At 46.0% G+C, this 223669-nt stretch overlaps 1 protein-coding gene across 5 annotated transcripts; it reads left to right on the top strand.

The window, feature by feature from the left end:
* The first annotated feature begins 55167 nt into the window (after positions 1-55167).
* On the top strand, positions 55168-212027 carry csk (C-terminal Src kinase). 5 transcript variants are annotated; one of them, XM_038784101.1, is made up of 15 exons: positions 55176-55302; positions 62804-62852; positions 94912-95032; positions 161745-161832; positions 166386-166499; positions 167335-167447; positions 171961-172180; positions 186492-186585; positions 186884-186949; positions 188645-188744; positions 189786-189876; positions 192995-193068; positions 194531-194726; positions 195813-195899; positions 208959-212027. In XM_038784101.1, the coding sequence occupies exons 4-15, from the start codon at positions 161803-161805 to the stop codon at positions 209139-209141; spliced, it is 1368 nt and encodes a 455-aa protein (XP_038640029.1). In that variant the 5' UTR covers positions 55176-55302; positions 62804-62852; positions 94912-95032; positions 161745-161802; the 3' UTR covers positions 209142-212027. The 5 variants fall into 5 exon arrangements, with proteins under 5 accessions (XP_038640028.1, XP_038640029.1, XP_038640030.1 ...); XM_038784100.1 differs by lacking the exon at positions 62804-62852 and having other exon boundaries at positions 55168-55302; XM_038784104.1 differs by lacking the exons at positions 55176-55302; positions 62804-62852; positions 94912-95032 and adding exons at positions 145894-145963; positions 147597-147675.
* The last annotated feature ends 11642 nt before the right edge of the window (positions 212028-223669 follow it).

Below are 223669 nucleotides of genomic sequence, written 5' to 3'. Positions count from 1 at the left end.
CCACACCCTCACACACTCCTCCCACGCCCTCACACAGACACTCCCCCACACCCTCACACACACTCTCCTCCCACACACAAACACACACTCTTCCCACACCCTCACACACACATTCTCCTCCCACACCCTCACACACACTCCTCCCACACCCTCACACACACACTCTCCCCCCACACCCTCACACACACTCTCCTCCCACACCCTCACACACACTCTTCCCACACCCTCACACACACTCTCTTCCCACACACACACTCTCCCCCACACCCTCACACACACTCTCCTCCCACACCCTCACACACACTCTCTTCCCACACACACACTCTCCCCCACACCCTCACACACACACTCTCCTCCCACACACACACTCTCCCCCACACCCTCACACACACACTCTCCTCGCACATCCTCACACACACACACACTCTCCTCCCACACCCTCACACACTCTCCTCCCACACCCTCACACACTCTCCCACACCCTCACACAGACACTCCCCCACACCCTCACACACACTCTCCTCCCACACACAAACACACACTCTTCCCACACCCTCACACACACTCTCTTCCCACACACACACTCTCCCCCACACCCTCACACACACACTCTCCTCCCACACACATACTCTCCCCCACACCCTCACACACACTCTCCTCCCATGCCCTTACACACACACACACTCTCCTCCCACACCCTCACACACTCTCCTCCCACACCCTCACACACTCCTCCCCCACCCTCACACACACTCTCCCCCACACCCTCACACACACACTCTCCTCCCACACACACACTCTCCCCCACACCCTCACACACACTCTTCCCACACCCTGACACACACACTCTCCTCCCACACACACTCGCACATCCTCACACACACACACACTCTCCCCCACACCCTCACACACACTCTCCCCCACACCCTCACACACACACTCTCCTCCCACACACACACTCTCCCCCACACCCTCACACACACTCTTCCCACACCCTCACACACACACTCTCCTCCCACACACACACTCTCCCCCACACCCTCACACACACATTCTCCTCCCACACCCTCACACACACACACACACACTCCTCCCACACCCTCACAGACACTCCCCCACACCCTCACACACACTCTCCACCCACACACAAACACACACTCTTCCCACACCCTCACACACACTCTCTTCCCACACACACACTCTCCCCCACACCCTCACACACACACTCTCCTCCCACACACATACTCTCCCCCACACCCTCACACACACACTCTCCTCCCACACCCTTACACACACACACACTCTCCTCCCACACCCTCACACACTCTCCTCCCACACCCTCACACACACACACTCCTTCCACACCCTCACATACTCTCTCCCACACCCTCACACACACTCTCTCCCACATCCTCACACACACATTCTCCTCCCACACCCTCACACACACATTCTCCTCCCACACCCTCACATACACTCCTCCCACACCCTCACACACACACTCTCCCCCCACACCCTCACACACACTCTCCTCCCACACCCTCACACACACTCTTCCCACACCCTCACACACACTCTCTTCCCACACACACACTCTCCCCCACACCCTCACACACACTCTCCTCCCACACCCTCACACACACTCTTCCCACACCCTCACACACACACTCTCCTCCCACACCCTCACACACACTCTTCCCACACCCTCACACACACTCTCTTCCCACACACACACTCTCCTCCCACACCCTCACACACTCCTCCCACACCCTCACACAGACACTCCCCCACACCCTCACACACACTCTCCTCCCACACACAAACACACACTCTTCCCACACCCTCACACACACTCTCCTCCCACACACATACTCTCCCCCACACCCTCACACACACACTCTCCTCCCACACCCTCACACACTCTCCTCCCACACCCTCACACACTCCTCCCACACCCTCACACACACTCTCCCCCACACCCTCACACACACACTCTCCTCCCACACACACACTCTCCCCCACACCCTCACACACACTCTTCCCACACCCTGACACACACACTCTCCTCCCACACACACTCTCCCCCACACCCTCACACACACACTCTCCTCCCACACACACACTCTCCCCCACACCCTCACACACACACTCTCCTCGCACATCCTCACACACACACACACTCTCCCCCACACCCTCACACACACTCTCCCCCCACACCCTCACACACACACTCTCCTCCCACACACACACTCTCCCCCACACCCTCACACACACTCTTCCCACACCCTGACACACACACTCTCCTCCCACACACACTCTCCCCCACACCCTCACACACACTCTTCCCACACCCTCACACACACACTCTCCTCCCACACACACACTCTCCCCCACACCCTCACACACACATTCTCCTCCCCACACCCTCACACACACACACACACTCCTCCCACACCCTCACAGACACTCCCCCCACCCTCACACACACTCTCCTCCCACACCCTCACACACACTCTTCCCACACCCTCACACACACTCTCTTCCCACACACACACTCTCCCCCCACACCCTCACACACACACTCTCCTCCACACACAATTCTCCCCACACCCTCACACACACACTCTCCTCCCACACCCTCACACACTCTCCTCCCACACCCTCACACACTCCTCCCACACCCTCACACACACTCTCTCCCCCACACCCTCCCACACACTCTTCCCACACCCTGACACACACACTCTCCTCCCACACACACTCCCCCACACCCTCACACACACTCTCCTCCCACACACACACTCTCCCCCACACCCTCACACACACTCTTCCACACCCTCACACACACACTCTCCTCCCACACCCTCACACACACACACACACTCCTCCCACACCCTCACACACACACTCTTCGCACACCCTCACACACACTCTCTCCCACACCCTCACACACACACTCTCCTCCCACACCCTCACACACACTCTCCCCCACACCCTCACACACACACTCTCCTCCCACACCCTCACACACACACTCTCCTCCCACACACACACTCTCCCCCACACCCTCACACACACACTCTCCTCCCACACCCTCACACACACTCTCCTCCCACACACACACACTCTCCTCCCACACCCTCACAAACACACTCTCCTCCCACACGCACACTCTCCTCCCACACCCTCACACACACTCTCCCCCACACCCTCACACACACTCTCCCCCACACCCTCACACACACTCTTCCCACACCTCACACACACTCTCCTCCCACACCCTCACACACACACTCTTCCCACACCCTCACACACACACTCTCCTCCCACACCCTCACACACACACTCTCCTCCCACACACACACACTCTCCCCCACACTCTCACACACACACTCTCCCCCACACCTTCACACACGCTCTTCCCACACCCTCACACACACACTCTCCTCCCACACCCTCACACACACACTCTCCTCCCACACACACACTCTCCCCCACACCCTCACACACACCCTCCTCCCACACCCTCACACACTCCTCCCACACCCTCACACACACTCTCCCCCACACCCTCACACACACACCCTCCTCCCACACACACACTTTTCCCCCACACCCTCACACACACCCTCCTCCCACACCCTCACACACTCCTCCCACACCCTCACACACACACTCTCCCCCCGCACCCTCTCACACCCTCACGGGGGGGGGGGGGGGGGGGGTGGGGGGGGGTGGGCGGCGGGGGGGGGGGGGGGGGGGTGCGGGGGGGAGGGTCCTGGTGGGGGGGGGGGGAGGGTGGTGGCTGTGGGTATGGTGCTGGGCCTACCACAGACCTTTGAGCCAGGAGCAGGTGGCAAGGGAAAACAATGCTCCACAAAATAGGCCACAGAAAATTGAATGGGGGTGAGGGGCCAATTCAGGTGTAAGAATGCTTCCAACCCAAATCCCAATCCTCTTTGGGAGTCAGTCTTCGACTCAACACTGCAGGAAATGATAATAATAATCTTTATTAGTGTCACAAGTAAATGAAATGAAATGAAAACCGCTTACTGTCACAAGTAGGCTTCAAAAGAAGTTACTGTGAAAAGCCCCTAGTCGCCACATTCCGGCGCCTGTTCGGGGAGGCTGGTACGGGAATTGAACCGTGCTGCTGGGCTGCCTTGGTCTGCTTTAAAAGCCAGCAATTTAGCCCTGTGCTAAACAGCCCCTAAGTAAGCTTATATTAACACTGCAGTGAAGTTACTGTGAAAATCCCCTAGTCGCCACATTCCGGTGCCTGTTCGGGTACACAGGGAGAATTCAGAATGTCCCAATTCACCTAACAAACGTTTCTTTCGGGACTTGTGGGAGGAAACCAGAGCAAACCCACGCAGACACGGGGAGAACGTGCAGACTCCGCACAGACAGTGACCCAAGCCGGGAATCAAACCCGGGTCCCTGACGCTGTGAAGCAACAGTGCTACTCACTGTGCTACCGTGACTCCAATGAAATGTGGAGCTGTGCTCAAAGCCTGCTTGCCAGGGCTTGGGAGGTCCATTCAATGTCCCGGGCACGTTATCAGCTTCTGCAAAATTGCTTAATCCGTTTAAAAAAGTGGATCGCCTCCGAAATAATTACTTCTTGCAGTCCAGGAGTAGAGCTCAGTGCACGACCTACGAATGCAGGATTCTTAAGAATTTCATTAAGCGCCAAGGGCTAAGGCTGTGGCAGCGGGAATTAGAATGGTGGGTGGGGAGACTTTCATGTGACTTTGAAGATGGACAGTGCAAATCGCAATCTGCAAGGTTTGGCAAAAATTGGCGTTGAAAGCCCATCAATTGGAAACAACACCAAGCTGTTGATTGTGATCTGCATTTGAAAGGATTGATAACAGCCGTGATGAAATGACTTTCAGAGCATAACCTCAGCAGAAAGATAAAACGTTTAACACCTGTAACATAATCCCTCGACATTGAAAAGTCCAGAACAATGGAGATTGGGATAAAACTTCAGCAGACGTTCCCAATGAAACTGCACAGTGTAATATGCTGGCTTGACAGTGGACCACACACACACACACATAGCAAGTGGAATCAGAACCCTCTCAGAGCAGGCAGCTGGGTAATTCATTATTAACTGCAATCTTTGTCAGCCAGGACACAGCTTGAGAACTTGAATTCAGCAACAATGTGCATTTATATAGCGCCATCAGTGGGGCACAATTCCCCAAGGTGCTTCGCAGGAACATTATCAAACATAGTTTGGTGCTGAGATATATGAGTAGCGATTATGACCAGAGAGAATCTAACCATCTGTTGGCATGCAAAGGCATTACCATCACTGAATCCTCCACCATCAACATCCTAGAGGATACTATTGACCAGAAACAGAACTGGACTAGACGTGTATATACTATGGCTACGAAAGCAGGTCAGAAGCTGGGAATCCTGCAGTGTGTAACTCACCTCCTGACTCGTCAAAGCCTGTCCTCTACCTACAAGACGCAAGTCAGGAGTGTGATGGAATACTCTCCACTTGCCTGGATGAGTGCAGCTCCAACAACACTCAAGAAGCTCAACACCATCCAGGACAAAGCAGCCCGTTTGATTGGCACCCCTTCCGCAAATATTCAAACCCTCCACCATTGACGTACAGTCGATGTGTACCATCTACAAGATGCACTGTACTAACTCACCAAGGTTCCTCCAACAGCACCTTCCAAACCCATAAGCCCTACCACCCAGAAGGAAAAGGGCAGAAAGTAATTGGAACACTCCCACTTGCAAATTCCCTTCCTAGACGCTCACCACCTTGACTTGGAAATACATTGCCGTTCCTTCATTGTCGCTGGGTCAAAATCCCGGAAATCCCTCCCTTGCAGCTCCATGGATGTACCTACACCATGCGGACTGCAGCGTTTCAAGAAGGCGGCTCGCCCTCCCCCACCCTCACAAGGGCAACTGTGGATGGGCAATGATGCCCGCATCCCAGGAAAGTACAAATAAAACACTCGGGCAACCTACAGCTGGCACCTCAGAGCACTAGAGAAATACCACCACTGAAGACCCCTTTGCCAGGTCCCCCAAATGTGGTGGCAAGAAAGGCAGTGCCGCAGTAGCGTCATCTCCCAGACCAATAGGCATTGAGACGCTAATTACTGAAAACCGGCTCCCCTGGGCAGGACAAGCCGTTCGGAAAACTGAACCAGATTCCCAAAGCAATTGCTCCATTGGGAATAAAATTCTGGATGAATCAGCAGATGTGGCAGCACCAGCGGAGAAACACGTGAGCCCACCAGGCTCAGAGTTCTGTCGAAGAGTCGCATTGGACGTGAAATGTTGAGTCTGTTCCTCTCTCCCCAAACGCTGGCCAACTTGTCGGGTTTTCCCAGCATTTTCTGTTTTTATTTCAGATTTCCAGCCTCCGCGGCACTTTGCTCTGTTTGGAACTTGGCAGCGGCGGGAGATTCCCAGGAGGACAGCGGGAGCGCTTTAGTGGCGTCCTCAAAGCATGGCTGAGGAGATCAGACATCCCAGCTGACTGACAGGAGCCTGTGGCTGACGCAAACAGAGTAGATTCATTCGGGAAGGGAACAAACGCACGGAGAGACTTCGCCAGGAAGCGAAGTCAAGGCCTTGTGGAGACCGCGCACGCCTCCAAATACCCTCAGGTGCCTGAACCTTCAAGCACCATGGGCGCGATTCTCCCAAAACGGGAGAAATCGTAAAGCTGGCGTAAACCAGCTGGCGTAAACCGATTCTGGTCCCCGGTCGGGGCTAGCAGCCCGACGCCGTAGGCTCCGGCATGACGGGCTTAACGAATATCGTTAAGCCCGCTTGCCGGAGTTAGCGCCGGCTGACGCGTCATATGACGTCAGCCGCGCATGCGCGGATTGGAAGACTCCAACCCGCGCATGCGCGGATGACGTCATCGCGTATTTGCGCGAAACCCGCGCATGCGCGGGCCGGGTTGCCCCTCAGCCGCCCCGCGAATGCGGGGCGGCGGAAGGAGAAAGAGTGCGCGGGCATCGGGCCCGCTGCCCGCGATCGGTGCCCACCGATCGCCGGCCCATGGCACCCTTGGCACGGCCGTGGTACTGCCGTGCCAATCGGTGCCATGGTTATGAAAAGCGAGTTTGTGACACCGTTTTTACGAACGGCCAGACCAGGTGTGTTTGCCGTTCGTAAAAACGGCGTAAAGGGCTGGGTCTTTGGCCCATCGAACAGCTGTGAATCGCTGCCGGCTGTAAAAAAACGGCGGCAGCGATTCGGGTCGGGAGTTGGGCGGGGGGTGGGGGAGAATAGCGGGAGGGCGGGAAAAATGTCGGGAAGGCCCTCCCGCTATTCTCCGACCCGTCGTGGGGGTCGGAGAATTTCGCCCCATGTGTCACACAGATTCTACAGATCATTGGATTCATCAGCCTTCCCAGATCCCACTGAGCTCGAGGGGAAACAAGCCATCCTTGATCTGAGGGGCTGGCTAACGAGAGGATGGGAGCGGCCCGAATCAGGAATTAACCAATTCAAGTTCCCCATTGTACTTGAGCAGATATTCCAGCCTCACACCTACACCTAAACTCAGTTATTCCAGCCAATGCAGTGCTGAGGGAGTGCTGTCCTGTCGGACGTGCAGTCTTTCAGATGAAACGTTAAACTGGAACTATCTGTCAGCTCAAGGGGATGTTGAAGATGCTATGGCCCACTGTCTGGTGAAGAACAATCGAGTTTCTCTTATGTCCTGTTCGACATTTCCTCATTTCGCCTAAAGTAGATTGTTCATACCCTTGCTTGTGGGGCCTTGCGTGTGCAGATTGACTGTCGGAAGTGCCGACGGAGCGTTAGCAATAGCTGCTTATAAAGTGCTTCGGGACACCCCTCGAAGGCTTGTTAAAGCACTATACGTGTCATGTAACAGCATGTGTCATAAAAGCAAGACCTTCGCATTCAATAGTGGAGAATAGTCTTGGAGGATTATACCAGCTGTACATAGCTGAACGGGAACGTCATAGTATCATCAGAAAAAGGAAGACTTTCATTTATACCGCACTTCTGACCATCACTGGACAGCTCAAAGCACCTTATCGCCAATGAAGTGCTTTTGCAAGTCTTGTCAGTACATAGAACATAGAACGATACAGCGCAGTACAGGCCCTTTGACCCTCGATGTTGCACCGACATGGAAAAAATCTAAAGGTCATCTAACCTACACTATGCCCTTACCATCCATATGCTTATCCAATAAATTTTTAAATGCCCTCAATGTTGGCGAGTTCACTACTGTTGCAGGTAGGGCATTCCACGGCCTCACCACTCTTTGCGTTAAAAAAAAATCTTGTAATGTCGGAAGAGCAGCAGCCAATTTGTGCACAGCAAACTCCCACAAACAACAATGTGATGATGGACAGGTAATCTGTTCTTGCCATGTCGATTGAGGGATCAATATTGACCTGGTCCCCTGCTCTTATTCAAAATAGTGCCATGGGACCGCTTGCATCTACACGAGCAGGCAGATTTGGTGGAATGCCTCATCAGGAAGATGGCGCCGTTGACAGCGCAGCACTCCCTCTGTACAGCACCGGAGTGTCAGCCAAGATAGTTGTGCTGGAGTGGGACTTGAGCCTGCATCTTGGTGACTATGTTCTCTGGGGCATAAATTCAAATTTTCTTTTGACCAAAAGTTTCCGATTTGTATATTGAGAGATGTGAATGGATGCCAGACATTGTGGGGTACACGTGGGGGCCAGATCAGAGAGAGAGGGAGAGACCAGAGTTGGATGAGCTGAATCAGTAGTTAGGTAGATATTATGCAATTCTTGCTCTCACATGCAGCTGTCCACAGAATCCTTACAGTGCAGAAGTGGATCATCATGTGTGCATCGACTTTCCGAAAGAACACTCTACCTCGGCCCACTGCCCCCATCCTATCCCCATAGCCCCACCTCATCTCCTCAACTGAGGGGCCATTTGGGCAGCACGGTGGCGCAGTGGGTTAGCCCAGCTGCAGGGTAGGTGGATTGGCCACGCTAAATTGCCCCTTAATCGAAAAAAATGAATTGGGTATTCCAAATGTATTTTTTAAAAACTGAGGGGCCATTTGACACGGCCAATCCACCTAACCCGCACATCTTTGGGAGGAAACTGGAGCACCCGGAGGAAACCCACACAGACACGGGGAGAACGTGCAGACTCCGCACAGACAGTGACCCAAGCCGGGAATTGAACCTGCGTTGTGAAGCATGGGGCTCACCCTTCTTCAATCTTCCAACAAATCTCCTTTTGGCGATTTGCAGAGTGGCGCTGTAGTTTTGGTGCACTGTGAAATACCATAGTTGGACAGTGAACTTGCCTGATCATCGCACAATGATATTCAAATTTTCTATATTGATCAAGTTGCACTCTGAGGTGCTGCAACACAGTTGTGATACGTGCAATATTCACCGTATACATTCGGTGTGAGTCATACAGTAGAGGGGTTCTGTACAATTCCCCCCCCCCACCGTTCGCTATGGCTGAAAGGTCTTCGTCAGCAGGACACGTCAGCGATGGCTACCCCAAGCTTTAGTGCATCCCTCAGCACTTGGATCTGGGGATCTGGGCTTTGGAATGTGCCAGCCTGCAGCACTGGGTTGCGGATAACCCCTTGCACCGGAAGACCAACACCTTTCGGCAGGTCAAAGAGCATCTTTCACCACGTTGATGCTCCTAGAGCAGCAGCTGACGTTTGTCTGACGCGCGGCCCTGGGAACAGCCCGTAGAACACAGAGTCCAGCGACACGGGGCTGCCTCAGGATGAACCTCGGCAAAACAGTCACTTCATCTCTGTCCAGATCCTCTTTCAGGAGTAAGTGAGTTACTCACAATGATTGATGACGAGTTCACCTTCTCCGTTAAGAGAACAACAGTCACTGGCAGCGAGTTATACGGCAGTAGCTCATTCCTAATGTTGCTCTGACATATGTAGACCACTTGGGCTTTGCTCTTCCAGTTTTACAATGTTGTCAGAATCGTTCGATTGGATTATGTTTTGTGACTCCGTGCTGGTAATCCTGCAATCCTCCACAGAACAAGTTCACATTCTTTGGCTGCCCACTCAGTATTTTCATATTGAGGATATTTAATACTTCTTCGGAATTTTCAATGTCTTATCTTCAGTTGTTTGAGTTGTTTTACAAAGTGCACTTCACTTATAGAACATAGAACATAGAACAGTACAGCACAGGCCCTTCGGCCCTCAATGTTGTGCCGAGCCATGATCACCCTACTCAAACCCACGTATCCACCCTATACCCGTAACCCAACAACACCCCCCTTAACCGTACTTTCATTAGGACACTACGGGCAATTTAGCATGGCCAATCCACCTAACCCGCACATCTTTGGACTGTGGGAGGAAACTGGAGCACCCGGAGGAAACCCACGCACACAGGGGGAGGACGTGCAGACTCCACACAGACAGTGACCCAGCCGGGAATCGAACCTGGGACCCTGGAGCTGTGAAGCATTTATGCTAACCAGCATGCTACCCTGCTGCCCCACTTGCAGTTCATTTTCTCATCCTATCTCTCAGTGTTGTCTTCCACCCAATTGGCTGCATTTGACAATACGTTCGTGGTGGTCCACCACTGACACGCCAGCAATGAACCCAGTAAACGTCCTGAAGATCCAATCTTCCTCAATGTTTATCTATGTGTGAACATGTCCAAAGCGACGTGGCCATTCCCAGAGATGCAGCTGAGCTGCAGGTGGCAGGGTCTGCTGTGATTGGCAAAAGTCACATAGGTGGACTCCGCTTTCGATCTCCTTGTCTATGCCCAGCCACCAGATGTAGCTCCTAGCCAACATTTTCATTATGGTTTGTTCAGGATCCATGCTATGCTGTTCCTGTAATGGCGGCTCTCTTTTTCCCCAATTTTTTCCAATTAAGGGCCAATTTAGTGTGGCCAATCCACCTACCCTGCACATCTTTTGCATTGTGGGGGTGAAACCCACGCAGACACGGGGAGAATGTGCAAACTCCACACGGACAGTGACCCAGAGCCGGGATCGAACCTGGGACCTCGGCGCCGTGAGGCTGCAGGGCTAACCCCTGCGCCACCCTGCTGCCAATGGCGGCTCTCTTGCTGGGGGGTGGCATCCCAGAGTAATGCCCAGTCTTCACGACTGAGTTCACCTTTCCTCAGCTGGTGGGGTCTGAGATGTTCTGACTTGTCATAGTGTCAGCCACCCAAAACAATGCTCTTGACTTTCGTCAGGATCGTGTCTCTCTCCGGGTCCAGTTCCTGATATGATCGGGGTTGCTGGCAAGGTATCCAAGACATTTTAAGAGCGGCACGGCGGTGCAGTGGTTAGCACTGCTGCCTACGGCGCAGAGAACCCGGGTTCGATCCTGGCCCCGGGTCACTGTCCGTGTGGAGTTTGCACATTCTCCCCGTGTCTGCGTGGGTTTCGCCCCCACAACCCAAAACGATGCGCAGGTTAGGTGGATTGGCCACACTAAATTGCCCCTTAATTGCAAGAAATCAGTACACTAAATTTTTTAAAAAAGGTATCCAACAGATTTAAAGCAAGGTATTCCCTGTAGCGCAGGGGGTGGAGCGAGACTGTCAGGGCGTGGTAGTGGTTTCAGAGATTCAGCATTGGAAATCTGAGTCCTTGGGCAATGTTGGAAAACTTAACTATACAGAACCAAAAGCGAAGCCTGTCTGTGCACCCCAGCTGAAGCAATGGGCAGAATTGGTTTATCCTCCAGAATTGGCATAGATCATAGAATTTACAGTGCAGAAGGAGGCCATTCGGCCCATCGAGTCTGCTCTGGCCCATGGAAAGATCACCCTACCTAAGCCCACACCTCAACCCTATCCCTCTAACCCATCAACCCCACCTAATCTTCTTGGACACTAAGTGGCAATTTATTATGGCCAATCCACCCAACCCGCACATCTTTGGACTGTGGGAGGAAACCGGAGCACCCGGAGGAAACCCACACACACACGGGGAGGACGTGCAGACTCCGCACAGAGAGTGACCCAGCAGGGAATCGAACCTGGGACCCTGTGTACCGAAATCTCCTGTAATAAATCCAGTTTACATCATTCAACTCGGCGTGGACTCTCCTGTCTTTCAGATACAAAGCTCACATCTCATGGAAGAATAATCAATAAATAAACAAGCATATTGAAGTCTTTGCTTCCACTTGTGTCCCTCAGGGGTCACTTCCCTCCTGGCCCCAGTTTTGGTGCCGCTTGGTAGAGTTCAGAGGTGGAGGGGATGTCCCGCCGGACACTCTGCGTAGGCCTCGGACAGAAAGGGGGAGAGGGGCACCTTCCTCAAGTGTCCCCCCTTTCCACCTCGTCATAACCCCCATCGGGACCACGGGGAAACCATTGTTGAATTCCCCGTGGAACTCGTGGAGTACGAGCTTTCCGGGGTCGGAGGTCGCCCAGCAAGGGTTTGGAAAAGACCACACTTAAAAACCGGCCCAAAGCTGGGCCTGGAGTTGTAGGTTTCCCTCCAACAAGGACTGGATTGGGAGAGAGTTACAGACCCGCAGCAATGTGGTTAACTCTGAAATGGCCTTGGGTTAGCCCTGCAGCCTCACGGCGCCGAGGTCCCAGGTTCGATCCCGGCTCTGGGTCACTGTCCGTGTGGAGTTTGCACGTTCTCCCCGTGTCTGCGTGGGTTTCACCCCTACAACCCAAAAGATGTGCAGGGTAGGTGGATTGGCCACGCTAAATTGCCCCTTAATTGGAAAAAAAATGACTTGGGTACACTAAAATTTATTTTTAAAAAACAACTCTGAAATAGCCCTGGCAAGCCACTCGGTTCCAGGGTAATTAGGGATGGACAAGATATGCTGTCCTTGACGGCAAAGCCCACATCATTTTTTAAAGTGTCTGGAATGGTATTGATTGGAGAGCATTGAAAAGGGCTCTGGCCTGGTCTATTTCAGTTTGCTAACTGTAATTAAATGTATTCCCGGAGGTTACGTAACCTGATTTGCCCCCATGCTCCAGCAGTCAGCCAACGCATCCACCCTTGTGATGTATTGACTTCACGACGCGAATTGGAAAGCAAAAAGGCTCATTGCCCAATTGGAAGATGCCGGAATATCAGACAAACAGCCTTTTCTTTCAACATTCCTCACATCTGGCAAAGAGAGATATTGGGCGGAATTTTCCCAACAAATAGCGAAGTGTCACTTCTGGCCCGGAAATATAGAACATAGAACATAGAACAGTACAGCACAGAACAGGCCCTTCGGCCCTCGATGTTGTGCCGAGCCATGATCACCCTACTTAAACCCACGTAACCCATATACCCGTAACCCAAAAATCCCCCCATTAACCTTACACTACGGGCAATTTAGCATGGCCAATCCACCTAACCCGCACATCTTTGGACTGTGGGAGGAAACCGGAGCACCCGGAGGAAACCCACGCACACACGGGGAGGACGTGCAGACTCCACACAGACAGTGACCCAGCCGGGAATCGAACCTGGGACCCTGGAGCTGTGAAGCATTGATGCTAACCACCATGTTACCGTGAGGCCCCTAAATATGTGTGATTCCTGTTGGTCCGGAGCTATCCGGAGCACTTGTGCTTCGGAAAAAATGTTTTCTCTCCCCCCCCCCATCCAAAGAACGCCGTTTCCGAGGCGCGAAACCCGTCTGATTCGCTGATGGAACCATCAATTCACCAGACACGTGTTTCCGATATGAATCTAGGCTTTAATCTACTTACTACAGAGCCAGCCTGTTACCTGTTGATGAACTCTCAGTGAACTGCAGGCTGACTCTGGACAAGAGTATTTATACAGCAGCACTAGGGGGAGGAGTCGTGGGCGGAGCCAAGGGTGGAGTCCTGTACAAGCTCCGGAGCATTCCCAGAGCTACTCCCCCTAGTGGTCGGATAACGCTACTGTGCTTACAAAGATGTAGTGTGAATTATCATGTTACATTCACCACATTCTCCCTCTCCCGATGGTCCTCTGGGAACTACAGTGAAGGTGTGGGGCCGGGGGGAGGGGGGGGGGGGTGAACAGGATTCACAGCACTTGCTGTCATTCCAGCCAGGAGGATGTCAGTGAGGAAAGCTGCTCCTGGATTAATGGAGAGGGCTGTCACCCGTATGCTGGGTGCCATGGGGAGAGGCAGGCAGCGATACACCCTCGGGCTGGCAGGAGACCCTCCAGCAAGGCGATGAATCGCCTGGGAGACGATGGCAGCACTGGCAACGGCCTGACCAGGAGGACAGGGGTGCATTGCCACAAGAAGACTGTTCTGCCAGGGTACGCGCTCCCGGCTTCCTCTCTGCCACCTTGCAGGGCCCCCAGGACCCGACCTTCCACCAGCTTCCTCACACTCTCCCTCGGCGCTCCTGATCAGAACCCCTCGCTGTTCACCCGCGGTGCCTTCACATTCCAGGTATCATCGATATCTGACCCGCCAGCTCACACCATCCCCGTTTGTGAAACTGCAGGATAGACTTGCTCACGACCTCCGTGAGCGACAGAAGCAGGCAGTCTTCCAGATGCTCGAGCTGAGGATCCTGACTCAGGATTTTGATGTAAAGAGAGAGCCTTGGTGCTCGCAGTGGAGGAGCAGGAGCGGGGCCAGCACTGAGAGTAAAGTGGGCCTGCGAGAGACAAGTGAGGGGCCACCGCTCCTTCATCCAGGTGACCAGTCTCAAGTGAATTCTGTGTGCTCCAGGCCCTTGGCCAGGCCATGCTCCAGGCCCTTGGCCAGGCCATGCTCCAGGCCATGCTCCAGGCCCTTGGCCAGGCCATGCTCCAGGCCCTTGGCCAGGCCATGCTCCAGGCCCTGGGCCAGGCCATGCTCCAGGCCCTTGGCCAGGCCATGCTCCAGGCCATGCTCCAGGCCCTTGGCCAGGCCATGCTCCAGGCCCTTGGCCAGGCCATGCTCCAGGCCCTTGGCGAGGCCATGCTCCAGGCCCTGGGCCAGGCCATGCTCCAGGCCCTTGGCCAGGCCATGCTCCAGGCCCTTGGCGAGGCAATGCTCCAGGCCCTGGGCCAGGCCCTTGGCCAGGCCATGCTCCAGGCCCTGGGCCAGGCCCTTGGCCAGGCCATGCTCCAGGCCCTTGGCCAGGCCATGCTCCAGGCCCTGGGCCAGGCCATGCTCCAGGCCCTTGGCCAGGCCATGCTCCAGGCCCTTGGCCAGGCCATGCTCCAGGCCCTTGGCCAGGCAATGCTCCAGGCCCTTGGCCAGGCCATGCACCAATTCCATCTTCCTTGCTTTGCAGGAACGTCACCCGAGCTGCCTGTTCTGTCCACCAGCTGTGTCCCCAGCGCCCACCCTCGACACGAGGTTTAGGGTTACTGCGATATTGATGGCCACAGTGAACGGGTGTCCTCTGCCATCCTCTGCCACCATGTGGCGCCAAATCTGCAAGGTTGAGGCTCAGTCATGAGGCTGCGTCCCTGACAGCTCCGTGAAGGACACACAAGTCCTGTAGGCCCTGGGTCTCCTTCGTTGCCTCCTTAACGGCTGGTGAAGCCTTCAGCCCCTGACCCTGCCCTGCGGCCTCAGGTCTTGTTCTTCAGGGCCTTCCCTCGGTGTCGCACCCTCCACAGGACCATCCACCCAAAACCACCCCGCCCCGCTCCGCGAGTGCAGTCCTATGCTCCCGACCTCTCTCCTCCTCCCTCTCTCTCTCTCTCTCACACCCCCCCCCCCCCCCCCCCCACTGCAAACCCTCGACCCTCCCCTCCAAACCCTCGAGTGCCCCCGGACTGCCCATTCCACCCCACCCTTCTCTGGAGCTGGGCCAGCGGGGCTCTGTCCCCTTGGACTCCCCGGGTGCTCAGCGGAGACAGTGTTGATCACCCCCTTCCTCCCTCTCAGAGGACCTGGCGCCTGGTTCTCAGACAGCAGCAGCAATTCGTGCTGGTGTGACGTTATGTCTGGTGAGTGGGAAGATTCAATTAGGGCTGAAGCTGTGACGTTAACCACGGCGAGTAGCTGTTGATGACTCAAATTCACGTAACTCAGGTTCGTGACCTCCCCGGGCGTGAACCTAATCGCGTCACCGTGGAGGGCTTGGGAGCCTATCGGAAATCTCACCGGCGCAACCCACGATTTTGTTCTCTCGCACGATTTCGCGGCCATGACAGTGTGGCCGCCTAAACTGGCCGCCTGGAAAGAAGCTAGGAATAATGGCCAAAGACAGAATACAAACAGGCTGCAGCTTACAGATATACAAAGGCCGCAGCCCAGACTTTGCAGAAACTAATACAGGAGATACGCGGTTGAAAGGCCATCCCGGGACAATCTGCTCCAAGTGGGAACTAACAATAAGTGGCAAACATGGTGGAGTCTGTTTTCCTTATTTGGGAAGGCCTACAGGCCTCGGACACTAACGGCCATGGCCGACCGGGACCCAGCCGCCATCAAGGTGGCAATCTTTAATTGGTTGGGATCGATCAGGGTTTGATCAAACCCTGATCCATCAATTGGACATCTACCTGGTTTAGGTAACCTACCTGGTTTAGGTAACCTACCTGGGGCTGGTTTAGCTCACTGAGCTAAATCGCTGGCTTTTAAAGCAGACCAAGCAGGCCAGCAGCACGGTTCGATTCCCGTACCAGCCTCCCCGGACAGGCGCCGGAATGTGGCGACGAGGGGCTTTTCACAGTAACTTCATTGAAGGCTACTCGTGACAATAAGCAATTTTTTTATTTTTTTTTAACCTGGGACCGCCTAAAAGCACGCAAAACTGTCAAGGGATAACAGGTGCTGCGTAGCCCACCACTCGCTCTCACGGCTGCCGCACTCGACTGACGACAACAACGGCGACCCCCTTCACCAGCCAAGCAGAGGACCGTCCACGCCATCCACAGAGGGACCAGAGGCAATGACACAGGCGAGTGGCAACATACTTCCAGCACTCTAGTCTAGACAACAGGATCCCAGATAAGGGCATATCGGCCCGGTACTTTTTTTAAAATTAAGAGTACTCAGTTCATTTTTTCCAATTAAGGGGCAATTTAGCGTGGCCAATCCACCTACCCTGCACATCTTTGGGTTGTGGGGGTGAAACCCACGCAGACACGGGGAGAATGAGCAAACTCCACACGGACAGTGACCCAGAGCCGGGATCGAACCTGGGACCTCAGCACCGTGAGGCAGCAGGGCTAACCCACTGCGCCACCGTGCTGCCATCAGCCTGGTACTTGCCAGCCACCTGGAAGTTAAGTTAAGGTCTTTCGGGCAGCACGGTGGCACAGTGGTTAGCATTGCTGCCTACGGCGCTGAGGACCTGGGTTCGAATCCCGGCCCTGGGTCACTGTCCGTGTGGAGTTTGCACGTTCTCCCTGTGTCTGCGTGGGTTTCACCCCATAACCCAAAGATGTGCAGGGTAGGTGGATTGGCCACGCTAAATTGTCCCTTAATTGGAAAAAAATAATTGGGTACTCTAAATTTGTAAAACAAAAGTTAAGGTCTTTCTTGTGCGCTAGCTTAGGTTAACATTAACTTTGTTTGTGTGTAATAGACTATTATTGCATTGAGTAACTTGTGGTCATTTGTCCAATATGCAGGTTAAAGACTCACTGTGGTGTTGAAGGTACAACAACGGGATTAACTGTGGCTAACGTGGCCATTAAATCCCACCCTTTGAAAGAAAACTATTTTTAGAAAGCACAACATGTTTGTTCGTGTCCCGATTCTTTTTTCTCCAGGGTTGCACACAGCTGTGCCCTGGAGATTAATTTGCAATTCCTGTAGACCCCAGGCCAAACGTGGCAGATTGGCAACCTTCCGCCCGATTACTGCATGTGACTACGGTGGAGGAGATTGGATTATATTGTACAATATCTTATATGGCCAGCAGGTGCCGCTATGATCCAGGGATTGGGGATTGGTGACTTGATCTGCTGAAGTGAGCGAGGTTCATCAAGCGTGAGAGTGAAAACTTTTGTTCATTGTCTGCCACGATCCCAGCTCGGCCGATTGTAACTTTTATTTTTTTGTGCATAGTGACAGTGTCGAATAGAGTCACAGGACTGATGAGGAGTTCTCAACAAAAATATAAAACATTTCTTTAAAAAGGGAGATGAATTGTAATACACTACACCTTCACCCCAGCTATACCTTTGCAATATATATAAAGACTCGTAAATATAACACACATTACAGGATTTAGCTTATGTTTTTAGCAATCACTCAGATCATGTAAACCAATAGCAAAGTGTAATCAGCAGCACCACATTCTGAATCCATGTGACAGATGCCACTCAACACAACTTCCGTGGATTTCTCATCAAATCCTGCCCGGATTTTTGTTACAGCGCGAGCCAACACACGAGGATTTCCAAACTCCACGCTCAAACCACACGGTTGTTATGGGCGGCACTGTAGCACAGTGGTTAGCATTGTTGCTTCACTGTCTGTGCGGAGTCTGCACGTTCTCCCCGTGTCTGTGTGGGTTTCCTCCGGGTGCTCCGGTTTCCTCCCACTAGTCGTGCTTGTTAGATGAATTGGACATTCTGAATTCTCCCTCAGTGTACCCGAACAGGCGCCAGAATGTGGCGACGAGGGGATTTTCACAGTAACTTAATTGCAGTGTTAATGTAAGCCTACTTGTGACACGAATAAACGTTGTTATTATTATTATGGTTGGAATCTTCTCCAACACAAGGCTTTCTTTCAGCGACCTCACCAAGGATCCACATCCAGGATTTAAATCTATCCCTTCGGCATTCCTCTGCCCTGGATCACTACTGGAGTTCAAGATTCCACACAATCTCTCAGGTAGCCAAGCATGCCAGCAGAACACCACTGTGCTCTCCTCAGCAGGGGAGCTTGTACTCCACGACCCCCATGGGGAGATCGATCGGGTTGTCCCTGCGGGTCTCTGGGCGGTACAGTAGCACAGTGGTTAGCACCGTTGCTTCACAGCTCTAGGGTCCCAGGTTCGATTCCCGGCTTGGGTCACTGTCTGTGCGGAGTCTGTACGTTCTCCCTGTGTCTGCGTGGGTTTCCTCCGGGTGCTCCGGTTTCCTCCCACAAGTCGCAAAAGACGTGCTTGTTAGGTGAATTCTCCCTCTGTTCATTGGATTGGATTTGTTTATTGTCATGTGTACAGCGAAAAGTATTTTTCTGTGAGCAGCTCAAACAGATCATTAAGCACATAAAAAGAAAAGAAAATGCATAATAGGGCAACACAAGGTACACAATGTAAACACAGAGACACCAGCATCGGGTGAAGCATACAGGGGGGTACTGTTAATGAGGTCAGTCCATAAGAGGGTCGTTTAGGAGTCTGGTAATAGCGGGGAAGAAGCTGTTTTTGAGTCTGTTCGTGCGTGTTCTCAGACTTCTGTATCTCCTGCCTGATGGAAGAAATTGGAAGAGTGAGTAAGCCGGGTGGGAGGGGTCTTTGATTATGCTGCCCGCTTTCCCCGGGCAGCGGGAGGTGTAAATGGAGTCAATGGATGGGAGGCAGGTTCATGTGATGGACTGGGCTGTGTTCACGACTCTCTGAAGTTTCTTACGGTCTTGGGCCGAGCAGTTGCCATACCAGGCTGTGATGCAGCCAGATAGGATGCTTTCATTTCTTTTTGGTATCTTTTTTTTTTATAAATTTAGAATACCCAATTGATTTTTCCAATTAAGGGGCAATTTAGTGCGGCCAATCCACCTACTCTGCACATCTTTGGGTTGTGGGGGCGAAACCCACGCAAACACGGGGAGAATGTGCAAACTCCACACAGTTTGGTATCTTTTTGACTGGCTTTTCTCATATTTATAAACAGTTGTTGCGTATATACATTACATTTTTCTTGCCCGCTCTAATTTACTTTATTTTACAGAGAGGTTTGTTTTGATGCTTTCAACGGTGCATCTGTAAAAGTTGGTAAGAGTGAGTGTGGACATGCCGAATTTCCTTAGTTTCCTGAGGAAGTAAAGGTGTTGTTGTGCTTTCTTGGTGGTAGCGTCAGGCGCCTGAGTGTGGCGACTTGGGGCTTTTTGCAGTAACTTTATTGCAGTGTTAATCGCTGGCTTTGAAAGCAGACCAAGGCAGGCCAGCAGCATGATTCAATTCCCGTTCCTGCCTCCCCGGACAGGCGCCGGAATGTGGCGACTAGGGGCTTTTCACAGTAACTTCATTTGAAGCCCACTTGTGACAATAAGCGATTTTCATTTCATTCATTTCATTAATGTAAGCCTACTTGTGACAAAAATAAAGATTATTATTATTATAACATTCCTAATACCAACAAAGACAAATATAAATTATTTAAATTACCTCTATGTCCTAACACTCGAGTACAGTGAAAACTCGAATGAAACTGGCAAGAGTTGATGAAAACCAGGAAACTTGCACTCTGCATGCCTGGGTCCGCTTTGGGCTATGTTGATCTTTGTGATGTTCAGGTGAGCAGTCAAACAATACAGACTCAGTACAAGGAAAGAGACAGACGGAGCTGCCATGCGACGGGCAGTGGGCAGATACGAAGGCATGACCTTTCTGCCTGCGTAACAGAATCTGTGGGCGGAATTCTCCCAAAAACCACCAGTGTCATTTTCGACGAGAAAATCGCTTTGATTCCCACTGTTCCTGGCGATGTGATCCGGACCACAATTATTCTTCCCCCCCCCCCCCCCCCCCATGTTAAAAAAGCAAAGCCTGAAGCACGAAGCGTCTGATTCATCTGAGCACTTCAATGATGAGGGGCATCGCATTGAAACAGCACCACAGTCCCCGTTCTCACTCAAGCCAGGAGGATGGCAGCTAGGAAACCAGCTCCTCGATTTACGGAGGGGACCCTCAGCGGTTTGCTGGATGCCGCAGAGGGGAGGCAGGCTACAATGTGCGCTCGGGTTGAGAGGAGGCCCCCCAGCAAGCTGACAAACCCCGCCTGACCAAGGGGGCGGGTGTTCAATGTAGACATGACCTACCCCCGATCAGCCAGGGCAAGTGTTCCCGATCTCCTCTGTGAACTCCAACCTTCCGTCATCCGCCAGCAAGTCACCTGGATCCAGCATGCCACCCCCTCGCAGGGCCCCAGCACCCATTCTCCCACCACCCCCCCCCCCCCCAACCCCGCCCCACCCCACCCCAGCACATATTATCCCCATTTGTGTTTGCAACCTCGGCAAGCCAGAGAAAATGGGCGCTAGGATGCCCGAGTTGAGGATGCTGACTCCATACGAGGAGGGGGCTGTGGATCTCGCAGGGGGCGGGGGGGGGGGGGGGGGACAGGGACATGGGGGTGCAGGAACCGGCTTGCACTGAGAGTGAGGTGAGGCTGCAACAGAAAGGTGAGAAGCCACTGCACCTTCATCCAGATGACCAGTCTCAAGCACCTTCTGTCTCGTCCAAATCCTTGACCCGGCCATGTACAAAAACCATGTCCCTGGCTCTACAGGAACATCGACTGGAGAGCCTGACCCATCCATCAGCAGTGTCACACCGCCCACAGTGAAACACCCAGGGCAAGAGGTCAACCCCATGACTGGGAAATTCCGAGGCATGGCTCAGTCCCTGAGGACCAAACCTGAGAGGCTCAGCATCATGAAGCAGACGCTAGCGGCCCTCCAGGACTGGCACGCCAGATGATGTCAAAACTTCTGGAGTTCACTCCAGCTGCCCCTCCATCCATGGAGTAACCCAGGTCCCACGAGCACCTTGAGGGAGGGAGGAGGATCTGCTGGACCACATCCTGAGGAGTTCCACCCAGGAGAACCTGGGAGTGCTCGGGCACTCCGACTGCTCCCTTCCTGATACTGGCACAATTCAGGGGCAGCGGGCAGAACAGGGTGACTCGGCAGCATCAGTGCCACCCGAATGTAGAACAGGATCCTCCAGAGGACGCCTGCCAATGGCGTCTCAGGCAACAGGGCACGGAAGGCAGCAGGTAATTACCATCTCTGATGTGCATCCTGGGAATACACCTGGATGTAGTGGGAGGGTTTGCAATTGGTCGGGAATTGTGGAGGCACAAGTGAAGTTAAGCAGAGATAGTTACGGGCCCTTACCATTTGTAACCTCTGCACACGTAACTGTATTAAATTCTATTGGTCTCCACAACCTTAAGGCCTCACCTTCATTAACCCTCCTCCCACTAGCATAGTGCTTCTCCCCATTTGGACACACATCTTCTCACAGGCCCTCAATAACAGACAAATGGTAGGGCACCCACATTAGCGAACGTTTCATTAATTGCGAAAGGGCACGGGCATAAATCAGTGAATCCTAGACCCTCTCCCCAAATACTCTTCGCACATGAGCTGGTGAGTCAGCGCGTCGGCAGGAATCACACAGGAATCAGACAGGAGAGAGACAGGAATCAGACAGGAATCAGACAGGAGAGAGACAGGAATCAGACAGGAATCAGACAGGAGAGAGACAGGAATCAGACAGGAGTCAGGCAGGAGTCAGACAGGAATCAGACAGGAGAGAGACAGGAATCACACAGGAGTCAGGCAGGAGTCAGACAGGAGAGAGACAGGAATCAGACAGGAATCAGACAGGAGAGAGACAGGAATCAGACAGGAGTCAGGCAGGAGTCAGACAGGAATCAGACAGGAGAGAGACAGGAATCAGACAGGAGAGAGACAGGAATCAGACAGGAATCAGACAGGAGAGAGACAGGAATCAGACAGGAGAGAGACAGGAATCAGACAGGAATCAGACAGGAGAGAGACAGGAATCAGACAGGAGAGAGACAGGAATCAGACAGGAATCAGACAGGAGAGAGACAGGAATCAGACAGGAGAGAGACAGGAATCAGACAGGAATCAGACAGGAGAGAGACAGGAATCAGAAAGGAGAGAGACAGGAATCAGACAGGAGAGAGACAGGAATCACACAGGAGTCAGGCAGGAGTCAGACAGGAATCAGACAGGAGAGAGACAGGAATCAGACAGGAGAGAGACAGGAATCAGACAGGAGAGAGACAGGAATCAGACAGGAGAGAGACAGGAATCAGACAGGAATCAGACAGGAGTCAGACAGGAATCAGACAGGAGTCAGACAGGAATCAGACAGGAATCAGACAGGAGAGGGGAGTTTCCACATTGTCCCCGTGTTTGTGTGGGTTTCACCCCCACGACCCAAAGATGTGCCGGGTAGGGGGATTGGCCTCGCTAAATTGTCCCTTATTTGGGGAAAAAAAATAATTGGGTACTCTAAAAAAAATTTTTTTTTAATTTCCAGGCACCATTGCAGCAGTGTGGATTGGGTGGGAAATCTGGCTGAAATCGGACCACTAATGATGTTATGTCCCTGGTTTCCTGTTGGGCTAGTTTCTGATGCACCCACTGACCTAATTGGCAGACTGCACATGGTCTGACCCTGGCTGAAGGCCTCACTTTAATCTGAGACGTGTTACACATTAATTTGGAACGTCTTTGATGCGACCATCAATTCACTCGAGACAGAGTTGAAGTGAACAGTGGCTTTAATCAACTAGAACAGTGCCTGCCTGTGACTGCTCTGCACTGAGAGCCGCCTACAGGGCAGCTGCTCTACATACCTCCCCTCAAGGGGGCAGAGCCCACAAGGGCACCAACATTATACAAGCGGTGTAATACAGTACAATGGTCCATAGGTGGAGCCCACATGGGCAACAGCATAGTACAGCACAATGTAATACAGTGGTGAATGGTTACTATAATACGTTCACCACAGTCTTCTGGTGCATCGCCTCCGAGGTCTTTGCCTCCGAATCAGTTCTGGGTTTAGGTTGCTCCCCAGGGTTCAGTGGTCAAGGAATGGGCGCCTATAACCTGAAGCTGAACTGGTGGAGTATGAAGGTGCAAATCCTTCCAGCGCAGGCCAATGGCCAGGCGGTAAGCGCAGGAGAGGTTCCTGGTCAGTCATGCGATGGAAAGAATGCGGCAGCTACTCCCCAAGTAGCTGTATAGCTCCAGACTATGACGAGCATCCAAAAGTGCTTGTTGTCACAGTACCTCAGAGGCCTTGAGTGAACTGCAACATATCATCACACAATCATCATTCTGCTTGCTGTGCATAAAACAGGAAGTGGCGAAGTCACGTCCTGTGACATGAGGAATAGATGTGTTCGAGGGGCGGTACACAAAACCCAACTCGTCAAATAGGCTCGGGTTTTCTGCTGGCGACAATTATAATTGTTACATTGCACCACATCATTAACCATATCCTATCCTATTTCGAACACTTGATACAAAGTCAATTCATTTTGGTCATTTGGTCACTCTTTTAATAGCTTGTGCACTTCAAGAAAATCAGTTGCTTTGGGGATGTTCTTTGCCAATGCACAGTCATTGTGACTCTTATTTCTGTTGGTATTATTAGTTGCCGTTCAGTGGGTGGCACATTTAGTAACTTGTGGGACGAGGTGGCCGAGTGGTTAAGGCGATGGATTGCTAATCCATTGTGCAATGCATAGACCAGCAGAGGGCAGCAGAGCAGAGCTACTGATCAGCTGTTCTGGGGAAATTTGCATACGTGCAGTGCGGTCAGCCTAAGTTGAAGGTGAACCTGCGAAGAAGACCCAAGGAGTTTGAGTAAAGGCAAGCAACCAGCAGAGGGCAGCAGAGCAGAGCTACTGATCAGCTGTTCTGGGGAAATTTGCATACGTGCAGTGCGGTCAGCCTAAGTTGAAGGTGAACCTGCGAAGAAGACCCAAGGAGTTTGAGTAAAGGCAAGCAACCAGCAGAGGGCAGCAGAGCAGAGCTACTGATCAGCTGTTCTGGGGAAATTTGCATACGTGCCGTGCGGTCAGCCTAAGTTGAAGGTGAACCTGCGAAGAAGACCCAAGGAGTTTGAGTAAAGGCAAGCAACCAGCAGAGCAGAGCTATTGATCAGCTGTTCTGGGGAAATTTGCATACGTGCAGTGCGGTCAGCCTAAGTTGAAGGTGGTTTGTGGAGGGGCTGTTGGCAAGTGACAGTTAAACCCGAAACACTTTGTGAGTGTTTCCCACCCTACCTCTTCCTCTAACCAACCCCCCCACCCCACGGTGGTTGGGAAGCGGGAGCAGGGGCCTGTCGTGAAGGTGAGTGAGTGCCTTTAAATTTGCTTACCTTTCAGCGGGATCAGGGTTTGAGGTAATATCAGGTAAGCTCTTCCTTTCTTTTTCTTTTTCTTGTTTTTTTTTTAATCTAGAGGGGATGTCAGGGAAGGCAGTACAATGCTCCTCCTGCAGAATGTTTGAGGTGAGGGACGCCGTCAGTGTCCCTGCTGATTTCATCTGTGGGAAGTGCACCCAACTCCAGCTCCTCAAAAACCGTGTTAGGGACCTGGAGCTTGAGGTGGATGAACTTCGGATCATTCGGGAGGCAGAGGGGGTCATAGATAGGAGCTTCAGGGAAGTAGTTACACCAAAGACTGGAGATAGATGGGTAACTGTAAGAGGGACTGGGAAGAAGCAGTCAGTGCAGGGACCCCCTGCGGTCGTTCCCCTGAGTAACAAGTATACCGTTTTGGATACTTGTGGGGGGGACGACTTACCAGGGGTAAGCCATGGGGTACGGGCCTCTGGCACGGAGTCTGTCCCTGTTGCTCAGAAGGGAAGGGGGGAAAGGAGTAGAACATTAGTAATTGGGGACTCAATAGTCAGGGGCACAGATAGGAGATTTTGTGGGAGCAAGAGAGACTCACGTTTGGTATGTTGCCTCCCAGGTGCAAGGGTACGTGATGTCTCGGATCGTGTTTTCCGGGTCCTTAAGGGGGAGGGGGAGCAGCCCCAAGTCGTAGTCCACATTGGCACTAACGACATAGGTAGGAAAGGGGACAAGGATGTCAGGCAGGCCTTTAGGGAGCTAGGATGGAAGCTCAGAGCGAGAACAAACAGAGTTGTTATCTCTGGGTTGTTGCCCGTGCCACGTGATAGTGAGATGAGGAATAGGGAGAGAGAGCAATTAAACACGTGGCTACAGGGATGGTGCAGGCGGGAGGGATTCAGATTTCTGGATAACTGGGGCTCTTTCTGGGGAAGGTGGGACCTCTATAGACAGGATGGTCTACATCTGAACCTGAGGGGCACCAATATCCTGGGGGGGAGATTTGTTAGTACTCTTTGGGGGGGTTTAAACTAATTCAGCAGGGGCATGGGAACCTGGATTGTAGTTTTGGGGTGCGAGAGATTGAGAGTAGAGAGGTCAGGAGCACAGTTTTGACTTCGCAGGAGGGCGGCAGTGTTCAGGTCTGTGGTTTGAAGTGTGTCTATTTCAATGCCAGGAGTATACGAAATAAGGTAGGGGAACTGGCAGCATGGGTTGGTACCTGGGACTTCGATGTTGTGGCCATTTCAGAGACATGGATAGAGCAGGGACAGGAATGGTTGTTTCAGGTTCCGGGGTTTAGGTGCTTTAGTAAGGTCAGAGAAGGGGGCAAAAGAGGGGGAGGTGTGGCGCTGCTAGTCAAGGACAGTATTACGGTGGTAGAAAGGATGCAAGATGGGGACTCTTCTTCCGAGGTAGTATGGGCTGAGGTTAGAAACAGGAAAGGAGAGGTCACCCTGTTGGGAGTTTTCTATAGGCCACCTAATAGTTCTAGAGATGTAGAGGAAAGGATGGCGAAGATGATTCTGGAAAAGAGCGAAAGTAACAGGGTAGTTGTTATGGGAGACTTTAACTTTCCTAATATTGACTGGAAAAGATATAGTTCGAGTACATTGGATGGGTCGTTCTTTGTACAATGTGTGCAGGAGGGTTTTCTGACACAATATGTTGACAGGCCAACAAGAGGTGAGGCCACTTTGGATTTGGTTTTGGGTAATGAACCAGGCCAGGTGTTAGATCTGGAGGTAGGTGAACACTTTGGAGACAGTGACCACAATTCGGTGACCTTTACGTTAGTGATGGAAAGGGATAAGTATACCCCGCAGAGCAAGAGTTATAGCTGGGGGAAGGGCAATTATGATGCCATTAGACATGACTTAGGATGTGTTGGTTGGAGAAGTAGGCTGCAAGGGTTGGGCACACTGGATATGTGGAGCTTGTTCAAGGAACAGCTATTGCATGTTCTTGATAAGTACGTACCAGTCAGGCAGGGAGGAAGGGGTCGAGCGAGGGAACCGTGGTTTACCAAAGAAGTGGAATCTCTTGTTAAGAGGAAGAAGGAGGCCTATGTGAAGATGAGGCGTGAAGTTTCAGTTGGGGCGCTTGATAGTTACAAGGAAGCGAGGAAGGATCTAAAGAGAGAGCTGAGACGAGCAAGGAGGGGACATGAGAAGTCTTTGGCAGGTAGGATCAAGGAAAACCCAAAAGCTTTCTATAGGTATGTCAGGAATAAAAGAATGACTAGAGTAAGAGTTGGGCCAGTCAAGGACAGTGATGGGAAGTTGTGTGTGGAGGCTGAGGAGATAAGCGAGATACTAAATGAATACTTTTCGTCAGTATTCACTCAAGAAAAAGATAATATTGTGGAGGAGAATGCTGAGACCCAGGCTATTAGAATAGATGGCATTGAGGTGCGTAGGGAAGAAGTGTTGGCAATTCTGGACAAGGTGAAAATAGATAAGTCCCCGGGGCCGGATGGGATTTATCCTAGGATTCTCTGGGAAGCCAGGGAAGAGATTGCTGAGCCCTTGGCTTTGATTTTTAGGTCATCATTGGCTACAGGAATAGTGCCAGAGGACTGGAGGATAGCAAATGTGGTCCCTTTGTTCAAGAAGGGGAGTAGAGATAACCCCGGTAACTATAGGCCGGTGAGCCTAACGTCTGTGGTGGGTAAAGTCTTGGAGAGGATTATAAAAGATACGATTTATAATCATCTAGATAGGAATAATATGATTAGGGATAGTCAGCATGGTTTTGTGAAGGGTAGGTCATGCCTCACAAACCTTATCGAGTTCTTTGAGAAGGTGACTGAACAGGTAGACGAGGGTAGAGCAGTTGATGTGGTGTATATGGATTTCAGTAAAGCGTTTGATAAGGTTCCCCACGGTCGGCTATTGCAGAAAATACGGAGGCTGGGGATTGAGGGTGATTTAGAGATGTGGATCAGAAATTGGCTAGTTGAAAGAAGACAGAGAGTGGTAGTTGATGGGAAATGTTCAGAATGGAGTTCAGTTACGAGTGGCGTACCACAAGGATCTGTTCTGGGGCCGTTGCTGTTTGTCATTTTTATAAATGACCTAGAGGAGGGCGCAGAAGGATGGGTGAGTAAATTTGCAGACGACACTAAAGTCGGTGGAGTTGTAGACAGTGCGGAAGGATGTTGCAGGTTACAGAGGGACATAGATAAGCTGCAGAGCTGGGCTGAGAGGTGGCAAATGGAGTTTAATGTGGAGAAGTGTGAGGTGATTCACTTTGGAAAGAATAACAGGAATGCGGAATATTTGGCTAATGGTAAAATTCTTGGTAGTGTGGATGAGCAGAGGGATCTCGGTGTCCATGTACATAGATCCCTGAAAGTTGCCACCCAGGTTGATAGGGTTGTGAAGAAGGCCTATGGTGTGTTGGCCTTTATTGGTAGAGGGATTGAGTTCCGGAGCCATGAGGTCATGATGCAGCTGTACCAAACTCTGGTACGGCCGCATTTGGAGTATTGCGTACAGTTCTGGTTGCCTCATTATAGGAAGGACGTGGAAGCTTTGGAACGGGTGCAGAGGAGATTTACCAGGATGTTGCCTGGTATGGAGGGAAAATCTTATGAGGAAAGGCTGATGGACTTGAGGTTGTTTTCGTTAGAGAGAAGAAGGTTAAGAGGTGACTTAATAGAGGCATACAAAATGATCAGAGGGTTAGATAGGGTGGACAGCGAGAGCCTTCTCCCGCGGATGGAGGTGGCTAGCACGAGGGGACATAGCCTTAAATTGAGGGGTAATAGATATAGGACAGAGGTCAGAGGTGGGTTTTTTACGCAAAGAGTGGTGAGGCCGTGGAATGCCCTACCTGCAACAGTAGTGAACTCGCCAACATTGAGGGCATTTAAAAATTTATTGGATAAGCATATGGATGATAAGGGCATAGTGTAGGTTAGATGGCCTTTAGTGTTTTTTTTTTTCCATGTCGGTGCAACATCGAGGGCCGAAGGGCCTGTACTGCGCTGTATCGTTCTATGTTCTATGTTCTATGTTCTATGGGTTCACAACTCACTCTAGAGACTTGAGCACAAACCCAACACTGACTGAGGAAGTGCTGCACTGCCAGGGGTGCCATCTTTCGGATATGATGTAGAGATGCCGCCGTTGGACTGGGGTGGGCACAGAAAGAAGTCTTCCAACATCAGGTTAAAGTCCAACAGTTTTATTTCGAATCACTAGCTTTCGGAGCGCAGGTGAGTGAAGAGGTGGGTTCCACAACCACATATATAAAGACAAAGTCAATGATGCAAGATGATACTTTGAATGAGCGTCTTTGGAGGTAATTAAATCTTTACAGGTCCAGGCGGAGAGGATAAAGAAGTGTGAATTGTCTCAAGCCAGGACAGTTAGTAGGATTTTGCAAGTCCAGGCCAGATGGTGGGGGGTGAATGTAATGAGATTTGAACCCAACTTGGCTATCAGTTTCTGCTCGGCGATTCAGCATTGTCGTACATCCTGAAGACCGCCTTGAAGAACGCTTACCCGAAGATCAGAGGCTGAATGCCCTTAACTCCTGAAGTGTTCCCCGACTGGAAGGGAACATTCCTGCCTGGCGATCGTCGTGCGATGTCCGTTCATCCGTTGTCGCAGCGTCTGCAAGGTCTCGCCAATGTATCATGCCTCAGGACATCCTTTCCTGCAGCGTATGAGGCAGACAACTTTTGGATAGGCTGTTAAACTGAGGCACCGTGTAACCTCTTGGATGTGTTCATGTGGAGTGTCAACCTGCGAATCCTTCGCCACAGCACTATTATGAGGAAGAGCACGGGAATTCTGCCCAATATTTGTCCCTCAACCTACATCACCAAAAACAGGTTGTCTGGTTATTTATCTGGTTGTTCTGCTCAACTGTACTGTCCACCTTTCTGTACTTGACCTGAAGCCAGACACCACAAATTGACAGTGAGATGTGCTCCAGGGGAAAGTTGGAGCCAGTACAAAGTCACCAATAGGGTTGCTCCGGGAACCCATGTGTGACTCCAGGCTCATTGGCCACTGGGATTTCACATCAACTCTTCATGCACCCTCTCCCAGTGCAAGTTCTGTGCCAACCAGAGAACATCTGGTTCTGTGCCAAACAGAGGATGTCCGGGTTTCCACAACTCAATTATCAATTATCATAGAATTTACAGTGCCGAAGGAGGCCATTTGGCCCATCGAGTCTGCACCGCATCTTGGAAAGAGCACCCTACCCAAGGTCAACACTTCCAGCCTATCCCCATAACCCAGTAACCCCACCCAACACTAAGGGCAATTTTGGATAATTTTGGGAGGATGTGCAGACTCCGCACAGACAGTGACCCAAGCCGGAATCGAACCTGGGACCCTGGAGCTGTGAAGCAATTATGCTATCCACAATGCTACCGTGCTGCCCTCATAGAATCCCGACAGTGAAGAAGGAGGCCATTCGGCCCATCGAGTCTGCACCCACCCTCGGAAAGAGTACCCACCTAGGCCCACGCCTCCACCCTATCCCCGTAACCCATTCACCCCCACCTAACCTTTTTGCACACGAAGGGCAATTTATTGTGGCCAATCCACATAACCTGCACACTCTGGACTGTGGGAGGAAACTGGAGGAAACCCACGCAGACACGGGGAGAATGTGCAAACCACACACAGCCGGTCAGAATCAAACCTGGGTCCCTGGCGCCGTGAGGCAGCAGTGCTAACCACCGTGCCACCTTACCGCCCTAATGGATGGGGGTGGGTGTGGGAGAGGTGTGATCCATTCAATGGATACTACTTGAAGGATATTGCCTCAGGAACTGAAATAGTGAAGCACCTGCTGTACCCAGCTCCCTATGTTCAGTATGTTGCAATGTCGGAGGTGCTGTCTTTCAGATGAGGCAGTAAACCGAGGTGCCATCTACCTACCCCGCTGATGCTAAAGTTCCACAATGTCTAAGGTCCTATCTTTGTTCTCAGTGGGCAGTTGATCAGCTCGGAGTATTTGCACAATAAATATTGGCTCATATTTATTTATGAATGAGATTGTTCTTCGTTCAGTTTAAAGCATGGCGGATCTCAGAGATAGATTTATTATTTCGCCAGCGGTTCCCAGTTTATGAACTTCATCTTTCAGATGACAGGTTAAAGCAATGCCTGATCTGCCTGCTCAGGCGGATGTGAAACAATCCCAAGGATTGTTTGTGAAGAAGCGCAGGGCTGTGATCCCCAGTGTCCTGGCCAATATTTATCCCTCAATCAACCTCGCAAAAAAACAGATCGTTATCATATTGCTGTCTGTGTGAGCTTGCTGTGCGCAAATTGGCTGCTGCGTTTTTGACTTTACAACAGCGACTACACTGGGGGTTGGGGGCGGCATGGCGGCACAGTGGTTAGCACTGTTGCCTCACGGCACTCTGGACCCGGGTTCGACGCAGACACGGGGAGAATGTGCAAACTCCACACGGGCAGTGACCTGGGGCCGGGATTCGAACCCGGGTCCTCAGCCCTGTGAGGCAGCAGTGCTAACCCACTGCACCACTGTGCCGCCTTTACCCACTTCTCATCTTATGATGGAAGGAAGGTCATTGATGAAGAAGCGGGAGACGGCTGGGCCTCGAACAACTCTGCGGAACTAATGAGATGATTGACCTCCAACAGCCACCTTCCTTTGCGCCAGGTATGACTCCAGACTCCAGACATCAAAGAGATTTCCCCCTGATTTCCATTGACTCCAACTTTGCCAGGGTTCCTTGATTCCACACTCGATGAAATGCTGCCTTGAGGTCAAAGGGCAGTCACTCTCACCTCTGGAGTTCAGCTCTTTTGTCCATATTTGAGCTGTAATGAGGTCAGGAGCTGAGTAGTGACCCTGAGTATCAGAGAGTAGGATATTACTAAGCAAGTGCCGCTTGATAGCACTGTTGATGATCCCTTCCGTCACTTTACTGATGCTATTTCCCTCAAGCGCCCTTTTGAAATAATTGATCATCTCCACTTACACCACCCTCATGGGCAATGGGTTCCAAGCCATTTGCTACGTTAAAAATACCTCACATCCTCACATTTTCCCAAGTATCTCTTGCTCAAAACCTTAAATCTGTGTTACTTCATCCCCATAACACCAGCTCATAACATCTGAACTGTTAGAATCTTGTACACCGCTGTCAAAGTTCAGCTCGATCCTCTTTTCTAAAGGAGGACAATTCCTGCTTCTCCAAGGTAACCTTGCAGCTAAAATCCCTCATCCCCGGAACCCGCCTGGCCTCCCGAGGACCTCGCACATCCTTGCTAATGTGCGGCGAGGCAGATTAGTATTCAGGCCTCAGTGGGTTAATTCCATGCCGGTACTATTCCATTCTTCTGAGCTAACTTTGAATCCCAAACCTTGCGAGCACTGATCTCACAGAAGCGCTGTCGAGCAGCTGCCCTTCCCGGGGAACTCGACTGCAGCTGACATCTCTTCAGGGATTCTGTAAAATCCAAGCCGCCATCCTGCCAGATAAGAGTGGAAGAATTACACAAACAGATGGAATTCAATGACAGCCAAATGTGAAGGATTCATAGCAGGAGAAGCTTGTCTTCCAGGAACTGCCGTGACCGAAGAAAACTAACAAGGGGTTTTTGTTGGGAGTTCTTCCTTGAGGAGAAGGTGGCCCATCAGCCAGGAGTGGTTTCAAAAGTTCAACAGCTGGGAGCGTGGGGCGGGGGGGGGGGGGGGGGGGGGGGGGGGGGGACCAAAAACGCACAGGCCAAAGATGCACAGTGACCTTGCATCTGTGCGTCACAGACCGGCTGGTGGGGCTAACTAAACAAGCTGGCTCTTTGATGCGTCTGCCGACTGAAGCCACCCATCACCCGGCACCAGTCTCCACACGGTGGTGCTGCTGGCTTGCACCACCCCACACCGCTACCCACCCAGCCCCCCCCCCCCCCACCCCTCCCACCCCCACCCCTCCGAACAATCTGTATCTGCTCAACCTACGTTTACTGTATCTGTCACCATCTTTTAAAATAACTATGGATGGTACGGTGCAAGCGAGGCATTCGTTTCCGAGATGGTTTTCCCTTCGTAGATGGTCGCCCTAAAAATATTGCTCCATGAATGTACCCAAGAACAGAAGAATTAGGAGCAGGAATAGGTCATAAGGCCCAGTGTGCCTGCCCGTGTTATACATAAAACACACAGTGCAGAAGGAGGCCATTCAGCCCATCGAGTCTGCACCGACCCACTTCAAGCCCTCACTTCCACCCTACCCCCGTAACCCCTCCTAACCTTTTTTCTTGACACTAAGGGCAATTTAGCACGGCCAATCCACCTAACCTGCACGTCTTTGGACTGTGGGAGGAAACCGGAGCACCCGGAGGAAACCCACGCAGACACAGGGAGAACGTGCAGACTCCGCACAGACAGTGACCCAGCGGGGAATCGAACCTGGGACCCTGGCGCTGTGAAGCCACAGTGCTAACCACTGTGCTACCGTGCTGTCGTGTTAATGACAGGAGGGGATGGGGTGGCAATTTAAACACCGCTCTCGCTGCCCCTCTGTCAACAAAAAGGCGTTTCCGATTTTTTTTGATTTGCCGCTTTATAAATTGTGCCGAATTTTCCCCAACCCCTTCAGTTTGGAGTGATCTGATCTTTTATTGATAAACCCCTACAGCAGGGCAACACGGTGGCACAGTGGGTTAGCCCTGCTGCCTCAGGGCGCCAGGGTCCCAGGTTCGATCCCGGCTCTGGGTCACTGTCCGTGTGGAGTTTGCACATTCTCCCCGTGTCTGCGTGGATTTCACCCCCACTGTCATAATATCCACTCATGTATATAATGAGATGCAGACACGCAGTGATTGACACACAGGATGACCAGTACGATACAATACTGGCCTTTGCGTCCCGAGTGGCTCGACGAAGGATATTAATTCAATGGAAGGACGCGAGGCCTCCAAGCGTTGAAACTTGGATTAACGATATGGCTAGCTATATTCAGCTAGAAAGGATCAAATTTGCCCTGAGAGGGTCGGTACAGGGATTCTCCAGGCGGTGGCAACCTTTCCTTGACTTTTTAGATCAGAGATAGACGTTCGGGGTCGTGGCAGCAGCAACCCGGGAGAGGGGGGGGGGGGAGGGAGGGGGGGGAGGGGAGGGGGGGGAGGGGAGGGGGGGGGGGGGGGAGGGAGGGGGGGAGGGGAGGGGGGGGGCAGCAAGGGTCGTGGGGGGACATGCACGACTGTAACGCGGGCAAGTCTGCTCGCTGCTCATGTCTGAAACTGTAGGCTGCCTTGTTTGTTAAGGTTGCCTGGGGGGGGGGGGGGGGGGGGAGGACTGGTGCGCGCGAGAGGGCGGGCGAGGGAGGGACATTTGCCTGGAGGGATTGTGTTGTAAATAATTTTAAAAATTAGTAGGGGTAAATGTTTGTATGGAAAAACTCTTTCAATAAAAATTATTTAAAAAAAAAAAAAGGATGACCAGTACGCACACAGCACAGTGCAGCCAGTCACCAGACAGGACACGGCCACTATAAAGCCAGAGGGCACTAGGTTTCCCGCTCTCTCTGGACCCAGCCACTGAGACAGTCAGATTCCACGAGCTAGCAAATGCAAACACCATGCGGTAGTGAGTAAGTCTGGTCAGGCTACTACAAGGTCACCAGTCAGATCCGTATAGTGTCGACCCACAGCTATGAACATGTATCGCAGTTCTATAGTTGAATAAAACAGTGCTGGATCTTCTTCAGTGTTAGACGTCTGTTTCTAACTTCCCTGCATCGAGTGTAGCCCACATCGAACCAACCTGCCTAATACACCACCCACAACCCAAAGATGTGCAGGGTAGGTGGATTGGCCACGCTAAATTGCCCCTTAATTGGAAAAAGTGAATTGGGTATTCTAAATTAATATTAAAAAATTTTTTTTAAAAATAAACCCCCACATCAAACCTGAGATAAGGTTAAGTGAGAGGTTGGCTTATTTTTGCAAGTGCAGGCAGACAGCAAAACGCGGGAAGGGGATTTGCCACATCTGTCCCTTTTGCGCTCACACAATAAAAGAGGGGAAAGGGAAAGAAAGGGATACAGGGCAAGACCATGTTAAAAGTAAGAGTTGTGGCTTTGATTGAGTCCAGGACCAAAGGTCCAGTGGCGCAATACTTCAGAGGTCAGCAGACTGAAACTGCTGCAGGGTGATCCGTCTTTCCCGAAGCGAGGACATTCACGATGGAAGGGGGCCACGCAGTGATGAGTTAGTCTTCCAGGAATTCCAATGTTTCCTGTCATACACAGTGGGCTAGACAACTTACCTGGAGCAAGCTCCTTCTGCTGCTATCTGTCGGGTGCTGAGACAGTAGACTATCAGAGTTCAGCTCCACGGGGCAATATTACAGGTTCAAGGTTCTCATGACCTTGGGGGAAGGTCATCTGACGTACCTCCCACTTATTCTCCTGGGTTTTGGATGAAATATGTATATTTCCAGGTGTGGAATTCCGAGAGGTTTCAGAGAAGAGTCATAACCCTTTTCCCTTTCAGACATACTGGGCCAGAAACGTCGGTTTTAATCCCCCCCCCCCTCCCCCACCGACCCAATCCAGCTGCTCGCCCCTCCATCCCCTCCCCTCCTCGAGCAGGCTCGAGGGGCCAGATGGCCTACTACTGCTCCTAGTTCTTATGTTCTTACCCCTGATGCACCTGGACCCTCCCACTGAACCAATCCGACCCAGCTAGACGCCCCATCCCTCTGGCTGAAGAAATTCCTCCTCATCTCTGTTTTGAAGCATCGTCCCTTTAGTCTGAGATGGTGTCCTCTGTTTCTAGTTTTTCCTACGAGTGGAAACATCCTCTCCACGTCCACTCTATCCAGGCCTCGCAGTATCCTGTAAGTTTCAATAAGATCCCCCTTCATCCTTCTAAACTCCAACGCGTAGAGACCCAGAGTCCTCAACCGTTCCTCCTACGACTGCCGCATTTGTTTGGAATTTAATACTCTGCAATCGTGGGGGTATTAGTGTATCTTTAGATGTAACGGTGTTCCAGCTGGTATCTGAAAGTTAGAAATTCTTCTCGTATGGCTAGTTTGACATGTCAGGTTTGCCATTGTACATAATACACAGATTGCTCCACTTCCTCTAAGATTTTGTGCACTTCTGCCAAATTGAAGACATAATGAAACTGTTATCTTCTGCACGTGGCAGCACGGTGGCGCAGTGGGTTAGCCCTGATGCCTCACGGCGTCGAGGTCCCAGGTTCGATCCCGGCTCTGGGTCACTGTCTGTGTGGAGCTTGCACATTCTCCCCGTGTCTGCGTGGGTTTCACCCCCACAACCCAAAGATGTGCAGGGTAGGTGGACTGGCCATGCTAAATTGCCCCTTAATTGGAAAAAATGGATTGGATACTCTAAATTTAAAAAAAAGGTTTTTTAAAAGGTTTGCCTTTGTCCATTTGTAAAATAACTATTAGGGTTGCCGAAGAGACATTTACACTATCATAGGATCCCTACAGTGCAGAAGACTGGAACTGAACCCAGGTCCCTGGCACAGTTCCACCGTGCCGCCCTGCACAGTGGTCTTTCCAGCTGACGAGGGAACTCTCCCGCTATTTACTGCCTGCCATTACATGTATTGGAAGAATTTACAGGCTGATAATCAACCTGTTTGGCCACATTACGAACACACCTTCCATGGTTATCTAGACCTGACGTGGGAACTGCACCCAGAGCTTCTGTCTCAGCTCAGAGATAGGGAACGTGACCGACTGCGCCACGAGACCTCCTACTCAACTTTGATTACACGTCAAAAATACTTTATTAGCTTTGAAGTGGAACTGTTTTCCTAAGAGGAGAGAAGGCCGAGAGGCAGTTTTATAGAAGATTCTGGCCAGAGTAGGTGGAAAGAAACTGTCCAGAGGAGGTTCACAAGAATGATCCCTGGAATGAAAAACTTGTCGTAGGAGGAACGGTTGAGGACTCTGGGTCTCTACGCGTTGGAGTTTAGAAGGATGAAGGGGGATCTTATTGAAACTTACAGGATACTGCGAGGCCTGGATAGAGTGGACGTGGAGAGGATGTTTCCACTCGTAGGAAAAACTAGAAACAGAGGACACCATCTCATACTAAAGGGACGATGCTTCAAAACAGAGGTGAGGAGAAATTTCTTCAGCCAGAGGGTGGTGAATCTGTGGATCTCTTTGCCGCAGAAGGCCGTGGAGGCCAAATCACTGAGTGACTTTAAGACAGAGATAGATAGGTTTTTGATCAATAAGGGGATCGGGGTTATGGGGAGAAGGCAGGAGAATGGGGAAGAGAAAAATATCAGCCATGATTGAATGGCGGCGCAGACTCGAAGGGCAAAGTGGCCTAATTCTGTTCCTATGTCTTGTGGTCATATGGTCTTATGGTTTCCTTTGGCCTGGGGGTCGAGAGCCCGAGGACGTTGATTTGAAGTTAAAGTAAGCAAAGAGGGGCATGAGAAAGATTGCGTTTCGCCGCGAGTGATTTGCGTCTGAGTGCACTTCCTGAGCATACGGGCTCCAGGCAGATAAATCAGGACTGTCAAGAGAGGATTGATGTGGAGATGCCAGCGTTGGACTGGGGTGAGCACAGTAAGAAATCTTACAACACCAGGTTAAAGTCCAACATGTTCATTTCAAACACTAGCTTTCGGAGCACTGCTTTCACCTGAGGACAGGGGCTGGTTTAGCTCACTGGGCTAAATCGCTGGCTTTCAAAGCAGACCAAGCAGGCCAGCAGCACGGTTCGTTTCCCGTACCAGCCTCCCCGGACAGGCGCCGGAATGTGGCGACTAGGGGCTTTTCACAGTAACTTCATTGAAGCCTACTCGTGACAATAAGCGCTTTTCACCTGAGGAAGGCGCAGTGCTCCGAAAGCTAGTGTTTGAAACAAACATGTTGGACTTTAACCTGGTGTTGTCAGACTTCTTACTAAGAGAGGATTGGATAAGCACCTGGAGAAATAATTGCAGAGTTGTGGTGAAAGGACGGAGGCCATGGGACGAGCTGAGCTTCAGAGAGCCAGCACAGGTGGGATAGGCCGAATGGTCTTCTGTTCTGTATGAATATTGTCCTTCTGTTCTAAAAGTACTTTGGGATGTCCTGAGATCATGGAACATGCTGTAGAAATGCAAATCTTTTTTTCCCCTCGTTGCAGCAATTTGACCTCTCTTACAAATCTTGAGATCTATTTAGTCTGCTTGACCGTCATTATGAATGGCTTTAATTCAAGAAAATATGATGAATCCAAGAAATACGTCAAGAGTTGCATTTAGAGGGCAGCACAGTGGCACAGTGGTTAGCATTGCTGCCTACGGTGCTGAGGACCTGCGTTCGAATCCCGGCCCTGGGTCACTGTCCGTGTGGAGTTTGCACATTCTCCCCGTGTCTGCGTGGGTTTCACCCCCACGACCCAAAGATGTGCAGGCTAGGTGGATTGGCCACTCTAAATTGCCCCTTAATTGGTAAAAATAATTGGGTACTCTAAATTTATTTTTTAAAAAGAGTTGCATTTCGGATTTGCCTGTGAACATCTTCATACAGTTTGGGAGCTATTCAATCCGTCTTCAGAAAGGCTTTGAACCCATATTTCAATTTGAAATATTAAGAGTAACTGAGCACTGAAGAAAGTATCCCATTAACATTCTTTTTCTTCCATTGCAACAAGGTGGCGAATGTGGAATTCTTTACCGCTGATGGCTGTATAGGCTGGGTCCTTAAGTATGTTCAAGGCTGAGAGACTGATTTTTAATCAGTGAGGGAATCGGGGGTTATGGGGACAAGGCAGGAGAGTGGAGGCGAGGGTTATTACATCAGATCAGCCATGCTCTCATTGAATGGCGGAGCAGGCTCGATGGGTCGAGTGGCCTACTTCTGCTCCTACGCCTTATGGGTCATATGGCAGTGCCACGTATTCTCCGACGTAACAAAAAAAGTGTGGCAAGGCCTCAGCAGGTCAGGCAGCATATGGGGAGAGAAACAGAGGTAATGGGCAGTGTCTTCGAGTCCGGGCCAGAAATCCACTCCCAACGGACCTCCTGCTGGCCCATCAAAACTTCCGTGCTGCCCGCTACCATTGGCAGACGGGTCCGGAAAATCCCTCCCAATGGTTCAGGTCGAGTGACCTTTCATCGGAGTTGAAGGAAGATGGAAATGTAACAGTTTCCAAGCCACTGGAAGGGGGGCAGATGGAAAAAAAGGGAAGCTCTCTGATTTGATGAGGGACAGGGCAGATTAAAAAGCGAATGATTTCATGATGCAACAGGCAGAGAGGGTGGTAATGGGTATTGTAACGAAGCAAAGGCTGTGTCTGTAATGAAGCAGTTTCAGAGATTCCACTAGTAAGAATTGTTCAGCAGCCGCATGGCGACATCTAGCTCCCTACATGCCTCCTGCCAAAGGGAGCTCCCAAAATGTCTCTTTAGCCAAGAAGGCTTCACTCCCTGGGATGATTCACTTACTCTGAGTCCTCATTGGGCACTCAGGCCGTATAACCCTAACTCTGCTGTGTTGCTGTTAAAGGGACAATCGTCACAGTGTCCAAAGACACTGGCGGAAATGGTACATTAAAACGCAATGATGTGGAGATGCCGTCGTTGGGCTGGGGTGGGCACAATAAGAAGTCTTACAACACCAGGTTAAAGTCCAACAGGTTTGTTTGGAATCACTAGCTTTAGGAACATAGCTTCTTCATCAGGTGAGTGAGAGGTGGGTTCCAGGAACACAGCATATATAGACAAAGTCAATGATGCAAGATGATACTTTGAATGTAAGTTTTTGCAGGTAATTAAGCCTTTACAGGTCCAGACGGTATGACTGGAGAGAGGGACAATCACAGGTTAAAGAGGTGTGTGCTGTCTCAAACCAGGACAGTTAGATGGATTTCGCAAGCTCAGGCCAGATGGTGGGGGGGGGGGGGGGGGGGGGGGGGGGGTGTTAAATGTAGTGAGATCAAGATCCGGTTGAGGCCGTACTCATGCGTGCGGAAGTTGGCTATCAGTTTCTGCTCAGCGATTCGGCGTTGTTGAAGACCGCCTTGGAGAACGCTTACCTGAAGATCAGAGGCTGAATGCCCTTGACTGCTGAAGTGTTCCCCGACTGGAAGGGAACATTTCTGCCTGGCGATTGTCGCGCGACATCCGTTCATCTGTTCTCGCAGCGTCTGCCCGGTCTCGCCAATGTACCACGTCTCGGGACATCCTTTCCTGCAGCATTTGAGGTAGACAACATTGGCCAAGTCGCACGAGTATGTACCGCATACCTGCTGGGTGGTGTTCTCACCTGTAGTGGTGGTAAAAATGCAAGGTGAAGGGATAAATAAAGAAACAAGTCCAAACCCAATTTCTCTCCTATCCTACAAATGGATGTCAGCTCACTTTAGCCCTTTCGCCCACTTACTAACATCGCAGAAGTTACCCTTCCCCCCCCCCCCCCCCCCCCCCCCCCCCCCCCCCCCCCCCCCCCCCCCGCCCCCAACTCCGCACCAACAGCCAATTATACCCTCATGAGTTGACGAGTTGGCAGGCTTGTTGGCAGTAGTCATGCCAGGAACCTGATATGGCTGTACAATGACCCAACCAGGCTACGGCCACAGCGGACTGGAACAGCATCCAGCCAAACTCTACAGCTCAGGAAATTCAGCTCTGAGGTGTCAGCAGGCAGTTTGACCGTAAGGATAACAGAAGGCAATCCCCAATTATGGGCAGAGCAGCGGAGAAAAGCTCCTATCCCCTGGTGTAAGCCCACAGCTCGGATTAATTTGGAAAGAGGCAGAGGCTGTAATGGTAGCCCTGGTGTTCTGAAAGGGGCAAGAGTGAATGGGCAGAATATTCTCACCCAAATCTATCTTGTGATGAAAAATGACCTCTCACATAACACAGAGGAAGAAAGCCTGTGCATGACGGTGCAGCATACCATCTCCCGGTCCCTTCTCCTGGCAAATAGAACAACACACTATGGATCCATTCACCTTAATTCACTGAACTAAACTCAAGAGATAAGAAAAAAGTGCAATTTCTTTTCAATTATGAATGCTTTTTAAGACTGGAGAATGTTTCGTAAGACTTCTCCTTTAACAAAGCAGCCCAGTGCAAATTCAACAAATGTATTTCATTTAAATGCAATTAAGGGTGGGGACTGCCAAAGATTTGGCAGGTTATTATTTCTGCCTGTTGCTCTGGGTCCTTGATCCCTGGCGAGTGATACTATTATTGCAACCAACCATCAGAACTATGTATTGCCAACAATCTGTACTTGCGTCAGTTTACATTCTTTTTTTTTTTATTTTTTAAATTTAGAGTACCCACTTATTTTTTCCAATTAAGGGGCAATTTAGCGCGGCCAATCCACCTACTCTGCACATTTTTAGGTTGTGGGGGCGAAACCCACGCAGACACAGGGAGAATGTGCAAACTCCACACGGACAGTGACCCAGAACCGGGATCGAACCTGGGACCTCAGCGCCGTGAGGCGGTTGTGCTAACCACTAGGCCACCGTGCTGGCCCCAGTTTACATTCTTTTGAAAAAATTCAGATTCGTTGCATTTATCTCAACACTAACCTCAACACTAATACAAACTAGAATGGTATTTTTCACTCTCTGTGGACAGTATATCTGAATTTACATTTTTTGGCTTTTGTTCTCTCACATGTCTATTTTACATTTGGTGGACATTTCCCCCCACATAATTGATTTGTTTCCACTCGTGGACCAGAAGCCAAATCAGCTTGTGACTTCCTGTCCTACAGGTATGGTCAACTGGATTAGTAGACGGTGTAAATTAAGTCAACAGACAGCATGTGGGCGTCACTGGTTATTTATTGCCCATCCCTAGTTGCGTTTCAGAAGGTGGTGGTGAGTTGTCTTCTTGAACCGCTGCAGCCCTTAGGTGTAGGTACACCCACTGTGCTGTTAGGGGAGGGAGTTCCAGGATGTTGGTCAGCGACAGTGAAGGAAAGGCGATATATTTCCAAGTCACGGTGGCGAGTGTCTTGGAGAGGAACCGCCAAGGTGGTGGTGGGGTTCCCAGATATCTGAGGCTCTTGCCTTTCTAAACGGTAGTGGTTGTGGGTTTGGAAGGTGTTGTCGAAGGAACCTTGGTGAGTTGCTGCAGTGCACCTTTTAGAAGCACACACAGCTGCCACTTATCGTCGGTGGCGGAGGTTTGAACGTTTGTGGAAGGGAGAGCAATCAAGCGGGCAGCTTTGTCCTGGATGGTGTCGAGCTTCTTGAGTGTTGTTGGAGCTGCACTCATCCAGGCAAGTGGAGAGTATTCCATTAAAACACCTGACTAAGGGCAGCACAGTGGCGCAGTGGGTTAGCTCTGTTGCCTCATGGTGCTGAGGTCCCAGGTTCGATCCCGGCTCTGTGTCACTGTTCATGTGGAGTTTGCACATTCTCCCCGTGTTTGAGTGGGTTTCGCCCCCACAACCCAAAGATGTGCAGGGTAGGTGGATTGGCCACGCTAACTTGCCCCTTAATTGGAAAGAAAAATGAATTGGGTACTCTAAATTTATAAAATAAACTCCTGACTTGTGCCCTGTAGATAGTGGACAGGCTTTGGACGGTCAGGAGGTGAATAACTCGCTGTAGGAATCCTAGCCTTTGACCTGCCCTGGTAGCCACAGTATTAATGTGACTAGTCCAGCTCAGTTTCTGATCAATGGTAACCCCCAGGATGTTGACTGGATTATTCACTAGATGAGCTTTCTAATGTGTAAGTGACCGAGGGAACTAGAGATATTGACCGTTACCTGATCCTGTGCAGTTTTTATTGTGCATAAAATTCCTTTGTCCGCCATTTAGTGGAACGTTATTCAGTCTGTTTTAAAACATCTTAAATTCACTCATTCATACATGCACGGTATAATTCACATTTTCATTTATGTTACCTTCATTTCTCTTTGCAGAGTTCTTTTCACTGAGTGCAGTTGTCTGCTTGGCTCAGTTGGTAGCAGTCCTGTCACTGCATCAGAAGTTTATCAATTGACGCTTCAGTCTCGGACATGAGGGCATAATCTAGGTGGAGATTGTAGTTCAGTACGAAGGGAGTGTTGTATCACATACTGCTTACATCGCAGAAACACACTGGTTCAATGCCAGTGCTAATGCGCCTCTTACCCGACCTCACGTAGACACGGTGAGTATGTGAAAACTCCCACACGGACAGTGACCCGGAGCCGGGATCGAACCTGGATCCTTGGCGCCGTGGGACAGCAGTGTGCTCGGCCATTTCAGGGGGAGGTTCAGAGTCAACCACATTGCTGTGCGCCTGGAGTCACATGTAGACCAGGCCAGGTTATAGGTCTTTACAACAATTGGCGATAGTTTCATGGTCACCATTACTGAGACGAGCTTTCAATTCCAGATTTGTTCATTAAATTTAGATTCTGCCAGCTGTGGTGTTGGGATTCGAACCCATTGGGACTTGATCCCAAGGTAAGATTTGATCCAAGGTGGGATTTGATCCATGGTGAGCTTTGATTCCACAGTGGGATTCTTCACGGCGCCGAGGGCCTGGGTTTGATCCCTGCTCTGGGTCACCGTCCGTGTGGAGTTTGCACATTCTCCCCGTGTCTGCGTGGGTCTCACGCCGACAATCCAAAGATGTGCAGGGTAGGTGGATTGGCCACGCTAAATTGCCCCTTAATTGCAAAAAAAGAATTGGGCGCTTTAAAAATGAAAAAAAAGAAAGATTGCTACCCATCAAGCCAAAGTTGATAAACTGGCCATTTGTATCAGTAAGAAGTCTTACACCAGGTTAAGTTCAACAGGTTTCGCTGAGGTCCCAGGTTCGATCCCGGCTCTGGGTCACTGACCGTGTGGAGTTTGCACGTTCTCCCCGTGTCTGCGTGGGTTTCGCCCCCACAACCCAAAAATGTGCAAAGTAGGTGGATTGGCCATGCTAAATGGCCCCTTAATTGGAAAAAAAATAATTGGCTAATCTAAATTTATAAAAAAAAAGTTCAACAGGTTTATTTGGAATCACGAGCTTTCGGAGCGCAGCTCCTTCATCAGGTCCTGAGTGATTCCAAATAAACCCATTGGGCTTTAACGTGGTGTTGTAAGACTTCTTACTGTGCCCACCCCAGTCCAACGCCGGCATCTCCACATCATTTGCATCGGAAAAGTACAGGCACATGCCTAAACCTTCCATTCCCACCCACCGCACGAATCGTCACAGGTGGATGGGAGAATCTGACGGACAAGCAAAAGGTCCATTGTACCCAGGCGGGAATATGCGATCCCGGGACAGGCAAGCAGAACCGGGAAAATCCTACCCACGGTGTTTGGTGGCATCCAAACCCATGCAGTCAGCGGGTAAGCATTCTGCAGTATACTCTCAGTCTATCCGCGACAGCCAGTGTGACATTACCATGGTGTCATTGTGGTGAATGTAATATAGATGTATATATATGATTAATTCACACTGTCTTTGTAAGCGCAGTAGCGCTATCCTACCACTAGGGGGAGTAGCGCTGGGAGCACTCAGGAACTTGTACTGGGCTCCACCCTTGGCTCCGGCCACGACTCCTCCCCCTAGTCAGCCTGAGTTCACTACGAGTTCATCAACGGGTAACAGGTTGGCTCTGAAGTAAGTCGATTAAAGCCTAGATACATATCGGAAACACGTGTCTGGTGAATTGATGGTTCCATCAGTCACATCTTCAGAAGGAATTGTTTTCTGAGCTAACCCAAAGAAAGCATGTATCTATTTAAAACAAAAGAGTGACCACTTCCATGAAAAAGGGAATTAAATTATTTCATCAGAACACATTACTCATGTCGTACATCCTGATTTCTTGGCTTTTGTTCCTTGTGGAACTTTCCCGCAATTCGAGGCAGATTAATTCTCGATAAATCTACAGCAATGATGTTGCAATCCTCCTGTGTAAATGTCAGTGGCCACTGAGGAGATGGAATGTGCTGAATGTTGCCATCCGAACCAACAGCTGTTCCTCGACAGAAACGTGGGAGAAGACGACAGGATTAGTCCGTGTTTCCTGCATTGCAACAGTGACTACGCTTTGAAAGTGCTTCATTGGCTGCACAACGCTTTGAGACATCTGCCGGCCATGAGAAGTGCTCTAGAAATGCAAGCCTTTCCCCTTTTTTCATAAAAGTGAAATACTGCGGATACCGGGAATCTGAAAATGCTACAAAAAAAAACCCAGCAGCCCCGGCAGCGTCTGTGGAGTGAGAACCAGAGTTCACGTTTCAAAACTGCGTGATTCTTCTTCGGGGGGATTCGAAACATAAACTCTACTTCTCTCTCCACAAATGGTTTTCACAGCGTTTTCTGTCCCTTTTGCCCCTTTTTACTAGCTCTCCAACAAGGCTTCGGCTACAAAAGTAACATTAAGGGCTGGATTCTCCGCCCGCCACATTTCTGCTTCACCCCGCCGGCGGGATGCTCCGTTACACCGGCTGGTCAATGGGGTTTCCCATTGTGGGGCTGCCCCACGCCTTCGGGAAACCCCCGGGCTGCCGGAAAAACAGAGCATCCCGCCGGCAGAGAATCCTGTCCTAAATATCAGACACTTTGGAAGCGGGCTACCTGTAAGGGGGCAGCACGGTAGCATTGTGGATAGCACAATTGCTTCACAGCTCCAGGGTCCCAGGTTCGATTCCCGGCTTGGGGCACTGTCTGTGCGGAGTCTGCACATCCTCCCTAATTCTGCGTGGGTTTCCTCCGGGTGCTCCGGTTTCCACCCACAGTCCAAAGATGTGCAGGTTAGGTGGATTGGCCAGGCTAAATTGCCCTTAGTGTTCAAAGTTGCCCTTAGTGTTGGGTGGGGTTACTGGGTTATGGGGATAGGGTGGAGGTGTTGACCTTGGGTAGGGTGCTCTTTCCAAGAGCCGGTGCAGACTCGATGGGCCGAATGGCCTCCTTCTGCACTGTAAATTCTATGAATTCTACGAATTCAGTGGAATTAATTCTAGAATGGATTGGGATAGTGAGGAAACACGAAAACGACTGGAAAAAAATAGGATTGGGTACTTTAAATGAAAGACTAAATTCCGTGCGTCGGATAATAAAGGCAAAGTATACCTTGTGTCTTCTTAATCACTGTATCCACCTGCACTGCTACTTTTTAAAAAACTTTAAAGTGCCCAATTCTTTTTTCTTTGTAATTTAAGAGTACCCAATTATTTTGTTTTCCAATTAAGGGGCAATTTAGCGTGGCCAATCCACCTACACTGCACATCTTTGGGTTGTGGGGGTGAAACCAACACAGATACAGGGAGAATGTGCAAACTCCTCACGGACAGTGACCCAGGGCCGGGATTCGAACCCGGGTCCCCGGCGCCGTGAGGCAGCAATGCCGCCCTTAGCGCTGCTACCATAAGGGGCCGATGTACATGCACACCAAGGTCCCTCTGGTCCTCGGTGCTTCCCAGGGTCCTGCCGTTTATCATGTATTCCCTCGCCTTGTTTGTCCTGTCACTTATCTGGACTGAATTGCATTTGTTGCTGACCAGCCCGTCACTATCCTTCTGCAATCAAAGGCTGTCCTCCTCGCCAATTACCATCCCACAAATTTTCGTATCGTCTTCTCGCTGAATGTCAGCCTGACATGGAAAGCAAAATACAGCAGATGCTGGAAATCCGAAATAAATGCAGGAAATGCTGGATGAGCTCAGCAGATCCAGCAGCGTCTGTGGAGAGAGCAACAGAGTTAACGTTTTGAGCCCAACCTGACGCTTCTTCAGAACTGTGGGTTTTTCATTTGAAGGTAAGACAACGTACATGCAATGGTAACAGGAGGGTATGTGGACATGTCTGACCTGTAGGAAGCCTGCTGTGTTCTGTCCACAGAGTACAGGGGATTATACATCACACCCAGTTTTGTGGTGGGCAGCAATGAGCAGCAGGTTAAGATGTGCCCCCCCATTAGGGCAGCACGGTGGTGCAGTGGGTAGCACTGCTGCCTCACGGCGCCGAGGTCCCAGGTTCGATCCCAGCTCTGGGTCACTGTCCGCGTGGAGTTTGCACATTCTCCCCGTGTTTGCGTGGGTTTTGCCCCCACCACCCAAAGATGTGCAGGGTCGGTGGATTGGCCACACTAAATTGCCCCTTAATTGGAAAAAAATAATTGAGTACTCTAAATTTATTTTTTAAAAAGGAAGATGTGCGCCCATGAAAATGTGCATCACAACAGTGGGTGGACATTTGTGTGTGTGTGTGTGTGTGGGGGGGGGGGGGGGGGGGGAAGGGAAATAAGGATTGGAGATTAGAGGTGAACAATCCTAAAAAATAAGGTTAATGGGGGTTGTTGGGTTACTGGGATAGGTATACGTGGGCTTGAGTAGGGTGATCATTGCTCGGCACAACATCGAGGGCCGAAGGGCCTGTTCTTTGCTGTACTGTTCTAATTCTAATTCTAATTCTAAAAAAAATTGTATTTCTAGATGTCAAATGTTTGTCAATATCTGCCCGGCTGTGCCAGGTAGTCGATTATCTCTATCTGCAAATCCTTCTTTTCTTCTTCCTCCCCTACGGAACTAGATTTTCCGAAACGCATGAATGCCTTTTTTCTCAACTGCTCCTTGTTGTAGCGAATTTCAGAATGTCTCCATTCTCTGGTTTAATGACCTTATTATGTCCATTCATCTTGGATTCTTAGAACATCTTCTCCGCGCCTACTTGATGCCATAAGCACAGGATAGTTCTTGTGGAGCATCAGATGGCGTCCTTGTCCCGAAGCTCCGGGTTCCAGTCCCACCCAAGGACTTGATGGCCGAGGAAGATACGTTCATAACTTCACCAAACAGGTTGAATATCAACCACCAAAGCCTTCTAACATGGGTGAATGGCAGACAGGAAGAGCAGATGAAACTCTGGTCAATGCTAACAGAAGTCAAGCCGCTGGTGAAGTGGAAACCAATGCACGGAGCTTTTCTTTATTGAGAGAGCCGATTGACATCTTCAGTCTCACAGCTCTCTTCCCGCTCAACCCAGTGTCCCAGATATCCCCTATTTATATTCTTTTGACGAGAACAAAAAGGTCAACAAACGAAACAGAAATGGCAGAAACGAGAGGGGGTGACAGCCCCTGGTGTGGCACTGTAACTAAGACAAAATGACAAAAGGAAACGTGACTGATGGCCTGGTGGACGCCTATTCTGTGCTGCTCGCCTGAGCACTTTAGGGATTTGGTTGTTCTTGACCTTAGATTTACTGTTAGGTTTGTCTGTGGAAGACTCTACCCTGGAAGACATTAGAGACTCTTCTGCAGAAGACAGATTCGTAGCAGCAGGGCATTCTTCCACAATCTCTGCTTCAGCGGATTGACCAGGAGTAGCAGCCACAAGATCTGATTGGGATGGATGGTGCTTCCACTTGAGATAGTTCTGTCATACATAGCACTGGCACATCAATACGTGTAGTTAGCAGCTGATCTGAGTGTCGTCTCCACACTAACTCATCTCCAGTCTGTACTGTATAAGAGATTGGACTAACTTGAGCCAATACAGTTGCAGGAACCCACTTCTCGTTGGTGGTATAGCTACGCGCCAACACTTGCTCTCTTTTTTTAAACAAGCGACTTCTCAAACTAACTTCTCTTCTCGTGATCTATGACTGTTGGTTTCATTCTACGATGTCAAATGTCTCTTCTGACATGAGTAAGTCAAAGGTGGTCCTCAGCTTCCTTTTCATTAAGGAGGGGCAATTTAGCATGGCCAATCCACCTAACCTGCGCATCTTTGGGTTGTGGGGGCGAAACCCACGCAAACACGGGGAGAATGTGCAAACTCCACACGGACAGTGACCCAGAGCCGGGATCGAACCTGGGACCTCGGCGCCGTGAGGCCGCAGGGCTAACCCACTGCGCCACCGTGCTGCCTTGTTTACCATTACATAATTTGGACACTCCGAGCCTTATTAAAAGAATAACCATTGGGAGCAGCACAGTGGCGCAGTGGTTAGCACTGCTGCCTCACAGCGCCATGGTCCCAGGTTCGATCCCAGCTCTGGGTCACTGTCCGTGTGGAGTTTGCACATTCTCCCCGTGTTTGCGTGGGACTCGCCCGCACAACCCAAAGATGCGCAGGGTAGGTTGACTGGCCGCGCTAAATTGCTTCTTAATTGGATAAAAAATGAATTGGGTAATCTAAATTTAAAAAAAAGAATAGCCATTCATTCATAAATAAAATTGGGCTAATATCCATTGTGCATATACTCTGAGCTGTTCAACTTCCTGCTGACAATAAAGATAGGACGTTAGATTGCGTCGCTTTAGAGTAGGCCAAGGCACAGTGACAGAACTGTCAGTTTTCAGTATTAGGTTGTGTGCTTAATTCAAGGAGGTCGACAGAAGAATACTTTCCCTGCAGTCAGGGCAGCACTAAACTCGGGAGCATCGCTCCGCTCCTTCTCAAAGCGGCGGAAGGGAATCACATCCTAAAACCAAAAGACAGTTCTCTCTGTAGTTTGGAAACAGTTCTTTCTGCGTTGATTGCAATGTAAAATGATGGTGCGCCCTTAAACCACAGTTCCCAGAGCTGGCTGCCCCTGCTTGTGCTGGGGACACCAACACCTCTCTGTAGTCTCACCTTGTGCCTAATAAGCAAACAGAAAAGTGTCTGCAAAGGTCTAGTTTGCTACAAGCATAGGTGCTAAATTTGGTTGTCTTTTTTTTGCATTACGTATGCTTCTCTTTGTGGTTTAGTGTGTGGACAAAGTGACTGCCAACAGACATTTTAAGTTTCCTGAATGCATTAATTAGAGCTCTAAATTAGCACTTTGCTCAAGCAGTACAATTTTGTCATCATATAGCATAGTGTAAATGTGTGGCGATCATTAGTTGGAAAGAGATTTCGAATGCTGAAGCGCGAATAGCAAATGGTGCACATTAAAGGAAGAATATGGCAACGTTTTATTTAATTGACTGAAACATAAGCAGGAAAATGAAACGAAGGGTTGAATGTCAGCCAATTATTCATTCTGGGCATCACAAATAGCCCATGACTCTGGAACTCTGATTGGTAGCATTCTTCCCCTCCGAGTCAGAAGGTCGCGCATTCAAGCCCAACTCCAGAATGTGAGTCCATCATTATAAAGCTCAGGAGGCTTGAGAAGGAGAATCAAATCGGCACTTTATTTTCAGCCAAAAGAACGGGCCTCAATGCGACGTGCAGCACATAGGTCCCAGACGGTACTGCCGATCCCAATCGGGGCCGGCCTTTAAGGGTTGATTCTGTGAACCTCAGCTGATGGGTCTCCGCTCCTTCAGCGGGGGAGTTCGTATTCCACGTGTCCCGTGGGCGGATCAATTGGATCATCCTGTGGATGTCATGAGACTTGTTACAATCACCAAGGTCGATATTTAGTGCAGTATTGAGGGAGTGTGGCATTGTTGGGGGTGCTGATTTGGATGAGGTATTAATCAGGAGGCCACTCTGCCTGTCTTGGTGATTGAGGGGGACAGTAAAGATCCCACAGGACTATGCAAAGAAGGGTGGTACGGTGGCTCAGCGTTTAGCACTGCTGCCTCACGGCGGCGAGGACCCGGGTTCGATCCTGGCCCCGGGTCACTGTCCGCGTGGAGTTTGCACAATCTCCCCGTTTCCCCGTGTCTGCGTGGGTCTCAAGCCCACGACCCAAGATGTGCAGGGTAGGTGGATTGGCCACGCTAAATTGCCCCTTAATTGGAAAAAAAAATAATTGGGTCCTCTAAATTTATAAAAAAGGACTATGCTGAGAAGAGGAGAGAGTTCTCCCAGCCAATATTCCTTTTTTTAATATACATTTAGAGTACCAATTATTTATACCATTAAATGCCTATCGGGATTTACCTGGGCAGCGACAGTCCTTCAAGGATCTGGGGGCGGGGGCGGTCCCACACCACCCCGACAGGAGCCATGACGTCCTCCAGAAACTGTAATGTCTAATGTCACAGGTTGGCACTTGAGCATTGAAGTGGCTGCTGCCGGGAATGCACCCACTGGAAGCTCAGGATCACTGAGTGAGATTTCCCAGCCCCACCCCACCCGCTTCTCCTACCACCTGTGACAGAGGCTGTAGGTGGCGCATTGGGACTCCTGAGAACTCATTGTTAGCCTGGAAGCACGTCAACCTCGACCCTGAGGGAGGGGACATTCCTGCCTGGCGCCTCCCCCTTGACTCCATTGTAGAGGGATCCCAACCCCCTCTCGTGCCAAGACGGACCATTATAAAGGTTTCTCCACCTGATTGTCATAATCCCCCACAAGGGAAAACCTTCATTGATCTCCCTGTGGAACTTGTGGAGTACGAGCTCCCCAGGTAGCGGGTGGAGACCTACCACCTGGTGCTCGTTATGAGCAAAGGTTAAAAGCAAGCCCAGAACAGGGCCTGTTGAGATAGGTCCTCCCAGCTAGGATAGCACTGGGATTGAGATGTTGCATTATGCACGCCATTGTAAATAAATCTGTCTTACGTTCACCGGCAGCCTCTGTGTCATGATACATATTAAACTGACGTTGCAATGTCTGATATTATACAGTGTGGTTATGAGTTGGACATTTCCCTGTCCAGTATCCGGTGCCTTTATGTCCGCTCTTTATATTTTGGAACACCCAGCCTCTAATATTTTCTGCATTACACGAAACCGAACTCCAGTCTTTGATTTTTGCCCCAAAGATGCTATCTGGACGGATTGGAGAAAAACTCTCCTAAGGCTGATACATAAAGATACGTGATCCCCAGCGCTTCTGATTGGTGGGATCCCATACTGGGGTTCTTACAATGCACTAAACATCCTGTTCTCTTTCAGGTACATCTCATTATTTGCATTTATATAAATTAAATTTAAAAAAAAAAAGTATTTTATTCCAGACATTTTAAAAAATGTATTTTATTACAAACATGTATCAAAACAGGTTACAGCAAATGAACACCCCAGGAAACATACTTTCCAGCAATCAACTATACAGTCTGTACAGATTTTTTTCCTTTATCGCCCCCCCCCCCCCCCCCCACCTCCCCACACTGTGACAAAGAGCTCCTCAAGCACACTCACAAATATCCCCCACCTTTTCTCAAATCCCCCTGCAGAGCCCCTTAACTCATACTTTCTCTTCTCTAATCGCAGGATGTCGTACAGGTCACCCAACCAAGCCGCTACCCCGGCTGGCGATGCCGACCGCCCCTCCAGTAAAATTCCCGCTGTGCAATCAGAGAGGCGAAGGCCAAGACATCGGCCTTCCTCCTCTCCAAGAGCTCCGGCTTCTCTGAAACCCCCAAATATCGCTCCCAAAGGGTCCGGGTCCACCTCCTCCTCCACTATGCTGGCGAAGACCGCGAACACTCCCGCCCAGAATTTTCCCAATTTTTTGCAACCCCAAAACATGTGCGCATGATTTGCTGGCCCCCGCCCACACCTCTGACACTTATCTGCTACCCCCTGAAAGAACCCACTCATTCTCGCCCGAGTCATATGCACCCTGTGCACCACCTTAAACCGTACCAAGATCATCCTTACACAAGAGGAGGTCCCATTTACCTCATCCAGTGCCTCACTCCATACTTCCAAATTGATCTCCCCATCAACTCCCCTTCCCATTTCTCCTTGATCTTCACCACCCGCTCGTGTCCCTGCAGCCCTCTCAGCCACTTGTATATATCCACAATTCTTCCCTCATAAATTAATTTTTTAAGTGTCAAAACATACCAAGTAATACAGAGTAGTATTATATTAAGACCATAAGACATCGGAGCAGAATTAGGCCATTCGGCCCATCAAGTCTGCTCCGCCATTCAATCATGGCTGATATTTTTCTCAGCACAGGAACAGGACCTTCAGCCATCCAAGCCTGCGCTGATCATACTGCCTGTCTAAACTAAAATCTTCTACACTTCCGGGGTCCATATCCCTCTGTTCTCATCCTATTCATGTATTTGTCAAGATGCCCCTTAAAAGTCACTATCGTCCCTGCTTCCACCACCTCCTCCGCCAGCGAGTTCCAGGCCCCACTACCCTCTGTGTAAAAAACTTGCCTTGGACATCTACTCTAAACCTTGCCCCTCGCACCTTAAACCGCTGCTCCCTAGTAATTGAACCCTCTACCCTGGGAAAAAGTCTCTGACTATCCACCATGTCTATGCGCCTCATAATGTTGTAGACCTCTATCAGGTCGCCCCTCGACCTCCGTCGTTCAAGTGAGAACAAACCAAGTTTATTCAACCTCTCTTGTTTTAAAGGATCATCCCTTTAGTCTGAGATGGTGTCCTCTGGTATATTATTCTATACAGAGTACTCTTTTGAAAACCTAAGGAAGAGGGTTGTGGTTATTGAAGATCAATCATCTCAGTTCCATATCATCATTTCAGGGGTTCCTCAGTATAGTGTCCTCGGCACAACCATCTTCAGCTGCTTCATCAAATGATCTTTCTTCCATCAGAAAATCAGGAGTGGGGATGTTTACTGATGAGTGCACTATCTGTGACTCCTGTGATAGTGAAGCAGTCCATGGCCAAATACAACAAAGCCAGGTCAACATCCAGGCTTGTGCTGACAAGTGGCAAGTAACATTTATGCCACACAGTGCCAGGGAATGACCATCTCTAACAAGAGAGAATCTAACCACTGCCCCATGACATTACCAACTTTTAATGCCCCACAATCAACATCCTGGGGTTACCACTGACTAAAAATTGAACTGGACTAGCCAAATAACTACTTTGGCTACAACAGCAGGTCAGAGACTAGGAATCCTGCGGCGAGTAACTCACCTCCTGACTCCCCAAAGCCTGTCCACCACCTACAAAGCACAAGTCAGGAGTGTGATGGAATACTCTTCTCTTGCCTGGATGAGTGCAGCTCCAACAATGCTCAGGAAGCAGCCTGCTGGATTGGCATCCAGTCACAAACATTCACACCTTCCATCAACACACTGTAGCAGCAATGTGTGCCATCTACAAGATGCACTGCAGGAACCCACCAAGACTCTTTAGACAAACCTTTCAAACCCCTAACTGCAACCACCTTGAAGGAAAATTGCAGCAGATACATGGGAACATGAAAGTTACTCTCCAAACCACTTGCCATCCTGACTTACATTGCCATTCCTTCACTGTTGCTGGGTTAAAATCCTGGAACTCAGTTCCTAACAGCACTGAATGTACCTGCACCACAGGGATTGCAGCGGGCAATTAGGGATGGGCAATAAATGCTGGCCTTGCCAGCGATGCTCACATCCCATGAATAATAGAAAGCATGTCAAACATATAGGCCGAGGAGTTTTTGGTGCCATGCTCCCTCCACCCTGTCTGCCCCCAGATTAGATTTGGAAAATATGGTCATCCTATCTGAACCCAAATATTAACCAGTCTTTGTGGTGCATCATATCCACTTTTTATACCAAAGTTTTTGCTGGAATAAAGTACTGAGGACGTGATCAACTTTCATTGTGGCATTCTTTCAATCTCAAGCTGCTTTCTCTGTGTTAACTTTAATTCAGAGTTTGAATTTTCCAGCAATAGCCTCAACCATGGATTCAATCACTGACCAGTGAATTATTTGGTGACACTGATCTGTTGCCTTCTCCTATCCCAATATGGTGGACAGAGTGGCCTCCTGTTGTGCCGTAGAATGTTCCATACCTGCTAAATTTTCTAAATACCTGGATAGGAGGGATGCGCAGTGGTGCCAGGAGAGGGTGGGGTATGGGCAGCATGCTGGCGCGGGGGTTAGCATTGCTCCCAGGTTCGATCTTGGCTCTGGGTCACTGACCGTGTGGAGTTTGCACATTCTCCCCGTGTTTGCGTGGGTTTCGCCCCCACAACCCAAAGATGTGCAGGGTAGGTGGATTGGCTACGCTAAATTGTCCCTTAATTGGAAAAAATGAATTGGGTAATCTAAATTTATAAAACAAAAGGAGGGCCTGCTGTGGGGGAGGGCCAGCAGGGACAGGATGGGCCGCAAGGTTTTCTTCCTGGCGGTGACGATGCCATGATTCCATTGGGGGATGCGGAGCTGCGCGGCGATTGGCGGTCCGGCTGGCGGTCCTTGGCCAATGGGGAGGCGGGATTGTCCGATTGGTCCAATCGCCGACCAATCAAAGGCGGGCGCAGGCGGGGGGAGGTGAGCGATTGGCCGGTTGGCCGGACCTCTGGGGATTGTGATAGGACGGCGCCCACGTCGGTCAAAGCGGTTTGGTCCAATGAGGCGGCGGCAGACTGGGGGGGGGGACGGGGGGACGGCGCGGATTGGCGGAGGGCTGGCGGTGGGTGCCGCCCACGTGCGGCTCCGGGGCGGTTGTGCGGAGCGAGGGAGCAGCGCGAGAGGCGGCGGAGGGAGCCGGAGCCGGGAGCAGAGACACAGCCGGACAGGCAGCGCCTTCCCTCAGCCGGTCAGTGCCCCAACCGACAAGCGAGGCCTCCAGCCGCCTGGCGGCACCTCACCCCCCCTTCCCCGGGGCCGTGCGGCCGAGCCGGGTGGTAGCGGCTTACCTGAGGCCTGGTGTGTGTGTGTGTGGGAGGGACTGCAGCCGCTCGCTGTTTATAAGGAAGTAACCGGGGAGGAGAGCGCCCGGCCCGGCCTCCCGGGGAGGAGCAGTCCCGATTGGAGCTGGGGTGGGGGCCTGCTCTCTTCCTCCCCCTTGATTGGATTGGGGGGGGGGGGGGTCAGTTCTCTTACCCCCCCCCCCCCTTTTTGATTGGGGGGGGGGGGGGGGTCTGTTTCCCTCTCTTTCCCCCCCCCCCCCCCCCCCCCTTTGATTGGAACTGGGGTGGGTCTTTTTCTCTCCCCCATTTTGATTGGAACTGGGTTGGGGGGGTCTGTTCTCTTTCTCCTCCCCCCCCCCCCAACCCCTTTTGGAGCTGGGTAGGGGGGTTTGTTCTTCGCCCCCCCCCCCCCCCCCCGATTGTAGCTGGGGAGGGGGTTTGTTCTTCATTTTGTTTCCCCCATTTTGATTGGAACTGGGTTGGGGGGGTCTGTTCTCTTCTCTCCCCACCCCCCGATTGGAGCTGGGGAAGGGGTCTGTTCTCTCCCCCCCCCCCCCCCCGATTGGAGCTGGGGAAGGGGTCTGTTCTCCCCCCTCCCCCCCCTTGATTGGAGCTGGGGAAGGGGTCTGTTCTTCCCCCCCCCCCCTTGATTGGAGCTGGGGAAGGGGTCTGTTCTTCCCCCCCCCCCCCCCCCCGATTGGAGCTGGGGAAGGGGTCTGTTCTCCCCCCCCCCCCCCCCCCCTTGATTGGAGCTGGGGAGGTGGTCTGTTCTTAGCCCCCCCCCCCCCCCCCCCCTTTTGATTGGAGCTGGAGTGAGGGGCTTTTTACACGCTTCCCCATTTTCCCTCTTTGGTGGGACCTGGGATGTGGTTCTCTCCCCCCCCCCCTTTTGATTGGAGCTGGAGTGAGGGGCTTTTTACACGCTTCCCCATTTTCCCTCTTTGGTGGGACCTGGGATGTGGTTCTCTTCCCCCCCCCCGAATTTGATTGGTGCTGGAGTGAAGGGAGGGGTGTGTTAACCCCCCCCCCCACACTTTCGTGGGAGCTAGGGTGGGGGTCCATTCCTTCCCCCTCTTTGGAAGCTAGGGTGGGGATCTGTTTCCTCCCCGTCTGCCTTTTCCGCACCCCCACCCGCGTGATGGGTGTTGCGCCGGGGTGTCCTTCATCTCCCTCCCCTCTCAGCCCCCATCATTGGGAGCTACGTGGCACAGCCAGCTTTTGCTCCACACTACTGTCAACCCATGCTCCCAGGTGGAACTGGAGGTCTAATTCGGGCTAAGTGGAGATGGGTTCTCTGAGGTGGAGGCCTTCCTGGTGGAACTGAAGCCCTTCTCTCCCTTGATAGCAGTGAGGCAGTTGGCTCCTCCTGCCTTCTCATCGCGCCTGGCCACAAGGGGCATGGAACTCTAAGCTCGGAAATGGGGTGGTGGTACCCATGCCTGTACACTTGTTGAAGCTTCAGACAAACGCCTCTTGCAGTTCCCCAAATACAACCTGGCTAGTGAAGCGTTTCTTTGCCAAGCTGCATCAGCCCATCTCTGTACAAAAAAAAACCCCTGAAAATCTTCCACCTCCCTCTCCTAACTTCCTACTGCGTTCTGTTAAATTGAATTTTTTACTAAAATGTAATTATGAATGAAAACCAATTGTGAGGTTGAAAAATCCGCTTCTCTTTTTATTCTGAGCGTGATTTTAAATATATCTATTTTATTAAATGTAAAGTTATTGTGGAAGAAAAACACCAACAGATTCTTGCATTATATAATGAGGTAGTAAAAAAGGCACGCATTTATTTAGTGCGTTTAATGACCTCACAATGTCCTCAAGTGCCTTGGATGTTGCACTATAGAAAGGCACAGTGAATGTACAGCATTAATTCAGCAGGTAGATGCCAGCGAGGGGAGACTACCGAATAGTTACTAAATGCCTGAGGAGGTTCTGCAGTAAGAGGTTTTTGAGATTGTGAGGGATTTCAAAGGGCAAGACTATTTTCTGATGTTGGGAGTTTTGTGGTGAGCGGGTCAGTAGTTTAAAGTTCTCATTGTGTTGTGGTTGACAGTTTTATATACCGAGGAGTTGTTGTAGTTTGTTTATGTGAGTGGTTGAGGCAGAGACCACTGCATCGTATAAGGAAAATTGGGTAAACATTCACCGTCGAGAAATGAGAAGAGTCAGTGGTGGTATCTAATTTTGGTTGCTCATAAACAGCTAGTCCAGATTTGATCAGTGTAGTTGCCTCCTGTATTCTATAAATCTATGCTTGGGATGCATTTCTTGATGGGGAGGGTATGTCGTTTGGCATCAATTGCATTGATGTAACTTTCCAAACCCACTTACATTTAGCAGAAAGAACGTGGCTTGAAGTGGAGAATTAATTTTGAGGTTTGTTTTTAATCCTTTTTCTCAGGGCTCCTCCATTCAAGATTCACCAAATATAGTTTGTTGACTGAACTGTTCACTTGGAGCAAATGTTAGCAGTGGAATTTTGTACTAAAGAAAGGCATAGAATCATATCCTGGGCTAGGTTTTGGATTTGTTTATTGTCACGTGTAACGAGGTACAGTGAAAAGTATTTTTCTGCGAGCAGCTCAAACAGATCATTTCGTAAATGAAAATAAAATAAAAAATATACATAATAGGGATACACAAGGTACACAATGTAAATACATAGACACCGGCATCGGGTGAAGCATACAGGAGTGTAGTGTTAATCAGGTCAGTCCATAAGAGGGTCATTTAGGAGTCTGGGAAGAAGTGGGAAGTAGCTGTTTTTGAATCTGTTTGTGTGTGTTCTCAGACTTTAGTATCTCCTGCCCGATGGACGAAGGGAAGAGGAGTAAGCCGGGTGGGAGGGGAAAGCTGCCCGCTTTCCCAAGGCAGTGGGAGGTGTAGATAGAGCCAATGGATGGGAAGCAGGTTTGTGTGATGGACTGGGCTGTGTTTACGACTCTGAAGTTTCTGGTGGTCTTGGGCCAAGTAGTTGCCATACCAGGCTGCCATACAGCCAGATAGGATGCTTTCTATGGTGCATCTCTAAAAGTTGGTAAGAGTTAATGTGGACATGCAGAATTTCTTTAGTTTCCTGAGGAAGTATAGGTGCTGTTGTGCTTTCTTGGTGGTAGAGTCGATGTGGGTGGACCAGGACAGCTTTTTGGTGATGTGCACACCTTGGAATTTGAAGCTGTCAACCATCTCCACCTCGGACCAGTTGATGTAGACAGGGTTGTGTACAGTACTTTGCTTCCTGATGTCAATGACTAGCTCTTTAGTTTTGCTGGCACTGAGGGATAGATTGTTGTCGTTGCACGACTCCACTAGGTTCTCCATCTCCCTCCTGTATTCTGACGCGTCGTTGTTTGAGATACGACCCACTGTGGTCTTGTCACATCAAACTTGTCGAAGCAGTTGGAACCAAATTTTGCCATCTGTATGTGTGTACAGGGCATATAGTAGGGGGTTAAGTACGCAGCCTGTCGGGGCCCCGGTATTGAGGGCTATCGTGGAGGAAGTGTTGTTTATTCTTACTGATTGTGGTCTGTGGATCAGAAAGTCGAGGATCCAGGTTGCATTTGGGAAGAGTTTATACAAGCAAGCAGAGAAGTGACCATTCTGCCTGACATATTTGTGCCAATTTCATATCAGTCGTCTCTAGTTCTGTTTCTCTGCTCTCCATTGTGCCTTAAACACCAAAAATATTAATCTGATTCCCTCTTTAAATGCTGCTTTTTATTGGAACTTTTATTACTATGGGGTGGCACAGTGGGCTCACAGCACCAGAGATCCGGGTTCGATTCCAGCCTCGTGTGACCGTCTGGAATTTGCACACGCTCCCTGTCTCTGCGTGGGTTTCTTCTGGGTGCTCCGGTTTCCCCCCACAGCCCAAAGATGTATAGGAAAGGTGGATTGGATTGGCCATGCTAAATTGCCCCTTAGTGCCCAAAGATGTGTAGGTTACGTTAAGGGGTTTTAGAGATAGGGCGGCAGGTGGAGTGCTCTTTTTGGGCAGACTCGATGGGCCGAATAGTCTCCTGCACTGTCGGGATTCTATGATTTATATTTCTGGTGATGCATTACTTTGTTCCAATAATACATGCATGCGCTTTCTTTTGTGATTGCTCACAGTTTTTAAGTGTGGTGATTACTCTAAAGGTTCGTAATCCTATTGAGTCAAACTTGATCATAGAATTATAGATTAGTGTAGCACAGAAGATTTGACCCATCAGTCCTTTGAAGACTCTTTGAAAGAACTATCCAATTCGTTCACACCCCCAGTCATTTTTCACTGCTCTGTTAACATTTCCCTTCAAGTGTTTATTCGCTTCTCTTTTGGAAGGTAGTGTTGAATCTGCTTTCACCACCCTTTCAGGCAGCGCGTTCCAGATCATAGCAACTTGCTGCGTAAAAGATCTTCCCACTGATTTATTTTACCAATTATCTGCAATCTCAATTTTTTTTTTTGATTCCATAAAAACATATGAAATCGAAGCATGACTGGGTTATTTGTCCCTTTGAGCCCATTCCACCAGTTAGTACAATTATGGTTCCAATTTCCTGCACCATTCCCACATCCCTTAATTCCTTCAGTATCCAAACCCCTTTGCCAGTGGAAATAGCTTCTCTTTATTTATTGTATCAAAACTCCTCAATTAAATGTCCGCTTGCTCTTTTCTGTATCTTGTTATCTGAATTCCACGATCATGGCCTGAGTACGTGCTGGGGAAATGGCTGGAGTTTCATTCAGTGAATTTGCAATTTATGTGCAAGAAAAGTGTGCGAGCTGCATTGATACTAAATCTTGAATACATAAATTATTGAGCAGCTAATGAGTTATGCTCCTTAAACCTTGTTTAAATAATTTAGATCGCGCAGAGCAAACGGAAACTAAAATGTTTGCCTTTTGGATTGTGGATTCATGCTGCAGTATGTTTTTCATGAGTGTCTTTCTCCGCATCAGCAACAGAAGCATTAACTTGAGTATTCACCTTTGAGTGTGCCAGGTACTCAGCGGAGACGGGTAGGACTGGTAGATTTGAGTTATGCTACTATTTTTTTTTCTGGCAAAACCATATGAGCGAATTATTGTTATATTTTAATACTTGCAAGGAACTGATGGTGAAATAGAATTTCAGGGAAATATAAAAATTGCACTTCTCAAAAAACAGTTGCATTTCTGCTGATGTTCGACTGATCCCAGTCTATATTCATCTGTTTTTTTCTGTTCTATTTTATGCTGAAATTTAGGGAAATAACTAATTCTTCACATGGGTATCGAGAATGTTAAAATTTCAATCTAAATGGGGGGGGGGTGCCCGGTTACGTGAATTACTTGTGTATTTCTACCCCAATTGAGCACTCTGAACCATTTCAAATGTGTGAAAGGTTCACCCAAATTAACTTCTTTTAATACTCGAAGTATGCTTTAAGGCAAAAAAGGTTATTTAGCTCAACACTGTATGAAATAGCAACATAAAATGAAGTTTCAGAATCGTCAAAATTGGCCTCTAATCATATTTTAATGGCCCCGGCTTTGGGTCACTGTCTGTGTGGAGTTTGCACATTCTCCCCGTGTCTGCGTGGGTTTCGCCCCCACAACCCAAAAATGTGCAGAGTAGGTGGATTGGCCACGCTAAATTGCCCCTTAATTGGAAAAAATAATTGGGTAATCTAAATTTATTAAAAAAAAAAAAAAATATTTTAATGGTGGTCAGGTGCTTTTTGCAGTTTGTAGCTGTCAGATGGAATTTAGGTGTTGAGATATAATCTTGTCAATTTTCTTCTGCATTCTATTTAAAATGGAGGAATCTTTGTTCTCACTTGCATGTGTAGATTGACGTGATTGCATCCGATTATAATGCAGAGTTTGTGTTGTTTTTGATTCTAAACTAGGATTCCACCACTAGCAGACACAGTTTACAATCTTTCTGCTCATGTCTTTACTTCTGGATTGGTAGAAATTTCCATGCACCGGAAACCATTGAAGAGATTTAGTTTTTTAGTAAGCACAGGAGTGAGTACTCCAATCTTAACAATATCAGAAATTCTTGGAACACTCTGCATATTTTTTAAAGTTCATTTACGGGATGTGGGCAGTCCTTTCGGTGTAGGCACTTCCAGTGTGCTGTTAGGGAGGGAGTTCCCGGCTGTTGCCTCAGTGACACTGAAGGAATGACAATATATTTCCAAGTTGGGATGGGGAGTGACCCTTGTGGAACCCAAACTGAGTGTCCGTGAGCAGGTTATTGCTGAGTAAGTGCCGCTTGATAGCACTGTTGATGACTCCTGTCATCACTCAGCTGATGATGGAATCTACAGTGCAGAAGGAGGCCATATGGCCCATCAAGTCTGCACCAGTCCTTGGAAAGAGCACCCTACTTAAGCCCACGCCTCCACCCTATCCCAGTAACCCGACCTAACCTTTTGGACCCTTGGGGGCTATCTATCATTTAAAAAAAAATTTAGATTACCCAATTATTTGTTTTCTGATTTAAGGGGCAATTTTAGCGTGACCAATCCACCTGCACATCTTTGGACTGTGGGAGGAAACCAGAGCACCTGGAGTTGGGTTGTGGAGGGGAAACTCACACAGACATGGGCAGAATGTGCAAACTCCGCACGGACAGTGAGCCAGGGCCGGAATTTGTACCTGGGTCCTCAGTAGCAGTCCCAGTGCAGATCATTGTGCCACATGCTGCCCCTGGGGGCAATCTATCATGGCCAATCCACCTAACCTGCACATCTTTGGATTGTGGGAGGAAACCAGAGCACCCGGAGGAAACACACAGACACGGGGAGAAAGTGCAAACTCCACACAGACAGTCATCCGAGGCTGGAATTTAACCCGGGCCCTGGAGCTGTGAGGCAGCAGTGCTAACCATTGTGCCACCGTGGTGCCTGGAGAGTAGACTGATAGGACGGTAATTGGCCGGTTTGGATTTGTCCTGTTTCTTGTGTACAGGGCACAGTGTGGTGTGAGAAATGGAATCCAGGTTTCATTGATCAAACATATAGAACACAGAACATAGTGTAGAATGAGGCCATTCGGCCCATCGAGTTTGCGCCGACCCACTTAAGACCTCACTTCCACCCTATCCCCGTAGCCCACTAACCCCATCTAAACTTTTTGGCCACTAAGGGCAGTTAATCATGGCCAATCCACCTAACCTTCACATCTTTGGACTGTGGGAGGAAACTGGAGCACCCGGAGGAAGCCCATGTAGTCATGGGGAGAACATGCAGACTCCGCACAGACAGTGACCCAGCGGGGAATCGAACCTGGGACCCTGGCGCTGTGAAGCCACAGTGCTATCCACTGTGCTACCATGCTGCCGTTTCAGGTCAGTCCTTCAAGATGGAATGTTTTTTCCAGAATTTTGGGGTTTTTACTTTTACATTTATGCTTGTTTTCAGTGTCTGGATTCCTGCAGCTTGTGTATACTCCTAGGAGGAATATTTAACTGTAAGTTGCTGCTACGTCAGTTGTGCATTTTTTAAAATCTCAATGTTTTCAGGCAGCAGCATGTTTGTTTATGATTTCATAAGTATGTCTAATGCCTGAAGGTTATGCTTAACTACGCTGTTTTTACATGACCATAAAGTTATGTTGGAACTGCTTAAGCTATACATTATAACTTGCAAAGAATCATTGCATTTCAGTGAATCTAGTTTATTGACTGACCTGCACATGATGCCCCATGGATGGCATCAAGAGAATTATTTAAAAAAAGGATCTATTGTGTTGTATAGACTCTTTTAAAAAAAACTATATAACTCTTTCCACTGAGTGAATTTTTTAAAGGGCATACAAAATCCGTGGATGAACATTGTTCTAATTTCTGGCATCTCCATATGCAGTGTGCTTTTTCAGTGCTTGTCTTGGGTGTCACAATATTTAACTCTCCCAAACTCTACAGCTCACCCACATTAGGCAGCAGTTCTGTACTCTTGCTGATGTTGATAATGACCCCTCTAATCAGAGGACTGATTGATGGTATAATTCACAATTTGGACAGATTTCTCTCAAAAGTGTGAATTTTAAAAAGCAGTGCGTTTGTGATTGTAAAGCTTTGGTTTCCCCTCATTTTTCAGCAGCTCTCACTTTGGCGTTCAGAAGTCAAATCAAATTGACATGCTTGCCTCTCAATGGCCCTTTAATCTGACACATGCCTATTGCAACACAAAAGCTTGCATTCAGTGAGTCATTAGCTTAATTCTTGATGGGAACAAAATGCCTGAGTTAAATTCTTCAGTTAAGTATGCGCTGCTCAAAATGCGTTTGAGTGGGGGGGGGGGAAGAGAAGGAAATGCTAATAATTTACCTATGTAGAAATGTGGAAAGTTTCTGTTGAATTGCTCTATTGTCCCGAAGAACATAATGCTGTCGGGTTTTGCCTCCTTCAATTTGTTTTTGACAAAATGCAAATGTAAAATTTGAATGAGGCCGATGGTGTTGCTTGTTGAAGAGACCCTCGATGTTGTACAGTAAAAAGCTGTGGATTCAGTTATTGTTTTCAAATATTGTGTGTTTCTGCAACAATTAGTGCTTGTTCAGAAAACAGTTTTTAGATTTTTTTAATGGAATGTTGGTATGGTTAATGATGGGTTTTGCAGGTTTTACAGTATTGCAGACAGCACCTACCTCCAAGACAATCAAGCACTCGCCCCCAGAATCATCCAGACTCGAAATGCTAGCACCCTTTCCTCTCCACAGATGCTGCTGAGATTGTCCAGTTTTTTTCTGTTTTTGAATCAAGCACTGACCTTGGCTGCTGATTTAATAGGCTTACGGTCATCTTCATATATGCTTTGTGGCTGTTGGTGTGGTAGCCTAGTTGTTAAATTACTAGATTAGCGATCCAGACAATATGGGCTCAGATTCTATTATGGCCATTGAAGAATTTAAAATCAACCAAGACGACCGGATTGTTGTAAGAGCCTTGTTGGCTTGCATGCTTGCTTCATTTGCCCTATATGCAACTCCTGGTCCCACACTAATGCGGTTGACTTGTAACTACCCTCTGATGTCGCTGAGTAAGCCACCCACTTGTGCGAAAACAGGGATGTGCAATAAATTCCAGTCTCACCAGAGACACCTACATCCTGAGAGTGAATAATATAAACCATACTCCAAGTGTTTTAATTACTTTTGTAAATTGTGCATTGGTTACCAGATCTCTTGACTCACTTTATGTTTGCCATTATCCACAAAATTAGATTTGTAGAGTTTATTTTGAAAGTACCTGCAAGCTTGCCAATAGATTAGTAACATTAATTGAAATTCATACTGTCTGAATAATTTCTAGTGCACTTCATGTTGTGCTCTTTCTGATGTTTTTTGGCACCTCTATATGTACATTTCTTGCTACTGTTTACAACACATCAATTGTTCACTGGCTGTTGTCAGCATTTGCATTACTCAAGGTCGATGGGAATGAACTTTTGTACAGCACTTTGTAATATTTGTACATTTCTGATGGAATTTTGTAGTTCATTGAAGTTTGGATATTACATATAAATCATTTTGTTAAAAGGTAAAATGAGCGATAAACTAAGCAGCTTGAATGCTTAATTTGTTTTTTCCTTGCATAAATTTTCTTTTTAGACTCACTGAAATATGGTGTTTCAAAGTTAACCGGAGATTGGAATTGTTCTATTGACTTAGGTGCTTGTGTGATTTGATAAGACATGAATCTAGAGGAACTTCTTTTTACATGCTTGTTAGCAGAATTATAATTTCTTTAAAAAACATTGAACTGCATTTTGTGCGATGTTGCTTAATATAGTCCTTTTTTCTGCCCCCCCCCCCCCCTTCATGTTAATTACAAACAGTTTTGGGATTTTCTTAATTTGAAATGAATATTGAAATAGGGCATCTTCAGTTGGGCAACTGTCCCATTCATAAAACAGAAATATCCAAACAGCTCCAACAAGTTATTAATCAGGAAAAATGTCATTGTTCTGTCCGGTTGGAATTCTTTTGACTGGTGGCAGCATAGTTTTAAAATGTGCAGTTAACAGAAATGTGACATAGAATAATAAATAAATTTAGGATTTGAGCACATAATTGAGGTTAACCGTTCTGTGCAGTGCTGTTTTATGGGATGAGTTTCAAAACTGGCCCAATTTGCCGTCGGATGGCTGTAAAAGATTCCAGGGCACCACCCGAGCAGAAGCAGTAGAGTTATGGGGCCCTGCGCGACATTCAGATCTCATTTAACATGAGCAAAGAATTGACCTCGTCATCTGTCCCACTGTTTCTTGTTTGCGCTGTGTATAAATTGATTGCAGTATTTGCTTACCTTCAAAAGTCATTAATTTTCCAGGTGGTGCAGTGGTTCAATCCCGGACTGGGTCACTGTCCATATGGAGTTTGCACATTCTCCCCGTGCCTGCAGGGGTCTCACCCCCACAACCCAATGATGTGCAGGGCAGTTGGATTGACCACGCTAAATTGCCCCTTAATTGGGGGATTTAAAAAAAAAAAGTCATAAATTTTCCATGACATGTTTTTGGATGTTCTGAGGACCCATAACAGGACTGTTCTTACATCTTGAAGTTATGCATCTGTGAATGAGGATAGCTTCCTGGTTTAGTTTTGTAAAGCTTGCAATAACTAATTTTGGCGATTAAACATTTTATCAACTGAACTTCAAAATATTTAAGGCCATGTTTTGACATATTAATGCACAGGGCAGTTAAGAGAAAAACACCTGCAAGGGCATGTAAAAACTGGACCCTATCAGTGTAAATCATATATTGCTTAGAAATGTCTCCCTGTTGCTCGGAGCAAAGATGATTAATATTTATATGATTTCCCAGCACAGGAAATTATTTTACCTGCATTCCTTGATCTCTGGTCCAGTCAGTGCTATGCCTGATTAATTCCCCTTTGCATGTCTGTTCTTAATACAAGGCTAAACAGGGGTTAGGGCAACTCGGGGATGAACAAAATCTTGAAGGGAGATTGGTGAGGAAAGGGCTGGATTTGTGGAATCAGAATCACTGCTTCTGATGTTTTCCATACATTCCATTGACTGTTTGGACATTCTTCGCTTCTAATTTTAAGCTTGACGCAGTGGCACAGAGGAAGCCAATCTGTTGTCAATCTAGCAGTGGCAAACCAAGGGCAAGCTAAATGACTGACTAGCTGACTTTATGAATAGACATGACACAGACAGCTTGAGCTGTTCAAACAAGACAGTTTTCCAATATAGTACAATATGCTGGCATACATAGTCTGTAGATATAATGGTTTATAAGACATGTTGCCTTATATAAGCCTCATAGGGATAGCATCTATGAAATCTGTTGGGGTTATCACTCAGCAAACAGTTGTAAAGTGTTAGCATTTGGTGATGTATTTATAAAGTAGGACTTACTTGGATTCTTGTATGTTACTGCTTGGTGTTCTGTTTCTAAATTGTATCCCAGACTGCAGGCATTTAAGCATGATTTTAAAAGTGATTTTATAACATTTACAACTTTTATCTCCAGGGTTACAAATTGGAGCAAAGATAAGTTGAGTGTCTCAATAAAGGTCGCCATTATTTCCTTAATTATGCCTGAAGCTTTGATTGTGATGCATATTCTCCCAGCCTGACATTGCTTTAAAGAAGAACTATGTCTCATTGACCATCAGTCAGAAAAATAGGGAATAATTATTTGCAGGCACAATGCATGTGTTAGCGGCAAGCAGACTGAAGATCATTGTCTGTTATGCTAATCACTAACGATGAAATGAAATTGCAAATAGTGATATGAATGTATCTTCTATTTGGATATTTGACCTGTAATGTTTTACAGTACGGATAATATTCCCGTACCAGCCTCCCCGGACAGGCGCCGGAATGTGGCGACTAGGGGCTTTTCACAGTAACTTCATTCAAGCCTACTCGTGACAATAAGCGATTTTCATTTCATTTGTAAACTGAAATTCACTCATTCTCATGAATCGAGAATCTCTTCAGGATATAACAGTTATGAAATTTTTCCCAGATTATTTTAATCTTGTCTACTCCTATGAATCTCAGTATTTGACATTCTAGTCTTCTGTTAGTCTTCAATGTAATTTCTTCGCTAATAAACTCTCAACATTATTTAAATTTTATTAAGATTGTAGTGAAGATGGTTTAGAGTGATTCATGAGGCTGTCGTTTAATCTAGGATCCTGAAGCTATCTCAACTCTGACAAATTATAGCCTTTCTACTCCAGTCATCGGTATTGTATAGTGCAATAATTGTGATTCTTTTATGGCTGGGAAATGAGAATATTTTACACTCGCTGTAACATGTGGGATAGTTTGTATTTACTGCATATTGAAGGAAAACATTAAGCCAGACAGACCAGGTGGGTGCAGTTTTGGTTTCTGGGCTATAAGAGGGTAAACAGCCAGGTTTGTACTTCCACGAGCTGTCTAATGAATCCTTCTGAAACGCACTAGAGTAGGACTATTTGGTAAGAGCAGGATATGATGCACAGCTCTCTAACACGCTGGTGCATTGCCTTAATTTTGGCAGAAGGCATGATCTCTCTGGCTTGGGCTGCTCTTGCTGCAATTGTGTGGTGCGAAGTGTAAAGGAAGATGGGGAAAATTGTTGGTGCTGTGAGCTTCTCAGTTGTGAACTTGGTAGGAGTATATTACAGGCCCCCGAGCAATACTTCCAAAGTGGGGCATAGTATAAACCAAGAAATAAAGGGCTTGTGAGAAGGGCACATTGGTAATCATGGGTGATTTTAGCATACATATTGACTGGATTAATCAATTTGGCAAGGTTAGCCTCGAGGGAGATTTCATAGTGTATGAGGGACTGTTTCTTAGAGCAGTATGTTATGGAGCCAACCAGGGAGCAGAATACTTTATATTTAGTATTATGTAACAAAGGAGGGTTGGTAAATAGTCTTGTCATAAAGGATCCTCTTGGAAGGAGTGATCACAGCATGCTGAAATTTTAAATTCAGATTGAGAGAGAGAAGACAGAGTGCTGTGCTAGAGTTTTAGCATTGGGACAGGTAATTATAGTGGCCTGAGGAAAGAGTTGTCCCAAGTAGACTGGGCACAAATAATTGAGGATAGGACAGTTGAGGATCAATGGTGGATTTTCAGGGAGATATTAAATACCTCTCAACTAAAGTGCATTCCTGAGAAGAAGAGGAATTCTAAAAGGGAGAAAAATGTTTCATGGCTAAAGGAAGTCAAGAAAGATATAAAGGTAAAAACGAGGCATACCAGACTGCAAAAGCTAGTTGGAAGCTGAAGGATTGGGAGAACTTTAAGGTTCAGAAAAAGGCTACAAAAAAAATCAAAAGAGCCAAGATGAACTGCGAAAGGAAACTAGCAGAAAACATAACACTGATACCAAAAGCTTCTGTAAGTATATAAAGAGGAAGGAGCAGCACGGCGGCGCAGTGGGTAGCACTGCTGCCTCACAGTGCCAAAGTCCCAGGTTCGATCTCGGCTCTGGGTCACTGTCCGTGTGGAGTTTGCACATTCTCCCCGTGTCTGCGTGGGTTTCGCCCCCACAACCCAAAGACGTGTAGGGTAGGTGGATTGATCACACTAAATTCCCCTTTAATTGGGAAAATGAATTGCGTACTCTAAATTAAAAAAGAAGAGAATAACTGGCCCTTTAGGGGACGATACTGGTGAGGTAGTAATGGGGAACACAGATAGTGGAGGCACTGAACCAGTATTTTGCCTCTGTATTCACAATAGAGGATAATTTTCCCAAAACTGCAGTTAATGCAGAGGAACTTGGTGCAATAACCATCACTAGGGAGACGGTATTGAATAAACGAATGGGGTTAAAGGCAGGTAGGTTTCTGGGACTAGATGGCCTGCACCGTAGGGTTTTAAGGGCAGTGCTATCAGAGATAGTGGATGCATTGGTTATGATATTCCAGAATTCCTTGGATTCTGGAAGGGTCCAGGTGAATTGGAAACGGTTAATGTGATGCTCCTATTCAAAAAGGGAGAGCAGCAAAAATGAGGAAACTATAGACTGGTTAGCTTGACCTCTATGGTGGGGAGGTTGCTGGAATCAATTATTCAGGAGTAGATGACTGAACATTTGGATAGACAAAGCTCAATTCACCATTGTCAGCATGGTTTCATGAAGGGGAAGTCATGCTTGACAAATTTGCTTGAGTTCTTTGAGGATGTAACCAGCAAGGTGGATAATGGGGAACCTGTGGATGAGGTATATTTAGACTTCCAGAAGGTGTTTGACAAGCTTTGACTGATCCAGAAGGTGAGATCGCTGGGGATTGGGAGTAGAGTACTAGATTGAGTTGTGGATTGGCTGACGGACAGAAATCAGAGGTTCGGGATAAATGGGTCTTTGGCTGGCAAATTGTAAGTAGCAGGGTGCCGCAGGGGTCAATATTTGGACATCAACTGTTTACAATCTATATAAATGATCTGCAAACAGGGACAGTGTGTAACATAGCAAAATTTGCCAGTGATATTAAACCAGGTGGGAATGCAGGCACTGAAGAAGAGATAAAGATTTTGCGGACTGATATGGATAGGTTAGGAGATAAATTTGGCAGATGGAGTTTAATGTCGATAAGTGTGAAGTTATCCATTTCGGCCGAAAAAATAGATAGGCAAATTGTTACGAAATGTAAAGCAGATTCAAAATGCGTCTGGGCAGAGGGATCTGGGTGTCTTTGTTCATGAATCGCAGAAAGTTGGTATGCAGGTACAGCATGTAATTAGAAAGGCAAATAGAATGTGAGCATTTATTGCAAAAGGACTGGAGTATAAAAGTAGAGAGGTGTTGTTGCAATTGTATAGGGTGTTGGTGAGACCACATCTGGAGTATTGTGACCAGTTTTGGTCTCCTTATTTGAGGAAGGATGTGGTGGCATTGGAGGCAGCTCCAGAGGAGGTTCACCAGATTGATTCCAGTGATGAAAGGGTTGACTTATGAGGAGAGATTAAACAGTTTTTGCTTAAACGCATTGGGGTTCAGAAGGATGGGGGCGGGGGGGGGGGGGAATCTGATCGAGGTATATAAATTGCTAAAAGAAATTGGTGAAGTAAACTGTGTCCAAATGCTCCCCCTTGAGGCAATCTAGAACGAGAGATCACAGATATAGGTTGAGCTGCAGTAGATTTAGAACTGAGATGAGGATGAACTACTTCTCACAGAGTGGGGGGGGGGGGGGGTGAAATTGTGGAACTCACTGCCTCATATAGTGCGGTGAAGTCTGAAGCATTAAATGGTTTCAAGAAGGAGATAGATATATTTCTGATTAACGGGTTAAAGGGATATGGGGAACAGGTGGAGAGGTGGATTTAAGACCAGGAAGATATCAGCCATGATCTGATTGAATGGCAGAGCAGACTTGATGGGGCTGAATTGACTACTTGTGCTCCTAATTCCTGTGAACAATTTGAAATACATGTGTTCAATTTCACTTTTTGCAATGGAAGTGAAAAGTGCCAGTCCTGCACTCTGTAATAAGTATGGCTGTTTGTTTTGCAATGCGAGTTTCGGATTTAATGCTGGAAGGTGGTTGGTGATCAAATCTTTGAAATGAATATTTTGCCAGTGTTGGGAAAACATATTTGTTTCAAGTGTTGCCCTCGTGGAATTCGTAGTTTATGACCTAGATGACACTGCTTCTTTCGAATCCCTACAGTGCAGAAGGAGGCCATTTGGTCCATTGAGCCTGTACCGACCCTCGCACCCAAGCTGGGCCCACTCACCTGCCCTATTTCCTCAACCTAACCTACACATCTCTGGGCACGAAGGGGCAATTTAGCATGGCCAATCGACTTAACCTGCACATCTATGGACTGTGGGAGGAAACCATATCACCTGAAGGAACCCACACAGACATGGGGAGAATGGGCAAACTCCACACTCGCCCAAGGTAGGAACTGAACCTGGGTCCCTGGCGGTGTGAGGCAGCAGTGCTAATCACTGTGCCCCCTGCGTCACTTTGGAAATACTTATTTGCTAAATTAGTGAAATGCTGCCATTTTAATTTGTTTGAACTATAATTTGCAACTGTTTATACCCGGAGGTCGTTATTTAAATTTCCTGGTTGTAATCCATGACTTTAGTACAACCAATTAGGTTTTTTTTTAGCAAGAGTTGTACTTGTGCTATCAATGACGATGAACTCTTTCCTGTCTGTAGTTGTCTGTAGATGTGAAACCCTAGTTGAAGTCACAACTTGCTAAAATTAGGGTGGTGCAAACTACTTGCAGAAGGCTTCATGCAAGGAACCTAATACAATCTACACTATCCTGTAAATGTGAAAGGATGTACTGTAGTTGCTTCAATTCTTTCAGCTCCATCGTTTCATTCGAGCTGTGCTCCTGTATTGATCAATCAAAGGCCCCTTCTGTGGGTTTAATTTTCCAGACCCACATTTACATCTGCCATGCACTATGAACTATTAGTGTCCAGATGTCTCACTTTCTGTTTGACTCCTTTGTTAGCTGTGCTGTGGGAGCTGTGAAATGCAGGCCTGTGCTGGAGTGCAACACAAGGAGGATGGCTGGAGAGAGTCTTGAAACAAGGGGGCTGCTTCTTTTTGTATGGCAGTTGATTTTAATGTTTTTGAGTGGCTAACTGTTTCATACATGTTGGCTGACTCATGGTTGAAAAGAGCAACATTTATTTATTGACTGGCAGAGAGTAGACTGGCAGTGTGGGCAAAAAAATTTGATTTTAAACAAAACATTTAAACTGACTAAATTGAAGGTTCAGATACTGAAGTCATTCAAATTCTGTGTCCTAACTCACCCAAGTCCGATTCACCCATCTCCCCTCTATTCAATGACAGATTGGCTCCCAGTTAAGCAATGGCTCGTTTAAAATAACACGTCTTGATTGTTGTTTTCTCCCGTCTTCTCTTCCCCCTCCCTCTTCCTCCCCCCTCTTTCCCCTCCCCCCTCTTTCCCCTCCCCCCTCTTTCCCCTCCCCCCTCTTTCCCCTCCCCCCTCTTTCCCCTCCCCCTCTTTCCCCTCCCCCTCTTTCCCCTCCCCCCTCTTTCCCCTCCCCCTCTTTCCCCTCCCCCTCTTTCCCCTCCCCCTCTTTTCCCTCCCCCTCTTTCCCCTCCCCCTCTTTCCCCTCCCCCTCTTTCCCCTCCCCCTCTTTCCCCTCCCCCTCTTTCCCCTCCCCCTCTTTCCCCTCCCCCTCTTTCCCCTCCCCCTCTTTCCCCTCCCCCTCTTCCCCCTCCCCCTCTTTCCCCTCCCCCTCTTTCCCCTCCCCCTCTTTCCCCTCCCCCTCTTTCCCCTCCCCCTCTTTCCCCTCCCCCTCTTTCCCCTCCCCCTCTTTCCCCTCCCCCCTCTTTCCCCTCCCCCTCTTTCCCCTCCCCCTCTTTCCCCTCCCCCTCTTTCCCCTCCCCCTCTTTCCCCTCCCCCTCTTTCCCCTCCCCCTCTTTCCCCTCCCCCTCTTTCCCCTCCCCCTCTTTCCCCTCCCCCTCTTTACCCTCCCCCTCTTTCCCCTCCCCCTCTTTCCCCTCCCCCTCTTTCCCCTCCCCCTCTTTCCCCTCCCCCTCTTTCCCCTCCCCCTCTTTCCCCTCCCCCTCTTTCCCCTCCCCCTCTCTCCCCTCCCCCTCTTTCCCCTCCCCCTCTTTCCCCTCCCCCTCTTTCCCCTCCCCCTCTTTCCCCTCCCCTCTTTCCCCTCCCCCTCTTTCCCCTCCCCCTCTTTCCCCTCCCCCTCTTTCCCCTCCCCCTCTTTCCCCTCCCCCTCTTTCCCCTCCCCCTCTTTCCCCTCCCCCTCTTTCCCCTCCCCCTCTTTCCCCTCCCCCTCTTTCCCCTCCCCTCTTTCCCCTCCCCTCTTTCCCCTCCCCCTCTTTCCCCTCCCCCCTCTTTCCCCTCCCCCCTCTTTCCCCTCCCCCCTCTTTCCCCTCCCCCCTCTTTCCCCTCCCCCCTCTTTCCCCTCCCCCCTCTTTCCCCTCCCCCCTCTTTCCCCTCCCCCCTCTTTCCCCCTCCCCCCTCTTTCCCCTCCCCCCTCTTTCCCCTCCCCCCTCTTTCCCCTCCCCCCTCTTTCCCCTCCCCCCTCTTTCCCCTCCCCCCTCTTTCCCCTCCCCCCTCTTTCCCCTCCCCCTCTTTCCCCCCCCCTCTTTCCCCTCCCCCTCTTTCCCCTCCCCCCTCTTTCCCCTCCCCCCTCTTTCCCCTCCCCCCTCTTTCCCCTCCCCCTCTTTCCCCTCCCCCTCTTTCCCCTCCCCCTCTTTCCCCTTCTCCCCCCTCTTTCCCCTCCCCCTCTTTCCCCTCCCCCCCTCTTTCCCCTTCTCCCCTCTTTCCCCTTCTCCCCTCCTCTTCTTCTCCCCCCTCTCCTCTTCTTCTTCTCCCCCCTCTCCTCTTCTTCTTCCCCCCCCTCTCTCCTCTTCTTCTCCCCCCCCTCTCTCCTCTTCTTCTCCCCCCCCCCCCTCTCTCTCCTCCTCTCTCTCTCCTCCCTCCCCCCCAAAAAGCACTAGATGTGGCGCAATGCCCTTTCTTGTCAGCTTGGATCTTTAGTATATCTCTCTTGTGGAGCGCATGAATTGGCTTCAATTTGAATTATTCTTTTAGAGCAAGCAGTGAGGTGGATTCTGGGTTTGCTCTGTCCACCAAGCACATTGGCTTCGTAACTTTAAGGATGGGATTAAATGGGCAGCACAGTGGCGCAGTGATTAGCACTGCTGCCTCACGGTGCCAGTTTCGATGCCGGCTCTGGGACCCCGTCCGTGTGGAGTTTGCACTTTCTCCCTGTGTTTGCGTGGGTTTAGCCCCCCCCCCCCAACAACCCAAAGATGTGCAGGGTAGGTTGATTGGCCACGCTAAATTGCCCCTTAATTGGAGGTACTCTAAAAAAAATTTTTGAAAGGATGGAATTTAAAAAAAAAGTCAAAATTGAGGATGTGTGCTAATTTGAAATTATTCCCTAATCCATGTGCTTTGTAGAATATAATTTTCTTTTTATCACAGTCCTGGTTGACTCGATAGAACGATAGAAAGCTGATTAGTGTGATTATAATTGAAGAAAAAGTTAGGGAACTTAAATAACTAAAATATTTGCAGAAAGATTTGAAAGTGTGCAATAATATGTGCTGCTATCTCTTGATGGAATTAGGCGTTTGGATTGGTAGCTGGTTAACATGCAATGCACTGAGAAGCGGAATCTATGTAGAAAATGTGCAGGGCAACATGATTATCCCTTGTGTTTCATCAAGTATGTATATCATGGGAGTGAATAGGAAGTGATTTGATTGTTTGGAATTCTGTGCATGGACCAGAATAATATTTGGTTCCCAGTGCGTATTTGTGTACTTCAATCCTGATCAACATTTTTTTGATTTTTAACTGTTTAGCAGTTCTGGCCTGGGGCAGTGGTAGACATGGAAATGGTTGTCCTGCTTTTTTTGTAGCTTGGGAAGTGCAAGTTCCTCTAATGTTCTCCATTCCTGTTTGTTCAGTCATCTCTGAAAGTATGCTAGCCTTAAAGGAGTTATCCATAGAAACCGGGCTCAAACGTCTCCGCTTTTGTTTTGAAATTAAAGTCAAACAATTGGGGCGGGATTCTCCGAACCCCTGCCGGGTTGGCGAATCCCCGGGGTGGGGGGGGGGGGGGGGGGGAGACGCGAATCCACTCCGACGCCGGCTGCCATATTCTCCGCCACCGGTTTTTGGGCGGGGTTCACGCTACTCCGGTCGGGGGCCGTTGGCAGCGCCCCCCCCCCCCCCCCCCGGCAATTCTCCAGGCCCCGATGGGCTGAGCGGCCGTCGGTTTCTGGCCAGTCCCGGCGGCGTGGATTGGCCATGGCCCCACACGGAGGGAGCTGGCTGGTAGGCCGGCTGGTGCGGTTCACGGGGGGGGGGGGGGGGGGGGGTGTGGCTCCGCCATGGCCGGCGCTGAGAAGACACCCCCCTGCGCATGCGCTAGAATGCGGCAGCCATTCTGTGCATATGGGGAACCACTCCGGCCGTTCTGCACATGCGCTAACTCGCGCCGGCCTTTCGGCGCTGGCTAGCGCGGCGCCAACCCCTCCGGTGCCGGCCCAGCCCCCGGAAGTGCCGAGGATTCCGCAACTTCTGGTCGACCTGACGCCGGAGTGGTTCGCGCCGTTTTTCACGCCGGAAGCGGGCCATCGCGGGCATTCGGGAGAATCCCGCCCCTGATGTTTACTTGCATGTCCAGTTGCATTAAGTAAACTAATGGAGGTAGATTTATTTTCTGAAATTCTTTCTGTGCGCTGCATAAGGTGCTTGCAAGTTTGCCTTGGAATGCAAGCTTTTATTTGCTTTGCAACATACATCTGACCTACATAACGGGTGCACAGTAATGAATTCTTCCCCACTTTTCAGCACTTCAATAAATTCAAACCCTGCGGGCTGGATTGATATCTATCGACATCCTCACGTCGAAGCCAAATTCAGTTCTATTTATATGCACAAAAACTAATATGAGCGACCTGAATTCCAGTATTAGGAAGTCAACAGTTTACCTATTCAAATCTGCCACCTTTCAGCAAATGTTATTGCATTGCTGTATATCCCCATGCTGTTTTTCTTGATGGTGCGTAGTTATTTGGTTAAAATTAGGAAACAAATTGGTTTGGGGAAATTTTGATCTAAATATTCTGAAACAAATTTAAATGTTGCAACTGAAAATGGCAGTAATAACGATTTTCTTGGCTGTCGGTCTTGAACTGTCAAATTTTAGTCATTTATTTAGTTGCACATTTTTGTCTTTTTTGAGTAAATTGAGTGCAAAATTAGTTCATTTTTGCATTTAGATACAAAACCTAGTGCCTGTCTGTGAATGGACTTTGACTAGGATTGCAGAGGTCTGTTGCCGCCAAGGTAATGTGGTTAGTTCCTCTTGTTTAAAAAAAACTCACTTTTGGAGTCAGCTCCATTGCCCAGAGCTTGCTGTCATAATGATGATGAAATTATTTGCGCTTGCCATCATTGCTCTAATAACTTTTATGGAGTCTGCCTATGTGCAGTTAAACACGGAAATCCAGAAGTTGCAGTCACGTTTGTCTACAAGGTGCTCTGTTGAGGTCTCAGACTGAATTCAAACAGAAATCACAGAACTAAAGAAAAAGTTCCGCTTTACTCAAATCTTGCTGGAAATACCCTCAATGTGATAACGTGTCAAACTAGGAGCACCTGGGTTTCAATCCACAAAGTTCATAATTGCTGCTGAGCAGGCTCATGACCCTGAAAGCAATTATTTTTTGGGTGATGTTTAATTTTCCCATTATGACATGCAACAATTTGAGGGGCTTTTGGAGCTTAACCCGAGTGTATATCCCATCATTCATTTGGAGTGTCAACCGTGGCAATTGTCCAGCAGATCTGAGGTTCCTTCAGCTTGTTTGAGTGAGAAAGGATATTGCTGGTTGAATGAGATGACTGACCATAGATAGCCCTGTGTGGCACATGAAGCCATTCAGGTGGGGGAGGAAAACATGATTATCGTGGTAGTAGGGCACAGTACAGTGAGGGAATTTGACACTGTTCTCTGCAGCAAAGTGAGAGGTAGCCCAGACGACTGTGTTGCCTGCCGGGTGCCAGAGTTTGGGACACTTGCTCAGGACTGGAGAGGAATTTAGAGTGGGAGGGGGAGGATCTAGATTTTGTCGTCCATGTAGATGCCAAAGGTGTAGGCAGCAAGGGGAAGGTGGTTCTTCATAGTCTGTGTGAGAAGCAAGGCAGCAAATTAAGAAATAGAATTGCAGATTGCTGGATTATTATCAAAGCCATATGCAAATTATAAGAAGTAATATTAGAGAAATTAATGCTTGGTTTAAGGAGTGGTGTGGGAGAATTGGGTTCTGGTTTGTGGAGGACTGTACTGGATAGATGACCGTGAGAGGATTGTTATCACTAAGGAGGTAGTGATGGGCAAGCTAATGGGGCTAAAGGTAGACAAGTCTCCTGGCCCTGATGGAATGCATCCCAGAGTGCTAAAAGAGATGGCTAGAGAAATTGCAAATGCACTAGTGATAATTTACCAAAATTCGCTAGACTCTGGGGTGGTCCCGGTGGATTGGAAATTAGCAAACGTGACGCCACTGTTTAAAAAAGGAGGTCGACAGAGAGCAGTAATTATAGGCCAGTGGGCTTAACTTCGGTAGCAGGGAAGATGCTGGAATCTATCATCAAGGAAGAAATAGCGAGGCATCTGGATAGAAATTGTCCAATTGGGCAGACTCAGCATGGGTTCATAAAGGGCAGGTCGTGCCCAACTAATTTCGTGGAATTTTTTGAGGACATTACCAGTGCAGTAGATAACGGGGAGCCAATGTATGTGGTATATCTGGATTTCCAGAAAGCCTTTGACAAGGTGCCACACAAAAGATTGCTGCATAAGATAAGGATGCATGGCATTAAGCGTAAAGTAGTACCATGGATCGAAGATTGGTTAATTAATAGAAAGCAAAGAGTGGGGATTAATAGGTATTTCTCTGGTTGGCAATCAGTAGCTAGTGGTGTCCCTCAGGGATCCGTGTTGGGCCCACAATTGTTCACAATTTACATAGATGAATTGGAGTTGGGGACCAAGGGCAATATGTCCAAATTTGCAGATGACACTAAGACGAGTGGTAAAGCGAAAAGTGCAGAGGATACTGGAAGTCTGCGGAGGGATTTGGATAGGTTAAGTGAATGGGCTAGGGTCTGGCAGATGGAATACAATGTTGACAAATGTGAGGTTATCCATTTTGGTAGGAATAACAGCAAACAGGATTATTATTTAAATTATAAAATATTAAAACATGCTGCTGTGCAGAGAGACCTGGGATGTGCTAGTGCATGAGTCGCAAAAAGTTGGTTTACAGGTGCAACAGGTGATTAAGAAGGCAAATGGAATTTTGTCCTTCATTGCTAGAGGGATGGAGTTTAAGACTCGGGAGGTTATGTTGCAATTGTATAAGGTGTTAGTGAGGCCACACCTGGAGTATTGTGTTCAGTTTTGGTCTCCTTACTTGAGAAAGGACATACTGGCACTGGAGGGTGTGCAGAGGAGATTCACTAGGTTAATCCCAGAGCTGAAGGGGTTGGATTACGAGGAGAGGTTGAGTAGACTGGGACTGTACTCGTTGGAATTTAGAAGAATGAGAGGGGATCTTATAGAAACATATACAATTATGAAGGGAATAGATAGGATAGATGCGGGCGGGTTATTTCCACTGGCGGGTGAAAGCAGAACTAGGGGGCATAGCCTCAAAATAAGGGGAAGTAGATTTAGGACTGAGTTTAGGAGGAACTTCTTCACCCAAAGGGTTGTGAATCTATGGAATTCCTTGCCCAGTGAAGCAGTAGAGGCTCCTTCATTAAATGTTTTTATGGTAAAGATAGATAGTTTTAGGAAGAATAAAGGGATTAAGGGTTATGGTGTTCGGGCCGGAAAGTGGAGCTGAGTCCACAAAAGATCAGCCATGATTTCATTGAATGGCGGAGCAGGCGCGAGGGGCCAGATGGCCTACTCCTGCTCCTAGTTCTTATGTTCTTATGGCATTGGTGAGATCGCATCTTGAATACTGTGGGCAGTTTTGGCCTCCCATGTTTCAGGAAGGATGCAAATGCATTGGTCATTCAGGAAAAGTTTATTCAATGGATATATGGAATAAGTTCAGCCATCACTTGTAGGCCAAGTGGAGAAACTATGTTTTTAAAGGATCTGGCATTTCCAATAAGCCCATTGTGATCTTTCAAAGAGGGGGGGGGGGGTGGTCTTTGGAGCAAGGGAGTTGCCTCTTCAAACTTCCTGGGCAATTCCCACATAGTCAGTGTGTCAATTCTTCCACGGGGTCCTGATGGGCATCTTCGGTTGTAAATCTGGTCTCCGATCTGGGCCACCATCATGAAGCGTCGAGGTTCTCTTGTGCTCCACATATGCATGTCCTAAAGATTGAACTTTGATAGACGAATAGACAGGCATCGTGGTTTAACCATATACACTTCCTAAAGAGGTTATTGCAGGCACTTGCAACTGGAGAATTTTGGTTGCATCCCATTTTCTTTCCCACCATACTAACTTAAAGATGACTCACTCCTGCCTTGGACAAGCTTGCTGAAAAGAAACATTTTGAAGATGCAGGTATACATATCATCATGCCTACAGCACAGAAATAGGCTATTTGGCTATTCTGGTATCTATGCTTCACACAAACTCCTCTCATTCTCCATGCAATTTGTAAATAATGGGACTAAAATTCTGAATGAATCACTGGCATATTGAAATAGTGGGAATGTCAGTCCCTTGAGTGGCATTTGCTCCTCTAAATTTCTAACATTGTGTATCAGTTAGTATTCTCTGAGACTTGTATATTTACAGGGCACAGTCAGAAGTCTTACAACACCAGATTAAAGTCCAACATGTTTGTTTCAAACACTAGCTTTCGGAGCACTGCTCCTTCCTCAGGTGAAGCTAGTGTTTGAAACAAACATGCTGGACTTTAACCTGGTGTTTTAAGACTTCTTACTATGCTCACCCCAGTTCAACACCGACATCTCCACATCATTCACAGGGCGGCATGGTAGCACAGTAAGCACTGTTGCTTCACAGCGCCAGGGACCCGGGTTCGATTCCCGGCTTGGGTCACAGTAGCACAGTAGTTAGCACTGTTGCTTCACAGTGTGAGGGACCTGGATTCGATTCCTGGCTTGGGTCACTGTCTGGGCAGAGTCTGCACGTTCTCCTCGTATCTGCGTGGGTTTCCTCTAGGTGCTCCGATTTCCTCCCACAAGTCCCGAAAGACGTGCTTGTGAGGTGAAATGGACATTCTGAATTCACCCTCTGTACCCGGACAGGTGCCGTACTGTGGCGACTAGGGTATTTTAGCAGTAACTTAATTGCAGTGTTAATATAAGCCTACTTGTGACACTAATAAAGATTATTATATCACCGGGAATGCATGCATGTTATTTCACCACTGACCCATTGAATGCATTTGAATTCCAACTCACTGGATGGCGACCACTTAAAAACAACTTTTGAAATATGTCAAAGTGCCTCTAAGTACCCATGTGTGTAGTTCATAACCATATTTTGGTTCATTTTAATAATGGGTCATTGGCGGGCAGCACGGTGGCCTAGTGGTTAGCACAACCGCCTCACGGCGCTGAGGTCTCAGGTTCGATCCCGGCTCTGGGTCACTGTCCGTGTGGAGTTTGCACGTTCTCCCCGTGTCTGCGTGGGTTTCGCCCCCACAACCCAAAAAATGTGCAGAGTAAGTGGATTGGCCACGCTAAATTGCCCCTTAATTGGAAAAAATAATTGGCTAATCTAAATTTATAAAAAAAAAAATAATAATGGGTCATTGGGGTTTTTAAATGAATGATGGGTTCAGGTAATCTTCTAATAGTCTGATTTTATAAGCAATTGAGGATTATCTGGCAATTTTTCCACCATATTTGCTCATCTGTCAATACTGTGTGAAATTCTAATGCTCAAATAACTGTGCCTAATACTTCAGTTTTAAGTTGAGCCAGTTTATATTTTTTAAAATAAGTACCCAATTTTGTTTCGAATTAAGGGGCAATATAGCGTGGCCAATCCATCTACCATGCACATCTTTTTTGGTAGTGGGGGTGAGACCCACACAAATACGGGGAGAATGTGCAAACTCCACACGGACAGTCACCTGGGGATGGAATTGAATCCGCGACCTCGGTGCCATGAGGCTACAGTGCTAACCACTGTGCCACCGTGCTGCCCAGGGCAAGTTTTTACTTTGAAAAATTAATGACTAGTATTGTATTATACCAAAGCTTTTTCTGCCTAATGAGTGTTCCCTTGTTTTCATTGTTTAACATGATGTTTAATCTATGGTAATGCTGTTTAATACGTATATAGCTGGTCTATTGCGAGTTTGCATTAGTGATCTATTAAAGTAGATCTATGACGTTTATGTTGAAGCTGCATAGCATAATGCAAATTTTGTTCTGAAATCTTTGCCCCGCAATCTGTGAAGGTTCAAACTAAAATCCTGCTAATATTTCAAATTTAAATCTTATCGAATGTTTTGTTTATAGCTATTTTGTGCTCATGTTTGGGAAAGAGTCCTTTAGAAACTTGCCGTTTGTAGGATAAATATCTTTTTTTGCCAATTTTGTTCCCTGTAGCTTAGTCAGAAAGATTTGTGTCTTTGACTAAAGGTTTTTTGTGCCTTTCCTGTGAATAGCCTTTTAATGGAATTGTAAATGAACCATTCAACAGCCGCAGCTTATCTGTCATTGTCCTTTGTGGACAGGCTGAGTGTGCTGCTGTTTAACGGACAAGTTTCTTGTTTTCGTGGTGTTGGTGTGCTGCTGAATAATGTTTGGGATGCAGTGGGAGATTTGCACTTCATTGCTTACTCAAAGAGTCTGTTGCACAGGTGCCCCCAGCTGCTCAGTCCTTTTGGTGTTTGTCTCACTCCTAATATGGAGGCCGACGATACAAAGCTAAATTTGAGATGTACTGCTTTTTACCCTAGGAATCCTAAATTTTGTCTTTTGATCCTAGCAATATTGGATTAGTCAACATATATGCCTGGAGTTTACAGTGATAATTGATGATGAAACTATTGGCTTTTGCTGTCATTACATTACTGGAACACCAACAGTACCTTCGGGAGTTTGCACGTATGTGGAATAATCTGGAAGTTACTGTCAGTGATTCTACACCTCCAGGTGACGCGCAGTTGAGAACCCAGACTACGTTTGATTAGAGCTTCCACTGTTTACGCTATTTATTTCACTAAAACGTTCCACCTCGTTGAATGAGATTTAATTAGGTTTTTAGTGGTGTACTAACTTCATAATTACTATGGAGCATCCTCACCAGCTCTGAAAAGCTAATTTTATATTTGTGAACTGTCAAAGTTCTTTAAAGATTTGTTCATTTTTTGATTGGATTAAATCATCTTTTCATTCAGGCGACTAAAGAAAGGTTAAATTCATAAATAAAGTGTGTTCTATTTTGTAGCCTGAGAGAATGGCCACCTCCAGTGCTGCATCATTCTATGTAAGTGTGCTGCTCAGTATTCAGAAGGCAAGTTGTTGGCATGGCTGCTGTGCTACAAATGATTGGTGGAAAATTTGTTGGGGAGAAGGCAGTGTAAATGGGTTATTAATTTTTACGTTTCCTGTCATCTGTTGTTTGTCTCCTTTTTACATTTCAGCATAGTTATGTCCTTTGCAACTTGCAATAGATCGCAATTGTTTGAAGTGTGCTAAGTGCTACTCGGCAATTAAGAAGATGGTGTTTATATTTATCGTAGACAAACAGTTATGCCACCTTAATGCCAATTCGGAGGAGGTTGACTGGTTTATTATATGCTTTCTGTGCAGCTAAGCTCAGTCAGCATCCTTCAAAAGAACAACATTTATTTCTGCTTTCAGTTTTTTAAACGCCTTTGAGTCAACCCGAGTAGAAATCTGAATGCTGTTTTTTTTCTTGCAGTATTCTCCAACACTTTGTTTTTGTATTCACTCTCCTTTTTGACTTGGACACAAAATAAAATCATGACTGATGTTCCAGTACGGCACTGAGAGTGGATGTAAAAGATTCTGTGGCACTATTTCAAGGAGGGACAGTTGAGATATCCTTACAGTGTCTTGGCTAGTATTTATCCGTCAGTCAGGGGTGGGCAAACATTTTGGTTGGAGGGCTGCATCTGGGTATAGAAATTGTATAGGGGGCTGGACGTAAACACTCCATAAACAAAAAATTATAATATAAATTTTGCTAACAATAAACATAACTATTGTACCATAAGCTTTGCATACAATAATAAAACCAAAGTATCCTCTTTTTCATCTCATGGCTTAATATGAAAAATGCCGTTAGTTGGTCTTTTTATAATGGTGTCAAAAGTCTGATTTCTCTCTCTTCCTCTTTCCACACAATCTGTCTGACCCCGCTGAGTACTCTAGCATCCCCCCCCCCCCCCCCCCCCCCTCCCAGATTTCCAATGTTTGCAGCATTTTGCTTTTGTCTTGTCAGTATACCGTAAATGCTGCTTTATCTCTGGCCTACAATATGGTGTTGCAAAAACCAGCAAGAGAAAAGCAGTGTGAAGAGAAAATGTGGAGAGAGCCAAAGGCATCTCAGTCAGTCACCGCATTGTGTGGGGAGTATAGCAATCTGTTTCTTCTCTGCCTGTTATTCCCAGAGCTCGGATTTGGGCACATTCTAAAATGGGTATTACCAAAGTGTGTCTCTTCCAAGCCTGTTGGGGAACCCACTTCTAATTTCCAATTTTCTGTAAAGACAAAATCCGAATCTTAAACCGCACGTTATTTACTTTCTATTACATTCATCATCCTTAAAATGTGAACCAGCTGCACCTCTGGCAGGAACAGAAGATGCTAACACAAGATTCTTTTCAGCTCTAACTTCCAGAAATGCATGAACAACTAATCGATGAGATGCCTAGATTTTTTTTTGTATTATGGGACGTGGGTGTTGCAGGCTGTGCCAGCATTTTTTGCCCATCCCTAATTGCTCTCTCGGTAGCACAGTGGTTAGGATTGTTGCTTCACAGCGCCAGGGTCCTAGGTTCGATTGCCGGCTTGGGTCATTGTCTGCGTGGAGTTTGCACGTTCTCCCCGTTTCTATGTGGGTTTCCTCCCACAAGTCCCAAAAGATGTGCTGTTAGGTGAATTGGACATTCTGAATTCTCCCTCCGTGTAGCCGAACAGGTGCTGGAATGTGGCGACTAGGGATTTTCATAGTAACTTCATTGCAGTGTTATTGTAAGCCGACTTGTGACAATAAATATTATTATTATTACTTAAGAGTCAACCACATTGTTGTGGGTCTGGAGTCACATGTAGGCCAGACCAGGTAACGATTGCAGATTTCCTTCCCTAAATGGACATTAGTGAACCAGATGGGCTTTCTCGACAATAGTTTCATGGTCGTCATTAGACTTTTAATTCCAGATATTGTATTGAGTTTAAACTCCATCATCTGCCATGGTGGGATTTGAACCTGGGTTCCCAGATCAGTATCCTGGGTCTCTGGATTACTAGTCCAGCGGCAGTGCCACCGCCTTCTCATCTCAAAATGTTAAACTCCGATTGCTTGTAATAGAGACTTGTATTTCTCTCTCCGTGAAAGGTTACTGACCTTTCTTCCACCTGAAACAGTTTCTCCTTATTTATCTAATCAATACCCTTCATGATCTTTGAACATCTCTGTTAAATCTACCCGTAACTTTCTGTACTCAAAAGAACAACTACCCCAACTTTTCTCATCTCCCCACTTAACTGAAGTTCCGATCCCGGTATCATTGCAAATATGGCTACAGGAATTAGTTACGTAAAATGTTGACTGAACTTATACACATGCAATATTTTCAAATAGATGATAGAGATAGAACCATTCGAGTGGATAAAGGCATTCTTCTTCCCACTGCAGACCTGAAATTCTCAACTTAAAATCTTGAACTGTCAGCACTCCTGACACCAGACCTTTACAAGAATCGGCCCCATCAGTGAGGAAAATAGAAAAATGGGGAGCGGAAACTACATAAGGACTTCACATAGAAAATGTTAATACCAAAGAATGTTAATATCCAAGTGTAAAATAAGTTGTAGTTTTGAAATTAGTGTATGTATTTATGAAACCAAAAAGCAAATCAGCCCTGCAGCAATTTGCGAAGTAATCTTGTTGGACACCAAGGTTGTGATACTCCCTGCTACACGTGCGCTTGCCTACGTTAACGTGGTGACTGCATACACTTCCCAAGAAAAGCCCACCTCCAGCCTCTGATAATTGACCAACTTGTATTTTGGAAGTACTTTTGCTGCCTTGGAAGTCTTCCACTTCAACCTCTCCATAGGTCAGATCTGCTTTTCCGACAGATTCTGGGACAAGTGCCAGAAACAGTAACCTACACACATTCGGTCTGCGCAGTGTACTTTCTGGTGTAGCTAAGGGGTAGATTAAAAACTTATTTGTCCAGGTCTGCTGAATGGATATTTCAACGTGACAATAAACAAATTCAATTCAAATTCAATGCAAAAACAGCGTCTGGTAAGGCTGACATTGTTGTTTGTGGGAACTTTCCGTATGCATATTGACTGCCATGTTTCCTACATGACAACACTACAATTCAGAAATACTTTGACTGTAAAGTGCTTTGGGACATCCTGTGTCTGAGAAAGGTGCTATATAAATGCAAGTGTTTTTGTTCTAGATTTGAATGGCATTTTACGGTACATTAGTTTGAAGATTTGGGTTAACTGCTTTTTTAAAAAAAATTAACATTTTTTTCAAATTTGAAGTCGAACTTCCTGGTTGAAATGTTTATCATCCCAATCAGCATTGCTTTTCGAACATTTACAGAATTCAGTCATCTCTATTTTTAGTAAAGTTTTCTATTCCTTCCTACTTTGCAAGGCTATCTCATAATGATGAGGAGGCAGTGACTAATTTATGGTCTTTGTAAATAGTATACCCAAGTGCAGGAGTTTTTAGCTGATGCTTCAACTTTGCACTTGTGCCAAATTTTACTTTGCTAAAATGATATTCTGTAAGCATAACAATGGGGCGTGGCCACATACATCAGGCATGGGTTGTAGTCTCAGGATTGAGCGCTTCAATCTGTGAGATGAGGTTCAGAGAGGAGAAATTTATTTACGAGGATATGTGCGAATTCAGTCGCATTGACAGATGAGTTGGCAGTTAATTTGAGCATGTAACGTGTTTGAATTATGTAAACGATGAAACTTTGCTCAAAGTTGTGGTTTAACCATTGAACAGAGAAGCTTGTTGAATTGCAGTATTGAATTGCAAGTGGCAATTATTTTAAAAGTTTAATGTGGCTGCACATTTTCTACAGCTTTACTTCCTGTGAATCGAGAAGTGGACAGTTTACAATGTGGACTTTAAGAATCACAACAATTTGCATTTGTATCCGTTTTAAGTAGCTGTAATCACCCCAGGCATTTCCCATGGCGATGGACTGAAAGGTGGTGAAGTTCAGAGAGTTGGTTGAGGGTGTTATCAAAAATATGTTTTGTTTTAAAGATCGGAAGCAAAGTTGCAAGGCAGAGGTTGAAGGAGACCTAACTCCCGAATAATGTGTTACTCAACAATGTCCAAGAATCTGAAAAGACAATGTACATCAACGGCATCTTAAAGTGCAAGAGTGAAACTCAGTTGCTATCTTGCTAAATGCACCAAAAATGTTCATTTGTAAATTCAGGTAATGCGATTTAATGGTTCTGGAAATTGAGGCAATGCTTGGTTTGAATGAACAGAGGTAAATCTTTTACAGGCTGAGGTTCAAACTGAATTGCAGCACAAACGTCATTAGTTATGTAAGACCAGTATTGATTCTGTTTGTGTATTATCTAAATGGTGACAGGATGCAGAGGGATCTGGGTGCCATAGTGCATGAATCAAAGAAAATTATCATGCAGGTACAGCAAGTAAGTAGGAAAGTTAATATAATATTGTCATTTATTGGGAGGGGAATTGAAGACAAAAGTAGAGAGATTGTGCTTCAGTTATGCAGGGCAGTGGTGAGACCACATCTGGAGTACTGTGCACAGTAAGAGTGGATGTAAATGTGTTGGAAGCAGTTCAGAGAAGGTTTACCAGACTAAGAACCTGGAATGGGCAGGTTGCCTTATGAGAAAAGGTTGGGCAGGCTAGGCTTGTATCAGCTGGAATTTAGAAGAGTGAGAGGCGACTTGATTGAGACATAGGGGTCGTGGCAGGGTGGATATGGAGAGGATGTTTCCTCTTGTGGGAGAATCTGGAACTAAGGAGTCACTGTTTTCAAATAAGCGGTTGCCCAGTTAATATGGAGATGAAGAGAGATGTATTTGTGAGGGTCGCAAGTATTTGGAACTCTTCCTCAAAAATAGTAGAAGTCAAGTTTTTGAATATTTTTGAGGCAGAGGTAGATAGATTCTTGATAAGGAAGGGGCTGAAAGGTTATCTGGGATGGGTAGGAATGTGGGGCTGAGAATACAATCAGATTAGCCATGATCTTCGTGAATGGCAGAGCAGGCTCGAGGAACCTCGTGGCCGATTCCTCCAAATTCCTATGTTGCTCATCTTCAGGGAGAGCAAATTAATTCTAAAATCAAAAAGCAAATTACCGCGGATGCTGGAATCTAAAACAAAAGCAGAAAACGCTGGACAATCTCAGGAGGTCTGACGCCATCTGTGGAGAGAGAAGGGAGATCATAGAACATACAGTGCAGAAGGAGGCCATTCGGCCCATCGAGACTGCACCGACCCACTTTAAGCCCTCACTTCCACCCTCCCCCTCCTAACCTTTTTGGACACTAAGGGCAATTTAGCATGTTCAATCCACCTAACCTGCACGCCTTTGGACTGAGAGAGGAAACCGGAGCGCCCGGAGGAAACCCATGCAGACACGGGGAGAACGTGCAGACTCCGCACAGACAGTGACCCAGTGGGGAATCGTACCTGGAACCCTAGCGCTGTGAAGCAACAGTGCTAACCACTGTGCTACCTTGCTGCTAACGTTTCGAGTCTGGATGACTGTCAAAGAATTAATTCTGCTTTGAGCTATGCAGAGGAAAAGTACAGAATATACGATGTCAATTTAAAAAAATTGAGATTTTTTTTTGTTTATTCCTTGTTGACTTGAACTATTCCACAATCTAGTGGTAAGGAAATCAATAATCCTTTCAACGTGGAGTCGTTTTAGATGTGGTGGGGAGGGGGGGGGGGGGGGAGAGGGGGAAGAGACATAAACCAAATCTGCACAAGCAGGTTACTGTTCCAAATGGCATTGAATGCGTAAAAGTGTGTGCTGTAAACTGTACACGACGTTATTGCCAAAGCAATAAGGTGCCTGATTCAAATGTTCTCTGCCTTTTAACCATTCAAGCTCTGAGAGATAAACATTGAATAGCAAGCTGTGCCTCTGAAGGTCATGTCATCAAAAAACCTTTGTCTTGTAATAATGTGAGATAAGGTAATCTTTCGTAGCTGTGCACAATATGGGTGATTAAGAATGCGATGGAAGTTGAAAGCCACGGATGTAATCTGATTCTGCATGTTATGTTACTTGTGCAGCCATTATTTTGCACAATCAACTAGTTGATCACTGATTTCCAGTTTATAGTTCAAATTCATTTTGAGTTCACTGCTGGCCTCCCCTGGTATCTTTCAGCCACTTTAACACCATTTTGTTCATTTCTTTATATTTGGCTAAATGCCAGTTTGGTCAATATTCGAGAAAATAAATTAATCTTCTGACTCTTGGATAAAATTGTTGACTTACAAGAGCTGTCAATATTTTGGCAGCCACAGTGAGACTCTTATGATTTCAAGCTGATTTACAATCCACCCAGCAAAATCTAGTTTTGTGTCTTGGTCCAGTTATTTGATTCAGAAAGGAACTGATGACAACCTGAATTTGTTGTGAACCTGTGCCTCAGCTGCTTCGACAATGACGTGTCACTGCAGAACAGCCCTTGTGCAATTTACTGGTTTGACCTGTTAGATTTTGTTAGGGGCCAGTAACGTTGTCTAAAGCAGACCCAGTTTGAAATCTGTTACTGATTAGAGAATAAAACCACAAGATTTCACGGTTTTAAACAAAGTAAGCGTTACAATACTAAGTCAAAAAATAAAACAATTTACAATATATATTTTCTACTCTAACGTTTAGAATTAGCATTTGTATAAATCTGAGTTAACAGACAAACTGTGGTCAAACACATCACATGGCAATTTAAATGGCAGATGTGACCAAGGCAAATCCCATGGATTTCACAGCAACCCACCGAGATATCAGTGACCACTAAACGTCAGAAAATCTTGTTAAAATTCTGTCTCCCTCATGAGGGATTTCATTTCTTCACTTTAGAGCATCTAGTGTCAGAATTTCCATGAAAGCCCTTCTGACCTGGAGTGTGTCGATGACTGCTTCACCCCAGTAGTTTAGTCTCTTCCTAAGACTGCGTTACATGGGTTTCTAAAACTACACTCTGCCTCCAATTATCGGCACTCTCCCAACTCTTTTTCAGACCACTAGCTTCACTAAGCTGGCCCTACCTCCAGGCTTCTCAGAACTCCAATCTCCCAGCTGCGTAGAACTATAAATGGCGCCTTTATAAAAGAAAATTCAAGTGTTTTCCATTTTATACATAACACCAAAACAGCACATCCCACTCAACTTCCCCAGTTACAAATACCCCCCCACTGAAACCCCCCTCCTTTGGCAACTAACGGTGCCAGCTCTTATAATACAGAATAAACGGCTGCCACCTTCTGTAGAACCTCTCAAGTTCTCCCCTAAAGGAGTATCTGACTTTCTTGAGGTACAGGAGCTACGTCAAATGTCCCAGCCACACTGAGGCACTGGGTGGAGAAGCTGACCTGCAACCTATCATCACTCGCCTCCGGACTGTCTGGAACCAGCTAACAGCCCCTGGTGCTACTCTGTGAAGTACAAATCTCGTGAGATCCAAATTGTAACTAGCTGCACCGAATTGACCCCTGGGCTTTCCTGAGCCTGCTAACAGCCGCACCTTTGCAGATAAATTTAAATCGGAGAACCGTCTTTAAGGCCGCCCATTTCCATGACAGCAGAACCTTTCAGGGTTCAATTAATGCTTTTATACTAATTTAGCTCCAACCCTAGAAACAAAACATCTCCCTGCACTACTTAGACATCGGGTCTCCAGCTGAACAAGCCCACCTACCTTTTTAACCCACCCTATAAGCTAACATGGCCCCAAAACAGTGAACAGTTCTGATCTCTACTATCAAATGGTTAAAGGCACGCTGACCAAGGTTAAAAAAATATATGTAATAAAATACTTTAACTGAAAGGTGTTATGATCTGAATACAGTCCTCAAGTTGTTGATACAATCCAGTCTGGGATTAGTAACCTTTTAAAAGTACAGTAAGAAGTCTTACAACACCAGGTTAAAGTCCAACAGGTTTGTTTCAAACACTAGCTTTCGGAGCACTGCTCCTTCCTCGGGTGAGGAAGCAGCAGTCCTCAAAAGCTAGTGTTTAAAACAAACCTGTTGGATTTTAACCTGGTGTTTTAAGACTTCTTACTGTGCTCACCCCAGTCCAATGCCGGCATCTCCACATCATGGCTTTTAAAAGTAGACAAAGGTTGAGATACAATGTTACTAAGTGAACAATCAAAATAAACTTTGCTATACAAGGTTAGAAAGATAAAATAATTTGGAATATCTATCTTGTACTCGGGCAGACTGTGATTGAATACACACTGCACAATAAATAACAAATGTGAGCAGGACGGATCCCATGGATTTCTAGCACCCCACCCAGATGTCTGATTGACTTAGTCAATCAATCTTGTGGAAACTGTGCCTCTGTCAGCGGATTCCAGCCTTCGCCTTCAAAGGTTTAACCGTGGCATTCTCTCCAAGAGTCTCTGGACTCTGACTGCTTAACCATGGCTCACTTCTCAGGGTTTCAAACTCGCCTTTGTTGCTCTGCATTCCTGAGTTTGCACTCCAGGACCAACTCACAAGCACAGCCAGCTCTTCAGCCACACTGAGCAGAATGCTACTGCTCCAAAGTATTATCTTCATCCCATGGTCTCGCAGCATGGACTCACCAATATTTTGCCGCGTTCTCAGATCTCCCAGGCTTCCTCTGAGCCTTCACAATTTAAAGCCAGCTAACTGTAGCCTTGTACAACTTTGATTTAGCCTCTTCCTTTGCCTCTCTCTGGGACTGATCCCTGGGTTCCATGTTTGGTTTCCCTCTTTGGGAAATCTCCCTGTTTGGCACTCTTCTTGATTGGTGCTCCGCTCTTTGGATGCATCCAATCTTCACAGTTTCTTTTTTTTCCCTTCACGTAAGCCCACTGGACCTTTTTCCTTGGCTGGCAGATCTTCAATTGCTGGGTGCTCATGCGCAACTGGCCCATGATCCACACGTGTGGAAACTCCCAGGGCCCGTCGGACTTTGAGGTGAGGCCCACACATTTCTTCCCATCTCTCTCTTTTTCACTAATAATTCTAACAGGATTAGATTAATAGAATGGTTAGAATACAGACCTGGTTACCACATGGAGGGGTAGTTGAATAGCAGAGGTATGTTGTGAGGAAGCCCGATGAGCTTTATGAACGGAATTGAAGAATATATTAATTGAGCTAGGTGAAGGGTGGAAAGAGGCTCATGTGGAGCATAAAGATTGACATAGACTTGTTGGGCTGAATGGCCTGTTTCTACACTGTCAATACTTTGTAATCTTGGCTTTTCCCCTGCTAACGAAAGCCACAAACAGATGGAGGGAATGTGAAACGCATCATTTTATTGTGTATTCCGTATAATATTTGGTTGTTGGAATGTGCCAAGAATCAAAATGCTGATTTAAATTTGGATTAAGTTATGGTCTTCTGTATAACTTCTAACATTGGCTATATTTCTGTCGCTACATTGATTTACTCCTCCATGTTTACACATTCCTCCATGGTACCCCTCCCTATTTCTTTAATCTCCTCCAGCCCTACCATTCCTTTTACTTTTCTGCATTTGTCCAATTATGGTGTATCCCTGATTAGCTGCTTCACCATTGGTGATTGCACGTTCTGTTCCCTGGGCAGAATTCCTTCTCTAAACCTCTACCGTGCTCTCTGCCCATCAACATGTTCCTTAGAACCTACCGCTTTGTTCAAGCTTTTGATCAGTTGTCCTAGTATGTCTTTATTTTGTTTGACCACACTGCTGTGAAGCATCTTTGAGCTTTTACTGCGCTAAACACAAGTTCTGACCAGCATTAATGAATGTGAGCAATGAAAGATAATTCAAAAGTTAGGTAAGCCAAAAATGTTGGAAGTTTGGGTGACTTGTAGTCTACATTTTGTTTACAGTGTGAATCAACTCTAGGAATGTGTATTTGGACATGGATTTAAAAAAATATATTTTTATTGGGGTATTTGTAGTTTTTATAATAACAAAAACAGCAACATAAACATGGTACAATAAATATTTCCACCCCCATCACATTCTACACCCCCCAACAATGAAACAATAGTGTGGCCCTCTCCGAGAAAGTTGATGAACAGCTGCCACGTCTGGGCGAACCCCAACGTTGACCCTCATAGGGGAACTTTATTTTCTCAAGACTGAGAAACCCGGCCATGTCACCAACTCAGGTCTCTAATTTCAGGGGTTTTGAGTCCCTCCACAATAGTATGATCCGTCTCTGGGCTACCAGGGAGGCAAAGGCCAAGACGTCAGCCTCTTTTGCTCCCTGAACTCTTCAAACATCCAAAGATCGCCACCTCTGGACTCGGCACAACCCGTATTTTAAGTAAGGTGGTCATAGCCTTAGCGAAACCCTGCCAAAACCCTCTCCGCTTTGGGCATGCCCAAAACATGTGGACATGATTTGCCGGACTTCCCGCGCACCTCGCACACCTGTCCTCTAACCCGAAAAACTCGCTCATCCAGACCACCGTCCTGTGTGCCTGGTGGACTACCTTGAACTGTATCAGGCTAAACCTGGCACATGATGGTGTTAATCCTGTTCAAGGCCCACAGGAACATTTTTTTTTTAGGGTGATAAATAATAATTGTTCAAACCGATGAGAGCAGCAATGGCCCAGTTTAATTCTATACTAAATGGGTTTTGTAATGAAACATGTTATTTACAGCATGTATACTACTTGAACTGATTTGTTCTGGGCCAAGCCCCTCATTCTTTAAAGCATTAATGGAGCAGGAATGTCCAAATGTCTTGTTTTTATGCCCTCAAGTACAAAAGGGGTTTTGAAGGTCACGTACAAAGCACGTCTACGTTCTTGTATTTTTTCACCCACTTGACGTTCTGGGCACAACAGATCTAAATGTTATGATTTTGGTTTGGGCATCAGCATGAACTGGCAAACCAGCGAGTTGGAAATGGGTTGCCTTGGATGGACTTGCGTGACGCTAAGGTTTGGTTTTGGACGATTAGTTGAAAGAAGCACCGATTAATGAAAACAGAACAGACAGCCTTGGCTCTGCCATCTCCAAACCATGCACAAAATAAACTCAACCCTATCCCTAAAAAGTGCACAATTTCCCCATAAATTGGTAATAAAATCAGATAATTAAATGTTGTTGGCAATGATCACATTGGTGTGATATTTCTGAGATTAGAATTAAAACACAGAATTAAGGGAATCATCAATTTTATACTGAAGTCAGAGGCAGCACGTTGGCACAGTGGTTAGCATTGTTGCTTGCGGCGCTGAGGACCCGGGTTCGAATCTTGGCCCTGGGTCACTGTCCGCGTGGAGTTTGCACATTCTCCCCGTGTTTGCGTGGGTTTCACCCCCACAACCCAAAAGATGTGAAAGATAAGTGGATTGGCCATGCTAAATTACCCCTTAGTTGGAAAAAATTATTGGGTACTCTAAATTTATTTTAAAAATAATTTTATACTGTAAGTCAATTCCATTAAATACCTCTGGCACTTAAAATTAAGGTATACTATCACCATTTTTTTGAAGAACTACTTGTCAATGTGAATCAAGCAGGGTAAAATGCAGATAGGAACCTAGATAATTTTCAAAATATACACCGTTATAAAAACATTTTAAGAACATAATTGCTCAAGTTTGACATTCAATAAAATGCAGTGTAGTTCAAACTTTATGTTGCACTCAATGCTCCACTGCACTTGCAGTTAAAGGTTGTATTCACATTTGCATTTCATGTCAATCATTCTCTGGTGCGTTCCACCAGAGGGGTTTTAAAATGGTTCCAGCGCCCTCGTGCAGTGTTTTCCAAACTTTTTTCCCCAGAACCCACATGTACCTGCCAGCCGGCCCTTGTGACCCACCATTTTCACTTACCATGGTCCTCACAATCTCACTTGCTTTGCCATTCAATATATAACATTTCTGCGCAGGACTTCAGCTGGTAATTTATGTTCTCGCTGCATTCTTTGGAAAGAAAATCAAGAGGTTTGTCTTCAAATGCCTTTGAAGTTTTGAGGGTTTCAACCTTTCATTTGCCAGTACTCCCCTGCACAGGGCGCACGTGGGCTTTGCATCCTGATTTGCATTGGCACAATTAACGAAGACATACCTCAAGAAATAAACTTTACACTGTTTTGTTCCCGATTTCAGTTTTGTGTTTGTTTAAACGATCCATCTTCAGTTCTTCGCAGTCCTGTTGCTTGCTTACTCGGAGCCAGAAAATGGAGGAATCTCTCCTCCATGATTTTGTGCCAAAAGCATGGACGTGATGTTAGTGTACATGCTGGGCGAGTGCCCAGCTGGCTTCCACTGCTTCTGGGTGGAAGACTATCGTTCTATCTAAACGACAGTTGTTGTAAGTATTGGCTGGATTCTGTTTGTGTGAAAGTGACTGGTTTCCACAAGCTACCCAAGCTTGAATATAAATTTCCATCTAATTTAACTCATGGATGATTACAGGTAACACAGCATCCTGAAACGCCAGTATAATGTGGAACAAGTGTTGCTTCCCACAGCTGATTTGCTGTTTAAAAGCACTGGCGGTGCCCAGCTCCACAGTTCCACCTGTGTGCTGGGTTTGTGAAAACAACTGGGTTGACACCATTTTCTTTTTATTCACTCAGAACCTTCAAGACAGCACGGCTTCATTTGTGCGCTGAGACTGCACCAACGACCTACCACTGCTGCGGTTCAGCTCTTCGTATTGAACAGATGCATCTGCTGGGTTAATTGGAAATTTTACAGGTAGGACAGCTTTAATTATCCGTGTGAAAAATGGAGTTGTGAATTGATCAAATTGTTTTAGTCGTTTACAGGACTGTTTCGATTCTTAATTTACAAATGAAAGCTCATAATTTCTACAGTACTGTGTTATTGACAAGTAAAAGGATTTATACTTCCTGATTCTAAATCCACAGTCCAAAAGAAGTACTATCTGCATGAAATTAAGATTTGTCCAACCCAAACCAGTCGCCTAACGGCAAGATTTTTCCTGTAATCTTTCTTCCAAAACCCTAGATGCTGCTTTTGATGACGAACTTCTGAGTAGAGAAGTGGTTTGATGAAAACTATTTCTACAGTGCAAATGTAGGTTTGTTGGGTCAGAATAGTTATGAGCGATGGGATCAGGTTTTGCATATCAGTGAGCGTAAACTAAATTAAAATTCAATATATTCCAGGTTTCTTAGTTCGATAAAGGAAGGTGGTTAATTGAATTCGGAGAAATTGTGCTTTTTTTTCTTGAGAGACGGTCTAAAATTGTGATGCTTTATTGTGTGGGGCAGCATTTTTAAAGTATTGAGTGCTGGGGCAGGCGGAGAGTGCTGGGGCAGGCGGAGAGTGCTGGGGCAGGCGGAGAGTGCTGGGGCAGGCGGAGAGTGCTGGGGCAGGCGGAGAGTGCTGGGGCAGGCGGAGAGAGCTGGGGCAGGCGGAGAGTGCTGGGGCAGGCGGAGAGTGCTGGGGCAGGCGGAGAGTGCTGGGGCAGGCGGAGAGTGCTGGGGCAGGCGGAGAGTGCTGGGGCAGGCGGAGAGTGCTGGGGCAGGCGGAGAGTGCTGGGGCAGGCGGAGAGTGCTGGGGCAGGCGGAGAGTGCTGGGGCAGGCGGAGAGTGCTGGGGCAGGCGGAGAGTGCGTACTAGGATTCTTCCGTGGTGGATGTTTAACCATGGCATTGTATTGTTACAGTAATCATCTGTTTGGGCTCGGATTTTATTAATTCCATTCAGCATCGGATTTACATAGAATTCCATTCAACATGGAACTGGAGCCCAGTTGAATAGGAGAATACCATGGTTACAGCACAGGAGGAGGCTATTTGGGCCATCATCTCCATGCTGGCTCTCTGCAAGAGCAGCTCAGCTAGTCCCATGGTTGACATTCAGATTTTTTGAAAAATATTTTATTAAAGCATATATTTTTAACAAAAATTTAAAAATAAATAAATTTAGATACCCAATTACTTTTTTCAATTAAGGGGCAATTTAGCGTGGCCAATCCACCTATGGTGCACAGCATTTTTGGGTTGTGGGGGCGAAACCCACGCAAACACTGGGAGAGCGTGCAAGCTCCACACGGACAGTGACCCAGAGCCGGGATCGAACCTGGGACCTCAGCGCCGTGAGGCAGCTGTGCTAACCCCTAGGCCACCGTGCTGCCCCTTTAAACAATTTTCAAGAGGAACAAAACAACAGAACAGATGACCCCACCCAACCAACAACCAAACCCAGCCAATGTGGCTTACATACACAATTCCCCCTTTCCCATTAACTATTTCCCACCTCAACCAACCCCCTTGCCTCTATCTTTCCCTTTACCCCACCCCTCTCCTATCTGGTGACAGCTTAATTTGGCCCAAAGAAGTCAAGAAACAGCTGCCATCTCCGGGTGAACTCTAGCATCGATCCTCTCAGGTTTAACTTGAGCTTCTCAAGCCTGAGAAACCTGGCCGTGTCACTGACAAATACCCCCGATTTTGAGGGTTCCGAGTCCCTCCACGCCAATGAGATCCGACTCTGGGCTACTAGGGAGGGCAAGGCCAACACATCAGCCTCTCTCGCCCCCTGGACTCCCGGACCTTCCTTCCAAAACCGCCACCTCTGGACTCGGAACCACCCGCACCTTCAGACCGAGGACACAACATCAGCAAATCCTTGCCAGAATCCCCTAAGCTTCGGACATGCCCAAATCATGTGGGTATGATTTGTGGGCCCTCCCACACACCGCCCACACCTGTCCTCCACCCCTTCAAAGAACCTGCTCATACAGGCCACAGTCATGTGCGCCCTGTGGACCACCTTGAATTGTATCAGGCTGAGCCTGGCATACGACGAGGACGCATTAACTCTACTCGGTGTCCTCCCACAATCCCGCCTCTATTTCCTTGCCCAACTCTTCCTCCCGTTTTCGCTTCACCTCCCCTATTGGGGTTCCCTCCCATTCCGTGACCTCTTTATAAATTTCTGAGACCTTCCCCTGCCCCACTCCCATTTTCGACACTACCTTGTCCTGCATCTCCTAAGGCGGTAGGTGCGGAAAGGCCGAAAACCTGCCTCAGTGCAAAGTCCCTCACCTGCAGGTAGGCAGACCCATCCCCCCCGGGCAGCTCAAACTCCTCCGCCAAGGACGGAAAGCTGCCATCAATAAACAGATCCCAGATATTCAGATTTTTTTAGAGACATAAATGACAGCAGTACAGACTACCGAGCATTTTCTTGCCAGCTGGTTTAGTTTTCTTCCAAATGAGAAGGGAATCCTAAATGATAATTACAGAGTGATCTTTAACTTTCTCCTGCCCCACCTCTCAACTGCATGAAACTTCGTCAGAAGCATTGATCCTTCTTCTAGCTTACTCCTCTTCATCCCTTAAACGATTGGTTGGAAGATATTGTGCTTGGCAAGTCAGAAATTCTTAGCTGCTTGTATACAGATGAAAAATCTCTTAATAATGAAGTAGTTGGATATGCCATTGGTAACCAGATAATACTGGTGGGTGGTGTGTTACACATCACTTGGAGGTTTCAATTCCTTTCTATCATACAGCTGACCGGGAATCTCTCCCTCTGGTACTGCCTGGCGTGACAAGTATTGGAAGGATTTGCAGGTTGATAATTGAACTATTTTGTTTTGTTTTGAGCGCACCTTCCTTGGCCATCAAGTTCTAGGGTAGAATTCAAAAACGGAGCTTCTGAAGCAAGGGCAACTAGCCACTGCGCCACAAGAACTCAAATAGTTAATACTGAGCACACACATATTTAACAAAAAAAGAACTCCCTAATTTGAAGGTTTAACAAAATCTGTCTTTCCACTTACCTCTATTTTCTGTTGTGCTTACATATATTTTAGCGATTTAATTACCAAGTGTCAGCTCAACTCTTCTTCATTGCAGCTGAAGGTTCCCATTTTCCCACATTATACTCCCATCTGCTAAATTTTTGCCCACTTACTTAATCCATCTATGCTCCGTTGCAGACTCTTTACCTCCTTGGCCACTTAATAATTTCCCACCTATCTTGATGTCATTGCCAAATTTAATGACCACACATTTGGTTCTTTCACCCAAATCGTTGACATTGATTGCAAATAGTTGAAGCCCCAGCACTGAATACTGTGTCACTCCACGCGTTAAAGCTTTCCAACCTAAAAAAGACCCATTTATCCCTACTTTCTGCTTCCTGTTAGCTAGCCAATCCTTTATCCATGTTTCCACGTACCAGAAATGTAACCGTATCTAGTGTAGTAACCTTTGATGTAGCACTTTATCAAATGCCTTCTGGAAATCCAAGTACACATTTGCAGGTTATTGTTTATCCACCTTGTTACTTCCCCAAAACCTCTAATAAATAAATAATAATAAAAACTCTAATAAATTAGTTAAACATGATTTCCCTTTCACAAACGCATGTTGACTCCGCTTGATCAAATTATGATTTTCAAAGTACCCTGCTATAACCTCAATAATGGATTCTAGCAATTTCCTCTGATGGTTTTAATTAACGTACCAAATTGGGACGATGCGGGCTTTATCAAGAGGGCGTTAGCGGCCATCGCAGAGTTAGGTTTGCACCAATTGATTATAGGGGGAGATTTCACTTGTGTATTGGATCCAAGGATGGATAGGTCGAGTCCCAAGTCTTTTGTAAGGGGGGGAGGGGGATGTGCGGCCCACATTATGTGCATATGCAACTGGTGGCCGTTCGTTGCAGATAAGGGATTTCGTGAGAAGGTGGCTCCGGCCATCGGGAACTATGTGGTTTCAACAAGAATGAGGAGGTCTCACCCTCCATGTTCTATGAGGTGTTGAATGCGGTGGTTAGGGGGTGAGATAATTTCATATAAGGCCCACAGGGATAAGGTTGGAAAGGCAGAAAGGCCCACAGGGATACGGTTGGAATGGCAAAAAGGCCCACAGGGATAAGGTTGGAATGGCGAAAAGGCCCACAGGGATAAGGTTGGAATGGTGAAAAGGCCCACAGGGATAAGGTTGGAAAGGCAGAAAGGCCCACAGGGATAAGGTTGGAACGGCAAAATGGCCCACAGGGATAAGGTTGGAAAGGCAGAAAGGCCCACAGGGATAAGGTTGGAACGGCGAAAAGGCCCACAGGGATAAGGTTGGAAAGGCAGAAAGGCCCACAGGGATAAGGTTGGAACGGCGAAAAGGCCCACAGGGATAAGGTTGGAACGGCAAAATGGCCCACAGGGATAAGGTTGGAATGGCGAAAAGGCCCACAGGGATAAGGTTGGAAAGGCAGAAAGGCCCACAGGGATAAGGTTGGAACGGCAAAATGGCCCACAGGGATAAGGTTGGAAAGGCAGAAAGGCCCACAGGGATAAGGTTGGAAAGGCAGAGGTTGGTTGACTCCATTCTGGAAGTGGACTGGCAATGCTCCAGGGTCCCGATGGCAAAGTTGTTGGCGGAGAGGGAGAGGCTACAGAAGGAGTTTGAGCTTGAATTGACATGGAAGGCAGTGAGCCAGCTTCGTCGTTCAAGTGGGGCGTTTTGAGTATGGTGAGAAGGCCAGCCATTTATTAGCTCCTCATGAACGCAGAGAAGGCATTTGATAGTGTGGCGTGGAGGGATCTCTTTAAGACTGGGGTAATTTGGGTTTCGGCCAACCTTTTGTCTCCTGGGTAAGACTGTTGTACAGTGCCCCCACGGCTAGTGTATGGACTAACACGGTGGGTTTGTACAGGGGTCACAAGGCAGGGATGCCCGCTGTCCCTGTTACTGTTTGTGCTGGCGATTGAGCCACTGGTCATCGCGCATAGATAGTCAGGTGGGTGGAGAGGTATAGGGGGGCACGGGGTGTCCCTTTATGCAGATCTGATGCTGTATGTTTCAGCTCCTCTCTCTAATGTGGGAGGATAAAGGAGCAGTTAAAGAAGTTTGGATCCTGCTCAGGGTACAAAATTGAATGTGCGTAAGAGCAAGATGTTCCTGGTAAATCCCTGAGGGAAGGAAGCAGATTTAGGGAGGCTGCTGTTTAGGCTGCCCAAGACGAGGGTTAGGTATTTAGGGATTCATGTGACTCATGACTGGGCCTTGCTGCATAAACTGAACCTGGCCAGTCTGGCAGAGGGAGTGAAGGGAGACTTGAATAGTTGGGATGCCCTTCTGTTGTCCCTGGTGGGGAGAGTACAGACAGTTAAAATTAACATTCTACAGGGGGTCCTTGTCCCGCTTCAGGATCAAGGAAATAAGTGCCCTGGACATCGTCGGGAGAAAAGCCTCACCCTCCCGTGCCTTATTTCCCCCCCCCGCATCCTCCCTATCCCTTTGGTCAGCTCCTCCGGCCCAATCGGAGCCTCCAAACCCACCACCAGTCCCTCCTCCACCTTTGGGAACCTCAGTTGGTCCAGAAAGCAGTCCATTCCTCCCTCCTTCAGTAGGGGCTCGTACCGATATAGTTCCTCATAAAAGTCCCTGAAGACCCCATTAATGTCAACCCCACTTCACGCCACACACCCCCTCCTGTCCTTAAGTTCCCCAATCTTCCTAGCTGCGTCCCGCTTCCAAAGCTGATGCGCCAGCATCCGTCTTGCCTTTTCCCCGTACTCCAAAATCGCCCCCTGGGCCTTCCTCCACTGTGCCTTCGCCTTCCTGGTGGTCAACAGGTTGAATTCGGCCTGGAGGCTACGCCTCTCCCTCAACAGTCTCTCCTTGGCTCCGCCGCGTACCTCCTGTCCACCCTCACCATCTCCCCCACCAGCCTCTCCTTCTTCTCTCTCCTCTCCTTATGGGCCCTATTGGAGATTAGCTCTCCCCTGACCACCGCCTTCAGTGCCTCCCAGACCGTCCCCAGTCGAACCTCCCCGTTGTCGTTAGCCTCCAGGTATCTCTCTGTGCCGCCGCGAACCCGCTCGCTCACCTCCTCATCTGCCAACAGTCCCACATCCAAGCGCCACAGCGGCCGCTGGTCTGTCTCCTCCCCCAGCTCCAAGTCCACCCAATGCGGGACATGATCTGAAATGGCTATCGCTGAGTACTCGGTATCCCCTACCCTCGTGATCAGTGTCCGACTCATAACGAAGAAACCGATCCGGGAATAGGCCTTATGAACATGTGAAAAGAATGAGAATTGCCTAGCCCTCGGCCTTGCAAATCTCCAAGGATCTACCCCTCCCATCTGGTCCATTATCCCCCTCAGTACTCTAGCCGCCGCCGGTCTCCTGCCCGTCCTGGATCTGGAGCGATCCAGTGTCGGATCCAAAACCGTGTTGAAGTCTCCCCCCATTATTAGACCCCCCCACTTCCAGGTCTGGGATTCGGGCTAGCATGCACAGCATAAAACCCGCATCGTCCCAGTTCGGGGCGTAAACATTAACCAGTACCACCCACTGCCCTTGCAACTTACAATTACGTCCCTACCGCCATTATCTGCCACAATGCTCGACGCCTCGAACGAAACCCTCTTTCCCACCAGAATCGCCCCCCCCGATCTTTTAGCATCTAGCCCTGAATGGACCACCTGGCCTACCCACCCCTTCCTCAATCTTACCTGGTCCGCCACCTTCAGGTGTGTCTCCTGGAGCATGACCACATCCGCCTTCAGCCCCTTCAGGTGCGCAAACACCTGGGCCCGCTTAATCGGCCCGTTCAGTCCCCTTACGTTCCAGGTTAACACACCAGATCAGGGGGCTCCCCCCCACCCCATTGCACTCCCGTAAGTCAGCCGACCCTGGCCGCTCCCGTCCCTCCTTGAAATGAAAATCGCTTATTGTCACGAGTAGGCTTCAATGAAGTTACTGTGAAAAGCCCCTAGTCGCCACATTCCGGCGCCTGTCCGGGGAGGCTGGTACGGGAACTTTGACTCCTCCCCTTGTGAGATGTGCCCCCCCCCCCCGTTGCCCACCCACAGGGTCCCCGCCTCCCCCTTCATCCCAAGCACGGGAAAAAGCCCGCATTTCCCCGCTCTGGCCCCGCCCCTCCCAGCCTTCAGCCTGGGAAAAAAGCCCGCGCTTTCCACCTGCCCAGCCCTGGCTCCTCTGGCTCAGCTCCTATTCAGAGGCCCAGTCCTCTCACCCCCAACTTGGGACACCCCTCCCCCGCGGGGGCCCCGTCCCTCCTACCGACCCTCCACCCCCCATTCCATTTATTTGTCTCCCTTCACTAACCCACCCGACGGATCTAACCAAATCAGTGCCCAACTCACCCCGATCATCCACCCTAAATCGCAAAAAAACAAGAACAGAGAACGAACAAAAAGAACCCCCACTCGAAGTGTAACACAACCTCAGGAATCCCCGACCATCCCAATGCATGGTTCCCACCCCGACCCTCAGTTTGTATCCAACTTCTCGGCCTGAACAAAGGCCCACGCCTTCTCCGGGGACTCGAAATAATGATGCCGGTCCTTGTAGGTGACCCACAGACGCGCTGGCTGCAACATGCCGAACTTCACCCCCTTCCTGTGCAGCACTGCCTTCGTCCGGTTGTACCCGGCCCGCATCTTCGCCACCTCCGCACTCCAGTCCTGATAAATTCGAACCTCCGCGTTCTCCCACCTGCTGCTCCGCTCTCTCTTGGCCCACCTGAGGACAAACCCCCGATCACCGAATCGGTGAAACCGCAACAGCACCGCCTGCGGCGACTCGTTAGCCTTGGGCCTCCTCGCCAGCACTCTATGGGCCCCTTCCAGCTCCAGGGGCCCCTGAAAGGACCCCGCTCCCATCAGCGAGTTTAACATAGTGACCACATAGGCCCCCACGTCCGACCCCTCCAGCCCCTCCGGGAGGCCCAGGATCCGCAGATTCTTCTGCCTCGGCCGATTCTCCATCTCTTCGAACCGCTCCTGCCATTTCTTGTGGAGCGCCTTGTGCGCCTCCACCTTTACCGCTAGGCCCAAGATCTCGTCATCGTGCTCTGAGACCTTCTGTCGGACCTCGCGGATTGCCACCCCTTGGGCCGGCTGGGTCTCCAGCAACTTATCAATGGAAGTCTTCATCTGCTCCAGCAGGTCCGCTTTAAGCTCCCTGAAGCAGCTCTGGAGAGCCTTCTGTTGCTCCTCCGCCCACTGCATCCACGCTGCTTGGTCTCCGCCCACCGCCATCTTGCTTTTCTTCCCTCGCACTTTCTTTGGCTTCACCACCACTTTTTTAGTCGCCCTGCTCCTAGTCCAAGCCATACACTGTCGGGGGAATGCTGCAAACTCCTTCCCACAACGGGAAATGTTGAAAAATTGCCGTTGGGGGCCCTGAAAAGAGTCCAAAAGTCCGTTCTAAGCGGGAGCTGCCAAACGAGCGACTTAGCTCTGCATACCACAACCGGAAGTCAGTTTTGACCTGGTTTACATTTAAGTTGTTTCTATTGATCTTTCTTCAAGGTCTGACTGTAAATAAAGTTTTAGGGACAGTTATATAATCTATTTGTCAAAGGAGTTGAACATTAAGGTATAGTTACAACCTAGAAATAATATTATAGAAGCTCACTTCTATTTGTGATCCAGTCAAGTTTGTGGTGGTTACTGAATTTTTGGAATGCTATGCACTGCCAGTGGAATAAACGGAATGTCCCCAAGGCTATTTCATGACGGTTAGTGATCACTTTATAGAGCCTGTTTGAACTGTGACACAATCCTCTAATTGACTTGGATGTGACATAAACCACCACCCCTCCCCCGTCCACTTGTTTTTTCCACCTGCACTTTAGTGATATTTTAATCTGTTGCTGAAACTGCTAACTGCAGAATTTGAGTCCTTTTTGGATGGGTTATATTCACTTTAGTACCTACAGCAATTGTCAATTTTTAATACTTTTTACTGCCTTTAACTTAGCTCACGTTGATGTTATAATTGTTGTGGTGTTAAATATTTTTAACTTTCTACCCACTTCGAGTCACAAAAACAACCTGTCGCATTAAATAGCATAATGACAATCTATATTAAGAATAACGCAGGCGTGTGGAGCAAATTCCTTTGGCAATTAAACTTGGACCACAACTCTATACATTCGTAGTATATAATCCTGTCTGTGTTTTAAGTGTTGTATTTGAGCTGGATTAAAATAAATTGTTAATTTGTGATGTTTGGAATTAAGTAAACTTTCAGCAGGTACATAACTGGATCGGATTTTTGATTGTTCATTGCAATCTTTTAAAATATAAAAATCTTTATTATTGTTACAAGTAAGCTTACATTAACACTGCAGTGAAGTTACTGTGAAAAGCCCCTAGTCGCAACATTCTGACGCCTGTTTGGGTACACGGAGGGAGAATTCAGAATGTCCAAATGATCTAACAGCACGTCTATTGCAACTTGTGCGAGGAAACCGGAGCACCAGCAGGAAACCCACACAGACACGGAGAACGTGCAGACTCCGCACAGTCAGTGACCCAAGCGGGAATCGAACCTGGGACCCTGGAGCGGGAGGTGTAGATGGAGTCGATGGATGGGAGGCATGTTCGTGTGATGGACTGGGCGGTGTTTACGACTCTCTGAAGTTTCTTGCGGTCCTGGGCTGAGCAGTTACCATACCAGGCTGTGATGCAGCCAGATAGGATGCTTTCTATGGTGCCTCTGTAAATGTTGGTAAAAGTTAATGTGGACATGCCGAATTTCCTTAGTTTCCTGAGGAAGGATAGGCGCTGTTGTGCTTTCTTGGTGGTAGCGTCGACGTGGGTGGACCAGGACAGATTTTTGGAGATGTGCACCCCTAGGAATTTGAAACTTGTGTTCCCCATAACCAAAATCTATTTAAAGTTGTGGGTCAGGTGAACTCCATGATACACTTTGGGGTTCTCTAAACCCTGGACTATAACAGATGGAACAGTGAGTGACTACAGTGAACTTGTTGAATTCAAAATTTCAGCATTGATCATGTTGAGAATTTTACTTTGGGTAGATTGTGTTGCTTCGCCTGGCTGAAATGAGATCTAGCCAGATAATTCAGGGAAGCATGTTCAAATCTGAATATTATTATTGGTGTGAGGCATTTGGAAATTGAGTGCGGTGAATATGTTTCTTTCTCCCCCAGTCCCACTCTCTCCACTCCATTGCCCCCTTTTTGTCCTCCCCCAACGTACCTACCTGATAGTATGAGGGTGAAGACGAAGAGTTCAGGATTTTCTTTGAGGTCACCACTGGTGCTGCTTTGACACAGTGGAATACAGGAAAGTTTAATTTGACTTCCCTTTTGAGACCACGTGGCTTCTGCTTGAGGGTTTTCCACAGAAGTATAATTGAAGTAAGAAACATAAAACCATAGCCTTACACACAGTCCTTCAAATGCACAAGCAACAATTCATAGTAAGCGATGTCTTAAAGTACCTCCGTGTGATGGCTCTGAAATGAGAGGTCATAATCTTAAAATAAGAGGTAGCAAATTTAAAACAGAGTTGAGGAGAGACTACTTCTCCCAAAGGGTTGTGAATCTGGAATTCGCCACCCCAAAGGACAGGGACAGTGAGTAAATTTAAGGAGGGGTTAGACAGATTTTTAATTGGCAATGGGTTGAAGGGTTATGGAGAACAGGCAGGACAGTGGAGTTGAGGCCAGGATGGGATCAGCCATGATCACATGAGGTTAAGAAGTTTTTCTTTTCATTTGTATTTATTTTTTTCTCTCTCGTTTTTTTGGAATTGTAGATGTATAAGTTAACCTAAGGTTTAAGACATGGCAGGAGATCCCAGACCCGTATCATGCACCTTGTGTGTGATGTGAGAGCTCAGGGACACGTCCACTGTCCCTGGCTCCTTCACGTGCAAGAAGTGTGTTCAGTTGCAGCTCCTGTTAGACCACTTGATGGCTCTGGAGCTGCGGATGGACTCACTTTGGAACACCCGCGATGCTGAGGACATCGTGGATAGCAAGTTTAGCGAGTTGGTCACACCACAGTGAAAGTTACTGAGTGAGAGAGAAAATGGGTGACCAAAAGACAGAGCAAGAGTAGGAAGGCAGTGCAGGTGTCACCTGCAGTCATCTCCCTGCAAAACAGATATACCGCTTTGGGTACTGGTGAGATGGCTCACCAGGGGAAGGTAGCAGCAGCCAGGTTCATGGCACCGTGGCTGGCTCTGCTGCGCAGGAGGGCAGGAAGAAGAATGACAGGGCCATAGTGATAGGGGACTCAATCGTAAGGGGAATAGACAGGCGGTTCTGCGGACGCAGTCGAGACCCCAGGCTGGTATGTTGCCTCCCTGGTGCAAGGGACAAGAATGTATCGGAGGGGCTGCAGGGCATTCGGGGGTGGGGGGGGTGGGGGGGGGGGGGGGGGGGGGGGGGAAGACAGCCAGCTGTCGTGGTGCACATAGGCACCAACTATATAGGTAAAAAAACAGGATGAGGTCCTACAAGCTGAATTCAGGGAGTTAGGAGTTAAACTAAAAAGTAGGACCTCAAAGGTAGTAATCTCAGGATTGCTACCAGTGCCACGAGCTAGTCATAGTAGGAATGTCAGGATAGATAGTATGAATGTGTGGCTCGAGAGATGGCGCAAGAGGGAGGGATTCAAATTCCTGAGGCATTTGAACCGGTTCTGGGGGAGGTGGGACCAGTACAAACCGGACAGTCTGCATCTGGGCAGGACTGGAACTGATGTCCTGTGGGAGTGTTTGCCAGAGCTGTTGGGGAGGGTCTAAATGAATGTGGCAGCGGGATGGGATCCGACGTAGGAAGTCGGAAGGAAGTAAAACCGGGCCAGAAACAAAAAGCAGTAAGGGGGAAAGTGTAAGTCAGTGAAGCCATAGTCAAAAATCAAAAAGGGCCACATAACAGGGTACAATGACTGAGGAGAGTGTGAAAAAGGAGGTGGCCAATGCAGGATTGAGGACGTTGTACCTAAATGCGCGCAGTATACGGAACAAGGTGAATTATCTTGTTGCACACATTGAAATTGGCCGATACAATGTTGTGGGCATCACAGAGACGTGGCTGCAAGGGGATCAGGGCTGGGATCTAAATAACCAAGGATATGTGTAAATCGATAGCAAGGAGCGATATAGGATCAGAAGGTATAGAATCTCTGTGGGTAGAGTTGAGGAATCGCAAAGGTAAAAAGACCCTGATGGGAGTTATGTACAGGCCCCCGAGCAGTAGTTCGGGATATGGGGCAGAAAATAAATCGGGAGATAGAAAAGGCATGTAAAAAAAGGCAATATTACAATAATTATGGGGGACTGCAATATGCAGGTGGACTGGGAAAATCAGGTTGGTAGTGGATCACAAGAAATGGAATTTGTGGAATCTCTAAGAGATGGTTTTTTGGAGCAGCTTGTGACAGAGCCTATGAGGAAACAGGCAATTTTGGATTTGGTGATGTGTAATGAGGCAGACTTGATTAGGGAACTTAAGGTGAAGGAACCCTCAGTGAGCAGTGACCACAATATGATAGAATTTACCCTGCAGTTTGAGAGGGAGAAGCTAGAATCAGATGTAACGGTATTACAATTAAATAAGGGTAACTACAAAGACATGAGGGAGGAGCTGGCCAGAGTTGATTGGAAAAGGAGCCTAGCAGGGAAGAGAGAGGAACAGCAATGGCAGGAGTTTTTGGGAGTTATTAGGGAGGCACAACAGAAATTCATCCCAAGGAGGAGAAAACATGCTAAGGGGAGGACAAGGCATCCATGGCTGACTAGGGATGTCAAGGACAGCATAAAGGCTAAAGAAAAAGCATACAAAGTGGCGAGGATTAGTGGGAAACCAGAGGATTGGAAGACTTTAAAAGCGAGCAGAGGACAACTAAAAAAGCAATAAGAGGGGGAGAAGATAAAATACGAGTGCAAACTAGCTAGTAATATGGTTTGCACTGGAGTGCTGAGCTTGTGGCATTTGAGTGCTACAGTGAGAGTTTGGTGACTGAGGGAGTATAAGGGTTCATTTTTATTTAAAGTCTAGTATTTCTTTTATTTAGTTAATTAACTTAAAAGTTGTTGTTTGGTCTATAAGAAGGTGAATTTTGAATCGGCTTTAAACAAGGTTCTACTTGTACTTACTTGCAGCTGGAGCTTGTTAATTAGTTAATTGCATTCGGCCAGTTTTCAGAGGCTAGAGTCACAGCATAAATAGGAGGCAGAGGGGGTTATCGAGAGGAGTTACAGGGAGGTAGCCACACCAAAGGTACTGGACAAGAGTAGCTGGGTTACAGTCAGGGGAAAGAAAACTAACAGGCAGACAGTGCAGGGATCCCTCGTGGCCGTTCCCCTTCAAAACAAGTATACCGTTTTGGATGCTGTTGGGGGGGATGACCTACTGGGGGAAGGCCCCAGCGGCCAGGTCTCTGGCACTGAGTCTGGCTCTGGGGCTCAGAAGGGAAGGGGGGAGCATAGAAAAGCAATAGTAATAGGAGATTCAATGGTTAGGGGAATAGATAGGAGATTCTGTGGTCGCGAGCGAGACTCCCGAAAGGTATGTTGCTTCCCGGGTGCCAGGGCCAGGGATGTCTCGGATCGTGTCTTCAGGATCCTGAAGGGGGAGGGTGAGCAGCCAGAAGTCGTGGTGCACATTGGTACCAACAACGTAGGTAGGAAAAAGTGTGTGGAGGTAATAAACAAGTTTAGGGAGTTAGGCTGGAAGTTAAAGGCCAGGACAGACAGAGTTGGCATCTCTGGTTTGTTGCCGGTGCCACGTGATAGCGAGGCTAGGAATAGGGAGAGAGTGCAGTTGAACACGTGGCTGCAGGAATGGTGTAGGAGGGAGGGCTTCAGGTATTTGGATAATTGGAGCGCATTCTGGGGAAGGTGGGACCTGTACAAGCAGGACGGGTTGCATCTGAACCAGAGGGGCACCAATATCCTGGGGGGGAGGTTTTCTAGTACTCTTCGGGAGGGTTTAAACTAATTTGGCAGGGGAATGGGAACCGGATCTGTAGTCCAGCAACTAAGGAAGCCGATATTCAGGACGCCAAAGCACGTAGTGATGCAGTGGGGAAGGTAACACTGACAAAGGAGAGTACTTGCAGGCAAGGAGATGGGTTGAAGTGTGTATACTTTAATGCATCAGGAATAAGGTGGGTGAACTTAGGCATGGATCGGTACTTGGGACTACGATGTGGTGGTCATCATGGAAACTTGGATAGAAGAGGGGCAGAAATGGTTGTTGGAGGTCCCTGGTTATAGATGTTTCAACAAGATTAGGGAGGATGGTAAAAGAGGTGGGGGGGGGGGGGTAGCATTGTTAATTAGAGATAGTATAACAGCTGCAGAAAGGCAGTTCGAGGGGGATCTGCCTACTGAGGTAATATGGGTTGAAGTCATAAATAGGAAAGGAGCAGTCACCTTGTTGGGAGTTTTCTATAGGCCCCCCAATAGCAGCAGAGATGTGGAGGAACAGATTGGGAAGCAGATTTTGGAAAGGTGCAGAAGTCACAGGGTAGTAGTCATGGGTGACTTCAACTTCCCAAACATTGAGTGGAAACTCTTTAGATCAAATAGTTTGGATGGGGTAGTGTTTGTGCAGTGTGTCCAGGAAGCTTTTCTAACACAGTATGTAGATTGTCCGACCAGAGGGGAGGCCATATTGGACTTAGTACTTGGTAATGAACCAGGGCAGGTGATAGATTTGTTAGTGGGGGAGCATTTTGGAGGTAGTGACCACAATTCTGTGACTTCTGCTTTAGTAATGGAGAGGGATAGGTGCGTGCAACAGGGCAAGGTTTATAATTGGGGGAAGGGTAAATACAATGCTGTCAGACAAGAATTGAAGTGCAGAAGTTGGGAACATAGGCTGTCAGGGAAGGACACAAGTGAAATGTGGAACTTGTTCAAGGAACAGGTACTGCGTGTCTTTGATATGTATGTCCCTGTCAAGCAGGGAAGAGATGGTCGAGTGAGGGAACCATGGTTGACAAGAGAGGTTGAATGTCTTGTTAAAAGGAAGAAGGAGACTTATGTAAGGCTGAAGAAACAAGGTTCAGACAGGGTGCTGGAGGGATACAAGATAGCCAGGAGGGAACTGAAGAAAGGGATTAAGAGAGCTAAGAGAGGGCATGAAAAATCTTTGGCAGGTAGGATCAAGGAAAACCCCAAGGCCTTTTACACATATGTGAGAAATATGAGAATGACTAGAGCGAGGATAGGTCCGATCAAGGACAGTAGCGGGAGATTGTGTATTGAGTCTGAAGAGATAGGAGAGGTCTTGAACAAGTATTTTTCTTCAGTATTTACAAACGAGAGGGGCCATATTGATGGAGAGGACAGTGTGAAACAGACTGATAAGCTCGAGGAGATACTTGTCAGGAAGGAAGATGTGTTGCGCGTTTTGAAAAACTTGAGGATAGACAAGTCCCCCGGGCCTGACGGGATATATCCAAGGATTCTATGGGAAGCAAGAAATGAAATTGCAGAGCCGTTGGCAATGATCTTTTCGTCCTCGCTGTCAGCAGGGGTGGTACCAGAGGATTGGAGAGTGGCGAATGTCGTGCCCCTGTTCAAAAAAGGGAATAGGGATAACCCTGGGAATTACAGGCCAGTTAGTCTTACTTCGGTGGTAGGCAAAGTAATGGAAAGGGTACTGAGGGATAGGATTTCTGAGCATCTGGAAAGGCACTGCTTGATTAGGGATAGTCAGCACGGATTTGTGAGGGGTAGGTCTTGCCTTACAAGTCTTATTGACTTCTTTGAGGAGGTGACCAAGCATGTGGATAAAGGTAAAGCAGTGGATGTAGTGTACATGGATTTTAGTAAGGCATTTGATAAGGTTCCCCATTGTAGGCTTGTGCAGAAAATAAGGAGGCATGGGATAGTGGGGAATTTGGCCAGTTGGATAACAAACTGGCTAACCGATAGAAGACAGAGAGTGGTGGTGGATGGCAAATATTCAGCCTGGAGCCCAGTTATCAGTGGCATACCGCAGGGATCAGTTCTGGGTCCTCTGCTGTTTGTGATTTTCGTTAACGACTTGGATGAGGGAGTTGAAGGGTGGGTCAGTAATTTTGCAGATGATACGAAGATTGGTGGAGTTGTGGATAGTGAGGAGGGCTGTTGTCGGCTTCAAAGAGACATAGATAGAATGCAGAGCTGGGCTGAGAAGTGGCAGATGGAGTTTAACCCTGACAAGTGTGAGGTTGTCCATTTTGGAAGGACAAATATGAATGCGGAATACAGGGTTAACGGTAGGGTTCTTGGCAATGTGGAGGAGCAGAGAGATCTTGGGGTCTATGTTCATAGATCTGTGAAAGTTGCCACTCAAGTAGATAGAGCTGTGAAGAAGGCCTATGGTGTGTTAGCGTTCATTAGCAGAGAGATTGAATTTAAGAGCCATGAGGTGATGATGCAGCTGTACAAAACCTTGGTCAGGCCACATTTGGAGTACTGTGTGCAGTTCCGGTCTCCTCATTTTAGGAAGGATGTGGAAGCTTTGGAAAAGGTGCAAAGGAGATTTACCAGGATGTTGCCTGGAATGGAGAGTAGGTCATACGAGGAAAGGTTGAGGGTGCCAGGCCGTTTCTCATTAGAACGGAGAAGGATGAGGGGCGACTTGATAGAGGTTTATAAGATGATTAGGGGAACAGATAGAGTAGACAGTCGGAGACTTTTTCCCCGGGTGGAACACACCATTACAAGGGGACATAAATTTAAGATAAATGGTGGAAGATATAGAGGGGATGTCAGAGGTAGGTTCTTTACCCAGAGAGTCGTGGGGGGCATGGAATGCACTGCCTGTGGAAGTAGTTGAGTCGGAACCGTTAGGGACCTTCAAGCGGCTATTGGATAGGTACATGGATTAGGGTAGAATAATGGACTGTAGGTTAACTTAGGGCAGCACGGTAGCATTGTGGATAGCACAATTGCTTCACAGCTCCAGGGTCCCAAGTTCGATTTCGACTTGGGTCACTGTCTGTGCGGAGTCTGCACATCCTCCCCGTGACTGCGTGGGTTTCCTCCGGGTACTCCGGTTTCCTCCCACAGTCCAAAGATGTGCAGGTTAGGTGGATTGGCCATGAAAAATTGTCCAAAATTCTATGATTAACCTAGGACAAAAGTTCGGCGAAACATCGTGGGCCTAAGTGCCTGTTCTGTGCTGTATTTCTCTATCTATCTAAGAGATTTTTTCAATATATGAAAGGTAAGAGAGAGGCAAAAATAGACATTGGACCACTAGAAAATGTGGCTGGAGAAGTAATAATAGGAAACAAAGAAATGGCCGGCGAATTGAATAGTTACTTTGCATCAGTCTTCATGGTGGAAGACACCAGTGGGATGCCCGAGTTCCAGGAGAACCAGGAGGAAGAGGTGAGTGCAGTGACCATTATCAAGGAGAAGGTTCTGGGGAAACTGAAAGGTCTGAAGGTGGATAAGTCACCTGGACCGGATGAACCTCATCCCAGGGTCCTAAAAGAGATAGCTGAGGAAATTGTAGAGGCATTAGTGATGATCTTTCAGGAATCACTGGAGGCAGGAAGGGACCCAGAGGACTGGAAGGTGGCTAATGTAACACCACTGTTTAAGAAGGGAGGGAGGCAGAAGATGGGAAATTTTAGGCCGGTTAGCCTGCATTTGGTCATTGGTAATATTTTTAGAGTCTGTTATTAAATATGAGATCGCGAAGCACTTGGAAGTGCATGGTAAAATAGGACTGAGTCAGCACGGCTTTGTCAAAGGGAGGTCGTGTCTGACAAAGCTATTAAGAGTTCTTTGAGGAGGTAACAAGCAAGTTAGACAAAGGAGAACCAGTGGATGTGATTTATTTAGATTTCCATAAGGCCTTTGACAAGGTGCCGCATAGGAGACTGCTAAATAAGTTAAGAGCTCATGGTGTTCAGGGTAAGATCCTGGCATAGATAGAGGATTGGCTGACTGGCAGAAGGCAAAGAGTGGGGATAAATGGGGTCTTTTTCAGGATGGCAGCCGGTGACTAGTGGTGTGCCTCAGGGATCTGTGCTGGGACCACAACTTTTTAGAATATACATTAATGAGCTGGAAGAAGGTTCTGAAGGCACTGTTGCTAAGTTTGTAGATGATACAAAGATCTGTAGAGGGACAGGTAGTATTGAGGAAGCAAAGGGACTGCAGAAGAACTTGGACAAGCTAGGAGAATGGGCAATGAAGTGGCAAATGGCATACAATGTGGAAAGGTGTGAGGTTATGCACTTTGGAAGGAGGGATCTAGGCATAGACTATTTTCTAAATGGGGAAATGCTTCGGAAAGCAGAAGCACAAAGGGACTTGGGAGTCCTTGTTCATGATTCTCTTGAGGTTAATGTGCAGGTTCAGTCGGCAGTTAAGAAGGCAAATGCAATGTTAGCATTCATGTCAAGAGGGTGAGAATACAAGACCAGGGATGTACTTCTGAGGCTGTATAAGGCTAATCAGACCCCATTTGGAGTATTGTGAACAGTTTTGGGTCTCATATCTAAGGAAGGATGTGCTGGCCTTGGAAAGATTCCAGAGGAGGTTCACAAGAATGATCCCTGGAATGAAGAACTTGTCGTATGAGGAATGTTTGAGGACTCTGGGTCTGTACTTGTTGGAGTTTAGAAGGAAGAGGGGGGATCTTATTGAAACTTACAGGATACTGCGAGGCCTGGATAGAGTGGACGTGGAGAGGATGTTTCCACTTGTAGGAAAAACTAGAACCAGAAGACCATCTCAGATTAAAGAGACGATCCTTTAAAACTGAGATGAGGAGGAATTTCTTCAGCCAGAGGGTGGTGAAGCTGTGGAACTTTTTGCCGCAGAAGCCTGTGGAGGCCAATTCACGGAGTGTCTTTAACACAGAGATAGATGGGTTCTTGATTAATAAGGGGATCAGGAGTTATGGGGAGAAGGCAGGAGAATAGGGATGAGAAAATATCAGCCATGATTGAATGGTGGAGCAGACTCGATGGGCAAAGCGGCCTAATCCTGCTCCTATGTCTTATGGTCTTGCGCCCGGAGGGCTGAATTGCGAACACCCGCTCGTGGGGCATGTGTTCTAGGGAGGAGATGCTCTGGTTGATTTTGAAATTCAACTCTTGGTCTGTAACATTGTAGGCAACAGACGAGGAACCTATCGCTATGATAGAATGGCGGACCAGACTCAATGGGCCGAATGACCAAATTCTGCGCATATATCTTATGAACTTATGAAACAGGCCGCATTGGTATGTTATTGAGCCGGAAAAGACCTTTGCTTCAATCCTGGTTTTGTACTGAGGTAGCTGACCCCTAGTGGTAGTGGCAGAATGAAGCCTGAATTTCTGCTATTTTACTGTCCATTGACTTCTGCCAAAAAACGTCTAATTTTATGAGTGAAGTGATAATGTAGCTTGTGTAACATTATATGTTGCACTGTTGCAGGTTCAATTTAAAGGTCAGAGGAAAAACGGATCTTTAATGTAGGAACTTAACAGTATCTTTTTGCACAAGTCTGTTCAGAGCCCACGTAACCTGTTTTCCAACAACACTTCCTCTTTACTTTGCTTAGGTTAGCTATAACCTATAAATTTGAATGTCAAAATGCAAGTCAATATGTTACAACAGATGCCTGCCCCCTTTAACAATTACACTAAGAAATCACGTCATTTGTTAGCAATTATGCTGCCACTTGAACTAAGAGAAATAATGACTATAATTAACTGGAATGTATCTAGTTCATAGAAATCTATCATAGAATTTTCCCTCAAATTCTCTGTCATCTCAGTTTTTTAAACTGGGTTTCAGGGAAGCCTGTTATTCTAACACATCAGTTGAAATATGTAAATTAAGGCATGAAGTATGTGTTGAGGTCTGCTCGACAGAACAAAGTTATTGTGCAAGTATTTGGGGTTCAAGATAATTGTGAAGCATGCTTCGAAAATGAAAATGAAGTCTTAGGAAGGCTTTCTAAAATTCACTATTCTGAGTGTAGACGTTAATGAATATTGGGCGGCAAGGTGGCACAGTGGTTAGCACTGCTGCCTCACGGTGCCGAGGACCCAGGTTCGATCCTGGCTCTGGGTCGCTGTCCATGCGGAGTTTGCGCGTTCTCCCTGTGTCTGCGTGGATCTCACCCCCACAACCCAAAGATGTGCAGGATAGGTGGATTGGCCACGCTAAATTACCCCTTAATTGGGAAAAAAAGATTGGGTACTCTAAATTTATTTTAAAAATAAATTAACAAACAAATATTTCCAGTAGTTAGCGCGTTTATTTGCTAAACTTCATTGATTTTGTGACAGGATCAAGCTGTAACTTTAGCATACAATGTATGTGCAAGCGTACACCTGTTAAAATTATAATCAGGCAATTTCATTCCTTGTTTATGTTGCACAAAGAATAAAGTGAAATTGGTTTGTCATTTTGAGCCATTATTAATTTAATTGCTGCGTGTTGCTACCTGTTCTGTGAGAGAGATGACCCTTTCGAATATTGCCTCACCGTTGTCCCAATTTATATAAGATGCTGTCATTGCAGAAAAATTAAATCTGCAAAACTAATGCATGTGAGTCTAAAAAATATTAAAATTTGCAGCAGCATAATAATTTTGAACTCTCATTTGGTCTTATGTGGTAAATTGTTTAATTTAAAAATCTTAAGAGCAGATGGTACCACCTTTCCTCTTAATTCAACTGGCAAAAAACGATAAAGACAGTGGCAGCTACTTTTGAGGCAGGAGAAATCTTGGGCTGGATTCTCCTCCGGCAGGATGCTCCGTTTTGCCGGCAACCCGGGGGTTTCCCGTCGGCGTGGGGCTGCCCCATCAATGGGAAACCCCATTGTCCAGCTGGCATAACTGAGCATCCTGCCGGCGTGCTGAAACAGAAATATGGCGGGGTGGAATCCAGCCCCTTGTCTTTGTGATTTGGGAAATGCTTGGTGTATTAGTGTCATCTATGAGGCTGTTGGATCTGCAGAATTCCTATGACCATCACAACCACTCTTCGGCCTCTCCCCATTGCCCTCAGCTCTCTGCCTGACTGTCCCGTTTGTCCTATGTTTCTCATGTATAGAACGATCTGTACGCAAAACAATACTTTTCACTGTACCTCGTTACATGTGACAAGCCCAAATCTAATTGTAGTGCATCATCTCTCGTAGCTAATTGAAAGAATTTTAACTGCCCTCTTCCATTTTCGTAGCCTTGTTGCCATTTATGTAGCATAATCTCTCGCGCATTAGTTCAGAATGGGCATAATTGAACTCAATAAATGCATGAACAGCCAATTCTCATTGTTCCTACTTTTGGCATGTAGATTTAGCTGGCTGCAGGTGGTCACAATATAGCAAGATGCTGTCTGATTTTCTGGTGAAAGTGAGGAAATAGCCTCAGGATTATATTGTGCAGGATAGCACAGATAAATGGTTAGGATGATGATATGCGAAGAAATGCCTTTGCAATTCATGTTTTAAAGTTCTTTTTTGAAGTAAAATACATTTTGCAAAGATTTGCATAATTTTAAGATAGGTTGTGAAAAATGAACATCAAAGCAAGATTATAAAATTATTTCCAGGCGGTGCAGTGGCCTCACGGCGCCAAGGACTCGGATTTGATCCCAGCCCCGGGTCACTGTCCGTGCGGAGTTTGCACATTCTCCCCGTGTCTGTGTGGGTCTCACCCCCCCCAACCCAAAGATGTGCAGGGTAGGTGGATTGGCCATGCTAAATTGCCCCTTAATTGGGAAAAAATAAATTCTAATTATTTCTATGCATTATATGCCTATTTTGCGAAGAAAATGTTGAATTCCATCAGACAAACTATTGCTTATTTGGAATGTAAAGGGATAAAAGGAAACTGTCATTGGAGAATCTTGGAATATTTCATTTCAGTTATGTATGAGCTTTGACAAAGAGTCATCCAGATTTGAAACATTAGTTCCCTTTTCTTTCCACAGATACTGTCAGACCTGCAGAGATTATCCAGTATTTGTTTTTTGTGTCAGGTTCCAGCATCCATGTATAATGGGCGGCACGGTAGCACAGTGATTAGCACTGTTGCTTCACAACTCCAGGGTCCCAGGTTCGATTCCCCGCTGGGTCACTGTCTGTGCGGAGTCTGCATGTTCTCCCCGTGTCTGCGTGGGTTTCCTCCGGGTGCTCTGGTTTCCTCCCACAAGTCCCGAAAGACATGCTGTTAGGTGAATTGGACATTCTGAATTCTCCTTGTGTATGCCAAACAGGCGCCGGAGTGTGGCGACGAGGGGATTTTCACAGTAACTTCATTGCAGTGTTAATGTAAGCCTACTTGTCAAATAAAAAGATTATTATTATAATAACTGTTCAGATAACTAATAAATTGCTCATTGTGCTGTCCATGGTTGGTTGATGTGCAAGATGGCACTGGAGTAGGGAGGGAAACTTTAGAAACTCCATAGAGCTTCACAGTCACTGGGTCCTGCAAACTAAATCACTATCGTTGCTGTAATAACAATTATGTGGAACACTGATGTAAAAACATGAGCAAAACATCTGATGGGAAACTCCGGTTGTGAACAGGAAATACATGCAAAATGAACATTTAAAGTATAGATTCTGTAATATGAGTCCCAATGCATTTGTATCTAAAATCAGGAGCAGCTACTATTTGTGTTGATATAACTTTCCTCATGTAAATGATGTTGACTTTTGAGGAAGTGTGCAAAGAACAGACATTGAGAAGGAGGCAGAAAGTGGAAATGTGGGAGGTGTTATGACTCCCAGGGCGAGTGTGCGGTCAATTCCAGCCCCACAGGCCATGGAGTCACAACACAAGCGAATCAACCAATAATTCTCATAACATTTCCTGAAATCTTTGGTCCTTGGCTTCCCAATAATTTCGGTCACCAGGGTTGTATGTTGAAGCACAATTACTGTTTATATAATGAATATTAAATATGCGGTAATTTTGGCTGTATAAGAAGCAAGCTAACCTGCTGCTCCCTTTAACTATCCCACCCTCTACCCACACACAAGACAGACAAACAGAGAGCGGTAGAAAGGTGTCAAAATAATAAAGACTCAGATGATGAGTTCTTTGCAGCAGGCTTCTTCCCAGCACGCTGGTCGATCAAAGTCTCTGGTTTATATTTGGTGATGGTCTTCTAGGCAGAGTCATTCATTCAGTACGGTACTTGCAGGCAGAAGCCTTCTGGCAAGTCACTTTAGTTCTCCTCAAATTGGGCCTTTGTCCCGAAGGTTCACATTCAGGCCTATTTCTTTATTGGGAAAGCTTGTCTGACATCAAATCTTGTCTGACATCAAACCCTACAAATTCCGTGGTTTTACTTCAAGTCTTTGATTTACCGAGGGAATAGCAGCCAGACTGCAGAATTGTAGGTGAAAATAAAATGGAACATCGTGGCTCTGAAACATTCCAGTGAGGTGTAATCCAATCACCAACTATTACCGGGCAGAGCACCACCTTTTTAAGCCCATTCATTGGCCACGAGCCACATCAATCAATCAGAGTCATCACTGATGTCAGTCTAAAACAGCACAGCCTTGTGGATCTTCCTGTTTGGATTAAGGGTGCAGGCTGCTTTGCCTTCAAAGTCACCGGTCCATTAAGTATCCATGGATCAAAAACGTAGCAGCAGAAATATAAGAAAGGGGAAATAAGGGAATAGACAAGGAGGACCCTTACATGGGCCAGACAAAGTCAGATAGCAAAGTCTTCAGAAAACTTTGGGAGGCAAGCAAGGATGCGGGTGGATATGAATTCCTGATTTGTCAAAACAGATATGAAATAAGGAATCTTGGTTGAACTATTCAGGGTTGTATCATTGACTTTACCTATATGCGTGTTTCTGGAACCCACCTCTTCATTCACCTGAGGAAGGAGCTGTGCTCCGAAAGCTAGTGATTTGAAACAAACCTGTTGGACTTCTTACTATTCAGGGTGAGCAGCAAGTTTGGGACTGGAGCAATTCTGAATTTTATAAGCAGGCTGAATTTTGTAGAATGCAGATTTAGCAATGGTTTTGTAATTGGTAAAGCCCAATTCAGGCAATGCTAATCTAAGAAATCATACTGAAATATTGTGCTTAAACATTTTTAGTATTTTGTTTTTATTTATTATTATTATTTTTATTAAGGGGCAATTTAGCGTGGCCAATCCACCTATCCTGCACATCTTTTGGGCTGTGGGGGTGAAACCCACGCAGACACGGGGAGAATATGCAAACTCCACCCAGAGCCTGGATTCGAACCTGGGTCCTCAGCGCCGTAGGCAGCAATGCTAACCACTGTGCCACCGTGCTGCCCTAAACATTTTTAGTATTGATGCAGAAGCATCTATCTTAATAGTACAGCCAAAATAGTACTCAAAGGTTTTGAACAATGTACCGAAATAAGTGAAATTTTCCAATATTTTGATTGAAACAACTTGAATAAGGGAGTAGGAATTCGGGTGCGACAAAATCATTCAAATATCAGGTTTTAAGGAATTCTGCCTGCATGGATGTATTGGCTTCTGTGGTACCAAACAATAATTAGAAGTAATGCATGATTTCATGTGGGGAATGCTATTTTTTTGCTGTTTTCATTTAGGTTGTCAACTAATCGGCAGAAAGAAAATGAAAGACGGTCAGGATTTTTATTGCAAGTCAGGGAACTGGCTGATTAATGTTTGCGGGCATTTTGTTTTGCCGAGCTAGTTTTGCAGTTGCAGCTTGGTGTTGGTGCATTGAGACCGTGCTGAGGATGTGTGCAGCTAAGTGGCTGAGGGAATACATTGAATCTGATGGGTTGACAGCTTTTCAAAAGAAGCTGCCAGAGATGGGTTTTCAATTCAGGCAAAATGTAACACCGTTAACGTTGCATGTTCCATTATTACCTTGTTTTGTTGCTGTAATATCCATGAGTTGGAAAATTGTATGTCAGTAATTTAATCCAGGAAGAGGTATTGTGACATTTTAAAGTGGAATTTCACTAGAAGCATTAAAACAGTGTTGTTACATTCGCTCAGAGGATGAAATTGAGAGTTTGGGTGTCTTTTTCTATAAGTTGCAAGTTTTAATACTATGTTCCACGATCTAGATTGATCCTGGGGGCATAGTTGTGATATTAGAGTTCCCGCTAGACCACAGTGGTAAGATTTACTTTTCTGCACCCTGCCTTGAACCCACATGTTGACTACCTATTTGATTGCAAGCATGCAACATACAAGCCAGGCCCATACATTGCACAGATGCAATGTAACGGTGACCATGGAATCCTGAAACAAAGTGCACGGTCACTAACTTCCATAGCTAGGATATTCCAAAGTGCTCCAAAACCGAGCAGCCAAATTGCACATAGCAAATTCACGCAAACCGCAATGAGATAAATGATCAAATAATCCAATTTAACACTCGTTCAGAGAACACGCCCAATACATCCTGCCCTTTTCCAAGAGATCCCTTGAGATTTTCTTTTGTCAACCTGCTAGGGCAGATGGGACCCCAGTTTAAAGTCTCATCTGAGAGATGGCATCTCCCTCCGACTGTGCAGCTCTGCTGCCTGCATCCTGTTTCATAGCAAGCTGCGTTTATCCATTGCACCGGTACTCACTGACATACATTTTCTCTTGCCTGATTCAGCTACACAATTTAGAAGCCTCATCCTTAGTTGCAAATCCCTCCATGCCCCTTCACATCGTCATTGTAACCTTCCCCATCCCTACATTCTTCCTCCTCCGGCTGGGAAGTTTGTGTTCTTCTGACTCTGGCTTTTTTGAGCATTCTGATTTCCTTTGCTCCTCCAGCTGCGGTTATGCCTTGCTTTGGCCCTACGTCCTAAAGTGCCCTTCCTAAACCTCACCACCAACTTTGGAAAATCTGGTACTTTGACCCGCATTAGTATCTTCATGCTTGGTGTCAGTTGTTTGATGTTCCTGTACAATACTGACGCCGTTAAATGCACTTTATAGTCAGCTGAGGTTATACTCCTCTAAGGTCGACCTCAGCAAAGTCTGACGCCTGTGGCTGTATGTAGGATTAGCTTCCCCAATTTTGAGCTGGTTCTAGAAGAAGGTGTAATCTTTTATTTGTGTACTGATTAAAATAATTAGCCTCTGAAAAGAAGCATGAAAATAGCCATAATTTTGAAATTGATAAAGCTTGTTGCATTTTATTTAGGAGTCAACTGAACGTGAATGTGAAGTGCTTTGATAAGGAGCTAATTGGCTGAGTCAGAAGTTGCATGAAATTGCATTTTAATGAGAACACTTCAGGATGAATTATCAATTAATGACTGCAAATATTTTTTTTGTATTTAATTAGAAGGTGGTGCTTCTCCGCTCCTGACCGTTCCAACTGCTGCCATATGGTATTGCTTTTGAAAACTCAATCCATCTTAATGAAGTAGATTTAACGCATTCCAACACCTGGTGGTTAGTTCATTTGGAATGTGACATGGGTAAAGGATTCCCCTCGCGAGCAAGTGCAGAATTTTCCAAAAAGTTCTACGACTGTTTGTAAATTCTGGACGTATGATCACTTACATAAAATGTCAAGCAGCCAGTTTTCACCTGTACTGCGCATTGGGCAGGCAGCAACCAAGTGGTGTAGTAATGATATTGTTGCTGGACTAGTGATCCAGAGTATTGCTCTGGGGATCCTGGTTCAATTCCCACCACGCCAGGTGGTGGAATTTGAATTCAATAAAAATAAAATCTGGAATCAAAAGAGCTGAATGATGACCAGGAAACCACTGTTGTTGGAAACCCATCTGGTTCACAATGTCCTTTAAGGAAGGAAATCTGCTGCCATTTTGTCTGGCCAAATCTGCTGTCCATACTTTGTCATGTGATGCCAGACCCACAGCAGTGTGGTTGACTTTTAAATGCCCTCTGCAATGGCCATTCAGTTGAATGAAACCGCTAAAACGTCTCAAAGGAATGAAACTGGACGGTTATGCTCCAGACACCGTCTCCATCTCTGGGTATGTCCTGTCCCACATGTTATGGGCCAGGGTTTGGAGAATCCCAAATTGTATCATGGAGTTCAGCTGACCCGAAACTTTTAATAGATTGTGGTATGGGGAGCACACGGCCCACTCTACAGGTGTGGTACAGCAGAAATGGAAAAGTATTTTTTAAAGCAAAACTATGTTTATTCTATGAACTCAAGTTAACCTTTTTTAAAACATACAGTATCTTAGCAACCATTAATTTGAATACAACCCCCAAAGAATACAACACTAAGTAATCCTTGAGCTTTCCTTTTAACATCCATAAGACTTAAAACACATTTTACAAGAAGCATATCAGATTAAAGTCACTACTGTTATTAGTTTTAAATCACCAGGATCAATTTACAGTCTTTAGATTACAGAGGGAGATTCATACACCACCTGGCTGTGACTGCAGCTATCCAGCTCTGAAAACGAAACTAAAACACCCTGCAGCAAACGGCCTAAAACAAAAGTAAAAAGCTGACAGACAGCCCAGCTCCACCCACTCTCTGACATCACTGCAGTGGTAAACACCCATTTCTTAAAGGTACTCTCACTGCAGATACTTGTATACACACCTATTTATAAACACCCATTTCTTAAAGGTACTCTCATGACACCGCAGGACAGACCCAGCAGAGTGACAGCACAAACTGCATACAGTTGGGACTCCTCAACATTGACCTCCGGACCCCATGAAATCTCATGGCATTAGCTCATACATGGGAAAGTAAACCTCCTGATAACCGCATGTACCCTGCTCTCTTCTCTCCCTGTGGCTGATGAATCAGTTCTCCTCCCTGTTGTACACCAGTTGGAAGATGAACTGAAGGTGGCAAGAGGGAAAAATCTATTTGAACTTGCCCTCACCAACCTGTCTGCCACAGATGCATCTGTCCATGACTGTATCAACAGTAGTAACCACTGTACTCTGGAGATTAAGTCCTGTCTTCACATTGAGGACACCGTCCATTGTGTTGTGTGGCACCACCACCGCATCAAATGGATTTTCAACAGATCTACCAACTCTAAACTGAGCAACCATGAGGCACTGTCGGCCATCAGCAATAGCAAAATTGTCCTCTACCATAACCTGTAACCTCATTTCCCAACATATTCCCCCACTTTACCATTACTAGCAAGCCAGGGAATAAAACCTTGTTCAATGAAGAGTGCAGGAGCATACCAGGGTCATCACCAAGCATACCTAAAAATGAAGTGCCCATCTGGTGAATCTACAACCTGTGTGCCAAACAGCATAAGCAGCAATTAACCGATCGAGCTAAGTAATTCAGAAACAATAGATATGATCTGAGCTCTGCATCCCAGCCACATCCAGCTGTGAATGATGGTGGACAATTAAGCAACTCACTGGATGAGGCTCCACAAGTATCCCCGTCCTCAATAATGCAGGGAGCCGGGAATTGTATAGGTCTGAACCGCCGAAGAGGAGAGGGGGAATGAAGAACTTTCTCGACAAATTGGGGTTCCCAAAGGTACAGGAGGAGCTGGTGGAAGGGTTGGGGGCGCCGATAGAGCTGCAGGAGCTAATTAAAGGGATAGGCCAGATGCAGGCGGGGAAGGCGCCGGGGCCGGATGGGTTCCCGGTGGAGTTTTACAGGAAATTTGTGGACTTGGTGGGTCCAGTGCTGGTGCGAGCCTTCAATGAGGCGCGCGAGGGGGGGGTTCTGCCTCCAACAATGTCGCAGGCCCTGATCTCCTTGATTTTGAAGCGGGACAAGGACCCGGTCCAGTGCGGGTCCTACAGGCCTATCTCCCTCTTAAATGTAGATGCCAAGCTGTTAGCAAAGGTCCTGGCAACCAGGATAGAGGACTGTGTGCCAGGGGTAGTCCATGAAGACCAGACGGGGTTCGTGAAGGGACGCCAACTTAACACAAATGTTCGGAGATTGTTAAATGTGATTATGATGCCAGCAGTGGAAGGGGAGGCGGAGATAGTGGTAGCGCTGGACGCGGAGAAGGCATTTGACAGGGTGGAGTGGGAATACTTGTGGGAGACGTTGGAAAGGTTTGGGTTTGGGGAGGGATTTATCAAGTGGGTAAAACTGCTCTATTCAGCTCCGATGGCAAGTGTGGTAACAAACGGGAGGAGGTCAGAATATTTTGGGCTCCATCGAGGTACTAGGCAGGGATGTCCCCTATCTCCCTTACTCTTTGCATTAGCGATTGAGCCGTTGGCGATGGCACTGAGGGGTTCAGGGGGGTGGAGAGGACTGACAAGGGGAGGGGAGGAACATCGGGTCTCGCTCTATGCGGATGATTTGTTGTTGTATGTGGCAGACCCGGAGGGGGGAATGCCGGAGGTAATGGGGATACTAGCGGAGTTCGGGGACTTTTCGGGATATAAATTAAATCTGGGGAAAAGTGAGGTCTTTGTAATACACCCGGGAGACCAAGGGGAGGGAATTGGGAGGCTCCCCTTCAAAAGAGCAGTTAAAAGTTTTAGGTATTTGGGGGTGCAGGTGGCAAAGAACTGGGGGACCCTACACAAGTTGAACTTTTCCAGACTGGTGGAGCAGATGGAGGAGGAGTTTAAGAGGTGGGACATGGTGCCGCTGTCGCTAGCAGGGAGGGTGCAGGCAGTTAAAATGACGGTCCTCCCGAGGTTCTTGTTTTTGTTCCAGTGTCTGCCCATCTTCCTCCCCAGGGCCTTTTTCAAGAAGGTAACGAGTAGTATCATGGGGTATGTGTGGGCACATGGCACCCCGAGAGTTAGAAGGGTCTTTTTGGAGCGGAGTAGGGATAGTGGAGGGCTGGCGTTACCCAACCTTTCCGGATATTACTGGGCGGCAAATACATCGATGGTACGAAAGTGGATGATGGAAGGGGAGGGGGCAGCCTGGAAGCGCATGGAGAGGGCGTCCTGCGGCAACATAAGCTTAGGGGCACTGGTAACGGCACCATGGCCGCTCCCTCCCACGAGGTATACCACGAGCCCGGTGGTGGCGGCCACCCTCAAGATCTGGGGGCAGTGGAGGCGACACAGGGGGGAAGTGGGAGGTCTGATAGGGGCACCACTAAGAGGGAACCACAGATTTGCGCCGGGAAACACAGGAGGGGGATTCCAGAGCTGGCAGAGGGCGGGTATTAGACAACTGAGGGACTTGTTTATAGAGGGGAGGTTTGCGAGCCTGGGAGAGCTGGAGGAGAAATTTGGGCTCCCCCCGGGGAACACGTTCAGGTACCTCCAAGTGAAGGCATTTGCCAGACGACAGGTAGCGGGGTTCCCCGCGCTCCCCGACAGGGGGGTGAGTGAGAGGGTGCTATCAGGGGTCTGGGTCGGGGAGGGGAAGATCTCGGACATCTATAAGATTATGCAGGAGGTGGAGGAGGTACCAGTAGAGGAGCTGAAAGATAAGTGGGAGTTAGAGCTGGGGGAACAGATAGAGGACGGGACATGGGCAGACGCCCTGGAGAGGGTTAACTCGTCGTCGTCATGTGCGCGACTAAGTCTCATTCAATTTAAGGTACTGCATAGAGCCCACATGACGGGGACAAGGATGAGTCGGTTTTTCGGGGGTGAAGACAGGTGTATTAGATGTTCGGGAAGCCCTGCGAATCATGCACATATGTTTTGGGCATGTCCGGCACTGGAGGAGTTCTGGAAGGGGGTGGCAGGGACGGTGTCGAGAGTGGTGGGGTCCAGGGTCAAGCCAGGATGGGGACTTGCGATCTTCGGGGTTGGGGTGGAACCGGGGGTACAGGAGGCGAGGGAGGCTGGAATATTAGCCTTTGCGTCCTTGGTGGCTCGGAGGAGGATCCTGATTCAGTGGAGGGACGAAAGGCCTCCGAGTGTTAACACCTGGTTAAACGACATGGCAAACTTTATCCAATTGGAAAGGATCAAATTCGCCCTGAGAGGGTCGGTGCAGGGGTTTTCCAGGCGATGGCAACCCTTCCTAGACCTCTTGGATCAGAGATAGAAACTGAGGCCATGACAGCAGCAACCCGGGAGGGGAGGGGAGGGCGGGAGGGGGGGAGGGGGGGGGGGGGGGGGAGGGGGGGAAAACGACGAAGGAAGTACGGCAGCGGCGGTGGCACGGGCAAGGCCTGCCCGAGGACGCTGCTAGAAATGATAAGTTGGTCTGACTGTCGGTTCGCCGGCGGGGGGGGGGGGGGGGGGGGGTGCGCGGGTAGGGGGGGGGGGATTCTTTTTCTCTTTCTTGTTAAGTAGGGGGGTTTGACTTTGTTTTGTTATAATTTAAATGTAAATGTAGGGGGGGTTAAAATGTTTGTATTTTGAAAAATTCAATAAAAATTATTTAAAAAAAAAAAAAATAATGCAGGGAGCCCAGTGAACCCGGGTCCCTGGCACTGTGAAGCAATAGTGTTAACCACTGTGCTACCATGCCGCCAGTGTAGTTGCACTGGAATAGTTTGGCAAGGGCATGGCAAGTTCTGGAGCATACATCTTCAGTACTATTGCGTGTCTGCCTGGGTTTCCTCTGGCTGCTCTTGTTTCCTCCCAAAAGTCCTGAAAGACGTGCTTGTTGGGTGTCATTGCCATTCAATGGCATTAGCATCGCTGAATTCTCTGCTATCGACAACCTGGGGGTTGTCATTGACCAGAAACTGGACTTGCCACATAATTACTGTGGCTACAAAAGCAGGTCAGAGGCTAGGAATCATGTGATGAGTAACTCATTTCCTGATTCCCCAAAGTCTATCCACAATCTACAAGTCTGGGTGTGATGGAATGCTCTCCACTTTGCCTGGTTAAGTGCAGCCCCAACAACAGTCAAGGAGCTCAACGCCATCCAGGGCAAAGCCTGCTTAATCATCACGCCATCCACAAACATTCACTCCCTCCACAAACATTCACTCCCTCCACAAACATTCACTCCCTCCACAAACATTCACTCCCTCCACAAACATTCACTCCCTCCACAAACATTCACTCCCTCCACCAGCAATGTGCAGTGGCAGCAGTGCTTACCGTCTACAAGATGCAGAACAGCAATTCACTAAAACTCCTTCAACAGCACCTTCCAAACCAGTGATCTCCACCACCTAGAATGGCAAGGTACTTGCAAACTCCCCTCCAAGCCACCCACCATCTTGACTTGGAAATATATCACTGTCTCTTCACTGTCACTGAGTCAAAATCCCGCAACTCCTTCCCAAACAGCACTATGTGCATACTTGCAACAGAATGACTGCAGCAGTTCAAGAGGGCTGCTCGCCGTTGCCTTCTCAAAGGCAAGGGAGGGCAGTGTCCTAGTGGTATCATCACTGCAGTCGCAATCCAGAGACCCAGGATAATGCTCTGGGTTCAAATCCCACCATATGGAATTTAATAAAAATCTGGAATTAAACCTCTAATAATGGCTATAAAACTATTGTGATTGTTGTAAAACCCATCAGATACACTGATGTCCTTTTAGAGAAGGAAATCTGCCATCCTAACATGGGCAGGCCGACATGACTCCAGATCCACAGCAATGTGGTTGGTTCTTATCTGCCCCTCAAGGGCAATAAAAGCCCAGCCAGGAAACGGCCGCGCCCCATTAAAAAAAAAATATAGGCGTGGGTACTAAATGCTGGCTGAACCACATCTTTGAATTACTAAAAAAGAGTTGATTACATTAGTGGGAGGTCTGTTCAACTTGGATGGTCGGGTCTTATTTAACTTCGGTTAACGGCTTTAGGTGATCGTTCTATCAGTCAACTGGGGAGGACAGGAAATACAGTAGTCCTGCTGCTGCTTCAAGTTAGCTTAAAGGGAAGGTTGTCTTCTCATTATATGGAGTGTCTCATTATATGTAGCAATAGGCACATCAATGCCCAGAGCCCTCTGATTTTCAGGTACTGCGATGTTTGCTGAATATGTTAGGGTTGGGGAAGTGGTGGGTGCCATGCCAGATAAATTGGCAGTACAGCTGCCAGCTGTCCAGGATTACAGACTGCAATGTCTGGCTTGCAAAGTATTGACAGCATCTTATACTTTTCTATGAGGTCGTAAGGAATTGCCAACTTGGCTTCCTTGTAAGTGGTGGTGGAAGATCAGAAAGCATAGCCTTTTCCAGCACTGAGGGAGCAGTGTGTGCGCGCGGCTAGTGGGAAAATAATTCAAGAGGACACTGGAAAGTCTGGCTGCTTTTCATTCTCCACAGGAAACAAGTCTATACCTGCCAGTGAGCAAGAACATTTTTTAGATTCCGAAAACAAAGCCACTCAACTACCAAGGATTCTTGGCATTTAATGGTGAAAGCCCAATAACATTTGCAAACCGTGATCAAGCAATTGGGTGAACAAGCCTCCAGGAATACATCCAACCAGTGTTGGCAACCCTCATTGCAGCAATGACTGGATGCAGTTTCCAGGCTGGAAGCGCGAGTTGTCCAGGCAACAGCTGCACTTTGATACTTTCCCTGAACACAAAACCGCAGATGGGGACCAGCAGCTAGCTGTGTTGGCTTCAATTCGAAGCAAAATTTCCAGCACTTCCTTCCACACTTGAGCTATTAACTGTCATTCTGTGTTCTCATAAAATCTTTTCCTAAAACCCTAACCCTAACCTGGATATTGATTTCCACTGTCTCCAATAATTTGATCTGCGTGTCTGCCTTGTTTCTGTGTTTCAATTGTAACTTTTCATTTTTGTACAGCGTCCAGTTGGAGCTAGTTTATAACTGAGGCTAAAATTAGGAGTAAATGAGGATGTCCTGAAGTGATGAAATGGACTGGTTTTGAAATTGAAATAGGCTGGTTTGGAGTTATTTTAACGTAGGTATGTCTGGGGAGAAAGGGCATACAATAGTCAAGACATTGCTGTTGAGATGGGCTATCTAAGCAATGACATTTACTGTGTATAATTTAATTTTATTGTTTTATGAAATGAGTGGCATTCGCGATGATGGGTTGTACCAATATGTCACTGCTTACGCTGGTGTCACATCCTTATCACACAGAGAATGAAATCCATTTCTGAGCTCTGTATGACACTTGATTTCTGATAGGCAAAAGTGTTCCGGGTTAAGAAACCAAAGCAGGAGCTAGGATAATGTCCTGTGAACTTAGTTAACTTGGTAGTTCACTTGAAAGCAACCTATTTGAATGCCAGAATAGGCACTGGGGGTCGCATCCTGTGTACCACACATTGGGTACTGATTTGCACTTCATTTTCTCCATTCGCTTCTAACTTGGGGGTGGAATGGTTTAATGAGTAGAAGGCATGGATCACTATTACTAAGTTTTGTGGAAGCAGGTGTTTTCTGGATGGCTGGTGAATTGGAACACGCACTCGACCAAGCAGTGCATCCGATTCACATTGTAAACCAAAGTAACATCATTTCCTCCTGCTGTGTGGTTTCAAGAAATCACTGACACATTTTGTCGTCTTTTAGCCTCAGTTTGTTTCAAGCAAATTACTTTATATGGAGATGTTTTGCATTTTTTGTGATTTATTCATGCTGACTTGTACAGTTTATGCCTGCTGTTGCAATCATCAGTACAACTGTGGCAAATTCCTGTTCATGTGAAATTAATACCTGCTTAATTATGCAAAAGAAACCGGAACTGTTACAAAGATGTACTCTGCGCCCATTCCCACCTCCCTCCACCTCTACTCTCCTTCAGCCTCCACTCTCCCTCCACCTCTACTCTCCACCTCCACTCTCCCTTCACCTCTACTCTCCCTCAAGCCCTTGGCCTCTTCCAGGAATACAATTATTCTGAGTTTTTGCAACTTCAATAAATAGTGATTTTCTTTTTTTAGTGGCAAATGGGGAGATGAATTGATTTCTGTTTGGGGTAAATTGATTTACTGTGCTGTAGCAGGAAGTTTTTTGAGCTTCATAGTTATCAATCAACCATGTGAATGTTAAGGCAACAGCATTTAACTGAGGTAAATTCAGTCTATTCTATTTATAAATGCACTGACTCTTGTTTCCAAGATAAAAACACATTACTGGGGATGCTGGAGTCTGAAACAAAAACACCAAAAGACTGGACAATCTCAGCAGGGCTGACAGCACCTGTGACAAGGAGCCGTCTCAAGTCTTTCTCTCTCCAAAGCTCAGGGCATTATGGTTTTCATGAGCATGAAGGTGGATTCCCTCTCCTGTTAATTCTGCAGATTTTCTGATTCCCTTTAAGGTTTATGTAATCTTGTTTTCAAGCTGCCTTTCAAAACTTAGTTGCGGAGAGGATTCGACAATTTGCCCACTTCCTTTTTTTTAATTGGAGGGTTCGATCAGACCTGAACTCTTCACCCAAAAAGAAAATTCAGCACAAAACAAGCCGTGCTTTTGTAGTCTTTATCATTCACCATTTTCAGAACTGGTTCAGGAGATGTAAAAATGCTTTGCGTTTTTGTTTGTGACCAAGTGTTACATCAATGAGATGCAGTAGCTTATTCAAGAAATTTCTCATCTATACCAAGTTCACAGGACCGAATGCAACCTCGTGTACATATGTTAATTGGTTGTCAGAAACTGAGCATTCAATGCTAATTTAAAAAAAAGTATTTCTAAACCCTCATTTTCAGTTCCTCCTTGTTAGTGCATTTTTAGTGCAAAAATACAGCTGTAGTTTCTGTTTCATGGATGGTGACTAATTATCGTAATTTAATTGTACTTCCAAGTAGATTTCAATAGCTGCTAAGCATATGAGTCATGCTCAATGCATTGCATGCTGCCTGATTCCCTTTGCCGATCTAGTATAAATGGCTTATCGTTAAACATTTCAAATCCAAATCAGATTTTTCTCAACAGATTGAGACAGTATGCTAACATTAAGTATGCTTATAGACTGTTCATTTAGGTTGTAACCCTACGGTTGCTTAATACTTAATTAATTTAGTTCTTCCTGTTTGATGTGAAAAGCAGAGTCTCAGTTTGACAAATGAGAACCTCATCAATCTTGTGTTTGCCATTTGCATGAAAAGCGAGCCCTTGGGATTGTTTGTTAGCAATTAAATGGCATTTCCCTTTAGATAGTCACTTGCTCATGTAGTTACCTCACTTGAAGAAAGGGTTCATATGAAGCGAATTTTAAATTTGCAGTCATTTCAATGGGGATTCAAATCTTATTTTTTAATTTAGAAAGCTGCTTCTTTGCTAACAAATTTCAGTTTTTCTCAGCACTATAAATGAGGTGCAATGTATTTGAAATGTGATACAGAAATCACAAAGTTAATTCACCTGGTCTGTTTTTAAATGTAATAGTTTGCTTGGGTGATGTGGCTGTGATAGAGGAGGTCACTTGTGAGCATATTAAATAGTGGAGCAAGCTCAAGGGGTTGAATAACCTGCTCCTGTTTCTTGTGTTCCTAATTGAGAATGATGAGTAAAATAAATTCATTCATGGCATTTTGGCTTTGCTGGCAAACCATTGCCCATCCCTAATTTGCCCTAACGAAGGGGTTCAGAAGACTGTGAAGAGCCAGCAAGATTACTGTGGGTATGAAGTCATCTAGAAAAGAAGGTTACGTGGCAACACGGTGGTGCAGTGATTAGCACTGCTGCTGCATGGCGCCGAGGCCCCAGGTTCGATCCCGGCTCTGGGTGACTGTCCGTGTGGACTTTGTACATTCTCCCCGTGTTTGCGTGGGTTTCGCCCCCACAATGCAAAAGATGTGCAGGCTTGGTAGATTGGCCACGCTAAATTGCCCCTTAATTGGAAAAAATGTATTGGGTACTCTAAATGTTTTTTTTAGAAACGGCTGCATAAGGATGGTGGGTTTCTTTCCCTATAAGATATTTGTGAATCAGTTGGATTTTATGACCTGGTCACCGTTCCTTTTTTTAAAAATGAAGGGGCAATTTAACATGGCCAATTCGCCTAGTCTGCACATCTTTCTGGGTTCTGGGGGTGAGACCCACACAGCCACGGGGAGAATGTGCAAACTCCACACGACCAGTGACCCAGGGCCGGGATCGAACTCGGGTCCTCAGCGCTGTGATGCAGCAGTGCTAACCACTGCGTCAGTCCCGTGCTGCCCGGAGTCACCATTATTTCAAATCTTAATTAAATTATTAGTTGAGTTTGAATCCTACACATAGAATTTTAACTCGTCTGCATTATTGCACCAGCCCTTCGGCCTCTGGTTTATTGATCCGCTACTGTAACCACTATTCCATCATTCCCTTGATGAGAAGGTGTCTGAGACTTGCAGTTATGTTGAGCACAGTGGAATAAGTAACTCCATGTGAGGTTACAATGGAATTTATAAAATTAACTGATTTTGAATATACACATTATTGCGACTTGTGCCACCAAAATAATTCTTGTCCCCTTTCCAAATATCTCAAACAACGTTGCTCCTTGAATGGGGCTTACGACTTAAACATTGTCAAAATGCAGTTCAGATTTAGCATGCCTGTTTGAATAATTAATTAATCCATTTGAGAAACTGTCCATGACTTATACATTTAAAGGGACAAAACAGATCCACCCTTTTTACTTCTAGCCAGGCAAGATTTATTGAGTCTGCTTTGCACTTTTTCAAATTGCTCCACAATAGGCCTGCACTTATTAGGTACTGCACCGTGTGGAACAGAGTACTTGTACAAAAGTGCTGGCTGTAATTGATTTGGGGGAAGGGAAGAAATTATTGTGAAATGCCTAATGCCACATACTGCACTCATACAATTAGTTGGGTCATTGGCCATGTTAGCGATGTACTCCCTGCTTCAATTGTAGTCTTATGTTCTGTAGTATGTGGCATTATGTAATTTGTGCATTTTTTGTTACGGCCCCTTTGAGCAAGATGATTAATATGCACACAATTTGCAGTTAGCCATGTCCTATAATGTGCAAGGAGACCATTGTCAGTGTTGTGAGAGGAAGAATGTTGTATTTATTCTGTTGCATTTTGTGTTTGTAGCTGTGCAGCCGTCAGCTCAAGGAGCCTTTTAAATGTAGACAGATCAGTGTTATATCAGTTGATCAGCGCGATCTTGGGTCAGGACATGTTTAACATTAGTTTCTGCCCCTTGCTGTAGGTGAAGAAACTGTTATTACTCGATGGGTGTGATCCTACGGCCAGGCTACGCCCGCAAAGCAGCTCGATGCGGCGTGACGTTTCAATGTAAATCCTGCCAATTGTGGGCAGGATCACTTTTAGGCAAATCTGCATATTACAGCGAGACAGCTAGTCTCACTGTAATATGCAGTTTCCTGAGGTACCCAAGGCATCGGATCTATCTCTTTCATCTTGGAGAGTGCTGTTCAGTACTGGTCTCCACAAACTGGGATCAGATGGAACAGTAGTCGGGGTCTCCAGAGGGGGCAGGCTGGTACCCTGCACTGCTGGCCTGGCACCTTGGTGCCAGCTTGGCACTGCCAAGGTCCACAGGTGGCATTGCTGGCTGGCGGGGTACTGAGGGTTCCAGGCTGTCACTACCAAGGTGCCACGCTGGCATTTTTCATTCAGTGGCAATCGGGGCAGGGTGAGAGGGGAGTGTGCCACCGTAGTGTTAATATAAGCCTACTTCTGAAAATAATAAAGATTGTTCTTATTATTTTGAATGTAGACAGAAGCATGTGTTATCATCTGTTCAGCGGGATCTTGGGTCAGGACAAGATAGGCATTAGCTGCCCTGTGCTGGTTTTGGTGGGGGAGTTCCTCTCGTAGTGCGCTGAGGATTGGGGGCCGCGTTTGGTGTTCCAGTGACGAGGCGCCATTCCCTCGCTACACTGGGAAGTTCCGGCCAGCGGAGCTCCTCGGTGCACAAAAAGGGGCTATGTACGTCCTCGGCCGCTGAGGCCCCCGATCTAACTGGGGGCCGTTAAATAGTGGAGGATTCTCGGCACTGCGAGTGCCGGGAAACACACGCTCACTAATGTCTTTACCTCATTCATGAAGAACTAGCACTTGGGACACATTGTTGTAGCATTTCTGACACAATGGGGCTAGTTGCCAGCAAAAGGCAACACCAATAAAATAGGATTTGGGGGGTGGGGGTGGGCGAGGAACAATACAGTGACATTAATCATTGCGTTTTAAAAACCAAATTTAGAAATGCCAGGGCAATTGCTGACAGATCGTCCCTTCACTTGGAACTTTGATTACACAGGATTGGGCCTCAGGCTAACCAATCTTGTTTCCTATGCGGATACTTTGTATGTTCACGCGTGCAAAATTCTCCAGGCGCTGATTGACATTCAAAAGATTTAGCCCTGGATTTTAGCTGAAGCTGCGAAACATGCATAACATGAGAGAGCAAAAATATTTCTCATGAGAGTAAGCAGATAATCAGTTTAACTTCTTCCTCAAAATGTTGTATCCTGGGCCTGTACCACTCGAAGTTTATCCCACGTCGAGCCTTGATGGCATTGTCTTGTCTTCTGCCAGTGGTTGTACTAATATAAATATGACCCTGCAACTTGCTTTGATCCTGGTGCTACTGCCCACCCTGGGTAATATGGCTTTTAAAAGGCTATTGAGTATCACAGTAAACTGGCCAACAAATGGAACAAGAAGCTGGGCAATGTTGGGAATGCTAGTTATTAATTCAATTTCTGGCTGTTTATACAATACCTCATGCCTTTTTTTGAAAATGCATTTTCTTTTGTAACTGGGAATCATAATGGCTGCTTTGTTAACTGAAAGTGCAAAAGTATGGCTGATGGAAAATGAAAATCGCTTATTGTCATGAGTAGGCTTCAATGAAGTTACTGTGAAAAGCCCCTAGTCGCCACATTCCGGCACCTGTCTGGGGAGGCTGGTACAGGAATCGAACCGTGCTGCTGGTCTACTTTAAAAGCCAGCAATTTAGCTGAGTGAGCTAAACCAGCCCCTAATGAAAATCGCTTATTGTCACGAGTAGGCTTCAATGAAGTTACTGTGAAAATCCCCTAGTCGCCACATTCCGGCGCCTGTCCGGGGAGGCTGGTACGGGAATCGAACCGTGCTGCTGGCCTGCTTGGTCTGCTTTAAAAGCCAGCGATTTAGCCGAGTGAGCTAAATCAGCCTCTGATTCACCATGATGTACTGTTTTGAAACTACCATATGGCTGGCAAACCTATAGTGCTAAACATAGAGGTTTAGATGTCCTATAAATAACGAGTGAAGCTCAAGGGTTTATCCATTTTTAGAATGGAAATTGCTGAATCCAGACTTTTTAAAAAGAAATGTTTTATTAAGGTATTTAAAAGTTTTTATAATAATAACTGACATTTTAATTTTCCCGAGAAAGTCGACAAACGGCTGCCACCTCCGGGTGAACCCTACCATTGACCGTCTTAAGGTGAACTTTATCTTCTCGAGACTGATAAACCCAGCCATGTCAATAACCCAGGTCTCTACATGCAGTGGCCGGGGGGGGGGGGGGGGGGGGGGGCTACGAGTCCCTCCACATTAACAAGAACCGTCTCCGGGCTACCGGTGAGGCAAAGGCCAAGACGTCGGCCTCTTTTTCCCCCTGAACTCCCGGCTCTCCCGACACTCCAAAGATCGCTGCCTCTGGACTCTGCACCACCTGGGTTTTTAGTACCGTGGACATTGCCTTAGCAAAACCGTGCCAAAACCCTCTAAGCTTCGGACATGCTCAAAACACGTGGACATGATTTGCTGGGCTTCCTGCGCACCTCGCACACCTGTCCTGGTGTACTAACATTCTGCTAGCCTTTTCCCCAAACTCATAAATCACCCTTCTTGCCTTCCTCAACTGTTCCACCGCTTTCCCTGTAGTCAACAGCCCAGACTCCGCTGCTCCCTCAGTAGCCCCGCGTCTGGGGACCTCCGAATATCTCCTGTCCAACTGGAGTATCTCCTCCACTAACCTACACCTCTCAGCCCATTCCGCCTTTTCTCTGTGGGCCCTTATCGAGATTAATTCCCTTCTGACCACTGCCTTCAAAGCTTCCCAAACCATCACTGCAGAGACCTCCCCTGTATCATTTGTTTCCAGATAGTTCTGGATGGACTTGCTAACCCGCCCACAGATCGCTTTGTCCGCTAGCAACCCCACATCCACAGCGGGCATCGCCCTCTCTCCACACTAACCCGTAGATCCACCCAATGTGGGACATGATCCAACACTGTGATTACTGAGTACTCAGTATCCACCACACCCGGTATTAGCGCCCTGATCAGACCAAAAAAGTCAATGCGAGAGTATATCAATCATGATCTCATAGTTAGGGATCCTCTCGGAAGGAGCGATCACAATATGGTGGAATTTAAAATACAGATGGAGGGTGAGAAAGTATAATCAAATACTAGTGTTTTGTGTTTAAACAAAGGAGATTACAAGGGGATGAGAGAGGAACTAGCTAAGGTAGACTGGGAGCTAAGACTTTATGGTGGAACAGTTGAGGAACAGTGGAGAACCTTCCAAGCGATTTTTCACAGTGCTCAGCAAAGGTTTATATCAACAAAAAGATAGGACGGTAGAAAGAGGGAAAATCGACCGTGGATATCTAAGGAAATAAGGGAGAGCATCAAATTGAAGGAAAAAGCATATAAAGTGGCAAAGATTGCTGGGAGATTAGAGGACTGGGAAATCTTTAGGGGGCAACAGAAAGCTACTAAAAAAGCTATAAAGAAGAGTAAGATAGAGTATGAGAGTAAACTTGCTCAGAATATAAAAACAGACAGTAAAAGTTTTTACAAATATATAAAACAAAAAAGAGTGGCTAAGGTAAATATTGGTCCTTTTAGAGGATGAGAAGGGAGTTTTAATAATGGGAAATGAGGAAATGGCTGAGGAACTGAACAGGTTTTTTGGGTCGGTCTTCACAGTGGAAGACACAAATAACATGCCAGCGACTGATAGAAATGAGGCTATGACAGGTGAGGACCTTGAGAGGATTGTTATCACTAAGGAGGTAGTGATGGGCAAGCTAATGGGGCTAAAGGTAGACATGTCTCCTGGCCCTGATGGAAGGCATCCCAGAGTGCTAAAAGAGATGGCTAGGGAAATTGCAGATGCACTAGTGATAATTTACCGAAATTCACTAGACTCTGGGTGGTCCCGGTGGATTGGAAATTAGCAAACGTGACACCACTGTTTAAAAAAGGAGGTAGGCAGAAAGCATGAAATTATAGGCCAGTGAGCTTAACTTCGGTAGTAGGGAAAATGCTGGAATCTATCATCAAGGAAGAAATAGCGAGGCATCTGGATAGAAATTGTCCCATTGGGCAGACGCAGCATGGGTTCGTAAAGGGCAGGTCATGCCTAACTAATTTAGTGGAATTTTTTGAGGACATTACCAGTGCAGTAGATAACGGGGAGCCGATGGATGTGGTATATCTGGATTTCCAGAAAGCCTTTCACAAGGTGCCACACAAAAGGTTGCTGCATAAGATAAAGATGCATGGCATTAAGGGTAAAGTAGTAGCATGGATAGAGGATTGGTTAATTAGTAGAAGGCAAAGAGTGGGGATTAATGGGTGTTTCTCTGGTTGGCAATCAGTAGCTAGTGGTGTCCCTCAGGGATCCGTGTTGGGCCCACAATTGTTCACAATTTACATAGATGATTTGGAGTTTGGGACCAAGGGCAATGTGTCCAAATTTGCAGACGACACTAAGATGAGTGGTAAAGCAAAAAGTGCAGAGGATACTGGAAGTCTGCAGAGGGATTTGGATAGGTTAAGTGAATGGGCTAGGGTCTGGCAGATGGAATACAATGTTGACAAATGTGTGGTTATCCATTTTGGTAGGAATAACAGCAAACGGGATTATTATTTAAACAATAAAATATTAAAGCACGCCGCTGTGCAGAGAGACTTGGGTGTGCTAGTGCATGAGTCACAGAAGGTTGGTTTACAGGTGCAACAGGTGATTAAGAAGGCAAATGGAATTTTGTCCTTCATTGCTAGAGGGATGGAGTTTAAGACTAGGGAGGTTATGTTGCAATTGTATAAGGTGTTAGTGAGGCCACACCTGGAGTATTGTGTTCAGTTTTGGTCTCCTTACTTGAGAAAGGGCGTACTGGCACTGGAGGGTGTGCCGAGGAGATTCACTAGGTTAATCCCAGAGCTGAAGGGGTTGGATTATGAGGAGAGGTTGAGTAGACTGGGACTGTACTCGTTGGAATTTAGAAGGATGAGGGGGGATCTTATAGAAACATTTAAAATTATGAAGGGAATAGATAGGATAGATGTGGGCAGGTTGTTTCTACTGGCGGGTGAAAGCAGAACTAGGGGACATAGCCTCAAAATAAGGGGAAGTAGATTTAGGACTGAGTTTAGGAGGAACTTCTTCACCCAAAGGGTTGTGAATCTATTGAATTCCTTGCCCAGTGAAGCAAATGAGGCTCCTTCATTGCATGTTTTTAAGGTAAAGATAGATAGTTTTTTGAAGAATAAAGGGATTAAGGGTTATGGTGTTCGGGTCGGAAAGTGGAGCTGAGTCCACAAAAGATCAGCCATGATCTAATTGAATGGCGGAGCAGGCTCGAGGGGCCAGATGGCCTACTCCTGCTCCTAGTTCTTATGTTCTTATACCTTGTGGACGTGGGAGAAAAATGAAAACTCCTTTGCCCATGGCCGTGCAAAGCTCCATGGGTCTACTCCCCCCATCTGTTCCATAAACCCCTTCAATTCTTTTGCCGCAGCCGGCCTCCTCCCTGTCCTGGATTTTGACCGGTCCAATTCCGGATCAATGACTGTGTTAAAATCTCCTCCCATAATCCGGTTATGTGACTCTAAACCTGGGATCTTATCTAACACCTGCCTCAAATTCCACATTGTTCCACGGACGGGCTGGGTACAGCACCCCGAACTTCACCCCCTTAAAGAGGGCCATTTTTGCCCGATTAAACCCAGCTCGTCTCTTGGCCAAATCTACGCCTGATGAATGCGCAGCTCCCAATTCTCCCACTTGCTGCTACGTTCTTTTTGGCCCACCGCAGAACGTGTTCCTTGTCCAGGAATCGGTGTAAACGTACCACCATCGCCCTCGGCGGATCGTTCACTCGGGGCTTTGTCGTGAGGGCTCTGTGCGCTCTATCCACGTCCAGGGGTCGAGGGAACGCCTCAGCCTCCATCAATTTCTCCAATATGTCCGTCACATAAGCCCTCGCATCCGATCCGATCCCTCACTGCCTTCAAGGAGGCCGGCAATTCTAAGATTCTGCCTCCTGGACCTGTTCCCCAGGTCCTCCAGCTTCTCTGCATTCTTTTCTGGTGGTCATTCATCATCTCCACCTTGTTCGCCAGCACGGTTATTCTCCACCTCCTGATTCGCTCTTCCGTGGGTCTCTTGATTCTGCACCACTTGATCAATTGAAGCCTTAATCGGGTCCAGTGTGTCCTCCTTCAGCTTGGCGAAGCAATCTTCAAAAAACTTCACCAGCTGCTCCGTCGACCACTGTGCCGTATCCCCCGCGGCCCTTGCTCTCCGCCATGCTTTCCCGGGTTACCAACTCTGCTCACGTCTTCCTTATAGGACTTTGCCTTCACACACAGCCACTCCTGGTCCAATCCTCCTTGCGCTGGAGGGGGATTTCTCTTCACTGTCTCACTCTTCACTGATTTATCCCATAAAATCCAGAAAAAACTGGGGGGAAAAGGTCCCAAAGTCCGTCACAGGTAGGAGCTATCAAATGTGCGACCTACTCCTCCATGGCTGCCACCGGAAGTCCTGAATCCAGATTTGAGTCATTTTTGTAAAAACAAAGGGAAACATTTTGTCAGTTTTAGCAGAAGAATGAAATTTGAGTAACAGCAGTTGGTTTGAAATGGGCAGAATTTTTGAGTTTAACACAATGGGAAGTTTATTGGCAGTGATATACAGGGTTTGTCATGCTGATGGATTTAATGTTGAAAATACTCGTACTGGGTTGTTATCCTATTTTGCTATGAGAATGTGATACATTGGCAGATTTGTTTCAAAATTGAACTAAAATGCAAGGCTGGGGTTTTTTCCTTGGGGCAGAGTGAGCTGAGGTTTATTAAATTATGAGACATAGGTCGGGTAGAGAGGAAGGAACCTTTCCCTTAGCGGAGGGCTCAGTAACCAGGGCGCACAGATTTAAGGTAAGGGACAGGACGTTGAGAAGGGATTCTCTGCCTGAAAGAGTGGTATAGACTGGAACCCTCACAACATTTAAGAAGTATTTAGATGAACATTTGAAATGCCACAGCATACAAGGCTACGGGCCAAGCACTGGAAAATGGGGTTAGAGTAGGTGCTTGATTGCTGGTGAAGACATGATCAGCCAAAGGGCCTCTTTCCGTGCTGTAAAAATGTCTATGTCTCTGACAATAGGTAGTGGAGACAGTAAGGTATAGCTGTGACTGAAGTAATGATAACCCATAAGATCATAAAATATAGGAGCAGGATTAGGCCATTTGGCCCATCGAGCCTGTTCCGCCATTCGATCATGGCTGAAACGTTCCTTATCCTCATTCTCCTGCTTTCTCCCCACAACCCACATCCCCATATTAATCAAGAAATCCTCTTGTTAATCAAGAACACCAGATTTGTGCCTAAGGTGTTACAGACCAAGAGCTGGAAGATAGAAATAGACAGAATAGTAGTTTCGAACTAGGAGCAAGAGTAGGCAATTGCACTGCTAGAAACCTGATCCACCCTTCACTATGGTCATGATTGATCCAGTGCTGTTGCAGTGCATATAGCATTAGATTTTTCTATTGGGAAGAATCCGGATCCATTATGGAGGGGACAACAATGGTTGAAGAGTAATTGGAGACCAGGTAAATTGAGAAGTGTTGGGTTAGTTGCTTTCAGTTTGGCTATAAATACCTAATAACTGCATGTAAAATGGATGTTTACATTGCAAAAAGCCTGACCTTTCATATACCACAATGGGAGTAATGTGATTTGTTTCCTGGAACTTGTCATTGAAAAATGAAAGAAAATAGGAAGAATCTTTGTAACAATAGGGCAAATATTGATCACTTCGCCTGCAGTTGAATACATTGACCCAATTATTCTCATTTCTCACGAGCTACCAGTTGTACATCTCTCCACCCCACCTCCGCACTTCATCATGTTTGCCACTTAATGTACCTTTTATGAAATTACCTGAACTAGGATGGAACAGTCTGCGAGATGAGATGAAGCGTTCGTCCATGTGCTGGTTTCTGATCAAAACCAATTAGATCTCATTAATTAATATCTTAAGATATACAGGATGTTTTCGTCCATGAGCAGATATTGAGCGTTTAAATGCTATTAACTTGGGAAACAGAACTGTCAAAAAGCACAGAAAAATGGACATTCAAGGGTAAATCCTCAATAAATGGTGCAGCAAACATTATAATCACTGCTTTTAGGTTCATAACAGGAGCTAGAAGATTTGTAATTATGTTGTGTCTTTCATTACCTTCACTGCGCAACTTCCAAGTGGCAACTGAGCTAATGTTTCTACATTAGCATTTTTAATTGCATTTTTAAATGCATTTTTCATTTCTTGGAGAATTTACAAAATTGTATAGTGATTCCCCAAGACAGTAGTTGATTATCCTTATCAGGAGGTATAGGGGACTGGTGGGGGTTGGGGGGGGGGGGGAGGGGTAGTGGCGGTTGGGGAGGAATGAAGCGATTGGAAACCTGTAAGAGAGATGCACATTCCTGGAAGTGAACAGCTGGTGCTTTGACCGTGGAAAAAAAATGTTAATGTATCAGTGATATGAAAGAAACATTTGTGTTCTCCTATAATGGATGGAGTTCCATATTAATGTTACCATTTGTAAACCTATATTTTGTCCATTTCCATTTTTCACACTATCCTTTTTAATAAGTAGCAGGCTGAAATAATTGGGGGAGGGGAATGAGAGAAGGGGTGAGGAAGGATGGAGGTGTGGGCTTAAGTAGGGTGCTCCTTCCAAGAGCCGATGCAGACTTGATGAACCGAATGGCCTCCTTCTACACTGGATTCTGAGTTACAGGTTTCTTGTGTGTTGTGACCCCAAGTCTTCACTGTTGCAAGAACCTTATTGTTTTGAATCATTTGTACATTATCCTTTTTTCTTGGTAAATACTTGGAAATCTAAATAACTGACCATGGGAAAAATAGTAGTTCAGCACTCATTGAGTTTTAACTTAAAATGGCAAAACATCCTTATCTTAATACTTTATGCTGCTTAGTCAATTTATTTGTAAAATGCCATTATCGAATGTCTATGAAAAATGGTTAACTAGTTTTCACCATAGCTTTGATAGCTTGTATCTCCAGTTTGAACTCTACCGAGATTTGAGTTACTCGAGTGCTAGAAAGAGAACCCGATGAAAACACTTCAGCTGCCTGCCTTCTCCACCATTTCTCCCCCCCCCCCCCCCCCCAATCAATCCATCGCCACCCAAACTTTAGTATCTAGAAGGTACTTGACTTGTACTCTCCCCACCAGCAGATAACTGAGATCATAATGCACCAATGATGGCTGAGTCTTGCACACAACCGCCATTTGTTTTTAGCATTGGGATGGAAATTCATGGGAGCAAAGGATGATTTGTGAAACAGATTTTTTATTTTGATTTTCCCATAATGTCCCTGCTGTCATGGGGTGATGAATGGAGTCTGTAATGACTTGTTAATATGATGGAACTTCATGATTGGGTCTTTCATTTTTAAATGTGTGATATTACCTTTATATGACTGTGCAGATTGTCTAAATGAATTTATGATATGTGTCTACAGGAGCTTACCCATGCTTAAGGATATCTAAACCACATAACTGAGCGATTCTGCTTCTGTCTTTCTGATGCTGTGTGCACTAGATTCCCGTATGGACAAAGTGTCACATTACCTAAACGTAGTGAAATTGGGCAAAGGCTACATTGTGGGCACGTGCACATTTGCACAGGATGCTGCCCGTATTCATCCAATTTAGGTGCATACAACTTGATAGTGCATGTGCTGTAATGAGCATCTTGCTGGCTGTCTAGCTACAATCACCCTACTTGTCTGGGTATGGGTTAGTGGGGGCTGTGTGAGGGAAAACATAATTTAACTGTTAATTGCAACAGTTGTATAATGTTAAAGATGTGCCTGGACTAACTCTTTGATTACTGTAACTACTTGTGAATAAAGTGCAAGGTTTTAAATCTAACTATTTAACATTAGTTTGCACTTCAGTATGTGAAGAGGCTGACAAGTGAAATACTGCAATGTTTGAGATAATGTGTAACGGATTGTGATCCAGCTACCTATTGAGGTGTATATGAAAGAGCTCTGAAAAATTGGCTAATTCTTATGGTTATTTATCTCGCTTGTTTCTGGTACTGTGGGCTTTTATTAACCTGTACAAACGATTCCACAACAAAAATTAATTCAATGGCCTTGAGGCCGTAAAGTGCATTGAATTTCTCTTCCTCCCCGCGCCCTCCATATGCATCAACTGATTTGTGCCATGAGGAAAGCTAGGGCGGTATCTACAAAACAAAATCCTTCAACAAAATAGCTGAGTGACCAATTCAGGGCAACAATTTTGGTTTAAACCTGTTTCTTTGCTGTACTGATCACGCTCTCAGTTAAGCGTTCGCTGACTTATTCTGCTTTTCTACACAAACCTTGAAATTGACTAAAACATTACCTTAGATTCTCTCCATGTCTGCTCAGGAGAGCAGCATGATCCTATGACAGGAAAATCTTGTGATTCTACACAAGAAGGACTCTGAAATCCAGCGCTCAGACCGGGCGCATACAGACTGTGCGACCCTTAATCCCAAACCCTTATGACACCCACCCACGACCCACCCACTGGTTGTGACCCACTCTTGAAGCATAATTAGAAAGGACAACTTCTTGCATGAATACTTTATTGGTTATTATAGTGAATAAAATATATATTTAATTACACAAAATTGAGATTGAATATTGACATGTAAATTAAATGAGGGTTTGAATATATTAAGGAATTAAGTTGTGCTTATATTATTTTTGACACTGCACCCCAGGAAGCTCCTAAGAGGGGGTACAGCACAGACTTGCCTGAAAGGGGACAGGTTGCATGAACCTGGCTTGCATTCCCTTGCGTTTAGAATATTGAGGGATGATCTCATTAAAGTGCTTAACCATTTTGATACAGTGCAGAGAAATTGTGATGGAATGCAAAGTAAGGGAGCACAAGTAAAATTGAGTGAAATCTGGAGACCGATTTATAAAAAAAAAAATGAGCAGTGGAAACTTGGAACTCTATCTCTGTCAAAAGAATGTTACGTCAATTAAAATTTTCAGGATTTGACATTGGCTGATTTGTGTTAGTTATGGGTTTTGAGGCATGTGAATTGAAGGTGAGTAAATGAGGTGAAGTACAGAGCAGCAATGATCTGTTTGAATGACTATTCCTGCTCTATTGTGCCAAGTCAACAAAGTGGGTGAGGTGTGCGCCCGCGCTATCAAAAATTCTACTTCCGGTGAGTACCCCTGAATGCATGCTAGGTCACCACACATGAAGAAGGACTCGTATAATACGTCATTGCATCCTTGGGCTAATCCAAGAGTGAATTACTTTTCAGTGTAATCACTGTTGGCTGCCAGTTTATGGGATTGGTTGCAGCACTGATCTCAGCACTGTACATCCCAGAAAGATAGTTGATGGCCTTTCACAAACCTTGTCAGAACTTAAAAGCTGAACTGAAACAATTGAGCCACACTGCTAAACCTCTCTGCTTCTTTCTCCTCCTCTCAGGTACTTCATGAAACCTATTTCTTCGGCAAGCTTGTGGGCACCTCTCCTATTACCTCCTTGTATGTCTTACTGTCAAATTTTGTTTAACAGTGCTCCTATGAAATGTCTTTGGATGTTTTACTGCATTCTTGGCACCATATAAATGTAAATTTCTGATCTTTTTGAAGATCAAAGTACCATATTCTGGAGGAGCTGTGCAATACAATATGAACAGGCCATGCCATAATGCCATAATTCCATGTAGTTTAGGACTGAGAAAGCTAATATTCTATCTGATAACATAAACTCATCTTGTGCTTGGAATCTGCTGGTAACATTTTTCTTAAGCTACTTTGTGTATGGGGAAATGTTGCTGTAAATTTTCTGGTGTTTTCCAGCCTGTTTCCATTGGCCACATTTTGATACCAATTATTTGCCATTAATATGGACGTTTGGTTAATGAATGTGCTGGCAAGATTGTTAATCCGGGAGATGGACAGTTGCTGCCGCCGCACTGTTTAGGGTACATTTTACTTGCCGATTTCAATTCGCTGTAATGATGCACAGGATAAAAACATGCTGTTTGTCTAATAATTTTGATCTTGCACAATTGCAGCCAATTAATACTGATGCAATATCCTATTGTGGCTTCAGAGAATATTGTTATTTACTTTGAAGTTTGCAGAAGAGTCAATTTTAAAGAAAGAAATGCTGAAATAAAAGCCATGACTCGTTAGTATTTGGATCAAACAGACATTTAATTATCAGACCCCACCCGTACTCACATTTATTTCCTTTATGTGCTTTGAGTGAAAGCAATTTGTATCCCAGTTCAGCATCTAGCCAATCTGATGAATTATTTGTAATTCAGTTGTGCTGTTTGAGATGTCTATTTTTAGTCGGCGTAAATCAAGGTGTTGAAAATGATTGCAATTTAAAGTTGCGTTATAAAATGGAATTCGAATGTGTGAAGCATTTTTTGTATGTTCAGCTGCAGATAGAAAATGTTAATGATTTCAGCTGAACATTTCTCATTGGCCAAACGGTTATCAGTTGTGTGGAGAAACTGGATTGTTATTGGTCTAGGAATTTAACTGGAAGACACAGTGCTTGGTGGCTGCATCAGAATCTGTCCACTGATCTATGTGCAAAATCTGCATTGCACTTTGTTCATGGTGTCCGTGCTGGAGAAACTATGAGACCGGACAGTATGTCTTGAGAACACTTAGCAGTTGAAGGAGTGCATGCAAAATTCCAGAGACTCGTCGATTTGTTGACGTGGCATTAAGAGGCTCGAATTTTGTTGTTTGGTCCATTCTTGATCTTCCTTTGTGACAGCTGAAGTGTGGTACTTGCCTGTGCTGACGGGCAGCCAGCAACAAGGATTTGCAGGCAAGTATTGGCTCTGAAAATCTCTGCCAGGTGTACTCCTCTTTCCCTTGTCCAGCATCCCTATTTTACCATATTCTCTTTGTTGTATTAAACTTGCACATGAACCAAGGGATTTACTGTCTATTTTATTTACATTTGCGTAACCATTTAAATACTGACATTCTGAAGTGCTCAAGCCAGATGTGTCTCATAAATGATTCAGTGAGTATGTTGGCCGTGAAAGTGGTAGTCTTTTGTGTTTTTAGTAATTTAACTTCAGTGCACAGTGCTGTCGTAATGTATTGACCCATGGGTGTCCTCGTAGTTGCCATTCTGTTGTTTGGGGTGCGAAGGGGCAGAAAATTTAATCATGCTTATTGGAAAATGTGAGGTTGCAGCCTGGTCCTTTTATTAACCTTGCCGGTGAATAAGGAATCAAAATGAACTGCAGTGATGGGCCTCAAGAGGCAGTGCTGACTGAGTAAGATCAACAGGCCAGAAAGACGGTCCTTTTTTATCAGGAAAAATGACTACAAAGCATTAATTTCCTCCTGCATTTTGTTGCTGTGACTGCAGAATACTGCTGATCTATTTGAAGGAGTCATTGCAGCCCTCAATACTGCATCATTTGCAGAATAGGCCAGCCCAACTGCCTGTGGTAAAATTGTGCATTGGAGCAAGCTGTAATGCAATCAGCAGCTATCATTTTTGCACTGACGCATTGTTGGTGTTCTGCTAATTAGCCCTCTGCTGTGTGCTCTGCTTTGAAAGCTAACACTATTTATTTATACTGAGTCACTAATATTGCCGATTGTTTAAAAAAAAACTAATTTAGCATCTTTATATTAAACCACTTCATCAGAGGCAGCTTTTTTTAACAAACTACTTCTGCCCCACTACTACAGTTAGCTGTTTATCTTAAAAGGGAAAACAATGTACAATAATTCTCCTTCCACATTGGCCTCAAATAGCTGCTACCTTTTGGAACTTGAACTTTTGCCATACAGTTCATTGAGAGAAGTGACTTGCTAAACTCCACTGGATAGAGCTCTGGGGGAAGAAAACAGACAAGCCTGGAATAATTAGTTTATTCCAGCTATAGTACAGCACCAGCACTGACTATAAATCTTGACCTTTTTGCAAGTATGAAATTGCTATCTGCCCTAGCCCATAGTGACTCCACCCCTTCTAAATGTAGCTTGCTGCTTTGAGGTTCCTTCCAATAGTGGGCTAAAGTTGTTCGTAAGGAGACGGAACCTCACATGCTCATTATGCTTTTTAAGTTGCCGTAGGTGCAAAATGTCTAGCAGCTCTGTACATCAGTGCAGCCCGGGTTGGGGCCTTAGATATAGGGGAATTGAATCTCCGTCCCAATTCATGTTGCTGTGTTTGGCTGCTGAAGGGCTTTACTCATTTCTTTGTGCAGTTAGTGCACGTGGGCACCAGCTGAGCTTGCTGCCCTGAGATTTGAAGAGGTATGCAACAAATACTTAATCGCGTAAACTTGTACCTGGCCAATTTTTGCCACAATCTGAAGTGGCTTTTTGCCACTTGCACTGAAGTTTGCCACAACCTTGTTAGCAAGGTGGGCTGGTGGGTAGAACTGCTTTACAAACTGGTAGGATGAATGTTTTTCCAAAACTGTATATTCCAGATTTCAGCCAGCCGGCATGGGCCGTTGCTGGATGCAGGAGAGGTGCCTCCCCAAATGGAACAGTGAGCAATTGTGAAAGGTTGGTAAGCAAAGACTAATTTTGGGCATCACCGTTTGTTACATTTATATTTCCAAGTTAGATTTGTGAGTGACTTGGTGGAGGACTTCCAGGCGAATTGAAGATTAATTTGTGCCCTTCTAAATAGAGCACAGTAAGAAATCTTACAACACCAGGTTAAAGTCCAACGTGTTTGTTTCAAACACTAGCTTTCGGAGCATTGCTCCTTCCTCGGGTGAATCCTGAGGAAGGAGCAGTGCTCGGAAAGCTAGTGTTTGAAACAAACATGTTGGACTTTAACCTGGCGTTGTAAGACTTCTTACTGAGCTCACCCCAGTCCAATGACGGCATCTCCACATCTTCTAAATAGATGCAGACTGAAACTATTGGGTTTGGAGATGTATGTGTGAATTGTGCAATTCTATGAAAAAACATTTTATAAAAGTTTTTTAATAGGGTTTTTTAATATAGTATATTTACTTTTATGTACACACAATAGTTTGGGGGGGGGGGGGCACATATACATTTGGGCGCCGGGGAAACAAATACAGAACAATTACGGAGGGCAATACGCGAATGAAATGAAATGAAAATCACTTATTGTCACAAGTAGGCTTCAAATGAAGTTATTGTGAAAAGCCCCTAGTCGCCACATTCCGGCGCCTGTTCGGGGAGGCTGTTACGGGAATCGAACCGTGCTGCTGGCCTGCCTTGGTCTGCTTTCAAAGCCAGCGATTTAGCCCAGTGTGCTAAACAGCCCCTTGGACCTGGTGTTGGTGTTGTCGCTTGCGTCCCCGGATGGTTTTCGCTGCCGTTGTCATCCCACGATCACCCCCGCTTCAGCCGTTCATACCGTCCTTCACCCGGATTTTCCTTGTTCTCAGCGCCTGTAGATGCCAAGTTTGGTGATTTTCCTGTGCTCGCCTTCCGGCTGTCATTTCCCCCCCCCCCCCCCCCACATCTATCCCTCCCTACCCCGCCTCAGCTACTTTCCCCGATTCTTGGCTACTTGGCTATTCTTCTGCTTGTTCATTGGCTACAAACTGGTCCCGAAACAATTGGGTGAATGGCTCTCGCGTTCTGTGGAAGCCATCGTCTGACCCTCGGGTGGCGAATTTGATTTTCTCCATTTGGAGAGATTCTGAGAGGTCGGACAGCCAGTCCGACAGCCAGCTTTGGTTGGTGCTGCTGACCACCAGCTGAACAGGATTCTATGGTGGGCGATCAGGGAGGCAAAGGCAAGGGTGCCCGTCCTCCTCCCCAGGAATGGATCTGACTGGTCTGCTACCCTGAAGAACGCCACTTTCAGGCATGACTCCACCCTCATCCCCACCACTTTGGACATTGCCTCTCAGAAGGCTGTCCAGTACCCCGCAAGTCTGGGGCAGGACCAGAACATGTGGGCGTGGTTGGCCGGGCCTCCTTGGCACCCTTCACATCTATCTTCCACCTCTGGGAAGAACCTACTCATACGAGTTCTTGTTAAGTGGGCTCTATGTACCACTTTTAGTTGCGTCAGACTGCGCCTTGAGCACGTGGAGGTGGAGTTGACCCTATGCAGTGCTTTGCTCCAGAGCCCCACCCTATTTCAATCCCCAGGTCCTCCTCCCATTTCTTGTTGCGTCCAGTACGGTGTCGGCCCTTTCTATCAGTCGGTCATACATGTTGATACAGTTCCCTTTATCTACGATGCTTGCGTCCAGTAACTCCTCCAGTAATGTCTATCGTGGCTGTTGTGGATACGTCCTTGTCTCCGTTGGGTGGGAAGTTTTTGAGTTGCAGGTACCTTAGCTTGTTCCCCCTGGTTAGCTGGAATTTCTCTGTCAGTTCGTCCATTGTTGCAACCCTGCTGTCCGTGTATAGGTCCCTGACTGTCAGTGTCCCTCCTGTCCCCACTTTTTAAAGGTGGAGTTGGTGCGAACCTATGGTTCTTGCAGATGGATGCTTTGTCCTACAGTTTGGCCAGGCCAAATTACTGCCGTAGTTGGTTCCAGGACTGGAGGGTGGCTATCACCACGTGGCTGCTGGAGTGTTTTTTGGGTGGGGATGGGAGTGCCGCCGTGGCGAGGGCCCGGAGGGAGGTCCCCTTGCAGAAAGCCTCTTCCGCACGCACCCACTCAGCTTCTGGCTCCTTGATGTGTGTTCCAACTTTGCAGGTCCTTTTTTAGTTCTTCTGTCAGACTGGCGAGGTTCCATTTGTCGATCACTTTGCAATTCTATAAATTAATGCTTATACAGATGTGCAAAGATTGTTTCCAGTTGTATTCTTCACCAACTGGCTTTCTGGAATATCAACGTGTAGTTGCCTGTTTTTGGCACAGACTTCATTTAGTAAGACTACCTTGAAGCTAGTACTGTGGCTTCTCAGTGCCAGTGTCCCAGGTTCGATTCCCCGCTGGGTCACTGTCTGTGCGGAGTCTGCACGTTCTCCCCGTGTCTGCGTGGGTTTCCTCCCACAGTCCAAAGACGTGCTGGTTAGTTGGATTGGTCATGCTAAATTTCCCAAAAAGGTTAAGAGGGGTTATTGGATTACGGGGATCAGGTGGAAGTGAGGGCTTAAGTGGGTCGGTGCAGACTCGATTGGCTGAATGGCCTCTTTCTGCACTGTATGTTCTTAAAAAGCATGAAGAAAAGATTGAAGGGAAATTGCCATACCACATTCTGCCGAGAAACAGCGCTTTTTTATGAGCGTGTTACTTGTTTTATGGGCTCGTGGGGGAAGGCCCATCATTTCAGGTATCTTCTGTGATTGTGTGGAACTTAGGCTGGGCCAATTTCCTTTTCTGTTTAATTATTTAATTGGCCGTGAAATACTTTGAGAAACTTTGAGCAGTTATTTGGCAATACAGTGCATCAGTTGAACATAATGCCCTCTGACTCTCCCGAGTAGATGAGGGGCAGTTTTTCACAGTGAACCTGTGACCGACAAGAAATCTATCTATTGAAAGATAAAAGGTGGTCCCGATTCTCTGTTTTGGTCATTCCTCTTCCTGCACATTCATTTTTTTTCCAGTTTGGATTCTGAAATCGTTTCTTTTTTTAAAATTTAGAGTGCCTAATTATTTTTTTCCAATTAAGGGGCAATTTAACGTGGCCAATCCAACTAGCCTGCACATCTTTTGGGTTGTGGGGGCGAAACCCATTCAGACACTGGGAGAATGTGCAAATGCCACACGGACAGTGTCCCAGAGCCGGGATCGAACCCGGGTCTTCAGCGTCGTAGGCGGCAATGCTAACCACTGTGCCACCGTGCTGCCCTGGATTCTGAAATCTAACAGCATTTGCTCGCTCGCATTGTTGTGTTTTTTTAAAGTTAGATAATTTCATTTGTTTGGGTAGAATACAAAAGACTCTTGCCAAATCTCAGTAGACACATGAAGACCCAATGATTTGTTACCCTCTTTATAATGCAAAGTACCTGGTTACAGATATTTGACCACGATTTATTACACACTTAGACTAACTGCCCTGACTCCATTCATGAACAGTGCCTATTTAAAACTGCCCATTGGAGACACATCTGGAATTTGTATTTATTAATGAGAATCAGTTGCATTTGTAAACTTTATTCAAATAGAACTTTTGTTCCTAACTCTGGTACAGTGCAGTAGAAACAGTATTTATTCATAGCTGGTCTGGACAAATTCAGTATGAGTTGCATAGTTCAAGAATGACTTGTAGATCATCAAATTATGATTATCTTGAGTATTTCCCATTCTGCCACCACAGAGCCTCTTGCCATTCTGGCTCTGCCACAACTATGTTGATAAAATGGGACATTACGGCAGACGTTGAAACCAATGTGTTAGACCGTGAATAATACCGTGAATAACTGGCTGCTGGAACCTCCTTGTGAAATATGTCTTTGCATAGAATGTCTGGAGAGAGGTGCAGGGTTTCCGCCGAGGTTCATCTGAGCAGCTCGGTGATGCAGGATTCTGTGCTCTATGAGCTGTTCCCAGGGACATGCACTAAGATTTTTTTTTAACGACGGGCAGTGTGTACAAAGGGCAGGGTCTTAACGCGAGCTTATGACCCACACTTACTGGGAATTCCTCATTCATGGGAAATAATTGCAGTTCCCAATCCCCATCACGAATGGGATTCAACGGGTTACCCACACCTGATGGCATAGGGTAGACACGCACTGATCCATTCAGTGTAGCGTGCAAATAATTGTCCTCAACCCAGTGTTGCATACTGCCATGTTCCAAGGTACAGGGCTGTGTGCCAAGGGATGCACAAGTTTGGGGCAGATGCTGGAGCGGCACAAATAAATTTAGCACAGTGAGGGGCTGGGAACCGTGTAGAGCCCTTGAGGCTGTAGACCTGTCCTGGAATATACATTGTGAATAGCGAGAGTGTTGAGGTTGTATTGAGGTAGCCCAGATTAGAACATGCTGTATGGAGTGGAGTTAGATTTTAGTGCACTTTCTGTAATTTACAAGCCAATATTTTGTGAGGTACTTGATAAATTTTATGAATAAAGTACATTTTTGGGAAGAAAAATGACATCCAGATGCTGAGAGGCATATAGAGTTAGAGTTTTGTGAACCATGGCTTTGAATAAATATATAGCTATTTTTAATCTTACCTTTAGTTTAATTTATTTTTTATGGAGTTTTATTGTATTATCCCAAGGTTTCCTGGCCAGTGGCTGCTTTTTTGTATATGCGACCCAGGGAGAGAAGATAATGAGCTGATGTTAGACTGGAAGAGTTCATCAGCAGCATCCTATTTATTATGTGTTTTAAACGTCCAAAAATATCTGTGCTTTGTTGATGCGTAAATGAACAAAGAAGTATCACCAATCCAAACAATGGGTTATATATTGGGCATGGCTGAAAACTTGTCAGAGGTAGCTTTTCGGGAGGGTCTTAAAGGAGGAGAGGTGGGCATGGGGAGGGAACGTCCAGAGCTTAGCGGCTAGACAACCGAAGAAGACATGACTGGGAATGAGGGGGTGCTGCAAGCGAGGGATGCCCAAGAGACCAGCGTTGGGGTACTTCAGCGTTTCTGAAGGGTTGTAGGTCTGGACAAGCTTGGAGGGAGGTTTTGGGGCGAGAAATTTCAAGGCATTAAATTCACCTTCATTCAAATGTCATGTCTTTTACTGCGATGTCATTTTGAGTAAACTTTGCAGGGTTTTAATGCCATTCAATTGTTCTGGTTCATTTGGTTATTTCCACAGTTGTGTTCGCATTAGGAGATGGATTATGCGGGACAGGGAGGAAAATGGAATCGAGGCCAAGATCAGATTAACCATTATCTTCTTCAGTATTGCAGCAGGTTCAAGGATCCTATGGCCTTCTTACTGTTTGATGTTGCCGCACAGAGGTTACCTCTGCATAACTTTGCAACCATCATACTTTCCGGTGAAAACCTTTTGGCCCCTCTTTGAACTTTGCAAAAGATGGTACTAACTGCAAAAAATAATTCCAAAATAATTAAATCAGCGCCGACAGTACTGCACACATTAAACAGTTATGGGATCGAAATGTCAGCATTTAATTTTGTTTAGTATATGCAGCTGTTGAAAAATTAAAGTTTCCAAGTAAATATTGTCATCCAGCTGACCTTTGCCCCTCAAAATTTGGCTTGAGAGGACTTTTAAATTCCTATTACATATTTTGTGTGATCTTACATGTTTTTCGTGTGCATGCAGGATTTTGTCACAGTGGAATAATGGGTGGGAATGAAGGGAGTTTCTCAAAATGGAGAACTGTGACCAATGGTGTTCCACAGGGATCCGTGCTGGGACCGCTGTTGTTTGTGATATACATAAATGATCTGGAGGAAGGTATAGGTGGTCTGATTAGCAAGTTTGCAGATGACACTAAGATTGGTGGAGTGGCAGATAGTGAAGGGAGTGTCAGAGAATACAGCAGAATGTAGATAGATTGGAGAGTTGGGCGGAGAAATGGCAGATGGAGTTCAATCCGGGCAAATGCGAGGTGATGCATTTTGGCAGATCCAATTCAAGAGCGGACTATACGGTAAATGAAAAAGCCTGGGGAAAATTGATGTACAGAGAGATCTGGGTGTTCAGGTCCATTGTACCCTGAAGGTGGCTGCGCAGGTCGATAGAGTGGTCAAGAAGGCATAGGGCATGCTTTCCTTCATCGGAAGGGGTATTGAGTACAAAAGTTGGCAGGTCATGTTACAGTTGTATAAGACTTTGGTTCGGCCACATTTGGAATACTGCATACAGTTGTGGTCGCTACATTACCAGAAGGATGTGGATGCTTTGGAGAGGGTGCAGAGGAGGTTCACAAGGATGTTGCCTGGTCTGGAGGTCGCTAGCTATGAAGAAAGGTTGAGTAGATTAGGATTGTTTTCATGGGAAAGACCGAGGTTGAGGGGGGACCTCATTGAGGTCTACAAAATCATGAAAGGTATAGATAGGGTGGATAGCAAGAGGCTTTTTCCCAGAGTGGGGGACTCGATTACTAGGTGTCACGAGTTCAAGGTGAGAGGGGGAAAGTTTAAGGGAGATGTGCGTAGAAAGTTCTTTACGCAGAGGGTGGTGGGTGTCTGGAACGCATTTCCGGCGGAGGTGGTAGAGGCGGGTACGTTAGCGTCATTTACGATGTATCTAGACAGATACATGAATGGGCAGGGAGCAGAGGGATACAGATCCTCAGAAAATAGGCGACAGGTTTAGATAGAGGATCTGGATCGGCGCAGGCTTGGAGGGCCGAAGGGCCTGTTCCTGTGATGTAATTTTTCTTTGTGCTTTGTCTTTCTTTGAGGGTGGAGGAAAGTGGATATATTCATTCCACCCATATTTTACCGAGGCAATTCCAAGCTGCTGTGTTTTCACAAGAAGGGTGCCTCTCTGTATTCCGGACTATGCCTAACACTAGCCTGCTTTCTGGTTTATTTAGTTTTTATTATTGATGTCTGCAAAGTGGGTTCCCAGCTGTGTAGAAACCTAAAGCCTCCTTCAAGGGCATGGAAAGGAATATCCAGTTTACAGTTTCCCCTCAAGTTGTGCACTGGTGATGGGGAGGTGGGGCACGAGGATGATATTTTTCATCTATTCATCCTGTTGATATTCACAGATATTATATACAAATTTCATGTTGAGTTTAATTGGAGTGTGTCAAAAACTGAGCATTCATGGCTGAGGGGGGTTAAACCACGCACAGTGTTATTGCATTCACCAGATGGTGGCACTTCATCAGTGTATTAATAAACTGCATTAATGAACTTTAAATACTTGATCTGTAATCCACTTGTTTAACACTTCACGGAAATAGCTTATCACTGCTTTCACCGTTTGAATGAAAGCACAGTTTTTATTTTCTGTCTTGTAAAATGTGTTTAACATTTTTGAATTTTTCATAATTTTTGGAATAGCGCACACTTTGAATCGTAAATAGCTAGTTTCTGGTACGTCTGTACAAATGTGTGCAATATTTTTCTGAATGCAAAGTCTGTTCCAGAAAATGGCTGCATATCATTATTTGTAACCATTTCACTGTCGAATGATTGTCAGGATTCCTGCAGCCTTGTGGTGTGCAAGCACCATTTGGGAATGGGATTTTCTCTCTTGTACAGAAGAAGCGTGGAAATGCTCTCCTTGAAATGTTCTCTCTCTAAGCATGGTTGAGATTCAGGACTGGAGTTATAAAGTGCTGAATTTCCCTCCTACCTTCTCTTTGAGGGGCAGAGATGTCGGGGGCGGGGAGGTGGGGGAAGACTTGGGAATGGAGGGGTTGGGTCGTTGTGGGGAAAGGTGGCGATGGGTGCTAAAACAATATAGGAGATAAATTGATATTATAGATCCAGGTAGAATGACAACCTCAGATTTTCTTGGCTACTCCGCAGTATAATCCAGGAAATGGAATGCATACCCAGCGAACAAGCAGAAATGTAGAAGCTGGAGTTGGGTTCAAAGCCTAGATGGGGGGTTAATTATTAACACCAATAGAATGCATTCTTCCCTTCTCATCCCCTCTTATTCTCCCCTCATCTTCACTTCTTCCTCCATTATCATTATCCTAATAAATGTATTTATTGCTCAGTTGGCTGGACAGATGGTTTGTGATGCAGAGCAAGGCCAACAGCATGGGTTCAATTCCCATACCGGCTGAGGTTACTGACAAAAGCTTTGTCTTCTCGACTGCGCTCCTTGCCTGAAGTGTGGTGATCCTTCGGTTAAATCACTACCAGTCAGCCCTCTCCCTTAAAGGGGCGAGCAGTCTATGATCATCTGGGGCTACAATGACTTTTTAATATATTCTATGCCTTCAATAACCCTCTATTCTATTATTTAATTCTTGTATATCAAGTTGTTTTTTTTTCCCAGCGAAGATTTATTAGCACAATATTGTTAGTGTTCAGTGACTTACCAAATCTCTACTAAATGGAGCTTGAACTGTTGGAGCTACTATGGGAGCTGTGGCAAATTGTTAAAGGGGTTGGACATAACATGAAACTGAGCAAACTTACTAGAATCAAATTTCTGTCAGAGGGAGGGACGGAAGGATATCGGGCAGGTGCGTTTTGAAAGAGAATTGGTTACCTTTATTGGAAGCAATTTTTGCTGAAGAGCTGACTGCCCCTCTCTGCACATCTTTCACTCTACACTTTCTTGCAGATGCCTTAAAAAAAACACTTAAAATTGCCCATGAGGAGGTGGCGGTGGGCTGCCTTCTTGAACTGCTGCAGCCCCTGAGGTGTAGGTACACCCACCGTGTTGTTAGGGAGCGAGATCCAGAATTTTGATCCAGCGACAGTGAAGGGATTGCACTCTATTTCCAAGTCAAGGTGGTGAGTGATTTGGAGGGGAACATCCAAGTGGTGGTGTGGTTGTGGGTTTGGAAAGTGCAGGCCCAAGGAGCATCTCCACATTTATCAAATGTGCCAGGTAGTTTATAATAATCTTTATTGTCACAAGTAGGCGTACGTAACACTGCAATAAAGTTACTGTGAAAGCCCCTAGTCGCCACATTCCGGCGCCTGTTCAGGTACACGGAAGGAAAATTCAGAAGGTACAAATGACCTTTTATTAAATTTTAGAGTACCCAATTAATTTCTTCCAATTAAGGGGCAATTTAGCGTGACCAATTCATCTACCCTGCACATCTTTTTGGATTGTGGGGGTGAAACCCACGCAGAGGAAGAATGTGCAAACTCCACACAGACAGTGACCCAGGGCTGGGATCGAACCCGGGACCTCAGCGCCGTGAGGCAGCAGTGCTAACCACTGCGCCAACATGCTGCCCTATGTCCAAATTACCTACCAACATGTCTTTTGGGACTTGTGGGAGGAAACCAGAGCACCCGGAGGACACCCATGCAGATACGAGGAGAAGATGCAGACTCCACACGGACAGTGACCCAAGCCGGGAAGCGAACATGGGACTCTGGCGCTCTGAAGCAACAATGCTAACCCTTCTCCGGATTAGCTTCTGAGTTCATTTCTTGCATTTCCTCCTATTTAGTTTTAAAGATTCCTCGTTCCTTTGAACAAGGTATCCAACTCCTTTGGACAAGATCTAAAGTTAAAGGAAACATAGAAGCTTTTGTGTTTGTGCTTTGCTGTTAAAGGCAAGGAAGCTCAATACTTGAAAGTTCGGACAACCTTTGATTGCAATTTGCACTGCCTCTATTGTTTTGGATGTAGCACAGTCGCATGCACAGTAAATTTCTGTCCCTTTGTCTTAACAGTTTATCCTTTTCTCCCTCGGGAAAGCTTACTGTGTTGCACTGCTGAGTTTTTTTCCTTCCTGGATATTTTAGTGGTCCTAGGTTGCAGGTTTGTGGGCAGTCTAGCGACTCCCACAAGGAAGTGGTTTTAGTTTATTCAGTGTCTTTTACTGTAGGACCTCTATCAGCAAAGAATGAATAAAGATTGCATTGGCATACTGCTTTTCACAACAAGACCATTCAAAGTGCTTTCTAGCTATTAAAAGTATTTTTGAGGTGTAGTCACTGTTGTAATGTGAGAAAGTGATTGGAGTCTGTCGCTGGTCCATATAGGGCCCAAAGCTAAGTGTGCCCATACTCTCTGCAACTGGATTCTCATGTGGACTTCAAAAGTAAAATCTACTTGTCATCTTCCAATTAAACCCGAGCATCAAGAGCATTCTTTCAAACTGAGTTCAGGAATTCTCTTTAGGTTGCCAAGCATTTTAAATTGTGAGATTTGTAACTTTTAATCTGTAACAATTGCTTTTCCGCAGCAACACAAATGATCACGATAATGATAAATACCAGAAAAGTTCTGTCAGACTACCTGTTTTTTCTGAGTTGGATTTTCTTTTTAAATAAATTTCCCCCCCCCCCCCAATTAAGTGCCAATTTAGCCTGTCCAATCCACCTACCCTGCATACCTTTGGGTTATAGGGGTGAGGGGAGAATGTCCACACAGACAGTGACCCGGGGCCAGGATCGAACCTGGGTCCTCAGCTCCAAACCAGGGTCCTTGGCACCGTGAGACATTTGAGTCGAATTTCTATCTGATCTTGTTGTCACTCGTTTCAGGAAAAAGTGCTTTCCTGGTCTACCTTCTGAATTCTATTTTGGCCATGAGCAAATGTCCTGTGTGACTTGAAGTTCAAATCCCCATTAATGGGTGGTGCAGTGGTTAGCACTGCTGCCTCACAGCACCAGGGACAGGGTTCTCCTCTGGGTGACTGTATGTGTGGAGTTTGCACTTTCTCGACGTGTCTGAGAGTTTCCTCCGGGTGCTCCGGTTTCCTCCCACAGTCCAAAGATGTGCAGGTTAGGTGAATTGGCCACGCCAAATTACCCCTTGGTGTCTTAAGATGTGTAGGTTAGATGGGGTTATGGGGGTAGGATGAAGGAGTGGCCTGGGTGGGGAGCTCTTTCAGAGGGTCAGTGCAGACTCAATGGGCTGAATGGCGGCCTCCTGCATGGTAGGAATTCTATGGAAATCAATGGATTGGATTTTAAATGATTTTTAATCCAATGAGAGCTTGATTTCATTTCTTGAATCAATAGTTTTCCCATATTGGTTTCATACTTTGGCACTTGGAGCGGCTGGGGGGGGGGGACGACAAAGCTTCTGTGTTTATACAATTTTCCACTCTAAAAGGCTAATGCTATTTCCTATAATATAGAGGATTTGACGTGACCAGTCTCGCTGGGCACATTGTAAAAATGATCTGTGTGGTAGTGAATAAAATTGGTTACAAACATTCTCTAATGCAGATGTGAATCTTTCCTCAAATCAGAACAGGCAGTCCAGGTATAAAAGAATATTGAGATTCTTACCGTGAAGGTAGACTTTAAGCTGGTCAGGGAGGCAGCATTATTGGTTTGCGATGTCACAATTGCATTTGTAAATGTAATAGAAGGGGAGATGAGTTTCACAACCTGGCAACTAGCGTACAGAACTTTACATTAATCAATGTAAAATTCCACCAAGTTGGTCTATGTTTGTGTGGCTGGGATACGAGAATTATTTCAACCATGTTAATTCAAGAGTTGACATTCGGATGCTGCTTTCCTGTCATCAGAAAAAAGCAAGTGCCGATGTGTTACATTTTCACTTGGGCGGGGGGGGGAGGTGCAAAACTAGAGGTTATCAACTTAATGTCAGAAAATGATCGAATAGAGAATTCAGAAGTAACTTGAGATGAGAATGTGGAACTCACTATCACAGGGAGTAGTACCTGAGGCATATAGTATGGATGTGAGGGTCGTTGAGACTATGCAAAGGAGATTTACCAGGATGGTTCCAGGGATGTTGGATTTTTAGCTGAAAGCTTTGGTTGGCAAAGCCTGGGTTATTTTCCTTGGAGCTAAGAAGATTGAGGGGGAGATTTGTTGGAGGAATACAAGACTGGCAGTTTCAATAAGGGAGTTAAAGGAATTTTGTTCACATTAGCTGATGGTACAAGGTCTGGGGTATAAGGCTTTGGACAAAAGGTGCAACGGGGATGTGAGGAAGAACTTTGTGAAGTGAGTGGTAATAACCTGGAACTCGCTGTCACAAGGTTAGTAGAGGTGGAGGTGACCAGTGATTTCAAAAGGAAATTGGATGGGCACTTGAGGCAAATAAACTTGCAGGGCTATGGCGATAGAGCAGGGGAGGGGGACTGACTGGATGGGTTAACAGAGCGCTGGCGTGAAGTTGGTGGGTTGAATGGCCCTGTCGTGGTAACTCACCACCTGACTCCTCAAAACCTGCCAACCATCTACAAGGTACAAGTCAGGAGTGTGATGGAATACTTTCCACTTGCCTGGTTTCGTGCAGCTCCAACAACTCTCCAGGAACTGAACATCATTCAGAACAAAGCTGCCTGCATGAATGGCACCCCATCAACAAACATTAACCCCTTTCACCAGCAACACAGTGGCAGCAGTGTGTGCCCTACAAGATGTACTGCAGAAACTCCCCAAGGCTCCTGAGACAGCACCTTCCAAACCCACAACTGCTACCATCTAGAAGGAGAGGGTAGCAGACACAGAGGAACACCACCATCTGGAATTTCCCTTCCAGGCCACACACCATCCTGACTTGGAAATATATCACCGTTCCTTCATTGTTGCTGGGTCCAAATCCTGTGGCCATCTCACAGCACTGAGTGTATCTACATTGCATAGACTGTAGCAATTGAAGAAGGCGGCTCAACACCACCTTCTCAAGGGCAATTCAAGATGGGCAATAAATACTGGCCTAGCCAGTGATGTCCACATCCCATGAATGAATTTTTCTCTACCGTAATAATTTCATGGCTATGTATTTTTATGGATGTTAGGTAAATAGATGCAAAGAGAATCGGGTGTTAGCCAGATGGTGCGGTCAGGAACAAAGGGGGAAAGATCGAGTGGCGCATAATTATGGGAATGGACGGGTGAGGTTAAATGATCGGTTCCTGCGCTATAATACTATGTAATCCTATGTATTTACTATCGATGTCTGTATCCACCCTTGATCGCTATGAGTTATAGTTTTAATTAAGTCTTTCTTTTCCCCTGGAACTTGGGTTCACTATTGACATTGTTCAGTATTTCCCTTTGTCAATCAGAATCTTTCCTTCACAATTCATGCTTCTTGTTCCTGCTTCACATATTTGTTCCTGCTTCCAAGACTACATCTTTGAATAGTTTTAATTATTTTACACAGTTGGGTTGATAGACCTCTGGTTCAAAATCCAGTGTCCAGGAATTCAAGGATTCAGGATTGCAGTGTCCAGGAATTCAAGGATTCAGGATTGCAGTGTCCAGGAATTCAAGGATTCAGGATTGCAGTGTCCAGGAATTCAAGTTTAATTTTCTGGACATTGTTGCTGTGTAATCCAGGAGAAACATCTTGTGTTTTAATTTAAAACCATTTTTTATGGCCAACAAAGGACTTATTGAAGTGAAGTCGCTCTTGTAATGTGTGTACAGCAAGCGCCCGCAGACAGCAGTGTGAGAATGACCAGGTATTCTGTTTTGTGACGTTGATTCAGGAATAATTATTGATCAGAATACCCAGGTATAATTCCCCTACTCTTCTTCGGAATAGTGCCAACGAGCAGGCTGGTCAGACCTTGGTTTAACGTCTCATTTATTTTTTAAAAAATGTTTCCAATTAAGGACAATTTAGCGTGACCAATTCACTTGCACTGCACATCTTTGGGTTGTGGGGGTGAGACTCACGCAGGTACGGGGAGAATGTGCAAACTCGGCACGGATAGTGACCCGGGACCAGGATCGAACCCTGGTCCTCAGCGCCGTGAGTGTTGCCCAATGTCTCATCTATAAGATGGGACCTCCAGCAGTAGAGCAGTCCCACAGTACTGTAGTGGATTATGAGCCTTAATTTTTGCATTCAAGCCCTTGAATGGGACTTGAACTAGAACCATGTGATTCAGAGGCAAGTATGCTGTCACTGAGCTATGGTAACAAAATATCGGATGTGACTTGTCAAAACTGTACCAAGACCTGTGCTTGCATCCCCATCCCAAAAACAGTTCTTGCTTCAAAGGTGATATTGAGGTTTGATTCTAACCATCAGTGACTGCACTTTGGGTCACTGCACATGCTGGTGCAAACTGTTCCAATTTGACTGAAATTTAATCTAAAATTATTATTTGTAACCACATATTTTGCTTCTGTAACTGTAGGTCTGATGGTACCAAGCAACCGTTGAACCGCCGTGAGGCTTCCCACCCACAGGAACATATGCAGCAGTGCAACATGTCACATCCGCAGGTAAATGGATGCGTTAAATGCCCTGTTAAATGCACTCGTGCTTCATTTTTTAGTAGAAAGTTTGAACATCAGGATACTGATTTGCACAGTGCATGAAGGTGGGGACGAATAATGATTTCAATCTCTTTGTAGTTGATGAGGGTACAAGTTGTCATGTGATAATTTTGGGCAGCACGGTAGCATGGTGGTTAGCATAAATGCTTCACAGCTCCAGGGTCGATTCCCGGCTGGGTCACTGTCTGTGTGGAGTCTGCACGTCCTCCCCGTGTGTGCGTGGGTTTCCTCCGGGTGCTCCGGTTTCCTCCCACAGTCCAAAGATGTGCTGGTTAGGTGGATTGGCCATGCTAAATTGCCCGTAGTGTCCTTAAAAGTAAGGTTAAGGCGGGGGGGGGTTGTTGGGTTACGGGTATAGGGTGGATACGTGGGTTTGAGTGGGGTGATCATTGCTCGGCACAACATCGAGGGCCGAAGTGCCTGTTCTGTGCTGTACTGTTCTATGTTCTATAATTTGTTTTCATAACCATATGTACAGCAAAACCCAATTGAGGAAAATATTTACTGAAGTAAATGTGGTAACGTGACCACAAAAAGGTAGTTGCAATGCGTTGATCTTAAAATTAATCTTTCTTAATATCTAAAAATAGCAAAGTTCAAAATACAGTATGGTCTCAAAAACGGGTGCAGTAAGCTAAACATCGAATAGCAGTAACAGAATACAATTAGAATTAACGGCAGGGCAGCACAGTGGCCCATTGGTTAGCTCTTGTGCCTCACGCCGCCGAGGACCCGGGCTTGATCCCAGCTCCGGGTCACTGTCCATGTGGAGTTTGCACATTCTCCCGGTGTCTGCGTGGGTTTCACCCCCACAACCCAAAGATGTGCAGGGTAGATGAACAGCCACATAAAATGTCCCCTTAATTGGGGGGGGAAAAGAGAATTGGGTACTCCAAAGAAAATTTTAAAATAGATGGCAGTTAAATACGAATGTACACCGGTAACTACAACAAATGATGTCACAGCACTTACTGATGACATCAAAAATGGATTTAAAGGCCCTGTTGCCTCACGGCACCGAGGTCCCAGGTTCGATCCCGGCTCTGGGTCACTGTCCGTGTGGAATTTGCACATTCTCCCCGTGTTTGCGTGCGTTTCGCCCCCACAACCCAAAGATGTGCAAGGTAGGTAAATCGAACACACTAAATTGCCCCTTAATTGGAAAAAAAATGAATTGGGTACTCTAAATTTATATATTTAAAATAAATGGATTTAAATAAGAAGATGCATAATCATAAGACACTATAACAAACTATTGAAAATGTTTGTGACAGACTTTAAAAATATTTTCTCATGGCCTTAACAGATTAATATGAATTAGCTGGTCCGGTATTTTTATGGGGCCGGTGTGTGTAGAGAGCAGTATAACACGAGAAGTCTTTACCATCCTCAAAATTGCAACCAAGTTAGTTGCAAAGTGGCTTATCAGTACAGGAAGTTTAGAATGTTTAGCGTATTATCCTTAAACTTTGCAGTTTTATGTTGTTAATGGGATCATGGGAAGACTCGAATGACATTAGTGTTTGCATTGGGTTCTAAAAGCTCTCTTCCTGCTCTTTTTTTTTAATTCACCAATTCATGTGAATGAACTGGGAAGTGGGGGTGTAGAGTGTAGAGCAAAGTTATAGGCAATTTCAGACAATAGCACCGGTGATGGATTTTTCCAAATACATTGTTTGTGGCTGGATCTTCTGTAGCTTTGTTCCTGTTGAATGCAACTCTAAGTTTCTTTATTCCCAACTCTCATTTGCACATCTTTGTTGCCTCATTGTGCTCAATGCAGTGACATGCTCAGTGGCAGTATCCATGAAGCTAGGTAGCTTTGAACTCCAAGCTCCAGCTGGTAATGAAGCTCCAGTTTGTTTTTACATAGGTTTTCCATAAAGCATTAAGTTATAGAAATTTGCCTGTGCAGTGTTATGGCGATTCTTGGGTGTCCCGCTGTTAACTTTTAGCAACAGGAATATTTGTCTGGGCATGCTCACCAATAGGCTATCGTGTTTGATGTTTTTATGTATCTATGGTCATGCATTTGTTAAACTCCAGTGTGTTTGAAGGGCAGCACAGTGGCGCGTGGTTAGCCCTGCTGTCTCACAGCGCCGAGATCCCAGGTTCGATCCCGGCACTGGGTCACTGTCTGTGTGGAGTTTGCACATTCTCCCCGTGTCTGCGTGGGTTTCGCCCCCACAACCCAAAGATGTGCAGGGTAGGTGGATTGGCCACGCTAAATTGTCCCCTTAATTAGAAAAAAATAATTGGGTACTCTAAATTTATTTTTTTTTAAACTCCAGTGTGTTTTGGCCTTTATGTTGTTTGAAAATTGTACTTTGAAAACTGTGAACCTTTTTTTGGATTAACTGTTCAAGTATATTGGAAGGTGAAACAAAGCAAAGGGAAAGTTGGAAAAATATTTGAAGGCAAAAAAATATGTGTTGAATGTTAGTGGAGATCAAGGCAAGAAGGGCACACATTCTTAGTGTTTAATGCTTATTTAACTGTTTATCTCCTACTAACTTCAGTTGAACCATGGAAGACCAATGGGCCATTTTTGTAATTGTGGGGGGGGGGGAAAAGTTTGCACGGAATCATATAGAATATTAGAACTTACAGTGCAGAAGGAGGCCATTCAGCCCATCGAGTCTGCACCGGCCCTTGGAAAGAGCACCCCACCCAAGCCCAACCTTCACCCTATCCCAGTAAACCCACCCAACCTTTTGGACCCTAAGGGCAATTTAGCGTGGCCAGTCCACCTAACCTGCACATCTTTGGACTGTGGGAGGAAACCGGAGCACCCGGACGAAACTCACGCAGACACGGAGAGAAAAGTGCAAACTCCGCACAGACAGTGACACAAGCCGGGAATCGAACCTGGGACCCTGGAGCGGTGACGCAATTGTGCTAACCACTGTGCTGCTGTGCCCCCCCTATACAATATTATAATTTGGACTCTGAACAAATTGGTGTGCATTGGATGTTATGTGAAAAAATTAAGCAACACCAGAGGGGGGGGGGGGGGGGGATGCATCCTGTGTTTTAAATGGCATGAAACAGATAACGGAGTTCAAATGTTTTGATGCGTTACCACGAGTTGTTTTTCAATTTGAATGCTGATAAAAATTCAGATTCTCTCAAAAATGTTTGATCATCTTGTCAGTAATACTGTTGCTGCTTTAGTTAGTCCTACCAGGAGATCTGCTATCATGGTATGTCTCGCTCGCCTGTCTTGCTCAATCCTCAACCTGTGGCTTGTCTGCAACCGCTGTGTTGACATCAGCCAACTATGTCTAGTTCGACCTTTCTATTGTACTGCACGTCTAAAGATCTGTCATTTTTCAGCTCTGATCGAATGGCCAAAATGCAGGCATTTTTGTAATGGATGCCAATTTTCATTGGACACCCCTTCATTTCAAACACCCCTTCATTTGTCTTGTAGTCTGCATATGGAACTTTAAATATACATTTCATTCTATTTCTCTCTCTCTCTCTCTCTCTCTCCCCCAGCCCCCCCAAAATCTGTATTTGTTTTCCAGATTTCAGAGGCATGCAGGAAAGTGGATAAAAAGTAGTAATACTGAGATGTCTTAATTTCCATATCATTATTGCAATAGTGATGCCCATTATAGAGCGAGTTGAATGTAAGAGCATTCAAGGGCTACTGTGCAACACGATCACAAAGCTCCGTATGGACTCGTCATACAAAATGGGTTGAATGTGGATTAGATATCGTCTTTTTGTGTTCTGGATTATCAATTTATGTTGTATAGCCATTTCTGCTTTTTCCTATACCTGCATCTACTGTTTGTTATCTTTCTACTCCCCTGCCCACCCTCAGCGCAGTGCCTACATTCCTGAGTTAGCTCATGTACAAAGAATGACCATGTCATACTGTGTCACGCATTGAAGTGGCTCAACCATTTTCCAAAAAATTACAAGTGCAGATTTGGAGCTTAAATTTTGATTGTGCTGAAGGGCAAGTCAGCAAGAATTACTCCTTTTATATTGAACTGTTCAGCATTTGCAACTTTTAAACTACAGGTGGTTATGAGTATTTCATCCTGGATTCACTGAAATACATTGAAAGAATTAAATTGATTTGGACTCCTGATTTTCCAAATTTTATTTTTTGACTTGGCTTCTAATACATATTCATGAGCATGCCCTTCAATTCATTGCCCTCACGGAAACATGGGAGTAGCATGCCTAGATGCAATCTGATTGTGTCAAGTTACATTTTCAAAGTGGCGCGGCCAAATTACATTAACTGTTGTAACTATTGTGGAAATCATGATTGGTGAAGTTCACCGTCCTGCAGTTCGATGTCTTGCACAATTAATAATGGCAAGGAAAATCATTTTGCCATATCCAGGATTGATACACGAGTTTATTATATGTTTTTAAAATAACCTTTGTTGTTGAAGTAGATTTATTTGTACATTTTATAGAGAAATCTGAAGTACTAAAATCCTAGACTTTATGATCACTGCCCCATTCTCTTGCAGACGATATGGGCATCAGGCACAGAATGTATAGCCAAATACAATTTCAGTGGCAGCGCAGAACAAGACCTTCCCTTTAACAAAGGCGATGTTCTCACTATTGTTTCAGTCACTAAGGTAAAAATATTTATCATTGTTCCCTAAATGGAAGCTAAATGGAACTCCATTCTTAAATAAGATTTGTTCGTCTGCTAAGCTGTTTTTGTAATCTAGGAAGTTTCTTTACGTTTATTGAAAAGCCACAATTGCGCTTACATTGAACAATGAACTGTGGCAGAAGAGTATCTGCTTGGTTAACTGCCACATTCATGTTGCACTTCATGAAGCGTCTCCTTCCACAAAGGATATACGGGAAAGGAAAGAAAAAAAATCGAAGGAGCAGCTGAGCAAGCGCATTGTGCATGATTTATCATCCGAAACCATTTCTAAGGATTTGGTTAACATACAGCAGTCATCTCCAGGTTCTTCAATTGAAATGAAATGAAAATCGCTTATTGTCACGAGTAGGCTTCAATGAAGTTACTGTGAAAAGCCCCTAGTCGCCACATTCCGGCGCCTGTCCGGGGAGGCTGGTACGGGAATCGAACCGTGCTGCTGGCCTGCTTGGTCTGCTTTAAAAGCCAGCGATTTAGCCTTGTGAGCTAAACCAGCCCCTTTTAACAAAAAATGAATTAATTGTCCTGCTATATAGCACTTTGGTTTTGAACACATCACTACTGTAGATCCTGAGTTGATTATACCAATATATGCATCACTTTATTAAATGGGTCCGCTCCTTTCTTTGTAATATATTAACTTATTTGTTTCCGGTATTATTCCAAAATGTTTGTGATATAATGTTCTAAGAGAAGTTAATTATATTAATTTGCCAAAAATTGCACCTTTTTATTCACTTTGTGCTCGTCACAGAGCACCGCTGGTTCTTTTTCCAATTCTGCTTTGCCGTTTTTAGGATCCAAACTGGTACAAAGCAAAGAGCAAAATTGGCAAAGAAGGTATCATCCCTGCAAACTATGTTCAGAAGAGAGAAGGAGTCAAATCTGGTGCAAAACTTAGCCTTATGCCGTAAGTCGTTGATTTGTTGTTTAAAAATGCTGATCGTTGGAAACAAAAATGCAATTAATATGAAACTGACACCATTTATCATTCCTGTTATTTACCACCAAAATGTTTGACAAAGAAGCAAGGAGTGAATTCTCACCAAATATTACTGGAAATATTTAAATATGCAATCGTCTTAATTCAGGAGCTTCCGGTGGCCTGATAGAGTGTGCTTGAATCAGCCAATTGATTAGACTGAAACTGTCAAACTCAATTCATGTGGTGGGGCCTGATGCAGGCCACATTTTCAAAAGGTTATTTTGACACAGTGCAGTAAGAATTGATATGGATTTTGTCCGGGTGTAAAACAGGCACAATACATACTGATTTCTCGGTATGCATTGCAGTATATTGCCAAACTTATGCTGCTGAATCTTGCACAGGAAACGACATGGCATTGATGCAGAAAGCATGGTGCCACTGTACTTGCAATGAGGCTAACTTACACGGCAGAGAGCAAGGGATGCAATTTCTCTCTGCTTTGTGTTTGTTGATCGACAGCTGCAACTTTCCTACCAATTTAGTGTTTGGCTGGCTTCACCATTCCAATCTTTCACACACTTTGCAGTTCTCGGTTATTATCAGCTTATTAACTACAGTGGAAATGAGAACAGCCTAGTGTGTAGAAAAATAAACAGCCATTGCCACAGTTTCTAGTGCACCTTACTTTGATTAATTACTTTTAATTATTCTGCCGAGGTTGTCTTCGAAGGACTGAAACTTAACATTGTGTGACGTTAAGTGTTTTTGAAATAGTGGGTTAGATTCACCTCTTTATACATTCTCCCCGTGCCTGCGTGGGTCTCACCCCCACAACTCAAAAATATGTGCAGGTGAATTGGCCACGCTAAATTGCCCCTTAATTGGGAAAACAAGAATTGGGTACTCTAAATTTATTTTAAAATAGATTCACCCCTTAATGGCCATTTAGTCTTGTTTCGGGAATAAGGCAGAATGGTTCACTCCTAAACAAGGCTGAAGAAGGAATGTCGACGGGGAAAGATGGTTTGAGATGTGTCTAGGGAAAATTGGTTAAGCGTGTGGTTCAGTGAGTATTGATAATGTAGTCCAGGCCATCCATCTATTATTCTCCCTTTGTCAGAAGGACAGCCAGAATTGATTTTGGGGATGGGCCGCTATTGTTTTCATTCAGCTAGCTTTTAAAAGACCGAATTGTGCCATTAAGCTGATAAATATACCATAAAACTAATTACTAGGCTGCGGGGCCAGATCCTTTCTGTTGTAATAGCTACTCTGAGTGAGATGTTGCAATTGATTTTTCTGGCTTTTGCCCAGCACAGACTGCAATTTGAAGGGGAAACATTATATCTTTTGCTTGCTCTGTGTGCTAGGTTTTAATGATTAAATTTCAGATCCATGGGCTCTGTATGTAATGTGACACCGTATTCAAAAGATCTTCCATGAACACTCTTGCTTTTGTGAATGATTTGTGAGCAGTGTGATATAAAAGCTTAAGTATACTTCCATTTTGGAGAGGAAAGATTGGCTAACTGAACTCTGAAACATTTAATGCCATTCAATTTCTAAAATGCAAATCTCATCTCAAGTCAGTTACTGTTTTACATGGGAGTGCTTTTAGAATGTCACTTTCATGAAAGGGAACTTCTGCCCGGGATCTTCTTGATGAAGGGACACGCCTCACCTAAATTTAAAGCTACATTCCTAACTAAGCTAAAAATATGAGTTGAAAACAGCATAATATTCTTAACCAGCTTCACAAAAGGCATTTGCTTTTGGTGTATGTGCATAATTAAGTAATTCCTTACATTCTCTGCATGAGTGACATTATCTGCAAATTACGATAGTTGCAGCATAACTTCAGTTTTAGCTCGCTTACTAATGCACAGAATTATTTTCCCTGCCTCCAATTCCCAACCCGAAGGATTGAATATATCAAATAAACATGTCATTAATTATCATCCGATACTGATATCTCAAACTATAGTAGATGTGTAAATACCAAGCTTCAGATGGCAATTTGGGAGGGTGGGGGGCACTACCAGCTTCCCTGAACAGGCGCCGGAATGTGGCGACTAGGGGCTTTTCACAGCAACTTCATTTGAAGCCTACTTGTGACAATAAACGGTTTTCATTTCATTTGGAATGTTTAACTGAAGGAAATAATGGTTCATTCAAGCCTAGATATTGGGAAAGGAGTTTGACAACACAGTTAATGGAGACATCGTACTAGATGGTCAAGAGGAGGTGGACTTAGATGTTGTCCATTAAGATCTTCACACTGCCCCCATGTGTGGGAATGATGTTGCTGGGGAACAATTGGTAAATGGAAAACTTGTAGGGGATCGAAGTGTAATCTTTGAATTTCAAGAGTACTAATGCGGAAGTGGTCAGAGAAACCAATGCTTGATGTTGAGAGTAAGTCTAGGCAGATTGCTGGTTGATTGTGTACAGGGATGAGGAAGGAAATGGCCTCACAGCCAAGGTCATAGTTCAAAAACACATTTTAAAAATGTGTTTGGGGCTGTTTTGCTGTTTGTCGCAGGGATGGAAGCCAGGTTGGGGAGATTTAAACATTGAGTTGAGGGAAACACTGGTACCATTTTGGCAAACCCCAGTGCTTTAAGGGGCTCTGGAGACGATTGGAAGATGCAATGATAATGTGCAAGGATTGGTGAATTGAAGATGTTTAATTTTAAAGGAGGGGAAAGATGGTGGTTTTGAAAGGGAGGAGACTGTACCTGTGAGGGAACCATTTCCATTTTGTGAGAGTCCTTCCTGTTTATTTCCATTGCCATTTCTTTTTTATTATTTTGGTCCGTGGACCCATAATCAGGATGTGCCTTCAAGCTGAAGATTTAAAGTCAAAACAGCCTGCTTTCCAGGACACCGTGTTCCCTGGATTTGCATTTTGCAAAGAAGAAGCCAGACTCTTCATCACCAAGTGGATCTTGGGAGCCACCTTTGGAGGGTGTCGGTTCGATTGGTTAACTGACAACCGGTGGGCTGGACAGGGACAGTGTTCTGCCTGACAACAGTCCGTGATTGGTTCCTGTGTGATGCTTTCTGAGAGCACTTGGCAGAGATGTTTAGATCTTGGATAATAGATAGTCAATTATATTTTCTGTTATTTAGAATTCTGTATATATTAAAAGGTTACTTGTGTTTTAAAGTTACAAACTTGGTGACTGTAGTTTATTGGGCTCAATCAAGGAACTTGGGTATTTTAAATAAAAATCTAATTTCATCTGTGTTGCGAGTCCAGGTCAGCTGGGGACGGGAATTTACCGCGAGCTAGCCCATTATGTCGTGACATTGTCAAGTAGCATGATGACGAGGAATGAAAGTTGGGCTTTTGGCTTGTAGAAGGATGGGGAAAGACAAAGAGGAATCGGATACATATTTTATAGTTTATTCTTTAAACACCAACTTGCTGCATATATCATCAGACTTCAGATGAAGCGATATTGTTCTACAGCAATTTAAATTTATATAATTTATTTAACGCCGTAAAAGATCCAAGGCACTTAATAGGAGTGATGAATAGAAAACACCAAAGAAATAACTTCTGAGGTGCTGTAAAGTTTAGGTTACTGCAGACTCCTCAATTAGGCTTGGCACCTTGGTGCAATTCATTTTTAATTTAATTCAAAATGGGTGGCAGGGTGGCACAGTGGTTAGCAATGCCACCTCAAGGCACCGAGGATCCGGGTTCGTTCCTGGCACCGGGTCACTGTCCGTGGGAGCTTGCACATTCTCCCCGTGCCTGCGTGGGTTTCACCTCCGCAACCCAAAAAGATGCGCAGGGTAGACAGATTGGCCACGCTAAATTGCCCTTGATTAGAAAAAAAAATGAATTGGGTACTTTTTTTAAAATAAAAAAATTTTAATTTAAAAAATAAGTGCACTCTTTGGCAAATCTTTATGAAATCATAGAAAATGTCATTGTAGATGTAGCTTGACTGTCTCATAACATATTGCAAAATTGCAGCAACAACTTGTATCAAAAAAGTCATCCCATATTTTGCTACTTGTGAAATATATGACAACAGTGAATGAGCATAATAAAACTGAATCTTATTTAAGTTACAGAAGTTGGGAATTTATTAAATATTGTATTTCACTTTAGTAATTAACTTGTGAAATGGAAAAGAAATAGAATAGTTATTGCTTGTCCACTCCCAGGTTTAAGTATCCTCTATGGTTGTTGTACATGCTATGTTGGAACAAGTCAAATGCAGGGATGGTGTGGAGAGGCAAGAAAGGGGAGGGGCCATTTCAAAAGGCTGCATTAAACAAAAGTAATTTGTCAACTGCCATTGATTGAACATGCAAGAATAGAATCATGCAAGGATTATGTATTTTTTCCTTCTCAACCTGTGTCCAAATAGTTTGTGAAGAACATGTGGTGAGAAGACTGTGGTGAAACAGTTTTGATTGTTTGCTGCCTGTCACCTGCTCTATTTCATTATTGTTTTTTTGATTTATGTTATTGCAGCTGGTTTCACGGAAAAATTACTCGCGAGCAAGCAGAGCGGCTACTGTACCCTCCTGAAGACGGTTTATATTTGGTACGAGAAAGTACCAACTACCCTGGGGACTACACACTGTGTGTGAGCTGTAGCGGAAAGGTGGAACATTACAGAATCATTTATTCTTCCAGCAAACTCAGCATTGATGAGGAAGCCTACTTTGACAACCTGATGCAATTAGTAGAGGTTAGCTTGATTTTAGTCATCGGACCCGAAGCGTTAGCTCTTTTCTCTCCCTACAGATGCTGCCGGACCTGCTGAGATTTTCCAGCATTTTCTCTTTGATTTTCAACAACTCTCGTCAACTTTGTTTTGAGCACCATGCTTTGTGGATCCAGTCTGCTTTTTAGAATAATATCGTTTTTAGCAGCACTCCAATATTGAAGTAATAATAATAATTGGGCAGCACGGTATCACAAGTGATTAGCACTGTAGCTTCACAGCGCCAGGGCCCCAGGTTCGATTCCCTGCTGGGTCACTATCTGTGCGGAATCTGCACGTTTTCCCCGTGTCTGCGTGGGTTTCCTTCGGGTGCTCCGGTTTCCTCCCACAGTCCAAAGACATGCAGGTTAGGTGGATTGGCCATGATAAATTGCCCTTAGTGACCAAAAAAGGTTAGGAGGGGTTATTGGGTTACGGGTATAGGGTGGAAGTGAGGGCTTAAGTGGGTCAGTGCCGACTCGATGGGCCGAATGGCCTCCTGCACGGTATGTTCTATGTTCTATAATAATCGTTTATTGTCACAAGTAGGCTTCAGTGAAGTTACTGTGTAAAGTATTGGACGTCATGGGCAATTTTTAAAAATAAGACTGTACTATGAACTATTTTGGCACCATTATAGAATTAAAATTTAAGAATTATTTGGACACGGGTAATGCAGAGGCACCTTCTAGCATGTAGTTCTATTTTTCCCAATTATTAAGAAAGTATTAAAACTTGTTCTGGACACGAGCAAGATTGGATCCACTTGTATCACCTGTTGGCCACATAGCAAAATTCGCTACTCTTAACCACTTGACTTGCAATCTGCCTCACGTTGGCAAATTTGAATATGCTTTTGGGTATAAAAAGTTGCCTCAAGGCTTTTGTATGTACATCAAAAGCCATTCTACCGCATGCACACGGGCACGTTAAAAAAATTTAGCGTTTGGCAATTTTGTTTGCGCGATGTTCTGATTACTTCATTCTGTTTGTCAAGTGTCCTGGCTCTGTATCCCACGTACAAATGTAATACTTTGGACTGAAACAACTTTCTGAATTTAAACATTCCCTGCCTTGCATTTCTGAAGTGTGAATGGCAAAATTTTCACAATATTGTCGCAAGCGGGGCATTCTGTCCATGGTGGAATTCATGCTTCAGTTGTCAGGAGGAAATGCATGTCGGACAGGCATTTTAAAAAAACTCTTCCATCTTGTGACAATGCATCTTTAGTATTTTACATCGATGAAAACTTCCCACCTGGTTTTATGAAGCTATTGCAGGTGAAGATGTGCAAGTGTGGGTCAGTTTTGGCCCAGGCGATAACTGTGATTGTTTCTCTCTCTTTAAAAAAAAAGGGGCAGCACAAGTAGATAGCACTCTGCCTTCACAGCGCCAGGCTCCTAGGTTCGATTCCCCACTGGGTCACTGTCTGTGCGGAGTCTGCACGTTCTCCCTGTGTCTGCGTGGGTTTCCTCCGGGTGTTCCGGTTTCCTCCCACAGCCCAAAGAGTAGGTGGATTGGCCATGATAAATTACCCTCGGTGACCAAAAATGTTCCAAAATACAGTAAGCATTCTCTCCATTTACCACTCCAGGAACAGCAGAACTGCCTCGTTCCAAGTTATTACCGAGTCTGCAATTGGCCAGAGATTGTATGGTAATTTAATTGATTTAAGTATGCTTTTAACTAGAGAACTAATCAGAAAGAACCCTGGACAGCCCGTTTCTTCCTCCTCCCTATAATCCACAAACAGGACTGTCCCTGTTCCACCAAACTCATTTCTATTCATTTCATTAAAGAAAAATCTATTCGTTTTGCTTCCAATTTCCATCCCTCACCTTCACATGGTCCGTCCCCTTCCCTCCCCTTCCCTTCCTTGACATTTAAATTTCCTGGGATAGACTGTCCACTAGTATCCATTACAAACCCATTGACTCCCAAGGCTACCTCGACTACAGCTCTTCACACCCAACATTCCATAAGGACTCCATCCCATTCTCCCAGTTCCTTCGCCTCAGTCGTGTCTGATCCAATTATGCCACTTTACAAAACGGTGCTGCTGACATGTCTTAGTTCATCTTTCATCGTGGTTTCCAACTCAGTGGTCAACAGGACTCTCGGCCGTGTCCAACCCATCTCCCACACCTCTGCTCTCACCCCTTCCCCTCCTTCCCAGAACCAGGATAGGGTCCCCCTTGTCCTTGCATTTCACCTCACCAACCTCTGCATTCAAAGAATCATCCTCCGCAAACTCCAGCATGATGCCACCACCAAAAACATCATCCCCTCACTCCCCGTCAGCACTTCGCAGGGACCATTTCCTTCAGGCTACCCTGGTCCACTCCTCCACCTCACCCTCTTCCTGCGCCACCTTCCCATGCAATCGCAGAGGGTGTGACACCTGCCCCATCAACTCCTCCCTCCTCACCATCCCACAGCCTAACCACTCTTATCAAGTGAGGCAGCACTTCACGTCCACATCCTTCAATCTGCTCTATTGCATTTGCTGTTCTCAATGCAGTTTACTTTGGAGAGACTAAACGCAGACTGGGTGACCGCTTTGCAGAACACCTTTGATCAGTGTTTAAAAATCAAAAGTGAGTTAGCAGATTATTCTTGGCTACAGATCAAAAAATCTTTCTGCTCTGAATGAATAAATAGCTTTCAGAACTGGTAAATGAACTAGGGATGGCATTATTTTTACTCCGGTGAACTCCAAACAGAATTAAAGGGCTGGTTCAGCACAGGGCTAAATAGCTGGCTTTTAAAGCAAACCAAGGCAGGCCAGCAGCACGGTTCAATTCTCGTACCAGCCTCCCCGAACAGGCGCCAGAATGTGGCGACTAGGAGCTTTCACAGTAACTTCATTGAAGCCCACTTGTGACAATAAGGGATTTTCATTTCATTTCTGTTTTTCAGTGACGAGCATTTGGGATAAACTGGCATTTACAATCTAGTGAGCCACAAGTGAAAACTGTGAGCAGTAGTGGATCTGTAACAATCTTCATCCAGCATGCCATAACTATTTAGAAAAGGCATTTAAATTTATAGTTTTTAAGAGATTCTTGGCTCTTGTGCACTATTATCACGACTGACAAGTTTCAGTCAACTTTCAGACCACTAGACCCTCTATCAAAAGTTCAGCAGAAACCATGAAGCAACTAAAAACTCATACACGTGGGACCAATACTCTACCCAACATGGCTCACAGCTGGCGTGACTCATCCTTTAAGTAAAACGGCTCAAATCGGTTTCACAAGCTATATCAGTGTAGTGCACCATTCTGCTCTTCCTTTTTTTAAACATACACAAGAACTCATCCTGAACGGCACTGTAGTTTTGTAATAACAGGAGAGCTGCAGTGAAAACTTAATCGCATTTCCCCAATCTGTTCAACCTCCTTCTAAAAACCAATCAGGATCAATGCAGCGCAAAAAGGAACAGAGAGTTAAAACCGCAAAGCAATTTTCACCAGAGCCACACCAATCCACTTGTCACCTTCAATTGAACCATTCGGATCATTCCGAGTGAAGGTGCACCCACCATCTTCAAACAGTGCTCTTCCAACTTTGTGCAGAAGCTGCCCGCATGTGGAACCAGAGATAATTATTACAAGGAGGAAACAATTTTAGAAGAAAATTTGATGCTGGCGGCTTAGTAACTGGTTTACATGAGGTTTTGTTCCTGCAAGAAGTGAAAGAGTGAAAGTGTTTCTTGGTCCAGGTTATTTAGAAGCCTGAAGCCCAAAGCTCAAGATAAATAAAGCAGCACTTCTTTTCAGTTGTAAAAGCCATGATGAATTTCACCACCAATACTTCCCTGGAATGGAACTTCCAGCAGCTTTAAATACAAATAACACATGCAGTATCATGACTGTACAATGGGCCAAACAAGATGAACTGCAAATGTCAAAGCATGAAGTTTGCGACGCATTTCACCATATGTGGATAATGTGAGAATGAAGTGCAAGGGGTTTTTAGAATCACAGATATGCAGCTCTCACAGGAGCTAAGAAAACTGAAAGTAGCGAACAGAATTCGCTCAAATCATCTAATTTTCCACAAGCCCAGCAACATAAAGCGGCAACAATAAAGTCCCCCAATGCTCCTCCGTCTTCTGGCTAAGATCAAGCGTCAGATTAAGCCCAAGATGAGGTGCAATGCCTTTTCTTGTCAGCTTGGATCTTGTAGGTCTCCCTTGTGGAAACCATGAATTGGCTTCAATGTGAACTTGGATTGGTTTTTGGAGCAAGCAATGAGACGGATTAAGGGTTTGCCCTGTCCACTATTTGCATTGGCTATGTAACTTTAAGGATGGGATAAAAAATTGAAATAAATAAATACATTTCCTACCAAAAGTAGATGATAGCTCTGAACAACTTTGGTAAATGCCCCCAATTAAAAACACTTAAAAGATTAGCCAACATATTACACTTTGGGGAGAATATAAATATAGTCTGAGTATAAATTGTTCTGCCGTTCCAATTCATTATAGGTCGCCCGGAAATGTCATTTAAATTGCACCATGGAAAATTAGGCTGATTTATCTGGAACCAAGATGTCAAGTGCAGAATCTAAAATTCACTACTACTGGTGTAGCTCTCCAGTCATAGAAGTCAATCCTTGCATCAAAATAGATCTGGGAGGTGCACGGGTTGGCTCAGTTTCCATTAGTCTTCTGTTTGAGAGAGGCTAATGACACAAATCGCTTTCTCGGAAATATCTGAGGGTCTGAGGAAACAGAAGGCTTCCTCTTCCAGCAGAACATGCCTTCAAGCGTTAAGGCTGAATGATCTTGGCTCTTGTAAAATAATTTCACTAACCCTCTAGCTTTTTAAACTTATTCATGGATGCCACTGGCAAAACGAATATATACTGATCACCCTTGAAGTGGTGGTGGTGAACTGGCTTATGGAGAATTCCTACAGTGCAGGAGGCCATTTGGCCCATCGGGTCTGCATCGACCCTCCAAAAGAGCACCACACCTAGGTCCACTCCCTGCCCTATCCCCGTAACCCTACGCAACCAGGCATTAAAGAGAATTATTTTAGCATGGCCAAATCCACCGAACCTGCACACCTTTGGGCTGTGGGAGGAGACCGGAGCACACAGGGAAACTCAAAGACACGGGGAGAACGTACAAATGCCATAGTCACACAAGGTCAGAATGGAACCTGGATCCCTGCTGCTGTGAGGGAGAAGTTCTCTCCACTGTCCCAAATCACTGCGGTCTATATGGTGAAGCTATGCCATTAGTGTTGTTAGGTAGGAAGTTCAAAGATTCTGACCAAACAAGAATCGAGGAACAGTGATAAATTTCCAAGTTAGGACAGCACGCAAATTGGGTAGGGGGTAATAGGGGGCATTCCTGCAGATTCAGGAACGTGGCTTTTTTCTGCTACGTCAAGGGTCAACAACGTTTCTATTTATTTGTATGTGAGCATCAAATAAAAGAACAAAGTTTCCTCAATGTTGCGAAACATAGAACATACAGCGCAGAACATGCAGTGCAGAAGGAGTCCTCACGTCCACCCTATCCCCGTAACCCAACAACCCCTCCTAATCTTTTTGATGTGGAAATGCCGGTGTTGGTCTGGGGTGAGAACAGTAAGAAGTCTTACAACACCAGGTTAAAGTCCAACAGGTTTGTTTCAAACACTAGCTTTCGGAGCACTGCTCCTTCCTCAGGTGACAGGGACAGTCCTGTTTGTGGATTTTAGGGAGGAGGAAGAAACGGGCTGTCCAGGGTTCTTTCTGATTAGTTCTCTAGTTAAAAGCATACTTAAATCAATTAAATTACCATACAATCTCTGGCCAATTGCAGACTCGGTAATAACTTGGAACGAGGCAGTTCTCTGCTCCTGGAGTGATAAATGGAGAGAATGCGTACTGTATATTGGAACATTTTACTGAATGAAAACCAAAAAAGGCTTCTTCAGAAAAATGCAGTTCTGTTAAATTAAATATTTCTCCACACCTTTTTTTTGTGAGGAGTGGCAGAAGAAATATTATACCCGGGCTAAAGGAACAGTGAGGTAATCTGTCCCCACCCTCTGTGTGTCACTTCCTCAATAATTGGCTATGCAAAAGCACACTGCTAGCATTTCCCCACCCAAAACAATCGAGCAATTGAGGATCTGTCACTGGGGTTTGTCAAATTCCATTCAGCAGTCTGCTGCTGGTGATGGAAAAGTAAGTTTCAAAATGACTCTAGGCATTGTATGGTGCTAAATTAGCAGACATTTGTGACGCTGTGTGACTTCTTTAAGTAGATATTTCCACACTGGATTTGTTTGTGCCATTCGGGGGCTGAGAATTTCAGATGCATCACTTTGCACGCAGGCCAGGGTAGTTGATTTGCTCTCGTTTTTGTGTCATGAGCTCTGCCTGTGCCTACGTTTCACCTGAAATGAAATGTGCAAATGTTGATGATGAGTGATGTAAAAACATTCAGATATTCGAAGGTGGGTGCAGTGAAAGGAAGCTCTGCAATGATTTGTGGTACGTGTAACTTGAAATGTGCTCTCTCAATGTTAATTTTATTTAAGCATGTGTGTAATCACCAATCCAGTGGCTCCATCTTTGAGCCCCCCCCCACTGAATTTTATCAGGGGACAGTCTTCAATATTGTGAGCCATTGAGTGAGGTGCACCACAGCTGCAATTCGGGTTCCCTGCGAGGCCCACCTGTGCCAATTTTCTGCACAAAGGCCTTAGCCAGTGCGGAAACGGTTGAGGAATGCCCAGTGTTAAGATAATTTTTAATGGTGGCATGTTGGTGGTTCCATTCTTACTGCCACAGGACGTCTGTTGTTATTCCTTGGTGCGGCGGTCTTAGCCATACAAGCTGGCATGGTGGGAGGCGACCAGCAGATGAACTGATAAGCTCCATGTGTAACGGCAGGCTTGGGTTGATGTAGACCTTCTCCAGGAATTCTCTTGTTGCGATCTTGCTCCCCATGTGAGGGGGAGAGGTGTTGCTCAGAACTGGGAGAGTTGATTGGAGGGTACCCGAGATGATATGCATTGCTGTGTTGAGCTGGGAATGTTGATTCACGTCAGCTGTCAATGCAGAAATGCAAAAAACTTAATTATGGCTTCAAGTGTTCATCGTTTAACGAGTCTGAAGTTTCAAAGGGTGAACCTTGGTTTCTGGTGCAAATCTACATCACAATTACACACAAGGGCAGGCATGCGCAGAGGTTCAGACATAGCAGCTCGCAAGTGACCTCAACACTGTTACTTTCTGGGCTCACATACAAATTAGAAGCAGCCCCAAAACCTTTGATTCCCTTATCAATCCAGTATCTGCTTAACACAACCGTGGACATATGCAATGACCATGCCTCTACTGCTCTCTAGAGATGACAATTCCAGAGACCAACAACCCTCTAAAAGAAAACAGTTTCTCCCCATCATATTCTTAAATAAGTGGCCCTTATTTTCAAACCATGTTCCCTATTCCTGGTCTCTCCCACAAGGACAAACATCCTCTCGGCATCTACCCTGTCAATTCCACTCGGGACCTTGTGTGTTTCAATAAGATCATTCCTCTTATTCTAAACTCCAGTGCGTACAGGCCCAACTGCTTCAAACAGACAACTTCATCCTTGGAATCGGTCAAGAGAACTTATGACCTTTCCCCAGTAAGAAGACCAAAACTGTACACAGTGCTCCACATGTGGTCTCACCAGCACCGTATACAATTGTAATAAAACATTCCTCCTTTTATATTCCATTCCCTTGCAGTAATCACCAACATTCCATTTGCCCTCCTAATCACCTGCAGTACCTGCAGACTAATGTCTTGTGGTTCACATGCCAGAACATCCAGATCTCAGTACCACAGGGTTTTGCAATATTTCTGCATTTGCTCTTGGTGATAGTATGGATGAATATCCGTGGTAACCGAAGGGAGGCTCTTAAGTGGACATTAATTGCCGTACAATTAATGAGCATTTAGTTCCAGTCATACCAAAGATGAATTAATTTCTACTCTGCGAATTGAATCAAGTAAGACCTTTGAAAAACGGTAGTTTCATTATTCCTGGTCTCTGGTGTAAATGTGTATATATATATATGTGGCTAGGTCAGAACGTTGTCTGTCCAGTTCAAGGAAATAGAATATTTTTTTCAGTAAAAGATAGTTGAGTGGCAGTGTTTTTTTGCTGTAGACAGCTACTGAAGAGACCTTTTCTTTTGCCTTGTCTCTTCAATCTCTTGTGCATTCAGATTAACCTTTGGGCAGAATGTGGAAAAGTTAGTGACGGTGGCAAATGTCAACAGTGCAAACAGGTGTAACTGGTTTCTTGATATTGAGAACTCAATGGGATTGCACGGGGCATGTCTTTTCACACTCTGAAAATACCGGCAAGCTAGTAAGTCTCCTTTCACTATGTGCAGTATTGGTCCTACGAAGACAACTTCCAATCTTATTGTTCCCTCCAAGTAGAATCTTAGAATCTCTACAATGCAGATGGAGGCCATTCGGCCCATCGAGTCTACACCGACCCGTAGAAAGAGTACCCTACCTCAGCCATACCCTGGCCCTATCCCCATAACCACATCTAACCTTTTGGACACTTAAGGGGCAATTTAGCGTGGCCAATCCACCTAACCTGCACATCTTCGGACTGTGGGAGGAAACCGGAGTACCCGGAGGAAACCCCGCAGACTCGGGGAGAAAGTGCAAACTCCGCACAGACAGTGACCCAAGTTGGAATTGAACCCGGGACCCTAGAGTTGTAAGGCAGTAGTGTTAACCACTGTGCCACCATGCCGCCCCAAGTAGTTCAGCATTGGTGCACAAGCAATTTGTGCTCCTGATGCATCCTGTGTTTAGCTATGCCTGACACGTAAAACATAAAGTGCACAGCCCTGAGACGGTTCTTGTGAATTTTGTCCATGTAGGTAATCATTACTGACTCTAGTGATTTGACTTATGAACCATGGGTATAATTTCTCGATTGTCACCCTTGAATCTGGGCATGTCTGTGCTTGGAAAGACTGTGCTTCACCATAAATAATGTTACAAATCGCACAGATTTTCATCCAAGCTAATAGCTGCAAGGGTACCAATTTTGACTTGGGAAATACAAGTTCACTTTTTGTCATTTTTAAAATGCCTCATCAAGCTCAGGCCACAAGTTCAAATACACATGGGTCTGGTAAATAATGACGGTCGCGATCAGGGTCTGGAGGGGAGAGCCCAAGGAATGATTTGGAAATAGCATGAAATGTGTGTGAGGTGTAAGCCACAGTGGAGTGAAGGTGAGGATAGATTAGACAATTAAAGAAAGCCTGGGGCACGAAGCAATAAGCAGCAATATGGCAAAACAAAGGGACAGAACTGATGGTGACATGATATTTGTTTTTGTGCAGAGCGCACTCTGCCTTAGTACTAGTTTGGTTTGTTTGATGGAATGCAGTTTGAAATGGGTTTGAGAATACAGCATTTGTTTTAAGTATCATTTTAGTCAAAGAACAATATTTGCCATTTTAAAATGCAATGCAAAATAGTCTTGTGTTTTACTTCATGGAATCTGGGCCCACTGGCAAGGCGAACATTTATTGCCTGACCCTAATTAACCTTGCCTCCTAGGTACAGTGCCAGTAAATGAGCAGTTCCAAGATTTTGATCCAACAATCTACTGTTTTTTACTCAGGGAAAGGTCACTACTACAATCTCTGAATGCTGCACCATTCAGTCTTTTGTGCATGGTGAGGATTTTTGGTATGGCGTTACTTAATATCACTTGGTAGATGTAGTTTTGGGACTTGCATACTGTTGAGTCCCTTATCTCCATTCCATTGCAGCGGAGCAGTACGTAGCAGGCATTTTCCATAAGACATAGGAGCAAAGTCATTCGGCCCATCAAGTCTGTTCCGCCATTCAATCATGGCTGATATGTTTCTCATACCATTCTCCTACCTTCTCCCCATAATCCTGATCCCCCAATTAATCAAGAACCTATCTATCTCTGTCTCAAAGGCACTCAGTAATTTGGCCTCCACAGCCTTCTGCCACCACACTCACCTCTATTCCCTGATTCCCCTGAAGTTCTGATATCCCACTAGTGTCTTGCACCGCGAAGACTGATGCAAAGTTACTGTTCCCTTCCCTCTTCTGCGGCAAAGTGTTCCACAGATTCACCACCTTCTGGCTGAAGAAATTCCTCCTCATCTCAGTTTTAAAGGATCGTCCCTTCAGTCTGAGGTTGTGCCCTCAGGTTCCAGTAGTGGAAACAACCTCTCCATGTCCACTCTATCTAGGCCTCTAGTATCCTGTAAGTTTCAATATGATCCCCCCCCCTCATTCTAACGAGTACAGACTCATAGTCCCAAACCACTCCTCATATGACAAGTTCTTCATTCCAGGGATCATTCTTGTAAACCCCCTCTGGACCCTCTCCAAGGCCAGCACATCCTTCCTTAGTAATGGGGCCCAAAAATGCTCATAATACTCCAAATGGGGTCAGACTATGAAAATCGCTTATTGTCACAAGTAGGCTTCAAATTAAGTTACTGTGAAAAGTCCCTAGTCGCCACATTCGGGCGCCTTCTCGGGGAGGCTGTATGGGAATTGAACCCACGCTGTTGGCCTATCTTGGTCTGCTTTAAAAGCCAGCTATTTAGCCCTGTGCTAAACCAGCCCCTAGACTAGAGCCTTATATAACCACAGACGCTCATCCCAGCTCTTGTATTCTCGCCCTCTCGACATGAATGCTAGCATTGCATTTGCCTTCCTAACTGCCGACTGAACCTGCACATTAACCTTAAGAGAATCTTAAACAGGGGGTCCTAAATCTCTTTGTGCTTTTTGATTTCCTAAGCTTTTTCTCATTTAGAAAATAGTCTGTGCCTTAATTCTTCCTACCAAAGTGCATAACCTCTCACTTTCCCACATTGTATTCCATGTTCCACTTCTCCTAGCCTGCCCAAGTCCTTCTGCAGCCCCCTTCCTCAATACTACCTGTCCCTCTGCATATCTTTGTATCATGTGCAAACTTAGCAACAGTGCCTTCAGTTCCTTCTTCCAGATCATTAATGTATATTGTAAAAAGTTGTGGTCCCATCACAGACCCCTCAGGCACACCACTTCTGCCAGTCAGCCAATCCTCTAACCATGCCAGGATCTTGCCCCTAACGCCATCGGCTCTTAACTTATTGAACAGTCTTCTATGTGGCACTTTGTGAAAGACTTTCTGGAAATCTAAACAAATCACGTCCACTGGTTCCCCTTTGTCTAACCTCCTTGTTGCCTCCTCAAAAAATTCTAACAGATTTGTCAGACATGACCTCCCCTTGACGAAGCCGTGCTGACTCAGTGCTATTTTATTATGCACTTCCAAGTACTCCACAATCTCATCTTTAATAATGGACTGTAATATCGTCCCAATAACTGAAGTCGGGCTAACCGGCCAATAATTTCCTGTCTCCTGCCTCCCTCCCTTGCAGGGGCTACATCAGCCATTTTCCAATCCTATGGGATCCTCCATGCCTCCAGTGATTCCTGAAAGATCACCACCAATGCCTCCACAATCGCCTCAGCTATCTTCTTTAGAACCCTGGGGTGTAGTCCATCTAAGTCCAGGCCATTTATCCACCTTCAGACCTTTCCGTTTCCCCAGACTCTTCTTGGTGATGGCCACCACACTCACCTCTATTCCCTGATTCCCCTGAAGTTCTGATATCCCACTAGTGTCTTGTACCGCGAAGACTGATGCAAAGTTACTGTTCCCTTCCCTCTGCCATTTCTTTGTTTCCTATTACTACTTCTCTAGCCTCCTTTTCCAGTGGTCCCCTATCTATTCTTCCCTCACTCTTACTTATTATTTCCAAATATCTGATATTAATGGACTCCACATCCTATTTCTTTGATATTTGGAAGATATTTGGGAATGAGGATTAAAGAATAAGTAACAAAAGGTACATTAGATTCAAAAGCCTCAGGAATGTTGGACTGCTGCATCAGTGATATTGGCTACTTGTGAAAGTGGAATTCGGGAGGATTAAGAGCAGCTAGCTGAGTTTGATGGCTGAAGAATTCAGCCAGTGCCTGAAGTAATGTCATGAATTTTAGGCACCACTTTTTCATTCAAATCATTCATTTTTGATTTTCTCCTCTGACTCTCAGTGAATGTTTATTAATCTAATTGATTTGCGCTTGAAAGCGGCGCTAATTTATAAACCAAAGTTTAAATATATGAAGATTGGATCCAAAACCAAGCAAAATATCAGTTATGTGAGGTTCCCACTCTTCTCCTTTGATGCATTGGGCTGTATCTCTATCTTCATAACATCAAAAGGTTGAAGAATTCTCAAAGTGCGCTAAGAATGCATCTCACTTTCCTTTACTTTCACCAAACTACATTTGTTCCTTTTGACATTTTAAAGTGGAACCTGCAAGTTTAACATGGTTAAAGATTAAGTTGCAACTTCTGCTCAGTAACTAAATTATCCAATTTAACTCGTAAACCTGGGAAAAAAATGAATGTCGTAAAACTGCAAAGAAGGCACGCACCACTGCAACAGGTAAAATATTGCTCTGTGCAGAACTAACAGATGTATTACAGGAAAATATATCCAAAATCTTAATCCATTAACAAAACCTTGAGCATTGCATCCCTTAGGTGAGGTTGTATATTCAAACCGTGAAACGTAAAGGGGAAGTTAGCTGGCACATTTACCGTGGTCCAAACGTCTTTAAAAAAGCATTTATATTCATTTCCTGCATATGAACAATCAGGGTACGTGAGCAAATGATGAGTAAAGTTTGTTTTATTAGCAGGTGACTTTAAACACGCACCAATGCTCTCATTTTGTTTCCTTTTTGCGTGGAAACCTAATTTTGCTGTTCAGTGAGGTTGAATGGGCTGCAGGTTGTTTTGAGCGTGCTGCTAGAGCGTGCTTAGCTCAGGCCACCCATGTAGGAAACTACCCCTGGGAACAGGAGTGGTGTGCCACCTGTTGCTGCTACGTTACCAGGCTCACTAAGTATTGTGGCTATGGCTGACAGCTTTTCACAAAACTTGAAGAAACAACTTGTCTCACTGTCTCCCTTTTTAATTCTTTTGATGGTATCCGTTGCGATAGACCATAGATTTACTCCCATTTACCAATTTTTAAAACATAATATTTCCGCAAGTGTTGCAGCAGGGTTATACTTCCTGCTTGTATTGCAAAGGTTAGGCTTTCTCAATCCTCAATACATGTACAGAGCTCTGGTGAAGTCTCTGGAGCTGACCAGATAATCTTTAAAAATTGAATGATGATGCAATCTTTTCTTCAAACAGCAGTAATAGCACATGGTCACCTCCCCTGGCTGTTGCCAAGCTCCATTTATATAAAATCAATTTTACACTTTGCATTTAGCTTGATTGATTAATATATCAGTTGGTTCCGTGTTTAAGGGCAGTATCCCATTTTGAGTGCAGCATGTTAGAATCTGGTATATGCTTCAACAATAGTCTGCATCGTTTTTTGTTTAGTTGCGCACTCCCTATTTACTATGTTTCTTTACGTTATTCAGCTAAGTTGAATTCAATCATTCCTTGGATGTAGACAACCTGGAATGGGGAGAAGGATTGTTAGGTTAGCTGGCACATTTTTCCAAATGAAGCTTTACACTGTTTACTAAAGACAGCTGCAATATTGTTGAATTGCAATTTGATCTTTACTGCATAGATGATGATGGTGTTTATTACTGGATAGTAGAGCATTAGCCTAAATCATAGGTAGCACAGTAGTTAACATTGTTGCCTCACAGCGCCAGGGTCCCAGGTTCGATTCCCGGCTTGGGTCACTTCTGTGCAGCGTCTGCGCATTCTCCCTGTGTCTGCATGGGTTTCTTCCGGGTGCTCCGGTTTCCTCCCACAAGTCCCGAAAGCCGTTTCCTCCCACAAGTCCCGAAAGACGTGCAAATTCTCCCTCAGTGTGTACCTGAACAGGCGTCAGAATGTAGCGATGAGGGGCTTTTCACAGTAACTTCATTGCAGTGCTAACGTAAGCCTACTTGTGACTATAATCAAGACTACGATTTGCTATTGCTGCTGAATTTTTAAATGCACAGTACTACGGGGAGCTTCCAATTAGGACAGCTACTGCCCCTCAATGGAGTGAAAATTGCAGCAAGTAGTCACCTGGTTGTTGCTGCCCGATTTGCACAGGTCAGTTTAAAAGATGTAGCTGACCTGCTCACAGTGCTGTACAGTGAGGCATGACCTGAGGTGACCAGCATATTTTAATTTTTTTATTTATGCATTGTAAATTGTTTTCATCGTTTCTTCCATGTTTAGCATTATACCACGGACGCTGATGGGTTGTGTACACGTCTCATTACTCCCAAACATATGGAAGGGACGGTGGCAGCGCAGGATGAATTCTCTAGAAGTGAGTGGAAAAGTTGAAACCCAATTTTGTTGTGGGTCTTGCTTACCTCCTGCCAATCCTTTCAAAATACAATTTGGTGCATTCAATAGTGTTTGAAGAACATTGTCTTTTGTATGACAGTATAATGTCATGCTTGTTCACCTCCTGAATTGGATTGTTAAATAATTATCAAAATAGGCTTTAAAAATCTTGAGCATCTTGAAAGCCTTCAGAAAGTGAATTTTCATCAGTGGCAAGCACGCTTTTGGCTGTTTCTTATTGCATTTCTCGTCAATGTAAAGTTTTTTTTGTGTTGTAGGTGGTTGGGCACTAAATATGAAAGAGCTCAAATTGTTACAAACAATAGGCAAAGGAGAATTTGGAGGTAAGTGACAACTTAATGTGCAGGGGTCGGGGCCGGCGTGAGTTTACTGTAAATGGCACTCATGTTTCCATGTTTGTATATTTGTTTTGTTGGCAACGATTGTTTTATACTTAAAAAAGAAAATGTTAAGTTGCTTAATAAAATATTAATAATAGATTAATGAAATACATGCATTTTGATGAGGGTTATCAGATGGAAATTGCCTTCATTTTTCAGATTCTATCAAAAGGCAAGCATTCAAATGTTTATGCAGTTAACTAAAAAGAAGCCTGGTGTGTTGTATGACCTCTGGCATCCCTGTAAATAATTTAGTATAAAGCGATACGACAGTCTATTACTTTTGCCCATCAAGGTCCTATAACCACCAGTGAGATAATGAGCAGCTAATGTACTCCACTCTCGAGGGAGACGTGTTGGCCTGAATGCCGGAAGAACACCCTTGCTCTTCCGCAGATACTGCCATGCAATTATTTTGCATCCACCCCAGAGGGCAGATGAGACCTCTGTTTAACATTTGATAGAAACACCAACACCACCGACCGTGCAGCGTTCCTGTCAGTATTGCGCTGGACTATGTGCTCAAGTCTCTGGAATGGGGTTTGAATTTTCAAACAACTGAATTGGGGACGTGTTGAGACGAAGCTGATGCCTCTACAGGTCGCAAATCTTGGGTTACCTGGGTTGGGATCACCACTGCATAGGAAAAGAAGCAATGGCGACCTGAGGAAAAGCTTTTTAGCACCAGGAGAGGTTAGGATCTGGATTACACTGCCTGTGTGCGTGGTGGAGGCAAGACAGTTGAGGCTTTCAAAAGGGAATTGGATCGTTATCTGAAAAGGAAAAAATTGCAGGGCTGCAGGAAAGTGACACTGGGTGAATTGCTCCTTCATTGGGCTGGATCCAACCTGATGGGCCGAATGGCCACCTGCTGGCCTCTTCCCACTCTCGCTGGCTTTCAGCAACAGGATTTTCGCCGTCCACCTTAAGGGCTCACCTTGGCCAGCATCTGATCGATTCTTTTGTTCCTTTCTCCTCATCTCCCACCTTGCCCTCGGACCTGAAATAATTAGGGAGGGAACCATTCACCAAGGTACCCTTCAGCCCAATCACCAAACCTCTGCAGCCACCAAGGAGAGAGATGGAAAAATAAAGTTTCATAAAAGCTTTACAAAGTGTAACAAACAACAGGGGGTGGTTTCTGCCACCCACATGGAGAGTATTTCAGAAGGAGAAAATGCTGGAAAATCTCAGCAAGTCTGGCAGCATCTTTAGGGAGAGAAAAGAGCTAACGTTTAGAGTCAAAGCCTGATAAAGAGTCATCGGACTCGAAACGTTAGCTCTTTTCTCTCCCTAAAGATGTTGCCAGACTTGCTGAGATTTTCCAGCATTTTCTCTTTCGTTTCAGATTCTAGCATCCGCAGTAATTTGATTTTATATATGGAGGGTATTTCAAGTGGACTGAAATTAATCTGTGATTCTTTGTCCTATAATTCTAAGTGTCCTGGCGTACGTTGCCAGACTTGACTGTCTGTCACGTTTTCCCCTGACTGCCTTATTTTATTCAGCCAGTGTTAATCTCCATAATGGACTTGAACATTTAATTATAGTTTCTGAAAAAAACATCCGGGTTTGCATGCTCTCTCGTTTTGGTCTATGTACTGCACCACTGTTGACTCAACAACTTGTTTTTTGTAGATGTGATGTTAGGTGAATATAGAGACAACAAAGTAGCAGTCAAATGCATTAAACATGATGCAACAGCGCAAGCCTTCATTGCTGAAGCCTCTGTGATGACGTAAGTTTTAGCATTAATCCTGCAGTGTCTTGTATGCAAAAGAAAACTTGAAATGGTCACTTGTAGTGTCCCATATTAGAAATTAAAGCCCTCTTAGTTTCTCCTTTTGAGCACAGGTACATTTTGCTCTGATGTCATGAATCATTGAGTCAAAAGTTGGGGGGGTAGGTTAATTCTACTTGTCCACATGTCCTTTAACACGTTCCATAGCCCTTTTCACGATTCTGTTACCATTACCTCAGCCAGTTCACTTTGGCCATCCGGTTTGACATTTGAGATATATTCTGATTCCAAGAAACCGCATGCAGAAACCTCTCCTCCAATATAAACTTATTGGGGAAGTGACAGAATTAAAGCAAACTGATCAGTGTCATTTTATATTGTATGCCGCATGTTTTAAGTGTAGATTGATCAAATGAGGATGAATGGCTCAATTTGTGCTTTAATGTATGCAAATATTCCAGCTTTTATTTCCTAACTTGAAATCTTGCCCTCATCATTGCAAGTTAGCATATTAATGGAACTGGATGAGCAAATTTGACGGTTAAGTTCTGCAAATTAAATCAACAAACTTATAATTTGTGTGCCGACACTGGAGAAATCAAAACCCAGTAAGAGCATTGCTGAATATTTATGGATTCATTAATGTCCTTCAGGGAAAGGAACTTGCCGTCCCTATCCTGCCTGGCTTATACGTGATTGTAACCCCACACTCTTGGCTCCCTTTGTCTTATTGAATTGTATCGATCAATTGCTGTAGAATACCTACTTAGCATCACCTCTGGGGCAATCGAGTAGTCAATAAGTATGGTCTACATCATCAACGTTCAGAACAAAGCGAAAGGCCAAAGTCTTTTCTATCAGGGGCTTTTCACAGTAACTTCATTTGAAGCCTACTTGTGACAATAAGCGATTTTCATTCATTCTCAACTTTGTTCTTTTTCTTAAAGAAGTATTGGTTGGTGTCACCTGAACTTCATCAGTTTTTGTAACATGTGGTGCAATGTCAAACAGTGAAATAACACATTTTCTTTGTTGCAGGCAACTCCGTCACAAAAACCTAGTTCAACTTTTGGGTGTCATTGTGGAAGAAGGCGGGTCACTATACATTGTCACAGAATACATGGCAAAAGTAAGTCCTTAATTACTGATACTTGTACGAGGAGTGAAGGACGGGCTGGCAGTGATCATGGGTTGCTAAAATGTGGGCGGGCCCTTTTTACCTTGTAATCTTAGAATGCTACAGTCCTACATGTGATGCCTTGTGGCATTCAAATACTTTGTGCACCTCAAGACCACCCTGAATTTGATTTCTTTCCCCATATAATTTGAGGACTAACACTTCCAGGGTTAGTGTCTGTGTACTGCATCAACATTCAAGGTTTGGGCAGGTGGATGAACGAAAATGGGATTGAAAGGTGGAAACTGGGTGGGTAGAAATGATTTGGAACTGTTCTCTTGCGGTGGCTAGAAACTGGCGCACAAATGGGCAGAATGGCCTGTTTTGCACGTTGCAACTTTATATTTAACTCCGATTTCACAATGTTCCTGAAATAGCAAAGAAATGTGGATGCGCTGGTTTCCTGAGGTTGCACAATAATACTTGGTGACAAATGACCCATGACACTTTGGACAAACATGAACTAGATGACATAGGAGTCATTGCTTGTTCAAATGGGAGCCTTTTATGCACACATTGTATTTTCCCTTTTTCCCCTGCACTGATTTTTCTTTTAAACCAAGTTTCAGGCCTTCTGCCCGACATTTCCCTGAGCAAAATTGATGTTTAAATTTTGCTCAGATCATTTGTGTTCCAGAGCAAGATTTTCCAGAGTAGATTAAAGGATATATATTTATAGACGTTCTGCTTTTTGAGAGGTGCAGAAATATCCAATGATGTAAGGTCTCAAAATATTATCCCTTTTTGAGAATGCCATTATTTGATGAGTAATGTTTTATATTGATGGTACCTGGCAATGTGATTTTTAGATTGTATAAGGATTGCAGCTAATTCAAGTATTCTAGATCTGCAAATAGTTAATTGCCAATTTTAAATTCTTGGACTTTGGCATTGCACCAGTGTGGCTTTTAAAAAATATAAATTTTAGAGTATCCAATTATTTTTTCTCCGATTGAGATGACATTTAGTGTGGCCAACTCACCTAATCTGCACATCTTTGGGTTGTGGGGGTGAGACCCACGCAGACACGGGGAGAATGTGCAAACTCCACACAGACAGTGACCCAGGGCCGGGAATCGAACCTGGGACCTCGGCGTTGTGGGGCAGCAGTGCTAACCACTACACCACCGTGCCGCCCTTGAGTAAAAAAACTTTTTTAAGCAGCACTTTTCTGCAGTTCTTTGTTTTATTATTGGCTCAGATTTTGCAGTCAGCAACAAAGTGACGAAGATGACTGCTAACCTCAAAGGTGTAGCGTTCTCTGTGGCGTGGATTTCCCCATTCCTAATCTTAGTTCGAATCAAGGAGATTTCCGGGTGTCCTAAAACAGTGATGGGATCGAGCTGTGTGAGCCGGCACCTGCATTGGAGTACTCTCAGACATGGTAGCACAGTGATTAACATTGTGGCTTCACAGCACCAGGGTCCCAGGTTCGATTTCCTGCTGGGTCACTGTCTGTGCGGAGTCTGCACGTCCTCCCCGTGTGTGCGTGGGTTTCCTCCGGGTGCTCCGGTTTCCTCCCACAGTCCAAAGATGTGCGGGTTAGGTGGATTGGCCATGCTAAATTGCCCGTAGTGTCCTAAAAAGTAAGGTTAAGGAAGGGGGGGGGTTGTTGGGTTACGGGTATAGGGTGGATACGTGGGTTTGAGTAGGGTGATCATTGCTCGGCACAACATCGAGGGCCGAAGGGCCTGTTCTGTGCTGTACTGTTCTATGTTCTATAGTATTGCTGACAACAGCTTCTAATTTTTTGCATTTCATTGCATGTGTGCGGACTCCGAAAGTTGTTTTCAATTTCAGAAAGGGTAATTCTGGCACACAGGAACCGTTTCACCTTCATTACTAATACTGAATTGGGTGGCACAGTGTTGTAGTGGTTAGCACTGCTGCCTCACGGCACCGAGGACCCAGGTTCGATCCCGGCCCTGGGTCACTGTCTGTGTGGAGTTTGCACATTCTACCCGTGGCTACATGGGACACATCTCCACAACCCAAAGACATGCAGGGTAGATGGATTGGCCATGCTAAATTGCCCTTGGTGTCCAAAAAGTTTAGGAGGGATTATTGGGTTAGGGGGATAGGATGGAAGTGAGGGCTTAAGTATATGTTCTATGTCTGAGAGGAAAGGTAGGTTAATTCTTTCTCTTTCAAGTTGCAACTTGCGTCATCTTTGGGTAAGCTGTTAAACTGCTTGTCCCATTAGACATTAGATATCTGCTGACACTAGTAATGAAAGTTCAAGATTTCGGTGTCCTTTCTAAATAAATAAATAAATAAATAAATAATCTTTATTGTCACAAGTAGGCTTACATTAACACTGCAATGAAGTTACTGTGACAAGCCCCTAGTCGCCACTTTCTGGCGCCTATTCGGGTACACAGAAAGAGAATTCAGAATTCTCAGCTGGTACGGGAATTGAACCCGTGCTGCTGGCCTGGCAGAAACCAGCTGTCTAGCCCACTGAGCTAAACCAGCCCTCCTAACAAACCAACTGGCCATTCATTTTATTGTTTTATGTCTCAATCTTGTATGCCAAATCGCCGCCACATTTGCCTACAAAACCATTAGCTGCAAAGGGCTTCGAAATATCCTGAGTCACAAAAGGACACTTTTCATTTGTGTGCCCAAGTCCTAAGGACAGGTCCGTGGCTCATTGTCTGCCGATTCTTCATCCAGAGCTGTTTTTGTTGGCTGTTTTTGTCAGAGCTGGTTTGTCAATGCCTTCCATTCTCGCGGGCAGGGCGAGCTGGCAGGCCCCAAGTCTACCTCAGCTGCAACAGGAATCAAACCTGTGCAGTTGCCGTTATTCTGAACTGCAGGTCAGCCATGTAGCCAACTAAGCCGAAAGGACACAACAAATGCAAAACATTTCTTCAATGCGATTAACCAGCATTGAGTGCATATTGATCGTCGCAAGGCTGATTGTCCAACAGGCAAAATGTTTGCCTCCATAAATGATCACTACATCCCCAAAAACTCCACCCTTGTGTTTGTCATGAACAAAAGGTGCTGTACAAATGCCGTTTCAAATTACAGAAGTGAAAATAGTTAAATTTCTATTCATTCCCAGGGCAGTTTGGTGGATTATTTGAGGTCAAGAGGAAGATCTGTCCTTGGTGGAGATTGTTTACTAAAGTTTTCCATGTGAGTATTATAGCAAGGTGATGCCATGTTTCGTAATCTGCATGCAATGTTTTGGAACTAAAACACGCTCAGAAAGACGAGCCTTGTCTGAAATGGGTAAATAGATGGGGAGTTTCCACACAGCTGATGGAGCTGCACCTGTCCTATTTTTCTTGATTTCCAACACTTGCAATTTGTTTTTATTAAATGTAACTTTCAAGGATCTCCGGTCTGCAAAATGCATTTGTTGTATGTGGAGACGTGCAATCAGCAGGTCAGATACTTTTCTCATTCGTTTTTGTTTCCCTTTAGTGACCTCTTTTCTGTTCTTTTGACTTCTTGTGGGGGTTGGCTGGCAAATTGTTTTTAGGTGTCTGCCAGTATCACCGTCACCAGTTGCTGTGATTATGTAGCAGATGGGGCAGCACAGTGGTTAGCACGGTTGCTTCACAGCGCCAGGATCCCAGGGTCACTGTCTGTGCACGTTCTCCCCGTGTCTGCGTAGACTTCCTCCGAGTGCTCCGGTTTCCTCCCACAGTCCAAAGATGTGCAGGTTATGCGCATTGGCCATGCTGAATTGCCCTTGGTGTCCAAACATGTTGGGTGGGGATAACAGGTTACAAAGGTAGGATGGACAGGTGGGGTTTAGGTGGGGTGCTCTCTCCTAGGGCCAGTGCAGACTCGATGGGCCGAATGGCCTCTTCTGCCATATAAATTTTATGTTCTATTACTGCAACGTACTATCTTTTCGTACTTGCGTCCACCCCCCTTTTGTCTTGAAATTTTGGAATATCCAACAGCTGGAACCATATAACCATGGTTGGCATTTCTAAGCTATTTGTTTTCACAATAGTTTTCAAACTTAATATTTGCGCCCTTTCAATAGATGACATTAATGATCCAAAGAAAATTAATGTCACTGTTGCAGAAACACTTGTGTGTGTATAGTTGGTAATAAGTCAACACATACAAAATTCCTTGTGGTGCCATTAGGAATTTCCTCGCCAGGGCTACGCACCGACGCAGTGGTTAGCACTGCTGTCTCACCATGCTGAGGACCCGGGTTCGATCCCGTTCCCGGGTCACTGTCCGTGTGGAGTTTGCACATGCTCCCCGTGTCTGCATGGGTCTCACCCCCACAACCCAAAAAGACGTGCAGGGTAGGTGGCTTGGCCATGCTAAATTGCCCCTTAATTGAAAATAAAGAATTGTGTACTCTTTATTAAAAAAAAAACAGCAATTTCCTCGCCAACCTCTTAGGAGTTCCAAGTATTAGTTTGAGAAGTTGCTGATAATGGCGAAGTTCCATACTAGAGAAATTAAAGATACTGGTACATGAAAAAACAAGATAGTTTGTTTCCAGCATCAAATTAGTTAATATCTTCAGACTTGGGTGACATGAAGTTTATACTGATTGGTTACAGAAAGGAATTGTGCCTATACTAACAGCATATCAAATAATTTGATTTATTCTCTTTTTTAGCGATGTCTGTGAAGCAATGGAATACTTGGAAGCAAATAATTTTGTACATAGAGATTTAGCTGCTCGTAATGTCCTGGTCTCTGAGGATAACATAGCAAAAGTTAGTGATTTTGGTCTTACGAAAGAAGCTTCATCAATGCAGGACACTGGGAAGCTCCCTGTAAAATGGACTGCACCTGAAGCTCTTAAAGAGAAGGTAAAAATAATCAGTGGATTATAGGTGTAACCGGATTTTTGCCTTGCGTTTTTGACCCATATCCTGGTGTCATGTGGCTATTATATTCTCCTCAAGTATTAAGGGTTGCATGATGTTGCACAGGTATTGTATAAGTGCCTGGGTGCTGGGCTTCAATTCCTATACTGTATGGAGGCTTTAAACAGAAGAATAGTCTTCTGTTTTTCTTTTCTTTCTCCCCACTCTTTGACTCCCCACCCTCCACCCCTCCCCGCCATGCTTTTATTTTTAAAAAAAATGCAGTGGTCGAGCAATTCAATGCTCACGTGCTAAGGAAATTGACTTCCGTTTTCTCCAATGCTCTTAGTTCTCTGTCAGTGTCAAGTCGAGACTGGCTGTCCACATGTGCGATGGTCATGAATAGGCCAAACTGCAGCTGCTAATGGCAACTTGAGGTGCTGATATAGCCTCATGCGCCAGATATTCTAAAATAAAATGTAACTGTTCAATTATATCATCGGCAATGATCTAGTTCTTTGTGTTAGACTGCAATAAATGATCCATCATTTAATTCCGTTAAGTCTGAAGTCTTAACACTAAATTTGTGGTACCTTCTTGTGCTATTTGCCATTCAGTATTGGAAAGTTGTGGTTGTTTGTAATTCCTTGACAAAATATGTTTGACACCATCCCTAATTGGTGCTTGAACCCAGCATTCATTTCTCCCGGGGTCTTGGGCTACTGTAGCTGCCCTTATTTCTACAGTATCCATTTAAAGTAACGCGATAAAGTGCCAGAGATGAAAATATTAGTGACTGTGGGACTGATTTCTAGTTCACCTGAAACTCTGCCCCATATACATTTCCTGTCTCACTGAGCTTGCTGTAACAGGTTTAGGCCATGAGAAAACCCCCAAATCCCTCTTGGGACTGTGGTCCAGTTTTTCCAAACCCCCTGGCGGTCGTGAAATATCTGTCTTCTTGTGTCTAGCGGTTCCTCCTTGAACAGATTGGCGAGCTTGACATGAAAGTTCACGTGGCGCGTATAAACAATTACTGGCGATAAAATAATTTTGAAGAATGACACCCAGTTCTTTATTTTATTGCAGAATTTTTCTACTAAGTCAGATATTTGGAGCTTTGGGATTCTTCTATGGGAAATTTACTCTTTTGGGCGAGTGCCTTATCCCAGAATGGTAGGTAAAAATACACACTCAGTTAAAAGTAAAGCAGTCTGTGCAGAGCATATCCTGAACTGCTTGTTGTATAAGAAATTCAGTCCTAAAAGTGGACATATGGTATCAAAGAGAAGTCTGTGGTGAAAGCGTTTATAAAGCTACAAGCACAGGTATTCATTCGTCAGAAGTATATAAGTGCAGCACAGGAACAGGCCCTTCGGCCTTCCAAGCCTACGCCAACCACGCTGCCCGTCTAACCTAAAACCTTCTAAACATCCTACTTTATTAATGAAGTTCCTTTCTGTGGTTCTAAATGTTCTCAAACATAGCTAATTGCATAAAAGAGAGAAGATAAAGTGTTAATTTGTTTGCAACAGCATTGTCTGTGTAGGATCCAGAAATCCTAAAATACTTATTGTTTTAAAATGTTTGTTGATGCAATAAAGCATTCAGCCTGGGTTCTATTCAAGGATTCTGTGTCTATTTGATTGATCAGATCCTATTCTACAGAAGGCCGTAGCCCCTGTTGCAATTACAAAGCAACGGCTGAAATGTGCATTCGGTCTTGCACTCATTTGCCGGATGTCTGGTACGTGTTGTCTTCATGTAATCTGAGCCAGCGAGAGTTCATTCAGACCAATATAATTGTTTCACAGCATCGTGCGCCTAACCTACGAAACACTTTATTATCCAGCTTGAACTGCACTCGTACCTTTCATTTCTGCGTGCAGTATTTGTGTTAGTTGAAAACCAATGACCGAGTGAGTGGTGAGAGTGATTATGCCCAATGGCGACATCAGATATTCATGAACAGGTTTTAATGCAAGCATTTGAGCCACTTTATTGCCAAGCTTTTACATTGTTAGATCCCCTATGACCCATTATGTATATGTAACAAGAAGAAATAAATATGCACTTAGTCATAAGCTTTCTTTAAATATTCCTAATACTAGGGCGAATAAGCTGTTTTTGAATTTTTAATCCATTAGAAAGGGGTGAAGAGAGCTCTACCAAATTTGGGTATAGAAATAATTTCCGTGCCTCGTTTGAATCTACCGTTTCACTCCAATAGTAAAAGATACACTCTCTGAGTGATAATGCACTACCCCAACAAAACTTTCATTACATTTTTGCTGGAACTTGGATGTAGGGTGGCACAATGGCTAGTACTGTTACTTCACAGCTCCAGGGTACCAGGTTCGATTCCTGGCTTGGGTCACTGCCTGTGCGGAGTCTGCACGTTCTCCCCGTGTCTGCGTGTTTCCTCCGGGTGCTCCGATTTCCTCCCATAAGTCCCGAAAGACATGCTGTTAGGCGAATTGGACATTTTGAACTCGCCCGCTGTGTACCCGAACTGGCGCCGGAGTGTGGCAACTAGGGGCTTTTCACAGTAACTTCATTGCAGTGTTAATGTAAGCCTACTTGTGACAATAAAGATTATTATGACTTCATGTACCTTGCAGTAGGATGGCTTCGGAGGCAGAAACTCGTGATGCTGGAAGCTTGCTTTTTCAGGCTGAGGCACATTCTTGGATAAGTGTCCGAGGAGCTTTTGCTTTTTGTATCTAATCGTGCTATAGTTTGGGTGTATTGCCATTCCAGACACACACTGATAGCATCTATGTTTCTCATGGCCCATCTTAAAATAAATGATTCATTTAAATTGTTGTGTGGGATGGAGGGTGAAGTCTGCACCATGACTTTGATATAAGTAGAAACCTATTGCTCCCAAACGTGTCTCGAATCATTTAGCTTTATTTTAATCATTGCATGACTCCCCTCTTAACCCCATCAAATATAATTGTGACTCATGTACTTGCAGACTCATTTCAGATTCAGTTAAGTTTGTACTGTAAAAATGTCACGTTTCTGAGTGCAATTAATTTTAACCAACATTCAGAAAAACAAACCTCATGGAAATTTCTTGATTTGCTTTGTGAAACCTGTACCCTCACCAGTTATGACATTTTGATCACTGCTTAATCCCCACTACTCGCACTGTTGATGGCACATTGGTAGGAGTATAATTACAGGTTTGCGCTTCTGGCTTGTGCAGTACTCTGGTGGTGAGAGGTATTGCAGCTCAACCTGGTGTTGCACTCTCCCAATATCAAGACAGGCATTTTCCAGCAGGTGTGACTCCTTTGGTATCATTCATTGCGTTGTGGGCTCTTGTGATATTGTAACCACTGTCCTGGGTGTGATTTGCTAACTTAAAGACTGGCCTGCATAAAACATCACATCAAATTGTACTTCCACTCAGTGAGTTGGCTGGGACTTGGGGTGGAGAAGTTAACGTATTGCACAGAGATAGCATAATGCGCACCTTATTCCGGTGGGAAATGCCCTAAAATTAAACTGGAAAATGTTACCCTTCTACCTCTAACAAAACCTTCATTGAGTTTGCACAAACCTTTTTTCTTTTCTTTTTAGCCCCCCCCCATCCCCCACTAATGTTCGATGTTATCCAGTTCTTGAAAGTGCATAATAAATAGTGCCCATGACTTGTAGAACCCCTCCAAGCTTCCCCTCAGTTCGAACTTAACCTTCTCAAGGGTCAAGTATTCCAACAGGTCCCCTCGCCACGCCAGGGCACAGGGTGGAGAGGCCGCTCTCCATCCCAGCAGGAAGTTTGCACAAACTTAAAAAGTGTTTGTAAAATTGTTATATATGCAATTACTAACAAATGGTTGATTTTATTTCTATTAACAATGTAATGCTGGGTGGCGCAGTGGCTAGCCCTGCTGCCTCATGGCGTCGAGATCCCAGGTTCGATCCCGGCTCTGGGACACTGTCCGTGTGGAGTTTGCACATTCTCCCCGTGTTTGCGTGGGTTTCGCCCACACAACCCAAAGATGTGCAGGGTAGGTAGATTGGCCACCCTAAACTACCCCTTAATTGGAAAAAATGAATTGGGTACTCTAAATTTTAATTTTAAAAATGGAAATTTATTTTTTTTAAATGTAATGCTGACTTCCAGTGGCGTTTGCGAGCGGGTCGAAAGCATCAAGAGGAGCTCCCGCCGGTGGCCACTATTTGTGGCGCTTTCGGGGGTTTCCCCGATTCTTCGTGCTCCCCCTGATTATTGTCGGCCTTTGGGGCCATCCCGGACGTCAAGCGGGGCCGGTTTGAAAACCGGCAATGAACCCCGCGCGGGTGTTGGGCGGCTGTTGCTGAGGTGTCGGGCCCAACGCGCGCGGAGGTCGGAGCAGTGGGGGCGGAGCTAAACGGAGGTCGGAGCAGTGGGGGCGGAGCTAAACGGAGGTCGGAGCAGTGGGGGCGAAGCTAAATGGAGGTCGAGGCGGCACGCCTGAAGCCAGGGAGTGATGTAGGTGAGATGTCCCACATCGGGTGGCTCCCGCCTAGAGTGTTGTAAGAAGACTGAAGTCAGGTCCCTGGGGAATACAAAAAAGAAGAGAAAGAAGTTTTAAAGAAACTCGGTGAAAGTTTTTTTTTCTTTTTTTTGGATGAAGAATTTTTTGTTTTCCTATAAAAAAAAAACAAAAGATTGAGGGTGGCGCGGTGGTTAGCATTGCTGCCTCATGGCACCAAGGTTCCAGGTTCGATCCTGGCTCTGGGTCACTGTCCGTGTGGAGTTTGCTCATTCTCCCAGTGTTTGCGTGGGTTTCGCCCCCACAACCCAAAGATGGGCCGGGTAGGTCGATTGGCCATGGTAAATTGGTCCTTAATTGGAAAATAAAGAATTGGGTACTCTAAATTTAAAAACAAAATTGAAGAAGGGGGGGGGGGGACAAAATGGAAAAATAATAAGTCGTTAAAGGATGCGAAAAGCAACGTTGAAGTAGGGAGGAAATGCGAGCTCGCTGTTGAATGAGAGGACCAGCAAAAGCGCTGACAAGATGGCGGATGCCGGACCACATGATGGGGCCGCACTACTTACGGTGGAGAAGATGACCGAGGTGTTGGCGGTGGAGCTGAAAAGCAGTTTGCGAGGCACATGGAGGCTTTGAGGAAGGAGATGGCGGTCACATTGAAGTCATTGGAGGAGGCAATCGCCCCAGTGAGGGTAGCTGTGGCAAAGACATCGGCCGAGGTGAGAGAGCTGGGCGAAAAGATGAAGGAAGTGGAGGAAGCCGTGTCGCAGCACAGCGACCAGTTCACCTCGATGAGGGACGAGCTGCGGAGGGTGGTGGAGGTCAACAGAGGACTCCGAGCAAAGCTCAAGGACTTGGAGAACCGCTCGAGGCGGCACAATCTGAGAATCGTGGGCTTTCCCGAAGGGACAGAGGGCCCACGGCCAACAGAGCACTTTGCTAAGATGTTGGCGGAGCTGATGGGGGAAGGTGAGAACCCCTCCTGGCACGAGCTGGACCGAGCTCATCAGTCATTAACGCCGAAGCCCAAAGTGAATGAGCCGCCAAGAGCAGTAATTATCTGCTTCCATAGGTACTGCATGAAGGAGAAGGTGTTAAGCTGGGCGAAGCAGAAGCACGAGGTGCAGTGGGATGGTGCTGGAGTTTGGGTCTACCAGGACATGATGGTGGAGTTGGCAAAAAAGATGAGCGGCGTTTGGGCGAGTGAAGGTGGCACTGTACAAAAAGGGGGTGCGATTTGGTATGGTATACCCGGTGAAGCTGAGGGTGACGGAAGATGCCAAAGACTTTTATTCCTAGACAGCGGAGGCGGCTGAGGCGTTTGTGAGGGCGGAAGGCTTGGGACAGACGCGAGGAGCGGAGCTGGGAGAGAGATTGTGGACTGTGATTGGGGAGCTGGAAAATGTATAAATGCTATAACTTTCTTTTCACTGACGTGTATTGTAATTTACTTCACTTCACATTGTTATAGAGTTCAAGTTAATGGTTGGGTTGACTTGGCGTTCTGTGTTGCGACGGTTATATCTTATTTTAGTGAATTGTATGGGTTGGATTGTTGTTTTTGTTTTTTCTTTCTCTGGGACTGGGTGGGAGGGGACGGTATACCTAGGCGGGAGGGGAGCCACCCGCGCTAGCTAACTAAAGTCGGCTAGTGAACGGAGGTGAGGTGAGAGGAGGGCTGCGGACATTGGAGCCTGGTTAGCAGGTTTCGATGGGCCTTTGAGGCGAGTGAGTGGGGTGGGGGGGAAGGGATTGATGCTGGAAGATGTTTTTCGAGAGGAAATGTACGGGGGGGTTTTTGAGAGGGGAGGAAGGGGTTCCATGTTAATAATGGATAGGAGCGGGTCAAGCTCATGGGGCAGGGCCCGATGGTGTGATGATGGTGGATAAGAAGGGTGGGGGAGGGTGAGAGACCCCCAGTTAGGATAGTCAAGTGAGGGGGTTAGGGGGTCCGGGAAAGGGTGCTTACGCAGCTTAAAAGTTTGAAAGCCGATGTAGCAATGCTGCAGGAGACTCACTTGAGGGTGAAGGACCAGGTGACGGCCACGCTCACTGGTCCCATCAGGGAGGGCAAAGGCGTTGGCTGGGCTGATGGTGGAAATGGGAGGGGTGGACCTTTGGAGGTTTCTGCACCCGAGGAAATGGGATACTCGTTTTTCTCAGCAGTCCATAAGGTATACTCACGGATCGACTTTTTCGTGGTGGGGAAGGCTTTGCTGGCTGGAGTTAAGGGGTCGGAGTACTCAGCAATTGCTGTGTCAGATCACGCTCCGCATTGGGTGGATATGGTGCTGGAGAAGGGGGTAGCGCAGAGGCCAGGATGGAAATTAGATGTGGGACTTTTGGGGGAACCAAGGGTTCTGTGACAAAATTGAAAAGGTAATTGATGAATATGTAGATTTCAACTGTACGGGTGAGGTGTCGAAGGCAGTTGTCTGGGAGGCTCTAAAGGCAGTGGTGAGCGGTGAGGTGATTTTGTTTAAGGCCAAGGTGGACAAAGAGGAGAGGTTGGAGCAGCAAAGGGTAATAGATGAGATGTTGGAGGTAAATAGGAGTTACGCAGAAAATAGCCACCCAGCGAAGTTGGAAAAGAGGAAGGAACTACAGGCAAACTTTGGCCGACTATCTATCAGGAAGGCGGTGCGCCAACTGAGATGAGTACGGGGTGCAATTTACGAACACGGAGATAAGTATGTTAGCAGGTCAGCTCTGGAGGGAGGCAGCGGTAAGGGAAATTGTTCAGGTGAGGGATAGGGCAAGGAAGTTGGTGGTGGCTCCGGATCTGATTAACAAAGTCTTTGAGGAATTTTGTGAGGTTGTACAGGTCTGAGCCACCTGGGGGAGATGCAGGAATTTCTAGATGGGTTGGAGTACCCGATGTTAAGGGAGGGGGACAGAGCTACATTGGAAGGAGCGATAGTGGAGCAGGTGATAAAAGATGCGATTGGGAGGATGCAGTCGGGGAAGGTGGCAGGGCCGGATGGGTTTCCGGTGGAATATTATAAAATATTCAAGGATAAGCTGGCACCCCTGATGGTGGGGATGTTTGAAGAGGCGATAGGGAAGGGGGTGCTGCCATAAACCTTGGGGCAGGCATCGATCTCCCTGTTGCTAAAAAAAGATAAGGATCCGATGGTGTGTGGGTCGTATAGGCCCATATCACTTTTGAATGTGGACGCAAAAGTATTGGCGAAGGTACTGGCGGGTAGGCTGGAGGACTGCCTCCCGAAGGTGATAGGTGAAGATCAGACAGGGTTCGTGAGTGGGAGGCAGCTCTTTTCAAACGTTAGAAGGGTATTGAACGTCGTTACGGCACTGGCAGAGGGGAAGGAAATAGAGGTGGTTGTGGCATTGGACACTGAGAAGGCGTTTGACCGAGTAGAATGGGGTACTTGATGGCAGTTCTGGAGCAGTTTGGGACAGGACCAAGATTTGTGAACTGGGTAAAGCTACTATATAAGTAGCCGAGGGCGAGTGTTCGCACAAACATCAGCTCAAGATACTTTTCTCTCCACCTTGGGGCTAGGCAGGGATGTCCTATGTCCCCCCCCTGCTGTTTGCACTCGCGATTGAGCCGTTGGCCATCGCATTAAGAAGTTCGGGGGTATGGAAAGGAATAGTTTGGGGGGGGATAGAGCATAGGGTGTCCTTATATGCCGATGACTTGCTGTTATATGTGTCGGAGGGGTGGCGCTCCGCAGGTACAACATCTCTAGTTTGGTGGGGAGAGTGAAAGCTGATCTGGCAAGGTGGGACAGTCTCCCTCTGTCACTGGCGGGTCGGGGACAGGCGGTTAAAATGAACGTGTTGCCGTGATTTGTGTTTATTTTCAATGCCTGCCGATTTTCCTGCGAAAGGCTTTTTTCAGAGAGATTGAGGGAAGGATTACTTTGTTCATATGAGGAGGGAAGGTGGCCAAAGTTAGAAAGGTGCTGCTACAGAGGGGAAGGCAGGCAGGGGGTTTGGGTCTTCCGAACCTGATGTATTACTACTGGGCGGTGAATATGGGAAAGGTGCGGAGCTGGGTCAGAGGGGTTGATTCCCAGTGGGGCAGAATGGAGGAGAGTTTGTGCAGGGGGTCAGAATTGAAAGCACTAGCAACAGCACCGCTCCCGATGGCCCCGGGGAAATACTCAGGGAGTCTGGTAATAATAGCTTCATTGAGAATTTGGAGGCAGTTTCGCCAACACTTCGGGTTGGGGGCAGGGTCAAGGGATATGCCGATTCGGGGAAACCACAGATTTGAGCCAAGGAAGTGGGATGGAAATTTTTGGAAATGGGAGGAGAAGGGAATTAAGACACTAAAAGATTTGTTTCTTCGGAGTCGGTTTGCAGGATTGAAGGAGCTGGAAGCGAAGTATGTGCTGGAGCAGGGGGAAATGTTTAGATACATGCTGGTTCAAGATTTTGCCAGAAAGCTTCCCAGTGGAGCCGGCCTCCACATTGCTGGAGGAGGTGCTGACGACAGGGGGACTGGAGATGGGGGTAGTGTTGGCGGTTTATGGAGCTATTTTGGAAGAGGAGAAGGCACCGCTGGAAAGGATCAAAGCAAAGTGGAAGGAAGAGTTGGGAGAGGATATGGAGATGGTATTCTGGTGTGAGGTGCCCTGGAGTGTGAACGCCACCACCTCGTGCGCGAGGTTGGGGCTGATACAGCTGAAGGTGGTATACAGAGCACCCCTCACGATGGCGAGGATGAGCCGATTCTTTGAAGGAGTAGAAGATGCGTGTGAACGTTGCGGGAGGGGGCCCCGCTAATCACGTTCATATATTTTGGTCCTGTCCAAAGCTAGAGGATTACTGGAAGGAGGTTTTTAGGGTTATTTCTAAAGTGGCGCGTGTGAAACTGGACCCGGGCCCCCGGATGGCCATATTCGGGGTGTCGGACCAGCCGGGGTTGGAAATGGGTGCGGAGGCAGATGTTGTAGCCTTGGCCTCGTTGATCGCCCGAAGGCGGATCCTGATAGGTTGGAGAACTGCTCCAGAACTGCAATCAAGTACCCCATTCCACCCTGTGCTCTGGTGTGGCGGGGGGACCTGTTGGAATTCTTGACTTGAGAGAAGGTTAAGTTTGAACTGACGGGGAGGATGGAGGGGTTCTACAATTCATGGGCATTATTCATGATGCACTTCAAGAACTGGATAACATTGAGCATTAGTTGGGGCGGGTGGGTGGGAGGGGGGGCTGTGTGTGTTAATGCCGACTACAGGTGATCCCCAATTCCTTTTTGTCATTTGTTTGTGTGAACATGTAGTCTAATGTTTGGGGTTTGGTGGGAGGATGGGATCGTTGTTATTGATATGGGGATTAACATATTTGTTACTGATTATTGTTTGTTGTTGGTGGGTGTAAATTTGGGAGAAAATGTGAAAAAGGAGAATAAAAAATATATTTAAAAAAATAAAAAAATGTAATGTTAACTGAAGCAATGTTCAACAGCAACTCTGTACATGCATAAAGCTGCCACAGCTTTCTTTTTTTGTATTTCCCTCTCAGTAAAGCATTGTTTTTCTATATAGATGTGAACAGGTCATCCAAATATTTTAGGCAATTTTATATTTTTGGCAAGCCAGCTAGAGGAAGTTAAGTCCCAGAGGACACTTTTTCTCTTTTACACTGGAAAGTGATAGGCAGATCAAAATCTGGCTTTACGTTTTACTACTTTTTTGGGCATAGACCTTTTAGCTTCTCGTTTATCCTAGGTGTCAAACCTGATTGCAGTTCCTCATTGACTGCTGGGCTACTTGCTGTCACTGATGTGTCACATGCTTGTGTGAAAAACAGTGGGGAAAGTTCAGATAAAATTATACCTTGCGAGAGCAAATGAAGGTGTATTTATACAGTGCCTTATCTTTCGCGTCCAGGCCCAAGGGCAATCGGTCTTTTCACAGCATGGAAAGTCATCTGAAGGATAGAACTCTGGTTTCAGGCCGTTAAATATGGGGACAGATATACTCTGAATATTAAAATAGCGCATATTTATTCTGGGATGTTTGTTGGTCCATTGCAACTCAAGTTAAAGTTCCTTGCAACAGGTCAATTCCGAGTGACCTTAACCCAGGGCACTGGATGTTCCTGCTCTTCCACCTCCTAAACTTCTGCTGCAAAAATGGACAAATCACGCATCAAGAGATACTGTCATAAAGTACAGCAGCACCCTCTCCAATAGTACCCTCTGTAGGGGGAAAAATGTATTGCATGCCAGCATTTTTGTGGCGAGGTAGGTTTAATAGTGGAGCAGTGCAAAACAATACCCCAAATAACGTTGCATTGTTGTGCAGTTTAACACAACACAACTGTCGGTACATTGCAGTTCATAGTTGGACACTGTATTCATTATTGGTCACACTCGTCACAGCTGACACCTTCATAATCAACAATATAATAGTCCTCAGACTTGCCACACAATTGGTTCCTGAAAACCGCAGCATTGTAAGTCAGAACACGGTTTTCCCATAGGAACGTTATTGTAAATGGGGCATTGGCCTTCCTGAAACAAGGCACGATATATGTTTGTGAGATCTCGCTTCTGTATAAGAGAGTAGTGTATTTCTCATGCTATAATCATGCTGCACTTTCGAAGACGCTTCCACACTGTATCTGAGAAGTAATTTGCCTTTCCTGAGGTTGTGAAAGAGGGAATATAATTGGTAAAGACTAGCTGTTCACTGGCATAAAGATGAAACGGGCCAGAATTCTCCGGCTGTTACGATTCTCTATTCCCGCCGGCAGCGCACCCCTGTCTACAGGTTCCCTGGCGGCGTGGGGTGGGCTTGAATGGGAAGTCCCATTGACAAGCAGCGGGAAAAAGAATCAGGCCGCCAGTGAATGGCGCAGCGCCGGGAAACACGGGGCTGGGGGCAGGAGAATCCAGTCCAGGCTGTAATATATAAACCAAAGTGCCATTTGTTGCCACTCTAATTTTGTAAAGACGAGGACCGCCTGCAAACGATAAAATGTTAGAATCACCTATTGGGGAGGAGAACATGAAATGGCCATTGTAGAGGGGTGTGCACTTGAACGTCTGATCTTTTATAATTGAATTTCCTGAGCTGAAAATAGTTCAGCCATTTATTATTTTATACATTCATTTTGTGGATGCGAGTGTCGCTGGCTAGGCCAGCATTTATTGCCCTTCCCTCATTGCCCTTGCTAAGATGATGATGAGCTGCCTTCTTGAACCACTGCAGTCCTTGTGGTGTAGGTACACAGACAATGCTGTTAGAGAGGGAGTTCCAGGATTTTGACCCAGAGGTGGTGAAGGGACGGCCGCTATGTTTCCAAGTCAGGGTGGTGAATGACTTGGAGGGGAACCTCCAGGTGGTGGGGTTCCCAGGTATCTGCTGCCCTTTACCCCTAGATGGTGGTGGTCGTGTGTTTGGAAGGTGCTGCCTGAGGAGCCTTGGTGAGTTACTGCAGTGCATCTTGTAGATGGTACACACGGCTGCCACTGTTCTTTGGTGGAGGGATTGAATATTTGTGGAAGGGGTACCAATCAAGGGGGATACTTCGTGCTGGATGCTGTTGAGTTGTTTGAATGTTGTTGGAGCTGCACTCATCCAGGCAAGTGGAGAGTATCCCATCATACATCTGACTTGTAGATGGTGGACAGGCTTTTGGGGGGCCAGTAGGTGCGTTACTCAGCGCAGGATTCCGAGCCTCTGACATCTTGCAGCCACAGTATTTATATGGCTAGCCCCGTTCAGCTTGTGGTCAATGATATTCCCCAGGGGGCAGTACGGTGGTGCAGTGGCTAGCTCTGCTGCCTCACAGTGCCGAGGTCCCAGGTTTATCCCGGCTCTGGGTCACTGTCCATGTGGAGTTCGCACATTCGCCCTTTGTTTGCGTGGGTTTCGCCCCCACAACCCAAAGATGTGCAGGGTCGGTGGATTGGCCACACTAAATTGCCCCTTAATTGGGAAAAAATGAATTGGCTATTCTAATTTTTTTTTAAATGATAATCCCCAGGATATTGATAGTGGGGGATTCAGTGATGGTAATGCCATTAAATGACTCCTAAGTGTTTTCCATGTTCCTCTTCCTGTTCAATATGTCCCTGTGGTGAGTTCATGAAAAAGATTCAAAGAGAAGTAATTTCAGCGCTCGTAGCTCAGATTTCTTCTCGATTGTTAATTTTCATGAAACTAAGGATGTGCAAACTTATTTCAAGATAGTAAGTTGCAGCAATATTTTATCTGTATGCTTCTTGGCAACATTTTACAGTTTAGTTTATTTACAACGGCTCGCTCTTGTATGAGAGATTTGTCACGCTGTAATGACGCCCTGTGCCAGTGGCTGCAACCTCACTTTTGGCTGTAGGGTTTATTTCCAGCACAGGAAGTTTACATAGGCAACTTCCGGTGTAAACGTATGAATTTATGGCAATGTTTCAAAATGCAGATGGAATGGCACATTAGTTTCCTCTTAGGTTCAATCAGGGAAATGGGCAAAAAATTGCCCCCATTTTGTTACTTGTGTTTTCGTTTAAGGTTTATTACACACTGGAATAACCTGTAATAACCCGAGGTTATTCATGGCCTTGCCCCTCAACTGAGGTGTGGTGATCCTCGGGTTAAATCACCAGCAGGCAACTGTCCCCCTCAAAAGGGAAAGCAGCCTATGGTCATCTGGGGACTATGGTGACGTTACCTTTTATTACATACATTCAAGCTCGGGATAGATAGCTTTATGATCTCTCTGGGAACTAAGGGGTTTGAGGAGCAGGCGAGAGAGTAGGCTTGAGGCAGAAGATTAGACATCAACAAACTGAGTTGTGGAACATTAGGTGAGACATGAACACGTGAAATTGTCGAGAGGCTGTATGGTCTATTCCTTTCCCTTGAACACCACCACCAGCCGGCACAATTCAGGAACATTTCAAAACAAAGTTGTTTAAAATATTGCTTTAAAAATGTTCCTTGAGGGCAGCACGGTGGCCTAGTGGTTAGCACAACCGCCTCACGGCGCTGAGGTCCCAGGTTCGATCCCGGCTCTGGGTCACTGTCCGTGTGGAGTTTGCACATTCTCCCCGTGTCTGCGTGGGTTTCGCCCCCACAACCCAAAAATGTGCAGGGTATGTGGATTGGCCACTCTAAATTGCCCCTTAATTGGAAAAAAATAATTGGGTAATCTAAATTTATAAAAAAATAAAATAAAATAAAAATGTTCCTTGGCTTACTTAACCGTATAGTTGGATTAGAACATAGAACATACAGTGCAGAAGGAGGCCATTCGGCCCATCTAAGTCTGCACCGACCCACTTAAGTCCTCACTTCCACTGTATCCCCGTTACCCAATAACCCCTCCTAACCCTTTTCGGTCACTAAGGGCAATTTATCACGGCCAATCCACCTGCACATCTTTGGACTGTGGGAGGAAACCGGAGCACCTGGAGTAAACCCACGCAGACACGGGGAGACCGTGCAGACTCCTCACAGACAGTGACCCAGCGGGGAATTGAACCTGGGACCCTGCCGCTGTGAAGCCACAGTGCTGTCCACTTGTGCTTCCCCAATGCGGCTTAAAATAGATTTATCATAAAAATGCTTTTAAATAGTATCAGTGAACTTGAAAGATCTTGGGCCTGAAGCTCTAACTCTTTCCCTCTCCATAGATGCCATGAAACCTCCTTGCAACATTTTCTGTTTATATTATACATTACCTGCCCTTGTTTAAGGGGGGGGACTTAAACAACGAGATAAATAATGAATTGCTGTTTTTTCCTCTTTTAAATTCCCTCAGCCTCTGAAAGATGTGGTTCCTCGTGTTGAGAAGGGTTACAAAATGGATCCACCTGACGGATGCCCACCTGCTGTTTACGAGTTGATGAAGTGGTGCTGGGAGCTTGACCCAGGTCGAAGGCCAACGTTCAAGCAGTTGAGGGAGAAGCTACAGGAAGCCAGAAATAAGGAATTGTACCTGTGACACCAGAATGCCCATGGAACTTCTTATTTTTAAAAACAAAAACTGCTCAACATTAAACCAAGAGTGCTGAGACTTTGACAAAGCAATCTTCTTTTTAAAAAAAAAAGAACTCTGCATATCATGGCCTTGTGATCCATCCCCCCCCCCCCCCCCCCCCCCCCCAAGTTAAGTGTGATGCAACACAGTCCCCCTTTATCCCCATTAAAGAAGCATGCTTAAACACCTTTGTCAAGTCATTTGGTCCTTGTGGTGATTGTTTTGTGCCAAATGCCTCCTGCCACAAAGACGGTGCTTATTTGCTTCTCTATACTCTGCAATGTGTTTCTACCAAAATGCAATTCACAATGAGGTTTGGTGACGAGATGGTTTTTCTTAACCAGCGTAACACAGTTTTGTGTATTTTTTTTTTGCTTTTCCAGTCTAAATTTGCTTAGCCAGATTTTTTTAATACTTGTAGTTTTTTTTTATAAAATGAAAAAGGGTGTTCAGTTTATTTTTTACGTTCTGTAACGTTGCACAGATTTGACAAACTCGTTGCATGTAGTGTGGGAGGCGTTCATTTCTGTCAATGCGTTACACTCATTTTAGCTGCCACGGGTGAGATTAAATAAACCATTCCATATGACCAGTTCTAAATGGCTGTTACGTTTTGATTTGGAATTTGAATGTGGAAAAATAAATTGTGCTGCTGTCTTTGTCCTGTTTCCTCTGTTTGTAGACTCGTTGAACTCAACCGAGCGAGGACTAGAATGGCTTCACTGGGATACCACCAGACTCTGCGGATGTGCCTCTGCAGGCAGCTGGTAGCAAGAACTCAAGTGCAACCAGAGATTGAGTTGTTGCCAAAGGGAATTTCATTCCAACCTTATTTGTCTGTAGGTAGTAGAATGTAGATCTTTCTGCTCAGAGGTGCACTCTTGACGCCTGTAGCTTAGAAAGACAGGGAAGCTCGTGGAGGATAATGGTACATTCGCAACTTGATGTGGGGAGTTCAGGAAAAACATAACAGATTTGACATGATTTAAAAGCTTTATTTGTATTTTGAGTTCCCTATTTTCCGTTTTGATCAGGCGTGTGGGAGATTTCTGTCTCTTCCCACTTGTCCAGTGAATGTGCCAGATCCAGCTGCATTTCATTGTCAATAGGGCTTGATCTCGGTGACTGTCTGAATGCTGGAGACATTCTGATGCCTGTTTCCTTAAGTGGAGTGAGAGAGAGGATATTAGGTAACCACCCCGAAGAAGAAATTCAGAACAGGCTTTCAAGGTAGTATTTCCAGCATTTGAACTGGAATTCATGACAAAATGAATTTCTGGTTGGCTTATATAATTGAAATGATTGCAGGATGAGGGATGGATTCTTTTAAGCCAGAATTTCACCTTCTGTCTGGTAACCCTCTTGCAGTGGTATGTCTGCACAGACAGTGGATGAGGACAATATCAGACCCTACAACTCAAAACAGCCCGCCACTGTTCCCTGCCTCGGCTTGAGGTGTCAAACCTTTGTTGCTGATATGAAACTCTTCGGGAGAGAAGGGAAGGAAAGTAGCAACAAAAAATTCAAATCTGCATTGTAATGATATTGTTATTGAAGATGTTATTGGCCAGATTAAAAATGCATGCAGTTAATTAGATTAGTGTTATTAAGCATTGAGCATAATTAAGTGTATGGGTCTAAAGCCTAGGCTCTAAATATTTAAAGTGGTGAGGCAATTGGTTTCATGGTCAATAGGTTAATGAACCAGTTTAATATGTGATGCTATCATCTTGGCCAGGTTTCCACACGCTTCTGCAATAATTTGTTTACATTTTTACTCTGTTCTGGGTTTTATTTACATTCTCTTCACTGTGGCGAGAGATTTTTTTACCCTGGTTTTTCAACTGCGTTATTCCTTTCACGTCAGTGGGACTCAGGTTAGGGTATCTCCACTCGGATCGTGTTATTACTGGATTAGTCATCCAGAGAACTGGACTAACGATCTGGAGACCAGAGTTCAAATCCCGCCACTGCCGCTAGAACATTTAAACTTGATGTATTAAATGAACTTTAAATAAAAAGCTGATACCAGTAATGTGGACCATAAAACTACCAGATTTTGTAAAGGCTGATGCACTGAAGCCCTTTGGGGAAGGAAATTTCCCGCCCTTGCTCGGTCTGGCCCACATGTGGCTGCAGACGCACAGCACCATGGCTGGACGCCCTCTGAAATGGCCTAGCAAGGCACTCGATTGTATCTAATGTGATGGCTCAGCATAATCTTGAGCACGGGGTTGGAGGAGGCGGTGGAGAGATGTGCATTAAGTGTTGACCTAGCCAGCAATGCCCCACCGTCCTGTGAATGAAGTTTAAAACAAACGATGTGGCACCTTCAGCCGTAAGCTATCCTGTATCAGGACCTACAAAGGTGGTGGTGGGGAGCGGGTGGTTGCAGACAGGATAGTGGGTTTAAGACAAAAATCAGTCATGATCTTATTGAATGGCTGTGCAGGATCGATGGGTCAAATAGCCTACCGCTCCTGTTTCTCCCGGCCATGTTTACTGCCGCTGTGCATCATGGTACACCAGCAATGTGCCCCAACTCCACCTTAACTAGTCGCTCCGCCCTTTGTGTCTGTGCCTTAGGCTGTGTGGACCCTAAAGCCCTCTCTTTTAAGATGCTCTTTGGCCAAGCTTTTTGTCAGCTGTCTTAATATCTCCTTCTGTAACTTGGTGTAAAATTTTGTTTGCTAACGCTCCTGTGAAGTGCCTTGATGTTTTAAATCATTAAAGGTGGTATGTAAATGCAAGTTGTTTTTTATTTCATTTTGTTTTCAGCGACAGTTCAGTGGCATTATGGCGTTCATGTTGAGAGCAATTTTATTCATATTAAAGTCAATTCCAATTGAACACTCGTTCTCTTATTAATCCTCTAGTTACATAACCACTACATTCCTGTACCCCATATTTATCAGTGACGTCGTAAAGCTGGTTGTGCTCTGATCATATTTTAAATACAACAGGGGAAGAGAGAAACCATTATGAATGTTGATATTTTTGTCTCGACACTTCCAAATTTTTGGTAAGTGTTTTAAGGAAAGTAATTGCAATTGGGAGCACGCAGTAATCTTTATTGTCACAAGTAGGCTTACATTAACTCTGCAATGAAGTTACTGTGAAAATCCCCTAGTCGCCACACTCCTGCGCCTGTTCGGGTACGAGAGGGAGAATTCAGAATGTCCAATTCACCTAACGAGCACGTCTTTTGGGGCTTGTGGGAGGAAACCGGAGCATCCGGAGGAAACCCACGCAGACACTGGGAGAACGTGCAGACTCCACACAGACAGTGACCCAAGCCAGGAGTCGAACCCGGTACACTCGCACAAAAGATTATTCATCTTGTGTTTGTATGAGGTGCAATGTTTTGAACCTGAAATTAAACAGCTGAAAGTGGAGCTGAATTTCATAATTAAAATCACCAACAGTTCAATGAGTTTCGCATAAAAATTCAAATTATTTCTCATGGGCATCACTTGGGCAACAATTTGAGTCAATTTTCTCCCAGTTTCCTTTTATCTAACTGGCGTATTGAAATTTGAACCTAGTTTTTATTACTGCTGAGGTCTGAATCAAAGTATGGATAATTTACAATGGTTTTAATTATGTAATAGATTTTGTCTGACAAATAATTGTTTGCAACTTGCTTCAAATGTACAGCCAGTCACCAGGAGGAATTTGCAACGGGAGTTTTTTAAATTTCAGCTGATGCTATGCTTTGCTAAAATTCCTGACTGGGAGCAGAGGGATGTAGAGAATTACATGGCTGGCACAGTTGCTTCACAGCTCCAGGGTCCCAGGTTTGATTCCCAGCTTGGGTCACGGCCTGCGTTCTCCCCGTGTCTGCGTGGGTTTCCTCCGGGTGCTCCGGTTTCCTCCCACAGTCCAAAAAATGTGCAGGTTAGGTGGGTTGGCCGTGCTAAATTGCCCGTAGTGTCCAAAAAAGGTTAGGAAGGGTTATGGGGTAGAGTGGAGGCGTGGGCTTAAGTAGGGTGCTCTTTCCAAGGGTTGGTGCAGACTTGATGGGCCGACTGGCCTCCTTCTGCACTGTAAAGCCTTTGATTCAATTCTATGATTACTGAACAATATCAGGAACATGTAGGCCAACCCCACTCCTCTTCCCCCCCCCCCCCCTCCCCCGGACCATACCTAATGTTTCCTATTTGTATTCTACTGGTGCACAGCACATCCTCCAGCCACTGTGGCAAGTTACTTACAAGAGAAAGTAAGTTTCTTAGGGTGATCGATTCAACTGTTTCAGGATCCAGATTAATTCCTGCAGGTCTATCACATTCTGTCCTCTAATCTTCAAGTTATCTAAAACCTGCTCGCTGCCTATGTGCTTGCTCGCACCAAATCCTTCCACCCATCCCCTCTGAGCTTGCCTCCTGGTCAGCATCGCCTTGATTGTAAAATTCTCAACTTCGTTTTCAAATCCCTCCATGGCCTCATCCATCCCTAGCTCTGTCATCTCCTCCAGCCCCACAACCCTACAAGATATTTGTGCTCATCTCATCCTGACCTCGAGCATCCCGGATTTTAAATCTTTCCAACGCTGGCAGCTGTGCCATCAGCTTTCAAGATCCTAAACCCTGGAATTGCCTGCCGTAAACCTTTCCGCCTCTTCTCTTTTCCGACTCTCCTTAAAACCTTCCCCTTTGACTGCCATCTTACTAATATGACCTTATATTAGCTTTAACCAACTTTGCTTGAAGCATCTTGGTATTGGGGCTGATTTAGCTCTGGGCTAGACAGCTGGTTTGTGATGCAGAACAAGGCCAGCAGCGCAGGTTCAATTCCTGCACCAACTTACCCGAACAGGAGCTGGAATGTGGCGATTAGAGGCTTTTCACAGTAACTTCATAGTTGTCACAATAAAAGATTGCGAAAGTCACTAAATGAACAGAAATTATTGCTGATTTTCAGCAAAGGGAGTGGCATCCCAATGCAACGTTTTGCCCCATGATCCCCGTGGGCAACTAGGGAAGGGCAATAAGCCAAAAAAGGCATTGTAGAGCTGTTCATGCCCCTGATTCATATAGATGAAGAAGGCAGGCAGCACGGAGGCGCAGTGGGTTAGCCCTGCTGACTCACGGCGCCGAGGTCCCAGGTTGGATCCCGGCTCTGGGTCACTGTCCGTGTGGAGTTTGCACATTCTCCCCGTGTTTGCGTGGGTTTCGCCCCCACGACCCAAAGATGTGCAGGCTCGGTGGATTGGCCACGCTAAATTGCCCCTTAATTGGAAAAAATGAATTGGGCACTCTAAATTTGTAATAAAAAAAATAGATGAAGAAGGTAACAGGCATCTCGATGGGACCAGGGGAGAAGTCTGTTGTCTGGAAATAAGCATTTCGCTGGGATCATGTCCTTAACTGAATAATGACAGAAGGTTTTTGCTAAGATGACTTTGAAGCTGCTGGCAAGCTGCATGCAACATATGTCGTACAGATTAGATCAACTGTTGTGTTGTTGCTAATAGGCTTTACACTGTGATTGAGTGCAGCACAGGTCCTGTTCTTGAAACCAGAACACACTGCAAAAATATTTTGTTGTTTTGTTTATGCAGCAAGGCTGTTAAAAGCTGATAATTTTTCATAACCGTTCTCTGTTGGAATGATCACTCCCTTGCAGAGCAATCGGGTGAATGTTGTGGTCATGGAATCAAGTGACTGGGGGCAGCTAGGTAATTTGGACATTCTGAATTCTCCCTCTTGAGTACCCGAACAGGCGCCGGAATGTGGCGACTAGGGGATTTTCACGGTAACTTCATTGCAGTGTTAATGTAAGCCTACTTGTGACAAAGATTATAATAATGAAAAACCCCTAGTCGCTACATTCCTCCGCCTGTTCGGGTACACAGAGGGAGAATTCTGAATGTCCAGTTCACCCAACAAGCACGTCTTTCAGGACCTGTGAGAGGAAACCCACCCAGACACGGAGAACGTGTAGACTCCGCACAGACAGTGACCCAAGCCGGGAATCGAACTTGGGCACCTGCCGCTGTGAAGCAACAGTGCTATCCACTGTGCTACAATGCTGCCCATAACGATGCCAGTGGAGCTTCTGGACAGCTACAAAGCTTCCTGTTGGGGAATTGAACCCCGGTCTCCCACGTGAAAGGCGGGGATACTAACCACCCTGCTAACGAGGATACTATTATTAGCTTCTCGGGACCAATTATTTTTTTTGATTGAGTACCATCATTGCGGTTACAAAGCATTATCCCTCCACATAAGAGTGGCCAGAAAAGCTGGCTAACTGACATTTAAGAAAAACACCCAAATAGCCGATTGATTCCCCCCTCCGGGAAGAGAAACCTGGCCTCCCCACTCTTCTAACTACCTTTGTGACTCCAGTCCTACATAACGTGGTTGATCATTAAATGACCTCCATCGTCTGAGCCATTTTGTGGCTGTCTTCCTCCACACTAAGAACTAAAGTAAAGGGCACAAAGTTCCAACTGATTTTATGTTCCTCTAACTTGGCATTTTATATTGATACTTGCTCAGGTATGGGAAAAATGTTCGACTCGAGAGAGAGGAGTGAGAAATTAAACCGCTTCACACAGTAACAACAATATTTCAACATCCAAAAATGCTTTTTGTTTGTTTCCGTGTAATTGTAAACATTTTTTGATTATAAATTTAGAGTGCCCAATTCATTTTTTTTCCAGTTCAGGGGCAGTTTAGCATAGCCAATCCACCTACCCTGCACATGTTTGGGTTGTGGGGGCGAAACCCACGCAGACACGGGGAGAATGTACAAACTCCACACAGACAGTGACCCAGAGCCGGGATCGAACCTGGGACCTCGGCGCCGTGAGGCAGCTGTGCTGTCCATGCGCCACAGCGCTGCCGTGTCATAGCAAACTTAATGTGTGCAGTCGAATTTGGGAGCAGAAATACTTTGCATCTCTGGGTACTAGAAATTAATTTTTTTTTTTTAGAGTACCCAATTCATTTTTTCCAATTAAGTGGCAATTTAGCACGGCATTCCACCTACCCTGCACATCTTTGGGTTGTGGGGGCGAAACCCACGCAAACACGGAGAATGTGCAAACTCCACACGGACGGTGACACAGAGCGGGGATCGAACCTAGGACCTCGGCGCCGTGAGGCAGCAATGCTGACCACTGCGCCATCCTGCTGCCCAGAAATTACATTATTGAAGTGAATGAGGAAACTTCCAAGGTTTTCAGTAAAATCTGGCTGTATATTCCCTACATCTCCTCTCTCTGGTAACTCAAAGATTCGACGAAGTTCAAAACATCAGACGTCGATGAAAAAATAAAAGTCTTTAAGTCTTCATCTCTGCTATTCCATTAGTACATTTTTATAACTTTTTGATGGTGCAGAGGTGGCCTTGCAGGAGTTGAAATGGACGGCTGTATTACTGAGGTGCAAGATCGACCTCGGTAGTAAGGCCATCCTCCTGTTTAGCTCGTTCAATCAGGATAAGAGAAATCAGGGTAACCACTCTATGGCTGTTTAATTGTACTTTATTAATTTGTTTATGAGGAATATTTGTTTCCAAGTTTTTAAGTTGTTTTAGACTAGATTTCAAATGAGTTTCTTCGGGGGCGATTCTCCAATATTGGGCCCAAGTATTCGCACCGTCGTGAACGCCATCACGTTTCACGAGGGCGCGAACTGGGCCCAGTTATGTCCCATTCTGGCCCCCACGGGGGGCCAGCACGGCGCTGGAGTGGTTCACGCCACTCCAGCCTCCTTTCGCTGTGCCAAATGGGGGCCGCGCCATCCTGCGCATGCGCGGGGGACTTCTTTAGCGTGCCAGCCCCGACTCAAGATGAAGCCGGTGTTCAGGGTGAGGCAGCAGTTCTAACCACTGCGCCGCCCTACATTCCTCTGGCCTCCTTTTACAATCGAGATTAAACCTGCCGTATATTTTCTAAATCTTTTAATGGCCTTCCGACTTAAGCTGTGTTGCACGTTTTGTGCCTTACTGTATATAAAGCTGAATGAAACCTATAAAATGTGGTTTCCGAAGGCGGTTTGTTGGAATGAAAGCAGGAGTGGTAAAAACGATTGACAACAGTATGGTGAATCGTTGGTTAGCACGGAACTGAATATCACTGGAAAAAAAGAAACAGGCTATCAAAGCTTTTCATCTTGCACTCATCTGGGCAGCTACACAAAATAAACTGATTGTGCAATTCGTACTGCCAAACAAACAGCGCACTCTTCTCGTGCAGTATAAATTGTTGTCTTTTTCTGTTGATTTATCTTGTGTAACTGTCCTGGTAAATGGGTCAACGGTCGCTTGGAAGTTTGAATTTATTTATAGCTTATGTGCAAGTTCTGATGCTTCTTAATTTGATTTTGCAAAGGAGAAAAGTGGAAGAATTGTCACCACAGGCCGCTTATCTGGATAAAGACAGAGGGGGAGGAACCGTTCTTTGTGGCATTAGGTTTTGCACATTTTGGGGGTAATTATTAACTTTCAGAATGCATTCTTTATACTGCAGCTGTAAAGTGGGTCGATTTGCAGTCTTTGCTTTCGAAAGGAACTCCAGCACCCTGGCTCGAACCTGCCACCCGTGAGAGAGTTTTAAATCCTCCCACACCTCAACAGCAGTGGTTGCAGCAGATCAGCGCCTGTTCGGATACACTGAGGGAGAATTCAGAATGTCCAATTCAGCTAACAAGCACGTCTTTCGGGACTTGTGGGAGGAAACTGGAGCACCCGGAGGAAACCCGCGCAGAGACGGGGAGAACGCACAGACAGTGACCCAAGCCGGGAATAGAACCTGGGACCCTGGCGCTGTGAAGCAACAGTGCTAACCACTGCGCTACCATGCCTCTTTTAAGGCTATCCTTAAAACTTAACTCTTTTACCAAACTATACCAATACCCCCTGTGTCTTGGACTAATTTTGTTACCGAGTCCTCTGAATGTTGTGTTGTGCAGATATAGAGGCATCAATCACTCACATTGGATTGAGTAAACACATTGTACATTCATTTATTTAAAATAGGCATGCGGGAGGAGATTTATAAAAAGCTTAAAGACATCATATTTGCAGACATGTGTGTGCTTTGCTGAAAGCAAAAGTGAAACTAAACTTGGATTGCATGACACACTGTGTGTGCTGAAAATCCTAAAGGATGTTAGAAGGAAAGAATCTCGAAGAAATCACTCAACGCTCAGGGCTGTCCCTCACGGTTTATTTCGACGGTGGGGAGACGGTGTCTGTTAAAGTCCCAGACTCTATCTCCACCGAACAAAGGAAAACATTCATTCTTATACATTTTTATAAACAGCTACACAGTCCATTTCGGCCGTCCAATAATATTGCTTACAGGTTGCTTTCATTAGTTATATACGTAATTAAATTTAACATTATGTAAAGTGGGTTGGTACCTTACCAGCCCCTGACTTCATGAAGACGTCACTCATATTCGGGGCAGCAGGGTAGCATGGTGGTGTGCATAAATGCTTCACAGCTCCAGGGTCCCAGGTTCGATTCCCGGCTGGGTCACTGTCTGTGTGGAGTCTGCACGTCCTCCCCCTGTGTGCGTGGGTTTCCTCCGGGTGCTCCGGTTTCCTCCCACAGTCCAAAGATGTGCGGGTTAGGTGGATTGGCCATGCTAAATTGCCCGTAGTGTCCTAATAAAAGTAAGGTTAAGGGGGGGGGGTTGTTGGGTTACGGGTATAGGGTGGATACGTGGGTTTGAGTAGGGTGATCATGGCTCGGCACAACATTGAGGGCCGAAGGGCCTGTTCTGTGCTGTACTGTTCTATGTTCTATGTTCTATATTAACTGTTAAAGTTATCTTTCCTGCCTGTACCTGGAGACCTTCGCCTGGTGAGGATGAACAATGGTCCTTGTCCTGTGGATGTTATTATCACTTTGTGAATGTCTCCCTAGAATCTCCCACGTCTGTTTCCCATGCAGTGCCTTAAAACAATCATCCCTGCCTCCCTGGCTATCTCTGCTGTCTGTAACTAAATTATGTTATTTGTACCAGTTTGGATCTTAACCCAGCTAATAATGGTTGTTCAGGAATGTGGCTAATTCAGCTAAAAGCCATTTTGTGTCTTCAGTATTTTGGCTGGTTTAGCTCAGTGGGCTAGACAGCTGGTTTGTGATGCAGAACAAGGCAAGCAGCGTGGGTTTAATTCCCGTACCAGCTGAGAATTCAGAATTCTCCCTCTGCGTGCCCGAACAGGTGCCAGAATGTGGCGACTGGGGGCTTTTCACAGTAACTTCATTGCAGTGTTAATGTAAGCCTACTTGTGACAAAGGTTATTTGTAGTATTGGTAATTCAGCTAACAGCCATTTTGTGTCACTTCTTTTTAATTGTATGTCTGTCCTTTTTGATATTAGTAACTCTTAGGTTATTATATCACACCCATTGTTTATACACTTTCTATTCCTACAAATTGCCTCTTATACAGGCATCTAAGCCAGGGTACCTTTATTTAAAATCTTCTTTCTAAATCATTAGTTGCAGACCTGTGTCTGCTTTGCTGAAAGCAAAAGTGGAACTAAACCTGGATTGCACGACATGCTTCATTTTAGTGAGGTTGCGCTGAAAACCCTTAAAAGGCATATTACAACAATGAAGTAATGAGAGTGGTCCTGCCAAATCAAGACCCTCCTGGTTGTCTAGAGGAATACAGGAGAAGATCACAAAGAAATAAACACTGCAGATAGCCGAGACGAGTATAGGAAGTGCAGGGACGAAGTAAATAAGGAAATCAAAGGGCATGAGAAAAAGATTAACTCGCAGAATTAAAAACCTGATATATTAATGGTGAAAGGTTTGTTAAGAAAAAAGTGGGACCTATCAGAGGCAAAGAAGGGAACTTGTGTGTAGATGCAGTGGCTGTGCGAAGGGTTTTAAATGAATATTTTGTCTCCCTGTTTACAAAGGAAATGGGAAATGGATGATGCAGATATCATAGTTCAAGAGGAACACTGAGATATTGGACAGGATAATCAAGAAGAAAGAGAAAATACTCGAAGGGTTGGAATCATTGAAAGTTGATAAGGCACCAGGGCCAGATGGATTGTTTCCCAGATTCCCTGAGGTTGATTTTCCAACCCTCACCTGACACTGGGGAAGTACCGGAGGACTGGAGAAATACAAACATGGTTCCATTGTTCAAATAGGGATCGAAGGAAATGCCAAACAATTAAAGGCCAGTTAATCATACGTCAGTAGTGGGCAAATTTGTAGAATCAATCCTGAGAGATAGGATTAATTGTCACATAGAAAGGCATGGATTAGTCAGCATGGATTTGATAAAAGAAGGTCTTGCCTCTCAAATTTGATTAAATTCTTTGAGGAAGTGACGAGAAGGATTGATGAAGGTAGTGCAGTGGATGTGGTGTACATAGATTTTTAAAAATATATATATTTTATTGAGGTATTTTTGGTATAGTAACGACAACAAAATAAACAATATACATGAAACCATAAACATAGTGCAACATGTACAGGCCCCACCCCTATTACCCCCCCCCCCCCCCTATAATCTCCAAAATGATGGGTTGGTGGAGTGGGCGATAAAGTGGCCAATGTAATTTAACACAGAGAAGTGTGAGGTCATGCATTTAGGGAGGTCAACAGTTATAGAGAGTACACAATAAATGGGAATATACAAAGAGGGGTAAATTAAGTACGAGATCTTGGTGTACAAGTACACAGGTCCCTAAAGGCAGCAGTTCAAGTAGACAAGGTTATAAAGGAAGCATATGGATTTCTCCCTTTCATTGGCAGAGGTATAGAATATAAAAATAAGGATATAATGTTGGAATTGTATGAAACATTGGTGAGGCTAAAACTGGAGTATTGTGTACAGTTCTGGTCACCACATTACAGGAAGGACGTTATTGCTCTGGGGAGAGAGCAGAGGAGGTTTACAAGAATGTTGCCTAGGCTGGAAAAATGTAGTTATGAGGCGAGATTGGAGAGGTTGGGGGGCTTGGAACAAAGAAGGCCGAGGGGGTGACTTAACTGAGCTATACAGAATTATGAGGGGAAGAGATAGAGTGGTCAGAATAAAATTGTTTCCCTTGGTGGAGAATTCTAGAACCCAGGGGGGCACAGATTCAAGATAAGCAGCAGAAGGTGTAGAGGGGACATGAGGAAGAACCTCTTTACGCAGAGGCTCGAGGGAGTCTGGAATTCGCTGTCCGAGTTGGTGGTGGAGGCAGAGACCCTAAACTCTTGTGCTGTAAGCTACAGCGCTATGGACTGGGAGCAGAAAGGTGGGATTAGAAAGGGCACCTGGGTGTCCTTGGGCTGGGCCGAATGGCCTCCTGTGCTGTATCATTTCTATGTGCCTTGTAACATTTTGATACATTGAAGGGGCTACGTAAATGCAGGTTGTTGTAGCCATCTACCCGGTTTGGCCTAACGATTGTTCAACGGCTTGACTCCCTTTGTGAAATCCCATGGGAAATGGAACAATTAATGCATTAAAATCGTTACGCTGGCATTCCTTGTCAATGTCAAACAGTGAAATTGATAAGCAACAGTTACTCTTCTTGGCTTATCCTGTTGCAACTAAAGGAAGAAAAGGCATTTCCTGTCCTGAACTTTGAGCAAGGTCACAAGGTCAGAGCAGATTAATGTGTATTGCAGCGTTGCACACGCTGAAAATGATACATGTAGATAAACTGTGTGGGTGCAAGATGTATTGAGCATTCCCCCTCACTGGAATGTACCGCAGAAGTGCTGACCTGGGTTTTCAATACCATCATTGCTAAATTTCCCCCAACATTGTCAGTTTATCCTGCTTTATGTCTTAAATATCTTCCTTTTTTTATTGTTAATGTCCGAGTCCAGTTAATGATCTCATTTTATTTAATCCTTTTATAGGTGCTTGATTGAACCCCCCCCCCCCCCCCCCCCACACACACACACAGATGCCAACCAGGCTGATGAACATTTTGAGCAGGTTCTGTTTTCGTTTCAAGATTTTAGTGTCTTTCGAGCCTGAAGTGTTTTATTCTTAGAATTCATGCAAATTAGGGCACGAAGAGGGTGGGGGGGGGGGGGGGGGGGGGGGGAAATAAGTACAGACTGGGAAAAGGCCTGCACCATTTACACAAAAACAGGTTCGGCTGGAGAATCTGAGCAGGTCCGACAGCATCTGTAGAGAGAGGACAGAGCCAACGTTTCGAGTCTGAATGACCTTTTGTCAAAGCGAAACTTCTAACCTTGTACATTTCAAAATGTTGTCCATAGAGGCGCGGTAAGTCAAATCGCCATAGTCCCAGATGACGCTTTCCCCTTTGAGGGGGCGAGCTGGTGATTTAACTCGAGGATCACCCATACCCCTGAGAAGGAGGGGCCTTTGTGAATAAGCTCAGCCGGTACGGGAATTGAACCTGCGCTGTTGGCCACGCTCTGCGTCACGGACCCCAGCCGCCCGAGCTAACCTGACCGAGCTTTTGGGGGTTCTAGAGCCCGGCCGGTTTAGCTCAATTGGCTGGACAGCTGGCTTGTGAAGAGGGGTGACGCCGACCGCGTGGGTTCAATTTTCCTACCGGCCGAAGTTACCCCTGAAGGCCTCCCCGCCTACTCAACCTTGCCCCTCAGTCTGAGGTGTGGTGACCCCCAGGTTCAATCACCACCAGTCAGCTCTTTCTCAAAAAGGGAAGAGAGCAGCCTATGGTCTTTGGGGGAATGTGGGGGAATTTACATTTATTTAACATATATTATTCTCCCCTGGTAAATGCTGGCAGGTCTGCTGAGTTTTCCAGCGCCGCTGTTCTTGAAGTATGTTTTAATAATCTTTACTCGTGTCACAAGTAAGGTTACATTAACACTGTTCAATATCATTTGCCCGTCCAAATAGTTGAGATACAACTGTTTAGAAAAGATTATATGCAATATATTATATATAGCAGCATAGAATTTACATGCAGAAGGAGGCCATTCAGCCCATCGAGTCTGCACCGGCCCTTGGAAAGAGCACCCTACTTATGCCCACGCTTCCACCCTATCCCAGTACCCGACCTAACCTTTTGGGCATTTGGGGGGCAATTTAGCCTGACCTATCCACCTAACCTGCACATCTTTGGACTGCGGGAGGGACCCGGAGGAAACCCACGCAAACACGGGGAGAACGTGCAGACTCCGTACAGACAGTCACCCGAGGCCAGAATCGAACCCGGGTCCCTCGAGCTGTGAGGCAGCAGTGCGGTGGACAGCACGGTAGCACATTTTGCACTGTTGCTTCACAGCGCCCGGGGTCACCGGCTGTGCAAAGTCTGCACGTTCTCCCCGTGTCTGCGTGGGTTTGCTCAGCTTTCCTCCCGCAAGCCAAGAAAGACGTGTGCCCGTACCAGCCTCCCCGAACAGGTGGCGGAATGTGGCGACTAGGGGCTTTGCACAGTAACTTCATTTGACGCCGACTTGTGACAATAAGTGATTTTCATTTCATTTTTTCATTCCATGTGAGGTGAATTGGACATTCCGAATTCTCCCTCTGTGTACCCGAACAGGCGCCCGAATGTG

Source organism: Scyliorhinus canicula, chromosome 24, assembly GCF_902713615.1.
Source record: "Scyliorhinus canicula chromosome 24, sScyCan1.1, whole genome shotgun sequence".
NCBI lineage: Eukaryota > Metazoa > Chordata > Chondrichthyes > Carcharhiniformes > Scyliorhinidae > Scyliorhinus > Scyliorhinus canicula.
Note: the sequence above shows the minus strand (reverse complement) of the source record. Positions and strands in the feature narration are given on the sequence as shown.

Bases quoted from the DNA above. Each gene is read 5' to 3' on its own strand.
- csk (XM_038784099.1), top strand. From the start codon at position 159,100: ATGTTAATTCAAGAGTTGACATTCGGATGCTGCTTTCCTGTCATCAGA. The intron at 172,181-186,491 runs GTTAGCTTGATT...TTCCATGTTTAG, and splicing joins ACCTGATGCAATTAGTAGAG to CATTATACCACGGACGCTGA. The intron at 186,950-188,644 runs GTAAGTGACAAC...TGTTTTTTGTAG, and splicing joins AGGCAAAGGAGAATTTGGAG to ATGTGATGTTAGGTGAATAT.